The sequence below is a fragment of the Notolepis coatsorum genome (assembly GCF_963971535.1).
Source record: "Notolepis coatsorum genome assembly, chromosome: 9".
In the NCBI taxonomy this organism is placed as follows: domain Eukaryota; kingdom Metazoa; phylum Chordata; class Actinopteri; order Aulopiformes; family Paralepididae; genus Notolepis; species Notolepis coatsorum.
In genome coordinates, this window is record NC_140173.1 from 112,472,347 (window position 1) to 112,716,053 (window position 243,707).

Consider the following 243,707-nt stretch of genomic DNA (forward strand, 5'->3'; position numbering starts at 1 on the left):
CGATATTCCGATATTGTCCAACTCTTAATTTCCGATACCGATATCAACCGATATAAACCGATACCGATATATGCAGGGTTTCCCACCCCAAAAAACGGAATAATTTCAGGTAACTAATAATTTCACTGGATATATATATAACAAATATTGTTATTGTTTTTAATTTTTTTAAACCGATACCGATATTTTCCGATATCACATTTTACTGCCGATATCGGCCGATAATATCGGTCGGCCGATAATATCGGACATCCCTAGTAAGAACCCATACCTTCCGGCACATTTTATCCGGTTGAATCCAGCGTGATGCTATCAGCTTTTTAGCAGCCGTAAGACCGGACAAAATTAGTCTCTTTACCTGTATAGAGGATGCTAAGTGAGAAACATCATTCAACATCAATACAGAAGGCAGTACAGGTATGGTCAGAGATAAAAATTCTGATAATTGCGTGGTTACTTCTTCCCAGAATGTCTTAACCGGAGGGCATTCCCAATACATATGCATAAATGTACCAATATCACCGTTTAAACATAAGGAGCATCGAGAGTCTTGTTTAAGCCCATTAGGAACAAACGTCTAGGAGTTAAGTAAGTCCTATGAATAAAATTAAGATTAATCTGTTGATGATCCGGGTTACGTGACGAAAGCCGAACGTTTGCCCAAACTTCATCCCAATCAAATCTACTTCCAAGTTTGGTATATCCTTCCTCCAGACTAAGTCTAGAGGAAGGACCTCATATGAGGACGTAAGTAAGTGACGATAAAACTCAGATACAAAGCCTCTCGATGTTCCTTTTCATAAAATAATTTGTGATATCTGTGGTGTTTGATTTTATTTTATATATATTTATTATATAACAAGGATCCAAAGGATAACATGAGAGAGTAAAACCCTTATTTCCGTCGTCAAGGGCTGTTAGGCCACAACAAAAACACGACAATAACACAACACTCATACATTTAAACATTATAAGACTAACCTATCGCTAAAATTGTATACCCCACAATAACTGAAAACTGATTGGAAACCCATTCAAACTATAGGGGGCTATTCTTCTATTCTGTCCATGAGCCACTTCCTGACGCTTCTCTTGAAGCGGCACCTTTAATGGAACTCCATGAGCCTTTAAAGCTGCTCTTAATTGTAGATAGAAATAAAAAGTGGATTTGGTGAGGTTAAATTTGTTATATATATCTTCAAAGTTGCAAAAACCCTGATTGTTGAAACATCCCCCAATGTATGTATGCCCTTCTTTTCCCATTTGGTGAATCTGATAGGTTGTTGTGCAATATGAGTGAACTGTTATTAAATAGGGGAGAATGGCTATGCCATTTATGTTGATTAGTAAATTTTTCTGTGTGTCACGCCATATCCGAATCACATGTGTAATACGAGGGCCAAATTTCAAGTTGCATTGCTTAATTGATAAGTTGGTGTATACTACATCCTGCAGTCTATGTGGTGCCACTATGTTCTCCTCTAATGGTCTCCAGGATACAGATGCTTGAGAATCAAACCAGGTGATCAGTGGTCTTAAAGAGAACGCTTTAAAATAGTAGCTGAAATCTGTGAATGCTAATCCCCCGTCCGCTTTATTTCTCTGTGCAGTGATCTTTTTATTCATGGAGGTTTATTGTTCCAAATAAATGTATATGCAGCGGATTGTAATCTAGGCAAAACATCCATCTTAACTATTGATGCTCGGGCCTGTACTGAGTTTTTAGTTTTGACCACCTGCCGAAGTCGTCTGTGATCCTATCTAGGAATCCGGCATAATTATACTTCACCGTTTGGCAAATTGTGGGAAATATCTCAACTCCAAGACATCTAAAGTGTTCTACCATTGGTATATTTACTGGGAGTGAGGTAGCCTTCGCAGTCACCTTAAGTGGAAGGAAGGCCGATTTTGGCCAGTTTATCTTAAATCCCGATAGATTGCCAAAATCATCTATCACCTTGAAAAGATGAGGTAGTGAGGTGGTAGGATTTTGCATGAACATTATTATATCGTCCGCATATAAACTGATATGATGCTGTGTGCCTTAATTGAGATCGGCTCTATGGATTGGATTGTCTTATATACTGTGCCAGAGGCTCTAAGATAGAGCAAACAGTCCGGGACTAAGAGGACAACCCTGTCTGGAAGAGCGCGACACAGGGACGTTTGGGGAGGTGAATTTCCCTGTTATAATCATGGCCGACGGATCTGTGTATAGTACTTTGATCATATAATAAATCACACGTTGTTCACATAAAACGTCACACTTTGTTCACATAAAAATAAACATTCTACTTCCCCATAGCAACCCGCGTTGCTAACGTATGTTACAGGTACCAGGATATGGCACCTGATAGCAGATATATGTTCAACCTATAAAACAGGTTGTAGTTAGTCATGGACAAAAGGATGCGTGGACATGATGTTACTGCTTCTGAATCCTCTCAGTTGTTTATTACAACAGCATTAATTTATTCATAAGAATCTTCAATCAATCATTATAATATCATACAATCAATTATTTCAATTATCTTACATTACTTCTTAATACATTCAATTATATTTTCTTCTTGTCATCAAAGGCATATTCATCATTACAGTACACATTCTACCCTTTTAGGATACCCTGGTTCACTTCAGTAGCATTTTCCTTTCAAATGTAGTCATCCAGCATTATATACTGTACAGTGATAGTAACATAGTGATAGTAACATAGTGATAGTAACATAGTGATAGTACATACTCATAGTAACATAGTGATAGTAACATATTGATAGTAACATACTGATAGTAACATATTGATAGTAACATACTTATAGTAACATAGTGATAGTAACATATTAGGGCTGTCCCCGACTAAGGATTTGGATGGTCGACTAGGATTGGCCAAATTTGCCGTTAGTCGACTATTGGTCAAAAAATTTAAAAAAATAAATAAAAAGTATAATATTATTTTTATTTTTTTATTTATTATTTTTTAATTTTGTATCATTCCATTTGGGCTGTGGGGTGCTTAATGTCTGAAGGAGTCGACTGAAGGCTTCTTGTCCTCTGCAAAAGCATGCAATTGGTCCACTGATGGATACATCTTGATATTTGTCTAGTCTAGTGTGTTCATTAGATGGGTGAAATACTCTTTCAGTGCCTCTGTGCCTGTTTTCGTAGGCAGTTAGCCTCTGGTATGCGTGCCATTAGCGTTAGCCACGCTTCTAGGCTCTTTCTTTGGAAAGATTGATGATAAAAAAATAAATAAAAAATCATATATTTTTTATTATATTCGACTAAGAGATTGGCAGTCGACTACGGCTCCTTTCGACCGATTAGTCGACTAATCGATTAATAGGGGTCAGCCCTATAACATATTGATAGTAACATACTGATAGTAACATATTGATAGTAACATAGTGATAGTAACATAGTGATAGTAACATAATGATAGTAACATACTGATAGTAACATACTGATAGTAACATATTGATAGTAACATAGTGATAGTAACATAGTGATAGTAACATAGTAATAGTAACGTAGTGATAGTAACATACTGATAGTAACATAGTGATAGTAACATAGTGATAGTAACATACTGCTAGTAACATAGTGATAGTAACGTAGTGATAGTAACATACTGATAGTAACATAGTGATAGTAACATATTGATAGTAACATACTGATAGTAACATAGTGATAGTAACGTAGTGATAGTAACGTAGTGATAGTAACATAGTGATAGTAACATAGTGATAGTAACATAGTGATAGTAACGTAGTGATAGTAACATACTGATAGTAACTAGTGATAGTAACATAGTGATAGTAACATAGTGATAGTAACATACTGATAGTAACGTAGTGATAGTAACATAGTGATAGTAACGTAGTGATAGTAACATACTGATAGTAACATAGTGATAGTAACATAGTGATAGTAACATACTGATAGTAACATAGTGATAGTAACATATTGATAGTAACATAGTGATAGTAACATAGTGATAGTAACATAGTGATAGTAACATACTGATAGTAACATAGTGATAGTAACATATTGATAGTAACATAGTGATAGTAAGATACCCACTGACAGGGCCACCTGGGAGAAATGCGAGGCCCTGTGCGAGATTTAAACGCAATGTTATATACAGTCAACATATTCTTAAATAATAGCGCTGCCCGAGGCTGGGCATACAGTCAACATATTCTTAAATAATAGCGCTGCCCGAGGCTGGGCATGATACAGTCAACTGTCAATTATAGAGAGAGAGAGAGAGAGAGAGAGAGAGAGAGAGAGAGAGAGAGAGAGAGAGAGAGAGAGAGGAGAGAGAGAGAGAGAGAGAGAGAGAGAGAGAGAGAGAGAGAGAGAGAGAAGAGAGAGAGAGAGAGAGAGAGAGAGAGAGAGAGAGAGAGAGAGAGAGAGAGAGAGAGAGAGAGAGAGAGAGAGAGAGAGACTTACAAAGAGCCCCTTTTGTCACTCATAATAAACTGGCTGACATCTCACACTCTGACATCACAAACCCTAGCCAGCCTCAGAAGATTAGACCTAACCAAATTATAACCAAAGAAAAAGATAAATACATTACGTATTGGAATCAACTCACACAATCACAACACAAATTAGAAACATATTTGGCCCTAAACAGACAGTATACTGTGGCAGACTACCTCAGCACAGTAACTGATAAGAATCTAAGAAAGAATCTGACAAGGTACAGACTGAGTGACCATGGTTTGGCGATAGAGAAGGGCAGACACAGACAGACCTGGCTGCCCAGAGAGGAGAGGTTGTGCTGTGTTTGTGATGAGGGAGCCGTAGAGACAGAACTACACTTCCTAACATAATGTGAAAATTACAGAAATATTAGGGAGGAATTCTTTCCAAAAATTGAAATAATTTCCCCAGAATTCCAAAGTATGACAGAAGTGCAGAAATTGCCATTCCTCCTGGGGGAACAGAAAGAATGTGCAGTTTTAGCTGCAAAATATGTCAATTCATGTCACAAGAAAAGGGACAACCAGTAGGACACATATATACTGTATATACATGTACCATGTTTTACTCACCGCACCATCTCCTTTTGATCTTATATTGTTTGCTGTTTATGTCATAATTGTGCTTTGGCAACATTTGTGAAATGTCATGCCAATAAAGCTTTTTGAATTGAATTGAGAGAGAAATGCTTCGAGAGAGAGAGAGAGAGAGAGAGAGAGAGAGAGAGAGAGAGAGAGAGAGAGAGAGAGAGAGAGAGACGGGTGGGTGTAGCGAGAGAGAGAGGCGGGTGGGTGTAGCGAGCGAGAGAGAGAGGCGGGTGGGTGTAGCGAGCGAGAGAGAGAGGCGGGTGGGTGTAGCGAGAGAGGCGGGTGGGTGTAGCGAGAGAGAGACCACGGCGGGTGGGTGTAGCGAGAGAGAGACCACGGCGGGTGGGTGTAGCGAGAGAGAGAGAGAGAGGCGGGTGGGTGGGTGTAGCGAGAGAGAGAGACCACGGCGGGTGGGTGTAGCGAGAGAGAGACCACGGCGGGTGGGTGTAGCGAGAGAGAGAGAGAGAGACCACGGCGGGTGGGTGTAGCGAGAGAGAGAGACCACAGCGGGAACAGAATAGATTGCTTGAAAAACTCACCCTAACGCAGATTCAATGGCAAAGTTGGAAGGAGACGACGTCGACGCATTTTCATACCGTGGAGATGAAAAAGTTAGCTAGCGTTAGCTAACGCTAGTTAGCCTTTAGCTAAGCTACTAGCCGACATGGCTAGCCCGACTGAACCACATGTTAGCACTCGCTAACGCTAGCTAACGCTAGTTAGCCTTTAGCTAAGCTACTAGCCGACATGGCTAGTACCACATGTTAGCACTCGCTAATGTAGCTAACCCTAGCTAACGCTAGTTAGCTAACACTAGTTAGCCTTTAGCTAAGCTACTAGCCGACATGGCTAGCCCGACTGAACCACACGTTAGCACTTAGATAATGTAGCGAAAGCTAACTAGCTGTCCCTGCCTTTAGCTAAGCCGACATGGCTAGCCTGACTGAACTTTCTAACATGCAACAACTTTCATCTTCAGTCCATCTGCCGAACGACCGTCCTCTTCGTCTTGGCTGGCATAACCTCCAATGCTGCACGCGCGAAATAGTCAGACGCTACCTTACCTGTAACCCCTCCCCTCATTGAAACCAATAGTATCTGCTGCAGAGCCTCAGAGCTCCAATAGTGTATCTGCAGAGCCGCAGAGCCAGGAACAAGTCAGACACATTCTACAAACGTCTAATGTGAAATATATAACCATATAAGCAAAACTAGATTTTAGGTCTGTGATGAAAAAGGGCCTCGCGGGAAGGGGGGCTGCGCAAAAAAAAAAAAAACATCAAACCAAAAAAAAATAAAAAATTTGAGGCCCCCCTTCCCGCGAGGCCCTGTGCGACCGCACTGCTCGCACACCCCCTGAGGCGGCCCTGCCCACTGATACATAAAAAAAACAAAGCTGAAGTGCGATTCACACTTCTTCATTGTGTAGAATAAAGAATCTCTCAACTCTGATTTTAAAAACACTAAACAATTTTGGAAAAAAATTTAAACTATAACTAATTCATCTGATAAAAATATTCAATGTAATCAATTAAAAGTTAATAACACCATATTGCATAATCCTCTTCTTGTAGCTCAAGCCTTTAACCAACACTTCTCTTCAGTCTGTACTCCCACAATACCGGATCCTTATGTCATCTGTAACTATGCACCACCTTGCAACAGCTCCTTCTCGTTCACGAAAATCTCACCTATTGATGTTCTGAATGCCATAAAAGACCTTAAAGTGTGTAGTGGCCCAGGCCTAGATGGTTTAGAAAGCAAATTTCTTAAACTTGCTCCACACATTTTGATGTACCCACTATGTGATCTCTATAATCTGTCTTTATTATCACATGAAATACCATCTATCTGGAAGCACTCAAAAATTACTCCTCTCCACAAAGCAGGCAATGTACTAGATCCCAATAATTACAGACCAATAGCAATTATCTGTTCCATAGCAAAAGTCTTTGAAAAGTTAATTTATAAACAACTGTCTAATTATCTCAGCAACAACAATATTTTATCACCTTCGCAATCTGGTTTTCGCTCCAATCATTCCACAACTACTACTTTATTAAAACTCACTAATGATATATTTTCTTCATCTGGTAATGGTAATCTCACTGGTGCAATATTTATTGATTTAACAAAAGCCTTTGATTTGGTCAACCATTATCTCCTATTAGACAAATTGTATGCTATTGGCCTCTCACGCAATGCCCTGCTTTGGTTTAATTCATATCTGCACAACAGAAAACAATGTGTTGCTATACAGGATGGTAGATCTGAATTGGCAGTACGGAATGTGGGGTGCCACAAGGCTCAACATTAGGCCCGCTCTTGTTTTCAATATTTATTAATGATCTCCCCTCAATTTTCACAGGTTGTAATACTCAACTCTATGCCGACGACACAGTGATATACACATCTCAAATTACCTTACCTCAAATTCAGTCAACACTGCAATCAAATTTCAATAAACTCGAATCATGGCTCTCGGCTAATAAACTTTTAATCAACAAAACTAAAACTAATACTATGCTCTTTGGGACCACCCGTAATCTTGCATCCAAAACCATTAATCAACCATTTAATATCACTTGTCTGGACGGTACACAACTGCATAGAGTTGATCACATTAAATACCTTGGTCTATGGCTTGATTCAGAACTCTCATATAAATATCACATTGATAATATTGTTAGAAAAGTCAACTTTAGTGCTGGTGTTCTCTACCGCAACAGAAAATGTTTCACACTCCCTGTCAGAAAGAGACTGGTTCAGCAACTAATTTTACCCATCATGGATTACGCTGACGTAGTTTACCAAACTGCATCCAAAACCAACCTTCTTCCACTAAACACACTATTCAACCGGCTATGCAGATTTGCTCTTGGCTGCCCATATTTGACACACCACTGCACCATGTATGAAAATCTTAATTTGCCAGCTCCCACAGTAAGACGACAGCAGCACTGGTTACAGTTCATTTTTAAATGTATTCACTTCAATTATCCGCAATATCTCAAACAGTATATGGACCCTTTCACCTCTATACATCAACTGAGACACTGTGCACAGCTATTTTTTAAAGTTCCAACAAATGTTACTACCTCAGTTGGCAAAAAAGCATTCATGTTCAAAGGTCCATCTGACTGGAATAATCTCCCAGTTCATATTCGAGCTATAACATCCTCACAACTGTTTAAAACTGTGCTGTCCTCTCACCTTGAGATTACTTGTTCATGTTTCCACCAATAATAGTATAACAGATCTTTGAAGCAATAACTTGAATATGTGCTCTGTGTTTTGTTGTCTTATGTTCCTCTTGTTTGATGTTGTTTGAACCTGTTTATTATTAATTTTATCTTGTTTTGTGTTTGGTTTTTGTTTGCTTCTTTTGTTTTGTTATGTTTAATACATAATAATTTATGTATTCTGTAAGCTGTGGACCCCCTTGAAAACGAGATGGTTCATCTCAAGGGGTAATTCCTAATAAAGAATTTCAATATATAGATACATAACTCTGTTAATATTCATTGACTCCTGTAGATAGGATGAGCTAGGCTTAGCTGCGCTTAAACTTGTGTTTTCATCTCTTTACGTACTTATATTATTATTTCATTCTTTATATTTGATGTCCTTATTAATTGTTGTACATTATATTCCATCCATTGCTGTGCGGTGCTATTGGTTTACAACAGTATACCTCTTGCCCAGGGATAGTCTGCCACGTCAGTCCCATGGAACTTAGCTCTTCCTTAACCCTTTCACTACCAAATGGTTAACCCTTTCACTGCGATAATACAGAAGGTTAACCCTTTCACTGTCACACGACAAAGGGTTAACCCTTTCACAACCACACTACAGAAGGTTAAAGTGTCTTCTATACTTGCATTTTATTTCTCTTAGTTTCTTGCCATTCTCATTTCCGGACAGCTGGTATGGGATGCCTGGGATAGCTCTAGATTGTATGAGTTGGTGCCCTTTAGTTGGCTGCCCCTGTGGGTCTGCAGTCTCCTGTCGGACTGACGATCAGTAAACATTTGTCCAGGAATAACAGCTAATCTCTATTTCCATCCATACCATGACATCAGAAATTGTGTGGGGGAAAGAAACACACAATTGAAAATCACCAAAATGCATTATGTTTTTTTCCGCTATGTAATTTGTGTGGCCAGTACATAAAGGTCTACTGTCAGAATGGACTTAATTCAGTCCCCTTAGACCATCCCAAAGTGGCCCCACCATTTGCTCTGCCTCTTCCTCTCCACTTCCAAGAGCAGCTGTCGATACTTGGATGTCCTTGTGTAGCCTACTGATGGGGGTATAAACAAGGCCACACAGTGTCAGAGATGCGAGGTACATTTCCTGTGAGCCGCCACGAGGGAAAGAACGGCTGACTGTGAGTTACTGATGAGTGAGTGATCGCAGGTCATAGATGTGCTATAAAATAATATTTATAATAATAAAGGGCCATCTTTATTCACCCTATCCAGTGATGGAAACAGCATAAATGTGTCCTGTCTTCATATTACACATCGCACTGTACTCTTAAAGGGGAATTTCAATGGACGATATAGACTGGTCACCTGCTACATGATATCTCATCACAGTCATTATCGCATTAGGCATACAGTATATGGGCTATAATTAGCAGGATGCTTAGGGAACATCCATACAAAAGATAATTATATACATGGGGCAAAGATATATATATATACAACACATAATAAGCTACTTCCATATATCCATATGACCATACCAACTGTTTTTACATATCACAGTATATGAGCTGTACATGGTTCAATCACAAGACAAATCGGTATAAGACAAAAATTACACAGGGTAGTTTACGTGCAAATAAGCAGTGGAAACGTATCTAGAGCTAACATTCATAAAAAAAAACATACATTCAGAAAAACGTGAGATCCTTGTTTTTCCTGGCTCAACCGTAGTAGATTTGTAAACATAATACACAACGTATTCTATATATACAAACTATAACCTATAACTATAAATATAAACTATAACTATAAACTAGATAAGCTATAAATAAACTATAAACTAAACAATAAAACTAAACATAATACACAACATACAGTATATTATATCCATACAATCTATGCTATGCTAATAATATAAATAGCTATAAAATATAGACTATAAGCTAAAACTATGAACTAAACTATAGACTAAACATAATGCACAATGTATATTCTATCTATACAAACATATACAATACAAGGTATTATGTTAGCAGAAGTGTGTGCATGTAATAAGTTCTACAATCAAAATCATGTTCTGCACTTAACCCAGCACCCATTGTCGATGCGCATAGTTAATCTCTCACTATATAGTCAAATGTATGCCAATAACTTAGTGCCATTATATAGTTTATATTGATCCCAATACATTTTCTATGCAAATGAATCCCCCATCAAAATGGTCAAAATAGCATAATAATTCCCAGGTTATAAACTTAAACAATTGCTCTGTTGAGCTCCTAAGGTACTTGTATAATTATTCAATAGCTTTATATTCACTTATATCATAAATTGTGATTACATTACGGCAGAATGTTTGACCTTGCTAGCGTTATAATGCATAAATCTGGTCTACTAGAAATCCAAGTTGCTTTTCTTCCAGCACCAGGCACGTCATCTGTACACGTCGAACAACGTGCCTGGTGGCAGAAGAACAACAGATTTTGCAGCTGCGTGGGATCTGCGCCCCAGAGACAAAGAGAACATTGGCGACAATCAGCTAAATGTACACATTCTCAGTTCATTGTACAGTTTAAAAGTGTGTTATATTACAATTTATGGTTGTACATATGGTGTGTGCCAAATCAAACCTTGGTTAGTCTTCCTTCATACACAGCTCTCTTCAAACAAAGATTGTGCATTTTTAAATATAACAGCTTGTCTTTACCTCCTGTCTTGGCTTCAGTGCTTGTAAATTCCAACAAATTCCCTTCAACAGCGTCTGTATACAGTGTGTCCTTGGTCCACTACTGAATCTGCCATCTGAAAGCTGCGTTCCACAGGCTGACCATAAATTATCAGTATCTGGATTAGCTTCAAATTGTATGTAACCACAATTATTATTTGAACATGGGCTCTTTCTTCTTTAAATTTTGTATTTATAAAAATAAAAATAAAAAGGATTTACTTGTGTTATTTGAAAATGTATTAACCCTCCTGTTATCCTATAAATGTACTTGACACCGTTTATCCTTGGGGTGATTTTGACCCCAGCAGTTTAAACCTCCAGAAATGTATCATAATCAAAACTGTTATCCAAATATATGTTTCAGGTGCTTTATGTTTCTTTGTTGACTACCTAAATAACCATTTAAATAAAACATCACCCCCACTTCCCCCCCACCCACCCTATTATACATCCAGATGATATGTGAAAAAATATATAAATAACCATAAAATCTCACTGATTGAAATAAAGTTTTAAAGAAAGATCTTTGCTGCAAGTTTGTCACACTCTTGTCAGCCCTGTCTCGTTTCTCTGTCATCAAAGCGTATGACAGGATTATATGGAATGTCTTTAAAGATATGATGGCTGGACATAATTGCCCTTCCAGTGTCAGCATCCCAAAAGCTTTCTGTTGCTTCTCCTTTTGATTTGTACAAAACTTGGCATCTCAAGTATATCCTTCTCAATTGATGTGTTATGAAGAGCTCGAATGCTAACTTTATGTCAGTTCGTCAGTCGACCTCAGTTGACCTACAGCGTCTAACCATGCCCACTCTACTTCATCTGGATCTGAGTGGTTCTCCTGCCCCCTGGGGAGTGTGACCTTGAGCCATCATCTTATTTTTCATACAAGTGCTTGTATTCCTATGCTTTTTTTTTGTTCTTAGTTCTATTATTATTAACATTTTAAAATGTTCTTATATACTTATAAAGTGTTTCCCCCAGGATTTTGTGAGACTGTGGTAGGTGAACCTCAGACCCTTTTTTTTTTACATTTTAAAGTTAAATGCATCAATCTGGTGCACTTTGAGAGCAAAATAAAGAGGCCAGATCTATGATGAACTTTGTGCTCAAAACACAAAATTGACTACTAGAGCATTCATTTGAGCCATCAAAGAAATTAAGCAAAAGTGGTTACCTGTGTTGAACTGGTTTTATTTTTTAGAAAAACGACCCCTCTACATGTGTATGTATACCACTATATCTGTACCCCTCTACATATGTATGTATACCACTATATCTGTACCCCTCTACATGTGTATGTATACCACTATATCTGTACCCCTCTACATGTGTATACCACTATATCTGTACCCCTCTACATGTGTATACCACTATATCTGTACCCCTCTACATGTGTATACCACTATATCTGTACCCCTCTACATGTGTATGTATACCACTATATCTGTACCCCTCTACATGTGTATACCACTATATCTGTACCCCTCTACATGTGTATGTATACCACTATATCTGTACCCCTCTACATGTGTATACCACTATATCTGTACCCCTCTACACAGTGTTGGGGAGTAGTTATGTGTAGTTCAATTATGGATAGGATAGGATAGAAACTTTATTGCCATTTCAACACTGTTGATTGGGATTTGTCTTGGTGCCACGTACAGTACAGACAATGTTAAAAACATACAATATAAAAACACAAGAATACAATATAAAAACACAAGAGTACAATATAAAAACACAAGAATACAATATAAAAACACAAGAGTACAATCCCCACAATAAAGAGTTTTACACAAACAATTAAAAAGAAAAAATGCTACAGTAAATAAAATAAATTTAATTGCTCAGTGTTCCAGTTTTAAAGTGCATATTGCCTTAAAGTGCATGTTGGCTGGTGCTAGCCCTTGTTGTGCAAAGTGCCTGTACATGTGTACTCGAGTTCAGGTGACGGACAGCCTCTGGATATGTGCTGTTTTTAAAACGGGATGTCCTGCACATGAGACTTTGGAGTCTTCTGCCAGAGGGAAAGGGGTTAAAGAGGTCGTAAGCAGGGTGAGAAGGGTCCCTGATCACCTTTTCCCCTTTCCGCCGGATTTGTGTGGCATAAATGGAGGCCACAGAGGGGAGCTCACAGCCGATGATTTTTGACGCTGTGCGTACAGTTCGTTCTAAATGTCCCCTATCATGGACGGTGGTGTTTCCGTACCACACAGTCATTGAGAAGGTAAGGACACTCTCTACAGTGGCTCTATAAAAACTGAGCATCGCCTCCCTGGACACACCAAACTTTTTAAGCTGGCGCAGGGAGTGGATCGAGCCTCTGGTGGGCTTTGCTAATTATGAGGCTGGTGTTAACTTCCCATTTTAAATTATCACATATGGTGATGCCGAGGAATTTGAAACTGTCCACCCTCTCCACCTGCTGGCCGTTTATGTACAGAGGAGGGTGGACTGCCTCCCCGCGCCGGAAGTCAACTATAATTTCCTTTGTCTTAGAGATGTTCAAAAGCAGGTCGTTCTCCTTGCACCATACAGCAAAGCTATCGACTTCAGCTCTATAGGCCGATTCATCCCCGTTCTTAATTAGTCCCACTACTGTTGTGTCATCCGCATATTTAAAAAATCGGACAGAATCAGAGTGGGAGGCACAGTCATTAGTGTATAGACAGTAGAGCAGAGGAGAGAGAACACAGCCCTGGGGGGCCCCGGTGTTCAAGGTCCTGGAACTAGAGAACAAATTACCTACTTTAACCACTTGTTCTCTGTCTGAGAGAAAATCTAGAATAAAATAGCACAGAGACTCATCAATTCCGAGCAATTTAAGTTTTTCAAATAATTTAAAAGGCACAATCGTGTTAAACGCTGAACTAAAATCAATAAACAAAATTCGTACATAAGTGGCAGAGGCCTCCAGGTGCTGCAGGATGGTGTGTAAACACATAGATACAGCATCCCCTACAGACCTGTTGGGCTGATTAGCAAACTGATACATGTCTAATTTAACAATACTAGATAAATGATCACAGACAAGCCGCTCAAACACCTTCATAATGACAGAGGTCAGAGCGACAGGTCTGTAATCATTCAGACAAGCAGCGCTAGATTTCTTGGGCACAGGTATGACTATGGCAGATTTATAGCATGCCGGGACTTTAAGTGTGCTGAGAGACCAATTAAAAAGATCTGTAAAAACAGTAGCGAGTTGGTCAGCACCATTTTTCAGGGTAAAAGTAGACACATTATCTGGCCCTGCGGCCTTCCTAACATTTTGTTTGCGGAGTAAGGCTCTGACTTGGTGTTCCTCGACTACAAATTACTCATTTAACTACAATTTTCTAGTAGATTTCTTCACTGAACCTTACATTTTCTTCACTGAACCCATCAGTTACTAGTTACTTTGAAAAAAAGGATTTTGCATAGAAAACATGGCAAAAATATATGAAGATGGTGTACTTTCAAATCGGAAGCCTGTCAACTTAAAGAGGACGTAATCAGAGCAGCATAACTGGATCAATATGTTCCACTTTAACATTAACCTTTAGACGTCAGTGGATGGAGGTTTGAACGCTCCAAAGCATTTGAATAAACAAACGTCATGTAGAATGCATACTTTTACTTTAGATACTTAAGTACATTCAATTGCAAATACTTTTACTTAAAGGAACGCCAACTTTTTGGGAAATTCGCTTATTTGCCATCTACCCTGGAGTTAGACAAGCAGATACATACCCTGTTCTTCTCTTAGCGTCATTCACTGGAAGTAGGTGTGCCAGTGTAGCCTAGTTCCCAACACTCACGAAATACACTCCAAATACAACTCCAAAACTTTCCTGTAAACATGTTGTGACCTGTGTATTTACCACGTGGAGAAATAATTCGTTTTTTGTTGTCATTTTCTAAGCAGATATATACTCTGATTTTTTCTTTGCCGAACCACTGCTGCCTGATGAAATCAGTGCGCCCAGGCAGCAGTGGTAGGGCAAAAAAATATTCAGAGTATATATCTGCTTAGAAAACGAAAATGTCGGGGGCGGTCGGGTGGCGTAGCGGAGATTGCGCTGGTCACCAATGCAAGAGGCTGCGGTCTCGACTCCCGGAGTCAGCATTGCCTGCGGCTTGGGCCGTTCGTCATACTAACTCGTTTGGCTGAGTTAGCGGGAGGAAAGTCGTGGGTGGTAATCTGGCGTTGTGGACAGCAACGCCTTCAGGTCTGGGCGCCTGCTCAGCGAAAGGCAGGAAGTGGTGAAGGCAGCGTGACCTCCCACGCGTTACACTTCACCAATGAGAGTCCTCGCTGCCAGGTGAAAAGAGAGCCACTGGCTGTCTCTGCATGTGTCGGAGGAAGCATGCGGTAGACTTCAGGGTTCCGTTGTACCGACCAGTAGGGGGAACATGGGCACAACGACCAGGTAGGGGAGGGGGGGAATTGGCATAACGACTAAATTGGGATGGGGAGAAAAAGAGAAAAATCGGAGAAAGGGAGGATACAAAATTTTTTATTAAAAAATTAAAATGTCAAAAAAATATATATATTTCTCCACGTGGTAAATACACAGGTCACAACATGTTTACAGGAACGTTTTGGAGTTGTATTTGGAGTGTATTTGGAGTGACTGTTCAGAACTAGGCTACACTGGCACACCTGCTTCCAGTGAATGACGCTAAGCTAGGCTAACAGTGCGGCTGTTCCCTAAGCCTAATGCAATGCATGCACAGAGAAGAAAAGGGTATGTATCTGCTTGTCTAACTTCAGGGTAAATAAGCGAATTTCCCAAAAAGTTGGCGTGTTCCTTTAAGTAGAGGACCTTTACTTTTACCAGAGTACTCATTTATCTGGGTATTTCTACCTTTATTTAAGTAAAGGAACTGTGTTCCACCACTGCCCATTTTATATTTCACATATGTTCTTCCTGTGCCCCAGGTCAAGAGTCAAGTCAAGCTTACACCCACACTACAGCCACAGACACATACATACAGACATGACACAACACAACTGACTCCAAACAGAGGAGATACACAATATAAAATATACAGTAAAGTACCTGCACAGCAGGATGTCTGGCAACACCACATTAGAATAGTATACCCAAATATACTAGTATAATATAATATATATAATGTAATATAATAGTATACCCAAAAAAAACAAATATCGGTAATATAACAACCAAATATCAGTTATTCGATAGTTGCCCTTTATCTGGCACTATTTAAAAGTTTAACTGAGATCGGAATAAAGGAGTTTTTAAACCTATTTAGTCTAGAGCGTGGAACTCTAAACCTGCTCCCAGAGGGCAGTAGCTCATACTCGGCATGTAAAACATGGGAGGGGTCCGAGACTATTCTATTGGCTTGCCTTAGAGTAGCCTGTTCAAAAATAGACTGCAGGGATGGGTGACCTTTCACCCCTATGATCTTCCATGCAGTCTGCATCAGACGGACCAGTTTGGAGTCAGTATTTGTGAACATGCACCACTCTCTCCTGAAGGTAGAAATCAGGGAGAGAACCTTCCAGAACCCCCCAATTGGTGATGTAACTGGGATATGAAATATGGGTCTGTCTCATAGACAATGGATGGGACTCCAAATTTACGAGGCCATGAATTGTTGGTGTGAGCTCTTACACACAAATTAAATTTGACTTCTGGTTCAGACCTTCTAGCAGTGCTAGAATATAAACCTAATTTGGGTGTAAGAACACAAACAATTTATGGCCTCATAAAGTCAGAGCTCCATTCACTGCCTATGGGGCAGTCTAAAAATCGCAGTTACATCACCAATGGGAGGTTTCTCTCTCTGATTTCTAGCTTCAGGAGAGAGTGGTGCGTGTTCACAAATTCTGACTGACTAACGGTCCTGGGGCACAGGAGGTACAGTATGTAAAATCTTAAAATGGGTGGCATTCCACTTTAACAGCATTCAAGTTTGTAGTTTGTTCAGTAATTAATTACTTTTGGTCATGCATTTAGGAAGTTGATTACAAACTACATGTTGCCCTAAAATGCAGCATTTTCCTGATTCCACCTCAGCAACTGCTCCCTGTCCTTAAAGCACACTCTCAGGCATAAGTTTCTGTTCTGGTCACTAAATCAAATACCACACTTGAATCTGTTCAGTCGATGCTTCATGGAACTACAGTATATGACATTCCAAGCTCAAATTGTGATTGTTTCCCACATTGTAGTTTGGATTTATTTAGTATTGTCAGATTGACAAACGTCATAGTAGTTTAACCAGAGACATTCTTTAACTTCTTTCATTGTGAATTAGCTTGTAGTTTGGATAGTTGACAAGCCTGATAAGAGAATGCTCTCTTACCAAGCTCCAAGTTAGGCCTGTAGTTGTTCTCGTATTGACAGAATGTCTATCTCTATAGTACTGTATGATGTACGTTATAACATAAACTCAAGAGGCTTTTGTCAATGATATCATTCACAGCCAACCACCTTAGAATACTATGTAATTCAGTCACTGGAGTGTCATATGCCGTGCACATTCAAGACAATTCTAGCTACTTTATTCTTTTGGAGCTGCATTGCCCCAAATGGCTGAACAATAGCTGACCTGGCTGCCAATTAAGGCTTGGGCAAATAACCTATGAATTATATGAATTATAAATATTTATACCACTATATCTCACTATATGTGTATTTATAAAATCTGTACACTTCTACATGTGTACTTATACCACTATATCTGTACCCCTCTACATGTGTATGTATGCCACTATATCTGTACCACTCTACATGTGTATTTATACCACTATGTATGTACCCCTCTACATGTGTATATATACCGCTATATCTGTACCCCTCTACATGTGTATGTATGCCACTATATCTGTACCTCTATGTGTACTTATACCACTATATCTGTACCCCTCTACATGTGTATGTATGCCACTATATCTGTACCTCTATGTGTATTTATACCACTATATCTGTACCCCTCTACATGTGTTTATATACCACTATATCTGTACCCCTCTATGTGTATGTATACCGCTATATCTCTACACCTCTACATGTGTATGTAAATGTAATGTATAGCACTATATCTGTACCCCTCTACATGTGTATGTATACCACTATATCTGTACCCCTCTACATGTGTATTGTTGAGTTTATGTGTTAATATGATAGTATGTAACTGCTTAACTGTTCCACAAGAGGGCGCTATAGGCGCAAGGAGACGTAGCTATTGTAGTTGAGGTCAGGTAAGAGGGTATAAATGGGATTGTTCCCTCCCCCTCGATCTCTTCCTCATCTACCTCTCACAGAGAGAGAAGGTCTCATGGTGCATATGCAATGTGAAATAAACCATGCTGATTAAAGGCTAAAGAAGGACCTTGTCGTCATGAACCTATTATTGTTGCTCCCCAGGTGACTGTCAACATGTATGTATACCACTATATCTGTACCCCTCTACATGTGTATGTAATGTATACCACTATATCTGTACCCCTCTACATGTGTATATTATTTCACTGTATCAGTGCTGCCCTACAAAGGCAAACTGCAGTAAATATGTGTAACAGCCCTGTAAAACAACATTAGGAAGTCTGTTACTTTGTGATATATGATAGCTGGGGTGGTTAGGGAGTAAGCTAATAGCTAATGGCTGTGCTGCCACAGGAAGGCCACAAATCACTGGAAGAAAGCCACTCTGAGAACAAGATGCTTTTCACATCACTGCAGAAAGCGTATTAGAGGTTAGAGGCAGACAGTCATCCGCATATTGTGTTGGTATTATCTGGTAATCCTATCTATCTCTCCAAAACTAAGAAAATATGGGTTTAGGACATGATATCGTTTTCAAGGCGCCTAAATATGCTGTTGACTGCTAATAAAGACAAAATTGTGCATTTTGTATCATTATACTTTAACAGAATTCCCTGTGTGTACATTTGAAACAGGTTGGTCCTTTTGCACAAGCTGTAAAAACTTTGCTGACTACAGTAAAGGCATTGCATCTACAATTAACCTATTTCCGCCCTTCCTACAAGACTTCTGCCAGATAGGAGCTAGGAGCATAGAGCCTTTAATGGTGTTGTCCATCATCCTCATCAGCAACATGTCTATAGTGCTTTTCCAGTGCTATAGGAGACACAAAGCACTTTACCATGGAATAACTACATACACATCTTTCAGTATGGATGGCACCAGTGGGCCTCAAGCCAGTGTTATTGACATTATGATGCTAACAGCACCTTGAGCTACACAGGACTACATACCTGCACTGTATGCACCGTTAATGTTCACTCATAATAAGTCACATGCATATCATCCATGTGTCCATAAATTATACACAAGTCCTAGTAAGGTTTAGTAGATTCAGCCAATTCAAATAATATTGAAATAATATAATAATAACAGTAAAATATTAAAAAAACATATTATTTACATGGTTTAATTTATTTATTTATTATTTTTTACATTTTAGATTTATATTTTAAAAACACTTTGAGCATTGTAATCACCAACTAAAGCAAAAGCTTTGACCAGCAGGTGGCAGTGAAGAACTAGATTTAAAATGTCTCCATTATAGGCCAGTGGTTCTCAACGGGGGCCTTAACACTTTCAGTGCCCAGCAGGGGGCGCACATTTAGTGCTTGAATGCCCACCATCCACTTCAATGTTAGCATTAATATCGCCTAATCTATGTTTTAAATTATGGCTATGTGTCTAATCTGCCCGTCGCTTATCAATGACTCATTTCCAGTCAACATTGTCGAAGCGGATTGTTTTTTTATCGGTTCATTTCCGTTTTATAGCATTTTGAAAAGCCCTCGTTTTCACGGGGGGAAAAAAGATTCCATGATAATCACCCTGTACTGTAATATTCTAGAACCAGTGGAGGTTTCTCTATGACAACACGTGAAACACAAATTCACTCATAATTCATAATTATTATTAATTTACATATATATATATATATTTTTTTTTTTATTATTTTTTTTATTTTTTTTTATTAGAAAAGTTTTCCTCTGTAAAAAGAATATGCCAGAATATGCCATTTTTCTTCTTAAAAAATGGCCAAAATTGACAGCTCTGAGCAGGCCTGCACTGCAGTAATGACTGCAGTAATATTCGTGCAGAATAACTTCACAGGTTGACCCAATGTTAAATAAATAATAAATAATAGCCAATCAAAATAGGCTATTAACTTCATCTAAGCACGGTCTGTGCAGTTAAACTCTTGCCATTGAATGGAGGATTTAATGATTGACAGCCCTTGACATCCAATACACGGAGGTTGAATGATTGGCAGCCTTGCAAATCCAATCAGAGTATGGCTCCTACGACTGCAGCTCTGTAGCTACACGGCTGTTTCTCCCCCCGCGGGATTGATTGATTGATTGAACATTTTATTAACAGAGCACTGAGAGCAGCCACGTTCGAAACCTCTATATTAGTGTATCTAACATTTAGCACTTTAATAGCGGGACATTTACTGAGGACCAGCACAACACACATGTGGATATTATGATTTAACAAGTCTATCTGTCCAGGAGGATGACAACATTATTGCAGGTACTGTAAGCATAAGCAGGCAGCCTAGCAGTTTCTAGCTTGGATGCTAATAACTACTAACGTTATCACGCTAGCTTGGATGTAATGTATCACGTTGGCTGCTGGCTGCTAATGCAGCCTGCAGATAATATTTGCATGTGCACTGTGTTAGTGGTGAATGAATGAATGTTGCCGCTAGCTTGTGGCTAGGCTAGCGTACTTTGCTGATGCACGGCTGATCTAGTGGCTCTGTGGCTCTGCTGATTTGTCACGGTGAGATTCATGTGGTGGAACTTTGGTGTGCTCTTATGAATGAGAAATGCTATCTTGTCCGTTGTGTGTGGGTTTGTGTCTGAAACGACCGGTGGCTTGTGTGTGTTGCGTGAGATGCAGAAGTAAACATGGCCAGGCATTGTAGTTCTCGGACCGCTTTCACCCACAGTTAAAGGAGACATGACATGCTGGTTTGATGAAATGTATAGTGTAAATGAAATGAATAGTTTATGTATATTCAATAGTAGTATTGATAGTATATTAGCCTGTTCCCCCCCACGGGGTCGGTACCGACCCCTTTTGACATTATGATCATATAGGCATATTTTTACGAGTGATGGAAATAATTTGCGATTTTAAAATCAACCGTTTTCAAGTATTAACATCACTAACATGTCACAAAAGCATGTAGAATGTAAAATGTTAGGTTGGCAATAGGTTAGCAATAGGTTCAAAGTGTCATTATATCGTTTTAAGTTTTCGATTTGCGATCGTCTATCCAAGCCGGAAACGGAAATAGACATTTTGAACCATGGGAATTGTAGTTCTATTTCATACTGGTTTCCGCTCAGCGTCATTCTGCACTAACCTCACTTCGTGCACAGCACTGAATAAAAACTCCACAATGTACCTTTACATACTGACATCCGTCTGGCCACACCCCACACCCCTGGTCACCTACTCGCCTCCTTCTTCACTTTCACCACAAGGAAGTGCCTTGGTATATACCCCACTTGACGAGGTTGTTTAGTTGAAGAAAGTTGATACGTGTTTACATTTTTTCCTTGCTTTTTTCTTTCTCTCATATATTTTAAAAAGAAAAAAGCTAAGTCATAATGTTTACCTCGGAGGGTCGCATTAGCAACGTCACCCTTCACCAGCGGTTCTCCATTGCCTCCTCTGTCGTGCATCTTGGAGCGGGGTTGAGGCCTCTTTCGTGGTCGGCAGCCACGCCCGGTTGGCGTCCGATAGATAGTTTGCCTCTCCAAGGAGCTGGTGCACCAGCGCCGTCTCCTGTGCGATGGCCTGGTTCCGGCTCTGGTTCCTCTGCCTCCGGGGAGTCGTCCGCTGTTGGGCGGCCGGCTCCTCTGGTTGCGGGGGATTTGAGACGCAAACCTTTTTTGCGTCAGCTCGCTCCCGTCGCAAGATGGTGGCTTGTAGATGCGAACGGCCTGGTTTTGGTGAGTTGCTGGAGCCGGATGAGGATGCGTCTGATTCTCCATGGCCGATGGAAACAGAGGACTACATGGTAGAAGCGGACGGGTTCTTGTTCGAAGTCCCGGTGGAGACATGTCCGCCGCCCGTCCAGGTAACACTGGAGGGGGGTGAGATGTCTCCTTGGGATTCCTTGTACGCGGATGTTGGGTTAGAACCTCCGACTCGGCGGCGGGATGCCCTGCTATCAGCCACATCAGAATGTGGCTCTTTAACCAGTAGTCTGCTGCATGTGAGGGACGCGAGCTCGGTGGGGGAAAGTATGCAGGGGGAACTGCATGCTTTGTTCCCCGAGCTCATGGCGGCGGCGGCAGTCGCAAACGGCGTGCCGCTGCCGCAGCCACTGCCTGTTCCTATTCCTGACGATCTCATAGGTCATCTATGGCAACGCCGTCCGGTGAGAGGGGTGGACGTTGTCTGTCCATTTTTCCCCTCAATGGAGGCCTACGTCCGTCAGGGACAGGTGGTCTCCCACATCATGGGCCTCACCCCCGCCTACGTGCAAGTCACGAGGGTGGTGGGTTTGGTAGAAGGCATGAAGGAGGGCGTGCCTCGGCTTGATAGGCCGATGGCGGCGCTCCTTTGTCCTGAGGTGGTGTGGGAGCCGTTACGGAAGCCAGTTCCCCAAGGGAAATCGGCGAGGCGGTTGGCTTTCTGGAGTGACCAGTCATTTATCTCCGCGACGCAATCTCTGGCTGCCACTTCTAACATCGCGCAGCTGGCGAGATTCATGTCCGGGATACTGACGGGCGGTACGGAGCTGACTGATTTGCAACATGATCAGCTCGCCCAGTCGGCAGGAGCCATCCTGCATCTGATCCAGCCGCAGGCCATAGCCGCTGGGAAAGTACGCGCCCTGGCCACTCTAGTCCAGCGCCACCTTTGGCTGGAGCAAGCGTGTGTGCCGGAGAAGAGGACTCCACTTCTGACGGCACCCCTCTCCGATGCTGGACTTTTCGGGTCGGCACTGCAATTGATGACCTCAATCTGCAGGGAGATGCAGGAGGAGCGTTCCGTGCTCCAGCCTAATTTCCCCCCGCCCGATGTCGCCGGTGGAGTCAGACGGCAGGCTCGTCGTCGGGGTTCCGCCGCCGTAGCCGCCGCTGCTACCACCGCCACTGCTGGATCTTCGGCAAAGAAGGCCAGGAGGAGAGAGGGCGCCTCCGCAACTGCAGCCGGCCCTACGCCCGAAGGTGACGGTAGGGATCGCCGTGACCAGCCTCCGATCGTTTACCGTCCCTCCAGGGCTCCCCGGGGTGGCAAGTCCCGAGCGGCTCGCTGAAAGTTGACTTTTTCCCTCTGTGGTCCCCCCCTGTTCCCTTCCCGGCCCAAATATGATTTGTTTATAGAAAATAAAGAGTCCCTTCTAAAAGGAGGGACTGTATTTTTTGTTACAAACAAGTCAAGTCAAGTCAGTTTTATTTGTATAGCACATTTCCAGGCAGCGGCAGCTGACACCAAAGTGCTTCACAAGCAGGTTGATAAAAACAAATGAGTGTGAGGCAAGGTATAAGATTAAAAAAAAAAAAAAAAAAAAAAAACATAGCAAAGCAATGAAAGCAACAAAACAAACAATATGGTGCAAGACGTCATGGCTGACGTCATGGGGCTTGTTTGGTGTATACACTGCTGGTTAGCTGCCTATAGTGAATGGGTCAGTCAGTAAATAAAATGTTGCCTACAAAACAACGGGACCGCGGTGGTTCTGTTTGTATTGCTCCTGGCTGTTCAAACTAATTTTACCATGTGAGAGAGAGGAAAGTTGGTTAATTTCCACAAACTACCAGCGTCGCGGAGCATTCAGCCTGCTGGCTACACAGCTTGTCGGTGTGCTAATAGCCTCGGCAAGCTAACGGTAGCTGGCTACACAGCTTGTCGGTGTGCTAATAGCCTCGGCAAGCTAACGGTAGCTGGCTACACAGCTTGTCGGTGTGCTAATAGCCTCGGCAAGCTAATGGTAGCTGGCTACACAGCTTGTCGGTGTGCTGGAGCCTCGGCAAGCTAACGGTAGCTGGCTACACAGTTTGTCGGTGTGCTGGAGCCTCGGCAAGCTAACGGTAGCTGGCTACACAGCTTGTCGGTGTGCTGGAGCCTCGGCAAGCTAACGGTAGCTGGCTCCAGGCTATTAGCACATCGACAAGCTGCTGGAGCTCCCGACGCTCGGCTGGTTGAAGTGGATCTAGGTAGCCAGCAGGCTGAATGCTCCGCGACGCTGAACTGCCTGGGCCGGTGTGTCTGTCGAAGACTGAGAGAACCGCGTCCGGCTTCAGCTGATTAGTGGTCTTCTGGACAAACATCCCACCCAAACAACATAATCCGAGGCAATGAAGTGTTCGCTGCAGATCCTCCTTCCCTGTCCAACACTACAGGCTGGTCGCGCCGCCTGAGTGCAGCCAGCCTGAGCCAACGTGCCAACAACACTGTTTTTTTCACTGGTAGTTTGTGGAAATTAACCAACTTTCCTCTCTCTCACATGGTAAAATTAGTTTGAACAGCCAGGAGCAATACAAACAGAACCACCGCGGTCCCGTTGTTTTGTAGGCAACATTTTATTTACTGACTGACCCATTCACTATAGGCAGCTAACCAGCAGTGTATACACCAAACAAGCCCCATGACGTCAGCAACAAAATGGCCGCGCCCATAATGATAAATGCTTCAAAAATGCACATAACAAATCGTTTTTTCTTAGAAACTGCTTATTTTTATAACGTGATTTTTTCTGTGGCTTATCTAAATACTAATGTGATGCTATGAATATGTATTTATCGCACTGCTTCATCTCCACTTTAAGCTTAAGCAAGGCCTGCAGCTTACACTCGGTTGATAAAGGTTTTTTCTGCCTCGACCTGAATCTTCACATAAAGGTATAGGTTAGTTGTGTGCTCTGTTGCTTAAACAGTGATATTGAGCCGCAACACTATTGTGTTGGTCTGCAGTAATGCTCGTGTATGAAAAAGTACCGCGGCTCAGGCCGCTCTCTCTCTATCAAATTTTCTGTGTCTTACAACATAGATACGGGTGTCGGGTTCACACATACATAACTTGGCATTGCTATAAACCCTGTTCACAGATGTGTCTGTGGCTAGCGTGCATTGAATTAGCTTTGCGCTGTTCATTAGCATATTGGCTACTTAAGGTATCATATGGCTGTTTGTTGTTGTCGTATGCAAGGGTTGGGCTTGCGAGGGGGTACCGGATAAACCCCTCCTTCCCTCTTCTGATTGGTCAGGGGGTTTCTTGGACTCTCTTTTCATTCGGTCAGGGCCAAGCTGTTAGGCAGCTTGGCACGGGGGGGGGGGGGGTTCCCTGACTCCGCACCTATCACAGGCGGTTGAGTCATGGGTTTCCCCCGTCATAGAAAACGTCACTAGGCACGTTTCTATTGGACGACGGCTTCCGTGAGTTTTTTCAGACCCGTATGTAGGGTCTGTTATTGTCAAGTTGTCGGGGCAGAGCGTAGGAACTTAGTTCAAGTTCAAGTTCAAGTTCTTTAATAGTTGTCATACAGAAGTACAGAATACTTTCATACAAAATGCTTCTTACTGTTACGCTCCAGAGACTGTGCTAGACAAGATAGTATCAAATAACATAATAACATAATATAGCATGAATTTAGAAGAAGAAAATGGGTCACAGTGTTCGGTATAGACATATGTACAATGTTCTGAGTTACCATATAATATACAATACACAATACTATGCAGTGTACTAATGTACAGTACTATCTAGTGCAAAGCAGAAATGGGATGAGGTACAATTTTAGGTACAATTTACAGTAAGGTGTACGAGTTGTAGTGCAATCCTTCATCCATAAATATAAAGTGTGGGGAGTGGGTGCTACAGTGTGTTTGTTTAAAGTGGGTGTGTGCTATAAAGTGTGTGGAGTGGGTGCTACAGTGTGTTTGTTTAAAGTGGGTGTGTGCGTGTGGATGTGTGTGCTATGTGCGTTTGGTGGTTGTTGTTGTGTAGTGTTCATTCATTGTTCGTTTAGCAGCCTGATGGCCTGGGGATAGAAGCTACTTCTGAGTCTTTCTGTGCTCGCCTTGAGACTCCTGTATCGCTTGCCTGACCGCAGCAGTTCGAAGAGGCAGTTGTTCGGGTGACTGGAGTCTTTAATGATTCTCTTAGCCTTGCCCTTGCAACGCTTGTAGTAAATGTTCTGGAGGGTGGGGAGCCCCCCTCCAATTGTGCGTTCGGCTGAACGTGTCACTCTTTGTAGTCTGCTTTGGTCTTTTGCAGTGCTATTCCCAAACCAGGAGGTGATGTTGCCGGTCAAGATGCTCTCTATTGTACATGAGTAGAAGTTCTTAAGGATCTTCTGGCTGACTTGGAACTTCCTTAGGCGCCTGAGGAAGTAGAGGCGTTGTCGTGCCTTCTTCACCACACTGTTAATGTGTGTGGTCCATGTCAAGTCCTCGGATATGTAGGCTCCGAGGTACTTGAAGCTGTTGACTCTCTCAACCGGTGCCCCGTCGATGCTGAGGGGGCTGTAGTCCTTGACCCCCGACCTCCTGAAGTCCACAATCATCTCCTTTGTTTTGCTGACGTTCAGGGAGAGGCTGTTTTCCTGGCACCATCCCGCCAGGACCTTGACCTCTTCCAGGTAGGCCCTCTCGTCGTTGGCAGAGATCAGGCCCACCACCACTGTGTCGTCAGCAAATTTGACGATTGTATTGCTACTCCGCTGAGCCACACAGTCGTGTGTGTACAGGGAGTAGAGGAGGGGACTCAGAACACAGCCCTGGGGGGCCCCTATGTTGAGGGTGATGGATGAGGAGGTGCAGTTGCCTGCTCTCACCACCTGGGGTCTGCCAGTCAGGAAGTCCAAGACCCACTGGCAGAGGTCATAGCCCAAGCCCAGGTCCCTGAGCTTGGCTATGAGTATGGAGGGGACTATGGTGTTGAATGCCGAGCTGTAGTCGATGAATAGCATTCTCACATAGTTCCTCTGCCTCTTGTCCAGGTGTGATGCTGCTGTGTGCAGCACATGGGATATGGCGTCCTCCGTGGACCTGTTGGGGTGGTATGCAAATTGCAGGGGGTCCATGTTGATGGGGAGGGAGGAGCAGATGTAGCCCTTTACTAGCTTCTCAAAGCACTTCATGGCTATGGAGGTGAGAGCTACAGGGCGGTAGTCGTTGAGGCAAGCAGGCTTGGATTTTTTGGGTACAGGGATAATAGTGGACTTCTTCAGGCAGGTGGGGATGACAGCCTGTTCTAAGGACAGGTTAAATATGTCAGTGAATACTGGGGCCAGTTGGTCGGCACAGACTTTTAGGACGCGGCCGGGGATGCCGTCCGGACCTGCTGCCTTCCTGATATTCACTTTTTTAAAGGTCCGCCTCACCTCATGCTCTGTTACCCTGAACACTGCGCCTCCATCAGCAGCCGACCCCCCCCCCCCCATTGCCGAGGCTTGTGAGCTGGTGTTGTTATTACCAGCATCAAACCTCGCATAGAAGGTATTGAGGTCGTTTGCTAAGGAGATGTCACTGTTCAGTTTGAGGGAGGCGCCTTTGTAGTCTGTCATCGTTTTGAGCCCCTGCCACATAGCTCTAGAGTCAGCTTGTTCAAACTGGAGTTCAATTTTATCCCTGTAGCGCCGTTTGGCCTCTGACACTGTCCTCCTTACGTTGTGTCGCGCCACCTTGTGGTCATTCATGTTGCCTGCCACTAGGCCGTCATTGTATGCTTTGGTGCGCTCTCTCAGAGCTTCACGGACGGATTTGTCTACCCAGGGTTTTTGATTTGGGTAAACTTTCATTTTGGTAGTGGGGATTGTTTCTTTCACCCTAGTACAGACATAGTCCAGCACTGTCTCCGTGTAGGCATTAATGTTATCTGTGTCGCGGAACACAATCCAGTCTGTGTGGTGAAACACTGACCGGATCGTCTCTTCTGACGTCAGATCCCATTTCTGCACCTCTCGCGAGACTACGGGAGTACTTTTAATTCTCTGTCTATACTTTGGTGAAAGGAAAATGGATGCGTGATCTGACTTGCCAAAGCCACTATCAGAATGAGCCTTGTAGCCACCTTTAAATTGCGTGTAACAGTGATCTAGGATGTTACCGCCTCTGGTGTTGCAAGTCACATGCTGATAGAAGTCGGGCAATACCTTTCTCAGATTGGCGCTATTGAAATCTCCCAGTACTAAAATGGCGGCGTTAACGTTAGCCACTTGTATTCTATTTACCTCGTCGTGTAGTCTGGAGAGCGCAACCTTGTTGCTGGCTTGCGGTGGAATATACACTCCGACCAGGACGATCGCCGTTAACTCCCTCGGGAGGAAGAAAGGACGACACTTGATGGTTATATATTCCAGTTCTGGGGAGCAGTGGTTGGATAATTCCTTCACGTTCGTTGGATCACTCCAATTTTTGTTAAACATGAAGGCAATACCTCCTCCACGTTGTTTACCGGACTCTGATGATGACCGATCCTTTCTATGGATAAAGAAGTGATCCGCTGGTTGAATTGCGTGATCTGGAACCTCCGGTGTGAGCCATGTTTCGGTGAAGCAAAGGATATTGCAGTCCCTAACGTCTCTTTGATATTGAATCCTTGCTCGGATGTCATCCAGTTTATTGTCTATTGATTGTACATTGGCTAGCAATATACTGGGAAGTGGTGTACGGTGGCGTCTGGATCTCAGCCTGTTTCGGATCCCAGCCCTCTTTCCTCGTCGTCTTTTCCTGGGCTCTGGGAACAAAGGGTCTGGTCCTAGTCTCCGGAGAATTTCTTCAGGCCATTGGTGTGGTTCGGAAAGCTGATCCAGCGAGTAATCCAGTTGGTAAGTTTCCCGTAATCCAATGTCTATGAGTGACTGACGGTCATATACATTAAATGCACCAACAGTTGGTACGCACAAAACTCTAAAAACTATAAATATTAACAAAAGTAAACACAGTCTCGACGGAGCGAACAGAGAGGCAGCCGATCGGGGCGGCGCCATCATCATTACTGTTCTACTACGCTCGATATACGTGTGACTTGAGTCTGTTGGTCACATGACTCAATGTTACCGTGACTTTTCAATCTATGGCTCACTTGGGAAGTCTCTCTGAGGATTCCCGTCTCCTCTCTGTGGTGAGGGTGGCGGGATGTAAGAATGTAAACAATTTTTACCCTCGGCCGCATCACGTGGGATTCATGTCAGTCGGTGTTTCTTTCTTTTTAATAATAAAAAGAGTGAAGAATATGAAGCACGACAACTTCTTGTCGTTCTCCCAGGCGACTTGAAGGACCAATGTCTGGTGTCTGGTTAGACTATCCATTGATGTGTTTGGGTCTCGACGCGTACATAGTGCTGGCTCGGGGTGTTTTCTGATAAGAATCATGCAGGAGGCTAGTACGCCTTGGTTGCTCGTTATTAAAACAGCGTTTTTATAGGGCAACTGGGATGGGGGATTTTTTCCTCTTCCGAGCGCATGTTACTGGGTCTCGACGGATTCTCGTTCATATCTGGGGGATGTTAACGGAATAGATCAGAACATAGGTAGAGGGGTCTCACGCCCTTGGGGTGGGCCACTGAGCGCGGTACAAATGGGACCGTCTGGGTGGCGCCCTCTTTTCATGTTTTAGATTGACACGCATACCTACCCCCTCTCCTGGAGTGGGCATGTCGGCGTGGTTAGGGCACGGGACTGGTTCTGGTCGCGCTGGTCCAGGTCAGTTAACCCGTTGTCCGCCGGGGACGCAGATCTGCTGTTCTGGTACCCTGAGGGACTTGTGCTTTTTTCGGGGGGAAAAATGCCGGGTCGGCCCGGGTGTCACAGGGTTGGGCGTTACGGAGACCCTTTGTTGGGTACACGTTGTACCTGGCCCTATCATGAAGGGGCTGGTTCTCCTTTCTTTTCGCTCCTCTCTCACGCATGGCGAAGAGGGGGCTGTTGGGGTGGTCTTCTGGACTTCCTCTGGTAGCCCTGTGTGCTTCCCGAGCCGCCGGGCCCGGTCCGAAGTTGTGTTTCGTCGATCCGTAGGCCTGGAATAACCCTTTTTGAAAACTGAAACACTTGTACTGCGGTATAGCCAGTGTATACCCGCAGGTGTGTTTTGGAGTTTTTTCTTGAGGGGTTATAGGAACAACCACCGCATGTGGTACCAAGAGGGTGGTTGATTCCCTGGTGTGTTGGAGCAGAGTCAACTCCCGGGTTACCCGGTTGAGTGTGCCCCTGCACGTTCATGACGTCTGCCAATCGTGTCAGCCTTCTCTGCCTCGACCCCTCTGGGTGGGTTTTTTTTGGTGGAGGCTTTGTCATGGTGCGCAACAATGCCAGCATACGCCCCTTCCGCCGGGGTGCTGTTTTCAGTTGACCCCTTTGGCGCCTGTCTCGTCCACAGTGCTCCAGGCTCGGGTCTAAAGCCTGCTGCCTGGTTTAAGGGATTGACCCCTCTGGGGTCGTCTCCCCGGTGCGCTGCCTGCTTCCGTTATGGTTAGCCTTTTGAGTGCTTCAAGTTACGGCCATGCTGACTGCCTGTGTTGCAGGGTCAGTGTGCCAGGCGGCGTGGGGGGAAGGGCCCGCTCTTGGAGGGGCCCTGTCCGAATACGCTGGCGATGTGGGGGGCGGTGTCACTAAGTGACCGCCTGGTGAGGTCTTGATGCTTGGCGTCATTGACCTCTCCGGGCCCTTTTTTTCCAGGGGATCCAGTCCCTTCAGTGGGTCTGGGTCTTCCTTCGCGCTCCGCTGCTACGGCCTTGCCGCGGGGTTGAGTTTGCTCTTGACCCCGTGTTTTGGGGGCAGTAACGAGGGTTGTTCCTTCCGTTCGTTCCCTGGTGGCATGCGGGTTGTGCGTGTGCGTAGTCGTGGGGTCAAGCCGCGATTTGCTCACCCTGTGCGTTGAGTTGCTCGAGTTTCTCTTCGCACGGTCGGATCCGTCTCCCAATAGGGAGGGTATCCAACATTAGGGAGGGTTGGGGGGGCTCGGTCCTCTCCGGTCTGATGGTTGTGGGGGGCCTCAGCGGGGTACATTTGTTGAGCTTCTGGCTTCCGCTCAGCTCCTGTTGTGCAGAATGACGCTGAGCGGAAACCAGTATGAAATAGAGCGTAAGGTTATGTATATAACCAAGTTCTATGAATACTGGTGACGCTCAGCGTCAGGACGCCACTGCAGCCCTTGACCTCGCCTTGTGGTGAAAGTTTGGGAAGGAAGCGAGTAGGTGACCACACACCTGCTTATGAAGGTAAGCGGATAGCGGTGTGGCCAGACGGATGTCGGTATGTAAAGGTAAACCTATTGCTAACCTATTGCCAACCTAACGTTTTACATTCTACATGCTTTTGTGACATGTTAGTGATGTTAATACTTGAAAACGGTTGATTTTAAAATTGCTAATTATTTCCATCACTCATAAAAATATGCCTATATGATCATAATGTCAAAAGGGGTCGGTACCGACCCCGTGGGGGGGAACAGGCTAATATACTATCAATACTACTATTGAATATACATAAACTATTAATTTCATTTACACTATACATTTCATCAAACCAGCATGTCATGTCTCCTTTAACTGTGGGTGAAAGCGGTCAGAGAACTACAATGCCTGGCCATGTTTACTTCTGCATCTCACGCAACACACACAAGCCACCGGTCGTTTCAGACACAAACCCACACACAACGGACAAGATAGCAGTTCTCATTCATAAGAGCACACCAAAGTTCCACCACATGAATCTCACCGTGACAAATCAGCAGAGCCACAGAGGCACTAGATCAGCCGTGCATCAGCAAAGTACGCTAGCCTAACCACAAGCTAGCGGCAACATTCATTCATTCATTCATTCACCACTAACACAGTGCACATGCAAATATTATCTGCAGGCTGCATTAGCAGCCAGCAGCCAACGTGATACATTACACCCAAGCTAGCGTGATAACGTTAGTAGTTATTAGCATCCAAGCTAGAAACTGCTAGGCTGCCTGCTTATGCTTACAGTACCTGCAATAATGTTGTCATCCTCCTGGACAGATAGACTTGTTAAATCATAATATCCACATGTGTGTTGTGCTGGTCCTCAGTAAATGTCCCACTATTAAAGTGCTAAATGTTAGATACACTAATATAGAGGTTTCGAACGTGGCTGCTCTCAGTGCTCTGTTAATAACATTTTCAATCAATCAATCAATCCCGCGGGGGGAGAAACAGCCGTGTAGCTACAGAGCTGCAGTCGTAGGAGCCATACTCTGATTGGATTAGCAAGGCTGCCAATCATTCAACCTCCGTGTATTGGATGTCAAGGGCTGTCAATCATTAAATCCTCCATTCAATGGCAAGAGTTTAACTGCACAGACCGTGCTTAGATGAAGTTAATAGCCTATTTTGATTGGCTATTATTTATTATTTATTTAACATTGGGTCAACCTGTGAAGTTATTCTGCACGAATATTACTGCAGTCATTACTGCAGTGCAGGCCTGCTCAGAGCTGTCAATCTTGGCCATTTTTGAAGAAGAAAAAAAATTCACTGGCATATTCTTTTTACAGATGAAAACTTTTCTAATAAAAATAAATAAAAAAATAATAATTTAAAAAAGAAATAATATATATATATATGTAAATTAATAATAATTAAGAATTATTAGTGAATTTGTGTTTCACGTGTTGTCATAGAGAAACCTCCGCTGGTGCCGCAAGCTGAAAATTATTCTCTCAGTTCCTGATCGCTCTTACAGTCAAACAGCCATATCACATTATAGGGGAAAAGCTTATATCCAGGGAACAAACTTAACTTTTTGACTTACCAGCCATTTGGCTGGTAGATTTTAAAAACTACCAGCCGGGCAGATTTTTTACTAGCCAAAAATTATAAATAGCTTTTTAGTATATCGCCATGTGTTATTATTACTATATAATACTCTCATATGCTATTTTCAATTAATATCATAAACAACATAAGGAATATTAGCATAATTTTTAGTGGACTGAAGGAATGAGTCAGTCAACTGGTCGTTATTCCTCTGTCATTCCTCTCTGTCAGCGCGCACACACCACACACACAGACGGCTCCTCCCCCGCTAGCCCCCACCCTCTTCTAGTCAGCCTGCTGTTCTCTGTCTCTCTCTCTCTCTCTCTCTCTCTCTCTCTCTCTCTCTCTCTCTCTCTCTCTCTCTCTCTCTCTCTCTCTCTCTCTCTCTCTCTCTCTCTCTCTCTGTGTTTATGCGGAGCAGCGTTAGCTCTGCGCGGCTAGCGCTAGTTTGCCCCGAATTAAATGAATAACTAGGTTGCAAATCATAGTAGTTTTCACTGCACACAGAAGCAGTCAAACAGCGGGAGCATTTCGGGAGCATATGACCAAAACCCAGGCAACTTCGAGCCCTTAAGGAATCAAATAGTCTGCTCTATGGCTGCATGCTGTGTATCGCTGCTCTGCTCGGCTTTAATGGAGCAGAAGCACGGACTGGGGCGGATATGACTTGCGGAGTTGCTACAGGGTTTTTCAAAATAAGAGTATCATATGAACGGAAAGTTTCTAGCTGCCGGAGCCCAGATATTATGACTGGAGCTGCGCTTGGGGCGGCAATGAGACCTGCACAGGATTTTCAAAATAAGAGTATCGATATGAACTACACGCCAGCTGGCGGGCAGACTATTATTTTCAGACGCCAGACGGTAAATCTACACGCATTTGGCAATGGGCGTCTAGTTATTTTGTTCCCTGCTTATATCTCCGTGAAAACAGGTCTGATTATCCTAAGACTGGTCAAATAGATTCCTTACCTGAGATCAGATGGTATCCAAATGGATTATTCCAATTCCTGATCGCCATTCCAAAAATCAATCCTTTTATTGATCCCACGCGTATACTGTAAAACACATATTACACGCTGTGCTGAGGGTCCAGAATGAATCTGATCGGCTCCGGTTACATGCGTGAGAAGTAAAATGTGGATTCCGGAGTTTTTTTTTCTCATCCATTTTCATTGAGTCCAATCCAAAATGGTGCATTACCATCTGGGAGACAATAGGGGCGCTTTTTTTCACATCTGAGCGCCTGGCGGGGCAGGTTTACCAACGGTAGACTCGGTTGATGAAATATGAATTCAGATCGCTAATAAAAAAAATAAAACGAGAATTCTTGCGATGGGCATTCAACCCGCGGGCTGATAACCCGAGATATCTCGTGATGGGCATTCAAAGTGTTAAAGGGGACATGCATTGCTATTCCTAGCACTATTTGGGCAACTTTACACAATTCCTGTGAGTCTATTGAAGACATCTGTAAGCTTTTATTAAAAAAAATTCATTGTTTTATATTTCTAATCAAGTACTCAAAAGCCACATTTTTCTCACTTTGGATTTCAGGCTGTGTTGGCCTCGCTCCGCCCATAAGCACTGTGTAAATGAGTATGTGCTACTGCTGCTTCCCCGCGAGGTCCAGGTTGTGTGTAAATGAGTATGTGCTACTGCTGCTTCCCCGCGAGGTCCAGGTTGTGTGTAAATGAGTATGTGCTACTGCTGCTTCCCCGCGAGGTCCAGGTTGTGTGTAAATGAGTATGTGCTACTGCTGCTTCCCCGCGAGGTCCAGGTTGTGTGTAAATGAGTATGTGCTACTGCTGCTTCCCTGCGCGGTCCAGGTTGTGTGTAAATGAGTATGTGCTACTGCTGCTTCCCCACGCGAGGTCCAGCCCAGGTTGTGTGTAAATGAGTATGTGCTACTGCTGCTTCCCCGCGAGGTCCAGGTTGTGTGTAAATGAGTATGTGGTACTGCTGCTTCCCCACGAGGTCCAGGTTGTGTGTAAATGAGTAGGTGCTACTGCTGCTTCCCCACGCGAGGTCCAGCCCAGGTTGTGTGTAAATGAGTATGTGCTACTGCTGCTTCCTCGCGTGCGGTTTGTTTCCCCGACAGAAGCTCCTCTCTCTCTCTCTCTCTCTCTCTCTCTCTCTCTCTCTCTCTCTCTCTCTCTCTCTCTCTCTCTCTCTCTCTCTCTCTCTCTCACTCGCTCGTTGTCTGCCTCGCTCTGTTTGAGGAAGTGTCAGGTTACACTATCTGCCTGCTCTGTTTGCTGTCGCTGTCAACCATAGAGGGGGCGTTAGTTATGCAATTCAGTGCTATATTTACATCACAGAAACCGTCAAATCAGAACAGTTTAGTTGAGTGAGGGATGATCTCGTGAACTCGAGACTAGACTGATGAGTCAATATGGTAATTAGAGACACAGACCCATTGATACTAACCTGTAATACTATAAAACCATGCTAAGAAAAAAGGCATTTATAATGCATGTCCCCGGCCTAATCAGTAAAAATAAAAGCAGTATCCTCTGCTCTGAAACGCTGGGGGTGTGTCTCATGACACCACACATCTCTCTCTCTCTATCTCGCTCTTCTCTCTCTCCCTGCCTCTTCTCTCTCCCTGTCTCTTCTCTCTCCATGTCTTGCTCTCTCAATTTACATAATCAATTAACCTCAGTGAAACAACGCTAAGGATGTGCTAACGCTAGTGCATCATTGATCCAAGATTTCAGGCCCGTCCCAAAAAATCCTCAACATGTATAATGTGTTTAGAAAAAATATATGAATTTCCTTTACACAGACTTTAAGATTTTGACCCCATATGGTAAGCTTTCTGTTGTTGGATATGATTAAATCAAAGTGATCAGAATGGTCCTAAAATTGGCCTATTTTCTGGCAACCCCTGGAACTCCCTTAACCTCTTAAGCCCAACGGGACCGACACACGTCATAAATCAAGCTCTCCAGACTGTCAGTTTTTTTTTTCAAACGTATTCAAGAATAAACATCATAACCATGTCACAATAGCAGTTATAATGTATATTTTCATCAATACATTTGTTTACCAATAGGTTCAAGTGTTATTAGTGAGATTTTTGTTTTTGAAATGTGGTGTCCGCCATTTTGAAAAAGCGACCGCCGCTGAATTGTAGTAATTTGAGTCATTTTGAGAAGAGGACATCCAGAGCTTTCAATGAGCGTTGGAATTTTTCAAAACTACACTTCCCAAAGGCTTCTAGCTCCCTTCAAACAAATGACTTGCTTATGAAATTTTTTTTATTCGCTTATTCATCATCATCAGGTGGCTTCTTCGTTCCGAAGGTTGCCTATCACTCTCCACCAACCCATTCTGTCCCCACTTCTTCTCTCCAACTCCGTGACTCCGCCTCTCACTCCGCTCCAATCACAGACGTCGTCTACCCAGCCTCTTCTTGGTCTTCCAAGGCCCTCTGGGAGAGAGTGGCGAGCGGCTTCCCACACCCCCAATCCCTAGTCCCACCCCCCCCCCCCCCCCCTTCCTCTGCATTGGCGCCCGCACAACTCCATCTTTCTCTTTTTCAACCTCTCCAGCAGCTGTCCTCCTTGCATACCCGCTCTTCTCAGTACCTCCTCATTCTTGATCTTATCCTTCCATGTTATCTTCAGCATCTTCCTCAGCGTCCACATTTCAAAATAGTCTATCATCCTCTTTGCTTCAGCGTCCAAAAAAAAAAAAAAAAAGCTCAGAGCGCTTTTTCCTGGGTCTCGCAACTGCCGCAAAAACGCGAGGCGCGGCGCTGGGAAAAGGAACGCACCGGCAGCGTCTGTGGCATAGAAATGAATGACAGACAGGAGCTGACAACTCATAAAACGTCCCCGGTCGACACGGGCCCTATTAGGCTATAGGTATGAGCAGAGTCATAGAATATGACTCTGGGTATGAGTAACGTTACAGAACCACACATAGTCCACACCACACAGGTCTGCAGGCATGATGGAGACGCACATATTAAAATACACATGCTCAGATTTACCCCTCTGATCCAACACTCAAATTCACACACAACAGTCCTATTTACACATAAACACACGGATGAACCAATACCGAACAACAAGTCCACGACCAAACACATCGAGTCTAACATTATTATAGTAGTAGGCAAATGCAACATTATCGCCACCGACCTGATGGTGAAGATTTGCCCAATTCTCAAAATCTGCATGTGACAGAAGTAGTCCCCGCAGCAGGCTGCTTCGCATTCTTTGTAAAACCAGGCTTACTTCTTTGATATTTCATTTAACTTTCGACATTACGCTTGTTTGATGAAGTTTGATTTGTGCCTGCAGGCTGCAGCGCCGCCACGCTTCGAATGGTAAACGCAAGAATAGCATGTTGCCATCTATTACGAGTAGGGTATATCTGCAGTGCCGATATAGGGTATATCTGCAGTGCATATTTATGCTATTGTCTATTACAGTGAATTAGTGCGCAAATCATTAATGATACATCAAAATAGCATAATTTTATTATTATACACGATGATGATACAGATAATTACAGAAAAATGAGAAATGCATGGCAAAAATAGCATTTATTTTCAGTAATTTAGAGACCCCCCAAAAATTCACAAATCATGTTTTCAGGGGAGCTGATGTCTGATCTAGGCGAGCCATGGCTGCCCCAGCTCCCCCATGATTCGCACCCTGCATGTACTCCTTCACTTGTTCAAGTTTTTCTCCATCCACCTGTATTTTACAAACAGTTCCTGGTGTTTTTTCAATTATCATTACTTTAGTTTTCTTTGTGTTTAGCGACATTCCATAATTTTTGCATTCGCCATTCAGCTTATTCATCATGTCCTGTAGATCTTCTTGACAGTTACAGACTATAGCAGTGTCATCCGCGTATCTTATATTGGTGATGTTCTCTTCGCCAAGTTTTACTCCTTTCCCTCCTCTCAGACCTTTTTTCATCAGTGATTCGCTGTAAAGAGTACAGGGGACAAGATGCATCTTGCGTCTTACACCCTTCTCCACCGGGAAGTCTCTTGATTTCTCCTTTCCTATTCTTTTTTTTTTTTTTTTTTTTTTTGGTATTTTTCCCCCTCCATTTTCCTCCGATTTTCTCCCATCCCAATGTTAGTCGTATGCCAATTCCCAGTCCCTTCCTGGTCGCTGCGCACTTACCCCCCACAGTCAGATCATCTGGGAGAGTGGAGGCTACCACGTGCTTCCTCCGACACACGTCCAGCCAATCACCGCTTCTTTTCACCTGGCAGTGCGGATTCTCATCGAGAGGGCGTAGCGTGTGGGAGGACCACACTATCCCCCTCGAGTCCTATCCGCGCTTAGCAGGCGCCCCGACCGAACTGTAGGAGTCGCTGTTTACAACGACCCGGACCCACCCCGCCAGCTTCTCCCACCCTCTAATACAGCCAATTGTATTAGTGCAGACGGCCAGCCAAGCTGGTGACAACCCCGGAGCTGTGAGCTGGATTCGAACAGGCGAATCCAGCTCACAGCTCCGGGGCTGGTGACGAACGCAATCTCCGCTCGGCCACCTAACCGCCCTCTCCTTTCCTATTCTAACATTAGCCTTCTGCCTCCAGTATAAATTGGCAATGATTCTTCGGTCAGAAACTGGTATTTTGATGTATGTTCAACTCTGTCGAAGGCCTTTGTGAAATCGATGAAGCAAATATACAGCTTCTTCTGTTGGTCTATCGATTTTTCACCAATGATTCTGAGTTGGCAGATTACATCTCTTGTTCCTTTTCCTTTGCGAAAACCCATTTGGCTATCCGAGAGCTGATGTTCAATTATGGGTTCTATTCTGTTCTTGATGATTTTCAGGAGTACTTTTGATGCATGACTCGGGATTACTCTGGATTATATACCACAAAACTGAACGTTATTGGCATAGGAGCTCAGTTAGTTTGTCTCCCCTATTTTGAGCATTTAGCAACCATCCGATTTGAAATCAGTTTCAAAATGTGCGGAGCTCTTGCAAGAATAAAAAAAACCTACTGTACATACAGTAGATTTCATTCTCTGTTCTTCATGCATGCCTGGTGATACTAAATCCAAATTGAACTCGGCCATTTGAAAGAGAAGATTTGGCCCAATCCATAAATGTGGATTGGCTACAATAAGGTAATTTATAGGCTATTCTATATTCTATAATAATATTTCAAATAGCATTGGTCCGGATGGGAGAATTCAGTACTGTATCTACAAAACCTTCTGTTTAATCACCTTCCCTTTATTCATTTCTCAAGAAGGTACTGAACGAGCTCAGTGGCAGTTTTTCATGTCTGGTAATTTTTAGCATGGTGTTTATTCACTGTCAAATATGCAAAGAAAAATCATAATTCATATTCTCCTTTGTTTCATCACAATTTAAGCAAGCCTAGTAATAGACACAATATTTATGACACTGGGAATACATTCACTGAGGTCCATAGATGTCCCTAGATACCAAGAACATGCAAATGGGCCTTGTAGAAGTGGAGCAATATTCCATTTACTTAGGTATGTATTTTAGGCGGTGATGTGACGGACTCAGAAAACATATTTTTCATTGCTTTACACAGACTTTATTTATATTCATTTGGGGGTCCATGACATGAAGAAGGTTGAGAACCACTGATTGACTACAAATGTTACTGTGTGTGTGTGTGTGTGTGCGTGCTTGTGTGTGTACCTGCCTGCCTGCCTGCCTGCCTGCCTGCCTGCCTGCCTGCCTGCCTGCCTGCCTGCCTGCCTGCCTGCCTGCCTGCCTGCCTGCCTGCCTGCCTGCCTGCCTGCCTGCCTGCCTGCCTGCCAGCCTGCCTGCCTGCCTGCGTGCGTGCGTGCGTGCGTGCGTGCGTGCGTGCGTGTGTGCGTGCGTGCGTGCGTGCGTGCGTGTGTGTGTGTGTGACTCACTGCACCCTCTATTTGTTTGTCCTTGTGGTGGGTGAGTGGGTAGATACGGTTGTAGATCCAATAAGCAGCAGTGAAACCCAACAACCTGAGCACTATAGGTATTATTCTATCTAGTGGCACAATTATAGACCAAGGATCGCTGGAAATGTGGACAATTATGTCTTGCCAAAGTTGTACATTTAGAAATGTGAGCATAGTGCCACCATCTGGCCAATATGTGTGTGTGTGCATGTGTGTGCACGTGTGTGCACGTGTGTGCATGTGTGTGCGCGTGTCTCACACAATCTCTCTCTCACTCACTCTCTCACACAAACACACACACTATCTCTCTCTTACACACTCTCACACACACTCTCACACACTCTCACACACACTCACTGTCTCTCTCACACCTAAATCATATTTTATATATGTATATATATTTTTTTGCTGGTTAATCAATCAGATCTGGGTCACATTATACTTGGTGTGAGAATCTGACTTCTTTGTGTCTTGTCCTGAACTACTTCCTGTTCTGTGTTGTTGTTGTAGGTTACGGGGAAATCTACCCAGTGACCCTGCCTGGTAAGGTGGCCTGTGTCTTCTACGCCATGGTAGGCATCCCACTCATGCTGCTGGTTATCATGGACGTAGGCGACATCCTGGCTGTGCTGATGTCCAAAGCCTACATCCGCCTCCACACCCTCTGCAAGCAGCTCTGCCACCACACCTGGTCCCCCAGGCGGTCGGGGAAGAAGGAGGGGAACGCGACCCACCGGGCCCTGGAGGACGGCACCTTCGTCTTCACCCACGACGTGGTGATCCGCGAGACCATGGACATCAGGCAGGTGATCCACAGCCAGGCGGACGTGAAGCGCAAGTCTATCAAGCTCCGCGACAACGCGGAGATCTTCGAGAAGATCCTCTCCCGGGAGAACTTCGCCAGACACGGGCCGCTGCTGAGGAGCCTGTCCTGCCCGGAGTTGGACCGCATGCCCAAGCCGCCCAAGGACTACACCATTTGGGACTTCACGGGCATAGGGGAGGACATGGATCAACTAGACGTGCCCTTTGTGCTGATCCTCATCGTGGTGTTCGCCTACATCTTTGTGGTGGGTCTGATCCTGCCGCTGTGGGAGGACCAGTGGAAGGGCTTCGACCCCTTTTACTTCTGCTTCATCACGCTCACCACCATCGGCTTCGGCGACATCGTGCCCAACCACCCCAACTACTTCATGATCACCTCCCTCTTCATCATCACCGGCATGGCCATCATGTCCATGGCGTTCAAGCTGAGTCAGTCGCGCATCGTCAGCTGCTACCGCCAGTGCATCAAGTTCATCAGTCGGGGAAGGGCCTTCGAGAATGAGGAGAGCAGCTGAGTCTGCAAGAGGGTCGACGCCGGTGACCCGGTGGCGTCATTTTGAGAGTTGCAATAATTCGCGGTTCACAGCTGCGGGTCAGAAGGTCGCCACTGAAATGGACTGCCGCACTGTGACATAAGGTTAACCATTTCACTGCCACACGACAGCAGGTTAACCCTTTCACTACCACACTACAGAAGGTTAACCCTTTACTATCACACTACAGACGGCCGTCTGTAGTGTGATAGTAAAGGGTTAACCTTCTGTAGTGTGGCAGTGAAAGGGTTGAAATTCTGCAAAAATGTATGTTTCCCTAAAGATTTGCAAAGATTTTTTGGGGGGGAGGGGGGTTATTTTATGGGTTTGAGTTATAAGCTCCCAAAGTGAGAATGAGAATGCAAGCCTATGGTATTATTGAATTGCACTACCTGAGACAGTTGAAAGTAAGTTAGAGTGTCTATATTAAACATAGAATTATAGGAAAAAAACAAACATGTAAATGTTTAGTACGGGAACATCACTGGTCATAAAGGTTTATTTCAACCATCTCAGCCAATTCAATTTGATGTCATAGGATTGCATTTTCCTCCTCACATTGAGTGCTCAATCATACCTCAAAACTCCTAAAACAAGAGGAAAAACATCCAATTCTGTAGTATTACAGCCTAAAAGTAAATGTTGGTGGAATACCCCTTTGAAGAGGGGTTGAATGTCCTGCCAGGGTGGACCTGGAGATACTGTTCAGTTTGTCCCCAGTGCTGGCTCTTGTGTTGTTAGCATGAGCAACATAAAATAAATTAGAATGTGCATGCACCCTTTCACACAGTGGGGATGATGATGTTCAGTGTTATGATTGTCCTCAATAAGAGTTGAGGTATGTGGAAAACAGAGATTTATATCACATCAAGGAGTTTTATGTAGGCCTACTTCCTGTTGTGCTGTCAATGGCAGGCTAGTATGACATGCAGGGCATGAATGAGTTTGAAAAGATTTGCAATTTTCTGTATTACTTCATAAATAATATGTAAACCCAATAACTGGTGTGCTGTGCATGGTGTTGAATGGACAGGTTGGCAAGGACTAGAAGATGTTTTCCACGTGGGGTATGGCTAGAGACGGTATATATGTGAGAGCTAAATGACGAATGGAATGATTTAATTTGTCACTTCACTTTACAGCTGCTCGCTGCTGACATTATCTCCTAACTGTCTCCTGTCATTTGACAAATTGTGTTATTGCTACTTAGGCGAATTAGTGACTAACATCTTCCATGCATAATGCTCCTGTAGATCTCCAGCAAGACTGTCTGCTCGGCTTCTACAATGAAATTTAAAAGCTCTCAGTATGGGGTGTTGGAATATTGCATGAAGAATGAGCTTGAGCTGTTCTCATTACACTTGACACAGAACACTCTCGCAGCACGTCAAGTCAAGTCCCATTTATTTGTATCGCCCCGATATCACAATACATATAACAGGCTTCACGTGACCACAGTGGAACAATACCTTCTGACCTTTAACCTTCAGGGAAGATGAGGAAAAGCTCATGCAAAACCTGAGGAAAGGGAAACAACTCAGAATGGCGATTCAGTGACAGATCCCCCCAAAAAGGGGTATTGAGGTGGGCAACAGATGACTGATATTTTTTTTATTTTTTTTTAAATGTGTCCTTTATTTACAGGTAACACACTATGCGATAGAGATCTCTTTTTCACGAGAGGCCTGTTTACAATAGACATAATAAACACAGTGGACAAACAAGTACAGTTCTGATAAAGATTCAGTGGAACATCAACAAGATGTACATCAAATCAAACAAGTACAAACATCTAAAATATCAGAGTTCAAAACCTTAAAACCGTCTAACTGTAACGGTTTAACTAAAGTCAGAACCTAGATGCAGACACAAACAGGCAGAGATGATGTTGAATCAGAGAATTTGGAAAAGAGAGAATACGGTAATCAGGTCCTTAGACAGTCCAGGGAGTGGGCAGTAACAGGGTTGTCAGACGAGCGGAGGGTCGTAGCCGGGAGCGGGTTCTCAAACAGTCCAGGAGATTCACACGGAGAAGAGTAGTCAGGCAGGCGGAGGTCATACACGGGGATCCAGGACTCAGGAGCAGGGTGTGAAGCCAGGTAAGGAACTGCGAGCAAAGGAGGACAAGACACGTTAGGTAAAGCAATTGACTGACATGAGGCTAAGCAATAGTGTATGGACTGATTTGTAAATAGGAAACTATGATCTGGCAGCCTCATGACATCTGAGCCAGGTCTAAATAGGAAGAGCAATCAGCCGGTAGATGTCAATCAGCGAGTAGGGTATACCTGCAGGCTTGGAGCCAAAGCCCCTAGCGTGCCAAGCCGATAATGTGCCGGAAGAAGCCCCTGGCTTGCCATGGTCCCCTGTTGTAATGCATTTTAGGTAGCAACTGTTCTGCCTGCTTAAAGAACTATTATATTTTACTGATACCGAGCCTCGCCCCCATCAGAAGTATAAATAAAGGATAAATAAAAATAAAAAAAATAAGTAGCCCGTAGGTTTGATTAGCTGTCGATAGCTAACTGACAAAACACAGACTTTCATCCCCTGAGAAGACGCAACAAGTTTGGCATGGGGCCTAGCATCCTGTGTGCGTTCTACAGGGGCACCACAGAGAGTGTCCTTACCGTTTGCATCACAGCCTGGTATGGGAACTGTACTGCTCACAGCCGCAGAGCAATACAGAGAGTTGTTAAGACTAGGGATGTCCGATATTATCGGCCTACCGATATTATCGGACGATATCGGCATTAAAATGTGATATCGGAAAATATCGGTATCGGTTTTGAGATTTTTTTTTTTTATTTAATTTTCTTTTTTTACATTTCTATAACCTTTATTTACCCAGGCAAGCAAGTAAGAACAAATTCTGATTTTATTTATTGTCAAAAGTATGCATAATGTTGTGTTAATTCCACAACAAGAGATATGTAATGTTAATTACCTGAAATTATTCAGTTTTTTGGGGGGGGGGAACCCTGCATATATCGGTATCGGTTGATATCGGTTGATATCGGTATCGGAAATTAAGAGTTGGACAATATCGGTATATCGGTATCGGTAAAAAAGCCAATATCGAGCATCCCTAGTTAAGACAGCTCAGAAAATCTGCGGCTGTGAGCTTCCCTGCATACAAGACATCTACAACAGTCGGTGCATTAGCAAGGCCCGGAAGATCATAAAAGACCACAGCCACCCCAACAACAGCTTGTTCCAACTGCTGCCTTCCGGGAGGCGTTACCGCAGCCTCAGAGCCAGGTCCAGCAGGCTCAAGGACTCGTACTTTCACCAAGCCATTCAGATTTTATTTATGTATTAGTTTTAAGTATTTTAAGTACCTTATGTTGATTTATTCTACTGTTGCACTTTTTATATTAACTCTCTCAGCATTGTTACTTTTTTTCATACATCACTATTATGCTGGTTTTATTGTGTTTTTGTGTATTGTATTGTTCCATTGTGTATTTTATTACCATGATGTAGGTCGAGGGGGCAAGACCCAAGAATCTTGCTCTTTTTTGTATGAGAAATATGACAAAGTGTTGAAAGCCTACGGGTGTCTCTTATCTATCTCAAATCACCTACTCGAGATAGACCCCTGTGGCCGCCCGATATCCCCCAGCAAGGTGCTAAACTCGCCAAGTTCTCGGGTCAATTACTATTCCTAATCACGCTTACTTCATAGTCACTAGTTAGTTATATCCAGTTGATATGAAATATAAGCGTAGAAGAGTTGTTAATCTCTTCTTTGTTTGTAATAAACCGAATGTATGTCTGGGAGAACTCCCTTGCCTATAATAATAATAATATTATTATCATTATCATTATCATCATTATTATCATCATTTTAGGAAAAGCCTGTAATGCTAAGCCTGATGATATTACTACTCTTTTCATAAGTATTACTACTGCTAATAGTGTAATATTAGCGCGATAACATTAAATAATCATCATTTGCAAGCCCCATAACCTCTTATCAGTTCGACAGGTCCATCAATCCGTGGCCCGATCGTCAGGCCCTGCAGTGGCTAGACTCTCAGTTTCCCACAAATCCAATGGAGCCCGTCGAACACAATTGTTACCGGCGCTCGCAAACAACAAACAGTGATATATATATATATATTATATCCTTTATATAACTTTAGCTAAAAGCAGTAACCAGAAATTGATTCAATCTGCATGGCTTCCAGAATATAGCTATACCGAGTTACCTCAGATGAGAGCAGGGCGAGGCCAGCGTTGTGACACATTGTGATAGAAAGCAGTCCACGAATTCAATAAGTATTTTAACAAAGTTGTTTTAATTAGAAAAAGTAAGTTACAAAGAGACTGCATTGGAAATGTCCAATCCAGTAAAAATAAGTATAAAACAAAACATCTCTATAGCATAGCATCTAAAAAAACATAGTTTTGGCATGGGGACTCCACTCTGAAAAATTCCCAGGCTATGTTCCATACATCGCTCAACATTGCCTGGGGCTATAAAAACTCTCAAAGTGAAAAATCTAAATAAATCTAAATCTGAGCAAGCGAGCTGGGCTTTATATACAGGTTCTGCATCATATCAAGACCTCTTACTATTGGTCTAAATACAGTGATGTCATTCTACCAGCCAATCAACACATAACACATAAAAATGACCACTCCTCCCTTTTCCAGCCGTTACTGTAACTAACAAAGTAATAGATTCCTTTATGGCTGTGGAAAGCCCCTAGGATTCCATCTGCCTCTGCACGGGTCCCGGCCTTCAATTGGAATAGCCTGTACGCCTATATATATATATATACAGATATATATATATACATGTACAATACAGACATATACCATACACATATATTTAAGCATTGGTTGATATGTTTACACATCATATATGTAATTTTTTAAAGTGTATAATAGCTCTCTGCCCCATAACTGCAAGGGTTAACCCTGCAGCAGCGATTCACCCACCGTCAAGGTCACATTCCTGGCTTCAAGAACTGTAAGAGAAGAGGCCCCTTCTCTTTCCATTCCCCAGGACTACACAATATATGGTAGTTTACACAAGTTACTGTTTTAGAGTCTATAGTTATAGTTCTTACAGTTTTACACAAGTAGGAGGAAGAATACACAAAGACATTCTTCATAATCACTGATGCTTAAGTCATCTCTTAACATATGCTTAGATTTAAAACAGATATATACAATAAACATATGCTTAATCCTTTACATCCTACAAGTGACAGAGAGAACAGGATGTCATAATAAAAGGTGTCACTAGTAGTTTGTAGGACTTCAACACAAAGATGCAACAATAAAGCTGAATCTGAATCAAAGATGGAGAAACATAATTACAATGTAAGCTTTATTATATGAATGAATGAAAACTTTTATTAACATATTGCAGAATGGGTACAGTACAGTACAGCTCAATACACACAATTGTTAAGGGGATGCAGACCAGAGAAAGACGTTTGTCTTGTTTACATCAGGGTCCCCCATTTTCAATTCATAGTGACATTTATGACATACATGACATACATGACATCATGAGATTTATGGCATAGGGACATACATGACATACAGGTATATAGTACTGTTACATTTGTGATATATACGATATGCAAATATACAGTACTGTTACCCATATATCCTGACAGAGAGTATATACATATGATGGGGAGGAGACTGTCTATTAGGAGGGGGTGGGGGGGGGACATTTACGGTGGCCAGTTTCGAATTGCAGCCTCCCGTAGGTGCTCTTTAAAGGAAAACTCCAAAATTTTGGGAAATTTGCTTATTTGCCATCTAACCTGGAGTTAGACAAGAAGATACATACCTTTTTCTTCTCTGTGCATGCAGTAGGAGTAGGAAGACGTTGGGAACTAGGCTAATGGAGGAACCTACTTCCAGTGACTGACGCTAAGCTAGGCTAATGGTGCATGTCTTCCTACTCCTACTGCATGTACAGAGAAGAAAAAAGGTATGTATCTTCTTGTCTAACTCCAGGGTAGATGGCAAATAAGCAAATTTCCCAAAATATTGGAGTTTTCCTTTAAGAGCGGTTTTGAATGTGGGTAGGGATTCACATCTTTTTACGGCTGTGGGTAGGGCGTTCCACATTGTTGTGGCATAATTGCAAAATGTGTTCAGTCCCTTGTTTGTGCCGAATCTGGGTTGCACATGATTTGTGGAACTCTCTCTGGTGTTGTGGGCGTGGTATTCACTGACCTTTGGGAAGTATTTCGACATGTACATGGGTACCTGTGTGGTGTGGTCATTCATAGCACCAGTGACAGCGATGGCCTCTCCCAGCAATGTTTTCTTTCTAGACTATGTAGACTAGGTAGACTATGATAGAGATATCTGTTGGTGTGTAACATGAGGGTATACTGTCCCATAGGCTTGTGAAACGTACTCATCGTAGAAAAGACCACATAATAATAATAATAACTTTATTTGTATAGCACTTTTCATACAGAAGTTGCAGTTCAAAGTGCTTCACAACAGTGAAAGATACAGGCATAAGCGAGCATAAAAAAGATTAAAAAAAAGATAGAGCGGTAGCAAGGTAAGGTAAATCACAGTGTTTCACATTAGGATCTAGCATCCCAATAGGCTCTCTGTTTACAGTTTCATTCAGTAATACAAATAATAAATATAGAATAGACAGAGTAAAAAATAAAAAAAATGTAAGTGCAGTTTGATTCAGTTTAAAAATAGGCTAAAAATTATAAAATAGAACAGACATACAACAGGGTATTTAACATACAACAGAGCAGTGCATCAGTGAAAAGTAAAACGTGTGATAAAATAGTTCAATCAAAATATAACAGAGCTCTTAATTCGTTTTGAATTACAACAGAGCAGTGCTCTTAAAATTACAGTGCATAGGAGGCAGTGAGATCAAATTTGCATAGAACCGACACATGAATTTGATAGGAAGTGTTTTGGGGCGTAGTTGATAAAGGCTGCACCACCAATCCTCTTTTGACTGTTTCTGGGAGCCTCTAGTAGTCCAGCAGCTGATGATCCCAGTGTTCTTGCTGGCCTGTAATTTATTAGAGTGTTAGCGATGTAGCTAGGTCCCTTTCCATTTAGAGCTTTGTATGTAAGGAGAAGGACCTTGAAGTAAATTCTAAATGTTACAGGAAGCCAGTGTAGAGCATCTAAGACTGGACTAATGTGCTCTCTCCTTTTGGTTCTAGTTAGCAGTCGGGCTGCAGAGTTTTGGATTAGCTGAAGCCTCTCTGTGGTTTTCTTAGGGAGACCTGTGAAAAGTGCATTACAGTAGTCTAACCGGCTAGATATGAATGCATGAATTAGCTTCTCAGCATCGTTTTGATTAATAAATGGTCGTACTTTTGCTATATTTCTGAGATGGAAGAACAATGTTTTGGTCACTTTGTTAATATGATAATTGAAGTTCAGTTCTGAATCTATGATAACCCCGATACTTGTGACCTCAGATTTGATCCAAGGGGATAGTCCTCCCAGGTTCTTTATTAACGTTTCTTTTTTTGTTTTGGGGCCGATAATTAGAATTTCAGTTTTGTTCTTGTTTAGTTTCAGGAAGTTCTTACTCATCCATTTATTTATTGCCAATAAGCAGTCTGTGATGGAGTTAATAGCTGTATCATTTGTTTCAGCAGATATGTACAGTTGTGTATCATCCGCATATATTAGCTATGAACCTACATTATGTTCTCGGATGATATCACCCAGCGGTAAGTAACATGTAAAGGGAGAAGAGTAAAGGACCTAAACTCCCTTGTGCAACTCCATAGTTGTTGTCATACAGTATATCTCAGACATGTAGCCTCCTAGTTTAACATAGAATTTCCTCCCTCTGATGTATGTTTTAAACCAGCTTAGCACCTGAGAAACCGACAAGGTTTTCAAGACGATTGATTCGAATATCGTGATCGATTGTATCAAATGCTGCACTGAGATTTACTGTAGCAGGATAAGGATGGAGGCCTTATTCTCATCAGAGTTTAGTCTGAGGTCACTGATTATTTTGATGAGGGCAGTTTCAGTGATATGATTTTCTGAATCCCGATTGAAATTCTTCTAAGATGTTGTTTTCTTCAAAAAAGGAATTAATTTGAGCTGAAACTATCTTTTCAAGTACTTTACTAATGAATGGTAGGTTAGATATTGGTCGATAGTTTGCCAGTACATTACTATCCAAGTTTTTTGTAGTAATGGCTTTACAACTGCTGTTTTAAAGGCATCTGGGAAAATACCAGTTCTAAGGGAAGTGTTGATAATATCTAGCACAGGGCTTGAGACACTATTAAACACCCGTTTGAAGAAAGCTGTAGGTATAGGATCAATGTCTGAGGTGGAGGAGTTACATTCTGAGACAGTTTTGCAGAGTTCATCGAATGTGATGCATGTGAATCTTCTCATGGTTACATTGTGTGGTTTGCCGTAATCAGCTTTATTTCCATCATGAGTAATGCTGGCCCTGATCAAGGTTATTTTTTTGTTAAAGAATAGTGCAAGTTCTTCACACTTAACCGTTGATGACTGAGGAGGTGTAGGGGCAGTGTTGAGTATACTCATTCAGTCGATGTAAGAACAGACAAATCTACCAAAATGCTGTTTCAATGCAGCAGTAGGGATGTCAGAAGGTTTACAGGAAACAGGTTTACTGAGCAGATAATAGCTGTAATGTATTGTTGTGATGTTGAGCAGATAATATAATGTATTGTTGTGATGCTGAGGAGATAATAGCTATAATGTATTGTTGTGATGCTGAGGAGATAATAGCTATAATGTATTGTTATAATGTTGAGGAGCTAATAGCTATAATGTATTTTTATAATGTTGAGGAGCTAATAGCTATAATGTATTGTTATAATGTTGAGGATATAATATATAATGTATTGTTATAATGTTGAGGAGATAATAGCTATAATGTATTGTTATAATGTTGAGTATATAATATATATAATGTATTGTTATAATGTTGAGGAGATCATATCTATAATGTATTGTTATAATGTTGAGTATATAATATATATAATGTATTGTTATGATGTTGAGGAGATAATATCTATAATGTATTGTTATAATGTTGAGGAGATAATAGATATAATGTAGTGTTATAATGTTGAGGATATAATAATGTATCTATAATGTATTGTTATAATGTTGAGGAGACAGTAGCTATAATGTTTTGTTATAATATTGAGGATTTAATGTCTATAATGTATTATTATAATGTTGAGGATATAATACTGTATATATAATGTATTGTTATAATGTTGAGGATATAATACTGTATATATAATGTATTGTTATAATGTTGAGGATATAATACTGTATATATAATGTATTGTTATAATGTTGAGGATATAATAATGTATCTATAATGTATTGTTATAATGTTGAGGAGATATCTATAATGTATTGTTATAATGTTGAGGATATAATATCTATAGTATATTGTTATGATGTTGAGGATATAATATCTATAATGTGTTGTTATAATGTGCAGCTGTAATGTACTGTAATGATGTATAGGTGGCAAGATAGCCTATACTCAGGTACAGAGGTCAACTAGTAACCAAAATGTTGCTGGTTCAATGACAGGAGGGTGAATTCCAGCTGTGAGCTAGTGAATGAAGGCTGGCTGGTATCGCATCAGTACCCACCAAAGTGCCTCGCCCCAAAGCTTCTCGAGGGGGCGCTGCACTGCAGACAACACCCGCACTGTGACCTCTCTGATGTAATGCATGTCAGGTGGACTACTGTATGTGTAGCCTATCTAGGAGGAATACACAGAAAGATTAATTTCAATTGCGTCTTGTACATTGACAATAAAGTAATCTTCAAGAGGTAGGCTACACCATCTGTACTGGCTCCAGGTGGAGATTACTCACTCCCATATCATCATGTTGTACATGCGTGTGCACACACACACACACACACACACACACACACACACACACACACACACACACACACACACACACACACACACACACACCAAACTGGACTTTGAAGAAGTCTTTTATTGATTCCACACATTGACAATGTCGTCATGCTGTGACACACACATGCGATGGGCGGCACATGAAATGGGTCACAGATGAAATGTTCCGCTCTGCGTTTCACCCATCCCGTCGTCCTTTCCCCCAAGGGCAGCCGGGAGCAGAAATGAGCTGCGGCGCGTCCAAGTGCTCCTGTCCATCTTCGTCAGGGACGCGACAGCGTTAGCGATCTGTTGTGCATGTTTTCCATTGGGTTTATCTTATCGGGAGGGGGAAACCTTACGAGCACGGGGAGAACATGCAAACTCCACACAGAAAGGCCCGGGAGATACCCCACCTGGGTAACTGGCAAGGGGGCAAGCTGGTCCCCAAGCGGGAATCGAACCCTGGACCTTCTAGCTGTGAGGCGACAGTGTTAACACACCAGCGTGTCTCTGAGCGGATATCGGTCTGTCTGTCAGACATCTCCGCCTGGATCAAATAAAATTTATTTTTGTAAGGCCCGACAACACACGTTAATGTCCCCATGGGCCCGACGCGTGAACACTTCAGACAACCAACTTGCGTTCAGCGTTTCTCTGATTGGCCACGACGCCCATGTGACCGCGGCAGAGAGAGAGAGCGGAAATAGGCTGCATTCTATTGCCATGCTCTGCGACAAACTCTAACCTTAACCAACTCCGAAAGAATGCCTAAACTTAACCCTAACCTTAACCAACTCCGAAAGAATGCCTAAACTTAACCGGCGAAAGAAAGACGTTTAAGAGGCGATAAACGAGTTGAGGTCGATGTTAAAACAGGGGGGATTGCGTGCGGCAACCTGCGCGCCGCTGCGCTCTGCCGCTCCGCTCTGGCGCTGCCGCGTCGCCGCGGGGGCATGCTAGGCGCAAGATGGTTGCCTTAAGTAATGAAGCGGGCCGCACACGTCTTCTTTTTTTTTTTTTTTTTTTTTTTATTATCTTTCTTCCCCTCCTTTTTCCCGATTTTTTCTCCCATCCCACCCTTCCTGGTTGTTGCGTACTTTCCCCTACTGTTGGTCCGGGAGACCGGAGACTGTCACATGCTTTCCTCCGACGCATGTGCAGCCTGGGGCAGGCCAACCTGGCCGCGCAGGTTCTCACCGGGGAGAGTGTAGCGTGTGGGAGGCCACACTATCTCTCCTCAGATCCAACCCTCGCTGAGCAGGCGCCCCGACCGAACTGTAGGGGTTGCAGTCCACAACGCCCAGGACCCACCCTTCAGCTTCCCACCCCCTGATACAGCCAATTGTATCAGCGTGAGAGGACAGCCAAGCTGATAGCAACGCCGGGAGCTGGATTCGAACAGGCGAATCCTAGTGTCTCCCGGTGTTGGTGACGAACGTAATCTCCGTGCGCCACCTGCCCCCCTCACACGTCTTCTTTAAACAAGTCAAGAAGAAACATCTGTGAGCTTTGGTCCGCTCCCCACCCACACGCTCCGTTCCTTTAAGGTATTTTGTTAATTAATTGCATTCCCCGCCACACGCTTCTTTCCTGTAAGATGCCGTGTTGATTGGTGCTCTTCCCACCACACGCTTCTGGAGCAATGATCAATTTCATCCCGCAGCTGTCACAGCTTGTCATCAGCGCCCTGTGGCTTTATATACCCTGATTCCCCTAGTATCGATGTTGGATCGTTTTGAATATTCCCTGCATCTGCCTGTCTTTCCCGTCGCTGTTCCCTGTCTGTTGCTTCCCAGGACTTTCGTGAAGTATCCCTGTGGAGAACCTGATTCCCCGTACGAAGCTGCGCCTCGTTTATCTGCCCGCTTTACGCGTTGCGCTCTGGTGAGTTTTTGGAAACAGTTCTTTTTGGATCACCCGTTTTTTGTGTGTTTGTGAAACACAGAAGAGATCCCGTTTTTGTTATACTGTTCTCACCTAATTTTTGTTGTTGGATTTACACCTTGGATTACCTTATTGTTTTTTCTCTGGACTCTGCTAACTGTGTGTATCACACCGAAGATCAAGTCACTTGGATATTTATTTGGATCAGTCACCTCTCTGTTTCTGTTGTGCGCTGGGCTAACTGGGATTTCTCTCTCTCCCTCCGTTTCCACCTGGAGTGTATGCTGGGAGGATCTGCAGAGCGGCTCAGACGTCACAAGCTAATTCCTCACCACCACCTACTGGGAGAATCTGCAGAGCCGCAACATTCTTCACATGCCAGATTCCCCGTTTGTTCTGTTGCTCAACCTAATTCTATCTTGTGACTCTGAGAATAAATACGCCCTTGCTTTGGCTAACTCTGAAACAACTCTCTCTGTGCCGTTGCGCTTGGGGTCGGTTACAAACCCTAACAACATCACAATAAGTCAAGAACAAAACAAGAACCATAAAGTCAAATTTGTTTTTAAATAAATGCGAAATAAGGGCGGCTAGGTGGCACAGTGGGCAAGGCGCTCGCCACCAACGCAGGAGGTCTGATCGGCGTTGCTACCAGCTTGGCTGGTCGTTCATACTAATACAATTGGCAGTATTAGGGGGTGGGAAGCTGGTGGGTGGGGATCGGACGTTGTGGACAGCGACTCCTACAAGTCGGTTGGTGCGCCTGCGCAGTAGAATCAGGAAGCAGCAAGGGCGGCGTGTCCCTCCCACGCAGACCCTCGCCGCTGAGAGATCGCGCTGTTCAGGTGAAAAGATGCGACGGCTGCCTCCTCGAGTACCGGAGGGGACACGTGATGCAAGGCTTCGTCCACATTGCAGCCGGCTTATGGGAGGCATGGCCAACAGCGTTCGAGACAGGGGAGGGTAGAATTGGACAATACGAAATTGGGGAAGGGAGAAAAATAGAAATGGGGAGGAAAAAGTAGATAAAAAAATATATATATGCGAAATAAAATGCAACACTCCCAGACATACCACACACGAAGGTAAGGAAAAACTCACTAAAACCTAGCAATAGGAAAAAATGCACCACAGGCAATGTGGAGGAGAGAAACCTTAGAAGGGCCATTCAAGGGGGGATCTCCCTTCTTAGATGTCGGTGATAGTAGTGTTGCAATAAAACAGGCGAACAGTTGGTAGACATGCACTCATATGTGTAGTGAACCACAGATAAAGTGCATGCGATAGCAACTGAACATTTTGAAAGATTAAAGATAGAGCTGATAGCGATAGCAACTGAACATTTTGAAAGATTAAAGATAGAGCTGATGGGGGGGGGCAGGTGGCGCACGGAGATTACGTTCGTCACCAACACCGGGAGACACTAGGATTCGCCTGTTCGAATCCAGCTCCCGGCGTTGCTATCAGCTTGGCTGTCCTCTCGCACTGATACAATTGGCTGTATCAGGGGGTGGGAAGCTGAAGGGTGGGTCCTGGGTGTTGTGGACAGCGACCCCTACAGTTCGGTCGGGGCGCCTGCTCAGCGAGGGTTGGATCTGAGGGGAGATAGTGTGGCCTCCCACACGCTACACTCTCCCCGGTGAGAACCTGCGCGGCCAGGTTGGCCTGCCCCAGGCTGCACGTGCGTCGGAGGAAAGCATGTGACAGTCTCCGGTCTCCCGGACCAACAGTAGGGGAAAGTACGCAACAACCAGGAAGGGTGGGATGGGAGAAAAATCGGGAAAAAGGAGGGGAAGAAAGATAATAATAAAAAAAAAAAGATAGAGCTGATAGCGGATCTATTTGAGACAAAGGGGTGGCGCAGAGAGGGTTGCATCCTCCCGGTCTTCATCACGGGACGTCCAACACTCCGGTCATCACTCAGAGACAGCCACTCACAGGGAGACAGGGAGACAGGACAGGCGTTAGACAGCTTGCGTGGTTGTGATGGGTGGACATAGCAATAGATACAAGTGGTAAGCATATATGTGAATAGAATAGATATATGTAGTAAGCATATTATGTGAATAGAATAGAAGTACTTAACCCAGGAATGAAACCACGTTGACAGACCACGGACAGAAGACGGTAAGAAGCTGATCCATGGCCTCGGTGGTGCATGTAGAACAGTCACTGCAATCTTGGCCAAGACCCCGAGACATCCACCACCTTGGTCAGCACTACGAGACAAGCACTCAGAGAGATGGGGGGGGGGGGTTAGAGAGTTCCCATGTTTGTAGTAGGCGGAGATGGAGCAATAAATACATGTAGTGAGCATATGCATACATGGTGACAGTAGAATCATAGTATATAAGAAAATTGTGAAATAGAGTAATAGATAGAACTACTGCAAGCGTATGGATACAGGACGGGATACAAGACAATAGCTCAGGGCCGTATGCCCCGTGGGGGCAGGAGAAGTCACACGGAAGGTTCAGCACTGCAGGCCAGACAGAAGACGGTATGAAGCTGTTCCATGGGACCGGTTGAGACAGAGACAGAGGTTAAAAAGGTTCTCCCATGTCTGCAGAAAAGCAGACATGGGAGCAAATAGACATCCTAACTAAACTAGACAGATTAATCTAAGGGTCAGTCCCCGACCAGGTGAGATCAGGGTAGGTTGAAGGAGAGAGAGAAAAGATGGGTATTAAGCAGGGATTTAAAAGCCATAGGTAGGGAGCGAGGTAGACAAAGGCTCTGTGGCCGGCGGATTTCTTTTTAACCCTAACTATACTTTACCCTACTTTTTAACCCTAACCCCTAACTCTGTCTAAAGAAATGAAATTATGTTCTTTAGGGACAGTATCTCGTTTAATTTAAGTAATTAATTTACTAATGGATTAGATTCAAATGTATTGTCATTATACAGCCCAAATGCAGTACAACGAAAAGAAGTTTGGCATCCAACAGTACAGTACCTACAGTACCTCCCACCTCTTGCAGAGACAAGTCGCATTTCTTTCCTCTCTCCCAAGGCCTTCAAGGCCGTTCCTACCGCCGCCTCTACTGCTCCATGGAGCCCGACGCTGCTATGCCCTGCTTCGTGCCGGTGGCCGGACTATACTCAAATCAACTCTAAATGGATCTAATCAGTGGATTGCATATTTTCTTCAAGAAGCAGAATAAGGCTAACCCTCTCTGCCTATTGGGACATCATAATCGGGTTACCAACTTGAAGACGTGGTCATTTTTGGATTATCGAAGCTTTTGGACTGCAATAAGAAGATTTTGGATCTGTTTACCGCGCACAGGATCTACCAAAATGAACTGATAAGACACTTGGACACTTGGACTAATAATGCATTCAGTCATTTGGACGGAGTTGTTAAAACTCACTCCACTCAAATCAATAGAGTTATATTCCACTCTATTCAAATCAAATTTAAAGGGACGTGGCTGGGATAAATTGTGCCAGTCAGTCAGCCAAAACAAATTCCTGGACCAAGGTCGAACCGAGAGCTCTGGAGTCGAAGGCCCTCTGGGAGATAAGAGTGGCGAGCGGCTTCCCACACCCCGAATCCCTAGTCCCACCCCCCCCCCCCCCCCCCTTCCCCCCCTTCCTCTGCATTGGCGCTGCACTGTCGGCTGCCTCGTGTGAGGGAGACCTCCCCCACCCAGGACTTGGCTTGTGCACTCCCCCCCACCTTCCCCCCCCCCTCCCACTCCCCCCCCCCCCTAAAGCCCTGTAACAACCCCAACCCACTCCCCCCTCCTTCCGTAAATGGCGCTGCCTATGACGGCTGCCAGTCTGTTTGCGGTGGTGAATATGCATATGTTTGTCTCAAGGCTCTGTACCATTATTACTATCTAAAATGTAATAATTGTGGAATATTACTGTAATGAGCTGTATGTGTATGATCCAAGCGTCCTATGATCCTCATAGGAGCATAACAGAAAAAAGCATTCCATGTGAAGGTATTCTGTATCTTTGCATGTCAACTAATAAAGAAACTTGAACTTGAAACTTGAACTTGAACAACCAGAGTGCAAATGTAACATTAAAGTGCAATAGTAATATACAATGTACAGGTGATTCAACTGGGTATAAAATGTATAAATTAGCACTGCTAATCACATGTATGTACAGGGTTGTAGTATTAATACGGGCCAGCAGCGTATCTAGTAAGGGATAAGTATAGATATAGTATATATACAGATACCGATACCGGTATCATGATTGTAAAGAGTTTATAATGTTTATAAGACACTTAATAATAAAATAATAATCACTTGGATTTATATAGAGCACATACATTGATTAGACTATAGTTAGAGCATTAGACTATAGTTACAACATTAGATTATAGTTACAACATTAGACTATAGTTACAACATTAGATTATAGTTACAACATTAGACTATAGTTACAACATTATATGTCTGCACTTTATGTGCTCATTTTATGCCTGTCTTTTTTCTGTTGTGAAGCACTTTGAGCTGCAGTTTCTGTATGAAAGGTGCTATACAATAAAGTTTATTGTAATATTATTATTATTATTATTATTATTATTATTATTATTATTATTATTATTGTTATTATTATTATTATTATTATTATTATTATTATTATTATTATTATTATTATTATTATTATTATTATTATTATTATTATTATTATAATAATAATAATTATTATTATTATTATTATCATCACATTATTGGATTCAGTAGATAGTTGCAGGTTGCTTGCCACAACGCAAGATGGCGCCATTGATGAAGAGGAGAGTAATCTCGAACTAGTGAAACTCCTAATAAACTTGCATCCTGATTTGAAATCCAACAGGTGGAACACGTGTAAGCTCTGTCTTTTTAGTTACATGTTCTCACGACCATTTATGCTTTCATCAGTGGGTGGGCGCAGTTGCAGTCTCTTATGGTGAGGTTTGCCTATCTCTTTCTCCACCTCTCTCTCTTACACATACAGTACACGCGCTAAGATGATTTCATTGTTCATCGATCATTTCATGTAGAGGGAATTCAAGCTCTCTCTCTCTCTCTCTCTCTCTCTCTCTCACACAGACACACACCCTCACTCTCACACACACACACACACACACACACACACACACACACACACACACACACACAATGCAGACAATTAGGCTACTAGCATTCTGGACACTTAAGTTCCAAAGTTGAAATTGTTGCTGCCTTTTATAAATCAGTTTGTGGGTGATGTACTATATACAGACAGATCAGACCTAAACAACATCTCATCATCCCATAAATAATCGTATCTAGTTTATAACCATTACCGCATAATTCAACAGAAATGGTCAGATGGCGTACATAATGTTTCCCTTGGTTGGAATATAAATGTTGTGACGCTTGCCTACTTGTGCGCAGCTTGGACTGTGCGCCACCAGGGGCTATAGCTGTGGAAGCTGAAGCTCCTAAAGGTTGAATGACGTCAAAGATCAGTCAAGTAGTAGAAGAACGCCCCGAATCACTCGGTCCTTTCACCACTGCTGCGGCACAAGGATTTTGTCAATGAGCATATCTAAGGTAAGACTTTGAAATTAATGTTTTTAGCCAATTGACTGCATTTACCAAGTTGTATTTCCACTATGAATTGAAAATTACACTATGAATTGAAAATGGGGGACCCTGATGTAAACAAGACAAATGTCTTTCTCTGGTCTGCATCCCCTTAACAATTGTGTGTATTGAGCTGTACTGTATTGTACCCATTCTGCAATCTGTTAAATAAAGTTTTCATTAATTCATAGTGCCCCCCCCCCCCCCCCCCCCCCACAAATAGTTATATTTCTCCCCAGAAAGCAGTTCGAGCGTAAATCAGGACATTTGTCCGTCATTGAACTGCAATACAGACTGTATACATTGTATACATATACAATGCGGTCTACATATAATGCGCAAAATAAATAGCAAAAGTGTATGCTCTTCTACAGCCGTCTCGTCTAACCCATCACTCTCATCCCTCTGGTCTAGGAGGACCTGTCACGCTTGCAGCTCGCACCTTTGGGGACTAAAATATGGGGACATTGGACTCAATCCGACAATGCAACTTGTTGAAATGGCTCAGGGAAGAGAGACAGTCGAGGAAACTGATTCTGGTCATCGTTTTCATCGCACTGCTCTTGGATAATATGCTTCTAACGGTAGTAGGTAAGGTAACTCCTTCTCACACCTGTTACATCTGTGTTCCGCCGCGTTCGGCAAATTTACAACACGTTCAAATTAATCACATAACCTTTTAGGAAAGTTGATGTTGATTGTCATTTTCTGTCTCTTATCCAGCTGATTCTCAATTTGGTGAATGTTGCATTATTGCACTAGCACCATGCGCAATGATGTCCTACAAAATAATGATTTATATTATAGCATTTACTGTAATTGTCTACTCTTACTCGGAATTAAAACAAAACAAAACAAAAAGGTTAAGCTCAACAGCAAAACACCCCCAGCTAAGACGTTATAACGTTATATAAATATCCAATAAGGGGCGACAGTGGCTCAGGAGGTAGAGCAGTCGTCTGGCAATCCGGAGGTTTCCGGTTCGATTCCCGCTCCTCCTGGGCAGCGTGTCGATGTGTCCTTGAGCAAGACACCTCACCCCTAATTGCTCCCGATGAGCAGGTTGGCACCTTGCATGGTTGCCCCCGCCGTCGGTGTGTGAATGAATGGGTAATATGTAAGTAACAAATTGTAAAGCGCTTTGGATAAAAGCGCTAGCTATATAAAAAAGCAGCCATTTACCAATAAACATATTTTTAGTCTTAATAATGTTATTCTGATATTTAATTACCATATAGCATTATAATAACAGTTCCTTGAAATTATATCCAACTGATAGTTACACAGAAAATGTATTTTATTTATCTCTTACGAACTCGCTCTTGGGTAAAACAAGTAGACTACTACACAAAGAAAGAACAATCAAGAATAATTATTTCCGAACCAAAATAGATCATATTAGATCAGGAGCCTTTTATGCACAAAGCTCGTCCATCTTTTTCTCAGCTCTGCCATCAACAGTCAGATCTTGACACTGATCATCGTTAAACTGTATTTTCGGCGACAGATTGTGCACATCTCTCGGGCACATCCATTACGCACAGGCGGGCACTGCGTGGACCGCTACAAGAGTCTCGCTGTCACAATAGACTACGGCTCCTTGATGATTAAGGGAGGAGGACCGCACGCAAATGCAATAGGAAGTTGCAAACATATTCTATTACTGAACAGAGTGATTCTCTGTGGCCATGCCATCGCTTATAACTCGATGAAAAACAACAGAGATGTCCTCATGGCCACTACTGATGGTGTACACGTTTGTCCTCATAAATGTGATGCCTTATGACATTATGACATTTGAATACAGTATAACTCATAGCAATGGGTACCAGCCAGAGGTCCTGTCAGATTGCATGCTGTCTCATCTGATGCAGTGTTTTTTCCCCTCCTTGACAGTGCCTATTATTCCAAGCTACCTGTACTCGTTAGATGAAGCAGAGACAACAAACCCAACACCCTTAGCAACGAACTACACCCTCTCACCTCAACAACCTTCTGGAAGCTTCCAGAACATCGTGTCCCTCTACGACAACTCGGTTAGGGTGACCAATGGGGCCACAGCGGCCAATTCCACAGACCAGAAGGGCCCTCCCATCCTGGCACAGACGGCGGTCATGGCGCCCTCGAACAATTCGGACTGTCCCAAGTCTGATGGCAGGTTGCTCAAGGAAAATGTCAAAGTGGGACTGCTGTTTGCTTCCAAGGCCACCGTCCAACTGATTACCAATCCCTTCATAGGGCCCCTCACCAACAGGTGGGTGACTGCCTGGCTGTGTTGTAATCCAAGTGGGGGTCTTATTTGTGCTTGTGTGGTAGATTCTTGGTTATGCAACATGCAATGTAGTCTTATGCAACATAAATCATGACCTTTACCCTCAGGTGAAGGAAGCTGAGGAGACAATTTTGAGTTCAAGTCAAGGGAGCAATCTCTCCCTACTGCTAATACTGTTGGGCTGTTATACTGGAATTGTGACGTGTGTGTGTGTGTGTGTGTGTGTGTGTGTGTTCTTGGGCTGTCCTTGACTAAAGAAATTCGTAGACATAAGCCTGTGTCGACTAATGGATTAGTTGGTTTAATTTAGAGATGTTCCGATACCATTTTTTCCTTTCCGATCCGATTCCGATACCTAAGCTTTGGGTATCGGCCGATACTGATCCGATACCAGGGCATCAGGGCTTGACGTTGACACCTGCCCACCTGCCCAGGGCTAGTGAAAATGCTGAGTGGCTAGTGACTTTGGAAAACCACTAGCCACAGTGGCTAGTGAGCCAAAAGGTTAACGTCAAGCCCTGCATAGGTGTGTCAATGATAATGTTCACTGCGTTTGGAGCAATAATATAATTGCTAGGTTCAACACAGCCAAGGCATAGGTGTGTCAATGATAATGTTCACAGCGTTTGGAGCAACAATGTAATTGTTAGGTTCAACACAACTCTTCCACATCTACACCCTCCATCTTGTCCCAGTCAGCCGTTGCCCCAACTGGAGCTCCTTTTGCGGCTGAGTCACTGGTCGCAGGCAGTAGTAAACAATGGAGTCAACAGTCAGAAGCACAGTTGTACAGTTGGCGTGTAGCAGTATGATTACAATGATACTGTCCCCAGCAGGGGTTAGTGAAGAAGAAATTACCTATATTTATAACTTTTTGGGTGGGGGCGCGAGTGCGGGGATTTTTGGCTAGTGAAAATGCTGAGTGGCTAGTGACTTTGGAAAACCACTAGCCACAGTGGCTAGTGAGCCAAAAAGTTAAATGTTTCTTTTTTCTGAATGATCTTTTCCCCCCTTCTTTTTCCATTTTTCTCCCATCCCAATGTTAGTTGCTATGCCAATCCCCAATCCCCTTCCTGGTCGTTGCGCACTCTACCCCCTACCGTCTGTCTGGGAGGGCGGAGACTATCACATGCTTTCTCCAACACATGTGTAGCCAGCCCACCACTTCTTTTCACCTGGCAGCGCGGACTCTCACTGGGAGAGTGTAACGTGTGGAAGGTCACACTACCTCTCCCAGATCCTTCCCTTGCTGTGCAGGCGCCCCGACCGAACTGTAGGAGTCGCTGTTTACAACGACCAGGACCCACCCACGCCGGCTTCCCACCTGCTAACACTGCCAATTGTGTTAGTATGGACGGTCGGCCAAGCCGGAGGCACCACAGTCGGATTCGATCCCACTGGCTCTGTGGTGGTAGACAGACGCGTAGTCCGCTGCGCTACCCGGCCGCCCAAATGTTTCTTTTTTATATTATATAAATTATAAAACTTTCTTTTTAAATATATATTTTTTTTACAGCTACAGATACTGTTTTACTGTTTTTTTTGTAATAACTAGAAAGTAATGGTATTTATTCAACAACAGGTGATTATATAGATTAGTATAATTAATTGACAACTATGCTCAATGAGTTCACCCACAGAACTGTTGTTGGTGTTGGGACATTGGTTCTGCACGGACGTTATACGTTGTTGCACTTGCTATCCAGAAGGCTCTGGTTCAGTTAGCTAGTAACGTGTATCTTGATTGATTTAATAAATATTCTACATTATCTTTTGAGATTCCGCCTCGGACTCTTATCCTTTGGCACTAAAAGCTAAACATTGTCACCGGTATTATGTCATTAATTGCGTGCATGTGTGCGAGAGGTCGATCAGTGACGACACTTAGGTTAGCCGGTTAACGTGAGCTAGATGGAAAGACAATGTAACGTTACTGGTGAAAAAGTGATTTACCTTGGAATACTCCTGTGCCAACTTGCTGTACTTTGCTTGCAGGTCTGCAGCCATTATTGCTGGATTATGAATAGCCCCAACTTTAGCCAAGGTAATGTTAAAGCTAAAACTAGCTTTTCAGCTAGCTCTTCAGCTAATGCTAATAACACCAGCAAGCGAACACATCAGAGCTCCCCGTCACACCGCTCTGTCGGGACGATGGTATTTAAGAAAGTATCTGCTGTTAAAATGACAAACAGCATTGACACTTTAATTCACGGTCGATTAAAAACACATTTGTTTTATAATGCTCACTCTCAGTAGGAGGATACTGCACGTGTTGTTGATAAATTACGTCATATGGGATCGGAGCATAGCTTTGACGCATACTCGTCGATACCGATACCAGCATTTTAGGCTGTATCTGAGGCATTTCCGATACTGGTATCGGTATCGGAACAACTCTAGTTTAATTGACACATCTCTACAATTGTGTTTCCCACATGCAATTGTGTAGAAGGACCTTTTACATTTAGTGCTTACCAGAGATGTGATTATCATCTTTCCGGAAACAAGTCAAGTCAAGTCAAGTACATTTTATTTATATAGCACATTTCCAGGCAGCGGCAGCTGGCACCAAAGTGCTTCACAGGCAGGTTGATAAAAAAAACAAAATAATACGATGCAAGATATAAAATAAAAAACACAGTAAAACAATGAATGTAATAAAAACAGGTAGGACACAGTAAAGCAAAGAGGATAGGAGGGCCAGAGGTCTAGTGGTGATTAAGTGGCGGGGAAGGCCAGGGAGAACAGGTAGGTTTTTAAAAGTGATTTAAAAGCCTGCACGGTCTGGACGGCCCGTACGCTGAAGGGGAGGCTGTTCCACAGTCTAGGCGCTGCGGTGGAGAAGGCTCTGTCTCCCCTAGTCTTGAGCCTAGTTCTAGGCACCACCAATAGCAGCTGGTCAGCTGATCTAAGGGATCGTGGGGGGTGTGGCGATGCAGGAGCTCGGATAGATAGGGAGGAGCCGTGCCATTTAGTGATTTAAAAACATTTAGGGCTAATTTAAAATCTATTCTAAAGCAAACAGGCAGCCAGTGGAGCGAGGCCAGAACTGGGCTGATGTGCTCATGTTTTTTTGTTTTGGTGAGGAGGCGCGCGGCTGCGTTCTGCACCAGTTGTAGACGGCGAAGCAGGGATTTGTCGATGCCTGTGTAGAGGGCATTGCAGTAGTCGAGTCGAGTGGTGACAAAGGCATGTATCACCGTCTATAGGTTACTTTGGGAGAGGTATGCCTTTGTCTTTGCCAGGAGTCTGAGGTGGTAAAAACTGTTTTTGACTACGGCGCTGTCGAATTTAAAATTGCTGTCGAAGATAACCCTGAGGTTCCTGACAGAGGTGGGGAGGTTAGGACCCAGGGGACCAAGTGCGTCGATGAGGGGGCACTATTAAAAACAATGACCTCTGTTTTCCCTTCGTTTAATGTCAGGGCATTTTCAGACATCCAGCACTTGCTCTCTGCCAGGCAGTCAAGTAGTGGTTGTATTGATGTTTTCCCTTGGGTGGGTTTTAGGGGGAGGTAGACCTGCACGTCATCGGCGAAGCAATGGAATGAGATATTATGTTCTGCCAAGATCTGGCCTAGGGGGAGTATATATAGGAGGAAGAGGGTGGGACCCAATATCGATATTACATGGGTCAAACTCCCCAAACAAACAAGCACACCATTGATTTAATTGCCATATAAATCACACATACAAAGATCTAACTATTACTCCTCTCTGAACATGAATATAAAACAAAAAGGTGATCTATTAACTGAATAAACCTTATGCAATATTCATTGTAACGGCAAATTTCCATTTCCAATGTCCTGTTTTCTCTTGCCCGTTACTTCACAGGTATGGTAGGGAGTGATCTTACGCAGTAGACACAGCAATGATGGATGTCCAGTCGTGATTCCAGGTTTAGGGGTGTTTATTGCTGAAGTTGCAGTTGTACATTCAATTTATTGCTAGAGTGGGTTCTGTAGGAATTATATGGTATTCTATATCTATTTGGTATTTCTTGTCTTCTGGTTGCTGAGCTGCTGAGCTTCTGTTACTGAGCTACTGTTACTGAGCTACTGTTACTGTTACTGAGCTACTGACCCCTAATTGCCTAAAGTGTAATGACAATTAATACTAAAATCATATTCAGGGAGCCATATTCAAAATTTACAATTTTCACATATTTTTTTCTTTTTCTTTTTTTTTACAATTTAATTGCCAATTTCTGAAGAAAATACATAAAATAAAAAATCTTCTTCAAACTTAGGTACTAAAAGCCTGTTCCTGTAGGCATGTTGTACATGCTGAAAGCCCGTTCCTGTAGGCATACTGTACATGCCGAAAGCCTGTTCCTATCTGCATTACTCCGCTTCTTTACACTTCAGTCTCTTGGAGCAGACATATCTTGGATCTTGGTCTGGTCCTCTGATCCATCTTTTGCAGCTTAAGAAGCGGTCTGCAGTTGATGCTGAATCTGCAGGATTTCCCTTTGTGCTCACATATCTCCATTGTTATATGTCAGTAGCATCCCTTATAAAAGAGATCCTGTTTGCTACAAATGTTTGAAAACATTTAGTTTAATTGTTTATGTACTTAAGCACTGTAGTGCTATCTGTCCAGAAAATGGATTTGTCCAGTGGTAGCTGCACTATCTTCTTTTGTACTTGTGCTTTCCTTCTTTCCTCTATCAGACCCCTCTGTGTTGGTCAGATTGTCTTCTACTGGTTCATCCTCCACAGAATCCATTATCTCATACATAGCTTGCTCTTCTTCCTCCGTTTTGGATGCTTCCTTAGTTTCCTTGCTCTTACTTGTTGGTTTCTCCTCTTTTCCAGACATTCTATCATATCTCTTTGTGGTGGTGTTCTTCTTTCCCCTCTCAGGGTGTTCCGTGGTTGGCTGGTCATCAACACAATCTACCACATAAGAAGCCTCTTCTTCCTGTTTTTTGACGCTCTCGTCATCTTTATTGGCCGTTCTGTCTTCCTTTCGAGGAATTCCTTCTCCTTTTCCTGACTCAGAATCCCTGACAGGAGTGTCACTCTTTGTAGGTAGTTTGTCATCTTTTTTAGAAGTGTTATCATCCTTCTCAAATGTTCTGTCTTTCTTTCCTCTCTCAGACCCTTCATCAGTGGTCAGATAAACATCTATTGGCTTATCCTCCACAGAATTTACAATCTGATATGAATAACACACTTATTCTGATACTTAAGTTGGTTCTGCTCTTTCTCTTGTCCTTGTCCTTGTGCTTGTCCGTGCCGCCATCTTTGTGCTTCATCCTTTCCTTCTTATTGTCTCTGTGTTTTGTGTCAGAGGAGTCCTTGTGGTTGCATTTCCACTTCTCCTCAGGCTCCTTCTCTGCTTTCTTTTTTCCGTCCGCCACTACTCCTTTCTTCTTTGTCCTCTTGGGCTTGATGTTCTCTTCATCATCCTGTTTCCTTCTCTTGACCTTCTTCTTGTGGTTTTCGGTCTTGATTTTCTTAGGTTTGAAAGGTAAGTTTAGACAGTAATGTCCAGCTTTAATTCTTGCAGAGTGGTTTACAATATCAAGGAATTTTACCTCTTCTCTTGACATTTCCTCTGTTTCTTTACTGGCTCTTTCACTGAAATCCTGGTTGTACTGTTCGACAAGTAACTCCTCTGTGTTTAGAATAGATATTCTATTGACAGCAGCAGCAGGGCAGCCATTCTCATCCCTGATGGTGTTGTCTCCTCTTAAGGGACCATAGATGACCCACCCCAATAGGGTCCTCGCAGCGTATGGTCCATCTGCCTGGCTATTGACCACCTCCCAGGGTTCCAGTACCTTTGAGGCGTTTGTGCCGATGAGGAGGTCAATGCCAGAGTCTATTTCAGGTATTGTGATATGGTTCAAATATGGCCATGGTGACAAGTCCTGTTGTTTTGGAATATTGTGTTGTGAAACTGGCATGGTTTTATGAGTGAACACATCAGGCAGTTGAATGAAGTTGTTTGTGTCACCGCTCCAATGTGTGATCACTTTTATTGCAGAACAGACAAGAATTATGAGAACTGATGAATACATTTCTTTGCACTCTATTTGACTCCACTGCTGTTTCCATGGGTGTTACTGTTGTTGCAAAACTGCTTCTTGGGCTTGACCTTTCTCTTGGTTTAATGATGGTTGAGGTTTGACAGTTGAATTCTGTTTAGCATCCTGGATGTTTCCAAAAAGCGGGTCAGACAGTATTTTCACCTGTCTCACCGTTTGGAACTGACCAGTAGAGCTGCGCAGGTGTTTCCAATCACCTCAATCAGCCGCCATATTGGCTGTGAAACAATCTGTCCTTCAGAAGCCTTTGATGATGTCCTAGTTTCACTCATGGCTGTAGAGCGACGTTCTTACTTGAATGTAACGGCAAATTTCCATTTCCAATGTCCTGTTTTCTCTTGCCCGTTACTTCACAGGTATGGTAGGGAGTGATCTTACGCAGTAGTCACAGCAATGATGGATGTCCAGTCGTGATTCCAGGTTTAGGGGTGTTTATTGCTGAAGTTGCAGTTGTACATTCAATTTATTGCTAGAGAGGGTTCTGTAGGAATTATATGGTATTCTATATCTATTTGGTATTTCTTGTCTTCTGGTTGCTGAGCTGCTGAGCTTCTGTTACTGAGCTACTGTTACTGAGCTACTGGTAAGAACGGTGTGCTCCTCACTACCTATGTCCTAGTTGATTACTGCACCTGTTACCCTAAATACCTAACCAGTGCTGTCAAATCTAAAACCCGCCACCAGGTGTCCAATAATAATATTACAAATAATAAAATAATATGCCACCATCATAATGGCTCCTACATTCATCATTGATATTTGGATACTTGAAATCTGTATGAACTGAGTAGTTAGTATCAAATGAAATAAGATAATAATAATAATAATAATAATAATAATAATAATAATAATAATAACTTTATTTGTATAGCACTTTTCATACAGAGGTTGCAGTTCAAAGTGCTTCACAACAGTAAAAAATACAGGCATAAGCGAGCATAAAAAGATAGACAGGTAGAATCACAGTGTTTCACATTAGGATCTAGCATCCCAATAGGCTCTCCGCTTACAGTTTTCAGTAACACAAATAGTAAAAATAGTTTAAAATGATTCAGTTTAAGAATAGTAAAATAAAAATAAAATAAAATAAAATAAAAATTATAAAATAGAACGGACATAAAAAATACAGGCATGAGCGAGCATAGTAAGATATGGCAAGTGACAACAATGCATAAAGTTTACAGACAATCCATGCTGATTGATCTGCCATAAGCAAGTGAAAGTTTACAGACAATCCATGCTGATTGATCTGCCATAAGCAAGTGAAGATTACAGTCTGTTCTAACAAACCAAACTGCCATGTATTAAAGTTTACAGACAATCCATGCTGATTGATCTGCCATAAGCATAAGATTACAGTCATAGTGTTTCTACTACAGCCAGGACACAGTTAACCTGGTTCTACAATGCTACAGCCAGGACACAGTTAACCTGGTTCTACTAACAGCCAGGACACAGTTAACCTGGTTCTACTAGATGGAACAGCTCCATGCATTAATTGAATAAACAACTATTTGCTCATTACCAGTATGGTATTGTTTAAATTGTACAGCTTTTTGCACATCTTTGTCAGGGAATTCCAACAATTCTGGACCTGAATGTACAGTTAATTGTAATCATCTCTCTCTCTCCTTATGTCTAGTCAAGCCAGGTTGTGGAGGAGAGAGACAGGGATGAACAGGCTATAGACTACATTGCCCATCCTGAGCCTGCTATGATGCAGGTGTTTTTACATCACCACCCAAAACAAGATTCAGCCAAGAGCGAGTGAGTACACTGGTCCACTTGCACTGGTACACTTGTCCATGGCACTTACTACCCAGCTTTGTAGTGGTTTGGGGGAATAGTACAGTAGGTACGCATATTTAAGGGGACCGCAAGGATGGTGTACTGGTGGGTGGTGTCTGACCGATTATGGTGGGCCGGTCTGGGCCAAAGAAATTAATGGACCTCCCTAATTTCTAAACCCTGGCTACGGCCCCACTGACAACATCTTGTTCAACTAAGACCAAAGTGACCAATAAATGGACAAATAAGAGCAGGGACAGGCCTACTGTGTTCCACTGTAATGCATCTTTTTCAATGTAATGCATAATTTCCTCATGGCTTTTTATGAAATGTCAGCTATAAGTGGTTTGCCTGGAAAAAAGCGGACCAATTGGAATTCTTTTGCTGTTGTGTTCAGCTAGTGTTGCCCTTGAGCAAGGCACTGGCATTAGAACATGGAGTTGGTCGCCTAGGTGCAGGACTGTGGCTGCCCCACTGCTCCTCAATAGTTAGGATGGCTTAACCCTTTCACTACCACACTACAGAAGGTTAACCCTTTCACTACCACACTAACGGTAACCATCTGTAGTGGTAGTGAAAGGGTTAAATGCAGATGATAAATTTTCTGGTACATGTAAATGTAGAGTTTCCTTTACTTTTCTTAATTCCACTATCTTTGGAAGTGATAAGGAAGAGTCCGGGACAGCACTCCAGTATGACATTCTATTGCCTTCTGTGTGTAATCTGGCAATCTAGAAGCACATCACATTGTAAATATTGAATGCCACTCTTGCTTATTAATTACAGCTCAAGAAGTAAATATTGTCACTGAACACTGAAGATGTGGGTGAAGCTATTATTTGCACATGGTTATGATGCGTTGTGACTATGAAGCGTGGCGGGGGATGATTCTTTATTTTAATATTTAATATTTCTTTTTCCCCCTTCTTTTTCTGTTTTTCTCCCATCCCAATGTTAGTCGTTATGCCAATTCCCAATCCCCTACCTGGTCGTTGCGTGCTCTACCCCCTACCGTCGGTCTGGGAGGGCAGAGACTATCACATGCTTCCTCCGACACATGTGTAGCCAATCCCCACTTCTTTTCACCTGGCAGCGCGGACTCTCACTGGGGGAGTGTAACGTGTGGAGGACACTACCTCCCCCAGGATCCGACCTCGCTGTGCAGGCGCCCCGACCGCTCTGTAGGAGTCGCTGTTTTACAACGACCAGGACCCACCATCGCCGGGTTTTTCCCACCCTCTAACACTGCCAATTGTGTTAGTATGGACGGTCGGCCAACCCGGAAGCACCACAGCTGGATTCGATCCCACAGTCTCTGTGGTGGTGGGCAGACGCTTAGACCGCTGCGCCACCCGGCCGCCGGCGGGGGATGATTCTAATCTGTAATGACAAACGGGTAATGTAATGACAAACGGGTTAAAGAGTGTCAGAGGCCAGAGTTGAAACAGCCCAGAGTATACATGTTGGTTATGGGTGGCTCGGGCTCCCAGGTCAGGAGGGCTTCCTACTACTAGCCCCATGGCCAACATCGTGACTCAACTTCCCCCTTTGTGATTGGATGCATACATTTGTCAAAGGTCAATATAGAATAACATTTATGTTTGTTCTTAACTGAGGCGATATAAGAAGCAAATCGGTTAGACGGAGTGGTAACATGCTCCCTTATTGAAGTGATGGAAGGGGAAATCAAATGCTATGGTTGATGATAACGTTTGCCTGACGTCGTTTGGAGGCCAAAATGTCATGCCAGTTACAGCCCATGTAATGCAGTCATATGGAGCTGAATTCCTGCTTAGTGATTCACTTTGTGTGTGTGTGTGTGTGTGTGTGTGTGTGTGTGTGTGTGTGTGTGTGTGTGTGTGTGTGTGTGTGGGTGTGTGTGTGTGTGTGTGTGTGTGTGTGTGTGTGTGTGTGTGTGTGTGTGTGTGTGTGTGTGTGTGTGTGTGTAGGTGTGCGTGTGCGTGTGTGTGTGTGTGTGTGTGTTTCTGTATGTATGTGTGTGTGTGATGTTTCCCCTTGCATACATGCAGTACATTTAAAATGGATGCCCATTAGAATATTTACAAATACCACAGAAAGTAGTAGCTACATTTAAGCAAGGATATTCGGTAGCACTTTATAATAACACCCTGTTATAATACATTTATAAGGTATTTGTAGATAATGAACTAATCATGAACAAACCATTCATATACATTCATAAATGATTATTAAATCATTTATAACTATTTGTATAACATTTACAAAGTATTTATAACGCATTAGTGGATAATGAACTAATCATGAACAAACCATTTATATACATACATAAATGATTATTAAATCATTTATAACTATATTTGTATAACATTTACAGATTAGTTCTACATTATTTATAACTCATTATCAACATTGTTTGTACTTGATTTGTTCATCATTAAATAATGTTGTTTAATGTGTAGTAACACATTTGTAGATGCTTTGAAAAATGGATATGAAAAAACGACTATACTGTATCTCCATTTATTTTTCATGTTCAACAAATGATTTGTTAAGACATTCATAAAACATCTATAAATCATTTGCATATGCTATTGCTCATGCGCCTATTGGTGCCCTCTGAAAACAATTCACTCAATGCACCACCAGACCATTCTCTATCACTGACCAGGACCATTCTCTATCACTGACCAGGACCATTCTCTATCACTGACCAGGACCATTCTCTATCACTGACCAGGACCATTCTCTATCACTGACCAGGACCATTCTCTATCACTGACCAGGACCATTCTCTATCACTGACCAGGACCATTCTCTATCACTGACCAGGACCATTCTCTATCACTGACCAGGACCATTCTCTATCACTGACCAGGACCATTCTCTATCACTGACCAGGACCATTCTCTATCACTGACCAGGACCATTCCCCTATCACTGACCAGGACCACACCCTATCACTGACCAGGACCACACCACCATCACTGACCAGGACCACACCCTATCACTGACCAGGACCACACCTGTATATCACTGACCAGGACCACACCCTATCACTGACCAGGACCACACCCTATCACTGACCAGGACCACGCCCTATCACTGACCAGGACCACACCACCATCACTGACCAGGACCACACCCTATCACTGACCAGGACCACACCACCATCACTGACCAGGACCACGCCCCCATCACTGACCAGGACCACACCACTATCACTGACCAAGACCTGGCCACTGAATCAGTCCCTGAAGAAAGCCTTTGGAGCAGGCCTCCTTGAGTGTTTCTTTTGGCAATCACATTGGCAAGCTGTCAGTCCACCCGGAATGCCTGGCCATCAACAGAGATGGTAGCAGCGCTATTCTGAGGAAAACCCTGCCTTCACCCCTAAGAACATCCGGTCTAGAGAAATTGTTCTTAAGGCATTCTATCCCCCTCCCCACTCTGACGATGGGGAAAGGAGTATGCATCTGTTATGTCTGCACATGTGATTGATTGAATGAAAATTGTATTAACAGATTGCAGAATGGGTACAATACAGTACAGCTCAATACACACAATTGTTAAAGGGGATGCAGACCAGAGAAAGACTTTCGTCTTGTTTACATCAGGGTCATAATGCATTGTAAGTAAGGGTGCAATTAGCACTGTGCAATCCATTCTCTGTGGATCTAGCCTAGTCTATGTGAGACACATTGCTGAGTGATTTTAGATCCACTCAACAGTTGCTTGTGTGCCATGGTGAAGCAGCCATGGTGAAGCAGCCATGGTGAAGCAGCCATGGTGAAGCAGCCAGAGGCCAGGCTCTGTCAAAGAAACACATGTCACAATGGTTGTGTGAGGGCATCACCTTCTGCTTCACTCAGGCAGGGCAGACTCTGTCTGTTGGGGTCAGGGCACACAACACGCATGGAGTAGCTGCCTCCTCTGCCCTTCTCAGAGGGGTTTCAGTGGAAGACATTTGCACAGCAGCCTCTTTCCCTTTATCAGGTTTTACCTGTTGGACATGGCTGGGAGTTCTCTCTCCCATTTTGTCCTCAGCTCAGGAGCCCTTCCTCAACTACCTAGCTCGGGCTAGGTAGGTTACCCAGGCTCCAATTTTTACCAATAGGGAATTTGTATGCGTAATTGTCTTCTCTTGTACAGTTCACAAGGCATTCAGATTGTTTCCCCGTTTAATACTTGCCTGTAGGCTTGAGAACATTTGGGCCAGTGTACGTTTTTTTATTTAATTTTTTTTACGAATGTGTAAAGAGGGTCCCCTATTTGGTCTTTTACAATTAATATCTTAGACTAGCTGGCTACCCTGTTTTCCTTATTCCTTACCTCTTCCTTTAGACTAGGGCAAGGTTTTATTTCCTTCTCAGCCATCTCCTCAGACTTGTCAGTTTTGTATACTTGGCTGGTACGCTTTTACACACAGAGATACAACTCTGACCCCTGCTTTTTGACAGATATGAGTTATTTATCCCTCTACTCTGGTCTTTTTCAGGGCCAACAGGTGATATACCGATCAGGGCCAGGTACACTGATCAGGGCCAACAGGGGGTACACTGATCAGGGCTTCAAACCAGCTTTGCCCATGTATCCAATAGATGAAGCAAGATCCTGAACCTAAGCAAAACAGAATTGCTCCACCTGCCGGCCAAATCCTTCCCCCTGACCGACCTTTCCATCACAGTCGAGAATGCAGCTGTGACCGCGTCCCCGACCGCCAAGAACCTTGGTGTTGTCCTCGACGACCAGTTGAACTTCTCTGCTCACATCGCAGCGACAACCAGAACCTGCCGATTCCTCCTGAGCAACGTCAGAAGGATCCGCCCCTTCCTGACAAAAGAAGCCACCCAACTCCTCGTCCAATCAACAGTCATCTCCCGCCTCGACTACTGCAACGCACTGCTCGCTGGCCTCCCGGCCACCGCCACCAAGCCTCTTCAACTCGTTCAAAACACAGCGGCCCGCCTGATCTCAAACCTACCGAAGTCGGCCCATGTCACCCCACTTCTTAGGGACCTGCACTGGCTCCCCATTGCTGCACGAATCCGCTTCAAGGCTCTCGACCTAGCATACCGTGCGGCAAAGGGAACCGCTCCCGCCTACCTCCGGTCAATGGTCTCTAACTACACACCCTCAAGACCCCTACGCTCTGCATCTTCTGGCCGTCTCAGACCTACTCCTATCCAAGCTCCGGGAGGGTCATCAAAGAGAAGTCGCCTATTCTCAGTCCTTGCCCCACAATGGTGGAATGAACTACCCACCCCAGTTAGGACAGCCAAAACACGTCCAATCTTTCGCCGTCGACTAAAGACGCACTTCTTCAACCATTATCTGAAAAAAAAAACTTGTCCTAATAAACTAACCTACACTGTAGCACTCAACACTTTGATGAACATTGTTGCTCAGCTGATAGAGTTGTGCCCTTCCTGATGGCTTGTCGTACAGAACTTGTAAGTCGCTTTGGATAAAAGCGTCAGCTAAATGACTAAATGTAAATGTAGCATGATATATAATGCAGATTGTGAATTACAACCCTAGTTATATTCATGCTTGCAAAAATATGTGAAAGAAGCTTTGGAAGGGCAATTAGCGGCAACCACACCTGCTTATATGCAAAGCAGAGGGGCGTGGTTCTGGTCAGTGATAAGTGCATTGAGTGAAATTCTTTCAGAGGGCATCTATAGGCACAGGAACAGTCCAATAGGCGAAGCAAGACACTTTGCCATCATTAATATAACTAGGGTTATAATTCATAACTTTCGGTATAGGAGAGGAGTTTCTGGCATATACTGTAGGTTCCAGCTTACTCCTGTATATATGTTTTACCCAAAGTGTATTTTCTTTTGTTTAAATCTATATTACATCTGGATACACACAACCAATCTTCATATGTACAAGCATTACACAAACATTCTGACATTGAAACAAAGTTGAAATCATATATAAATTATAGTAAAGATACAAAACATAAAATATTTCCCCCAGAGCCTCCCCATGGCCTCTCTTTAGACTATGTGAGATGAATATTAAAGGCAGAGAGGAAGACGTGTGTATTGGACACATCAAGGGTGATATTTACTGCCTTAGCCGAGCACCCAAATATTATAATTGAGGCAAAGAATATAATCCAATTATTCCCCTTTAGTCACTTTCGCTTCTGACAAAGGACATTACAAGGGAAGCCAGGTTGCACGAAACAAAAAAGATGACATGTTTTCCTTCTCTGGTGCTTTGGTTGGTTGTTCTGTGGGGAGAAAAAGAAAATACCAGGCTTCTAGCACCTTCTGGTTGAGGGGTTTGTCAGATGAGTATTGGTGCAGCTGGAAAAGGCAGTGTTTGTGGTATATTCAGAGTAGGGCTTGTCAGCCGCTATAGACGGTTTCATCTCGACATGAACATAAGAACTTGACATAAACATTCTAAATGGGCCCAAGTAAATTTCCTGTTGCAGTGTTAAAAAGCGTAAAAGCGATAAAAGCGCCAGCTAAATGACTAAAAGGAAATGTAAATGTAATATAAAGGCTAACAGGAAATAAACTGGGGTTCAAGCTGTTTCCTAGCAACACAATTCCGCAGAAACCGTCTATTATCGGCCGCTTTATCGCAAAGTGCTGCCAACAGAGCAACGGCTGAGTTCCTGACAACAATAGCAAAACAATGCACAACCATGTGGGTGTTGAAACTGTGTTCTATGTTTCTGCTCCAATAGAATATGCCTATTTTCTGACTTTGTTGTTATATGTTGCTATATCATTAACAATAATATTGCTCTGGGCGGCTACGTGGCGCAGTGGGCAAGGCGCTCGCAACGAATGCTGGAGACTAGGCTCGAACAGGACGCCTCCTGTTCGAGCCCCGCTCTCCACATTGCTTTCAGTTTAGCTGATCGTCCACAGTAATACACATTGGCCGTATTACGGGGAGGAAAACTGAAGGGTGGTGATCGGGCGTTGTGGACAGCGACTTCTACAGGTCGGTTGGTGCGCCTGCGCAGTAGAATCAAGATTCGACGGGGGCGGGGCCCCTCCAAAGCCCAGACCCCCGACGCTGAAAGATCGAGCCGCGCAGGTGAAAAGATGCGACGGCTGTTACCTCGAGTATCGGAGGGGACTCGTGCTATGTATGACTTAGTCCACATTGCAGCCGGCTTGTGGGAGGCAAGAAACAACGTTCGAAGACAGGGGAGGGTTGAATTGGACGATATGAAAATTGGGATGGTAGAAAAATAGAAAATGGGAGAAAAAGTGGATAAAAAAAAATTGCTCTTATTTTAGCATGAAAAACACTTTTTCATGCCCTTTTTTAAATTAATTATATCACCAGATACATTGTCTCTAAAAAAATGTAAGCTCCCAAATATTGAAATTGCTATCAGAGCCAAGAATCTCATATCGCTCTAGCCATAATTCAGAGTCACTCCTATACATATAGTTGGTTTCCTAGCAAATCTGTTACGTAACTATCGCATAATGAGTAAGGATGCATATCTCTCTGTGTGCTTTTCCAGAATAGGATACCAGATTCCTATATTTGCCGGCTTTTGTATAATGTTCCTATCAACCATCAGTAAGTTCCAGCATACCCTCACACCTCTTGCCACATAAAAAATATACAAATAGAAGTCAAATGTGAGATGTTAATTCAGTATTGCTGTTTTGTCATTTATTTGTGTGTGAAATTCTACCCTCCCTACTGTTGTCCAGTGTTTGCCTTCTCATCGAGCTACGCTCTGCTGTTTGTGGCCAGATCACTGCAAGGTGTGGGCTCCTCCTGCTCCTCCGTGGCTGGTAAGTCTTTTCACACTGTAGACCTCTCAAGTGTGTCATCATGCTTCCGCTCAAATAAGGGAGTCTGGATCCAGCAAATGAGATCCAAATGAGGCAAATTAATGGGTTCTGAAAGATCGCCCCTAGCTTCAGAAACACATGTTTAAAGACAAGTAGATTCCTCTCTTTGATACGATGGTTGCTAAGTTGCTAACCAATACTAGCTTAGAATTCTAGCTTCAGTGCATTCTCATAGTGGGGGTACAGTATAGTACTGTACTGTATGACAAAACAGTAACATCCTCTCCTTTAATGATAGCAATGTTGCTTAAAAAAAAAGGCTAGTCACCAAAAAATATAATCCTTTCATAAAATGTAATTTCTCCTTTATAATGAAGGTAAGTATTGATGAAGAATAAATGGAAACAGCTCATGAATTATATATTTATCCGGAAGTTTGATTTTAAAATAATTTTCTTTTCAAAATGACGTTCAATACATTTGAGGTGTCTTTTGTCTGTCATGTGCGTTGTGATTTATTTTTCTTTGAATGTTGCGATGATCTAATTTTCTTTGTTGTGACGAGTTATTTTCTTAGGCAGCAGGTAAATGTGAGTTTTAATATTGTAGTTACATGTGAGTTTTAATATTGTAGGTAGCCTACATGTGAGTTTTAATATTGTAGGTACATGTGAGTTTTAATATTGTATTGTATTGTATTTTGTGGCTGTAAAAACCTACGTTAATGTTTGTAAACACTGGAGTGAAACAGATCTATATTCTGATTCAGTTCCAAATTGCATGTTTTCCATCTACAGATCGAATCTCCCAGTGAATCATGATGCTCCATGTTGTGTCTCTGTTGCTGTTGTAGGGATGGGAATGCTAGCCACCGTGTACACAGATGATGAGGAGAGAGGCCATGCCATTGGGATCGCCCTGGGAGGTCTGGCCATGGGAGTGCTAGGTGTGTAGACGAGACCCTGACAGGAAGCTTCTTGGGCTGCGTTCAGCTCAGACAAAATGTTTCCCTTTGATACACTCCCAAAATAGCTGGATGTAAAAACATGGTGGCTAGCCGAGGTGGAGGGTAGATTCTCACTCCCTCCATCCCTGCGTTACACGGTACACTCTCAGATCCAGCCTACAAGACAACCTCCCCTCTGGCCGAGGGCTCACTGGTATGAACGTCACTGACACATCAGATGCAGTGCTCACTCAAGTGAAGGCATGAAGGGAGGGAGGATGTGCTAACTTTGAACTGAACGCAACCTAGGAATTGTGAACCACTTAACAAGACGTGACATTTGGTAAACACAAGCCAACGGCAGGCAACTGTCACATGTTAAAATGGTTGCTAGAATAATCCTAGAAATACATTGTTGTCATTAAGGAGCTGCCACAGAATTGTTATTTTGGGGAAATCACTGTTCAGTAGGGGTGTAACGGTACACAAAATCCACGGTTCGGTACGTACCTCGGTTTTGAAGTTACGGTTTGGTATTATTTTCGGTAAAGTGGGGGGGGTACAAAAAAATTGCTTTTCATTTATCTATTTATTTAACTGTATAATATACAATACAACAATATAAAACGAATTGGCCATAATATACTGAGCAAACTAATGCTTACTGCTGTAACCTACTAATAACACATAAGTAAATCTGAAGATTATTATATTAGCAGATGCCTTGGAGGATAAGTCGTGGACAACTGTAGCATGTGCTTGTTTATACATAGCCCCTTTCATGACTGTGATGCTTGATTACAGGGGCAGCCAGGGCTTGCATCACAGTCACGAAAGGGGCTAGTACACCAACTTATCAATTAAGCAATGCAACTTGAGATTTGGCCCTCTTATTACACATGTGATCCGGATATGGCGTGACACACAGAAAAAGTGTACAAACCACCATAAATGGCACAGTCATTCTCCCCTATTTAATAACAATTTACTCCTTATTGCACAACAACCTATAAGATTTCCTAGATGGGAAAAGAAAGGCATACATACATTGGGGGATATCTTCGATGACCATGGTTTCTGCAGTTATCAAGATATATCTAACAAATTTAACCCCACCAGCTCCACACATTTTTTCTATCTACAATTAAGAGCAGCTCTAAAGGCTCACGGAGTCCCATTAAAGATTCCACTTGAGCACCACAGATTTGACAAATTCTTTTATGAAAAGGAGACATAGAGAGGCTTCGTCTCTGACTTTTATCGTCACTTACTTACGTCCTCATATGATGTCCTTCTCCTAGACTCGGTTTGGAGGAAGGATATCCCAAACTTTTTAGACTTTTTAGATTTTGATTGGGATGAAGTCTGGGCAAACGTTCGGCTATCATCACGCAACCCGGATCACCAACAGATTAATCTTAATTTTGTTCATAGGATTTACCTGACTCCTAGACGTTTGCACCTAATGGGGCTCAGACACGACCCTCGATGCTCCTTGTGTTTAAACGGTGCTCTTGGTACATTTATGCATATGTATTGGGAATGCCCTCCTGTTAAGATATTCTGGGAAAAAGTAACCACTCAATTATCAGAATTTTTATCTCTGACCATACCTATACTGCCTTCTGTATTGTTGTTGAATGATGTTTCTCAGTTATCAACCTCTGTACATGTAAAGAGACTAATTTGTCCGGTCTTACGGCTGCCAAAAAGTTGATAGCGTCACGCTGGATTCAACCGGATAAAATGTGCCGGAAGGTATGGGTTCTTACCTATCTCGATGTGATTTATCTAGAGATATCTACTGCACGAATTTTAGGTGTTAATGAAGCCAGCATAGCAATCTGGTTAGCTGTGGTGGAGAAGATAAAGGGAAGCATATGAACTTGTAATTTCTGATGTTAAATGGAATAGTGGATGTATAGTCCAAGAGGGGGTCCTGAGGGGGGGGGTGGAGGGGGAGGGAAGGGGAAGGAAAGAGTGAGGAAGAGCGAGCAAGAGCACATGTATTGTATTGTATTGTATTTATTATTTTTATGTCTTTTAATCTACATTTATTTTGATTTTAATTACTGGACTGTCATTATTGTTATTATTATTTCTGTCATTGTCCTGTGATTTATCATAGATTTTTTACTGTTACTGTATTGTTTGTCTAGTTTTATGTTAAAAAAAGGGAAAATAAAAAACATTTGTTCAAAAAAAACGAAAGGGGCTAGTTTATACAGAGCTGGTGGTATGACTTGCTGGCTGAAATACGGACGAGAGGGAACTAGGTAGCGGGGCTATATTACTTTTAACATGTGCTTAAACCCAGTGTTCTCGACAACGGAGTATGGTCGCAGATCTGCTGCTATAAAAACACCTATGGCGTTTGTTATTGCTTTGGCCCGGTCTGAATTAATAGTGAAATGCTGCTTGAATGCCAAGGGGAACTGGGTTTGTACTAGGATCTGTTTCTTCCGTGTACCAGTGATATTCACATTCGGGTGATGCCGTTTCAAATGCGTGATAAAGTTTGCAATAAAGTTGAACAATGACATGGCTCTGGCTTGTCAGTTAGTATTGACTCGCCATACTAAGGCTAATATGCTATGCTGAATTACAGCTCTCGTTCAGCGTGGCTGCGCGCTGCGTTGGATGAACAAACAACATCCGGTTAGTTGTGCACGTTATATTAGGGCCGGGGGGATTTAAGTTCTGCAAAAAAAGGTTCTGTGCCGTTGCAATCGTTCGGTGCACAGCGTGTACTGTACCGGAGGACCACATTGAGGCGGTACAGTACGTATCCGCGTACCGTTACACCCCTACTGTTCAGTGTGATTTAAAATAAATCACCTGGAACACATTTCATGTGCTCTGGTTACAAGCCAGTAGGACAATAAAGATAATTTTTTTATTAATGTTTTGGCTGCCAGGAGCTCCTGAATAATCATTACCTTTCACACATTTACACAAGTGAAACTGTGCAATTATGGTTGGGCAGTATACCGGATGGACCCTTGAACCATCACCTTATCGCCGTGGAGAGGTTTGCATGTCCTTAGGATCCTGAGAGCTATGTTGTCTGGAGCCTAGTGCTCCTGGTAGGGTCACCCATGGCAAACTGGTCTCGGGTGAGGGAACAGACGAAGAATGGTTCAACCACTGCCCGATGGGCCTGAGAGGGCAAAGGGCTAAGGGAGCACTACCCTGACAAAAAAGCACCTCTGGGTAGGCTAATCCCCCGCTCAGAGGTTAACTTTAGATTACGAAAACACTGACAGATAACTTGAGTGCAAGGTCTCCGGGTGGTGGATCCGAAATGGAAAATATGACGCCTGCTAGCCAAAGCCTCTGGGAAGCTAGGGGATCGAATGTCCTCCCAACCAGGAAACCTACAAAGATTGGAACATGGAACGTGCGCACCATGTACGAAGCAGGGAAAGCTGCCAACATCCAGCCAGAAACGGCATCCAGTGGACACTGATGCACCAGCTTGAAGACCTCGATTTTGCAGATGACCTAGCTCTCTTATCACACAGTCACCAGCAAATGCAACAAAAGACCAACAAACTAAAGGAAACAGCCTCAACTCTAGGAATGAAGATCAACAGGGTAAAAACCAAGGTTATGAAGATCAACACAAAGTGCCAGCAAAACATTGAACTAGAGGGAGAGGCCATTGAAGAAACTAACTCCTTCACCTACCTTGGGAGCATAGTAGATACAGCACAGCGGGTGGCACAGAAGAAGACATCAGAGTGCGAATCGGAAAAGCAAGAACGGCATACAACCTACTTGGTCGAGTATGGAGGTCTCGCGAAATAAAAACAAACACAAAGCTTAGGATCTTTAACTCCAATGTTAAATCAGTCCTCCTGTATGGCTCGGAGACCTGGAAGACAACTGTAGGGCTGAAGCAGAAAGTACAGTCCTTCATAAATTCCTGCCTCCGCCGCATTCTAAGAGTGAGATGGCCAAATGTCATTACAAATCTGGACCTGTGGGAGCGCACAAAACAACTACCCCGCCAGAAGAAATAAAGAAGAGAAAGTGGATGTGGATAGGCCATACCCTGAGAAAGGAAGACACAAACATCACCCGGCAAGCCCTACGATGGAACCCACCCGGAAAGAGGAAACACGGCAGGCCTCGACACACCTGGCGCCGTTCTTGGGAAGGGGAAATGAAAGAGGCTGGACTGGAATGGCACAACATTGTTCGGGAGGCCAAAAAACTTGCAACATGGAAAGAAATCGTCAGTGGCCTATGCTCCGCAGGGAGTGCAAAGGCTTAAGTCAAGTAAGTCAGTATACTGGATATGAAGGTATACTGTCATGGATCCATGCAAAGGTATGGATTTGTTTACAATACAGTCATCCAAGATATACACATACACAGCAGTATTTAAAATGAAATAGCATCATGACAATAAGTATTCCAAGATACAGTATATTGGGTTTAAGTCAATTGGAGCACAGTATTTGCTAGGAATGTAAGACATACGTAAACGTTTGAATTATTTCGAACAAATTATCTTTTACTTTGGATTCATTCAAACTTGATTTTCTTTGGGGGGGGGGGGGGGGGGGGTGACATCCCTAGTATTTGATCAACATTCCACCTCTTACACATACGGAAATACTGGAAAATGAGGCACAATGTTTATAAACTGGAATAAACTACCTATATTATATATTTACAACGGGTTAAGAAAGTTCCAAATAGCTTATTTTCCATCTATCAAACTCGTTAGGAATATGTGAATATAGCCCATATTGATATGGTAAAAGAAAAGGAAAAACTCAGATTGGGGCTTTCACATGAAAGTCCTGCCGCCTACAGTACAGCTGGATCACTGACTGGTCTCTCCTCCGCAGTGGGGCCACCGTTTGGCAGTGTGATGTATGAGTTTGTTGGAAAAACAGCACCATTCCTGATCCTGGCTTTCCTGGCTTTGTTCGATGGAGGTAGCATTATTATTATTCTATCACATACATAATGCCTTCAGTGAATGCATGGATGTGTTTGTATTTGGCAGCGTTCCAGCCACCCTTAACACATTCCCGGCCATTAGATTAGACGGGCCCCACTCTAGGACGCCAGCTTTTCATTACAACTTTTCACTGTGCGTCACGTTGTTTGTAGAGCTAAATCTATATTTTATATTATAGCTATGTATCCATTGTCATTGTCAATTGACAGTATAAACCTTCCCTTCAATATGCCATAAGGAAATAATTTTTTCATCAATACGTTCCCGTTTTATACCATAATGAATATGAGCGTTATATGGGAATGGTCTGGGATAATTCCTGCAAAGCTAGTTATAAGGCGCTAAGCTAATAACGTTAAATCGATTGGCGTTTCGTCCCTACACAAGCTAGAGTTAAAAATCCAAATGCATATGATCGGTATCATGTTCCACCATGAATGCATGAAAGGGGGGGGGGGGGGCGGGGGAAGTCGTTTCTGATTATTGATTACCAATAACGGCATTCGTTATTACAACAACGTACGCTGTTCATGGTGATGGCTATAAGAACAAGGCCCGATCAGGCTGAAATTGACGTCAAATCGCTCTTACCTGTGGCCGGTTGGATTCCAAAAAGAATTTTCCAAAAAGTATTCCAGGCGATCGGGTGACGCCCTCGCTTCAGGCTAACAGAAAAGTCTGCCCGGAGCGAAAAAGATTTGACAGCAAGTCTGCAACAAGGATTACTGCATTCTCGAGACAGCGCCACTACCAGGATATGGCCGGTACTGCACTTTCAGAGTCTCAATAATTATGCCTTTTCAAGAAAAAATACAGCTCTGTGACAGTGAATAGGATATTAAAATCGAATAAAAGAAAAAACGAGTTAAAAACATATATACGTGAATGGCCGGGAATGTGTTAAAGATATAATCTGTATCTTATGTATCTGGACTATCCCTACAATGATATCATTATATCATTATTATTTTTATTATTATTATTATTATTATTATTATGATGATTATTATTATCATCATTATTATTATCATCAGTTATTATTTATTAGTATTATTATTATTGTTCATTGATTGAGATATTAAACGTGTGTACTAAGTGGATCCACTATATTTCCATGCAGCTCTCCAGCTCTTCGTCCTGCAGCCCTCCAAGGTGGAGCCAGAGGTACGTTTGTCTCCTGCACAAGTTTATTTAAGCATTACATCACGCGACAGAGAATGAATGAATGAATGAAAACTTTATTTAACAGATTGCAGAATGGGTACAATACAGTACGGCTCAATACATACAATTGTTAAGGGGATGCAGACCTGAGAAAGACGTTTGTCTTGTTTCCATCAGGGTCCCCCATTTTCAATTCATATAGACATTTATGACATACACAACATACATGACATTTATGGCATAGGGACATATAGGTATTTAGTACTGATACATTTGTGACATAAACGGTATTCAAATATACAGTACTGTTACCCCTAGATCCTGACAGAGTATATACATATGATGGGGAGGGGACTGTACATTAGGAGGGGGTGGGTGGGTGGGAGAGAAATATACATACGGCGGGGTGTTATACTCATTAGATCACGCCTAGGGGTGGTTGTAACAGCCCTGACACACCAGTCGCGCGCGAAGGCAGGCGGGCGGGCGGGCGACCAGAGCTTCACTTTCGCTCCCATGTTAACGGACGTAGCTGTGCCCAACGGCCGCAAGCAGGCGCACGACTCGCGGGGTGGAAGCGATCGTTTTCACAGAAATACACTCAATATCTGCATTATTACAACACATATAGATGTTGTTTAACCAGCTAATGTGTCTGTATCTTTCCCAATACAAATAAACCACATTATTATACTTTTTCAGGAGTACAGTCACACTGATCATCATTCTAAAATGAATTCTAACATTCTAATTAATTATATAATAACTGGTTATACATGCAAAATGGACAATAGAACACTGGAACTGGAAATCTTAAAAAAATCTTCAAACAGGGACTGACTTTGCATATAGACTAGGCATTTACAGCTGTTCCAATGTAAATGTGCCTTCCTCCGTGCACTTTCGCCCGCTCTGAAGTCGGTCTCGGTGTGCCAGGCCACGCGCGCAATCTTACATGGAACCCGCAAGTGCCTGAGTGCGCGACTGGTCTTTTTGTGCCATTAGGCCCGACGCGCAGCGGAGCGTCGTTAGACCCCCCCCCTAGGTGTGATCTAATGAGTATAACACACGACTTCAAGTGATTTAATGCTTTTATACAATGGCCGAATTCACCCAACCTTATTGCTATACAAATAAACACAGTAATTGAAGCATAATGGAGATTTATTCACAAAACCATCCACAGAGAAAGTAGATCCAATAGTAGATCCAAGTCTGACAAAAAAAAATTAAATCAAATTCAATCATCTTTTTTAAGTCCGCGATTTTTCTTTTGTTTCACAATGGGTCATGACAAACCAATTACATAATCCAACATATGTGTAACGAACTAACATATTCCAGTTGACTGTATCTTTTTTGGAGGATTCGTTCTAAATATATTCATACTTCCATTTGTCTATCTATGGCGGACTCATTCAGAAAAAGTTATTCGGTTGTGGGAGGGATCTGGGGTCACGTGGAGTGTGTTATACGAAATAACAACGGCTAACTTGACTGTTTCAGCCACTCAGAATCAAGATATTTGCATGCCATTGTATAAAAATGATGTTGAAACTGTTTACTTACCTGCCTGAGATGACTGTCGTCATCATGCTTTATGATGACATGGTAATAGGGAGGTGTAGTGGTTACGTTACGTCATTGCTGTTTCCGGCCGGTCCACCATCTTGAAAACACAATGTATATCCCCAATTGCCCATTTCTAAATCGTCTCGTTTAAAACAAATAAAGCATGAACATTTGCATGGTGTACCTTTCTGTGCGTATTCATCCACAATCTATAGCTCAACATGAAAATATTCGCAATTAATCGTAAAGAAAAATCGTCTAATTTTATTTCAACCAAAAATGCTTAAACAATAATATTAGTGATAGAAGGGAACTCATTTTGTGCAGAAAATGGAAAGCTTGCCAATGTTCATGAGGCAGAATGGTTACAATAGCCGATTATCCATTTTCCCAATGATAAATCCCTATACGGGTGGACCTTGTGGGCGGTCCAAAGGGACGTCAGACTACACCTCCCTATATGAAGCTGTAGTATATTACCTCATCTGTAGCACTTCATATTATAGTACACGTAATTTACAGGGTAATAACTATGGAATTACCTAGAAATTGCCAACAAGTATGTAAACATTTGATTTATTTTCAATTCTGTATGTAGAAACATGTATTGTTGTAACAATACAATCGCTCTACTAAAGCAGTAATTGTGTATCGGCAGGATCAAAGCAGAGTAATATTGAGATATCAAGGCAGTGCTGTTCTCATGGTGTTCTAATGTTTTCATAATAGACATTGGTTAATAATGTTGCAACACCCTACTCATTCTCCTGAACCAGTGCGTTATTTAGTTACATTGTAAATACAATAAGTACTGTAATAGGGAGTCAAACCTGGTGTGAGTTGGCACTGCAGTACTATACTCATAATGTTAGGTACTACTAATTAAGCTTGAGAGATAGAGAGAAGGAAATCAAATGCTTCATGAAGGTTAAATAACAACTGGGTAATTTGATTGATTGAAATTGATTGAAAATATTATTAACAGATTGCAGAATGGGTACAATACAGTACAGCTCAATACACACAATTGTTAAGAGGATGCAGACCAGAGAAAGACTTTTGTCTTGTTTACATCAGGGTCCCCCATTTTCAATTCATCATAACATATATGACATACATGACATACAGGTAGACAGTACTGTTGCATCTAGACATTTATGACATACCAGATCTACAAATATACAGTATAATTATATTCTATTTATATTCAATTATATTCTAATATTGCACAGCTATGACAATATAATACTGTTATTTAGCTATTTCTACCAAGAAACTACACATTCATAAATATATTATTATATAATTAATTACATCATTACCAGGTATTCCCAGCCTTCCCTCACAGTCACAGACATTCAAAGTAAGAATAAAATTTAAGCTTCACTCAAAAGCTCCCAATAGGAAATGTTTCTTTCTTCATTTTACCTACAACCCTTGTACTCAACTCAGAAGACTTTATTGGTATCTTGCAATCATGTTCGCTTTGGGATCAAACATAGTCAATACGGGTATGTGCTGGTGCATTTGAATGAGCTGCGTATTGACTAATACAAAATAGTGAATGGGAATTGATTGCTGCATAGGCTGTAGAGAAAGCCATTCAGAGGTGTTAGAGGGCACTTTCCTTTATGCTATTACGCTGTACAATCACTACAATGATTGGTTATTTGCACAATCTGAGGAACAGGGCCACCCTGCCCATTAGGCAGATCAGGTCATGTGTCTTCCTTAGTATGGCCCCCAACCAATCAGAGGGGAGGTCAGTCAGCCAATCAGAGGGCCCCTCAAAACATCATTTTCATTTAAAAACATAATTTCATCTGAATGGCAAAATATTGAAACAGCTGTAGTGTACGCCTCTGCTGCGGAGATATGATAATGAGGTAAAACAGAAGGGCCCCCAAGTGATTATTTTGCCTAGGGCCCCCAAAAGTCTAGGGATGGCTCCACATGAACAGACATCTGCCAGCCTAGAGTTAAAGATCCCAATCACTAACCCTTTGACTTTGATCTATGGCTTGGAGAGCTAGATAACATGAGAGTGGCCATCGGAGTATTCAATTTCCATGACTGATATAAAAGCGATAGATATGGAAGTAATAAGCTCAGTCCTGACTCCAACTAAGGTTGGGTATTTTTTTTATTACAGTGTCGAAACATACATAAATACCATGCAAACACCAAATAACCAATATAATCTTGTTCTATCAGAAAACCATAGTTACGTACGTAACTCTCTCTGTTCCCTCTGATCCTGCCTCTGAAAATCCGCAAACAGGGAGACAGCCTCTCAGATAGAACATATGGCTACTCCACGCTGCTTTCAGTGTAAGTGGATGGATCGTTGTCATATTGGTGTCTCAGGATTGGGTCTGGGGGGGGTTCCTGCCCGCGGTGGAACACAGCGATCGTCTGTGGGGAATCCAAACCTTAACACAGAAGATGATTAGGTTTAAAGAGAGCCTGGGGAGCGGCTGACAAAGAGCTTAGCTTGAGGGGCTGTGAATTCAGAAACACCACGACTGCCCTTTAATTAAGGACAGGCTCCTCCAGAGGAGAGAGCAGAACGCTCACCTGCTTCTGTTCAGGATGACATACGAGTTCACATATTATGGCTTTTGAGGGAAAGCCAACGCCAGAATCTTCCTCTGGTCATTAGCCGTTTTTACAGTCATTCATCTCATTCATTCTCAATAAAAAAAGACATGTATTTATGGGACCCTCTTAGAATTTTAATTGGTGGTCCTTGATGACTTGCAGCAAACCCTAACCGTGCCATTCTTTGGAGAGCAATGCTATATTATACAACGTTAGAGAACAACGTTATTTTTTGTTGTTGTCTGAAATGATTGGCAGGAAGATGCATGAATGTTATATCTGAAATGTGCTTAAAAGACTTACATTTCAGGCGGCCGGGTAGCGCAGCGGACTAAGCGTCTGTCTACCACCACAGAGACAGTGGGATCGAATCCAGCTGTGGTGCTTCCGGGTTGGCCGACCGTCCATACTAACACAATTGGCAGTGTTAGCGGGTGGGAAACCCGGCGAGGGTGGGTCCTGGTCGTTGTAAACAGCAAGGGAAGGATCTAGGAGAGGTAGTGTGACCTTCCACACGTTACACTCTCCCAGTGAGAGTCCGCGCTGCCAGGTGAAAAGAAGCGGTGGGCTGGGTAAACATGTGTCGGAGGAAGCATGTGATAGTCTCTGCCCTCCCGGACCGACGCTAGGGGGTAGAGTGCGCACCGACCAGGAAGGGGATTGGGAATTGGCATAACGACTAACATTGGGATGGGAGAAGAACGGAAAAAGAAGGGGGGAAAAAGATTTAAAAAAAAATAAGAAAAATACTTACATTTCATTAAAGGAAAACTCCAACATTTTGGGAAATTAGCTTATTTAACATCTTCCCTGGAGTTAGACAAGAAGATACATACCTTTTTTGTCTCTGTGCGTGCATTTAGCTTAGGGAACAGTCGCTCCGTTAGCGTAGCTTAGCTTCATCACTGGAAGTGGGGGGGTTTTAGAGCCTGACGTTCCCTACAGTGCCCTACAGTCACCAAATACACTCCAAATACAATTCCAAAACGTTCCTGTAAACATGTTGTGACCTGTGTATTTACCACGTGGAGAAATTAAAAATAATTGAATTCGACAATTACGTTTTCTAAGCAGATATACTCGGAACAATTTTTTGCCGAACGACTCCTCTCTGAGCGCAGATGATGGTGATGATATATTATATAATATATTTGGTAGCGGTGGCGGTGTGTGCAAACATATTTATTGTGTCCAAAAAATGTTCTTCTTTCAAAAGTATGCAATTCGATTATACCATACGGCGGATTTGGTGCAGAATTCAAACCTATTGTACTTGACTTGTCGTAACTTCTGCCTTTTCTCCACTTAGAGCCAAAAAGGGACCCCCCTGCTCACTCTGATGAAAGATCCATACATTCTAATTGCTGCTGGTAAGAAAACTCTAGACAAACTGAATGTTAAAGGCTCAATCCATGTTTGCAGTATAACGCCTGTCGAAACACTGTTGCCCCATTGCTGGCTTTGTTACACAGCATACAGTAGAACGCTGCGATGGAGGTGTGTGTGTGTGTGTGTGTGTGTGTGTGTGTGTGTGTGTGTGTGTGTGTGTGTGTGTGTGTGTGTGTGTGTGTGTGTGTGTGTGTGTGTGTGTGTGTGTGTGTGTGTGTGTGTGTGTGTGTGTGTGTGTGTGTGTGTGCGTGTGTGTATGTGTGTGTGTGTGTGTGTCTGAGTGTGTGTGTCTGAGTGTGTGTGTCTGAGTGTGTGTGTCTGAGTGTGTGAGGTTTTTCAGCACATCTCTTAGTTACATCAAGATTGCGCTAGCTAAGCAATGTTGTGTTTATAGGTGACGTATTTGCAATTTTAGCCAAAGAAGACCAGGCTGGTCTGGACAGAAAATACATCGCTTTCTCACTATGCTGTTCTAAATACCACACTGTCAGTCTCCAGAGAAGTACAGGATCCAAACCAGGAGATTAAAAAAATTGAAGTACAAATACTTGTGATGATGAGACCAGTCACGGCTGTAGAAGTAGAATTGGATGTGGCGAATTATCAGGTGCTAACAAAGACATCCCAGTGGTTAATGGCTGGAATACACCGCTGCCAGATGGTGCTAACAAAGACATCCCAGTGGTTAATGGCTGGAATAGGCTACACCGCTGCCAGACGGTGCTAACAAAGACATCCCAGTGGTTAATGGCTGGAATAGGCTACACCGCTGCCAGACGGTGCTAACAAAGACATCCCAGTGGTTAATGGCTGGAATACACCGCTGCCAGATGGTGCTAACAAAGACATCCCAGTGGTTAATGGCTGGAATAGGCTACACCGCTGCCAGACGGTGCTAACAAAGACATCCCAGTGGTTAATGGCTGGAATACACCGCTGCCAGATGGTGCTAACAAAGACATCCCAGTGGTTAATGGCTGGAATACACCGCTGCCAGATGGTGCTAACAAAGACATCCCAGTGGTTAATGGCTGGAATAGGCTACACCGTTGCCAGACGGTGCTAACAAAGACATCTCAGTGGTTAACTCATTCGGGGCCATTCACGTAATATTACGTGTTTGCCCGACAACCGTTGGGTGCCAACCACGTAATATAAAATTTTTGGTTATTTTTTAATCTTTTTAAATGTTAATATCCTATTAAATGCCAGGGACCCGTATGTTGCCGTTAGAAGGCCTACTGCGACGCTGAGGGTGCAGTACCGGCCAGATTCTCCCAGGTGGCGGTATCGAGCTGCAGTAAACCCTGTTCCAGACCCTGTGTTACACTGAAAGGTTTCCGGGCGCAGATTTTCAGTAGACGGCAAGGCTAGAGGTTCAATCGGTCGCATCCAAACGTCTACGGGACATCCGATGCATACGCTGTGGTTGGTTATGTCGTGGGCCAAATGGAAATCGGATGGAGCAGATATCAATCAAACAATTGGAATATTATTTTTGGAATACTCCCGATCAAAGGTAAGGATCATCTGACGTAAATTCTGGGTTGATTGTGGAAGGTTTTCATACCGATCCAGCTGATCAGCGTTTTTAGCGTTCAATACTAATGCCGTTACTGGTAATCAATCATCAGAAACAACCCGCCCCCCCCCCCCCCCCCCTTTCATGCATTCATGATGAAACATAATAGCTACTGTATAGATTTTATTCTGGAATACTAGCGTGTATAGGCAAGTAACGCCAACGCAAATAGTAGACTTGGCCTATATGGCTATTACGCAGCCTTTCAGGAATTACCCCATACCGCTGTAAAACCATACTTATATTCACCACGGTATAACACAGGAACGTATGGATGGAAAAATGATCTCTTTTTTGCATCTTGAAGAAGAAGAAACACAGTGTCAAATTACTATAATATTGTATCCATGGCTATAATATAGAATATAGATTTAGCTCTACAAACAAGGTCACACAGTCGTATCTTTTAACGCTTGGCCCAGCTACAACGGTCCGCGTCTAATGGCTGGCACTGATTGAGTTAATGGCTGGAATACACCGCTGCCAGACGGTGCTAACAAAGACATCTCAGTGGTTAATGGCTGGAATACACCGCTGCCAGACGGTGCGCAGGCCGAGGAACGGAGTTTAGTTCTAGTGATTCTGCCAATTTAGGCAGGAAATTAAATATAGGATTAATAACAAATAGTGGGTGCAGCTGACGCCACCCAGATGGGGGGAAACTAAAGCAGAGATCACAGGCACATGGGTGTTTGCATCTCTGTTATTGTAACATTGTGATTTATTGACAGAAACAGTTCTGATCTTAAAGAAACAGTTCACCCCAAAAATGATTGTATATAAATGACTGGCCCTGTGTTGCAACTTGTGTTGAATTCCTGAAGATTTATTTTTTCCTCACATGCCGGTAGCCATACTTGATGACTTGAAGTTAATGGGGTCCAAATTTGACAACAGCAAAACTATATCAAAACATCCGTTTACAAACTCTCAAACACGTAGTGCAGTCAGTCTCTCATCCAGTCATACTGTATGCTCAGTACTTCCCAAACACATGCATTTTCACAAAAACTTTGCTAACAAAACATTTCCGAATGAAGACAATTCAGAGCAAAAACATTTCTTACCTTTTGCATATTATGTGAACAGTCCAAATTAACTAAAATGAACTGAACTCAGACCCCCAGTAACTCCAGAGTCTCCTTGGCTGTAAGCTTCTTGTGAACAAGCATTCTCAGATCCTCAGTTATGTGAGGTTTCTCCTGGGTAGCTGTTCATTGATAAAAATGTGTGGGTAGCAGCATTAGCCGTATCTAAATATCTTGTGGTATAATTATTGTGTAAAATGCATGTTTAATATTTAATATTGCCTTGTTGCAGCACAACAAAACACACATTGTGATTTCCAGACACCACTGTGCATAATGGATTGTAGTGGTTATCACTAGTGGAAGAAGTACACAGTTCTCTTACTTAAGTAAATGTAGAAATACCCATATAAAATAGTACTTTGGCTAGGGCTGCAATAGTTAAGAGTCAAACTGTTCTAACAGTTATCAAGTGCTCCAGCCGTTAGTTCTCCAGCCGCTAGTTCTCCAGCCGTTAGTTCTCCAGCCGCTAGTTCTCCAGCCGTTAGTTCTCCAGCCGCTAGTTCTCCAGCTGTTAGTTCTCCAGCCGTTAGTTCTCCAGCCGTTAGTTCTCCAGCCGTTAGTTCTCCAGCCACTAGTTCTCCAGCCGTTAGTTCTCCAGCCACTAGTTCTCCAGCCGTTAGTTCTCCAGCCGTTAGTTCTCCAGCCGTTAGTTCTCCAGCCGTTAGTTCTCCAGCCGTTAGTTCTCCAGCCGCTAGTTCTCCAGCCGTTAGTTCTCCAGCCGCTAGTTCACCAGATGTTAGTTCTCCAGCCGTTAGTTCTCCAGCCGCTAGTTCTCCAGCCACTAGTTCTCCAGCCGCTAGTTCTCCAGCCGCTAGTTCACCAGATGTTAGTTCTCCAGCCGTTAGTTCTCCAGCCGTTAGTTCTCCAGATGTTAGTTCTCCAGCCGCTAGTTCACCAGATGTTAGTTCTCCAGCCACTAGTTCTCCAGCCGTTAGTTCTCCAGCCGCTAGTTCTTCAGCCGTTAGTTCTCCAGCCGTTAGTTCTCCAGCCGGTAATTCTCCAGCCGTTAGTTCTCCAGCCGTTAGTTCTCCAGCCACTAGTTCTCCAGCCGTTAGTTCTCCAGCCGTTAGTTCTCCAGCCATTAGTTCTGCAGCCGTTAGTTCTCCAGCCACTAGTTCTGCAGCCACTAGTTCTCCAGCTGTTAGTTCTCCAGCCGTTAGTTCACCAGCCGTTAGTTCTCCAGCCATTAGTTCTCCAGCCGTTAGTTCTCCAGCCGTTGGTTCTCCAGCCGCTAGTTCTCCAGCCGTTAGTTCTCCAGCCGCTAGTTCACCAGATGTTAGTTCTCCAGCCACTAGTTCTCCAGCCATTAGTTCTCCAGCCGCTAGTTCACCAGATGTTAGTTCTCCAGCCACTAGTTCTCCAGCCGTTAGTTCTCCAGCCGCTAGTTCACCAGATGTTAGTTCTCCAGCCGTTAGTTCTCCAGCCGCTAGTTCACCAGCCGTTAGTTCTCCAGACGTTAGTTCTCCAGCCGCTAGTTCTCCAGCCGCTAGTTCACCAGATGTTAGTTCTCCAGCCACTAGTACTCCAGCCGTTAGTTCTGCAGCCGTTAGTTCTCCAGCCACTAGTTCTGCAGCCGTTAGTTCTCCAGATGTTAGTTCTCCCGCCGTTAGTTCTCCAGCCGTTAGTTCTCCAGCCGTTAGTTCTCCAGATGTTAGTTCTCCAGCCGTTAATTCTCCAGCCGTTAGTTCTCCAGCCGTTAGTTCTCCAGCCGTTAGTTCTCCAGCCACTAGTTCTCCAGCCGTTAGTTCTCCAGCCGTTAGTTCTACAGCCGTTAGTTCTGCAGCCGTTAGTTCTCCAGCCGTTAGTTCTCCAGATGTTAGTTCTCCAGCCGCTAGTTCTCCAGCCGTTAGTTCTCCAGCCGTTAGTTCTCCAGCCGTTAGTTCTCCAGCCACTAGTTCTCCAGCCGCTAGTTCTCCAGACGTTAGTTCTCCAGCCGCTAGTTCACCAGATGTTAGTTCTCCAGCCACTAGTTCTCCAGCCATTAGTTCTCCAGCCGCTAGTTCACCAGATGTTAGTTCTCCAGCCACTAGTTCTCCAGCCGTTAGTTCTCCAGCCGCTAGTTCACCAGATGTTAGTTCTCCAGCCGTTAGTTCTCCAGCCGCTAGTTCACCAGCCGTTAGTTCTCCAGACGTTAGTTCTCCAGCCGCTAGTTCTCCAGCCGCTAGTTCACCAGATGTTAGTTCTCCAGCCACTAGTACTCCAGCCGTTAGTTCTGCAGCCGTTAGTTCTCCAGCCACTAGTTCTGCAGCCGTTAGTTCTCCAGATGTTAGTTCTCCCGCCGTTAGTTCTCCAGCCGTTAGTTCTCCAGCCGTTAGTTCTCCAGATGTTAGTTCTCCAGCCGTTAATTCTCCAGCCGTTAGTTCTCCAGCCGTTAGTTCTCCAGCCGTTAGTTCTCCAGCCACTAGTTCTCCAGCCGTTAGTTCTCCAGCCGTTAGTTCTACAGCCGTTAGTTCTGCAGCCGTTAGTTCTCCAGCCGTTAGTTCTCCAGATGTTAGTTCTCCAGGCGTTAGTTCTCCAGCCATTAGTTCACCAGCCGTTAGTTCTCCAACCGTTAGTTCTCCAGCCGTTAGTTCTCCAGCCGCTAGTTCTCCAGCCGTTAGTTCTCCAGCCGTTAGTTCTCCAGCCGTTAGTTCTCCAGCCGCTAGTTCTCCAGCCGTTAGTTCTCCAGCCGTTGGCCAAGTCAGTTGTTGCCCATGGTTGTGGAGCATGATGGATTCCTATGGTCTAGGACAGTCCAATCAATATTTGTTTACATGAACAACGCCAAAAACCAGGGAACAAAGACTCAAACTTGTGATGTCATCAGGTATTATGGCCTGGCTATGAAAGGTCCTCAGTACTTAAACAATCAGAAAGAAGCTACTAACCCAGTAGGTGGTTCAGTAGGTTCAGAAACTAGCTCCAACTTTTTGTCCCGCCCTGTGTCATTGGGGAAGAAGATCACAGTGCATGTTATTCGTGTCAACCGTAGCAATATGCAGCATCTAACTTGGTTACACTTCAAAAGCGTATTGCCGGCATGTCCATGATTGTTTTGGTTGTAGAGCACTTCAGTGAAGTCATGTCTTTTTTTGTCCTTTTTGGGAGTAAAGTATCAATCCCCTTCCTAACCATGTTAATCATACTCAATAAAACCCTGAGTAAAGTAGACATCCAGCGATTTTAAGGGTACTGAAGGGGTACCCAAAGAAATGCCTACTGAACCACCATAAAGTAAAGTTAAGACTACTGAACCATCATACAGTTAAGACTACTGAATGATCATAAAGTTAAGACTACTGAACCATCATAAAGTTAAGACTACTGAACCCCATCATAAAGTTAAGACTACTGAACCATCATAAAGTTAAGACTACTGAACCATCATAAAGTTAAGACTACTGAACCATCATAAAGTTAAGACTACTGAACCATCATAAAGTTAAGACTACTGAACCCCATCATAAAGTTAAGACTACTGAACCATCATAAAGTTAAGACTACTGAATGATCATAAAGTTAAGACTACTGAACCATCATAAAGTTAAGACTACTGAACCCCATCATAAAGTTAAGACTACTGAACCATCATAAAGTTAAGACTACTGAACCATCATAAAGTTAAGACTACTGAACCATCATAAAGTTAAGACTACTGAACCATCATAAAGTTAAGACTACTGAACCCCATCATAAAGTTAAGACTACTGAACCATCATAAAGTTAAGACTACTGAATGATCATAAAGTTAAGACTACTGAACCATCATAAAGTTAAGACTACTGAACCCCATCATAAAGTTAAGACTACTGAACCATCATAAAGTTAAGACTACTGAACCATCATAAAGTTAAGACTACTGAACCATCATAAAGTTAAGACTACTGAACCATCATAAAGTTAAGACTACTGAACCATCATAAAGTTAAGACTACTGAACCCCATCATAAAGTTAAGACTACTGAACCATCATAAAGTTAAGACTGCTTTTGTGGACCCATAGGATGTCTGTCTGAGTTTTCACACCCAAATTAGCTTTATTCACTGGCCACTCCCCCTGCCACCTCCCGATTCATTCTCTATGGAGAAGCTCAAGACTTTATACCCAGGGCCCCGTTCCCCGTACCTGGATAACTGAGTTAGCCGGATAACTTTCGGTGAAGTCTGACTTAAGCCGGACTTTCCGGTTCCCCGTACCTGGATTGTCCAAATCACCATGACAACAGATCCAAAAGTTTGAGCCTGGTCGAAAGCAGGGTTTAAGTTCAAGTTAGCTGGATGAACCATCGCCACGCCCCCGCAAAGAAGTGACAGCCCGTTTCCTGAAATTATTCCCACAGTCTACGATCTGCATTATACCATTCTGAATTACGTTTTTGTGCTCCATTCTTCCAGAGGGGGCTTTTGAAATGTAAAATAGACCCAAAATGCTGATACTAAATTCACTTTGTCCTAAATAATGCACGTTATATATACCGTGGTGCTCGCTCGGTGCGATGTACACATTATGTGGTTATTTTAATTGTAACTGGGATTAAGATGTCTGATGAGATGCGCTGTTTGACGGATTTGAGAAATTGAATGAGCCGTTGACGTCACATTAATGAATGAGGATAAAGAGATAAAACGTCATTCAAAACAAAGAATATTCTAAACACGGGTCTCTCGTTCATTAATGTATAAACAATGAATTTATCTCATCTGGCACAGTGGCGCAGCGGTAGTGCTCAATCCTTTCAACCCAGCGACCGGTGTTCGAAACCCTGTGTTTCCAATATAATTTTTTGGAATATAATATTAATGATTATACGCCAAAGTAGCCTAGTTCTAAGTTAAAATATTATAAATCTACATGCATTGAGGATGTCATTCTTTATATAGCTCTCAACGTGCACCAAATTGAATTATTCCTACATCGCAAAAAGAAGGGGAAGACTAGGTTTCGAACCCCGGTCGTCTGCGTGAAAGTCAAAAGAAGAACCCGTTACACCACAGTGGAGATAAGTAAAAGATCGACCATACATCAATCAATGGGAAGAGAGCCGTATCGTTATCCTGTATAACAGCTTAACTAATTATTTTCGCTAGCAAGATCTCATTTGATTATTCAATCCAGCAGGCAAGTTTAAAGACATATAATCTGATTGACTGAGGTAATGAGGGACTTAAAATTAGCCTATAGATAACGCATTTAACTTGTCGGCGAGGCGATTGAGCCGTACTGCAATATGTTAATAAAGTTTTAAATCAATTAATCAATCAATGCCGCTAGAGAATCAGGATCTCTGCTATCGATACGTGCTGGCTTTTCAACTGGAGCGGCCGCGCGCACTAATCCTGGGTCTCAAGTCTGGCTTGAGTTAACGAGACTGAATCCACCTTCGAGGAACAGGAAAATCCCGGCTTCAAACATCGGGTTAACTGAATCTGGATAATGACATCTTGATCGACTTAGTTGAACCAGGTACGGGGAACGGGGCCCAGATGACATCACAAATCTGAGTCTTAGCTCTCAGGTTTATGGCTATGGGAGAGAGTTGCTCATGTTCATAAATATTTATTGTACTGTCCTAGACCATACGAATAATATAATAATTATTATATTTGGTTGTATTCCCCTTTAAACACTACAAGCATCTACAAGTCCAACTCTTCAAGAACATAATGTGAATACACCAAAAGGTTAGAGGGTCAACTCACTTCCAGATTGTATCTGAATCTGTAATGTTGTCAAACTGTGACATCTAGGCAAAATTTGTTTACATATTTTGTTTTGGTCTGACGTGTGGGTTGGAGGTTAGTAACTTATTATAATGTAACTTTCTCCAGACCTCTCTTGGCAGAGCCTGAGAAGTGGTCAGCAGTAGCAACCCATACATCAGACCAAAACAAAAGATATAAACAAAGTACAATACCTCCTTTGCCTAGAGGTCGCTGTTTGACGGCATTCAATATTCTACCTTTAAAAAACATTGTACCAGTTTCATTTATTTATTTCAAACCAATCAACCTATACAATACAAGACAACCACAAAACAGTACAATAACCACCACAAAACAATAGACAACATTAACAACAGACACCACTTAATGGTTTGAAAAGGGGGATGGAAGAAGCTAAGCTTGTGAATCAATTGCTATACATACAACATGTAACATAGCTCTGTTTCTCACATTCCCCTGACATCTCAACAATACATACATGAGTCTGACTACATAGTTAATACATATTCTATATAACATATTCCTTTTAATGCCAAACGTCATGTTCACCCTCCTCCTTATACCTTTCCAATATTCCTTTTTTAAACTTTCTTTTAAACTGGTTTATGTTTTACTCAGTTTAACCTCCTCGTCCAATCCATTCCATAATCTCACTCCACAAACAGATATGCACATAGATTTTAGAGTGGTTCTTGCACCCGGTTGCTGGAGTTTCTGTTTCGCTCTAAGATTATAATTCCTGGTTCCTACCCTCTCAGTGAACCGATATTGGATGGGAGTTGGAAGAGAGTTGTGTGAAGCTTTGAACATGATTTCGGCAGTTCTAAGTATGATCAAGTCCCATAATTTAAAAGCTGATGATTGTAAAAACAATGGGGTAGAGTGTTGGTTGTACCTTTTATGCAGTATATAAAGAGGTGATATATTGGAACGATAAGAATTACCCCATACTTCCAGACAATAGTTTAAATATGGGACCACAAGTGCATGGTAGAGGATGAGAAGTGACCTTTGGTTGACAAAATTCTTGGATCGATACATAATCCCCCACACTTTTGGCCATCTTGGATTTTACTTGACTGATGTGGGGTTTCCAGCTTATCCTGTCATCTATGATCACACCCAGGAATGTGGTTTGTTCTACTCTTTCAATACATACATTGTCTATCATAATTGTCACTGTTATGTCACTATTGCGCTTTCCAAATAACATTAATTTAGTTTTACTCAAATTCAATGACAATTTATTCTCATCAAACCATTTTTTTTACTTGATCAACTCCTGTGTGATCACCTGCAAAACATCCTGCACATTTTCCCCTGAACAAATGATATTCGTGTCACCTGCAAAAATAATGAATTTCATGATTGATGATACTCTACATATGTCATAAATGTATAATAAAAACAGTATCGGACCCAAAATTGACCCTTGCGGTACTCCGTAGACGATGTTCATCAGTGTTGACCTATGGTTGTCAATTTGTACAAATTGTTTCCGGTCTTCCAAATAACTTTCCAGACAATTTAGAACAGTTCCTCTAATACCACATCGATCCAGCTTTTGTAATAATATATATACCATGATCTATATAGTACCAAAGCCTTCTTCAAATCTATAAATATTCCTACAGCTAATTTCTTGTTTTCCGTACTTGATTTCCTCAATTAGGTCTGTAAGTGCCAATGAAGTTGATCTATTATGTCTGAAACCATACTGGCTGTCGGAAAGCAAGTTCTTTTTTTCAATAAAACTGAAAAGTTTTTTTTTTTTTTTTGATCCACTTTTTATCCCATTTTCTATATTTTCTCCCATCCCAATTTTGTATCATCCAATTCAACCCTCCCCTGTTTCTTGCCTCCCACAAGCCGGCTGCAATGTGGACTAAGTCATACATAGCACAAGTCCCCTCCGGTACTTGAGGTAACAGCAGTCGCATCTTTTCACCTGCGCAGCTCGATCTCAGTGGCGAGGAGTAACACGTGGGAGGCTCACGCTGCCCCCGACACTTCCTGATTCTACTGCGCAGGCGCACCAACCGACCTGTAGGAGTCGCTGTCCACAACGCCCGATCCCCACCCATCAGTTTCCCACCCCCTAATACGGCCAATGTGTATTAGTATGAACGACCAGCTAAACTGAAAGCAATGTGGAGCGCTGGGCTCGAACAGGCAAGCCCAGCGTCTCCGTCATTCGTGGCGAGCGCCTTGCCCACTACGCCACGTAGCCGCCCAAAACTGAAAAGTCTTATTGAAAAACGCTTTAGTATTTTTGAGAAGTGAGGTAGGAGAGAGACTGGCCAGTAATTTGTAAAAGTATGTTTATCCCCTGATTTAAATAATGGTATTACTTTTGCTATTTGAATTTTATTTGGAAATGTCCCTGTTTGAAAAGATAAGTTGCAAATGTGAGTTAGTGGTTTTATAATTCCCCCAACAATTTTCTTAATAGTCTCCATATCAATATTATAATCTTTAGATTTTTTATTCTTACAGTTCAATACGGTGTCAATTACTTCATTTTCATCTACCGGATAAAGAAACATTGAGCTTTTCAAGTTTCTTTAATAGTTGTCATACAGAAGTACAGAATACTTTTATACAAAATGCTTCTTACTGTTACGCTCCAGAGACTGTGTTAGACAAGATAAGTATGAAATAAAATAGTATAGCATGTAAAATAGAAGTAAAAATAGTCACAGTGTTCAGTATAGACATATGTACAATGTTCGATGCAGAAAAGTAACTGAGTTACCATACAATATACTATGCAATGTTGTTACGTACCCCCGTAGGGAGACGCAACACTAGGCCACAGACAGGATAGGTGAGGGTGCAGTGACACAAAACACATGAGACAATTTGCAAAATAATAATATTTATTTCACAAAAGTCAAGATCAGCAACACAGAGAGCACGGAGGACCTACCAGTGAGCACCAAATCAAATATCAAAAAGAAACAAAAGCCCACCCCCCCTTACAGGCGCGAACGCCCCAAAGTACAGGTGGTGGTGCTCACTCTAAAGCTGGTGTCTTTAACAGTTAGTCACCTACGTGATGCAAAATGTAGACCCAGGGTATCTTCCTGCCCTCAATGTCCCTGTGTGCGAAACAAAGGGTTAATACAAAGCAAAGCAATCACCATAGGCTGGGTGACACAAGGAATAAACAAATACACAAACAGGTTATGGGTTAACAGAAATGTACAACAAAGAACACACCAAAACACAATGGAGTGAACCAGAGCTTTCGCCAGCTCTACCAAATGTACCTCTACCTGGACATCTCTACCTGGACATCTAAGAAACACCCACACCAAACAATGAGAGCAATAGAGCATTTAACTAGCTCACACACCAAACATGAGAGCAATTAGAGCATTACCTAGCTCACACACCAAACATGAGAGCAATTAGAGCATTACCTAGCTCAAATATACATACCAAACATGAGAGCAATTAGAGCATTACCTAGCTCACACACCAAACATGAGAGCAATTAGAGCATTACCTAGCTCAAATATACATACCAAACATGAGCAATTAGAGCATTACCTAGCTCACACACCAAACATGAGAGCAATTAGAGCATTACCTAGCTCAAATATACATACCAAACATGAGAGCAATTAGAGCATTACCTAGCTCAAATATACATACCAAACATGAGAGCGATTAGAGCATTACCTAGCTCACACACCAAACATGAGAGCAATTAGAGCATTACCTAGCTCAAATATACATACCAAACATGAGAGCGATTAGAGCATTACCTAGCTCACACACCAAACATGAGAGCAATTAGAGCATTACCTAGCTCACACACCAAACATGAGAGCAATTAGAGCATTACCTAGCTCAAATATACATACCAAACATGAGAGCGATTAGAGCATTACCTAGCTCACACACCAAACATGAGAGCAATTAGAGCATTACCTAGCTCACACACCAAACATGAGAGCAATTAGAGCATTACCTAGCTCAAATATACATACCAAACATGAGAGCAATTAGAGCATTACCTAGCTCAAATATACATACCCCACATACAGTGGCAAATGGCAAAACAGGGCCAACAGTATATATACCCCACACAGGGTTTGGTCCACGCAAGCACACACAGAATTATCACCAAACACAGAGAGACACCCACCACCACACTGAGCCAAAAGAGCTAACCAACACTGCACACAATTGGGGTATATGAAGGGATGTGGAGGTTAATTAGTCTGATGAGCCTCAGCTGCTGCTGCTGCTGCTTCTGCTGCTGTAACTGGAAGACACCTGAGAATGGGATATGTTACACAGGAGGGAGACAAAAACAGAACAACCAAAACATGCCTATATACACACACGCACAACAGATAACATACATAACCCCCATATATATACACATAAGGACACCGTCCATAACAAATGTACTAATATACAATACTATATAGTGCAGAGCAGAAATGGGATGCCTAAATATTAAAGGCAACCAACTTGTGTCTAGCCACGCCCAACTTGCGTCTAGCCACGCCCCCGCGGCGACGTGGCAGCAGCAGAGCGGAGCGGCAGCTCCGCTCTGCCGCGGAGCTCTGTCGCGGCAGCATTATGTAGCAGTAATCCCACCTTTTTAACATCCAGAACTAGCTCAATTGGTAGCGCTGCCTTGCTGTGGATCCTGCGGTCCGTTGGTGACAAGTTTGATTCCCTTCAATTTATTATTATTATTTTTTTTTTAGCATGCATTCTTTCGCCGGTTAAGTTTAGGCATGTTAACTTTAAGCAACTTAAGGTTAGGCATTGTTTTGGAGTTGGTTAAGGTTAGAAGGGTTAAGTTTAGGCGCTGTTAAGGAGCTGGTTAAGGTTAGAGTTTGTCTTAGAGAATGGCAATATTCTTTCGGAGTTGGTTATGGTTAAGGTTAAGGTTAGGCATAGTTTCGGAGTTGGTTATGGTTAAGGTTAAGGTTAGGCATTGTTTCGGAGTTGGTTAAGGTTAGAAGGGTTAAGTTTAGGCGCTGTTAAGGAGCTGGTTAAGGTTAGAGTTTGTCTTAGAGAATGGCAATAGACAGCCTATTTCCGCGCTGCAGCGCGAGGCAATAGACAGCCTATTTCCGTGCTGCAGCTCTCTCGCGCTGCCGTGGTAACATGGGTGTAGTGGCCAATCAGAGAAACGCTAAACACAAGTTGGTTGCCTAAAATATTCACGCAAATGGGATGAGGTACAATTTAGGTACAATTTACAGTAAGGTGTACGAGTTGTAGTGCAAATCCTTTACCAATAAATATAAAGTGTAAAGTGTGTTTAGGTGTTCTAAAGTGTGTAAAGTGGGTGCTGCAGTGAGTTGTTTGTTTAAAGTGAGTGTGTGCGTGTGGATGTGTGTGCTGTGTGCATTTGATGGTTGTTGCATAGTGTTTATTGTTCGTTGAGCAGCCTGATGGCCTGGGGATAGAAGCTTCTTCTGAGTCTTTCTGTGCTCGCCTTAAGACTCCGGTATCGCTTGCCTGACCGCAGCAGTTCAAAGAGGCAGTTGTTCGGGTGGCTGGAGTCCTTGATGATTCTCTTAGCCTTCCCCCTGCACCGCTTGTTGTAAATGTTCTGGAGGGTGGGAAGCCCCCCTCCAATTGTGCGTTCGGCTGAACGTGTCACTCTTTGTAGTCTGCTACGGTCTTGTGCAGTGCTATTCCCAAACCAGGAGGTGATGTTGCCAGTCAGGATGCTCTCGATTGTACATGAGTAGAAGTTCCTAAGGATCTTCTGACTGACTTGGAACTTCCTTAGGCGCCTGAGGAAGTAGAGGCGTTGTCGTGCCTTCTTCACAACACTGTCAATGTGTGTGGTCCATGTCAAGTCCTCGGATATGTGGGCTCCGAGGTACTTGAAACTGTTCACTCTCTCAACCGGTGCCCCGTCGATGCTGAGGGGGCTGTAGTCCTTGACCCCCGACCTCCTGAAGTCCACAATCATCTCTTTTGTTTTGCTGACGTTCAGGGAGAGGCAGTTCTCCTGACACCACTGTGACAGATTCTCTACCTCTTCCAGGTAGGCCCTCTCGTCGTTGGCAGAGATCAGGCCCACCACTACTGTGTCATCAGCAAATTTGATGATTGTGTTGTTGTTCCGCTGTGCCACGCAGTCATGTGTGTACAGGGAGTAGAGGAGGGGGCTCAGAACACAGCCCTGGGGGGCCCCTATGTTGAGCGTGATGGATGAGGAGGTGCAGTTGCCTGCTCTTACCACCTGGGGTCTGCCCGTCAGGAAGTCCAAGACCCACTGGCAGAGGTCATAGTTCAAGCCCAGGTCCCTGAGCTTGGCTATGAGTTTGGAGGGGACTATGGTATTGAATGCTGAGCTGTAGTCAATGAACAGCATTCTCACATAGTTCCCCTGCCTCTTGTCCAGGTGTGATGCTGCTGTGTGCAGCACATGGGCTATGGCATCCTCCGTGGATCTGTTAGGGCGGTATGCAAATTGCAGGGGGTCCAGGTTGATGGGGAGGGAGGAACAGATGTAGCCCTTCACTAGCTTCTCAAAGCACTTCATGGCTATTGAGGTGAGGGCTACAGGGCGGTAGTCGCTGAGGCAAGCGGGCGTAGATTTTTTGGGTACAGGGATGATGGTGGACTTCTTCAGACAGGTGGGGATGACAGCCTGTTCTAAGGATAGGTTAAAGATGTCAGTGAATACCGGGGCCAGTTGGTCGGCACAGACTTTTAGGACGAGGCCGGGGATGCCGTCCGGTCCTGCTGCCTTCCTGATATTCACTTTTTTAAAGGTCCGCCTCACCTCATGCTCTGTTACCCTGAACACTGAGTCTCCATCAGCAGACCCCCCCCCCCACCCCATTGCCGTGGCTTGTAGGCTGGTGTTGTTATTCACAGCCTCAAACCTCGCATAGAAGGTATTGAGATCATTTGCTAAGGAGATGTCACTGTTCAGTTTGAGGGAGGTGCCTTTGTAATCTGTCATTGTTCTGAGGCCCTGCCACATACCTCTAGAGCTTGAGTTGAAGTCTATACGTTTATCCAGTGCCCAGTTGTGAATGTCATTTTCTCTGCCAATTCAGGTCCAATACGTACAAAGAATTTATTAAAACCATCAACCACCTCATCCAAGTTGCTTATGGTCTTTTCATTTACAATAAAATGATCTGGATAGTTCACACAATTAGACCACCTTCTGGTAAGATACCTTTAAAAAACATGACAATATTATTGTCATATTGTTAGCCCAAGGCAGAGTAGAATTATTGTCTTATTTGAGGCAAAGGAAGCAGCTGGGAGATCAGAAGATTGTATTTGTCTGTGGCTGTGTTTGTCCATTGAGTTAAGACATGGCAGGGATAGACTCAGCCTATCGATTGGTTTCTGGGTTAAGAGCAGTATTATGGCTTGTGATTGGGTTGTGAAGTGACCGCTGAATGTTAAAAGGGTGTGTGTGTGTGTGTGTGTGTGTGTCTGTCAGTGTTGATGTGCATGTGCACGTATATGTGTATGCATCCATTCATCCCAGCCTTCCATCACCACCACTTCAATTACCAGGTGGGATGAGAGAGAGAGAGAGAGAGAGAGAGAGAGAGAGAGAGAGAGAGAGAGAGAGAGAGAGAATGAACAGAGACAGAGAGTGAATGAACAGAGAGAGAGAGAGAGTGAATATGCAGAGAGGGGGAGCAGAGAAAGAGAACCCTCCAATCAGTGATGATCTGGGGCTGCACCATAGACAATGAATGGAGCTCTGACTTTATGAGGCCATGAAATGTGTATGCGAGTTCTTACACCCAAATTGGGTTTTAATTCTAGTTCAGACCCTAGCAATGCTAGAATATAGATTAGATATCAGATGTTATATCCCATAATTGATTGGAGGGTTCTAACTATCTAGCTTTAGGAGAGTGTTTTGCGTGTTTACAAATACTGCCTGAACTGACCTGGGGCACAGGAACAACATGAACCCTTTCACTACCACACTACAGAAGGTTAACCTTTCACTACCACACTACAGAAGGTTAACCTTTCACTACTATGACGAACCAGAGGTTTGTCACAAATAGGGAGTCCACACGTGATACAAAGTTAACAAAAGAATTTATTTAAACCTATCTAAACAAACGAATTAAACAACAAATGTGTATATCAGAATGGACAAAGGATCCAAAGTTGGTTTGCTTGGTGGCTGATACAACCTGTCCTGGGAGATGGGGAAAGCAGACAGAAGGGATTAGACAGGGGAACATATATACTGGTGCTGCAGGCAGCTTTCTGCACTGCACAGGTGCTTCAAATTTGGCTAACGACCTACCCACTCCACCATGCTCTTTGATCAACAGACTCCTCATTTGCAGGTTAAGTGGGGGTCATCACACTACCACACTACGTAAGGGATAATGTATAGCTACGAGGTCATTGTCGCAAAATAATTGACCGACACAGAGTTTAAAATACCGAGGCGCAGCGCCAAAGTGTTTTAAACGTCAGTGAAGGTCAATTATTTTGCGACAATGATCGAGTATAGCTATACATTATCCCGCTTATTACATTGCTAACTTACTAACAATATACCTAATTAATTTTACATCGACAAGACGAGATCAAATGCAGACGCAGTTCTGTTCTGGCTCCGCTGTCATCGTCACACACACTCCGCTGTCAGTGCAGCCAGCAGGTGTGTCTGATTGGCTGCACTGATGCAGTGTGTCAGTGGCCTTGATTGCGAACAGCTGCGCACAGAGGTCCGTTATCGAGTAATATCGTACCTCTGACGAGCGCTATTGACCAATCACAAGCAAGCATTTTGGCGAATGTGAAAACGCCATGTAATAAAGAAGGTTAACCATTTCACTACCACACTACAGAAGGTTAACAGTCTGTACTGTGGTAGTGAAAGGTTAACCTTCTGTAGTGTGGTAGTGAAAGGTTAACCTTCTGTAGTGTGGTAGTGAAAGGTTAACCATCTGTACTGTGGTAGTGAAAGGTTAACCTTCTGTAGTGTGGTAGTGAAAGGTTAACCGTCTGTAGTGTGGTAGTGAAAGGTTAACCTTCTGTAGTGTGGTAGTGAAAGGTTAACCGTCTGTAGTGTGGTAGGAAATTAATTCTTAAAATGGGTGTCATTCCCCTTTACCGTTACTTAACTCTCTCTTCCTCAGGTGCCATTTGCTTTGGAAACATGGCCATCGCCATGCTGGAGCCCACACTGCCTCTCTGGATGATGGAGACCATGTGCGCCAGGAAATGGCAGCTCGGTATTTACAAAGCTCACACACACACACACACACACACACCAGCGTTTCCGTTAGCCGGTAATTACCGGTATTTGACCGGCAAAATCTGTTGAAGTCCGACATATTTAATCTCTCCGGTCTTAAAGTGGAAATGAAGCAGTGCGATAAATACATATTCATAGCATCACATTAGTATTTAGATAAGCCACAGAAGAAGTCACGTTATAAAAATAAGCAGTTTCTAAGAAAAAACGATTTGTTGTGTACATTTCTGAAGCATTTAGCATTATGGGCGCGGCCATTTTGTTGCTGACGTCATACCGTGGCTTGGGTGTATACACTCTGGTTAGCTGCCTATATTGAATGGGTCAGTCAGCAAATAAAATGTTGCCTACAAAACAACGGGACCGCGGTGGTTCTGTTTGTATTGCTCCTGGCTGTTCAAACTAATTTTACCATGTGAGAGAGAGGAAAGTTGGTTAATTTCCACAAACTACCAGTGAAAAAAACAGTGTTGTTGACATGTTGGCTCGGGCTGCCTGCACCCAGACGGCGCGACCAGCCTGTTGGACAGGGACGGAGGATCTGCAGCGAACACTTCATTGCCTCGGATTATGTTGTTGGGGTGGGATGTTTGTCCAGAAGACCACTAATCAGCTGAAGCCGGACGCGGTTCCCTCGGTCTTCGACAGACAGACCGGCGTTAGCTCTCGGGGCCCGGCGTTAGCTCTCGCTAGCTAGCGTTAGCAACCGGAGCGTCGCGGAGCATTCAGCCTGCTGGCTACACAGCTTGTGTAGCCAGCAGGCTGAATGCTCCGCGACGCTGGTTGAAGTGGGTCTAGGTAGCCAGCAGGCTGAATGCTCCGCGACGCTGGTTGAAGTGGGTCTAGGTAGCCAGCAGGCTGAATGCTGGCAATGCGGTTGTTCATTCACCGGCTTCAGTGCGCCGCCCGCGGCTTGACTCGGTTCAGCGTTCACCCTGATGTAAAGTAGCGATTTTTATTGTTTTGTCATGACAACCCAATTACATAATCCAACATATGTGTAAAGAAACAACATATTCCAGTTAACGGAATATTTTTTAATGATTCATTACGGTATAAATTAGGTTAACTGGAGCCAGCGGGGCAATGCGGTTGTTCATTCACCGGCTTCAGTGCGCCGCCCGCGGCTTGACTCGGTTCAGCGTTCACCCTGATGTAAAGTAGCGATTTTTATTGTTTTGTCATGACAACCCAATTACATAATCCAACATATGTGTAAAGAAACAACATATTCCAGTTAACGGAATATTTTTTAATGATTCATTACGGTATAAATTAGGTTAACTGGAGCCAGTTTTTGTCATGACAACCCAATTGCTAACGCTAGCTAGCGAGAGCTAACGCCTGGCCCCGGCTGGTGCCAACTAGCTAGCGATCGCTCCCGAGAGCTAACGCCGGTCTGTCTGTCGAAGACCGAGGGAACCGCGTCCGGCTTCAGCTGATTAGTGGTCTTCTGGACAAACATCCCACCCCAACAACATAATCCGAGGCAATGAAGTGTTCGCTGCAGATCCTCCGTCCCTGTCCAACAGGCTGGTCGCGCCGTCTGGGTGCAGGCAGCCCGAGCCAACATGTCAACAACACTGTTTTTTTCACTGGTAGTTTGTGGAAATTAACCAACTTTCCTCTCTCTCACATGGTAAAATTAGTTTGAACAGCCAGGAACAATACAAACAGAACCACCGCGGTCCCGTTGTTTTGTAGGCAACATTTTATTTGCTGACTGACCCATTCAATATAGGCAGCTAACCAGAGTGTATACACCCAAGCCACGGTATGACGTCAGCAACAAAATGGCGGCGCCCATGTTGAAAACAGGGATATTATATTATATTTTTCAGACAAATAAGATAGATTTCACATTTGATTATAGAACCCTGTCTTACACAAGGTACACAACAAACAAACTAGGATCACATTGCTCACTGCTTCATCTCCACTTTAATGTCCGGTGAAAATAATTCCCTCTAAGCACAATTTGATGATTTGAATTGTATTAAAATAGGCTAAAATTAAATAGCCTATGCGATGAACGAAACAATCATTACATTTGTTTCATCGTTGCTTCTAATAATGACAACGACGTTGTCAGCGAGAGCTTAGTGCTGGGTCTGCGAGTGCATGTGCAGCTGCAGAGCCGGAGCAGCAGCGGCACAGTGCAGTACTCCAATTCAGCCATTGGCAATTCAGCTGTTGGGTGGGGGGCGCTGCTGAGCGGTCCCCAGATAGAGCCAGAAAAGAGCCAGAAAACAGCTGAATCTGCTGCTCTGCATCGACATACTCTCGCAAATAAGTCATTGGGAGGTGGAGAGAGAGAGAGTCGTCACGCAAACCCACGATAATGTTGCCGTCTCTCTCTGCCAAATTTCTCAGTTCTTCGCTTGATATAATTAATACAAATGTCCAATATAACGGAATTCGTTAGCTCATAAAAATGTGATTATAACAGACTGCTGTTTATTAATGTCGGGCGACTGCCCACAGACACCTATTTGATTTAAAGTGGGCAGCAGCACGGAGTCTCAGGACTTATTTTATTTGGAATATAATGACTATACGCAAAAGTAGCCTAGTTTTAAGTAAAAATATTATAAATCTACATGCCTTGATGATGTCATTCTTTTGTTTTGTTGTCATTCTTTTGCCTATCAATTGTTTTTAAGCTCAATAAACTCTGACCGGAATTTCTCTCATTTGACCGGTAGATTGAAATCTACCGGACACTGAGGCCGGCAACAATTTTTTCTAACGGAAACCCTGACACACACACACACACACACACGCACATGTACATACACACATGCATACAGCCATGTTTTCATGCATTGTAGGGACACGCTTAACCCTGAACTTATACATCAGCGGAAGTGGTGCTGGTGCATCGAGGAAATCCCTCCGGCAGTAATATCTTGTAATGTGGATCAAGAGACACAATCGAGTGCATTGGGATCGCTTTCGAAACGCAATAATCTATATGATTTCTGCGTTTATTGCATCATACAAACGGGAAATGGATCTAGCAGATCGACGTCAAATAATTGGAATACTTTTCCTCCAGTCTCATCGGCGAACGGTAAGAGGAATATAACGTTATTTTCAGCTTGATTGTCCATTTCTTTGTTTGCAATCCATCTGGTCAACATATCAACCCATACTAAATAAAGCCGTTACTGACGATCAAGGAATTCTTAACGACCCCCCCCCCCCCCCTTTCCTTCACGCATGATGAAGCATAATGTATACCGATCATATACATTTGAATGTTTTAATATAGCGTGTATAGGAAAGAAACGCCAATCGATAATCTATCATATGCTTCAGAGCCTATAACTCGCGTTTTTGGAATTACAGCAGAAAAGCTTAAAAACACTTATATTCTCAACGGTATTAACACAACAATGTATGAATGAAAAAACATAACCTTCCCACATCCGGAACGATAGATACCCGATGTTGAATGGGCCATAGTAATATCAATATAGCTATAATATTTAAAAAGTTGTAGCCCTGCAAAGAAGGTAAACATCTCCATAGGCTTACAGCGGTGGCAGACTGGGTATAAGGATGGGCATACTGTGTGGCAATCAAAGTGTTAAAGGTGCTGTAAGTGGTATGTTTTGTTCAAATAAGTGTTAAATAGCTCTACAGTCTGACAGCCATCACTATAGTGTTTGGTCAGTAACAGTAACAGCTCTGCAGTAAACATTTCTTTTTCTGGTATCCCTTCCCACTTTATCCAATCAAGAGAGAGAACCCTAGATATTTTTACTTATTTCAAGAAATCCTGCCAAGCATGATTTGCTTACTGCACTGACAGATTATTTTACCTGTTTAAATCACACATTTTCTTAGTACTAGACTAGTTACTATTTGTTCTCTCTTATTATTGTCAGATGTTTTTTTTCAGTGTGGAGTTCTTTCTCCTGATTGGATAAAGTGTATTTTGTGCACACACACACACACACACACACTCTCTCTCTTCCATCCCTCTGTCCCTCCATCTGTCTATTTCCCACACAAAAATGCATGCCTATAATGATTTATAATCCTGAAAGATTTTTTTTTTCGAATTGTGAGAAAAACATGTCTCAACGACTTGATCACATGACCCAGTGCCCTTTAACACTTTGAATGCCACGCCCGAGAATATTCGGGTTTCCCCCCCGACCGTTGAGTGCCACGTCACGGCTATTCTCTGGTATTTATATAAAAAAAAATTATTAGCGATCTGAAATCATATTGCATCACGCCGATCCAGGGACCGCCGGCGCTCAGATCTGAAAAAAGCGCCCCCTATCGTCTCCCAGATGGTAAATCACCCTTTTGGAATGGACTCAATGAAAGTGAATGGGAGAACGGATTTCTGACTCCACATTTTACTTCTCACTGATGCAGCCGGGGTCTACCAGAGTTCATTCTGGAGCCTCTGCGCGAATCATGTGTTCTACTGTATACACCGTTGATCAATACAATTATCGATTTTTTTCGAATGGTGATCGGAAATTGGAATAAACCATTTGGATACCATCTGACCTCAGGTAAGGAAGCTATGTTATCAGTGTTAGGATAATCAGACTCGTTTTCACAGAGATATAAGCGTTTCCACTATATGTGATATAGCTGTTTTGACTGTAAAAGCCATGAGGAAATAACAGCAGCGATTATCAGCGCACGATGCGATTATCAGTGCACGGCACGAGCGTGCGTGCGCACACATAATCTATCGATCATCTAGTTTTTATTTGAAAACTATTCATAAATAGGCAGACAAATGACAACGTTCTGGAATATTCCAGTAAAAGGCGATTATCATAGAATGTGTTGTTTTTCCCCGGAAAACGGGTGATTTTCAAAATGCTATCAAACGGAAATGAAGCGATAAAAATACAATCTGCCTTGCCAATGTTGACTGGAAAATGAGTCTTTGATAAGCGACTGGCAGATTAGACACATAGCCATCATTTAAAACATAGATTAGGCGATATTAACGTTAACATTGGGAGTGGATGGTGGCATCAAGGGGGTAAAAAGGAAAACCCGGCGTGGCACTCAAAGTGTTAACAAGGATTCCAAGCCTAAAGAAAACAACCACTGTAATAAAGCACTGCTCCACCACGACCCCTCCCCCTTCCTCCTAGCATTATGAGTTCCTTTATCCTGCCCTTGTCTACGAGGTCTCGGTCAGATAAAAGGGGATGAGCGAAAAGATGGAGAGATGGGGGGGAATGGAGGAAGAAGGGTGAACAGGATATTAGGGTGTCTCATAAGCTGGTGGGTGGTGAGCGGGAGTCTTCATTACAAAATGGTGGGATAGGCGGCGCAGCCCAGTGATGAGGCGCTGATAGTGGGCCTGCTTATCTAGAAGCACCCCATACATACGCACACACACACCCCGTCTTCAATCCTCTCTCTGTCTCTCACCCAGGCGTCGCCTTCCTGCCCGCCTCCATCTCCTACTTGATTGGAACCAACATCTTCGGAACAATGGCGCACAAGATGGGGAGGTAAGAAGGGAAATTACTATTCTGTGTGTGTTTCATTTCACTATTCCATTTTCTTATCTTCTCTCTCTCTGGCCTTGGTATATGTTTCCGCTGCTATTGGGAAGCTCTAATTTAGTTTATTTCTTTGGTGAGGCAGGTTTTATTGAAGTCTTGGTAACACGGTGTATCCATAATACCTGTGTGTGTGTGTGTGTGTTCTTAATGTCTCTTAGTTTGTTCATGATAATTTTTTATTACATTTCCATTGCATTTGAGGATTCACGTTGCCTGAAATTATACATAATTCCTGGAGGATAAAACCTCCAAAAGGTCCCAGGGTTAATCACCTTTATGTGTATTGTTGTAATGAGTCTGATTTGATGAACCTGTTCACCAGAACCTCCATTGGCTCCCAGTTGAACAGTCCATCTTCATCACCTACAAAGCACTCATTCAACAGCACACTCCCACACACACTCTCAGATCAGCGAATGCTAACCCCCTCACCCCCACAATAAGTAGCCTACCCAACCTGGGGTGAGAGGGTCTTTTCCACCGCTCTCCCTAGTAACCTCCTGGAACTCTCTCCCCCGCCCACTCAAAACACAACCTTTCAAGTCTGTTCTCTCTAGTCATATCTTATTTGTTTTCAATTATGCTTCAAATGCCTATTTTCCTATGGTTCCTTTTTTGTTTTCAATTTGAATGTACTGTACTATACTGTACGTGTCTTTAACCCTTTCACTGCCACACTACCAAACGGTTAACCCTTTCACTGCCAAAGCACTTGAATGAACAGTATTTTACTGTATTATTATTATTATTAACAGTGGGAGGGGTGGGGGCACTCCAGTAGCACACCACATAGCGCGCTGAGTCGCGAAGCGGTCGCCCCGGGTTCGATTCCCCGATCCGGCGGCTAGTCTGCCGCATGTCTTCCCCTCTTCTCCCGTTTCACCCCTCTTTCTCCTCTACCGGTCCTGCATGGCCAAAAGGTCCTTGTTGACCACAAAAAGCTGCAAACGCTATAAATAAAATCGTAAAAAAAAATAAAAGAAACAGTGGGAGGGGTGATGGGGGGTGATGTTGTGATTGGCCAACACTGAAGCCACTCTTCCTTTCTCTCTCAGATGGCTGTGTGCTCTCATTGGGATGGTGTTGGTAGGAGTAAGTGTCATATGTGTAAGTAAGAGAGATTCCTTCTAAAAGCTCTTGTTCACATGTCATTCACTGCATGTTTAAAGGAAAAATATGCAGTGTCGTCAAACAGCGACCTCTAGGCAAATGAGCCCCGCTCAATGTTTTGTTTTGGTCTTATGTGTGGGTTGGGTGGGTAAGTCATTATACTGTGAATTTCTCCAGACCTCTTTTGGCAGAGCCTGTGTTGTGGCCAGCGATAGCAACCCCTCCTCTATACCTACACACACAAAAATTAAGAAAAAGATTTAAACAAAGTACAATCCCAAGTGGGGCTCTTTTGGCCTAGAGGTTGCTGTTTGATGGCCTTACAGATTCTACCTTTAATACATCGTAAAGATGAGGTATTGGTCGTGTACTGTATATTCCTTCTAAATTATTGAACATTCCTGTCCATAGACAAAAGGATGCAGCTTCTGCAAACACAAAAGTTTATCAGACATGGATTGATGAGATAATAATAATAAGATATTGATACATGGTCTAAAAGTATAGACATGTGTTTGTAATGTAATACAAACATGGTGTTGATATACAGTACAAATGTGTGTTCATTAGCATTTTAGTAAATAGATCTTTATTTAGAATTATAATAGTAAAATATCATAGGCTATGGTTGAAGACCAGGCAAAGTCACAGAATTATGCATTACTGAAAGGGTAGGGTCAGAAAACAATCCCAGCATTCTCCAAAGATTATTTCTGTCACATGCCACGGAGGGTCTTTTCTATACATTTCTATGTAGAAACATATCTGTAAATGGTGCTACTGGTGTAAATATAACCCACTACGATTCAACTTGGGTCCCCTGCATGCAAAACCAAACATCTACCAGTCAGCCAGAAGGGAACCTGATTGAGAGAGGTATTATATTCACTTTTGGGGACAGAGCCTTGAGCGTAGTGGCCCAGACCCCCTGGAACTCTCTCCTGGCTGAGATCCGTTCTGCCATATCCTTGGACTCCTTTAAGACAGCCCTGACATCCCACCTGTTCACAAAGGCCTACAGCCTCTAGTTGTCTCCCTGCCCTATATTGTTATTATTATTTATTTTGCTTATATCTTGTGTCTTTTTTCTGTTGCTTTGTAAAGCATCCTTGGGTTTCTTGAAAGGCTCTATATAAATCCAAGCTATTATTATTATTATTATTATTATTATTATTATTATTATTATTGTAACTGAGGGGTACAATTCCCTGACTGTATTGAGAGTATGGTATTATTAAACCACTACTTAATTATGTACTTTAATTACTGGCCATACAGTACACGGTATATCTGGTGAACACCCACACAAGAATACAACAATGACACCTAAAGTTCTATTTGGAGGGATTTATTATTATAGCAGCAACGGTAGGTTACAAATTGAGAATTATGAATTGCGCTTATATGGCGAAGAACACTTAAGTAGGTCAAGAGCGTAAGTCCATGAGCATAGTAAGATGGGTATAACTGACGCCACCTGTAGCATAAGAATTACATAAGGCACACTCGTAGTCAGCTGGAGACACTAGGGGGGTTCCCTCCGGTTGTAAGCCAGCAGGGGAGAGGAATGTTCGGGAGCAAAAGTCTGGGTCAACGCGGAATAAAGAAGCTCCAGCTACGGGAGGCGGTACATTACTCCCTTGATCGGCAGACAAAAGCAACAGCTATAATCCAGTATGCGCGACAGCATGGATGAAAGCCAGCCAGCCTCTGTGGTCCTAGAGGCGGGCTCGATGGTGCTCCTCACAGGGTAGATCCCACACAGCAGTGGGGTAGACGGTTCTCTGCTCCAGCAGCCACAGTACCAAAGCAATATAATCCAGCCGGAAAAGGCTCTGCATTCGCCGGTGTAGATTCTCCTGTGCACTATACTTAACATTAACTAGGTCGAACTTGACGTTATTTCACTAAACTCTGACACTTTTACTATCCTATTCGCACATGTTATAAGTGCTCTATTTAGACGCAAAGTTGCTCACTTCACTTGGTCGTTGACTCGTGGTGAAGGCTTCAACGTTTTGGTACTCAACGATACTTTGAACGAATGATGAACTGAATGAACTGCTGCTGCTTTCCACCTGCGCCGTATTTATACGTAAGGTGAATTATCTAGTGCCAACCTCAGTTCTGTCTCGTATTACTGCGCAAACCTGGACATGTTGAGACATGCCTTGGCGGTGGCTTTGAACTCGCTGTTGGGTGTTGGGGGTATGGTCGTTGGCGCCTAGGGGTCGCTGTCCAATAGGAGAACGAATATTATGGTCTGGCTTGTACCTAGGTAAAGGGATATTCTGTGTATATATACAAAGAATATACAAGGGATATCAAACGATATACAAATATTATACAAGGGATATCAGGCAATAAATATATATATTCGGTTTAATCTGACCCTTTGTAACAATTATTATTATTATTATTATTATTAATCCCCCCTTTAGCCTTACTAGGCTTCAGGTTTGGCTACTCTGCTACTAAACATCACATTCTCTCAAATTGATAAGAATGGTGCCAACTATTCTTCCAATATGTAGTGTAGACGAATAACTACTGAGTTGTTGAACATTTACCAAAAAAACCCAGATGGCGCTTTAAAAAAAAATTGCAAACCAATTGCAAACCAAACCACTCTCTCTCTCTTTAGACTCACAGCCTTTTCAGAAGCAGGAAATCCAATTCAGTCTTTTCATATCTTATTATTCTCCTAATCTAATTCTCAGTCTGAGAGAACCAGACCTCACAGACTATTTCAATGATGTTAGTACAAAGCAACCAGCTATTTCCCCATGTATATTAACGTTTGTTGGACCAAAGAATCAAGTTGAACACAACCTATAAAGTATACAGTATGTAAACAGATGTGTGTATCTTGCATTTTTATTGAATTATTTCCCACATTCTGCACTCTGTAGGTTCCCTTTGCCACAAACATCTATGGTCTGATTGTTCCAAACTTTGGTGCTGGTTTTGCCATCGGTAAGTCTCTGAGGAAATGTCACAGAATCTGATTATGTATTCTGATAGTGAAAGCTGCACATGATAGACATAATGCTAGTGGTATTAATCATTACTCCTAAGTCCTTTCTAGTGGTGTGAGATAAGTTAAAGGGATAGTTGTGATTTTTGGAACCATTATTTGCTAATTACCAATGATGTTGTTGATTGGTAGAATTATTTCTTGGCACAATCCATGCTGTTCCACATACTAGCTCCAGCTAGTTAGCTACAAACCAATGCAAAGGCAATGGGATAAAAGTACAAGCTGACTGAAGCTAACTGAAACTCACAGTGTACACAAAGTAGATCTCAGTGAGCTTCGGTCTGCTTACAGACTAGAGCTTGTCCCAACTGACTTTGCATTGGTTTGTGGCTAACTCTAGGCAAATGTGCCCTGCTTGGTATTGCACTTTATTAGCATTTTTTGTTTTGGTCTGATGTGTGGGTTGGAGTTGAGTCGGGATAGGGGGTAGGGGTTGCTATTGCTGTACCGTATATTTGTATGTCTTGTATGTCATAAATGTTTTGATGAATTGAAAATGGAGGACTCTTATGTAAACAAGACGAAAGTATTTTTCTGGTCTTCATCCTCTTAGCAGTTGTTAGTATTGAGCTGTACTGTATTGTACCCATTCTGCAATCTGTTAATAACGTTTTTCAATCAATCAATCAAACCTCAGGCTCAGAAATGTAAACAAAGTGCAATACCAATCGGGAGGCTCTTTTGCTTAGAAGTCGCTGTTTGACGGCAGGTTGTGGGAGGTTGTGTAATGTTATTTGTGGTCTGTGCCAGGCATGGTGGACTCCTCTATGATGCCTATAATGGGTTACCTGGTGGACCTGCGACACGTGTCCGTCTATGGTAGCGTCTACGCCATCGCTGACGTGGCTTTCTGCATGGGCTTCGCTATTGGTAAGAAGCTTGTATAATCCACCAATTTTTTTTCCTATTAGCTATAATATTATATCAGCATTACACAGTACATGATGCATTACATGTGCTTTTGAAATAGACAGGAATAGACAGAGACATACAGAGGAACTCCCTACTAGCTACTTCGATCACCAGCTCTGGGAAAGTAAGCAGACAAGGGACTCTATGAAATTAATGGAATAAGACTTAAATTGCTTATACCAGTAAAGGTAGAGGCTTATTTGATTGAGCAACAGATTTGCCATGTTTAGGGTCATATTGACATTTTAAACTTGGAATGTCATTCAGTGGATCTTCTTTTGAAATATTTTGTATTGATGACTTATTTCACCTTTTGACGATTTACAAAAACGAGGGTAAGTGAGGCTAACGATTTGGTTAGTTTGGACATCAAATTGAGAAAATATTTTATTTATAATATTGAAATTGACCTTCACTCTAAGCAGTTGATTGCTATTGCATTAGTCAGTTTCGCTAATGACATGAATGTGACGTGTGTGTCTGGGTCGTGTCTGTTGTCGCAGGTCCCTCTATCGGTGGCTCCATAGCGGAGACCATTGGTTTCTCCTGGCTCATGACCATCATAGGAGTGGTGGACATCTTGTTTGCTCCCCTCTGCCTGTTCCTCAGGAACCCACCTGCACGAGAAGAGAAAATAGTAAGACTTGAAAAGCACACTTTCACACGTACATGCTACATACATGGAACAAACACACACACACACACTTATGTTTATGTGAAATGTGGGGACATAGACTTACATTCATTCTGTAACTAACCCTAACCCCATGACCCCTCTCTAACCCTAACCCTATGACCCCTCTCTAACCCTAACCCCATGCCCCTTCTCTAACCCTAACCCTATGACCCCTCTCTAACCCTAACCCCATGCCCCTGCTCTAACCCTATGACCCCTCTGAGTCTCTAACCCTAACCCCATGAACCTTCTCTAACTCTAACCTTAACCCCATGACCACGCTCTAACCCTAACCCCATGACCCCCTCTAACCCTAACCCTATGACCCCTCTGAGTCTCTAACCCTAACCCCATGAAGCTTCTCTAACTCTAACCTTAACCCCATGACCACGCTCTAACCCTAACCCTATGACCCCTCTCTAACCCTAACCCTATGACCCCTCTGAGTCTCTAACCCTAACCCCATGAACCTTCTCTAACTCTAACCTTAACCCCATGACCCCCTCTAACCCTAACCCTAACCCATCTCCTTCCAAAACAATGGCAGCCATGTTAACAGACATGTCTTGAAGGGATGGATGGCACCACTCTCCTCTTCTGAAAGGTTGAACTGAGTGATATACTGACTAAATATAGACTCCGGCCAGACTTAGGATAAATTAGGATGTCCTCAGTCGGTTCCCAAATCCCCAAATGTTCTCAAAATCTGTCTAGATTTTTCACATAAACATATGCGCACACACACACACACACACACACACACACACACACACACAAGCATGCCTGCTCAGTGTCATTGCTCTGGCTCATACCTCTCCATGTTTTGCAGGCTCTTATAACTGAGAAAAAGCAGTAATCTTGTTGAATGGGAGTCGGCTGTGATTACCATCACTGTACCTTCATTTGGCGTCATTGAGCTGCATGCTAACCTCCACCCTGCCTCGTCCCGTATCTACTGTGCTACATCCAGCCAATCATCCACCTCCTCCTGCCTGCCTCCGCGTCCATCTGCTTGTCTCCACTAGGCCTGGGTCATATGGGGAAAAAACTAAACAAAAAAACAGCATCACAATCAGATGGATGTTTTTTTTTTTCTTTCATATTGCTATAACATATTATATCATAATAGCTGCATACTTATGGAAAACCACATGTTAATAATAAAAATAAATAGTTGGTTATTAGACATTTAAAAGCTCCTAAATATCAGTATCAGAAACAGAAATCTCATATGGCGTCTCTAGCCCTAGTCTGTGTGGCATCCATCAACTCATTATATCAGCATCCATTAGTTCCTGTCTGCATGCAACCCTATCTGTCTCCTCTGGATTTGCCCTCTTGTGTATTTGCTTGTCTCACTGCTGCTGTTTGCCAAGTCGCTGGACCCCCTCGAAAACGAGATAGCATATCTCAAGGGGTTTATCCTTCAAATAAATTTCAAATTTCAAAAATATTAGTTTGCATCCACGCCGGCCTGCCTCTATTTTGCGTCGACTAAGCCTCCATCTGGCCTCTTTAACTGTCTTAAAGGAATAACAGAAGATAGGCTGCACTTCCTGTAGAAATAGATACTGTAGGCTGTGCTTCCTGTAGATAGATACTGTAGGCTGTGCTTCCTGTAGAAATAGATACTGTAGGCTGTGCTTCCTGTAGATAGATACTGTAGGCTGTGCTTCCTGTAGAGACTGTAGGCTGTGCTTCCTGTAGATAGATACTGTAGGCTGTGCTTCCTGTAGATAGATACTGTAGGCTGTGCTTCCTGTAGATAGATACTGTAGGCTGTGCTTCCTGTAGAAATAGATACTGTAGGCTGTGCTTCCTGTAGATAGATACTGTAGGCTGTGCTTCCTGTAGATAGATACTGTAGGCTGCGCTTCCTGTAGATGTAGCCGTTTCCTTTTTGCCTTTCCTTCATTTGATCGTGTCTTGAAGCTGAAAGAGAATTTACGATGGTTGATAAGGCTCTAAAAACGGTGTGTTTGCATAACACCCAGAAAATGACACGTTTCTCCCAAGCTGAAGGTTTATACATGTAGATGCAGTATTTTAAAACTTAAAAGGTTGATACAGCAGAGGAAAATGTTTTTATGATAGGTTCTTCGGAACTATTAAACATTGTAAAACTGTCTTTTCTCGGCTGTGTTGCCATTGTTCCATTGTTTGGTGAAAACCAAAAATCCAGACAACTGTGTTCTCCTCAGGCCATTCTGATGGACAGCAGCTGCACCATGAAGACCAGGTCATACTCCACACAGGGAACACATTACCAGGGCGACGACATGGAGCAGGAGTATGACGACTATGAATAATGCAGCCAGCAGGGTCACCCTCCAGAGGATATATTTTGTTGTACAAAAGAAAAAGACCAGAGAAGAGGAAGAGGAAGAGGAAGAGAGAGAGAGAGAGAGAGAGGGAAAAAAAGACAAAGCAACAAAACAGTCAAGCCGTTTTCTCGTGTGAATGTCCAGCATTCTGTCCTCATTGTCATGTGCCCTGGTGCCGTTTGTACCGGAGCAAACCAAAGTGGTTATTCTCCGTGCCCCGTGGTTGCAAGTGCGTCTCGAGAGGTGTTATTTTATCTTTTAGCCAACAGCCTTATTCACTGTGGGAAAGGATGAACATGTGTGTCAGAAGCAGGGCTCTTCCTCTGGAGAGGGAGAGGAGGCTCAGTGTCTACTTAAAGCAGGGTGACGTTACTGATCAGCAATCTGTTAAAAAAAAAATAGAGCTGTCTTAATTCACCTCTTGGCTGTTAAATGTAACGTTTATCAATACCCACCTCAACTTCAACACCATAATGCCGTACAGTAGCTATTCATGTTGCTCGGATTTTCTAAAAAGTTATATTTCACTGTAGTAGAACATTTTCTTTTGAATGCATATACTCTGATATGAGCTCATTAACAGTGACTCTGCAGATATTAGCCATTGGAATTTTACTTCACTTCTGAAAAGCGGCACACAAAACGCTGCACCTACAAAGTGCACTTAGCGGAAGCAAAGTCATTTTGCCTGTTTGTTGTCATCATTAACAAGGCTGGCTAACAATCTGGACACAATGCCTGAATACCAGAGTTTAGATTATTAGGTCAGATAATTGCTAGAGGGTTTACTGTTGATGAACTCATGTCAATGTCAAGTGTGTGTGTAAGTATTAAAAAAAAACTAACGAAACTAAATGGTGAAACATTGCACTGATTTAAGTTGAGTATTTTGGTTACTATTTTGTGAGGGAAACCATTATCTGTATTTCTCTTTAATTTTTAAACAGCAGTACTTTACATTCAGGGATTATCTAGATTATCAATACCATTAACATAATTAGCTAATCATGGTTAGTTGATACATGAGGAAAGTTATCTCCTAGTTTACTGCTCTTAAAAAAAACGTCACTTTATCCTAAATCACTGCAATTACTTGTAGAAGATAATTCGCTCATCAAATACAATGATAATACAATGATTGTAAGTATACTCATGTGAAGAGGTCATGATCATGAAGACATTTGAAGTCTAATTGTGTACTATTTTCAAAAGTAATTTGAATGTGTGGGAAAATAATATCCATCTGAGGTCTGTGAATTCTGTCTATTAATATTTTCTCTTAAGCTAAACTTGCTGGACCAATTCATTGTTTATTTTCCTCACAGTTAATCCAATCCATTGCAGTACACAGCCCAATTTAAAAGTGATAACAGTGTGGTTCAACAGCGTAAAAAGGGCGTTACTAAATCTGTATTATTCCTTTGTTGAATTTACCTACAGTGCCAAATGTTGGTTGGATGTGATTTAGTTTTATTTCCTTCTTTCTTTTTTCTAATTCCTTTCCCTGTGTTGCCAAAGCTAAAATGTATGTTAAACTGTCGGTAAAATGTATGTTAAACTGTTTATTGTCGGTCTCTTTTGGCATTGCCAGTCAATACAAGTTAACGATTGACTATATTGAAAAGCAAACGGTTTAAATGTAGAATTAGGCTTTTCTCAGACCCTAACCACATTAAGCACTTTACCAGAGTTGTTTAATCGAACGTCCAGTTGAACAGAATCAAAATGTCAAGTCGTTTAGATTTAAAGGTGCCGCCAGCTATTTCATCCCAGCCACATAGCATCTTCACAGTTGGAAGCAGTATTGTGTTAGATGTTTGGGGATTAGCCCTAGTCATTGTGTAACTCCACCCACAGAAATACACACGTTTGTACTCATCAGGCAACATAAAGTCGCTACCAGACAATGTATCAAGAGCCAGCCTCCCCTGGCTAGTATTTTATGCACGTTCATGAACCGCTAGTTGCACATTTCACACACAATGTGATTGGTTGGCTCTTGACATTTTGGACATACGGCTTGCCTGAGGACATCACGTGAGTCCCTCTTCCACCCACCTCTAACTCTATTTGACCTGAAGCACAATATGGAAATATTGATTCATTCACTTGTCGTTTTCCTCAAGACCAATGCGAGCGAAGAGAAACAGCTAGACTTGCGGTCAATGAAATCTCGTGCCATTTCTTAAGTTGTGAATCTTTTTGTAAAATTCACATAAAGTTGGCTGTTTTTTTGCACCTTACATCTTTTTTTATAGCAACTATTTCGATAACAATCGGTATAATTAAATATTATTTCAGTATCGGTAAAGTAAAACACTCAAAAGTGGGATCCAACCATTTCAAAGTACGAAGTAACTTCAGAACCATAACATGAGTTTTTAAAATGCAGTGGTGAAAAAGGTATTCAGTGAAAATGGTGATTAGTGGAAGGTGGTTTCATTATTTGGAATGTCTCAAAATATTATTTCTCAATGTTTCATTTCACCATTCTGTTTTTGCTTCATTGTATGTTTGCCTTGAATTTGTCAACTGGAAACAATGTAATGCAGTTCTTTGATTGAAATGTAATTCAAAGACATGGTCCAAGTTATTCAGTGTAAAATCAGTATTTTTCATGTAAAAAAAAAAGAAAGAAATCTAAAAAATAATAATCAGATAGTTCCTTTCCTAGACTCTAGTCCAAGGTCCAAAGAAATGTGATCCACGAGTTCGTTAAGAAAGACCCACCCAACTCCTATCTCCAAATTATCTGCAAAAGAAACGACTAAAAAGCATTGGTAGCTAATGTGAGATGGCCATTAAATTAACAAAAACAGCTGCTTATCAAGAAGGTTGTGATTGGTTTGTCAACAAATGTGAAACTTTTCCACCTGTCCGGAGCATTTTATTGTTCTTATAGCAGGATGAGTTGTGGCTTAACTTAGCAGATATAGTACGGTAGCTAATAACAATTATGATAAAAAAATAAATAAAAAAAATCTTCCTCTGAATAGGAACATCCAAGACAGCTACTTTTATCATATTTTGTTCTTTTGCAATAAGTTACTGAATCACGTTTGTTAAATAATGGATTATACTGTATATTGTGGAGATTAATATATTTTTGTCCTCGTTTTGATTTGTATATCAGAAATTTCTATGGCAGACATGCACAAATATGCATGTGTCTGTGTGCCTATGTTGGTGTGTGTGCCTTCTGACATGTATGTCAATGTAATGTGTATAAACTATCAAAAACTTAGTGGTACAAAATTTGAATGGAATTTTATATTCTGGAGTGGTGGTTTTAATGTGAGGTGTACTGATCTTGTAATGTATGTTGGGGTATCCTCAATTAAATGTTTACTCTGAAAAAAAACTGAAATGTCAGAATGTGATTTGGGTTTTTATCCTTTTGGAACTTCAGTGACCGTAGATTCAATGGAAATAATCCACTGGGGAAGAAAATGTTGTCATCTTTGTCATATTTGACATTTTGTCATCGCATATAAAGGATTTCCTTTTTCCTGAAAACGATACATTATCAGATATCGTTCCCACACCTGGATCTAGGATTCATGTTTGGGGGGTATTTATAAAGTAATCATTTGAAGGCCTCTGCTGCTGCTATTCGACGCAATATCACCAGTTGTTTACCCGGTATGAAGAGCAAACAAATCAAAGCATGAAAAGCTCAATATTAGTCTGCTGCAAAACTGCATTTGAACAGCAAATAAATTGTATTGCTTTCTCCAGTGTGGTAACAAAACGCCTCACTTTCTGGATGTCCTGCGATTGGCTGTGGGAAGGGAATGAGCTCTGACAGGGGGTGTCTCTCTAAATCCCCCATGTAGGAGCGAGACACGCTATAATCAGTACGTCCATCTCCCCCACTGGACTCCAATTACTACACAGATGCTCACACAATGCCTTCAGTCTCTCCTCCTCGCCTGGGCCACGATTCCACACAGCAGTGTTACTTTCGAAGACTGAATGCTCTTCTAGTTGTTTTTGTGTAACAAATGGAAAGACTTGTGGGAGAATTCCAAATGGAGATGTAGGCACAGTATTTAAAAGGTCACTTAAAAAGGTTCCCCCGCTGAGCGCTTGGCTGTTCAAAGTAAAAAAAGAAAAAAAAAAATCATGACAACAGAGCAAGACTTTCAAGTGAGCTAGTTTATTGAGTTTATATGTACAAAGCCGCTTCATCATGAGCCAACTCTTTAAAACTGTCCAATAGACCCTCGCCAAAAAAAAGAAACGAACATCATTGTCATCTCAACCCGCAGGAGGCCAGGGTGGACAGTCGTCTTGTTTTGTTAGTGCAGTCATGGGAAACAATGGGAGGAAGAGACGGGATATAGAAGCAAGTGACGATGGGCTTCCGAGAAAAGTTACAGTTACAACAGCAGCAACAAAAGCAGCGATTGTCGGACCCAAAAAAGCTAATCAAACTCCACAATATTAGCCACAAAGAGCTCCAGGTCAGGTCAGAGAACCTGTATATTTTTTTTAAAAGAGAAAAATAAAGAAAGGGAAAGAAAAGGAGAGATCACAGGCAGAGGCATCCAGTACTGATTATCAGCTTCATTTCCTACAAAAATATTGCACCCAAAAAAATCTGAATATACAATGATTAAAGGTAGAATCTGTGATGTCGTCAAACACCGACCTCTAGGCAAAAGATGACAACATGGTACTGTGCTTTGTTTACAGTTTTTGTCGGATTTCAGTGGGTATAGGGGAGGGGTTGCTATACTGCTGGCCACACCTCACTCTACCAAGAGGGGTCTGGAGAAATTCACAGAATAAGTTACTGAACTCCCACCCATACATCAGACCAAAACAAAACGGTAAAGAAAATGCAATAGTGGGGATCTTTTGCCTAGAGATCGCCGTTTGACAGCATTGCAGATTGTACCTTTAAAAGAGAGATCGACAAATATAGCAGCCAGTAAGCAAATATCTACAAAAGCATCACATCTATTACACAGGGGGAAAAAGAAAACAAAATGTGCCTTTTCTTCCATCCCCTCTGAGCTCCAAGTCCATCTTCTTTTTAATTATCTCAACCAAACCCTACTTCTTGGACCGAGTCCCATCTGTTAGGAGTTTGTTTCCTCAAAGTACAGATAGGCTATAAGCCAAATCCTCTTCTCAAAACATTCTCTAGTGGCTAACTGCAGTTGTAATACATGGATGAATGTGCAGTTTTGTAGCTATGGCCGGTTATGATAGCATCACTGTAACAGGCTGCATTAATGCAAGAAATTCTGCAGGAACTGGCGTGAAGAAGTGCCAGACTACTGTATATATATATACACACACACACACACACACTTAAAACACAGAAAAGCACATACCTTCATTCATACAAAGAGAGGGCATCCTTCGAAGGCAGAGAACTTGCACACAATCACATCTTAAGTTTTTTTTATACTGATTATTATACACCCCTCATACATACGAGGGCTGACCCCTCTTAGTCAATTAATCAATGAATAGGCTGGTTTGGTCGCAGTCAAACAAGACTTAGGTGTTGGGTGATTAGTCACATTTGATGCTTTTCCCCCCATGCTGAATGAAATATTTAATGGAAGATTATAAGAACATCTCTGGTTAGAGTGACATTTAAAAACATTTCTGCATGTGGGAAACAATTTTACAGATTTGTTGATTATTAACTCATTGGACGCCAGACCCGATGATAGTCAGGTTAACTCGCCATCGCTTGAGCGCCAGACCAGAGTATAGTCGGGTTTTAATCGTCATTTCTTTTATTAGCGATATCCATTCATTTTCATCCACCCAACCTGATGTTATCGTTGGGAATGGATCTGAGCTCGCAAAAGGTCAAATACCGCCACCTATCGTCTCCCGGCTGGTATTGGAATCCCTCTGGCTGGGGCCATGCATCAAAAGAAAAAGTCCGGTCCAGGTTTTCCTTCTCGGGCATGCAGTATCGCTATAACACATAACGAGGAAGGACAATAATTATGATCTAGCGTTGATTTCAGGAAGATTCGATAATCAGCCGAAACATGACAACGTGTTTTGTGTATTCCACTAAAGGGCTATTATCGCATCTTTCTCTGGAATTACTAGAAATCACCAAAACTATACTTGTATTCAAAACGGTATAAAGCGGAAATGTACAGATGAAAAAACAATCCATTTTGTACATGTTGACTGCAAGCAACTCACTGATAAATCGACGAGTGTATTAGACCCATAGCCATAATTTAAGATATATTTTAAGCACTCGCAAATCTCCCACTCCTCCCATTGATTAAAGCGGTGGCGCTCTACCGCCCTCTGGCGCACTTAAGCGGTGGCGTCCAATGAGTTAATGTCGACAACGTCTATTACGGTTAGTCCACTAATAGGTTCTTTAGTGAGGACAGCCCAAACACACACACACACATTAGACATGAAGCCCAGTAAATCAAGGTTAGAGATATTGAATAACAAAGGACATCCTTGTGTTTGTCAATATAAACAATAACATTCATTCCAAGATGAACTATAACAAATTATTTTCAAACCTCTGCCATAAATATGTTGCACCTATTCATAACAGCAAGCACTGAGTGAAGTAACATGATTGTGATTAAAGTGACTCTACACTATAGTAGAGTTTAAAATGGGAATAAGGGCATACAAACAAAATGAGACTTGGCGGGAAAAAAACGAAAACTAAAGAAAACAATGAACATTGAAGCGGAATTGTAAAACTCAAATAAAAAATCACATAGCAAGAATCCTGAACAACCCTTTCCAAAAATAATAAATAAATAAAAACATTGTAACAGAAGGAAAATTAACGCCTACAATTAATATACTGGTAAAACAATGCAACGTTACATAATCAAACATGTTTGGCTTAACAAATACAAATAAACTAAACCAAAGATGGGTAATTAAACAAGATTTTACTTTACAGAATGATTTCATTAATAATCTCTCACCAGCTGGCCTTGCACTTTGCCGAAATTCAAAAACGCTTAGGTAGAAAGTTATGAACGATTTCTAAAATCCCCCCCACCCTCTCCCCACCCCTCAAAGTGCTCAAAACAAAAGATATGTATGATAATCTGACAAATGACCAGTTCCAATGTGGCAGACGTTTGAACGTGTCCATTTCTCCACACTGTTCCTTTAGACTCACAGTATGATTTCTAACTTGATACTCACAGCAAACCAATATCAAAGTAACGTGCTGATTCCTTCCCCAAATAGCAGATTCAAAAGCCATTTTAGATTTTTGCTTGGTAAAATACACAAGTGTGCATCTACTCAAAATCCATTAGCCGTTACTATAAGAGTTACAAAAGAAAGAAAAAATGCTAACATTCTTAACAAACTAGATCCAACAATTAAAAGGATGAGATGTGTATACTTTTTTACTTTTGGCTCATTGCCAGCATCAGAACACACTATTCTAAGCGGTTGTGATGATTTTTACGCCGCTACCATACTTTTTCTTTCTCGAAAAATCTCAAAATTGTATCTCCATTATATTCCCAACTTCCATCAAAAAAACATTTTCACAGACGTGCTTCAGAGGTTTAAAAAAACAAGGCATGGAATGAATATACCAAATATTAGATAATGACACTGATATCTGCGTGGCACAACAAATATCTTGAACAGATGAGAAACAGAGAAAGGTATGAACAGTTTAGACTAGTGAGGTCTGGTGCTGGCAATGTGCCAAGGGGAAATGATACCAGTGTTTAAACCAAGATTTTCAAGCTGTATAAAAATGGCTTCCGTTTTGCTCCAGCACCTTCTCTGCCAAGAAACCTTTTGCAAACAAAAATTAAACGTTTCCATGTTCATCTCAGCACTTGCTATTGCTCTGGGGGATATGCACACACGCCAAAACACACAGATCACCATCAATAGCTTTTCAAGTTTCCCTTTATGACGTGGAACATGGATATGAAATGTATGTCTTTTGGAACATAAAATCAGTTTAATCATTATCAGCAATACATCAAAATGTACACTGCAAGAGATGTGTGGTCATGGGAGGGAAAATATTTGTCTGCATCATTTCAGTTTGATGTAAAGATGCATTCATGTTCCTTAGCATGCTGCTCAATAGATAGCCTTATGGAGAAACCAACTGAGAGTTGCGAATCAAACCCATTTCATTGATATCCAAGATAGACCATGGAAAAGCCAAGCCACAATCTAAGAACAAATAAAACGTCACCGGGTATTGCTGTGAGTCCCGAGCCCAAACGTCCTCCTTTTTCTCCCTCTAGCCTGTTTAGTGGAGCGCCTCCACACAGATCTGCTCCTCAGTGATGTCATCCAGGAGCTGCACCTCTACAGGGCTGCATATGTCATTGTCATAGACCTCTGCCCCCATCAAGGCCTCCTCCTCCATCGCCTCCCCCTTGGCTTTAAAGCCATGTTGCTCTGAGGGCGAGGTGCTCTCCACTGACTCCAGGTCCTCAATGCCGGCCCGGTAGTGGATCATGAGAAGGGTGAGGGCCTGCAGCCTCTCACCAGACTTTGCCAGGGCAGCGGTGATCAGGGCCTTGCGCCGGGTGTCCCCAGCCTCCCTCTCCTCCTGCATCAGAGAGTTGTTATGCTCCAACTCCTGGTCAATCTCCTGCTGCAGCTTGTCCAGCATTAGCTCCAGCTTCTGCGAGCGCTCATCTGTAGGCAGCCCCCGGTATAGGTCGCGGCCGATCTCCTTCACAGCGATGAACACGCTGTCGTCCAGACCACCTTCTTTGCGCACCAGTTTGGTGATGCCGCTACCGCCGCCACCTGTAGCATGCTTGGAAGGGCTGGCACCGCTGGCGTAGGTCTCAGTGTCGCTGCTCTCATTGTCTGAGGTGTTGGGGGTATGCTTAGGTGAAGGTTCCACTGCTCCAGGAACCACATCAGCCACTTGTTCAACTAGCCGAGTCTTGGGAACCTGGCGCAGGTTAAGCAGGCGGGAACTGGTGTTGATGATGTGGCGGGTCAGACCTGTGGTGGCTCGGTTGATGGTGGATTTAGCCTCCGGATCTGCACCTCGCCGGTCGGTAGCCGCAACACAGAAGGGGTTCTCGGAGAGGCACTTGTCCTGGCACTTTTTGTGGCAGACATAGGAGCAGACCATGCACTGGGAGGCCGCCTTGGTCCACACTTTCTTCTTGCAGTACTCACACCAGGTGGGGTTCTGGAACTGGGTGTCCTGGAAGTTGTGGCGGACCTCCACCAGCTGCATGGCGCCATAGGCCAGGTCATCACGTGGCATGGAGGGGACATGTTCCCGTTCCCTCTCCCTAAGATCCTCATCCTGGATGCTCCCCTCACGCTCCGCCAGTCCTCCTGAATGCTCCGACTCACCCTCAGCCAGGTAACAGAAGTTAAGAGTGACATCTCCGTAGCACAGCTTCTCGTTGAAGCCCTTGTGGGTGCTGAGGCTACGTAGGGCAGTGCGGCTGACATTAGCTCTGGGCTCTGGAGCGCCCAGCCTGAAGGTGCTCTGGTGCTCCGCCGAAGACGTGGCCATACACTCCAGGGCCACGTGCTCCAGTCTGAGACTGATGTGACCTAGGCACAACAGACTGCCCAGCTTAAAGGGATCTTTGCACCACAGGGCCACATTAAGGTACTTATGGTTGCTCTCCACCTCAAACACCACAGAGGCCCTTCCCCAGCGTGCCGTCTGGTTACGGAACATGGTCTCATTGGATTCCCAGAGGGAATGGTCCTCCAGACTGTCTCGTGTGCAGCAAGAGCTCTCCGAAACCTTGTCCTTAGCCAGGTCAGGCTTACCACTGCTGGGCACAACAGAGGGGACTGGCAGCTCTTCACAGGAATCTGCTGACCTCATGGATGGCTTTAGCTCTGGCTGCTTGACAGGCATCTTATCAGCACTGGCTTTGTCCACATTGCTTCCTGTGAGAGGACTCTTTTCTGGGGACTTCTCAGAACCGTTGGTGTTGGTGGCGGTAGTAGTATTAGTAGTAGAAAAAGTAGTATTAGTAATTGTAGTAGGATCACTCCCCTCCAAAAGACTGGTCTCAGAAGACACTGATGTTAACTTTATCTGAGGTCTAGGGGGCACAGGGGGGCGAGCGGGAGGTGGTGGGGGAGGAACTGTAGGCCGCTGTGGCCCCTCTCCTGGCTCGCTACTGCTCTTATGTGGTGAGGGCTTTGGTGAGTCTTTGGACTGGGGTTTGAGAGGAGATTGGAGGCCCACCAGGTTGAGTTTGCGATTGAGGATGGGTGATATGGAACCGAGGGGCTTAGAGGCCAGGCTGGCCACGGTCCTTTTGGGGCTTTGGTTTACAGTCAGTAGGAAATCCTCCTTGGTTTCAGCAGTGCTGCTGCTGCCACCACTAGCCTGGCTAGGCTTAGAGTCCACAATCAACTCTTCAAACTCAGAGTCCATGTCTTTGCTGTCGGATATGTCGGAGAGGGTGGTGATGGGGGCCGGGTCCTCCTCGTAACCCCCTGGAGGGGGAATGAATCCGGGCTCTTCCAAATGTCCCAGGCCCTCTTGGAGGGCTCCCAAACCCCCCACAGTGGTCGTCTGGTGACGCACCGGCCTCTCATATAAGACCACCACCCTGTCTCCCGCTTGCTTCAGCAGTTTGGGCACTTGAACAGAGGATGTCACTTTGACACCTGCCACAACAAAGAAGAAATTAGTTGAATGAAATTAGTTTAAATAATTTCAAAAGCAGCACAAGAATGTACAGTACAGAACCTTCGATTTCAATGTATATTTATCAATCAAGCATCATTCTTAAAAAGGGTTTATATAAATCCAAAGAAGAAGTGCAGCCATGAAAGAGGTTCCTCACCTCCAATGGCGATGAGGCGATCGCCCCTCTGCAGGTCAGCCAGGGCGGCCGGGGAGTTGTGGGTGACCGTCTCTATGCTGACGTGGACTGCATCACCCTCGCTGGCCGGGACATGTCTGAAAGTCATCCCTACACTGCCAGATGGCCCCTTGATTACCTCCGTCTGCAATACATACATGAACACACACACAAAGAGAAAAACTGATATTGAGGTCACCATTCATTTCATAGGCAATATATAAAACACAAATAGAACTAGGGATGCACCGATCCGATATTGATATCGGCGCCGATATCACTAAAATATTGGATTTTCTTTTTTCTTTTTATATAATATAATAAGAAAATAAGAAATTCAGTACATTTATATCTGTGTTAATTTGTTATTTAGTTTCACTAAGTTAGGAAAGTAATGTTTTAAGTCAAGCCTGATGTTTCCTTGCACAAAAGAATGATCCCAGTCTCTTCCACACAATGAGGCATACAGTTTATTAATTTAACAATGGTTATTTACATTTAGTCATTTAGCCGACTCTTTTATCCAAAGCGACTTACAAGTTCTATACGACAAGTCATCAGGAAGGGCACAACTCTATCAGTTGAGTAACCATGTTCATCAAAGTGTTGAATGCTACAGTGTAGGTTAGTATGGACAAGTGCATGACAGTAAGGTTAGTTAGGGTTAGATACAAAAAATAAATTGTTATTATTATTTCAGATAATGGTATCGAATCGGTACTCGGTATCGGCCGATACCCAAAGCCAGGTATTGGTATCGGGACTGAAAGTCGGATCGGTATCTCAATCATCACAAAATTGTTACAACTCTCAAACAAAAAATTACATTATAAGCAGCAACTTAAATTTGCAGGAGGCAACTTCTCCCGATTTACATTGTCATTTAGTTTGAATTCTGACACGCATAAATCGCAGAATGGAATCGATCGAAGGTATGAAAACAACTTATTCTGTAGGGGGGGGGGGGGGGGGGGATTATATAATATAAGTTATTCTCACACATGTACCACAAGACTGTATGAAAGTCCCAGTGTCAAAAAGGACATATCCCCCACCCTATTGCAAGTTAGCCAAACAAGACACTTGAAAGCTGTGGGAGCTCCTTAACTCTTTCACGGCCAACAACGTTTAAATACGTTATTGGGCGGCAACGGTTAAAATGACCAACAAATATGTTGTTGTTGTTGAGGTGAAATTACGTGATGTTTCAGTCCTGCCTCCGCACTCCTGAACACTATGTGCCAATTCTGAGGGAAGAAGAAGGTCTGCAATTAGAGACAATCTTCTGTCCCTGGACTATAACAGCTGCTTCAATCACTGTCACAGTGCACTGGGCCCAAGTCACGTATCCCACCATGCACCTGGTGTGCAGAGCTGACCTGCTTTATGTCTTCAGTGTTTCACTGCAAGAGGAATATGCTGTATGGTCATACATATTATATGGTCATATTGGAGGCATGACTTTGAATATACAGATTGTTATTTGTGCAGAACTTGTCACCAGAGAGCCTTTTTCCACATTCTTGCCCTGCAGAGGGAGAGCTTCTCTATACTTCTCTGAAATCTGAGTTGCATGTGTGATGTCACTAATAGGTCGAACCTATCATGGTCCAATAGGTGGTAACTTGACACCTTTAGCTTCAGCTACACAGGAAGCCGAGTAGGTATTGACACGTCTTGAAACGATATAAGCTGCCGACTTGGAATTCCTGGTAAGTATCAGGCTGGAGTTACACGTGACCTAGGGTGTTTTCGTTTCGTTTTTCAGATGAGTTTCTCTTTTCCAGGTCGCAACGTAGTAGCAGCCGAGTTAGACATTCGTGAGCACAGTGATGTAGTACAATGCACAGTGATGTAGTACCCGAGCACAGTGATGTAGTACAATGCCAAAGCAGTAGGTGGCGAACATGAAGGCAATTTTCAACCAATCAGAACTTGAATGAGGACACTCCACATCCTGTTCAAAATCTCAAAAGCCACCATCTTTAAATGCCTCTGCGAGCCATTTTAGCCAATGAAGCATTATTTTTCAGCAAGAAATAAAGTGCAATAAACAAAAACGGATACATTCACTGTGTTCTGCCTCATTTGTTGATGATTTGTTGATGAAACAAAACTAACATCAACACAAGTGACCACCAAGAGCGCCAGAGCGGATAGTTTAGTCTCAAAAAAGATTGCAGATGTTGTTAGCTACATGCTAACGTGAATGGAATATGCCATTATAACAGTATAGCATTGTGGCTAGAAGCTAACGTTAGCTCACGTCAGTTAGCCAGCCAGCACCAGGATGATATCATGAGCTATCAGTAGCTAGATAACATTAGAGACAACGCCTCATGTATTAAACAAAAGTGAATAGATGACTGGGCCATTTTGTTTAATGCTTGTTATGTTGAAAGAGGGGCTCTGAGCTAACAGGGTCTGGTAGCTAACGTTAGCTCACGTTAGCCAGCTGCTCATGCAATCGTTAATGCTAGCAGAATGAATGGATGTAAACTTTATTTAACATATTGCAGAATGGGTACAATACAATACGGCTCAATACACACAATTGTTAAGGGAATGCAGACTGTTGTAGCTTGGACTGGGGTCCTTATAACAATAACTTGACAACACATGGTAGCTGCAGCTATAGGTCTGTTGTCACCGGACGTTGGTGAGGGCACGCAGATGTGGGTATCTACTGCACATGGGCGTTGAGCAAAAACAGCTCCGCGCCGATTACACGACACGTTGTCGGCGAGTTTTGGCGAGTATCCAAAACGAAAACACCTTTTCAGCGTTCCCGCTAGGGCAACACGTTTTCCTGCCAAAACGGCATTTCTGTGTAACAGGGACAGCAAACTTATTCATTCAGCAACAAAACGAAAACAAAAATGCCCAGTGTAACCTAGGCGTCAGTGGGGACTTTTTGCTGATTTGCATATTCATGGTTCCTTGCCTTTTCAATGAGGGTAAAGGTGTAGAGATGCTGCTATGCCATTTTCAATAGTTTATTGAACAATTTGGTTTAATACCAATTATTAAAATTGTAATTTAATATAGAGAGGATAAGGGAGAGATGAGAAAGGAGAAAGGAGAGAGATGAGAAGGGAGAGATGAGAAGGGGGAGAGGGGAGAAGGGAATGTGAGGAGGAGCAGAAGGAGAGGGTCCTGATCTTGGCAAAAGACAAAAAGATCCAGAGGAACTGGCGAGACAGAGATGAACGAGTGTAATTTCCCCAGCTGTCATTTGTTATGGTTCTGGTGGACGGCAGTGATCCGGTTAGGGGAGGGGAGGGAGTGAAGGAGCAGATGATGTATATGAGCTGGCAAGCAGGGGAGGGGCTGATTCACTTGAAGCTGAGGGATGGCTCTGATATGTCTGACGAGCTTCGCAGGGAGGAAATGAATACGCCAGACTGGTATGACTGGCTGCGTGTGTATCTCTACTACTACAATTAATCCACCATAATAGATTGTTTATGCTTTTAATAGCCTACATATTTCAGGTTTGATCATAAAAATGTATACAATTAATTAATCAAATAAATGTATTAAAACAATTAAATGAAAATAGGTGACATGTTCTTCAAAGAAACTAGCAACCAGGAATCCAATGTGGAGAACATACTGTAACCTTTCTCTAACTACCAACCAGGAATCCAATGTGTGGAGGAGAACATACTGTAACCTTTCTCTAACTACCAACCAGGAATCCAATGTGGAGGAGAACATACTGTAACCTTTCTCCAAGCCCTAGGCAACTGCTTTTCATTTACCAGTTGACTTCATTCAGTCTCTGTGGCTCCAGGCTTAACCTGATCTCGCCGTCTTGCGACCCTGGCTAGAAGAGCGTTAACAGCATTGGAGAGGCAGCAGGTGATGGTAGGGGCTCAGGTTTACAACAAACAAGACATTTTACACTGTGTGTGCCAGCAGTTCAACATATTACCATACATCAGCCCTATTACGATACAGATCGATCAGACTTTGTTAGTAGTTAATATTTTGCTAGTGGCTTTGTCACAAAACCAACATGGGGGGGATCAGGACTGGAAGGTATACAGAATATATAAAGGCATACCGTACACGCGGTGCAGGGGGAAGGCGAAGAGAATCATCAAGGACTCCAGCCACCCGAACAACTGCCTCTTTGAACTGCTGCGGTCAGGCAAGCGATACCGGAGTCTTAAGGCGAGCACAGAAAGACTCAGAAGAAGCTTCTATCCCCAGGCCATCAGGCTGCTCAACGAACAATAAACACTATGCAACAACCATCAATTCCACATAGCACACACACCCACACGCACACACTCACTTAAACAAACAACACACTGCAGCACCCACTCTCCACACTTTAGATCACACAAACACACTTTATATTTATTGATAAAGGATTTGCACTACAACTCGTACACCTACTGTAAATTGTACCTAAATTGTACCTCATCCCATTTCTGCTTTGCACTATATAGTATTGTATATTAGTACACTGCATAGTATATTGTTATATGGTAACTCAGTTACGTCTATTATGCATCGAACATTGTACATATGTCTATACTGAACACTGATCTCATTTTTTACTTCTAATTTACATGCTATACTATGTTATTTTATTTCATACTTATCTTGTCTTGCACAGTCTCTGGAGCGTAACAGTAAGAAGCATTTTGTATAAAAGTATTCTGTACTTCTGTATGACAACTATTAAAGAAACTTGAACTTGAACTTGTTTTACAACATAAGGACAAAAAGATGTCATAAATTGTAATTTGTACTGGAAAAGTACACCATTATACAAATTTCTCTCATTTAACACACATCAATAACCTTCAAGCTAAAGTCAAACCTAGACTTTGTTTCCTGTATATCACACTTGTGAAAATGACTATCCTCCATGTTTGACTACGGCAATCTATAAAACGGCATCGAATGGCATCCTTAGCAAGCTTGACGCACTCCCTAAATCTGCAACAGTCGACTGCTGTACCTGCTGACCCTCATCCCTCTTTCCCATTAGAATTCCACAAGGAGGGCACCCAAGTGGCGACCCGTGTAATGCGCTGCGTCGCGAAGCGGCCGACCCGGGTTCGATTCCCGGACCCGGCGTTCTTTGCCGAATGTCTTTCCCCCGCTCTGTCTCCCGTTCCTCCTCTTTCTCTCTCTCTACCGGACTGCCCGGTAGTACAAACAAATAATCTACCAAAAACATAATAATATAAAAAAAAAAAAATTCCACAAGGAATACCCAGTAACTCGCACTCTTGTACACTCGATTTTGTATCGTATGTGTGTCGTTTTGTGCCAACTGTGTTTCTATGCTCTTGCTGAGGCCTCTTGGCCAGGTCGTCATTGTAAATGAGAATTGGTTCTCTTTTGGTTTCCTGGTTAAGTAAAAGGTCAAATGCATACAAAATAAAAACCGTCACATACTGTTGTCAAAACTATTGTGATATAATATTTTGGACATATTGCCCAGCCCTAGCGGGGATACTTGGTTTAAGGTCTGTGAAATCGGTCTGCCACCCCACCCCAGCTCAATTCCAATGACAGTGTATGACAGTGAAATTGTGGAGGAGAGGGGGACTGCATTACATGTACACAAAAACAAAGCAATTATAGTTCAACAAATGGGCTAGTAGGGAACGGAATAAAAGCAAAACAGGGGCACTTCCATTATCGAGGGGTAAATATCCTCTTTGTACTGAAGCAGAGAATGGCGTATGATCTAAAACCAGGCCTTTCCCTCAGAATGGCTGCCTTTGAAGCCACTGCGCACTGGGCAATAAACAGAGATACTGTGGCTGCAGGGGAAACAGGCTCCACTTTCCCCTCAGACTGCAGGGTCAAAATAAACTGGATTATCAAACACACAACAAGAAACATCTCTTAGAATAATACATCATACCGTAGATTGATTTTAAAAGAATCAATGGGGAAATCAAATGAAGCCAGACTCTAGCAGACGCTCTACAGTGAGACTCTAGCAGACGCTCTACAGTGAGACTCTAGCAGACGCTCTACAGTGAGACTCTAGCAGACGCTCTACAGAGAGACTCTAGCAGACGCTCTACAGTGAGACTCTAGCAGACACTCTACAGTGAGACTAGCAGACGCTCTACAGTGAGACTAGCAGACGCTCTACAGTGAGACTCTAGCAGACGCTCTACAGAGACTCTAGCAGACGCTCTACAGTGAGACTCTAGCAGACGTTCTACAGTGAGACTCTAGCAGACGCTCTACAGAGACTCTAGCAGACGCTCTACAGAGACTAGCAGACGCTCTACAGCAGGGGTCTCAAACTCACTGCCCGCGGGCCAATTGCGGCCCGCTGGATGATATTTTGCGGCCGCCTACTTGACATCAAAGTTTAGTCTTAGTGCGGCCCGCGCTCAACTTTTTGCTGAGTCGTTGCGCGAGTTGTAAGTTTTATTTATTTTATCACTTGTAGGCTACCATAGCGCAGGCTCATGACAGCAACGTTACGTTAGTGACTTGGTTGAAACGTGATTCTGGAGTGATACCAAGTAAAGTGGAAGGAAAATGCATCCTACAAATTCTCCGCTATCTCCTCTGCAAGCAGTGCTCTGCCTGTCCGGCTGCACTGCTCCCCTGTCTGTGTCTGTGTACTCTGCTCTGGTCCAATCACATTCAGCGTCCCGTCAGCGTTTCCCCCCCCCCCCCACCCACAATCTGCGAATCAGAGGCAGAGTAGGGCGGGTCTTCACAGAATGCGTGTAGTCTCTTTCAACAGGTCCGAGTCAGAGCGAGAGTTGACAGCGCATCTACAGGTAGTTACATCTGCAGGTACTGTAGCTAGTAACCTCGTTCCCAGTTTTATATCTGTGAGATAAATGTAGCTAGTAGGCTAATTTCGCCAGCTAGTAGAAAAATATGGCATGTTCAAAGATGGCCAGTAAAAGAAAAGTCGACAGTGAAAATCGCTGCAATTCAAAGGTGAATGGACTGAAAAATATGCGTTCATCCTCCCAGCACCAAATCAATGTCCCTAATATGCCAAGAAACGGTAGCTCTTGTGAAGAGTGGCAATTTGAAACGCCACTATGAACCAAAACAGTTATTTTGATGCAACCTTTCCTCAAAATTCAGTGCTAAGAACCACAAAAATAAATGGAATGAAATCATCATATCAAGCTGCAAGCAGAATTATTGTTAACGAGAAAAAGCAACCAAGTCCTCACTCAGTGGCATGGGTTTTGGCTAAACACAAGCCATTCTCTGATGCATAATAATGCATGACTGAAGTGATGGAGACCATGTTTAAGGCAAACAAAAGCAAATACCCCTCAGATAGCACAGCAACCAGAATAACTGAAATACTGGCTGGTGATTTGATTAAACAGCTTTGTGATAAAATAAAAAAATGCACAGTGCATTTCCATAGCTGTGGATGAGTCCACTGACACCACTGAGAAGCCTATGTTCTGAAGAACTGTTCATGTTCTGAAATGTTATTGCTAAAGATTGAGAAGATTGGATCAGTTGTACTTTTTTTTTATATACTTGAAACCCTTTTTTTGTGGAATATTTTATGCGGCCTGGCCTCACGGCCTAGCCTAGCCTACCTCCAGCAGCCCCAGGGTGTGCCTGTTTTGGTCGCATTTTGCTACCAAGTTTCAAGTTTCTTTATTAGTCGTACTCGTCATACAGAAGTACAGAATACTTTTATACAAAATGCTTCTTTCTGTTTCGCTCCAGAGACTGTGCTAGGCAAAAATAAATAAGTATAAAGTAAGTATAGCAAGTATAAAATAGAAGTAAAGTACGTAGACAAAAAAATTCAGTATTTACATATATACAATGCTCAATGTAGAGTAGAAGTAACTGAGTTACCATACAATATACTATACAGTGCAAAGCAGAGGTGGGATGAGGTACAATTTAGGTACAATTTACAGTAAGGTGTAATGAGGTATGGGTTGTAGTGGAAATTCTTTACCAATCAATATAAAGTGTGCTTAGGTGTTCTAAAGTGGTTAAAGTGAGTGCTGCAGTGAGTTGTATGTTTAAAGTGAGTGTGTGCATGTGGATGTGTGTGCTGTGAGTGCATTTAATGGTTGTTACATAGTGTTATTGTTCGTTGAGCATCCTGACCTAATCTCAGTGCTGTGCGACTGGATGTTTTCCCTTGTCGCACTGGTGCTCCCAGCAGGTCTGTCTGTCTGTGTGTATGTGTGTGTATCGTTTTTCCCCCCGTGGCCAAAAAAATAATCTCTGCCTTTGATTGGCTATAACACGTGCATTATGCAAAGACCAGCCCCGATCTGGCTCCGATCATCACCCTGCCATTATTATTCGCTGAATGACGGGATAAACAAAAAAGCCATGTGACATCAACTTTCCGAATTGAAACGATAAAAAAACACAGCGTCTCATACTGGTTTCATAATACAACGTTTCCGAATGGACGTTTGGATTAAACAAAGTGTATGCAGTGATGCTTTCCAAGTGGAACACAAGCTGCTTAACGTTACACAGGTATGTTATACATGTTAATTAAGCTATGTAACGTTAGACTGCAGCCCTTTAGCTTTAGCTAACGTTAACGTTAAGATAGCAGGAGCCGTCGGCCAACAAAGCTGTTTCAACAAATGTATTCACAAAATGGATTATCATTCAAACGTTATTGAAGCCTTCCGTGACCAGTAAGTAGGTACATCTACTACTCAACCGCAGCAATGTGCGCTATGTGCTTAAACTTTGCTAGTCAAGACTCGACAGTATGCTTACGCTGGGTTGAGGCGCGGGCGGAAGTGGCTATTTTTCAAAATAAAATACCCGAAAGACTATTAGTATAGGGAGGTGTAGTGGTTACTTCCTGGTCTATAAGGGATGAATGAATGAAAACTTTATTTAACAGATTGCAGAATTGGTACAATACAGTACGGCTCAATACATACAATTGTTAAGGGTATGCAGACCTGAGAAAGACGTTTGTCTTGTTTCCATCAGGGTCCCCCATTTTCAATTCATATAGACATTTATGACATACACAACATACATGACATTTATGGCATAGGGACATATAGGTATTTAGTACCGATACATTTGTGACATAAACGGTATTCAAATATACAGTACTGTTACCCCTAGATCCTGACAGAGTATATACATATGATGGGGAGGGGACTGTACATTAGGAGGGGGTGGGTGGGTGGGAGAGAAATATACATACGGCGGGGAGGGAATATATACATGCGGTGGGGAGGAGACTGTCTATTAGGAGGTGGTGGGGGTTTTGGGCATTTACGGTGGCCAGTTTCGAATTGCAGCCTCCCGTAGGTGCTCTTTAAGAGCGGTTTTGAATGTGGGCAGGGATTCACATTCCTTTACAGCTTTGGGTAGGGTGTTCCACATTGTTGTGGCATAATTGCGAAACGTGTTTAGTCCCTTGTTTGAGCCGAATCTGGGTTTAACATGATTTGTTGAGCTTCCTCTGGTGTAGTGGTTGTGGTATTCACTGACCTTTGGGAAGTATTTTGACATGTACATGGGCACCCCGGTCGTATAGTGTATCTTGTAGACCAGGCCCATTGCAAGTTGCTGTACTCTGTCGTCTACTCTAAGCCATCCTAGGTTGTCAAAGTGGGCAGGGGTGAGGTGGGTTCTGGGGTTCAGGTCAAGTAGTAGTCTGACCAGTTTGTTTTGTGATGTTTGTAATTTTGTTTTAAGCGCCTTTGAGGTGCTTTGGTACCATGAGGTGCACGCATAGTCATAGTACCCTTGAATGAGTGCTCCTGCCAGAGTCTTCAGGGTATTCTTGTTTACCAGAGAGGAGATCCGGTACAAGAATCTAGTTCGTTGGTTGACTTTTTTTATTACATTGGATGCCATTTTGTCACAGGAAAGATTTGCCTCTAGGATGGAACCCAGGTAGGTCATTTCGTCTTTCCTTGTGACAATATTGTCACCCACTGTAACTGAGAAGCCGTCAGTCTTGCTGAGTTTGTTATTTGAACCGAAGAGAATGGACTCTGTTTTGCCCATGTGTAATGATAGTTTGTTATCAGCGAGCCATATGCAGATTTTGCCTAGTTCCGAGCTGAGGGTTTTTTCAACCTGCAACTTGTTCTTGTCAGAGACCAGCAGGGCTGAGTCATCCGCAAACAGGAACAAGTTGCAGTCACAGGCTGACGACATGTCATTTGCATAAATTAGGAAGAGTAGCGGTCCTAGTATGCTTCCTTGTGGAACACCACAGCTCACTGTGGGGGGGGGGGGGGGGGGGGGGGGTAGAGTACCGTTTACCTCTACCATCTGTTCTCTCCCCTCCAGGTAGGATTGCATCCAGCTCACTGATAAGCTATCAAAACCAATTGCTTTTAGCTCGTCAATCAGAATGGAGTGATTGACAGTGTCGAAGGCCTTTTGTAGGTCCAGCATGACCATGCCGCAGTATTTGCCCGCGTCCACCTCTTGTTTGATGTGGTCGTTCAAATAGAGGAGGCATGCGTCAGTGGAGTGGGACGTTCTGAAGCCAGATTGGAATTCGTAGATTAGATTTTTTTCCGCCAGGTACGACCTGTTCGTAGACTATTTTCTCCATGACTTTCGAGATGGAGGTAAGAATAGAAACAGGGCGGTAGTTGCCTGGGTCTAATTTGCTGCCCTTTTTGTGCAGAGGGGTCACTCTCGCAATTTTGAAGTCCTTGGGGACGTGCCCCTGTTTTATAGAGAGGTTTATTATGTGTGTGATGACTGGGGTGATGGCGGCTGCTGCGTCTGAGGAATTTGGAGGGGATGTTGTCATGGCCAGTGGCCTTGTTGAGGTGTAGTGGTTACTTCCTGGTCTATAGGGAGGTGTAGCGGTTACTTCCTGGTCTATAGGGAGGTGTAGTAGTTACTTCCTGGTCTATTAGGGAGGTGTAGTGGTTTTCCGGATTGCTGTTTCCGGCCGGTCCATCATCCATGGTTCGAACATCTGTTCGAAAAACCCTGGCGAATGTTCGAATCCCAAAAACAGGCTTGGGACAGCTCTAACTGGAGCTGAGCTGAATGTGTTAAAATAGACATAAAAAGGTGAAGGATTGGACTTTGCGAGCTAACTGTAATACAATGTTATTTTTACAATAATTTACATAACATCTTAAGAATGTGTATGGAAACTGACAAAAAAGGTAATGGTAAAGGTAACGCTTAAAATGTATTATTGCAGCGGCAAAAGGCGCAATGAAAATTTTTGGGTGCACCTAAATTATGTGCTGGTGCACCTACTGTAAATGAAAAAGTTAGGCGCACTGGTGCAACCAATGTAAAAAGTTAGTCTGGAGCCCTGAGCGGCCCCCAGGTAAATTGAGTTTGAGACCCCTGCTCTACAGTGAGACTCTAGCAGACGCGCTACAGTGAGACTCTAGCAGACACTCTACAGTGAGATTCCCCTGTAAATCTATTGTGTCTTCAATTTTGATCCAGGTCAATTTGAACGTCAACAGTTAACAATCTGGATTGTCACATGGCTACATGAGGGTCAGAATGTTAACGATGAAATTTGCCATTTAAAATTCCCGGTCTCTTTTGAACGGGGCATATAGTCTGATAAGACCATCTCAATAGGGCCGCACATGGCAGATTATGAAGTGAGATCCCATGACTGTTAGCGGATCGGTCACGCAGAGACGCCTGTGCGGCCACGTCAGTGTAAAGAAAACGAGAGGAATCATGCACATACAGAAACTGCATCACTGAGCGGCGGCAATTACGGCTGATTTGCAAGGATGAGCGGCAAATAACCAGCAATTATGGTAGAGCTGAGGGGGGCTCTGGGTGGCGAGTGTGTGTGTGTGTGGGGGGGTTAGAGACTGGCTAATGTCAACAGGCAGGTGAACACATGCCATCTATCTCTACCCTGCACCTTGTCATCACGTCCCATCCTATCTAGTTCTATATCAAATATCAACATCATGTTGTTTCTATAATATTGTACAGCTCAGGTTAAATGTCATGAATATGGACAGAGCTCTCCTGAAGCTGAACACCCTGGGAAATGAGACTGGTGATGATGTCATCAAGAGATAAATGCTGGCACTGCTCCGTGGCCAGTGACTAGCGGAACTCCTAGGACACTATGGCAGGAGCCACAGGGATGTAAAGCTGTGAGCGCCACATTTAAATAAATCGATTAATCAATGATGAGGAGGCAGCCTTCATCGCCAGGCCCCCAAACTAAACGCAGACATCACACCTGTAAAGGTGAGGGCCGCCTGAAAGGACTAGGCTGCCTTGTGTGTCTGTCTGCACTCTGCAGATGCCAAAAAAGCATCAAAGACAAGAGGCTCAAGGCTGGCCATAGGTGTGTGTGTGTGCGTGTGCGTGTGCGTGTGCGTGCGTGTGTGTGTGTGTGTGTGTGTATGCATTCTTTGTGTATGTGTGTGTGTAGTGTACTGTAGGTGTTGAGTGGCAGTCATTCAGGGCTTTGTGTGAGGAGGACCGTAGCAGTGTGTGTCCATCTGGAGTGATCTGCATATAATGTGGACACAGGAGAGGCTGCTCTGTTCCTAAAGTACAAACACTGCCCCCCTCCCTCCCTCCACCACCCTAAAAACATACAACACACACACATGCACAAACAAACCCCTGCTACACACACACGCGTGCATGGTTGTAGATACACACATATTATGCAACATGCATGCAGTGTGTGTGCAGGTACTGCACACACACACACACACACACACTCGAGTAGGACAGCATCAAATGAATAGAAATTAAGGAGCTGCTCATTAGGACCTGATCACTGTGCTACTGTTGTCAGTTCACCAGGCATGCGTTCTTCATGGGACGGGGTTGCACAACCCCAGATAAGTACTCGCTATTTGCATATCAATAGCGCCGGTCGTCAGGTGTGTTAAATACGTTCTCAGATACATTCACACCTAACTTGTTGTGAAGACATGTGTTACATTCCATTCGTAGAGGCAATTAGGCACTGTCTTTAGTCTGTGCTCAAGCGAGGGGACATTAAATGCGCATTCGCGGGAGTGCGCGCACGCGCCGGGAGCACGCGTGCACGTGGTGCGTGCAACCCCAGATGATTTCAATAACGCACCACTGCAGTTCACCCTGTCATGTGACCATGCTGACACAGTTTGACCAATAAGAGGTCAGAATTTCCAAACAGTGGTGGTGAATTTCAGCTACTTTCATCCGGTGAATGGCTCAGTTTCTATACAATAGCACCTTTCTAGTACTAATGCTATGCAAAGCGCTGTGTGAGTGCATGCTGGGAGGGAGGCCTCGGGAATAAAAAGGTGAAGGATTGGACTTTGCGAGCTAACTGTAATACAATGTTATTTTTACAATAATTTACATAACATCTTAAGAATGTGTATGGAAACTGACAAAAAAGGTAATGGTAAAGGTAACGCTTAAAATGTATTATTGCAGTGGCAAAAGGCGCAATGAAAATTTTTGGGTGCACCTAAATTATGTGCTGGTGCACCTACTGTAAATGAAAAAGTTAGGCGCACTGGTGCAACCAATGCTGAGTTCTGTCTCAGACACCGGTGGTGCGGCGTCTGCTCTCGAGTCCAGCCCCTCCCGCACGCATGTAAACACGGGTCTAGTCTAGTGAGACACGGCGTCTCCCTGAGCTAACGTTAGCTTAGCTACCGTTACAAAATGACCCAGTCAACTATTCACTTTTAGTTTAATACATGATGAGGCATTGTCTAACCGAACGGTATCTAGCCGGCCAGCTACCGATAGCTCCTGACATCAACAAACGCTCCAGCAAGTATAGTAGGTAGGTATGATACCTGTTAGCTGTTAGCTCACGTTAGCGCAAGTTAGTTCACTGTTAAAAACTAAATGTCCCATTGAACTAAATAATTCACTGAGGCGTTGTATTAACGTTATATATCCGGCTAGCAGTAGCTACAGATAGCTCCTGATATCAATGTCTCAAGGCCCTCCCATAGTCGAGCAGACTGTACACAGAGCAGACTCCGTGGAGGTCCACGCGGACTCTTTGAGCTTTGATCTCAGCGGACAGCAGACCCACAGCAGAGTCCAAGTGCGAAGCTCCTATTTTCTGACGCGCGGATGTCCGCGCCGCTGACTTGGTGTCACACAAAACGCTGCTCGGCGTTTTGGTTGACATCGAACTGCATTTAATGTGACGCCGATCTGCATTTTACTCTGACCACTCGCTCCGTGCCAAGAGAGATGTTTGAATGGCTTTTCTAAATGAAGTGTGTAAAATTGCCAGTTTTATTTCGAAATATTGGAAACGGAGATAACATAGAATGTTATCTCCGTTTCCAATATTTTGAAATAAAACTGGTGCTTTTATTTCATGCAATGCGTGTTTGTCATTTCAGCACCAGCGCTGTCCACCTCAAGCCTATAAGGTACATTGCATCTCGCTGCCTATATACCCGTTATTCAAGTGCGTAAAACTGCCCGTTTTATTATCGAAATATTGGAAACGGAGATAACACTCTTTATTTTGACATCGGATGACGACGACATGACAGAAGTTGAACAGCGTGGGGACAATTGTGTAAACTGGCGCGTGACATGTAGGAAATTGGTCCGCGGAGGTCCGCTCGACTATGAAAGCTCAAAGAGTCCAGTGGACCTCCGCGGAGTCTGCTCTGAGTCCAGTCCGCTCAACTATGGGAGGGCTTTTATAACACTGATTCGATGCGTATTCGAGCTGAGGGCTTGCTGAGCACAGTTAAGTAACGTTATACCAATAGGGTCCAGGTGCAGCGCCGGAGAATCCTGGCTGTAGCTCGAGGCTACTCAAGTATATGTCCAGCTGCAGCTCCGGAGAATCCTGGCTGTAGCTGGAGGCTACTAGAGTACACACAGACAGTGGAGCTTGTTGCGTGGTGGCGATGTCTCGCAGATAATACAAGTACAAGTCTAATTATATAATATATATATTTTATAAAAAAAATATATATATATATATATATATATATAAAATAAAATTTAATTTCTTTTAATCAAAAACGATCGGTATCGGATCCGTATTGACTGAATGAATGAATGAATGAATGAATGAAAACTTTTTAACAGATTGCAGAATGGGTACAATACAGTACGGCTCAATACACACAATTGTTAACACTTTCAGCGCCACGCCTGGTTTTCCGTTTTACCGCTTGAATGCCACCATCGGCGCCAATGTTAACGTTAATATCGCCTAATCTATGTTTTAAATTATGGCTATGTGTCTAATCTGCCCATCGCATTATCAAAGACTATTTTCCAGTCAGTGCTGTGAAGGCAGATTGTTTTTTTATCGCGTCGTTGCCGTTTCAGAGCAGTTAGAAAAGCCCCCGTTTTGATATAAAAAACAGCTCATTCTGGAGCATTCTATGAAAATCGTCTTTTAGTGGAATATTCCACAACGTTGATATTCGTCGGCCTTTTTATGAATCGTTTTCAAATAAACGCTAGATGATCAATATTATACGTGCATGCACGCACGCACATTACGGCCGCGCACTGATAATCGCTCCGTTGATTTCCTCACAGACTTTTACAGTGAAACCGAAAGAAGACATTTCACAAAACAGCTTATAACTTCATCAAACTTACTCTGATTATCCTACCACTGATAACATAGAGTCCTTACCTGACATCAGATGGTATCCAACTGGTATATTCCAATTCCTGATCACCATTCGAAAAAATCGATACGTGTATGGATCCAACGCGATACAGTAGAACTCCATGATCCGCGGGGATCTGAGGCTCCAGAATGAACTCTGGTAACCCCGGCTGGATCAGTGAACTGGAAAATGTGGAGTACCGGATTTTTTTCCCCATTCATTTTCATTGAGTCCATTCCAAAATCACTTATGTCATCTGGGAGACGACAGGGGGCGCTTTTTTCCACAGTGATCGTCGGCGCCCCTCGGCTATACTCGGGTAGGCTCGGGTGATGCAATAATTTTTCAGATCGCAAAAAAAAAAAAAAAAAAAATCCGAGAAATCTCGTGAGTGGCTAGCAACCACCTATAAAAAAACACGAGAAATCTCGTGAGTGGCACTGAAAGAGTTAAGGGGATGCAGACCTGAGAAAGACGTTTGTCTTGTTTACATCAGGGTCCCCCATTTTCAATTCATATAGAACGACGCAATATTTTATTTGTTTGTCATGACAAACCAATTACATAATCCAACATATGTGTAAAGGCACAACATATTCCAGTTAACGGTATCTTTTTTTAATGATTTGTTACGGCGCAATCAATACTTCCATGCATTCGGGACCTCCATGTTTGGGGGTATTCATCAGACAAATCGGATGCAGGGATTGGGCTCCCATCAGGCGGGCAAGAACTGCGGGTTTTCAGCCTCTCCCCTCGAGCTTAAGGGGGAGCTTAGTATTCCTGCCGCGGAGGAGGTGGCTACAACATCAACACACAGTGACTACATCGCGATTTTTTTATTTGTTTGTCATGACAACCAATTACATAATCCAACATATGTGTAAAGGCACAACATATTCCAGTTAACAGTATTTTTTTTAATGATTTGTTACGGCGTAGTCGTTCTATATGAATTGAAAATGGGGGACCCTGATGTAAACAAGACAAACGTCTTTCTCAGGTCTGCATCCCCTTAACAATTGTGTGTATTGAGCCGTACTGTATTGTACCCATTCTGCAATCTGTTAAATAAAGTTTTCATTCATTCATTCAGTCAATACTTCCATGCGTATAGATTGAGGAAGCGAGCGAGTCCGCGGCCGCTCTCTACCGCGCGCGGCAGCAGCAGAGCGGTGGATAGGGGGGCGGGTCACGTGGGGTCGCGGCCAATCAGAGGAACCCGGAAACCGAATTCCGTTGCGGAAGCGATACAGGCGCTGGGGAGACAGAGACACCATGGTGATGAAGGTGTAAGAGGGTATAAGGTCAAGAGAATGTGGCTTGTTGGTACTTTTCAAACATGGACGTATGGTAGGCTTCATCAGAAACCTTTCAAAGGGAGACCAACCACGTCCTTCTCATTTCCTGTCATGAGTCACATAGACGTCATTTTCTCAGCCCAATAAGGGAGGGCAGGTCATTCGGCATGATACATAATGGGTTATTAAACTAGATTTGTCTGTGGTCCACAGGCTCTTCACAATGAGCAAATCAGTCTAAAATAGACATTTATCCCTCTGATGGGATTTAGAATTTTGAAGCAGCAGTTTAAAAAAAACGGATGGAACAGATATTAAACAGTTTTAAATATTTTGAAACCATTTTGGTTTTAACCGTTTACACGCAAAAGCGTGAACAACATGATGCTTCTTCTTTGTAGGTTTGTTTGATCGTGAATGAGATTAGATCTCCTGAAGGCACCTGGAGCTACAGCCAATTGCTGGCTCTTTTGTTGATGACCGCTTCTGTGCTCTGGATGAATCTCAGGGCTTTCAGCTCTAAATCAATTGAGTAAAAAGGTGGAGATTAACAGATGAAAATAGCAAAAAGCCCCCAAAAAAGTAACAAGAAGAAATAAGAACCTCACTTTCACGATGAAAGTAGTTCTTTGATGCCCCTACAACCCCCCGCCCAAATGACACAGTTGTATTCTTTCATGGTGGAGATGTATCCGATGCCTGAGCTGGATTGACTGGAGTAACCTTGTTAACATTGACTGAGAGAACAGGCAGCTCCTGGTTCCTTGTCTCCAAGCAGAAAACAAACGGGGATCGTAGCAACGGTGAATTGCCCAGATGTAAATGGAGCAATTCACGATCTATTTCAGCAAACCGCTCTCTTTTATCTTTGCCTGTCACAGAGAATGAAAGGTTAATATGCTGAAATGGCAGGTATCACTGCTTTAAATAGGTGTTTGTTGTGCCCCCTTGTCCACCGGGAGAGAGAACCAGACAAGTCCTCCAATGGCTCTTTGATTTGAGCCTCGTAAGTTAGGGTGGATGCAGTGGACAGTCACGTACTATATGGTGCACGGTTCAAATTTAACAGGGGCTTGGGGGGGAAATGCCCTAAATAATGCCTCATATGCCCTGGAAAATCTGATTTCATGTCACAAAAGAATCTGGAGGAATTAACTCATTCACGGCCAATCACATAATATTACATGTTTGCTCGCCAACCGGTGAGCGTAAAAAAAACGTAATATTACGTTTTAGATTGTTTTTTCGATTTTAATATCCTATATACACTCTCATGGACCTCGGTGTTACCATTGGAACTCATTCTGAGACCCAGAGAGTGCAATATCGGCCGAATCCTGCTAGGTGGCAGTATCGCCTACCCTTTGAAACCTTATTTCACACAGTGTGTTACATCTTATATGATCCGGGCGGAGAATTTGGCTTTGGGCAAGTGAAACGGTTCATTCGAGCAACTTGGAACACTTGGAACACACTTGATGCATATTTTGTGCCAATGCATGTCAGGGACCCGATGGACATCAATACTGGAAATCACAATCAGACAATTGGAATATTCATTTTGGGATACCTCCTAGTAAAGGTAAGGACTATATGACATCAATCCTACTTTGATCCAACAATGATTTCACATCGATCGCAACGATCATATGTAACGTACTCCAAACGTATGCCATTGCTGATGATCAGAGCATCAAACTCCTGACAGTCCGGAGGTCTAACCTCAAGCTCAGGGGGGGCCGTGCCTTTGCTATCGCAGCCCCTGAATTGTGAAACAGCATTCCCACCTCCATTAGGCTCGCCCCCTCGATAGATGCCTTCAAATCGAGGCTCAAAACCCACTTCTACCTACTAGCCTTTCCCGTTCACTGACTCATGCCCCGTTTTCCTGTGTTTCATGTGTTTGCCTGTGTGCCCTCCCATAAAACGGAGTGTGATTGTTGTCAATATGTATCTATGTGTATCTACCCTCTGTACAGCACTTTGGTTGACACGTGTCATGTTAAATGTGCTATATAAATAAATCTGATTGATTGATTGAGAGAGGAGAGACGGAGAAACAGAGGTGCAGCGAAAGAGAGCGCACAGGGAGCAAGGCAGAGAGGAGAGACGGAGAAACAGAGGTGCAGCGAGAGAGAGCACAGGGAGCAAGGCAGAGAGGAGAGACAGGTTCAGCGAGAGAGAGAGCACAGGGAGCAAGGCAGAGAGGAGAGGAGAGACGGAGAAACAGAGGTGCAGCGAGAGAGAGAAAGAGAGCGCACAGGGAGCAAGGCAGAGAGGAGAGACGGAGAAACAGAGGTACAGTGAGAGAGCAAGGCGCATGAACATTAATTCATTATACATTTTGAAGACCCTCATCCCAAATTCATCCCAAAATGCATTTGGATCCTCCCCGATACCGTCCTCACCGGAGGTTCTTAAGTTGGAGCCCTGGTCCTACTGTAATACAATGTGGTATCATATACTCTTGTGGGTCCAACCACTGTACAGTATACTGTGTTCTTGGAGAAAGATAGTTTAATAGTTAACTATTTACAAATATGGTTGGAAATAGCATGTATTTAAAAACAATTGTTTTTTAACAGTAATGACTTAGTGAATTGAATGATTAGGTGAAATTGAATTGAACTGAGGTCATTAATAGCGTTTTTTTTAAAGACATGGATGTTTAAAATGATCATAACATTTCCGTTTCCCCTGAAATTGATTGATTGATTGATTGAAAACTTTATTAACAGATTGCAGAATGGGTACAATACAGTACAGCTCAATACACACAATTGTTAAGGGGATGCAGACCAGAGAAAGACTTTCGTCTTGTTTCCACCAGGGTCCCCCATTTTCAATTCATCAGGACATATATGACATACATGACATACAGATAGTCAGTACTGCTACATCTATACATTTATGACATACCAGATTTGCAAATACAGTACTGTTTGTGATACAGAAGGAGTCAAGAAAAGGGAGTATATACATTTGACGTAGAAACTGTACATTGGAGGAGGTTGGGTGGGGGGGGTTGGGTACACTGGGATATTTACAACCATACTGGGTAATTTACATTGGAGGTGGTTGGGGGGGGGGGGGGGGGGGGCACACTGTATAAGCAAGCAAAACTGTACATTGAGGGGGGGAGACTCTGTACAAACAAACAAAATTGTACATTGGACTATTGACAAAACCATACTAGGTAAATGACTGTACATTGGAGGGGGTTGGGTTAGGATATTTACAGGGGCCAGTGTTGAATTGCAGTCTCCCGTAGGTGTCTCTTGAGAGAGGTTTTGAAAGTGGGTAGTGATCCACATTCCTTTACAGCTTTGGGTAGGGCGTTCCACATTGATGTGGCATAATTGCGAAACGTGTTTAGTCCCTTATTTGAGCCGAATCTGGGTTTAACATGATTTGTGGAGCTCCCTCTGGTGTTGTGATCGTGGTATTCACTGACCTTTGGGAAGTATTTTGCCATGTACATGGGTACCTTGGTCGTGTAGTGTATCTTGTAGACCAGGCCCATTGCAAGTTGCTGTACTCTGTCATCTACTCTAAGCCATCCTAGGTTGTCAAAGTGGGCAGGGGTGAGGTGGGTTCTAGGAGTAAGGTCAAGCAGTAGTCTGACCAGTTTGTTTTGAGATGTTTGTAATTTTGTTTTTAGCGCCTTTGAGGTGCTTTGGTACCATGAGGTGCAAGCATAGTCGTAGTACCCCTGAATGAGTGCTCCTGCCAGAGTCTTCAGGGTATTCTTGTTTACCAGAGAGGAGATCCGGTACAAGAATCGAGTTCGTTGGTTGACTTTTTTTATTACATTGGATGCCATTTTGTCACAGGAGAGATTAGCCTCTAGGATGGAACCCAGGTAGGTAATTTCATCTTTCCTTGTGACAATATTGTCACCCACTGTAACTGAGAAGCCGTCGGTCTTGCTGAGTTTGTTATTTGAACCGAAGAGAATGGACTCTGTTTTGCCCATGTGTAATGATAGTTTGTTATCAGCGAGCCATATGCAGATTCTGCCTAGTTCCGAGCTGAGGGTTTTTTCAACCTGTAACTTGTTCTTGTCAGAGATCAGCAGGGCTGAGTCGTCCGCAAACAGGAACAAGTTGCAGTCACAAGCTGACGACATGTCATTTGCATAAATTAGGAACAGTAGCGGTCCTAGTATGCTTCCTTGTGGAACACCACAGCTCACTGTGAGGGGGGGGGATAGGGTACCGTTTACCTCCACCATCTGTTCCCTCCCCTCAAGGTAGGATTGCATCCAGCTCACTGATAGGCTATCAAAACCAATTGCTTTTAGCTTGTCAATCAGAATGGAGTGATTGACCGTGTCAAAGGCCTTTTGTAGGTCCAGCATGACCATGCCGCAGTATTTGCCTGCGTCCACCTCTTGTTTGATGTGGTCATTCAAATAGAGAAGGCATGTGTCAGTGGAGTGGGATGTTCTGAAGCCAGATTGGAATTCGTAGATTAGATTTTTTTCCGCTAGGTACTTTTCGACCTGTTCGTAGACTATTTTTTCCATGACTTTCGAGATGGAGGTGAGAATAGAAACAGGGCGGTAGTTGCCTGGGTCTAATTTGCTGCCCTTTTTGTGCAGAGGGGTCACCCTCGCAATTTTGAAGTCCTTGGGGACGTGTCCCTGTTTTATGGAGAGGTTTATTATGTGTGTGATGATTGGGGTGATGTCATAGACAGGGTGAGCAGTTTTAAGTACCTGGGGCTGGGAGTCCACAACTGGGAGTCCACAACTTAAAACCAGATTCTCAAACATAAACATAAAGACGGACAACACGCTCATCACAGACGAGCTGGATGTAGCCAATTACTTAAACATCTTCTTCACAAACATAGCCACAACACTGGTAAACAAACTACCCTCCCACTCAGGGCATTATGGGGTAGAACACATAGTAGCATACTACAAAAACCTAGGGGTCCACAAAGACGACTTCAAACTTGAAATGGTAACAACCGATGAGGTACTCAAAAAATTGAGCGCCCTCCAACCTAACAAGGCCACTGGCCATGACAACATCCCCTCCAAATTCCTCAGAGACGCAGCAGCCGCCATCACCCCAGTCATCACACACATAATAAACCTCTCTATAAAACAGGGGCACGTCCCCAAGGACTTCAAAATTGCGAGAGTGACCCCTCTGCACAAAAAGGGCAGCAAATTAGACCCAGGCAACTACCGCCCTGTTTCTATTCTTACCTCCATCTCGAAAGTCATGGAGAAAATAGTCTACGAACAGGTCGAAAAGTACCTGGCGGAAAAAAATCTAATCTATGAATTCCAATCTGGCTTCAGAACGGCCCACTCCACTGACACATGCCTCCTCTATTTGAACGACCACATCAAACAAGAGGTGGACGCGGGCAAATACTGCGGCATGGTCATGCTGGACCTACATAAGGCCTTCGACACTGTCAATCACTCCATTCTGATTGACGAGCTAAAAGCAATTGGTTTTGATAGCTTATCAGTGAGCTGGATGCAATCCTACCTGGAGGGGAGAGAACAGATGGTAGAGGTAAACGGTACTCTACCCCCCCCCCCCACAGTGAGCTGTGGTGTTCCACAAGGAAGCATACTAGGACCGCTACTCTTCCTAATTTATGCAAATGACATGTCGTCAGCCTGTGACTGCAACTTGTTCCTGTTTGCGGATGACTCAGCCCTGCTGGTCTCTGACAAGAACAAGTTGCAGGTTGAAAAAACCCTCAGCTCGGAACTAGGCAAAATCTGCATATGGCTCGCTGATAACAAACTATCATTACACATGGGCAAAACAGAGTCCATTCTCTTCGGTTCAAATAACAAACTCAGCAAGACCGACGGCTTCTCAGTTACAGTGGGTGACAATATTGTCACAAGGAAAGACGAAATGACCTACCTGGGTTCCATCCTAGAGGCAAATCTTTCCTGTGACAAAATGGCATCCAATGTAATAAAAAAAGTCAACCAACGAACTAGATTCTTGTACCGGATCTCCTCTCTGGTAAACAAGAATACCCTGAAGACTCTGGCAGGAGCACTCATTCAAGGGTACTATGACTATGCGTGCACCTCATGGTACCAAAGCACCTCAAAGGCGCTTAAAACAAAATTGCAAACATCACAAAACAAACTGGTCAGACTACTACTTGACCTGAACCCCAGAACCCACCTCACCCCTGCCCACTTTGACAACCTAGGATGGCTTAGAGTAGACGACAGAGTACAGCAACTTGCAATGGGCCTGGTCTACAAGATACACTATACGACCGGGGTGCCCATGTACATGTCAAAATACTTCCCAAAGGTCAGTGAATACCACAACCACTACACCAGAGGAAGCTCAACAAATCATGTTAAACCCAGATTCGGCTCAAACAAGGGACTAAACACGTTTCGCAATTATGCCACAACAATGTGGAACACCCTACCCAAAGCTGTAAAGGAATGTGAATCCCTGCCCACATTCAAAACCGCTCTTAAAGAGCACCTACGGGAGGCTGCAATTAGAAACTGGCCACCGTAAATGCCCAAAACCCCCACCACCTCCTAATAGACAGTCTCCTCCCCACCGCATGTATATATTCCCTCCCCGCCGTATGTATATTTCTCTCCCACCCACCCACACCCTCCTAATGTACAGTCCCCATCCCAACATATGTATATACTCTGTCAGGATCTAGGGGTAACAGTACTGTATATTTGAATACCGTTTATGTCACAAATGTATCAGTACTAAATACCTATATGTCCCTATGCCATAAATGTTGTGTATGTCATAAATGTCTATATGAATTGAAAATGGGGGACCCTGATGGAAACAAGACAAACGTCTTTCTCAGGTCTGCATCCCCTTAACAATTGTATGTATTGAGCCGTACTGTATTGTACCCATTCTGCAATCTGTTAAATAAAGTTTTCATTCATTCATTCATTCATTCACATCACAGAGGACCTGACATGATCAACTCACATAGCCACTGTAGTAAAAAAGGCAAAACAGCGCCTCTACCACCTGAGACAATTAAGGAAGTTCAGAGTATCAGGTAAGATACTCCACTAGTCCACTCATTCTATTCCGGGGCTGTAGAGAGCATTCTGACTGGAAACATCACTGCCTGGTTTGGAAACAGCACAGCCAAGGATAGGAAGGCCCTACAGAGAGTGGTGCGCTCAGTAGAATGGACTACAGGTATTGCACTACCACCCCTGCAGGACTTATACAATAGGAGGTGCAAATCCAGAGCCTGCAGAATAATGAAGGACCCTCACCACCCCAATAACAGCCTGTTCAAGCTGCTGCGGTCAGGCAAGCGCCTCCATATACACGCAACAAGAACAGAGAGACTAAGTGTTGGAGCCATATTGACCAAATTTGAGTTTGATGGGAAACCTGTAACAAAATATATATTTTGAATTATGGATTATATTAATAATTGATATGAAATTGTACTTACCTGTATGATTTAAATTAATCTTGAAATGGATAATTACCTGGACACTTATCTGTTGATGACTGTGGGGGTGTGGCATATATTCACTCCCCCCCTCTGGAGTCTTCAAATTAGTGAATGGAATGTCTGACAGCTGAGTTAGACAGCGGAGACTGGTGAGCAACAGTTTTCCGACCACATCATGTTATACCAATTATAGTTTACTTTGTCGAGATCCTGTTCGATATTATTATATTTAGTATAGAAAAGTCAACCGGAGTTTATGTTTAATAAATGTACATCTACTTACATCCTCTCCGTGCGTGCTTTATGATGAATGTGTGTCGGCCAACTCTGCAACTAACCCCAATGGCTAAATGGAATTGTGAAGAATTAGCCATTTCACTAAGGCTCAGCTTCTTCCCATCAGAAGTTGAACACTGATCTCTCGACACACAAACACACAACATTCTGCACTTGCACAAAGTCACTTTAAACACACAAGAAAAGGACACTTTAAGAAAATAACTTGTTGTGATTGTTGTATAGTATAGTTAGTAACAGCAAGTATAGCATAGGGACATAGAAGAAAAACTGCACATTGTAAAGGAATGTACATAGGATCCAGTGCCTTTAAGCGATTTATTAACATGTCTATTTACCATGTCTATTATAGTTATCTTTTTATTATTATTACTATTGTTTTATTGCAAAATCGAAGCGGGCATGGCCAACCGCATTTCACTGTATGCCCTGGTATGTAATGAATAACACTCTTGAATCTTGAAATGCAAAAGCCCCCAAAATGTTTAAAAAAAAAAAGTTTAAATGATGATAGGACAAGATTTATTATTGTCTAGATCCAGACCATGAATCGCCAATTGCAAGTCCAAACTACTTTAAAGGGTAAGTTCAGAATTTGGGATCCTATAGCCCCATTTCCTGCATACCAATGATCGGTAGAGTCTCTCAGCACAATCCATGCTGCCTTTTATTTACCCGCAGCTCCGGCTAATTAGCCACAACGAATGCAATGTCAATGGGGCCACGGTCCAATGTGTACGAGCATTGAAATAAAGGCCGACACCTCCTGTGGGCTTGTACAGACTGGAGCGTGGCCCCATCTACTGATCGACATCAATGGTAAGTAGGAATTAGGTAGGGCTGTACCGAATGTCATTTTTTAACATTCAAAGCTTCTATTGAAGTATTCGAACGAAGCTTCGAATGTCTGTCATCATATTTTATGACTGAATAATAAAAAAGATTTTCTTTTATCAAAATAAAAAAATCTAATGTTGATTTAGAAATTCGAACGTCAACATTATGATCGAAGCTTCGAAGCATTTGGTACAGCCCTACAATTAGGGCTAGGGGGTAAAACATTTTTACTAAAAGATCAGGCTGAAAATCGAACATTAAGATTTTTTTTGTAATTTGCCTTCTAACAGCACCAAGATTTACAATAGATTTATTGACAATAAATGTGGGTTCAATTAGTTTCGCACCTTTTATATATACTAAAAAATGTATTCTGCCTTTCCAAGCAATTCTAGTATATTGACTAGCTACTTCCCATTGCACCTTTGTAATTTCATAGTTTTTCAAGAGGTAAACTAAGGGCTGTCCAAACCAAAGAAGCTATCAGTGTAAATAAAAGAAGGAGCTCACTGGCATGGGTTCCATGCTCCAAGGTTGACCCGAGCGGACCAGTACCTCCTGCTGCTTGGCTGAACCCTGCTCCTTGCCGGGGCAGGTCCAGGGGGGTTGCACGTGAGATGGAGAGTGCCTGCCGGATGCCGGTTGGGCAGAGCAAATCCTTTTTCCCTGTCACTGTGCTGCCCAGTAATCTAATCTAATACCACATGTCAGATCGATTAGTGTATGGTTATAGGGTACAAGTCCCTGCGAGGCAAGTACACAGCAATTCGCTGCCAGTCACGTCCAATTAATGGCACCATCGCAGGGGAGCTCTGATGGCTACCGGCTGAAGGGTTTCCATGGTCCTACAGCTTAGGCTGATTAGCAACACACATGCTATGGATGTCACAGGTTGCACGTGTGTAACTCAAAGCTTTGAGCCAAGAAAGGTCATCAATTGTGGCATATTGTATGGTTTTTGGGAAGTTTTGTTTTTTCGATAGATCGACAATTTTAAAGCAACCTCTTTTCCCCCCCCATCATGATCGCAGCCTGCGGCACGTTTCACCGTTGGATTTTACTGAAGCCCTTGTTCCTTTAGTGGCCAATTCCATAAGCAGAGATGAGGGGCAATAAGGCTGCTCAGTGTTATATAATTACAAATACATTAATTAGTATTGAATGATTATACCACTTTTAATTATGATAAATGATATATTATGATGTAGGAGTCACCTAAAGCTGCTGTGGTATAATATTCTAAAACATAATATATGGTAAGTCAAGGAGTTCAGAGATAAAAATGGATGCATGTTCCCGGTTTAAAAAAAAAATAAAAAATACATAAAAATGTGATAGCCTACTACTGTACTAATGTAAGAACAAATGAGCATCACATCAACGATGCCATCATGGCCTTTTCCTATTTGTGATCATTTTAATAAGTATTTTATTTCACATTTCCCCCATCCACACACACTTAACTTAAAATTGTAATATTGGTGTGTCTTCAAACATATGAACAAAGAAGAACAATGGGGCATGGGGCAGACATTAATGATGTAATACTCATGATGCATGAGTAATTTAGCAGCAGATGAGAAACATACTCTTGATTACCAAGTGATCAGTCTTTCATTTCAATATTTTCACATTGCTTGGACAAAGCTCCCTGTGAAGTTAAATGTTATGCTGACGTTTGTAATCAAATCGCAATTTGAATGTTCAAGTTGTCGCTTTATAATACAAGAGCAGGTTTAAAAAGCATGACGAACAAAGGAGTTGTTATGGAGACGGAGGCAAAGCCAAAGAAAAAACGCTCCGTCTAATTTGCATATGTATATACAGCAACGTTGCTCACCCCCCCCCCCCCCCCCCCGCCATTCAGACCCTTTCTGTAGTGATTTCCTTGTCCTTCAAAGATAAGAAAATCATCTCTCAACAATGTGACCTCATCTCATATTTAAAAAAAGGATAAAAAGATAAAACTAACCATGAAGAAAACATAAAACAAACAAATGTCTTATTATTTTTTTAAATTGTATATATATATATATATATATATATATATTGCAGAGGAGCCCTTTTTATTTATTTTTTTTACCTCTTATCACATTGGTATTTCATTCAGTCAAACTTTGTGATGTCATCAGGTATACAATCTGGAGCTGCTCCATAGATAATGAATGGGAGACAGATTTTGTGGACCAATATGTTTTTTTTTATAACCAAATGAGCATTATTCTATAGTAGTCTTCTCGGCTCTAAAACAGAAAATGTACCCTTGGGTGCTCTCAGGGTTTCTCAATGTTTCCCAATTCATTATCTCCTGATCAAGGTTGTGTGTGTGTGTGAATGAATGAATGAATGAAAACTTTATTTAACAGATTGCAGAATGGGTACAATACAGTACGGCTCAATACACACAATTGTTAAGGGGATGCAGACCTGAGAAAGACGTTTGTCTTGTTTCCATCAGGGTCCCCCATTTTCAATTCATATAGACATTTATGACATACACAACATACATGACATTTATGGCATAGGGACATATAGGTATTTAGTACTGATACATTTGTGACATAAACGGTATTCAAATATACAATACTGTGACCCCTAGATCCTGACAGAGTATATACATATGATGGGGAGGGGACTGTACATTAGGAGGGGGTGGGTGGGTGGGAGAGAGATATACATACGGCGGGGAGGGAATATATACATGCGGTGGGGAGGAGACTGTCTATTAGGAGGTGGTGGGGGTTTTGGGCATTTACGGTGGCCAGTTTCGAATTGCAGCCTCCCGTAGGTGCTCTTTAAGAGCAGTTTTGAATGTGGGTAGGGATTCACATTCCTTTACAGCTTTGGGTAGGGCGTTCCACATCGATGTGGCATAATTGCGAAACGTATTTAGTCCCTTGTTTGAGCCGAATCTGGGTTTAACATGATTTGTTGAGCTTCCTCTGGTGTAGTGGTTGTGGTATTCACTGACCTTTGGGAAGTATTTTGACATGTACATGGGTACCTTAGTCGTATAGTGTATCTTGTAGACCAGGCCCATTGCAAGTTGCTGTACTCTGTCGTCTACTCTAAGCCATCCTAGGTTGTCAAAGTGGGCAGGGGTGAGGTGGGTTCTGGGGGTAAGGTCAAGTAGTAGTCTGACCAGTTTGTTTTGTGATGTTTGTAATTTTGTTTTAAGCGCCTTTGAGGTGCTTTGGTACTATGAGGTGCACGCATAGTCGTAGTACCCTTGAATGAGTGCTCCTGCCAGAGTCTTCAGGGTATTCTTGTTTACCAGAGAGGAGATCGGGTACAAGAATCTAGTTCGTTGGTTGACTTTTTTTATTACATTGGATGCCATTTTGTCACAGGAAAGATTTGCCTCTAGGATGGAACCCAGGTAGGTAATTTCATCTTTCCTTGTGACAATATTGTCACCCACTGCAACTGAGAAGCCGTCGGTCTTGCTGAGTTTGTTATTTGAACCGAAGAGAATGGACTCTGTTTTGCCCATGTGTAATGATAGTTTGTTATCAGCGAGCCATATGCAGATTTTGCCTAGTTCCGAGCTGAGGGTTTTCTCAACCTGCAACTTGTTCTTGTCAGAGACCAGCAGGGCTGAGTCGTCCGCAAACAGGAACAAGTTGCAGTCACAGGCTGACGACATGTCATTTGCATAAATTAGGAAGAGTAGCGGTCCTAGTATGCTTCCTTGTGGAACACCACAGCTCACTGTGAGGGGGGGGGATAGAGTACCGTTTACCTCTACCATCTGTTCTCTACCATCTGTTCTCTCCCCTCCAGGTAGGATTGCATCCAGCTCACTGATAAGCTATCAAAACCAATTGCTTTTAGCTTGTCAATCAGAATGGAGTGATTGACAGTGTCAAAGGCCTTTTGTAGGTCCAGCATGACCATGCCGCAGTATTTGCCCGCGTCCACCTCTTGTTTGATGTGGTCGTTCAAATAGAGGAGGCATGTGTCAGTGGAGTGGGACGTTCTGAAGCCAGATTGGAATTCGTAGATTAGATTTTTTTCCGCCAGGTACTTTTCGACCTGTTCGAAGACTATTTTCTCCATGACTTTCGAGATGGAGGTAAGAATAGAAACAGGGCGGTAGTTGCCTGGGTCTAATTTGCTGCCCTTTTTGTGCAGAGGGGTCACTCTCGCAATTTTGAAGTCCTTGGGGACGTGTCCCTGTTTTATAGAGAGGTTTATTATGCGAGTGATGACTGGGGTGATGGCGGCTGCTGCGTCTCTGAGGAATTTGGAGGGGATGTTGTCATGGCCAGTGGCCTTGTTAGGTTGGAGGGCGCTCAATTTTTTGAGTACCTCATCGGTTGTTACCATTTCAAGTTTGAAGTCGTCTTTGTGGACCCCTAGGTTCTTGTAGTATGCTACTATGTGTTCTACCCCATAATGCCCTGAGTGGGAGGGTAGTTTGTTTACCAGTGTTGTGGCTATGTTTGTGAAGAAGATGTTTAAGTAATTGGCTACATCCAGCTAGCTTGTCTGTGATGAGCGTGTTGTCAGTCTTTATGTTTATGTTTGAGAATCTGGTTTTAAGTTTTTTACTGCAGCCTAGTTGATTATTGAGTAATTTCCAAAGTTTGCAGGGTTTGTTTTTGTTTTCCTCAGTTTTGTCGTTGATGAAATTTCTTTTTGCTGTTTTGATCATGGTGTTTACGTCATTTCTTAGTCTGTTTCTTTGAATTTTTTGTTCAACCACGTGGGCTTGGAGTTCACTGTTTGAGCTTTTGGAAAGCTTTGTCTGACTTTTATGAAGTTCAGAGCATTTTTTGTCTCTGGTTTTCATAGCGGCCAGTATTTCAGTGTGCATCCATGGCTCAGCGCGATTTTTAACCCTGGTGGTTCTTATGGGTGCCATGTTGTTGAGTATTGCTGTGAATTTTGTTTTGAATCCAAGCCATGTTTCTTCAACCTGTGTACCACTGAGTTCATCTGACCAGTCCAAGCTCCCCAGTTCTAGGTTAAAGGCCTCTCTAGAGTAAGTTTTGAGGTCTCTAGATGTGACTGTTTTGTGACAGCCGGCCTTCTGTTTTAGCTTTTTGCGGGTACAGAAAATCATATAATGATCACTTAACCTGCATGCTATCACCCCTTTATTGGAGATCATGGACTTGTCAGAGGTCAAAATGAGGTCAATGGTGGTTTGTGTCGAATCACATACCCTTGTGGGTTGGGTGATTAGCTGGCTGAAACCGTGCAGATCAGAAAATCTACTGAAGGCCTTGAAGACGGGTGCTGCTTTACGCAGCATATCCGTGTTCCAGTCCCCAATAAGAATTTTTTCTACCCCCTCCACCCCAGCTAAACACCCATCAAGTGTGTCATAAAAGCCACTCTGTTGTGGCGGTCTATAGATTGTGCCTACTAGTACTGGTTTCGCCCTGTCTAATAAGATTTCAATCCAAACAGTTTCAATTTCGTCATGGTTAAGGTCAGTACGGTTGATGTATTTGGTATCTTTGTGTATAATACACGCAGACGCCACCTCCATACTGGTTTCTATCCCTTCTGACTATTGAGTAGTTTTCAATTTCAATCTCTGGATCCTGTACAGATGAGTCTAATTTTGTGTAGCAAATCTCGCAAACTACAAGGTAGATTAGTCTAATATATTTTGTACACAATCATGACTCTTAACTCATTGGGGGCCAACAGCAGAGGGGGCTGATGGCCGGTCAAGCGCCAGTGCTTTATCCAATGTAGGGATAGCTTTACTTGCGAGAGCTTAAAATATATGAAATATTATAGCTATGGATCTAACGTTGATTGTCAGTGAGTTGCTTCCAGTCAACATGCACGAAACAGATACTTTTTTCATACATTTCCGTTTTACACCGTGGTGAATATGAATATATTTCTAGAGCGTTCTGTCTAATCTCAATAAACTCCAGCAAATCGAGCTTCAATGTATTTCCTTAGAAATCGTGCCATTTGTCGCTTGATTTATGAATCGTTTTCAAATAAACGCTAGTTTATCGATATTATATGTGTCATCACGCACAAACAGAAGCGGGGTCTGAAAAATTGCTTCTCCGTACTTTGGTCGGCGCAAATCGCACACACACACATGCTCCGATGGCGGTAAAAGAAATATCTGATCAACACAAGATTGGTAACATAGAGTCCTTACCTCACATCTGATATAATGCAAAAAGATTAATCCAATTCCTGATCGCCATTCCAAATATTGATCGTGTTTATTGATCCAACGTTATATGTCCAAAACACATAATCCACGCTGCTCCGAGTGTCCCCAGTTCATGTGTGATAAATGTTACTCTTGCCCGAGAAGAAAAACCTGGACCGGTCTTATTAGATCGATGCACAGCCCCAGCCAGAGGGATTCCAATGATGTGCAATACCAGCCGGGAGGCGTAGGTGGCGGTATTTGCCCTTTGCGAGCTCAGACCCATTCCCAATGATAACATCAGGCTGGATGGATGAAAAATTAATGGATATAGCTAATAAAAGAAATAACGATTAAAACCCGAGATTTCTCGGGTTTGGCGCCAAGCGCATGGAGAGTTAACCCCCTGAATGTGTTAACAATCATGAATCATGACTATAAGCAAGGACCTCTTGTGGTTTGTGTTTTAAGACCTTTTCAGTACCCGTCCTGTAGCCAATCGAGTGCTAACTCCGCCCCGCCTAGGGTACCGTACCGTTCATATTTGAACCAGTATCAGTACCTGGGAATCGATACCGGTACCCGCCAGTTCTTTTTTTCTGTACTTTCATTATAGCAAAAGAAATAAGGAATCTGTTGTAAAACTAAACACACCACACAAACTAAAACCCCTCCCTACAAAACTGTTCCTACAACAATTTATTTTATGTTGCATGATCGTGTATACATTTATTAAGTTTAAATATCAACATTATCTGGCCATCCTCAGTAAATACTATCAAAATCCTCTGACCTCATCTGCTCTTTCCAAAAACCAGAGATGGGATGTGCGTGCACACACAAACAAAGGGATAATGGCTTATAGCAGACTCAATGATTTTAGAATATTTCAGATAATGATCATAATATCATCAACTATCCAGTTAGTATTTATGGAGTAACGTTTGGCTACTTAAATCATTGAACGGTAGAGCGAGAGAGGTTCAGAGGTTTGTATTTCTAATCAAGTACTTTCGAGCAGCATTTTCTGCATTCAAGATTCCAAGCTGTTTTTGGCTGGGCTCCGCCCATACTAGCAATGCGCTTTGAGTGACAGTCACCCACACAGCATGATACATATGAGAGAGAGAGAGAGAGAGATCGCTCTCCGTGAGCGTGTGTGTGAGCGGCTCGACTCGCGACTGTGTGTAAATGCAGGGGAGAGATGGAGAGAGAGGAGAGATCGCTCTGTGAGCGTGTGTGTGCGCATGTGTGAGCAGCTCGACTCGTGACTGGGCGCCTGCTCAGCGAAAGGCAGGAAGTGGTGAAGGCAGTGTGACCTCCCACGCGTTACACTTCACCAATGAGAGTCCTCGCTGCCAGGTAAAAAGATGTGTCGGAGGAAGCATGTGGTAGACTTCAGGGTTCCCTTGTACCGACCAGTAGGGGGAACATGCGCACAACAACCAGGTAGGGGAGGGGGGGAATTGGTATAACGACTAAATTGGGATGGGGAGAAAAGCATAGAAAATCAGGCGGAGAAAAAGATTTAAATTCTTTTTTTTAACAGTACATGGACAAACACAGTACATGGACTTTCACAATGACAACAATGACACAATGTGTGTTTGCATTTGTTAAATATTGTAGTGCGTTTGTTCGCTCTGTGTGTGAGCTGTGAGATAATTGAGTGGCTCCTGCGTCTCTCCCAGGGTTGTTGAACTACTTGTGTGCTATTCTGTGTCCACCCTGTGATGTTCAGAGGATGAGGCACATTGAACAAACGGTCTAACTGGATATTCAGTCTAGTTAGACTAAATAGCCACATTGCTTCATACATAGCAACAGTGCTTCTTCCAACATGGAGAAACAATGGGCATTCTAAATATTTTTTTTTTTTATCCACTTTTTCTCCCATCCCAATTTCTTATCATCCAATTCAACCCTCCCCTGTCTCGAACGCCGTTTCTTGCCTCCCACAAGCCGGCTGCAATGTGGACTAAGTCATACATAGCACGAATCCCCTCCGATACTCGAGGTAACAGCAGTCGCATCTTTTCACCTGCGCGGCGTGATCTTTCAGCGTCAGGGGTCTGCGCTTTGGAGGGGCGCCGCCCCCATCGCTTCCTGATTCTACTGCGCAGGCGCACCAACCGCCCTGTAGGAATCGCTGTCCACAACGCCCGATCCCCACCCATCAGTTTCCCACCCCCTAATACTGCCATGTATATTAGTACGGACGACCAGCTAAACTGAAAGCAATGTGGAGCGCTGGGCTCGAACAGGCGAACCCAGCGTCTCCAGTATTCGTGGTGAGCGCATTGCCCACTGCACCACGTAGCCGCCCTGCATTATTTTTATTTTTTTTGTAATCTTTTTCCCCCTCCATTTTTCCTCCGATTTTCTCCCATCCCAATGTTAGTCGTATGCCAATTCCCAATCCCCTTCCTGGTCGCTGCGCACTTACCCCCCACAGTCAGATCATCTGGGAGAGTGGAGGCTATCACATGCTTCCTCCGACACACGTCCAGCCAATCAACCGCTTCTTTTCACCTGGAAGCGCGGATCCTCCCTGAGAGGGCGTAGCGTGTGGAAGGATCACACTATCCCACTCAGGTCCTATCCGCGCTTAGCAGGCGCCCCGACCGAACTGTAGGAGTCGCTGTTTACAACGACCCGGACCCACCCCGCCAGCTTCTCCCACCCTCTAATACAGCCAATTGTATTAGTGTGAACGGCCAGCCAAGCTGGTGACAACCCCGGAGCAGGCGAATCCAGCTCACAGCTCCGGGGTTGGTGACAAACGCAATCTCTGCTACGCCACCTAACCGCCCAGCCACCCTGCATTCTAAACATTCTAAAGCCCTCTATTGACTCCAGAATATAGGCATACCACCTGGTGGAGAATTGCACTCTACTCCCGCCGTGGGGGGGGGGGGGGGTAGATAACCTATGTGGGGAACAACCAGGAGATCACTGCAACAGAGGGTAACGCAGTCTAAACTCACACAAGTTGGAGAACTATCTCTCTCTCTCGCTCACACACGCACAAAGAAAAAACTAAAAATCCATCAAAATCAGTGTTGTTGCTAATCATTGACACATGCTAGACTGTAATAATCCCCCCCAGAAAAATCTACTTTGCATGATATATTGCAAATATTTCACTTTGTGTTTATTTTACAGTAATTTGTGATGCCATCACACACACTGGCATTTAAAGGGTTAGAATTATAAAATTAATTGAATATGTGGTGGTTATGATCAGGGCTGAAGTTGAATAAAAGATTTATGAAAGAAAAAGAGGTAAATTATTTCAACATAATATTTTTATGGCGTTTTTGAAGAGGACAATGTCCCTTATGGTAAGAGTGTGAGTATTCTTTTCAATCTGACATTACAAAAAAACCATCAAAATCAGTGTTGTTGCTAATCATTGACATATGCTAGCCTGTTTTTTTAACAATCATTTGTGATGCCATCACAAACAGGCATTTAACACTAGAACAGCCATGGAGAAAATGTCACTGATTCCCGCCGGAAGGGGTCAGATGACCCCACAGCTTATGAGAAAATATGAGAAAAATAAACAGTGTAAACTATATAATTACCTCTTAATATAAAAATATGAGGTTTACCACAGGTCTGAGTGACAAAAAAATATATATATATAAATTTAAAAAAAATTATACTTATTTCTTTTTTTTTTATGGAAGAGCCACACATTGACGGGCAAAAAGCCACAAGCGGCTCGCGAGCCACGGGTTGGCCACCCCTGCGCTAGACGCTTGCAAAGTGCTGTGACTTTCCACATATATATTCCATATATATGTGGAATAACGTTCTAATTACATTTACCTGAAGTCATTTAGAAATTTCAGAAACCGTGCCAGATAAAACGGGTACTTTTAGGAAAAGTCATTGAGTAACGGAGCTGGAGCTCGACCGAGTGACGAGGATACATTTATTGAAAATGCCTAGGGGTCATTTGACCCCTTGTCGGCTGTGCTAGTGTTAAAGGGTACAAATAAAAAAATGCCTGCACTAGAATGCAGGAAATTAAGTCTTTGTAACAAAGAATTTCCTGGTGGGGGACCCCCAGACCCCCTGCTTAAAAAGTGGCCTGACTGGGGCTATATTTCCTAGCCTGAATGATTTTCCCCAGTCCGGCCCTGGTTAAAAGCCTACAATGCTTATTAGTGCGTGTGTGTTTGAACATTTGCATGTTTCAACCACACATTAAAAATATATATATATATATATATAAAAAATTTAACTTTTTATACCACCCCTATAATAGTGGGGGTCGCGGCTCTCTGAGACCGTTATTTCGGGGGTCACGGCCTGAAAACTTTGGGAACCCCTAATCTAGTTGACTATGGAACAGCTTCAGACTTAAGACCTGATGACGTCACACATTAGAGTTTTAGCCCTCTAGTTTTATGGAGAATTGATCATGTTAACTAATGTCTTTGGGCCGTCTTAGACCATAACATGTTCCTCTTTCAAATTAAATGTTCAAAGAAAATTGCTCTCAGAAACCGTCTCCAGACAACCAGGAAGGAGTGAGTAAATTAATTAATAAATAAATGTCTTAATTTCATCTGGCTTCCATTTTAAGGTCATAGTTGCGCACTTCCTGAGTAATATAATTTTTTTGTTAAGAATTACAAAACCGCAGAGATGCACTCTGTGTTTCTTGGAGGGGATATCATGCTTAATAACACTCATAGTGGAGGAGAAACAGATAGGCCTACTTTATGTCAGTTGTCAGATCCTTGTAGATAAAAGATGGTGTATTTCCGAGTCATTTAAGCGCCGCTCATCTCCAAAGAAAACAAAAGGGTAAAAGACCGGGGGCATGTACAACAGTAGGGCGCTTTGCATATTATATAAACAATTTACAATCACTGAGCAAACAGTTCACACATCAGAAAGCAAAACACCATTAAACCTTGTTGAAGTGATATACATTTTCTATCAGACGAGCTGTAAACCCCGGCCGACGCCTGGCCTGCTGGTGTGTTTGACAGCCTCTGAGATAATGACCTGCCAACGCACCAAGTAACACAAACAGATGTCCCTCCCGCCGTGCTCTTCTTCTGGGCTGGCATTTGGCTGATTACTAAATCAGTATTGTCGTTATTTCAGGATGCCAGGGGCAATTTTGCGACAGGGCAGCAAATAACAAGTGGTAATTTGGGCTCTAATGAGTGACACAGTCCGCGGCATCAGAAAAAGGCATTGGACAGAAAATGGCAGGAAATGTTTAATATGGCTGTTGCCGGGTCTGTCATGCACGTATCGGCCCGGCAATTCATCCCCCTCTGAGGTGAATTGATCGCCGCATAGCGATTAGAACAAACGGCTTGTGAAACCCGCCACTCGCGTCTTTCATCTGCTTGCGCCTCACGGCCAGAAAAAAAAGAAAAGAAAGAAAAGAGAATTAAGAAGGCCCCGTTTATTTGGCACACCTGGGAGGAAATGACTGACACTCTGGTAGTCAATTTGTTTGCTTTGAACACACAACAAGGCTATTGGATAATGGGCCTGATAACGACGTTTGGGCTGAGAAACGTTGCTAGTCTTCAGCTGGTGTTCAGAAAGTAAGGCCTTGTCCAGACGAAAAAGATTTAGATCTTTTTCGTTTTCATTTAAAAAAAGGTTTCCGTAAAAACTAAATGGTCTCAAGAAATAAGTGCATGCCACAAATGTACAAAATAAATGTCTTTCCTGTTTTAGACGTCGCTTTTATTTTGACACCCCCCGACCGGAAGTGTTATCGTTGTCTGTTATCGTCCGTTCTGTGATTTTGAGCTAACATAACGTTAGTTTCCAAAGGAGTGGAGAGAGACCGCGGCTCAAACTACCTGTGTTGTATTTAAGTAATTGCTTGATGTTTCAGGGTTTCCCATTAACACTTTCAGTGTCCACCACGTGATAACACGTGTTATCAGCCCGCCCCCTGAATGCCCACCACGACAATTAGCGTGTTATTTTTTTATTAGCGATCTGAATTCATATTTCATCAACCTAGTCACCCGTTGGTAAACCAGCCCCATCAGGAGCTCAGATGTGAAAAAACCGCCCCCTATCGTCTCCCGGATGGTAATGCACCCTTTTGGAATGTACTCAATGAAAATGGATAAGAAGAGAAAAATTCAGAATCCACATTTTACTTCTCAGGCATGTAACCCGAGCCGATCGGATTCATTGTGGACCATCAGAAGAGCGTGGAATATGTGTTTACAGTATGTAGCGTTGGATCAATAAAAGCGATCGATTTCTGGAATGGCGATCAGGAATTGGAATGATCTTTTTGGAGAACATCTGATCTGAGGTAAGGAATCTATTTTACAAGTCTTGGGATAATCAGAGTTGTATTTGCTGAGATCTCAGCGTTCACCCTATGTGTGTGTGTGTGTGTGTGGGCGATGGCTTTGAGGAAATCAGAGAATCGATTTTTCAGATCGCCTATATAGCGTGCATACGTACACATATACTATCAATAATCTAGCGTTTATTTGAAAACTATTCATAAATAGGCCAAAAAATGACAACGTTCTAGAATATTCCAGTACAGGGCGTTTATAATGGAATCTTTTTATTTTCCTTGAAAACAAGGGCTTTTCAAAATGCTATAAAACGGAAATGAACCGATAAAATAACAATCCGCTTCGACAATGTTGACTGGAAAACGAGTCATTGATAAGCGACGGGCAGATTAGACACATAGCCATAATTTAAAACATAGATTAGGCGTTATTAACGCTAACATTGAAGTGGATGGTGGGCATTCAAGCACTAAATCGTGCGCTGGCACTGAAAGTGTTAATGACCTAGACCAGGGGTCTCAAACTCAATTTACCTGGGGGCCGCTGGAGGTAGAGTCTGGGTGAGGCTGGGCCGCATCAAATATTCCACAAAAAAAGGGTTTCAAGTATTCAAAAAAAAAGTACAACTGATCCAATCTTCTCAATCTTTAGCAATAACATTTCAGAACATGAACAGTTCTTCAGAACATAAATGGTTCTTCAGAACATAGGCTTCTCAGTGGTGTCAGTGGACTGAGGACTCATCCACAGCTATGGAAATGCACTGTGATTTTTTTTTATTCTATCACAAAGGTGTTTAATCAAATCACCAGCCAGTATTTCAGTTATTCTGGTTGCTGTGCGATCTGAGGGGGATTTGCTTTTGTTTGCCTTCAAACATGGTCTCCATCACTCAGTCATACATTATTTTCAAATTGCCACCCGTCACAAGAGCTACCGTTTCTTGGCATATCACATTAGTTTGGTGCTGGGACTCAGGATGAACGCATATTTTTCAGTCCATTCACCTTTGAATTGCAGTCGACTTTTCTTTTACTGACCATCTTTGAAAATGCCATATTTTTCTGCTGGCTGCCTGCTGGCGAAACTAGGCTAGTAGCTACATTTATCTCACGGAGATAAAACTGGGAGCGAGTTTACTGTACAGTAGATGCGCTGTCAACTGACTCGGACTGAAAGAGAGAGACGACTTGCATTCCGTGAAGACCCGCCCTACTCCCCTACTCTGCATCTGATTCGCAGACTGTGGGTGAGGGGGGAAAACGCTGACGGGATGCTGAATGTAATTGGACCAGACCCGTACACAGACACAGACAGTGGCAGTGCAGCCGGACATGCAGAGCACTGCTCGCAGTCAGAGGAGATAGCGAGGATGCATTTGCCTTCCACTTTACTTGATATCACTCCGGAATCACGTTTCAACCAAGTCACTAACATAACGTTGCTGTCATGAGCCTGCGCTATGGTAGCCTACAAGTGATAAAATAAATAAAACTTCCAGGGGCCGCAAAATATCATCCCTCGGGCAGCAATTGGCCCGCGGGCCGCGAGTTTGAGACCCCTGACCTAGACTGTGGCGGCCCGCAGTTCAACATGGGTAACCACTTTTGCTTAATTTCTTTGATGGCTCAAATGTATGCTCTAGTCCAGTGGTTCCCAAACCTCTCCTCGAGACACCCCAGCCGTTCCATGCATTTGTTAGATTCCACCACCAGCACACCTTGATTCAACTAATAAAGGGCTTGTTAACAACTGTACAAGCAAAACTGTACATTGGAATATTGACAAAACCATACTTGGTCATTTACTGTACATTGGAGGGGGTTGGGTTAGGACATTTACAGGGGCCAGTTTCGAATTGCAGTCTCCCGTAGGTGTTCTTAGAGAGTGGTTTTGAAAGTGGTTAGTGATTCACATTCCTTTACAGCTGTGGGTAGGGCGTTCCACATTGATGTGGCATAATTGCGAAACGTGTTTAGTCCCTCGTTTGAGCCGAATCTGGGTTTAACACGATTTGTGGAGCTCCCTCTGGTGTTGTGATCGTGGTATTCACTGACCTTTGGGATGTATTTTGACATGTACATGGGTACCTTGGTCGTGTAGTGCATCTTGTAGACCAGGCCCATTGCAAGTTGCTGTACTCTGTCGTCTACTCTAAGCCATCCTAGGTTGTCAAAGTGGGCAGGGGTGAGGTGGGTTCTAGGAGTAAGGTCAAGCAGTAGTCTGACCAGTTTGTTTTGAGATGTTTGCAATTTTGTTTTTAGCGCCTTTGAGGTGCTTTGGTACCATGAGCAGGGGCGTTTTTAGGGTTAGAAAACATTGGGGGCTTCAGCCCAGGGGGGTGGAGGGGGGGGTCACCCCCCCCCCCCCCCCCCCCATTTTTTTTTTTTTTTTTTTTTTTAAGCACAGAAATACGCAATTTTAGATTAATTAGAGATGAATACTGAATAACTAGAATCATTAGAGGTTCTCAAAGTGAGGTCCAGGTCCATGAGAGGGATATGGGCAGTCCCTAGAAAATTCAAAGTTAACAGGACCAAATCATCAGTTTCTTATTTATTTATTTATTTAGCCAGATAAAACATTGATCTGGTCCAAGAAGCCCCAACAGGAGTACAAATATACATATATACACATATATATATACATATACTGTACATACATACACATATACACCAATAACAAAATAAAAACACAGTTAATTGTAGATACACAATCAGGTTTAAGCACTATAAAAATGCAGCAGGTGAGTTCACCTGTCTTCAACCAAAATGGAAGGAGAGTGAAGTACTGTACACAGAGAACGTGAAAATATACAATACATTCACCAAACACTACACAAGACAACCAATGATGCAGACTGATGAAAATATACATTTTCTCCCATTTTCCCAAATCAGTCAACATGGAGAATCACAACAAAAAATTATCTTGCCAGATCCAGCTAGGCAAAGAGATAATGTCTAGTATTTTCTGTTTACATTTTTTCAAAAAAAAATTGTGTTACTGTAATTTTAACCTGTACTGGATACAGTATTTTATGTTTGTCTGATATTTGCTGAGCTTACAGTGTTATGCACATAGTAGCATGAAAACTGGGACATGTATTGTTGTGATTCTCCATGTTGAAATGTTGACTGATTTGGTTATATGGAGAGAAAATGTTATTTTTTTCATCAGTCTGCATCATTGATTTGGGTATATGTAGATAAATAAATTATATTTTCATCAGTCTACAGCATTGGTCTTGTGTAGTGTTTGGTGAATTTATTGTATATTTGCACATTATCTGCGTACTTCACTTACAGTACTCTTAATCACTGAGAAGTAGAATTGCTAAATGTGTTTTAGGTTAAGCACAGCAGTGTGTGTAACTGGTTCAAACAGAATTAAGTCATTATGTAACGTGTGTTTCATATGGTAACAAAATTAGTGTATGGTTTTGACAAGTGTTTAATTTAGCAAAGGATCTGAGGTGTTCTGATAATTGTGTGTGTGGTTGTGCTAATTGTGTGTTTTGAAACACCGGGCCCCGTTTTCAAAATCATGCTTAGGCAATCGAAAAAAAAACTATTGTGTGTTTCATTATATACATATGTTTCAGTCTTCTCATTAAAAAAAGATTCGATTTTTGGGTATTTTCCTGCCTTTGGTCCGCTTTGCATTCACATCTCAAATGAACCGCAGCAGGGTTCACTTGCAAGAGTGAATGAGCTTTCACACCACCCCAAACCAACCGGACTATCCGAGGTTCGATTAAAGCTTATTATAGGACACTGGACATGGGTATGGATGGCTCCAGGTGCTGCTGCGTTAAAGTGCACATCTTCAATATCTGTACTATTTAAAAGCACAGTGCAGGACACACTCAAAGGTTATCGCACATCAGAGATGGCAGTGGACATGTATGACAGGACAAAGGCCATATGTAATGGCCTTTGGATTGAGGAACATACTACCAGCCAAAGGAGGAAGCAGAAAAGGATGGACGAGTATGTAGTTGAGTCATCTTGTGGCACAAGCTCAGACCTCAGCTCAGGAGATCAGCTGAGACAGAGACTGTTCTATCCAGTCGTCGACAGAATGCTGCAAGAGCTTGAGAGCAGGTTCTCATGAGTTGGATAACAATTTATGAGAGGCATACAGGCATGTTATCCAGCCTCAGACCAGTTTCTCTCAGTGGAATTGCTGCAACCCCTCGCCACACATTACAATATCCAACTATTGCCAGAGGAGATCACAGTTGCAAAGTGTTTCCTGGTCAGGACACGCAGAGATGCAGTCCCTACTATCCAAAGTGTCTTTTCCCTCCTGGATGATAATAATAATAATAATAATGCATTTGATTTATAAGGCGCCTTTCAGGACACTAAAAAAAAAGTCCACAAATCGGTGAATGAAAGAATTATAGGATCAAATGAAAACTACTTACTAAAATTTTTTAAAAGTACTAAAAACCAACAAAAAATACCAAACACTAACAAACATTCAGCACAGACAATGGGGATGCTGACATAAAAAAAAAAAAAAAAAGTAAAAAAAAAATGTAAACAATTTTTCTTTTTTTTAAATCCGGGGCTAGGAGAAAAACATCCGGGGCTAAAGCCCCGGAAGCCCAGGGCTAACGACGCCACTGACCATGAGGTGCAAGCATAGTCGTAGTAACCTTGAACACTGCTCCTGCCAGTCTTCAGGGTATTCTTGTTTACCAGTGAGGAGATCCGGTACAAGAATCGAGTTCGTTGGTTGACTTGTTTTATTACATTGGATGCCATTTTGTCACAGGAAAGATTTGCCTCTAGGATGGAACCCAGGTAGGTAATTTCTTCTTTCCTTGTGACAATATTGTCACCCACTGTAACTGAGAAGCCGTCGGTCTTGCTGAGTTTGTTATTTGAACCGAAGAGAATGGACTCCGTTTTGCCCATGTGTAATGATAGTTTGTTATCAGCGAGCCATATGCAGATTTTGCCTAGTTCCGAGCTGAGTTTTTTTTTTCAACCTGTAACTTGTTCTTGTCAGAGACCAGCAGGGCCGAGTCGTCCGCAAACATGAAACAAGTTGCAGTCACAAGCTGACATTTTTTTATTTATTTGCATAAATTAGGAACAGTAGCGGTCCTAGTATGCTTCCTTGTGGAACACCACAGCTCACTGTGAGGGGGGGGGGGGGATAGGGTACCGTTTACCTCCACCATCTGTTCTCTCCCCTCCAGGTAGGATTGCATCCATGTGACGCTAATCTCTAGCTAATATCGTGTATTGCATCACAGTAGCCTCCCGGTGTTTAATAAACACTTCTAGCCAGGACATATATGAATCATGTTTATTTTTTGTTGGCTGGGCTTGCGCATGCGGATTAAGGGAGATGTCAATCTGTTGTCGACGGTAGTACAGGTGCAGTACATTTAGCTGTAAAAGCCAGATCAAGCTCAATAGCTTCTGTAACACGAACGCAACTACTCTGTACGATGACATTGTTGTTGTGATGTGGGAGTTTGCACACGCGGGGTAAGGGAGAGGTGGGCTATTGTGTCAACGGTTCAGGAAAATACTTGTATCGCTTGTAAAGACGGCGACGCAAGGGGAGCATCTTCAGAATTACGCACTCTGGGAGCCGGTTTCAGAAAATAGCGTCTTCAGGCTGCCAGAACGCAGTTCCGTGTGGATGAAAGGTGCATACGATCAAATACTTTGACTGATGCGACCGAAATCGGTTTCGTCTGGACATGGCCTAAGAAGTGTTCTCGACAGACCCATGAATTACAAAGAAATACGGTATGCAAATGTTTTTTTTCTTTATACCATTTAAATTTCACTTGAATCAAACGCATTCAAAAATGCCCCCCAAAAAAGCCTTGGATGGCTGGAAGCATTAGCTTCACCAGAGAGAAGCCGGATATAGGATTCTTTGTGGTGGTTAGTGTTGTGCATGTACAATATATGTTCATGTATTTTACCTGGTTAAATAAATGGTTAAATTAAATAGAAAATACTTTTGCAGAGTGACATGGTGGTGGTGGTGGGGAAGGGGTCAAGTAGAGGAAGAGTATCCACCTCATCAACTGACTAATCCATCCAGCATGCCTGATGAAAGACAAAGACATGACTCACACGGAACATCAAACAGCATGACAGCCACCGGAGAGGTACGTCAGAGAGATCAGTCTGATTCTCTCAGTCTCTCTCTCTCTCTCTCTCTCTCCATCAGTGGCTGGTAAAATGCTGAAGGCCAAAATGTGTGTGGATCTTGTGACCATCCATTTTCAAGAGAAAGTATAATGCTAACTCATCCCGCCAATGGTAGAAATTAATCAAAATAAATTGACTCGAAAAATATGAGAATGCGGGTCCTTTGCCTCCCATCAACTTATACGTGCCAAGTTGTATCCAAATTGGATCAGAACCATAGGAACTCAGACTGGCGCTGACGGACACACTGACAGGAGCGATGGCAGTACCCCCTTCACAGCGCTCCACTGATGGGTATAAGAAGGCTGTGCATGCTCCACTTCTGCTCGACCGTGTGTGCATAATGTTTATCTGATTGACAGGACAAGAAGGCGGGCTGGAGTGAGTCAGTCAACTCAGACAGAAAGTCTCTGGACATTTACACCATAAAACCCCAATGATACGCCACCGGATTATATCTGGACATGAAAAGAACAGTCGACTGCTGCTTCGGTGTATTAATGTGTGTGTGTGTGTGTCGGACAGAGATAAAGAAATGGAAAGAGTGAGATAAAGAGAGGGAGAGGCTAATAAAGAAGTGATAACGTGTATGCGTGTGTGGTGAGAAGCATCCTCCATGTCCTCCTGATCCTCTGACCACTGTGTTTAGAGTTGATGTCTTGATAGAACAGTGCTTCTCTTATCAACTATGGGAAACAAGAGGCGTTTGGCTTCTTCCACCATGAGACCAGACCACACACAAACACTTGCATCTAATGGAAGATTTAAAAGGGACACTTCACCGAAAGATCATGCTGGTTTATTTTGCACATAATCTCACACATATCCCAAAGCTCTAAACAGTTTTGCCCACATTCATTTAGTTTGGCAGTTAACCTATTGAGAGTTAACGAATGGTCTAAAATTTATATCACGGTATAATTTGAAGGATAGACGGTAACGGTATATATCACGGTATATTCATTTATCTATATACATGCTTCTGAAGGGGTAAGCATTTATGTATGGCAGCTATTACTGTACTCTTGTATTACTAGGACATATTTCACATAGTACAGAGGTATTTTAAGAACATTTATTGTGCAAAACTGCAACAGAAAAATGCAAAACCTTTTCTCAAGTGTCTGCTGGCAGGTAACGCATATCTTGGATTGTGTTTTGACCATGTCTTTAAAGCCCTTTCTATCGACAGTTTGAAAAGGAACCATGTCCTTACACAAGTAAACAGTGACAGTGTTTGTTATGTCGGTCCACCGCTGGCTTTTTTTGTTGTTGAAACATGTAAAAACATCTTTTTTATTTTTTTTTAATGATTGTTACAGCTGCTGACCTATACTATAGCTAATGTCCATCAATATATTCCTTTGGAATGAAATAGGTTCAAGAATCAAATCAGGATTGTTAGCAGAGAGAGCGAGAGATAGAGAGGGAGGGGGAGAGAGAGTTGAGAGAAGGGGCTGCTAGGAGTTTAGCCAACGTTAGCTTGCTGAGGCTACATCAACAGGCTGCTAGGAGTTGAGCTAACGTTAGCTTTCTGAGGCTACATCTACAGTTAACATTACTTAAGATGTGGGTGGGTAGCTTAGCAGGGAAAGAAGACCCTAAGTTTAAAAAACGAAATTACATTTCTCCAATACAAACACAGCTTCCAATCCCTATAGGTCACTTTTGACGCCTGAAAATGTGACATTATTATACTTCTGAGGACCGTTGCTGAAACTTGCACAGCTCAATGGGGGGTTAAAGCATGGGGTCATCCAGGTGTTTTTTGTGAGGACCAGGCAGCTAAAAGGTCGTCACAACCCATAATGTCCTCACAAGAATGGTGGGCTGTCAAGGGTGGTTCTCACAACAAGTATAGAAAAACCAACACACACTAAGACAGTATTACTATACTTTTGAGGACCATTACCAAAATTCCACTGGCTACATTCATTCCCTAGCCCCTTATCTTAACCATAACCCACTACACATTCCTAACCTTAACCCAACCCTAATTCTAACCTTATCCCTAAACCAAAAATTTCCCATTTCAAAAAGAGGATCAGCTCAAATGTCCTCAGTTTAACAGATTCACCTCATCTTTCCATTATTGTGAGGACATCATTTGGTGTGGATGGGTACTCCCTATACTAGTACCCATCCATCCACACACACACACACAACCCCACCGCTGTCAGGCTGTCAGAAGGCATCAGCACTCAGGACCAGTAGATGAATCATTGGGGCAGATGTTCAAACACGCCTGATAGAGCAGCCCTTCCACCATACACCACACAACAGCAAAACACACCAAACACTGGAATGGAAAAGATTTACCCTGGCACGCAGGTGGTCTATCTTACACACACACTTTGGCTAAATATGGTGTAATGCAGCGCTGTGGTCTCAGTACCATAGGATCCATCCAGGCACTATAGGCAGTGGAGCTGTCAGATCAAATGTTAATATTTGAATTTAATATGAACACATTTTTTTGAATAACAGTTGAGTGTAAATACCTAACTAATTGATATGAGGTGAACTGAAAATGCATCACTGGCGACTCTGGAAATATATCCCTGCAAGCCAGTTATTGGGTGTTACAAAGCCCGGCCCAATACCTAATGCTTATTTCCTATTGTTACTACCTATAACAGCAAATACAACAGGCGAATTTTCTACAAATAATTGTACATTGTTAGTGTTATTATTAGTATTGTTCTATAGTACAGTTGACATACTGCTTATGTGAGGGACTAGAAAAAGATGTGTGGCAGCATTAAATAGTGTGGCAGCATTAAATAGTCAGTGCTATAGTTGTACAGCATCTGCAACATAATAGACAAGTGTCTTCTGCATAGAGATGAGCCTGACAACACTCAATTAAGAGACTATATCATTCATATAAATACAAAAAGGGCAGCACAGTGTTTTCTTTAGTTAACGTCAGATACTATTTAGTTTCAACTAGAGTAGTGGCTGATAGTGCCATGTTTAGCTCTAAAAACAGATTGATGTGGGCTTAATAGTGACCTAAGAGAAAGGTTTTGAGTTGATAATTTACCAGTGATTCCAGGATTTTTGCTAGACAGGATAGCTTGGATATTGCTTCATAGTTATTTAGATTACTTGTATATCCACCTTCATGCAATAGAAGAATAGCCTATTTAATGGCAGCATTAAATAGGCTGCGTTTTCAAACCCATGGGATCGCAGGTGGGAGTTAGGGCTGGGTATTGAAATTCAATACTGTCATGGTATCGATCGAGTTTAGAAAATGCTCTCACATGATACCAAATTTTGAAACCCAAGTAGTTAATCTCACCAGCATCAATGAAACAATAAGCATGTTTGTTCAGCGATATAAGGCTGATGATTGGCTATTTCTTCTGTTTAACCAATCCAAAATGTAACAAAGCCTCTGAAGCACATAACTAAAGTATAGTTTTGGTATCGAATCCCAGCAGGTATTGGTATTGGCACCGGTATTGAAGATCTTTCAAACGATAACCAACCCTAGTGGGAGTTGAACCAGCTGGAGCCAGTTGACACTACAGCACTCTAGTATGCTCAAAACCCACACACCGCCACAAACATAAATACAACCCATATATAACCCATTCAGAGACGGGTCCAGTGAAGGCCCAGATATCCTATCAGTCCCAGTGACAGTCAAATAACAGCCAACAACCAACACTGCGACACAATATCAGACATCGAGCAATCACAGATAGCAGTAAGCAAATAGAAAGCAAGGGATTTCAATAGCTCATTAAAAAAGAGGCCTCCGCGTTCCTTCTCCATTGAAAACCAGTATTGTGATTCTATTGTGTGTGTGGACCCCTTCATCAAACAGTGCTAGCCAGCTGACAAATGCAGATTTACTGTGAGCGCAGTCCCAAGAGCCCATTCAGACCCCGGCCCCTTCCTGGAGGGTAATGCCGAGGTGCCGCCAGAAGCAGCTACAGCAGGTCGCGCTGGTTATAATACAGGAACATACAGCGTGAAAACTGCTAACATACACATGTTGCGCAACACAGCAGGTGCAATTCTGAGAGAGAGAGAGAGAGAGAGAGAGAGAGAGTTAGCCTCTCATCTCCGGAAATCATGCTTGTTGATAAGAAATGTGAAAAAAGAAAGGAACAAGCGCAGAGAGGAGAGCGAGATGGAGGGTGACCTTTTCCCGATGGTATCACCTTTAATCCCTCCTGCTGGGGTCTTGCTGGGGATGCACAGACTGGAGAAGCCTGATAAAAAAAAAGTCCCCAAATGCCACCTTGTATCTGCATTTCCCCCTGTGCATATTAACGACAGAGCCGACGGCAGCTTTGAAGTGGGGCTCCTTCAAGTGGGCGCCGTGTCGCTGGAGTGGAGAACAGTCGTATCTCGCTTTACAGGTTGAGAGGCTTGTGTTGCCTCGCGTTCGGAAGAAGAGGGGAGAATAAGGCATTGGAAAATAATAAACAAGCAATGATGTATTTTTCAGGATAAAAAACTAGCCCACTTCAATGAAGGATGAAGGGGAAGAACACTGTAGCAGACGGTGCCGCAACGCCAAACAATGCATCGTTCACTTTAGCTGTATAGTGTATGGTTGGAAAAGTCAGACATGGGATATTGTGCTGTATTTGGGCTTATTTGGTGACACCACTATGAGTCAATACTCAATACGGTCCGGCGCACCGCGGAACATCTTCAGTTAGGACTCATCTGGTCTCTGGAGAGATGTCATCTTCTCTAGATGAATTGGAACTTCTTTTTATTATTATTAGCATGACAGACAGCACTGCTCAACCATCCCCATAGCAAATAGGCTACACTCCCAAGTAAACATGTTCCCTATACATCATGTGTAGCTATATAGTATACTGACCAAACAGACGAGTGACACGTTTGTGTGACTACGACACAAAGTCAATGGAAAGTATTGATAGAGATATGATCGGTACACAGTCCCCTCCTAAAAGATATTCACTCACACATTCACACACCGATGCCATTCAAGGACAACGATGTAAATAAGTCATTGGCTTTTTTGTTCCTCTCCTTGACAAAAGCAAATATGTGATGTAATGATCTGTATATGTTTTGTTGTCTAAATAAATACCTACCTATGCCAGGTGCCAACCTGCTCATCGGGAGCAAATACGGGAGGATCGGGAATCAAACCTGGAACCTCCAGATTACCAGACAACTGCTCTACCTCCCGAGCCACTGTCGCCACCTTAGTTAGACTATGCATGTTAAATCATCTCCCACTAAGTAAACGTGAAAGTTAACATGTCACTGCCCCCTGCTGGCAGAGGATCCACCCGCACGCCAGAGTGATGATGGCATTATCATCAAATGATTGTTGTGAGCAATTACCCTCCTCAATGAAATTCAAATAAACTTTGTGCCAACACAAATGTCACTCATAAGTGGAAAGAGGATGGGATCTTCCGGGGCCACAGCTGCTAATTAGGCTTGACATTTCATTCACAAAGTGGTCATTGGTCCATTTCTGAACAGCGCTGATGTGATAATGCCAATATCTTCAAATTGTAGCAATTAGAAAAGGTTTGCTCTTTGGGTTGGCTATTTAAAATGTCACTCTGGAAGGGGGGGGGTAGAAGGACAAGGAAGAAAAATCATCTTGTGTCAATATTGAAACAGAGCATCAATTGTGGCGGCAGCCAGCAGGTGTCTTTATACAGTACAGCTTTTTGTTTGGTCTCTCGGCTCTCTCTTACTACCCCGCCCCCCCCACACACACACTATCTCTCCCTCTCTCACGTGAGCGCACACACACAATCGCATAAACATAGCCTTAATCGCAGACATATCCATCTACACACACTTGCTGTCTCAACTTGAACACACATAGCCTTCTCATAGTATCTATATTCTCCAACACACACAGCCTTCACTCATATCTATACGTCATTCCCAATGATATCTATCTCCAAGTCATTATCCAGATATCTCTGTACATCATATCTATATACGTCAAAGGGCTGCAACGATTAGTCGACATAATCGACGACGTCGATCATAAAAACTAGTCTACGCAGAATTTTTGCATCGATGTGTCGTAAAAAAGAAAAAGAAAAGAAATCACAAATTATATATATTTCTTTTCAGTTCACTACCTATCTTTGTGAAAGTGGATTCTCAGCTCTGGTCCAGCTGAAGACAAAGCAGTGGAACAGATTGGACATTGAGCATGACCTCAGAGTTGCTTTCACCCCAGACTTTGAGACTCTTGTCAGGAGCAAACATCCCCAGTTATCCCATTAGTTCCCTGGGATGTTAACACTTTCAGTGCCAGCCATAACGTTGATTAATGTCCTTGAGTGCCATCATCCACTTCAATGATAGCGTTAAAAACGCATAATCTATGTTTTAAATTATGGCTATGTGTCTAATCTGCCCGTCGCTTATCAATGACTTGTTTGAAGTCAACATTGTCGAAACAGATTTTTTTTTTTTTTTTTTTTTTTTTTTTTTTTTTTTTTAATTGGTTCATATCCTTTTTATAGCATTTCGAAAAGCTATCGTTCTCTCGAAGTTTTCCGGAAAATAGAAAGATTCCCTCATAAACGGCATTTATTGGAATATTCTCAAATACACTAGACACGTCATTTGTCTGCCTATTTATGAATCGTTTTCAAATAAACGCTAGATTATCGATAGTATATGTGTACTTTAACATCACACACAAACACACACACACATATACACGCTGTTATTTCAGTGAAGACAGCTCTGATTATCCTAAAACTAGTAACATAGACTCTTTACCTTAGATCAGATGTTCTCCAAAAAGATTATTCCAATTCCTGATCGCCATTCCAAATATCGATCGCGTTTATTGATTGATTATTGGCTGCTGTAAATATATATTCCAGGCTGCTTTCCGTCTCGCAATCACTTCCCTCGTCATCAGATCCCTCGCCAGCATAGTGGAGCGAGGAGGCTCCCCCTCCACAGATCCACCAGTATAATCGAATGGCCTGCAGTTACACAGGGATAGATGATAGGGGGCGGTATTTTCCCATCAAAGCTCCTAGAGGGGCTGCTGTACCAACGGGAGACTCGGTTGATGAAATATGAATTCAGATCGCTAATAAAAAAAATCAAACGACAATTCGCGTCGTCGGCACTCAACGGGGGGCATGAAAAGACGACATAACACGTCGCTGGCACTCAGTGTTAAGCTAAGAAGTCTGCTAAGAAAGATATTATTTATTATTATTATTATTATTATTTTATTTCATTGTGTTTTTAGCCCTAGTTGCACTTTTGTTGCAACCCCAGTTATCCCATTAGTTCCCCCAAACTTACTGTCGTCTGTTATGTTAAGCTAAGAAGTCTGCTAAGAGCCCGGAAAAGGAGCAAATCCTTTTAGTCGACTAATCGAAAAAATTATCGACAGATTAGTAGACTACCAAAATAATCGTTAGTTGCAGCCCTATCGTCAATGCTCCACTTAGTTTTGTCTACTCTCCTGTATAAATACTTTGTTAGCTCGCCATTCTACAGAGATCTAGGCTATAGGGCCCATTGCTGTAACCTGGGTCTCCATTTTGCAACATGTCATTCTGCCAGTAAACTCTGGCAAATTATTCCACATCATTAATGAACAAACTATTAATTCTATAATTGATCTTTATTTCGTATTAAAGCCAATTCATTCTAGACGTCTAGACGGAAGCTGCGATGCACGGAACAATGTTGATGTTCCCTTTGTGTGCGGGGTGTGAAAACAATGGAGTGTCACCTAACGAGTCAGCACAGCTATCTTGTTATTAATGTGTTCCTTATTGTGATATCCCCGTCTCCCTGGGGGTTAGCTGGACACACAGCCTGCTGCTTCAGACCAGGCATCCTGCTGCCTCTCAGCTCTTTGTCTTATCAAATAGACAAACAAAGAAAAGAAGGTGAGAGAAAAAGAAAGAGGGAAAGAGATGGAAGAAAGAAAAAAGAAAGTGAGAGAGAAAAAAGAAAAGAAAGAATGTGAAAGAGAAAGAAAGAGGGAACGAGATGGATGGAGGGATAGGGGAGCTGCAGGGAGGAAAACCCACTCGTTTGATGGAGCTGCGCGTCTTCTCCTTCCACTCGTGGCTGCTCAGCTCGAAGGTACAGTGGACGTAGGTCTCTCGGTCGTATGAGCCCAGAATGAACAGCCTGCAAGGACCACAACAGCAGAGAAGTAATATTAAACCTGCTATATTTATTCTGTCATTATCTTAGTCCTCCAGTCGTAAACACATCACATTGCCCTGCAAAGCATAAACTAAAACATACAATTGATGGGTGGTATTTATAAAAAATGTCACATGTGCAAAAGGTTGAAAGTTGATAAATAAAATACTGTGACACAATTTATTTAAATATAAAAAATATGCATGCCAACTGTGTTTCCAAGGAACAATTTGAATGCATTTTGCTTGATAAATGAGTCAGTATAACTAGGAAGGAATATATTGTACTCATCATACTGAATTTAATACAAAAAACAATCCGATACAGATAAACTGATTTCATTGGTGGCACTGAATTGTTCCAAAGTTTCTAGTCAGAAGAAAAATATCATTCAGAAGCACTCGTTTTTTTTAAATGCTCTAAAAAGTGCATGATACTTCAGCTCAGGTTCAGTGTGCATTCATGGTAATGTAAACATAAAAGGTAAATGTTTATTTTTATGGACTACTGCAGTTTTCTTTTCATTATTAGGCTATATAAAAATAAATGTTAACCTTTATTTACCCAGGGTATGCTCCATTTCAGCAACGCCCTGCTTTACACACACATTCACACCTGGGAGCTGCCCAGGACAACCACAGTCTGACAGCAACTCCACTGGAGCAAGTGCCTCTGAGGGAGGGGAGTGGAGTATTCATTCACTTCCCCCACCCAGATCCAACCAGCCACCTTCTGGTTATAAGCCAGCTTTCTCTACCCTTTAGGCCACCCCAGTGTAAGGGTTATAAGGGCTATGGTTAGGACTGGGTATCAAAATTCAATACTCTCAATATTATAAAGTATTGAAAAATGCTGTGTCATTCGGTACCAGATTTCGATAGTATCTAAGCAGTTAATCTCAGTCAGTAAGCAAATAAGCATGTTTCTTTCAAGATAGTCTGGTACAGGTCGGCTAGGTGGTGCAGTGGGCAAGGCACTCATCACCAATGCTGGAGACGCTGGGTTCGAGCCCAGCGCTCCATTGTTTTCAGTTTGGCTGGTCGTCCGTACTAATACAATTGGCAGTATTAGGGGGAGGGAAAACTGAGGGGTGGGGATCGGACGTTGTGGACAGCGACTCCTACAGGTCGGTTGGTGCGCCTGCGCAGTAGAATCAAGAAGCGGTGGGGGCGGCGCCCCTCCAAAGCGCAGACCCCTGACGCTGAAAGATCGCGCCGCGCAGGTGGAAAGATGCGACGGCTGCTACCTCGAGTATCGGAGGGGACTTGTGCTATGTATGGCTTCGTCCACATTGCAGCCGGCTTGTGGGAGGCAAGAAACAGCGTTCGAGACAGGGGAGAGTTGAATTGGACGATACGAAATTGGGATGGGAGAAAAATAGAAAATGGGAGAAAAAGTGAATAAAAAAAAATAGTCTGGTACATAAATATATGGACGTCAATCAACACAATGTTCATCATTTTGTCTCTTTGCAGATAGACTACAATAGATTTGAAATGAAACAATTGAAACAGGGTGTGCTTTAAGTACAGACTTCCATCTTTAGTTTGAGGGTATTTACATCCAAATCAGGTGAATGGTGTACGAATTACAACCATTTCTATGTGCCTCCCCCTTTTTAACTCATTGGACGCCAGTCACGAGTATAGTCGGGTTAACTCGCCGACGCTTGAGCGCCAATTACGAGTATAGTCGGGTTTTAATCGCTATTTCTTTTATTAGCGATATCCATTCATTTTCATCCATCCAACCTGATGTTATCGTTGGGAATGGGTCCGAGCTCGCAAAAGGGCAAATACCGCCGCCCATCGTCTCCCGGATGGTATTGCACATCATTGGATTGGATTGGCTGGGACTGTGCATCAAAAAAAAATCCGGTCCAGGTTTTCCTTCTCGGGCATGCAGTATCGTTATACCACATTGACTGGGGACACTGGGAGCAGCGTGGATTATGTGTTTTGTATATAACGTTGGATCAATAAACGCGATCAATATTTGGAATGGCGATCAGGAATTGGATTAATCTTTTTGCAGGACATCAGATGTGAGGTAAGGACTCTGTTACCAATTTTGGGTTAATAAGATGTTTCTTTCACAGCGATCACAACGTGTCTTTGTGTGTGTGCGTGCCGTTGGCGCCGACCAATGCACGGATAAGCGATTTTTCAGTCCGCTTCTGTATCGTGCATGAGGACACACATATACTATCGATAATCTAGCGTTTATTTGAAAACGATTCATGAATCAGCCGAAAAATGACAACGTGTTTTGTGTATTCCACTAAAGGGCTATTATCGCGTCTTTCTCTGGAATTACTAGAAATCACCAAAACTATACTCTTATTCAAAACGGAAATGTACAGATGAGAAAACGATCCGTTTTGTACATGTTGACTGCAAGCAACTCGCTGATAAGCGACGGGTGTATTAGACCCATAGCCATAATTTAAGATATATTTTAAGCACTCGCAAATCTCCCACTCCTCCCATTGATTAAAGCGGTGGCGCTCTACCACCCTCTGGCGCACTTAAGCGGTGGCGTCCAATGAGTTAAGGGACCAAAGTAATTGGACAATTGGCTGCTCAACTGTTCCATTGCCAGGTGTGTGTTATTCCCTCATTGTTCCATTTACAAGGAGAAGGTAAAATGTGTGTGGTATTTGCATTTGTAATCCGTTGCTGTCAACTCTCAATATGAGGTCCAAAGAGCTGTCACCATCAGTGAAGCAAGCCATCATTAGGCTGTGTGGAATAATATATTGATTCCCCAACTCTCATGTAAAGAAATCCCCCTCCCCTCCCCTTTGTCCCCTATCCTGTGTCCCACCCCCCACCCATTTGACCTATCAAATGGAACCCCCTCCTCTCCCGTTCCACTATATAGGGCTCCTCCCGACAGCATTCAGAGTCTCTACCTGGGTCATTTCAGCTGATCACCTAGGGCGCGAGCCTCAGCCATTCTCTCTAAATACTATGTGTATATTTCTATCTGTCTGGCTAATAAACCTTATTATCTTGATCTCGGTTGACTGAGAACGTTCAGGATATCCAGGATATCCCACAGCTGAAAAATCAAAACAAACCCATCAGAGAGATAGAAAAAACATTAGTTGTGGCCAAATCAACCGCTTGGTCCATTCTTAACACTTTGAGTGCCAGCCACGGCATAATTCGTTATTTCATGCCAACCGTTGAGTGCCAGAAACTTGATATGCCGTTTTTTTTAATAGTTATTTTTTTTATTATCGATTTCCATTCATATTTCATCAATCTAGCCTCACGTTACCACTGGCACTCTCTCTGAGCTCGAATTGGGAAAATACCGCCCGCTATCGTCTCTCCGGATGGTACTGCACCCCATTGGATTAGACTGAATGAAATGGATGGGGAAAAAAATAGTCCGGATTCCACATTTTACTTGTCAGGCATGTAATAGGAGCCGATCCCATTCATTGCCCACCACCAGAACAGCGTGGAATATATGTTTCCAGTACCCAGCGTTGGATCAATAAACGCGATCGATATTTGGAATGGCGATCAGGAATTGGAATAATCTTTTTGGAGAACATCTGATCTGAGGTAAGGAATTTATTTTACCAGTATTGGGATAATCAGAGCTGTTTTCACCTATATATCAACGTGTCCCATATGCGTGTGTGGCTGTGAGTGTGTGTAGCTCATCAGGAAATAAGAGAATCAATTTTTCAGTCCGCTTCTATAGCGTGCATAAGTACACATACTATCGATAATCTAGCGTTTATTTGAAAACTATTCATAAATAGGCCGAAAAATTACAACATGTTTGTTGTGTATTACAGTAAAGGGCGATTCATGCAGAATCTTTTTTTTCTGAAAGTAAAAAAAAAAAACTAGCGTTTTTCAAAATGGTATAAAACGGAAATGAACCGATTAAAAAACAATCCGTTTAGACAATGTTGACTGCAAACAAGTCATTGATAAGCGACGGTCATATTAGACACATAGCCATAATTTAAAATAGTTTATGCGTTCACAAATGCGAGTGCTCCGTCATTGAATAGAGCGTCTGCACTCAACAGGGTAAATAGGACACGGAGGCCGGCACTCAGTGTTAAAAAGAACCCGGAAGACAACGGAATACAACTGTGGTGGACAGGGGCGTAGCTGGGGGGGGGGGGATAGCTTAGGATGATTCCAAGGGCCCAGCACTGAGGGGGCCCCCCAAAGACATCACTCAGGTGTATTATTGATGCTCTCATTGATGCTCTCATTGATACTATGTTTGTTTCTGAAGTGTGTGTGTGTGTGTGTGTGTGTGTGTGTGTGTGTGTGTGTGTGTGTGTGTGTGTGTGTGTGTGTGTGTGTGTGTGAGATATAGAGAGAGGGGGGGCTTTGGTAGACTATTGCATTGGTCCATTCATTGAAGATGAACGCAATGTGACATCCTTTACTAGGCTCACCCACCAACAGTGCAGGTGCTGAACTGCTGATCCGAATGTATAGGTAAAAACCGTATTATGCGTTTTCATCAATAAAGAAATGGCCCAAAAAAAATCCGCTCGCGCGCTGACGCGCGCTTGCATTCACTGGGGGCCTACAAATACATTCTTTCATGGGGCCCAGAATCTGGAGCTACACCCCTGGTGGTGGATGATAATTATTTCCCTGGTGAAGAAAACCCCCTTCACAACAGTTGGGCAGATCAACAACACTCTGCAGGAGGTAGGCGTATCTACGTCAAAGTCAACAAATCAAGAGAAGACTTCACCAGAGTGAATACAGAGGATTCATCACAAGATGTAAACCATTGGTGAGCCTTGAAAACAGAAAGACCAGATTAGAGTTTGCCAAAAAAAAGTATTAAAAAGTGACCATTTTGATAGTTTCATTTCAAGTCCATTGTGGTGGTATACAGAGCCAACATTGTGAAAATTGTGTCATGTCCAAATATGTATGGAACAGAGTCAGACTGTATAAGGCTGGTGATTGGCCGTTTATTTTGTTCAACAAAATAACAAAATTTTGGTATCAAGTCCCTGTATCGGCACCAGTCTAGACGCATTTTAAAACGATATACAAGGTGCACTAGCATCAGGTAGAATGGTGCTATGAAGTCGTGCTGTGTTTTCAGGTTATTCATGGTCAGGAGTATAAAACAAGAATACACCCATTAGTGACCCATATAATATTTTCAAACAACTGTGACACCAAGAGGAAAAACTAGACCTCTGCTGCCCCCTGGTGTGGTAAAGGGAAAATATGCTTTCAAAACATGATTATGATAACAAGTGTAGAATTTAAATGCAATAGAACTTAAAAATGGGACACTTTATGTAGGTTTTCAACAATTTTATAAAACATGTTAAACTTTTTTTTTTTTTTTTTTTTGCAAAGGAACTAGTCTAAAATTTGAATCTAATTTGAATGATTTATTTGAGAGCTTTCTTCCCTTGTACTGACCGTGCTGTTTTTTTGTCGGTACAGCGGAGCACACATCAAATGTTCTGATCATTCATACCTGCTTTTGTCTCTGTACCCTGTGATGTTTGCTGAATGGCTTCTATTTAGGGAAAGGAACAACAATAACCTTCAGAGCGTTACAGCTGAGTGGATGCTGCCCTCTGCTGGACAGCATACTACATCTACTGTGTTTGACTCATTAAAAGTATTCCAACCTACCCAATTCAGCAGCCAAATACGGCCCTCCTCGACATTATTCTTGGCCCTTCAAAAAGGTGTCCAGAGGGGGGGGAATATTTGGTCTATTTTAGTCCAGAATAACAGCTTGCAGGGACAGCAACAGCATGGGACCTCAACAACCATCTCTGAGCACAAAGTCCCAAAAGCCCCAACAATACGCTTCATCCCAGCTTCAAATAAAAAGGGCTATGGTGCTCGACAGCAGAGGACAGTACATATAAGCACGCTTTTCACCAGGGCACTTCAAAATAGACGACCCGAAGTGAAACACTGGAGCGCTCCCTACACGTTTATTGCAGGGGGGGGGGGGGGGGGGGGGGGTGACTGACGACTGTGAGGAAGATGCTTATCCAAACAACAGCAGAACAGAGAAAAGAGGGAGGTAAATAACCCCCTCACATAATTAGGTAATTGACAGCCATTTTGAAGAATTAGCAATGGCATTCATCACTACTTTGGGTACACTACAGGTATTCTGAAGTGCCTGGTGTAAAGTGTGCTTCTACCTCTGGGCACCTCATATTAGTATTTATTTTTACTGCATTGCACAAATATCTCAAACACTACTTTTGCATTTTTCTTTTTACTATTTTAAATATATTATTCTACACGTGTTGTTTTTCTCTTCATTGTTTTTGTGTGAGAAACAAACCGAGCCAATTTCCTTGTACTGTACGTGCCAACAATACACTTGAGTAAACCAACATGAACAAAGAGTGAGTGAGTCAACCAGCCTGGTCTTCATTCCTGTCATTCTTAGACATGGCAGACTGTTCCACATGATGTAAGAGGCGATCTGTTTGCAGAGGGCAGCCAGTGAGAGAAGAGGAGTGCCAGGTCCGTGAACCTGCCTGCCTAGCTGGCTACATAATGGGGAGCCTGGGACTGGTCTGAGCCATTTGCATTATTAATGGCGAAGCCTGATCTGAATGTCCTGCGGCTCTGTATAAAGGGCCACTTCACTATCAAACACAAAACACATACACACGTGCAAGCACACACAAAACCACACGCACAAAACCCCTCCATTTTGTTTCCCCAAAGACACAATGGATGGTCCCTTTCAATCAGGGTGGAGGCTGTTGGGAGTAATTGCTTGGCCGAAAGCTGGCATGTTTAAATTTTCATTGGCCAAGAGCATGTGTGTGAATGGGTGCGTTTGTGTCCAGAGGGGGACTGGGGAGTCTACAGCACAGAGGCCCGGTATCACCTGTAGCCAAGACAAAGAACTGCGTTTTGTGGGATCCAGTTGACTGGAGTTGTCATTGTGACACAGATGGATCGGGTTACTTTGAGGAGGCAGTAATTACATTCAGAGAGTAAACGGTTAAATTGATTAGCACAGCGTTTTCTACACGAGAAGCCAATACCATGGTAATAAAAAGACACCGGCTCTTAATGGAAAGCTGTAGTGTTGGAACACCTTGCAGATATACCACCTGACAAACACAAGGTCCAGAGATAAACCCAATATCATTAGGTCCTTGTAAATGAAGGGATAATGAAATAAACATGGGCTTTACCAAAGAGTTTTCCCAGAAAGAAATGTAACTAAACAAGTTTCAGTGTAAGAATTCTCACAACTTTCCATGGATAGCAAATATAAACAAATCTATAAATTAATCTATAATATATGACTTAATCCAGTTTCTACTCTGTAGAACGCTCTGTTATGAGTCTACAGAATGCTATCTGCGATAAAGATAAGACTTTTACAAAAAAAAATAACTATCTTCAACATCACAATGGCATCACAGTTTGAGTGAATGAGTACAGTAACTACCATGCATCATTATGGAACAGTCTAATGGAATTAAATGACAATGCTCTAAGTTCAGTGATCCTTGTATGTTGCAGTGAAATAATGACCAAGAATTTCTTCACAACTCAATTCTTCATTTGTATACAGTAGTTTCAAATAGAGTTTTAAACCCAAGTCTGAACGCATGATAGTTCTATACAGTAGGGCTCCAGTAATGATCAATAGTTTCCTGCCCATACAGTCCCAGTAGGCCCCCCAACATCCTGCTAGCTACTCAGTTACACTGCTGCTGCTAGCACACAGTAGATGCGACAGCCTTGTGATCAGCCTAACCCTATGTATTAAATATGTGATTCATGTGGTAATGACCAAGGGACAGAGATGTGACTTTATATAAAAAAAAAAAAAAAAAGACAGCTAGGTTATAGCTAAATGAGTTATTTTGTAATTGTCATCTGTACCTATTTTTGAAATATGATCGAGAGCTTGGTACTGTATTACATTTGGAAGAACTACAATATGCCAGTAAGAAAATAAGAGACTTTAACGAAGACCTGGCAACCTCTGATGGCCCACTTGGAGGATTCATAAGGTCCCGATTGAATTTTATTTAGATTAAATTAGGCTTGATGGCACTGGTTTCAGGGGCCAGCACCTGCCATTGTTGTCAAAAGTAGTCAACTGCATTTCTGTAGCAGTTCAGCAGGCAAACTAGAGACCTCTGCAGGATGGGAGGTGTTTTTCCTCGTTTCCCGTTTTTTTGTTTTCTTCTTTCCCGAGCTGCGCCCCGGGCTGATGCAACTATTGGTTGGGGGGCGCAATATAAATAAATGTATCATATCATAATCATCATAAATAAGCTACAGTATACAATGTTAATAGTACATACGTTTCCTGTCATACATAGCATTGCGGGATTTTGCGCAAATTAACACCATTTAATATCCATGTACCTCAACTCCCATAATTAGTTATAAATCAGTGGTCAGTCACCAACCTTTTTAAGCCCAAGATCACTTTTTTTTTTTTTGTGAAGGCAAGATCTACCGATTGAAGCGTTGAGAGAAAAAGACAGCCAAGATTGTACTTTAAACTAAATTACTTTTATTTGCCTGTATTCTAATTACATGCAATGCTTTGGTCCAACATTAAAACGTCAAAGTAGAACTGTAATATGTACTTTCTCAGTCAGTGCTAAGTATAGTCATCTTATGCAGCATCACTTTTCACATCAAAACAAAAGTAGAACTGTAATGTGGACTTTCTCAGTCAGTGCTAAGTGCAGTCAGTGCTAAGTGCAACATCACTTTTCACATCAAAACAAAAGTAGAACTGTAATGTGGACTCTCATATTATTAACATTGACAAACATATTTACAATTAGCATTTTATAAAGTAGAACTGTAATGTGTACTTTCTCAGTCAGTGCTAAGTGCAGTCAGTGCTAAGTGCAGCATCACTTTTCACATCAAAACAAAAGTAGAACTGTAATGTGGACTCTCATATTATTAACATTGACAAACATATTTACAATTAGCATTTTATAAAGTAGAACTGTAATGTGTACTTTCTCAGTCAGTGCTAAGTGCAGCATCACTTTTCACATCAAAACAAAAGTAGAACTGTAATGTGGACTCTCTGGGAAAGATCTAAAAAAAAAAAAAAAAAAAAATGTAATGGAAATGGAAAGTCTCAAAGATCGACCAGTCGATCGCGATCGACGGGTTGGTGACCACTGTTATAAATGGTTGTTCAAATGCCCCAAATATGCCTCCCCTATTTACCATTAAATTCTCCTTGAACTCATTATTGCTAGGAAAATAAAACATATGGCAATAAACCTAAACAACGACACAAAACATTCATAGTAACATTAACACTTTGACTGCCGGGAAACGCTGTACAGCGTCATTCCCGGCCATGCTCAAGTTGCCGGAGGACGCTGTACAGCGTCCTTATATCAATATTTCAAAAATCTGCGATCGGATTCATATTTCCCCTCCGCTGGCCTGAGATCCACCAGGAGGACCCACTGAGCTCTCTGGCGGTTCAGGAGCGCCATCTGGTGGCCGATCGGCGCAATCGCCAAACAGGAAGTGCTATGGAGGTTGTGCTGGTCGGCCATATTACTTCCGGGCACTCTGTTTGGCTCCCGGGACTCGATCTCGACACAATACATAGCGATCGATTGCCAATAACTCGATAAACAACATGATTTGGACATATATACTATTATACAAGCTGGAAATGGACCCGATATTTCTACATACCATAATAGGTAAATGACTGTTCCACGCTCATCGCCCAACGGCGCGAGGAGGATACGGTAAGATTCAGCGTTATTTTTGATCGTATTCCATATAAACTGTTATGATGAACATATCACCCACACTAGATGAATGATATAACGCTGCCCACGGAATTATAAACGATCCCCCGCCCATCCGGTCATCATCAAATCATACGTAGATCATTCTAGAAGTACGTCCAATTGAAATTTTTTATATCGCCCCGATTGCCATCAAACTGTATTTCATCATCAATATAATGCATTTGGGGCTATATATCACGTTCTGGAGAAAGCTGCAGAAAGAGATGAAAACATACTTACGGTATACATTAGACCATACTTTACTATGAATATGTGAATGAAAAAGTTTAACGTTGCTACACAATGAACAATACATATAGGACTTTGAATGGGCCCTAATAATGGCAATGTAGCAATAGAATTTAAAAAGTTATAGCCCTGCAAAGAAGGGGAATTTCTCCATAGACAAATAGCGCTGGCAATCCACAGTCATTTTCCGGATTTCTGGCCGGCACCCATAGTGTTAAGATGTGTACTTATACATATCCACATTTGCCTAGGCTGCTCAAAGTCCTACTTGTAGATGGTGATTTAATGTGTGCCAACCTACATACTGGACATAATGTTGGACATGGGTAAGCCAAATATAGCCCCGACATCCACTTTGATAACAACCAGCGGGTGCAACGGTAACCAGGTGCGCTAAATGCATTTTAATTTAAAATTTGCATGCATACTAACTGCTAACTTTGCAAATACAGTCTTGTTGAAACAAAGATATTCACTGTAAAAATAAAATGAATTGTACCATGTATATATTAGGGATGGGCGTGAGTAATAGATTAATCGATTACTCGTAGCTATGAGAAAAATCGATCTTAAATCTTTTTTTGATCAACTTTTTCTCCCATTTTAAATTTTTTCTCCCATCCCAATTTTGTATTGTCCAATTCTACCCTCCCCTGTCTCGAACGCTGTTAGGCCATGCCTCCCACAGGCCGGCTGCAATGTGGACGAAGCCTTGCATCCCCTCCGGTACACGAGGAGGCAGCCGTCGGATCTTTTCACCTGCACAGCGCGATCTCTCAGCGGCGAGGGTCTGCGTGGGAGGGTCACGCCGCCCCCGTTGCTTCCTGATTCTGCTGCGCAGGCGCACCAACCGACCTGTAGGAGTCGCTGTCCACAACGTCCAATCCCCACCCATCAGCTTCCCACCCTTAACACTGCCAATAGCGTTAGTATGAACGACCAGCCAAGCTGGTAGCAATGCCGAGAGCCGGGCTTGAACCCAGCATCTCCTGCATTAGTGGCGAGCGCCTTGCCCACTGCGCCACTTAGCCGCCTGATCTTAAATTATTAATAATTTTTATGGAAAAAATAATATAATTTTTTTTTTTTCATATTTGTTTCACATGTATGTGTAAGATTATAATTGTTTGTTGGTTTCCTTAAACAACAAAATTAAGTTTAAAAAAATATATATATATATTTCTTTTTTGTTTTTTCCCCCCCCTTTTCGAGTAATACACGATCGATCTGGATTCTTCTTCAAAATGCCCATCCCTAGTATATATATATATCGGGGGGTTTTCTCGTTTTTTCCCTTTCATAGATTCATCCACAAAAGTCATCACTTCACTTTGATATTCTCTGGTTGTAAACACACATCAATTAATTCCTGCTCCAGCTTCCGTTTCCGAGACACAGGAGCTGGCTTCACTTTATTCAGTATCGGGCATGTGAAGCAGCTCAATGGCCAAACCCAAGAGAACCTTATTGGCCCCCAGGATTGAATGGCCTGCCTCCCTCTTCCCACCACATACAATCCAATATACCAGATGTAAAATGGGTATGGATGGGTTTTATTCATTTAAAAAAATATATATATTTTGTTGCATTGTTCATTTCAATACCTGTAATAGTACAGTAGTCCACACACACGCACACGTGTGCATTCAGTTAAGTTGGAATATGACTAATACAAACAGTTCAGTTTGTCAGGTACATGCAACACAGATTACAGTGTTTACACCGGTCTGCTTGAGAAAATACCATGTTCTGCAATATAAATTATTGAAGTGAGATGAACAGACTGAACTTTATTTTATTAGATAAAACATGTTGACAAAGTTTTACTTTGCAGTTAAAAGGTAATAAATCGCAATATATCGCAATATTAATATCGCAATACTCAGCATATCGCAATATATTTAGTATCGTGATAGTATCGTATCGTGAGGCCTCTGGTGATTCCCACCCCTAATATATATATATTAGTGCAGTCAGGCGATTAAAAAAAATGTATCTAATTAATTACAGGATTTGTAATTAATTAATCGCATTTTAATCACAACCATTTTATGCCTGATATTCTATATTCTATAATCATATTTCAAATTGCATGTGTCCGGATGGCAGAATTCAGTGTATCTACAAAACCTTCTGTTTAATCATCTTCCATCTATTAATTTGCTTATATTTTTCAGGTCTGGTCAATTTGAGCATGGTGTTATTCACAGTCAAAGAAAATGTATTGATATTCTCATTTGGTTCATTACAATTTACTCAAAATAAAATGTTCATTCAATGAAAATGTTATTAACAGATTGCAGAATGGGTACAATACAGTACGGCTCAATACACACAATTGTTAAGGGGATGCAGACCAGAGAAAGACTTTCGTCTTGTTTACATCAGGGTCCCCCATTTTCAATTCATAATGAATTGTAAGTAAGGGTGCAACTTGCACCGTGCAATCCATTCTCTGTGGATCTAGCCCACAGTATTTCTGACACTGGGAATACATTCCCTGAGATTCATAGATGTCCCTAGAATCAGATACCAAGAACATGCAAATGGACCATATTAAGTCTGTAAATGTGTATTCTACATTCTTATGGAATGAATGATACAATAAAAATATTATTTAAAAAAAAATATATATATATATATTTGTTTGTAATTAATTTTGAGTTAATTTTCATAACGCGCTAATTTTCTGTGTAATTAATTAATCTAATTAACGCGATAAACTGACAGCCCTAATATATATATATATATATATAAATAATTTTTAAAAGCTACACACACTGAGGGCAGAGAGGATGGCTAGAGATCTCTTACCTGCTACATTCAATGAGAGTAACTCTGAGTCGACCCTCCACCAACCTGGCATCCTGGACTGACAGGTCCAAGTCGCAGGCCGCGCCCAGCGGGGGTTGCACTTGGAACGGGAAGAATGGTTTGTATCTGGAGGGAGAGAGAGAAATTGTGCAATAGTAAATTTTGGTGAGTTGTTTCTATACAATTTAATTCACGTTATGACAAGTCATAATGCTGCGGGAGTCTCGGAACGTACAAATGTGGCTGGGGGAACTGATTCACTCAGCATGAATGAACTATAGGTCAATAAAAACAATAAAAAAATTAAAAAAATAGATTAATTTCGATTATAATCGATTCTAAGATTTTCAAATCGATGGAGTTGAATCTTCACATTAGAATCGATGCATTTAGATTAATCGATGCATCGTTACACCCCTACTCGTTATAGCCGGCCAATCGAATAACGGCAACAACGAGTATACTCGTTATTGGATCGTTATTTCTTTTATTCGCTATTTCCATTCATAAACATGCAGGCAGCTGTGTGTTATCACTGGGGATGGGTCTGAGATAGCAAAAGTCCAATACCGCCACCTGCCGCCTTGCGGCCGCTATTGCTCTGTTTGAAACGATGTGACTTGGTGTCTGGGCCGATCTGCGGCTTGCGGAGTCTAACTACTCTGGCAGGGCAAACGCTTATAACACATGCATCGACGAGGGTCGAGCCCCCCGGGTTCATGTTCATTGCTGGATTATGTTGGAAACACGATCGTGATCAGTACTTGGAATGGCGATCAGATAATTGGAATATTCTTTTCGGGACAGATCCTGGTCAAGGTAAGGGCTAAATGGTATCAATATTGCGTTGATCCAAAAATTCCTTCATGCGATCGGGAGCGTGTGTGTGGTCTGTGTGTGTGGCGTGTTCCGTTGGTAGCGATCAAAGCACGGAGGAGTGGCCCCCCCTTTCATGCATCCATGATGAAACATAATAGCTAGTCCAAGGAAGGAACTGAAACTACACTCATATTCACAACGGTATAAAACGGAAATGTATGGATGGAAAAATTATCTGTTTTTTGCATCTTGACCGGAAGAAACTCAATGACAATCGACTATATTATAATATTAGATCCATAGCTATAATATATAATAGCTTTAGGCCTGCAAACACAGCCACGTATTCCCATATTAAAAGGCGATGGCATTTCAACTATAAGGTAAACAGCGACCCCTGGCGCTGAATAAGTTAAGGAACAACATGAAACCCACAGAACCTGTCACCTAATCACTTCCTTCAAGTTCCCTCAAAAACACAAAGTCATTCACACGGTTTCAAAAGCAGAGAATGTACATCTCTTGAAGATATCCAGTGACGACAATAGCCATTACAGCTAACTGTTCAGCCGCTAGCATCCGTTTTAAGTGTCCTATGTGACTGAGGTATGGAATCACAGATAAGGCCCAGAGACGGTGATGAGGACATGACGACTCGTGAAAAACACACATGTTAAAAGTAGCCTCAGATGTTCTTTCCTTCTTAGTCACAGAAGCAGAGACACTACAGTACATGTCATTTAGTTGCAGTTGGCAGGCAATGTCATTTTCAAGTTACAGACATGAGTCTGTTGCTTGTTGCACAGGGTGACACACAGTGCAGGTCAGAGGCCACGCAGCAGCCAAGTGTAGAAGATGCTTCCGTTGTTGTGCATCACTGGCACTGAAAACAAACATATGTAAACAAGCAGGAAATTAAATCAAATGTTCCCTCTATTAGATTAGGTTCAGTTGATCCTGAAAGACAACTTACATGCACATGACTTTCAGGTTGATCTTTTAGCCTATTTATCTTTGAACTCCTGTGGCTGTATGCCCCGCCCCCAACATAGAAAATACACACGACTGTAAGATGTACCAGAACTGAAAGCTTCCCGCTTGTTTGGCCCCATTTGCCCTTCTTTTGGTGAATGATATGGAGCAAAGAAAGAAACATGTAGAGTAAATATGAAAATGAGGAAAACAGTAAATCCAATAAACTAAGAATTGAGAGTACTATGCCTCCCACAGGTCGGTTGTAATGAGGACAGAAGCCTTGCATCACTTGTCCCCTCCCGGTACTCTAGGAGGCAGCCTGTGGCATCTTTTCACCGCAGCAGCTCGAACTCTGTGGCGAGGAGTAACGCGTGGGAGGCTCACGCTGCCCCCGTCACTTCCTGCTTCCGTCGCACTGGTGTCACCAAACCGACCTGTAGGAGTCGCTGTCCACAACGTCAAATCCCCACCCACCGGCTTTCCCACCCTCTAACACTTGCCAATTGTGTTAGTATGAACGACCGGCCAGCCGGTAGCAACGTCGAGAACTGGGATCAAACCCAGCGTCTCCTGCGTTAGAGGCGAGCACCTTGCCCACTGCGCCCATCAGCCGCCCCTGGCGTTCCACACTGTTGTGGCATTATTTTTTTTTTTATATATATATTTTTTATGTCAACGTTCACACGCACAATATATGCTTACCTAGGATTTGACTTGATTCAACAACAAAGCAGTCGGAGCAATGACAAGCCGAAAACTGTCGAAATTGTAGTTATTTGAAGTTTGGATTTTTTTTACGACTGAGGTAGGTAAATTAAATTTCTTGAGACTAAAGTACAGAAAAAAGGTACCGTTGGGTACCGGTATCGATTCACAGGTACCGGTTCAAATGTGAAAGGTACCCATCCCTAGTGTTTAGTCCCTTGTTTGAGCCGAATTTGGGTTAGACATGATTTGTGGAACTCCCTCTGGTGTTGTGGTCATGGTATTCACTGACCTTTGGGAAGTATTTCGACATGTACATGGGTACCTTAGTGGTGTAGTGCAGGGGTTCCCAAACTTTTCAGGCCACGACCCAAAAATAACGGGGTCAGAGAGCCGCGACCCCCACTATTATAGGAGGTAGATTTTTTTTTTTAATATTAAATTATAAATGGAAATGTATGGTTGAAACATGCACACGTTCAAACGCACACACACTAATAAGCATTGGAGGCTTTTAACCAGGGCCGGACTGGGGAAATCATTCAGGCCAGGAAATATAGTGCGAAATATAGCCCCAGTCAGGCCACTTTTTAAGCAGGGGGTCTGGGGGTCCCCCACCAAGACATTTCTTGTTACAAAGACTTCATTTCCTGCATTCTGGTGCAGGCATTTTTTTATTTGTACCCTTTAAATGCCAGTGTTTGTGATGGCATCACAAATTATTGTTAAAAAACAGGCTAGCATATATATGATTAGCAACAACACTGATTTTGATGGATTTTCAGTTTTTTTGTAATGTCAGATTGAAAATAATACAATCTTTTATTCAACTTCAGCCCTGATCATAACACCACATATTAATTTTATAATTCTAACCCTTTAAATGCCAGTGTGTGTGATGGCATATATTTGCAATATATCAAATGCAAAGTAGATTTTTCTGGGGGGGATTATTACAGGCTAGCATGTGTCAATGATTAGCAACAACAGTTTTTTGTAAGGGTCCCGCCTCCACCAATCACATGCGGCTCCTTTTGTGTGTGTGTGTGAGAGCAAGAGAGAGAGATAGTTCTCCAACTTGTGTGAGTTGCAGTGATCTCCTGGTTGTTCCCCACCTAGGTTATCTAACTATTGCGCTGCTGCAACTAGAAACACTGTCCTGGCCTGCTTCCAAGTTCAGTGGCCTGACTGCAAATTTAAATTTTTTTTAATCATCTGGCGACCCCTCCGCGGCGGCCCACAGGAGGGTCGCGACCCCGACTTTGGGAACCCCTGGTGTAGTGCACCTTGTAGACAAGGCCCATTGCAAGTTGCTGTACTCTGTCGTCTACTCTAAGCCATCCTAGGTTGTCAAAATGGGCAGGGGTGAGGTGGGTTTTAAGAGTAAGGTCAAGCAGTAGTCTGACCAGTTTGTTTTGTGATGTTTGTAATCTTGTTTTTAGTGCCTTTGAGGTGCTTTGGTACCATGAGGTGCAAGCACAGTCGTAGTACCCTTGTGTGCTCCTGTTAGAGTCTTCAGGGTATTCTTGTTTACCAGAGAGGAAATCTTGTTAGTTGGCGACTTTTTTTATTACATTGGTTGCCATTTTGTCACAGGAAAGATTTGCCTCTAGGATGGAACCCAGGTATGTAATTTAATCTTTCCTTGTGACAATATTGTCACCCACTGTAACAGAAGCCATTGGCCTTGCTGAGTTTGTTATTTGATCCAAAGAGAATGGACTCCGTTTTACCCAGGTGTAATGATAGTTTGTTATCAGCGAGCCATGTGCAGATTCTGCCGAGTTCAGAGCTGAGGGCTTTTTCAACCTGCAACTTGTTCCTGTCAGAGACCAGCAGGGCTGAGTCGTCCACGAACAGGAACAAGTTGCAGTCACAAGCTGATGACATGTAATTTGCATAAATTAGGAACAGTAGCAGTCCTAGTATGCTTCCTTGTGGAACACCACAGCTCACTGGGAGGGGGGGGGGGGTATAGTGTACCGTTTACCTCCACCATCTGTTCTCTCCCCTCCAGGTAGGATTGCATCCAGCTCACTGATGAACTATCAAACCGATCGCTTTTAGTTTGTCAATCATAATGGAGTGATTGACAGTGTCGAAAGCCTTTTGGAGGTCCAGCATGACCATGCCGCAATATTTGCCTGCGTCCACCTATTGTTTGATGTGGTCATTCAAATAGAGAAGGCATGCGTCAGTGGAGTGGGATGTTCTGAAGCCAGATTGGAATTTGTAGATTCGTTTTTTTCCCTGTGAGGTACTTTTCGACCTGTTCATAGAACATTTTTTCCATGACTTTCGAGATGGAGGTAAGAATAGAAACACGGCGGTCGGTAGTTGCCTGGGTCTAATTTGCTGCCTTTTTTGTGCAGAGGGGTCATTCTCGCAATTTTGAAGTATTTGGGGACGAGGTTTATTATGTGGGTGATGGCGGCTGCTGAGTCTGAGGAATTTGGAGGGCATATTGTCATGGCCAGTGGCCTTGTTAGGATGGAGGGCACTCAGTTTTTTTAGTACTTCATCTGTTGTTACCATTTCAAGTTTGAAGTTGTCTTTGCAGACCCCTAGGTTTTTGTAGAAGGCTATGATGTGTTCTACCCCAAAATGCCCTGAGTGGGAGGGTAGTTTATTAACCAGTGTTGTGGCTATGTTTGTAAAAGAAAATGTTTAAGTAATTGGCCACATCCAGCTCGTCTGTGATGAGTGTTTTCTGTCTTTATGTTTATAAATCTGGTTTAGTTTTTTACTGCAGCCTAGTTGGTTGTCGATTCATTTCCAAAGGTCACAGGGTTTGTTTTTGTTTCTCAGTTTTGTCATTGATGAAATATTTTTTGGCAGATTTGATCATGGTGTTTACATCGTTTCTTAGTCTGTTTCTTTGCTGTTTAACTGATTGGGGGCCAACAGCAGAGGGCGCTGATGGCCATTCAGCGCCAGTGCTTTATCCAATGTAATGATAGCTTTAGTTGCGAGTGCTTAAAATATATGAAATATAATAGCAATAGATCTAAATAACACGTTGATCGTCAGTGAGTTGCTTCCAGTCAACATGCACGAAACAGAATTTTTTCATACATACATTTCCGTTGTATACCGTGATGAATATGAATATATTTCTAGAGCGTTCAGTCTAATCTCAATAAACTCCAGCAAATCGAGCTTCAATGTATTTACTTAGAAATCGTGCCATTTGTCGCTTGATTTATGAATAGTTTTCAAATAAACGCTAGATTATCGATATTATATGCGTCATCATGCACAAACAGAAGCGGGGTCTGAAAAATCACTTCTCCGTACTTTGGTCAGCGCGAACCTCACACACACACGCGCTCCGATGACGGTGAAAGAAACATCGGATTAACCCAAGATTTGTAACAGAGTCCTTACCTCACATCTGATGTGGTGCAAAAAGATTCATCCAATTGCTGATCGCCATTCCAAATATTGATTGTGTTTATTGATCCAACGTTATATGTCCAAAACACATAATCCACGCTGCTCCGAGTGTCCCCAGTCCATCTGTTATAACGATACTGCATGCCAGAGAAGGAAAACCTGGACCGGACTTCTTAGATCAGCGTACAGCCCAAGGGGGAGGGATTTGAATGATGTGCAATACCAGCCGGGAGGCGTATTTGCCCTTTTGCGAGCTCAGACCCATTCCCAATGATAACATCAGGCTAGATGGATGAAAAATTAATGGATATAGCTAATAAAATAAATATCGATTAAAACCTGAGATATCTCTGGTCTTGGCGCCCAGCGCATGGCGAGTTAACCCAAGATATCTCGGGGTTGGCCTGGAATGTGTTAAGTTCAGCCACATGGGCTTGGAGATCACTGTTTGAGCTTTTGGCAAGCTTTGACTGACTTTTATGAAGTTCAGAGCATTTTTTGTCTCTGGTTTTCATAGATGTCAGTATTTCTGCATGCATCCATGGCTCAGCGCGATTTTTAACTTTGGTGGTTCTTAGGTTGTTTAGTATTGTTGAGAATTTGGTTTTGAATCCAAGCCATGTTTCTTCAACTTCACTGAGCTCATCTGACCAGTCTAGGCTCTCCAGTTCTTGGTTAAAGGCCTCGCTAGAGTAGGTTTTGAGGTCCCTAGATTAGGGCTGGGCGATATATCGAGTATACTCGATTAGGGATGCTCGATATTGGCTTTTTTACCGATATAGTCCAACTCTTGATTTCCGATACCGATATATGCAACAAAATAAATACCGAAAAACTGAATAATTTCAGGTAATTAACACTTTAATCGCCGAAAACGCCGGAACTTGTCTTTCCTAGCCATGCTCGTTCTGCCGAAGACGCCGTAACTCGTCTTTGATGTCAATATTTCAAAAATGTGTCATCGAAATCATATTTCCTTTCCGGAGCCCTGAGACACACTGCTGATCTCCTCTCAACTCTCTAGCGGTTCAAGAGCGCCATCTGGTGGCAGATCGGCAGATCGCCAACCGGAAATTAACCTTTGAACCGGTAGTGCTCATCCATATGTGGTCCGGCCACTCGCTATCGTTAGAGAGACTCCGTCTTGATACAGTGAACATCGATCGGTGCAAATAACTCGAAAAAACAACATGATTTGGACGTATATACTATTATACAACCTGGAAATGGATCGGGCATTTCTACATCCCATAATAGAAAAAATTCTGTTCCACGCTCATCTGCCAGCAGCGCGAGGAAGCCACGGTAAGATTCAGCGTTATATTATAACGTGTTCGATATAAACTGCTATGATGAACATATGACCCGCTCTGGATGAATCATCTAACGCTGCCCACGGAATTATAAACGATCCCCCGCCCATCCGGTCATCATCAGATGATACGTAGAAACTTCTAGAACCACGTCCATTTGAAATTTTTTATCTCGCACAGATTCCTACAAAACTGTATTTGATCATCAATATAATGCATTTAGGGCTATAAATCTCGTTCTGAAGAAAGCTGCAGAAAACGATAAAAACATACTTATACTTTAGACCATATTTTAGTATGAATATGTGAATGAAAAAGTTTAACGTTGCTACACCCTGAACAATACATATAGGACATTGAATGGGCCATAATAATGGCAATTTAGCAATAGAATTTAAAAAGTTATAGCCCTGCAAAGAAGGGGAACTTCTCCATGTTAAATAGGGCTGGCGAGGGATGGTAAATTATGAATTTAACCCCGGCGATTAAAGTGTTAAACATTACATATGTCTTGTTGTGGAATTAACATAACATTATGCATACTTTTGACAATAAATTAAATCAGAATGTGTTCTTACTTGCTTGCCTGGGTAAATAAAGGTTATAGAAATGTAATGTAAAAAAAGAAAAAGAAAAATGTAAAACAGATAGATATTTTCTGATATCACATTTTAATGCCAATATCGGCCGATAATATCGGACATCCCTATACTCGATGTATCGCGGCTTGTTCTACATGAGATGTAGTAAATTACTATATCGTGAACATCGAGTATGTTATCATGTCGCGGCTGAGATGAGGCTTGCTTTAGTGCAGAGCTGTCCTCTCATTTCATTATAGACAGACCAGCGCGGACCTTAAATGACATGCAATTGTAATTTCATTACACAGACCAGCGCGGACCTTTAACACTTTGAGCGTCACGCCTTGTTTTCCTTTTTACCGGCTGAATGCCACCATCGGCGCCAATGTTAACATTAATATCGCCTAATCTATGTTTTAAATTATGGCTATGTGTCTAATCTGCCCATCGCATTATCAAAGACTATTTTCCAGTCAGTGCTGTCAAGGCAGATTGTTTTTTTATCGCGTCGTTTCCGTTTCAGAGCAGTTAGAAAAGCCCCCGTTTTGATATAAAAAACAGCTCATTCTGGAGCATTCTATGAAAATCGTCTTTTAGTGGAATATTCCACAACGTTGATATTCGTCGGCCTTTTTATGAATAGTTTTCAAATAAACGCTAGATGATCAATATTATACGTGCACGCAAGCACATTACGGCCGCGCGCGGATAATCGCCTCGTTGATTTCCTCTCGGCCTTTTACAGTGAAACCGAAAGAAGACATTTCACAAAACAGCCTATATCTTCATCAAACTTACTCTGATTATCCTAACACTGATAACATAGAGTCCTTACCTGACATCAGATGGTATCCAACTGGTATATTCCAATTCCTGATCACCATTCGAAAAAATCGATACGTGTATGGATCCAACGCGATACTGTAGAACTCCATGATCCGCGGGGATCTGAGGTTCCAGAATGAACTGTGGTAACCCCGGCTGGATCAGTGGACTGGAAAATGTGGAGTACCGGATTTTTTCCCCATTCATTTTCATTGAGTCCATTCCAAAATCACTTATGTCATCTGGGAGATGACAGGGGGCGCTTTTTTCCACAGTGATCGCAGGCGCCGCTCGGCTATACTCGGGTAGGCTCGGTGATGCAATCATTTTTCAGATTGATTTTATCAGAGAAATCTCGTGAGTGGCATTCAACGTCACTATTAAAAACCCGAGATATCTCGTGAGTGGCACTCAAAGTGTTAATGACATGCAATATAATTGACGCGAACAATGGGCTAACGCGAACCACCTAAAACAAAACCTGGGGGGGGGGGCTGGCTCTTGCGCGTTCTCGCGCCCTCTCGCGCCCCGCCCCCTCTCTCTCTCGCTCTCTCTCTCTCCCTCTACATTCAATGATTTAAAGTAGCCAAACGTTACAGTATAAATACTAACTGAATAGTTGATTATAAACATTTAATTTCATTATCTGAAATATTCTAAAATCATTAAGTCTGCTATAAGCCATTATCCCTAGGGATGGGTACCTTTCACATTTGAACCGATACGGTACCGGTACCTGTGAATCGATACCGGTACCCAACGGTACCTTTTTCGGTACTTTAGTCTCAAGAAATTTAATTTACCTACCTCAGTCGTGAAAAAAAATCCAAACTTCAAATAACTACAATTTCGACAGTTTTCGGCTTGCCATTGCTCCGACTGCTTTGTTGTTGAATCAAGTCAAATCCTAGGTAAGCATATATTGTGCGTGTGAACGTTGACATGAAAAGAAAAAAAAATGTATAAAAAAATAATAATAATAATTAAAAAAAAAATAATCTGTATCTCACTTGAATCGATACTCGGTAGTACCGACGTGTTTCGGTTCGGTACCTCAAAAGTACCGAATTCGGTACCCATCCCTAATTATCCCTTTGTGTGTGATTATTATTTTCTCACAGTAGTGTGTATATATATATGCATGCGTGCATGCGTGTGTGTGTGTGTGTGTGTGTGTGTGTGTGTGTGTGTGTGTGTGTGTGGCTAAAGTGGATAGAAAACAGTACTGTGCAAAAGTCTTAGGCACCCAATAGTTTTTATATAAATCGTCTTAGAAGTAAATAATTTTTTTTATTAGTGTGTCAGTAGACTACTCTTAGTACATTTAATAATTTATTTATTTTTTAAACTTTGACCAGTCAGCTGGTTCTTTTCGCGTTTATCGCTTTTTTCTGGTCAAGTATGACCGACAGAAACAGGTTGAATGGGGGTATAGATGGGGGGAAAGACACTGAGAAAATACGGCTAGTCCGGGAGTCGAACTCGCTACCCCAGATCCGTGACGCGCACGGTTGTCCCCGACGCCGAAATAGCGTTCGAGGTACACAGTGAGCTACTGGAGCTCCCCCTATTTTAATAATTTTTTAAAGCATCTTCATGGTTTAATAATGCAAACATATTAGGGATGCCCCGATCACGTTTTTTGCCACCGATATAGTCTTGAGCCATATCGGCCGATACCGATCCGATATCGATCGTTTTTGATTAAATTTTTTTTTATAAAATATATATATTATATAATTAGACTTGTACTTGTAGTTGTATTATCTGCGAGACATCGCCACCACGCAACAAGTCAAAATGCTCGCTATCTGGAAACAGCTCCACTGTCTGTGTGTACTCGAGTAGCCTCCAGCTACGGCCAGGATTCTCCCGCGGTGCAGCTGGACCCTACTGGTATAAATCACATTCAGCATGCCCTCAGCCCGAATACGCATCGAAGCAATGTTATAAGACATTGATATCAGATCTGTAGCTACTGCTAGCCGGCTAGATAACGTTAAGACAACGCCTCAGTGAACTATTTAGTTTAGAGCTAACGTGAGCTACCGAGTCAACGGAGGTAACTTATCATGCACTAGACTATTACTGGAGCATTTTTTGATATCAGCAGCTATCAGTAGCTAGCCAGCTAGATAACGTTAGACAATGCCTCATGTAGTCACTGGGTCATTTAGTTTAAACAGTAACGTTAGGTAGCCAACAGCTCGGTAGGTAGCCAACGTTAGCTCACGTCGCATGCACTACTAGAGCAGACTGTTGTTTACATGGGTGCGGGAGGGGCAGGAGGAGAAGGAGGAGCCGTACGCTGCAAGCAGCTCTGCGAGAGAGAAGAGCGAGTGAGAACTACGCAGAGAATTGGATCATGTTTTCCGTGTCATCGATCGGCTTTGACGATCGGCGAAAATAAAGCATTATCACGATCACCGATCGCATATTTATACTGATTATCGGCCGATAACGATCGGTGGCCGATCGATCGGGGCATCCCTAAAACATATGTTGCAGGGACTTATTATAATCATCATATTGGCGTGACTGTATGCATCAAAGGGTTAAATCAAGCATTTTTAAGTGCTTTAGAGGAAATGTCAAAATATCGCGATATATATTGTATATCGTGATATGGCCAAAAAAATTCGCGATATCATTTAGAGGCCATATCGCCCAGCCCTACCCTAGATGTGACCGGCACTGTGCAATACTCCAATTCAGCCATTGGCAATTCAGCCGTTGGGTGGGGGGCGCTGTTGAGCGGGCCTGTGACCGGACCTGAAAGCGCCCCTGGCTCTGCGGCTCTGCAGTTGCATACTATTGGGATTCGTTGGGAACAGCAGCACGGAGTCTCGACTCAGGACTTATTTTATTTTAGCAGCAGTTATCATCAATATCGACCTGGAGGACAGCGCAATCTAAGGGACATGTTTCATTACTAGTCAAGTGTCATTACTTTAGTTATCAAAGGTGGAATCTCTGGACGCAATGACATTATATAGTTTAAAGCTAAACTACGTTTTTCTTTCTCGTTAGGAGAGGGATAACTTATTCAGTTAGATTTGATTTGATCTTTATTTATCTCTAACATTTTCAACCATAAACACACACATTTGTAATAACAAAAAAAACTAAAACGAAATAAAATACAAATACATTTAAATATATTTTCCTATGGAAGGAATAATCAACATGGCTCCAATTGGTTGACTATAACAGCACCGTGACCAAATATCCCTATACTAGCACCTTGTTAAACACTTTTTATATATATATATATATATATATATATATATATATATATATATATATATATATATTTATTTATTTATTTTTAATCATAATTATTCTTGTGAAATCTTTCCACCTGGGAGTCTTTTGACTAAATCAATTTATTCTCCCCTTCTCTGAATGGTGTTTCTTATGGCAATAACAACTATAGACGACAAAACCAAAGTAAAGAAACGACATTTGATTTTTGGGACGGTTACATTCACTTTGGGACGGTTAAGATTGTATTTCGGGACGGTTCTGGGACGGTGGTGAAAAAAGTTAGTCTGGAGCCCTGTGTCGCGTTCGTCTAGACAGGGTTGTCCTCTTAGTCCCGGACTATTTGCTCTATCCCTAGAGCCTTTGGCACAGTATATAAGACAATCTCAGTCCATAGAGCCGATATCAATTAAGGGCACACAGCATCATATTAGTTTATATGCGGACGATGTAATATTGTTCATGCAAAACCCTACCACCTCACTGCCTCATCTTCAAGGTAATAGATGATTTTGGCTATCGGGATTTAAGATAAACTGGCCAAAATCGGCCTTCCTTCCACTTAATGTGACTGCGAAGGCTACCTCCCTCCCAGTAAATATACCAATGGTAGAACACTTTTGATGTCTTGGAGTTGAAATATTCCCCACTATATGCCAAACTGTGAAGTATAATTATACCGGATTCCTAGATAGGATCACAAATGACTTCGGCAGGTTGTCAAAACTAAAAAAAACTCAGTACAGGCCCGAGCATCAATAGTTAAGATGGATGTTTTACCAAGAATTAACTTCTTCAGCTCAATGTTGCCGTTACAATTGAATTGTGAGATTAATTCGTTTTTTTTTTTAATCTATTGACGGCACTAATATATATATATATAATACCCCACAACCCACATTAATATGGTCAACAGCAACAGAAAGTAAATAACAGATTCTGACTTTAAGGTTGGCCTGCCCTGAACAGAGACAGGAAACAGAGGGGAGGGCGAGAGAATAAGTTATGGGAGGAGACTGTGAAAAGAGCACCAAGCACAATAATGTTACGAGAGTGCGAGTGTGTGTGGCGTGAGTCTACTGAAGTGAACAGGAAGGTTCCGAGGAAATCACAAACCCGCTGTGATCTATCTGATTAGTTAGCAGGCACTGGGTGTGTTCCCACACACACACACTCTGGAAGTCACCTCTTCATGGCATTTTGCCCTCTATATAAATCTCCCTCTCACTCACCACAAAACAAGCGACTTACAAGTTCTGTACAACAAGCCACCAGGAAGTGTACAACTAGCCTATATTTGTTTAGTGAAGGCAAGGATCACAGAAGCCCTCCAGTAGGGCTGGGCGATATGGCCTAAAAATAAAATCCCAGATTTTTAATTATCAAACCAAGATGAATGTCCCTATTGGGATTGAAGTGCAAACCTAACTTTCACCAATCTTCACTTAAAAAATATATATATAATAATATATATATATAATATAAAAGGTTACTCTTGATCAAACAAAGATGAATGTCCCTATTGGGATTAAGGTCGCTTTCACACAGGGGCTGTTTGGTCCGGACTATCGGACCAGAATTCACTGCAAAACAAGCACACTGCATCTATCTCTCTATCTATCTATCTATATATCTAACTGTGCATCTTGGGAAGGAGGAAGAAAAAACGCGGCTTATTATATTATTACCGAGGCGAACGGCATTCACTGCAAAACAAGCACACTGTACACATATTGGCAGAAGACCAAATAAAACAGCTACTTGTGGGCACTCATAAAAACAACGTGGTGTACAAGTTGTTTAGCGAGAGGATGGTGGTAATGGGCTTCAATAGAACAATGGATCAATGCCACGTCAAAACTCGCCTCCGCTGATCTGGAGGGCTCGCAGTCCACACACAGACACACACACACACGGGCTCGCAGCCACACACACACATTTCCACTGTCCAATAGACAAGCGCCCTTTTCGACCGCGTGACATTGTTCAGAAAGTTCGGTGCGCCTCACAAATTGCTATGTGAACGCAGACGAACCAAATGAAGAATACAACAATGTTGCAACTTCACCACCAGAACCGCACCGAGTCCACCAAAACTATATGTGAAAGCGACCTAATAGTGCAATAACTTGCTTTTTCACCAAACTTCACTTATAACAAATAAAAGGTGCCTATTGATCATCAAACAAGTAATAAAGTGCAAATCTAACTTTCACCAAACATCACTTTGTCAAATTTAAAAATGTAAATAGTCCTAAATCATTCATTCGAATTAATCGATAATATCGATTAATCGCCCAGCCCTACCCTCCAGGTGACATTATGAGTGCGCTGCACTCCATTCTTTGGTGAAAAGAGTACTAGGACTTCTTCCACTGGGTGTGGTTGGTTGCTTAGTGGTTCAATCTGGAGCTCAGCCTGGGTCTAATGAATAGGAGTCATTCACTGTGATCACAAGCATGTTATTCTGAGAGCACACGCCTGTCCTCTGCTATTTTGGGTTCCTGGTAGCATTGTTGGCCTGAAAAACATTGTTCTGAATACTAGACTACACATCCCAACCATCACTGGCTTTTCATGGCGTGTAAATCCATGTGCGGTTGCCATGACAAATATTCGCTAAAAAAGGACAAAATCTGCAATCTTCCAAGTTGTGTGAACAAGTTGGATTTCTGTTCATACTCTGAAAGTCATCCCTCCCACAGGCGGTCTGTCCACAAGACGGCAAGTAGAGCACAAAGCAACTAAGGAACAGAAGCACACAATTCTGTTCCGTTCTGATCTCAGGCACAAGCATTCATCAGAGGGGGTTCTGAAACAGCCGCAGTTACATGCTAGGAGACACTTCCTCAAGGCTCCTCTGTAGTTAGCACCCTGTCCCCTAGGCAACTCAGAGCCCACACTCTGCATAGAGTGTGTGGTGGTGTGCGTGCGTTTGAAGGAGACAAAGAGAGATATTCTAAAAGACTTGGCTGGCTAACTCTATGTCTGTTTTAATCAGCACCACTACCAAGCATGTGTTGTTTAGTCATTAGTGAGCCAAGTAGTGTCAACCAAGATCTGATGATGGGCCCATCACACACAAGTTGTGTCAAATAATACCCCTTCAAAGTGGCTTAAGCTGGATGTTCTACAACTCTGTTAAGCGTGCGCCTAAGTAGGTCTAAGCACTCTTCTGCCACGGCAGAAACTCGAGGTTCGATTCCCGCTGCAGTACTTCCGGCTTGGTCAGTTGTTCCTACGAACACAATCAACAGTGTTCGCTTGTGGGAAAGCCAGTGGGGTATGAGTCCTGGTTGTTACAACAGCGACTCCTACTGGTCAGGGTGCCTGTTCAGCAGGGAGGTGATCTGGGGAAAGATAGCATGAAACTCCGCTCGCATTACAATCTCCCAGTGAAACTACCAGCTGTCGGATTTAAAAGAAGCGGCTGGCAACTCTACATGTATCGGATGAGACCTGTGGTAGTCTACACCCTCCCCAGACAGACCGTATGGTAGTCTACACCCTCCCCAGACAGACAGCAAGGTAGTCTACACCCTCCCCAGACAGACGTAGGGTAGTCTGCAACACCCTCTCCACAGACCGTAGGGTAGTCTACACCCTCCCCAGACAGTAGGGTAGTCTACACCCTCCCCAGACAGACAGTAGGGTAGTCTACACCCTCCCCAGACAGACAGTAGGGTAGTCTACACCCTCCCCAGACAGACCGTAGGGCAGCACAATGAACAGGAAGGGAATTGGCATAACGACGAAAAGGTACAGTGCGTCCCAGTGTCATTTATGTACAGCGGAACAATAATTCCACAGTGAGCACAAAGGCATTTGCATTACATTATGAAATATAGGCCCAATTAGCAGCTTATCTTATTTAGATTTCACGGCGGGCGCATGTCAGAGTTGGGAGGAGGCGAAGTGCCGTTTATTAGGCACTCGACACAGCACCACTCCCGCAACAAAATCATCTTGATTGGAAAACACACGCTTGCATTTAGTCTCTGTGCAAAACACAAGTTGGCAGACAGGACCCTATCGCTTTGCCACAGACACCATTAGCTAGGTCGAACAGGCCCCATTAAAAATACATTGGGCACACCCCTGTTGGTTCCCCTCCTTTGGCCTCTGTGTCCTGCACCGCTAGAAGCCTTGTTTGTCCTTCAGGGCAGTGAGCTGCGCGGGCAGACTGTGCTCCCTCTGACTCACCCTCACTACATATGATGCAGCAATTACTGAAAGAATGCACTTAGCACAGGTAAGTATTAAGCGTTCCATCACACACCAAACATTGTAACCGTGAACACTGCATGGCGAGTGGCTGGTGTATCTCCATGTGCAGTCAGCACGTCAAGTCTGACACTAGAGACGGTGAAACAGGGAACAAGTGTCGTGTCTTCCAATGCCAAAGTCACATGGCTTCTGTTCATTACATGATCCAACATGGACCCTAAGAGGGGGGACTGCAGTAGAAAATGTGACATTTCGCGGCCCAGTCTAATATTAGATGAACAAAATACACAGGTGCATTCCACTCTCGCCATTTTGCAGTCTCAACTACGCTGTATCGGTTTATGACAGCTCGGCTAATGAGAAGTCAAAAGGCTTTAAGAACAATGTTCCAGCCGGACATTCCTTTGAGGAGGGAAACCTGACTCTCTAATCAGAAAGCTCTTATGAGATTAGACACTTTCTTTCCCTCTGTTGAAAAAGGCGTAATGCACACAAGGGCCAGAGAATGATTGTTTGTTATGTACATTGTTTGCGCCATTTGGTCGGCTAGTTTAAGACACGGGTGCCATCGGCTATATGCAATATTTTCCACATGCCACTTGTGCAAGTGTCTTTGTGAAATGACATGACAGCCTTCGTTTTGTCATGAAATCTGTATGGCTGATTTTCAGGCTGTACAGTAGGTCTCTAGACAATGGGCTATACTTCACCCATCCATAGTGCAAGGGTCAGTATTATAGCTAGAGACGGCTCACTACTGCATGTTTGATAGGATTTATAGCCCACAGCTTTCATCAAAATAACACTTGCAGCAAGCTTTTGCAACACTTGAGAAACACTGCCTGCCACCACACGACAAAAGGACAAGTGATCTAATGGTGGTGTGATATGACATGTCCTGCCTCAGACAGCAGGCTGAGTTCTACAGGGACCCAGGCCCCAGGGGCTTCATAAACTAGGGCTGTCCCCATTACCATGTTGGGGTTTCGAAGCTTCAGTAGTCATTCGCACGAGAGTTTCAATGCGGTGGTAAAAGAGCTGTGGGGTAGATATGTTGTTGTCTAAGAAGAACTGATGAATGTTTATGATTATTTCTAGAAGCCATTTTTATGCTGATGTAGCAAAAAAAATAAGAAAATGTATTATATTGTACAAAAAAGGTAATCGATCATCCAAGAGAGCGAAGTCTACATGGGGAGAAGGACTAAACTCTCATAGTGGGGTTAGGGTTGGGTTTAGGGTTAGTTGGGGACCTAAATCTCCATGGGTCAAGCTGTTCAAGAAAGGAGTGTATGGCTTTGCTGACTTGGACGTAGGGTAGGGATATCTTTGGGGGAGGATCCATTTAGTTTGGTGTAATAAGATTAAATTGGTTGTAAATTGGTACAATTAGGAGCATACAGTATATGCTTGTAAGAGTTACTGGAATATTTTGTAATTTACTCCTAACCACCACAAATCTGCCATTTGAGTCAGCAATAGTCTCTTCTGCCATACGAATAGTGATTGACATTGATTGCCATGGCAGCGATTGAAGCTTATAATTCGGGTCATCACAAAGGCAGCACGACACAGCCAGTATGGACTGAGTTATATTACAGCAGAGATTGATTGATTGATTGATTGAAAACTTTATTAACAGATTGCAGAATGGGTACAGTACAGCTCAATACATACAATTGTTAAGGGGATGCAGACCAGAGAAAGACTTTCGTCTTGTTTACATCAGGGTCCCCCATTTTCAATTCATCGTAACATATATATGACATACAGATAGACAGTACTGCTACATCTATACATTTATGACATACCAGATTTGCAAATACAGTAGTGTTTGTGATACAAAAAGAGTCCAGAAAAAAAAGTATATACATTTGATGTAGAAACTGTACATTGGATTGGGTAGGTGGGGGGGGGGACTGTACATTGGAGGTGGTTGGGTGGGTGGGGGGGGAGGTTGGGTAGGAGTGGGGTGGGTGGGGTACACTGTACAACCAAAACTGTACATTGGAATATTGACAAGACCATACTTGGTAATTTACTGTACATTGGAGGGGGTTGTGTTCGGACATTTACAGTGGCCGGTTTCGAATTGGTCTCCCTTAGGTGTTTTTTGAGAGTGTTTTTGAAAGTGGGTAGTGATTCACATTCCTTTACAGCTTTGGGTAGGGCGTTCCACATTGATGTGGCATAATTGCGAAACGTGTTTAGTCCCTTGTTTGAGCCGAATCTGGGTTTAACATGATTTGTGGAGCTCCCTCTGGTGTTGTGATCGTGGTATTCACTGACCTTTGGGAAGTATTTTTACATGTACATGGGTACCTTGGTCGTGTAGTGTATCTTGTAGACCAGGCCCATTGCAAGTTGCTGTACTCTGTCGTCTACTCTAAGCCATCCTAGGTTGTCAAAGTGGGCAGGGGTGAGGTGGGTTCTAGGAGTAAGGTCAAGCAGTAGTCTGACTAGTTTGTTTTGAGATGTTTGTAATTTTGTTTTTAGCGCCTTTGAGGTGCTTTGGTACCATGAGGTACAAGCATAGTCGTAGTACCCTTGAATGAGTGCTCCTGCCAGAGTCTTCAGGGTATTCCTGTTTACCAGTGAGGAGATCCGGTACAAGAATAGAGTTCGTTGGTTGACTTTTTTTATTACATTGGATGCCATTTTGTCACAGGAAAGATTTGCCTCTAGGATGGAACCCAGGTAGGTAATATCTTCTTTCCTTGTGACAATATTGTCACCCACTGTAACTGAGAAGCCGTCGGTCTTGCCGAGTTTGTTATTTGAACCGAAGAGAATGGACTCTGTTTTGCCCATGTGTAATGATAGTTTGTTATCAGCGAGCCATATGCAGATTTTGCCTAGTTCTGAGCTGAGGGTTTTTTCAACCTGTAACTTGTTCTTGTCAGAGACCAGCAGGGCTGAGTCGTCCGCAAACAGGAACAAGTTGCAGTCACAAGCTGACGACATGTCATTTGCATAAATTAGGAACAGTAGCGGACCTAGTATGCTTCCTTGTGGAACACCACAGCTTACTGTGAGGGGGGGGATAGGGTACCGTTTACCTCCACCATCTGCTCTCTCCCCTCCAGGTAGGATTGCATCCAGCTCACTGATAGACTATCAAAACCAATTGCTTTTAGCTTGTCAATCAGAATGGTGTGATTGACAGTGTCGAAGGCCTTTTGTAGGTCCAGCATGACCATGCCGCAGTATTTGCCCGCGTCCACCTCTTGTTTGATGTGGTTGTTTAAATTTTCGACCTGTTCGTATACAATTTTTTCCATGACTTTCGAGATGGAGGTAAGGATAGAAACAGGGCGGTAGTTGCCTGGGTCTAATTTACTGCCTTTTTTGTGCAGAGGGGTCACTCTCGCAATTTTGAAGTCCTTGGGGACGTGTCCCTGTTTTATGGAGAGGTTTATTATGTGTGTGATGACTGGGGTGATGGCGGCTGCTGAGTCTGAGGAATTTGGAGGGGATGTTGTCATGGCCAGTGGCCTTGTTAGGTTGGAGGGCGCTCAGTTTTTTGAGTACCTCATCTGTTGTTACCATTTCCAGTTTGAAGTCGTCTTTGTGGACCCCTAGGTTCTTGTAGTATGCTACTATGTGTTCTACCCCATAATGCCCTGAGTGGGAGGGTAGTTTGTTTACCAGTGTTGTGGCTATGTTTGTGAAGAAACTATTTAAGTAATTGGCTACATCCAGCTTTTCTGTGATGAGCGTGTTATCCGTCTTTATGTTTATGTTTGAGAATCTGGTTTTAAGTTTTTTACTGCAGCCTAGTTGGTTATTGAGTAATTTCCAAAGCTCACATGGTTTGTTTTTGTTTTCCTCGGTTTTGTCATTGATGAAATATTTTTTTGCTGTTTTGATCATGGAGTTTACATAATTTCTTAGTCTGTTTCTTTCCAGTTTGAGTTCAGTCACGTGGGCTTGGAGTTCACTGCTCGTGCTTATGGTAAGCTTTGACTGACTTTTACGAAACTCAGAGCATTTTTTGTCTCTGGTTTTCATAGCGGTCAGTATTTCAGCGTGCATCCACGGCTCTGCGCAATTTTTTACCCTGGTGGTTCTTAGGGGGGCCATGTTGTTTAGTATCGTTGAGAATTTGGTTTTGAAGCCAAGCCATGTTTCTTCAACCAGTGTACCATTGAGCTCATCTGACCAGTCCAGACCCTCCAGTTCAAGGTTAAAGGCCTCGCTAGAGTAGGTTTTGAGGTCTCTAGATGTGACTGTTTTGTGACAGCCAGCCTCTTGTTTTAGCTTTTTGCGGGTACAGAATATCATATAATGATCACTTAACCCGCATGCTATAACCCCTTTATTGGCGATCTTGGACTTGTCAGAGATCAGGATGAGGTCAATGGTAGTCTGAGTTGACTCACACACACGTGTGGGTTGTGTGATTAGCTGGCTGAGGCCGTGCAGATCACAAAACCTATTGTAGGATTTGAAGACGGGTGCATCTTTTTGTTGCATATCCATGTTCCAATCCCCAATAAGAATCATTTCTGCATCCTCAACTCCAGCTAAGCACGCATCCAACACATCATAAAAGCCATTTTGGTCTGGCGGTCTGTAAATTGTGCCGACTAGAACAGATTTAGCCCTTTCAAATAGAATTTCTACAAAAACAGTTTCAATAGCCTCATGATCTAGGTCTGTACGGTTAATACATTTGGTGTCTTTATTGATGTACATACAGACACCTCCTCCATGCCTGTTCCTGTCATTGCGGACTAAAGAATAGTTCTCCAATTCAATTTCCGGGTCTGTTACTGATGAGTCCAGTTTAGAGACCCAAACGTGTCATAAAAGCAATATAAATGGCCATAAAATCACAGATAAATGGTCTGATTTGCCTGCACTAAATCCTTGTGGCCTAGGTTTGGTAAGCAATACGAGGTTAAAATATCTACAAGAAAAAGATAGAATCAATTCAAATATCCCAGGTACAGTTCATGCTGACAAATGAGCAGATTTTGATTGTGAGTTGCAAATCCCAAATCTGCTAACTCATGGTTTAATATCGAGTAAAGGTAAGGGATTACGTCTATTTCTGGGGAGTCTGGAACGAAAACACAGAGTGATGTTCCAGGCAATAATCCTAAAATGACCACATGTGGAGCGGTTATGCTACAGGTACTGTAGGTGGGAGGAGTCGACAAGCCTCAGCCTGTCTCTGCTGCAAATTAAAACATCTGATGGGGTATAGTCTGACTTAGTGTGGTTGTTTTGATACAGACCTAAAGAGACATTAAAACTATTCTTCTCCGACACAAAACGTGAGCCGCCACCTTGTACACTAGGGCTGACCTTCGAATTTTCTTTTGGAATTCGAAGCTTCGGGGCCGAGATTCGATTTTAATTCGAAGCGTCGAGATAAAAAGATTTAAAAAAATATATATTAAAAAAAAAATTAATGTTGTGGGACTTTGTCAGTGCTGTAAAGTTTAAACCCTTTTAAATCTTAGACAAACGAAACACTTTCATGAAATATTGTAAGCCGTCATTTGAGGCTTTATAAAAGCAGCACAATGAACACAAATCTGTCAGTGCCGAGTCCAACCTCATCTTAAATAACAAACAGCATTGCTTGTGAGTTGATTTAGCAAAAAGAAATAAAATAAAAAATATGTCCTTTATTTATTTTTTTAATAGATTCGAATTTTATTTTCATATTCGAATCCCATGCCCATCGAACGAAGCTTCGAAGCATTTAAGACAGCCCTATTGTACACACATTTAATCAAGATCTCTTCACACACACATACACGTGTATATACGAGGTCTCACTAACAAATGAATACCTCAATGCTATTCAAACTGATAGGAGTTTTGGGTCCAATGTCATTAATGCCCTCAAGACCCAATCAAAATTCTGGGTAGGGTTACACTTTTTTTTTTGTTCACAGTCTCAATTCTGTGTTGTGTTTTTCACATTGTTATATTTTCACTAATGTTACTGTATTATTCTGGTGGGGGGAAATATCGATACGTAGTAGTATCGTGATACATTGCGTGGCGATACTGTATCGATACAGGGACGCCAAGTATCGATATTTACTTATTTATAAAAAAAATATTAAATTAAAATTGTATATTTTTTTTGTATAAGGAAGTTGCATTGTTCATTTCAATACCTGTAATAGTACAGTAATCCACACACACGTGTGCATTCAGTTAAGTTGGAATATGACTAATACAAACAGTTCGGTTTGTCAGGTACATGCAACACAGATTACAGTGTTTACATCCGTTTGCTTGAGAAAATACCATGTTCTGCAATAAAAATTATTGAAGTAAGATGAACAGACTGAACTTTATTTTATTAGATAAAACATGTTGACAAGTTTTACTTTGCAGTTGAAAAAAGGTAATAAATCGCAATATATCGCAATATTAATATCGCAATACTCAGCATATCGCATTAGTATCGTGATAGTATCGTATCGTGAGGCCTCTGGTAATTCCCACCCCTATAATTCTGTGCATTAAATCAGGAGCAGCCAGTAGTTAATAAAGAGGAGTCCCAAAGGGATCCCAAGGGGATTAATAAAGATGCATCTTATCTTATACCAAGCGCACCCAGGAATTGAAAGCAAAAGTTCAAAGTGTGGATTTGGATGGTAGAGTAATAAACAATGTTTTTCACAAAAGGTGAGCATTTCCATTTCAACATCAATGGCAGTCTGAATGGCATTAAGTAAGGGAGGCTGAGATCTGCTAAAACACACTGAGCACACCTATGAACACAATTTTTTTTTTATCCACTTTTTCTCCCATTTTTCTATATTTTCTCCCATCCCAATTTCGTATCATCCAATTCAACCCTCCCCTGTCACGAACGCTGTTTCTTGCCTCCCACAAGCCGGCTGCAATGTGGACGTCATACATAGCACAAGTCCCCTCCGGTACTTGAGGTAACAGCAGTCGCATCTTTTCACCTGCGCAGCTCGATCTCTCAGTGACGAGGAGTAACGCGTGGGAGGCTCACGCTGCCCCCGACACTTCCCGATTCTACTGCGCAGGCGCACCAACCGACCTGTAGGAGTCGCTGTCCACAACGCCCGATCCCCACCCATCAGTTTCCCACCCCCTAATACGGCCAATGTGTATTAGTATGAACGACCAGCTAAACTGAAAGCAATGTGGAGCGCTGGGCTCGAACAGGCAAGCCCAGCGTCTCAGTCATTCGTGGCCAGCGCCTTGCCCACTACGCCACGTAGCCGCCCTCCATGAACACAAACTTAAAGATCGGGGCAGTCTCTGGTATGGTCCTTTAATCCCACCAGATACCCAGGGAACATTTTCAATGATATGATTCATTTAAAAAAGGGGAATGCCACCCATTTTAACAATCTACATAATGTTCTCCCTGAGCCCCAGGACAGTTCAGTCAGTATTAGTGAACACGCACCACTCTCCCCTAAAGCTAGTAATCAGAGAGAGAACCGTCCAATCTGTGATGTCACTTTAATGTACGATTTATTGACAATAAATAGGGTTCGGACTTTAAGAGGTCATAAACATTTTCTGTGAGCCCTTACTGTACACCCAAATTAGGTTTTAATTCTGGCTCAGACCTTCAAGCAATGCTAGAATATAAACCTCATTGACCGACCTGTGGTGGGGCACTGGAAGAACATGTGAATTCTTAAAACGTGCGGCATCCCCTTTAACATACTGTACAACTAGTGCTCAAGTCAACACCAGACTTCTATTTAAACAGCAACATCCAATGTCTTTAATTATCTGACCAACCGTTGCTCGCATTAGTTCCCACTAGTGCCACTCATTCTTACCGAGGTCAACCCGCTTAGAGGCAAAACAACCAGTCACCTTCTCTGTGTTATGCAAGACAAACAGAATGTTGACTGATAGGTTGGTTGGTTGTGGAGGGAGGGAAGCAGAGGGAAGAGATTTGGTGTGAGATGTACTTTGCCCTCAAGCCATCATCTACTGTGAGGGAAACTCCATCGCAAAACAGCATTGGGCTCATTTAGTGGAACACAATTCATTCGGCCATACAAATAATGTGATTGTCTACGTGGCTGGACAAGGCACCTCCCTTGTAAAATCATCATTGTTGCGACATATAGCTTTGAGAAGAGGGTGAGGGTCAATAACTTATTCCGCTGGAACACTTCAACTAGAAGAGTGCACAGAGTCAGTAGAGCGCAAATCTCCACCAGGTGGTATTGCCTTCATTCTGGAGTCAATAGAAGGCTTTAGAATGCCCATTGTTCCTCCATGTTGGAAGAAACAACGGTTGCCATGTATGGAGCAATGTGGCTATTATCTAGTCTAACTAGAGTTGTTCCGATACCAGTATCGGAAATGCCTCCGATACAGCCTAAAATGCTGGTATCGGCGAGTATGCGTCAAATCTATGCTCCGATCCCATATGATGTCATTTATCAACAACACCTCCTGCTCTCCTGCTGAGAGTGAGCATTATAAAACAAACGTGTTTTTAATCGACCGTGAATTAAAGTGTCAATGCTGTTTGTCATTTTAACAGCAGATACTTTCTTAAATGCCATCGTCCCGACAGAGCGGTGTGATGGGGAGCTCTGATGTGTTCGCTTGCTGGTGTTATTAGCATTAGCTGAAGAGCTAGCTGAAAAGCTAGTTTTAGTGTTACCTTGGCTAAAGTTGGGGCTATTCATAATCCAGCAATAATGGCTACAGACCTGCAAGCAAAGTACAGCAAATTGGCAAAGGAGTATTCCAAGGTAAATCACTTTTTCACCAATAACGTTACATTGTCTTTCCATCTAGCTCAGGTTAACTGGCTAACCTACTGTAAGTGTCGTCACTGATCGACCTCTCGCACACATGCACGCAATTAATGACATGTTGCGGACAGCCATACCGGTGACAATGTTTAGCTTTTAGTGCCAAAGGACAAGAGTCTGAGGCCGAGTCTCAAAAGCAGGGCTGTACACTGCGACGAGATTATCGCAAATTGCCCCTTAACACTTTGAATGCCCATCACGAGATATCTCGGGTTATCAGCCCGCCCCCTGAATGCCCATCACGAGAATTCTCGTTTTATTTTTTTTATTATCAATCTGAATTCATATTTCATCAACCGAGTCTACCGTTGGTAAACCTGCCCCACCAGGCGCTCAGATGTGAAAAAAGCACCCCATATCGTCTCCCAGATGGTAATGCACCCTTTTGGATTGGACTCAATGAAAATGGATGAGAAAAAAACTCCGGAATCCACATTTTACTTCTCATGCATGTAACTGGAGCCGATCAGATTCATTGTGGACCCTCAGCACAGCGTGTAATATGTGTTTTACAGTAAACGCGTTGGATCAATAAAAGGATAGATTTTTGGAATGGCGATCAGGAATTGGAATAATCCATTTGGATACCATCTGATCTCAGGTAAGGAATCTATTTTACCAGTATTAGGATAATCAGACCTGTTTTCACGGAGATATAAGCTTTTCCCCTATGTGTGATATGGCTGTTTGACTGTGCGAGCGATCAGGAACTAAGAGAAACAATTATCAGCTCGCGGCACCAGCGTGCATACGTACACATATACTATCGATAATCTAGCGTTTATTTGAAAACGATTCATAACTAGGCCGAAAAATGACAACGTTCTAGAATATTACAGTACAGGGCGTTAATCACGGATTCTTTTTTCCCCCCTTGAAAACGAGGGCTTTTCAAAATGCTATAAAACGGAAATGAACCGATAAAAAAACAATCCGCTTCGACAATGTTGACTGGAAAATGAGTCATTGATAAGCGACGGGCAGATTAGACACATAGCCATAATTTTAAACATAGATTAGGTGATATTAATGCTAACATTGAAGTGGATGGTGGGCATTCAAGCACTAAATGTGCGCCCCCTGCTGGGCACTGAAAGTGTTAATTTGGCCTGTGCAAGTGGTAAATAATATTTGGGGGCAACCTTGCGAGTAGTGATTTCAACCCTTCATTCGCATTTCACTCCTAAATTAATTTAAAAAAATAAAACATTAGCCTACAACCAGGGCTGTACAGTGAGACATAATGCCCGGTGCTATGAAAAAATCTGTTGGCAATGAATGAATTTACTGCGATAGCCCGTGTGGGAAAAAAAGATTTGCGTGTGAAGTGAATCTGGGTCACGCTATATACTTGGTAGTTGTAGTCTATCGTGCGAATAAATACCATGTCCCCGTCTGGTAGAGTCCATACATCAAACACCAAATCCCATAGTTCCTAGTAGGGCTGCAACTAATGACTATTTTGGTAGTTTGGTTATTTTTTCATTAGTCGACTAATCGAAAAACAATTATATAAAAAAATTATTTTTTTTATTTTATTTTTTGCACTACCTATCTTTGTGAAAGTGGCTTCTCAGCTCTGGTCCAGCTGAAGACAGAGCAGAGGAACAGATTGGACATTGAGCATGACCTCAGAGTTGCTTTGAGACTCTTGTCAGGACCAAACAACATCCCCAGTTATCCCATTAGTTCCCCCAAATTTACTGTCGGTCTGTTATGTTAAGCTAAGAAGTCTTCAGCTGGCTGGACCAGAGCTGAGAAGCCACTTTCACAAAGATAGGTAGTGTAGAAAGATAGGTAATTATTATAATTTAATTTTAATTTTTTAATGACTAATCGACGCAACAATTTCTCGTCAACGATTTTTTATAATCGACGTCGTCGATTATGTCGACTAATCGTTGCAGCCCTACACTCAATATTTAAATAATGTTAAGTCTAAATAAATGTAGACAGATACATAATAATTTCAAGCAGAAAACGAATCTTTCCATTAAGAACTGACAATCAAACTATTCAAGAATTACCACAACACTATAAGTAGGGGTAGGGGAAGGAGTGACATAATATCATTGATGACTTTCTTCCATAGCCACATCCGTGCTAGAGAGTTTTTCTTTGTTTTTAGTTTTTTCTTTATCTCTTTTTATCTAAAATAATTGTGCACAATGCAGATGGGTCTGATTGATATTGTTGTTGTTTTTTGTTTTTTGTTTTTCTTTCCCAGCAACATCTATGCTATGTGTTTGTATATTTTGCAGATGTGTTCGTCAACAACCTCGGTGTGGGGGGGATGGGGTGGGAATGAGGGAGGGGAAGGGGAAATGAGGGGGGGGAAAAGAAAAAAGATGGAAAATGTACAATACCTATAACTGTAAATGTTCAATATGTTTTTCCTGCAATAAAGAAATAATATAAAAATCTGGGAATTTAAACATGGTTGACAGTTTTTTTGTGTTTATATTAAAGAAAGGAAAGTCTAGTGCTGGCTGAGCATATTGTTTGTTTGCACTAAGTTAATACTTTGACAAATGTAGCCTATATTTTTCAGTCAGTTCGGTCTTTGTGTGCCAAACATTATTTAAGGCTGTAAACACTAACACTGTAAACCTTTTTATTTATTTTTATAAATGAGTGTTACATTTTTATTAATTTTTTTAAACTTTGGCCATTCCGCTGGCTCTTTTTTGCGTTTATCGCATTTACTCTGGTCAAGGATGACCGACAGAAACAGGCTGAATGGGGTACAGATGGGGGGAAGACACTCTTCTGGGAAAGGCACGGCTGCAGTCCGGGATTCGAACTCGCTAAACCCCAGATCCGTGACGAGCACGGTTGTCCCCGGCGCCGAAATAGCGCTCGAGGTACGCGGTGAGCTACTGGAGCTCCCCGTTACATTTTTTTTTTATAAAAATTAGCGTATATCGAACCGAACCGAAAACCGTGACCCCAAAACCGTGATACGAACCGAACCGTCCATTTTATGAACCGTCCCACCCCTACCGTTTATCATAAAAATTCAGTGCCCCCGAAATACAAAAAAAAAGACCCCGACAATTAAGGGGGGCCAAAAAAGCCCTTGAAATTTTTTTTTTATTTCTAACCCTGCATTGGACATTGCTCGTGCTGGTCTGTGTATTATGAAATAACAAAGTTTGCGTGTAATTTAAGGTCCACGCTGGTCTGTGTCCATTATGAAAGGATAATTGCTTGTCATTGAAGGTCCGCGCTGGTCTGTGTCCATCTATACAATGACAATTGCTCGTCATTGGAATTCGGATTATTTTCTAACTGGGCGGGTCTTAGGTATCAAAATGTGGCACCGATTGATCTAACGTGAATCGATACTCGGTAGTACCGACGTAATTCGGTCGATACCCTTAAAAGTACAGTTTGGTACCGATCCCTACGTATAACCATAACGTAACTAACTTTAGCCACTCACAAACATTCATCATTTTCTGCAAATATCTCCCCTTCTAGAGCACCAATCAACACTGTTGTTGTTTTCATTAATCATTGAGGATCTACCTCTAAATCAGTAGAGTACGAGTTGAAAAAGAAACAGGAAGAGGGGTGAGGGGGGGGCTAGTATTAGTTCCAGCTCCATCAGAGCATGACTCTGCTGTTGTCCAGACCTCATTTTCTCACTCTCCAGAGGACTAAATGAACAGCTAAACTACAGTGACAGTCCAATGGAGGAGACTCTGTCAACGCCGAGATCCACAGCTAAAAGAGACCTGGGGCTAGATCCACAAAGAATGGATTGCACCCTTACTTACAATTCATTATGAATTGAAAATGGGGGACCCTGATGTAAACAAGACAAACGTCTTTCTCTGGTCTGCATCCCCTTAACAATTGTGTGTATTGAGCCGTACTGTATTGTACCAATTCTGCAATCTGTTAAAGGGGAACTATTTTACTATTTCTTTCACTATTTGGGCACTTTTACACAATTCCTGTGAGTCTATGGAACACCTCTGTAATATATATATTTTTTTTATTCATTGTTTTGTATTTCTAATCAAGTCCTCAAAAACAGCATTTTTCTACCTCAAGATTTCGAGCTGTTTTGAGCCTGGGCTCCTAAACCACTGCGCCGGGCCTGCTGAGCGTCGTGTTCGCCTGAACATTAACATGCAGCAGTGACTATATGACATCACATATAGGCACATTTTCAAACGACTCAGTTCAGTGAGGGTGAATATTGTGAGAGGAGAATTGGAAGAATGCACCAATATGAGAATTTTGAGACATAGATCATATTAATATAAGTTCACATAGCTAGGAAACAATGCTAAACACTCAAAAAGGCCATTTATAAGATAGTTCCCCTTTAAATAAAGTTTTCATTCATTCATGAGGACTTCCAGAGGTTTCAATCAGGTTAATCAGGATCGACTTGCTGATGAGGTCACGGACGCCTGCTTCAAGGTGCAAAGGTCACCGCTGCACAAACAGTCCATTAATCGGATGCCTGTCATCTGTCCTAGTCTGCAAAACATTCCAGCTGGTGTGCCGATGGATCAAGGAAGGCATGGAGAAGAGAGATCCCAACTCGAAGGGAAATGTGTAAAGAAAATCGATACAAGACCAAGGCAGCTGAAGATGTTTTGGACTTGGAGTTTGATCAAGTGTTTGTCTACACCATCTAATAGGCTTGGGCGGTATAATTTTTTTCATACCGTCATACCTTGCTGACATAATACCCCGGTATACGGTATATGACAGTATGACTTTCATTTTCATCAGCTAACTATCGTTAGCTCTCAGAACGGTAGCCAGTTAGCCTAGGGATGCCCCGATCGATCGGCCGATATTCAGTATAAATATGAGATCGGTGAATTCCGATAATGCTTTATTTTCGCCGATCGTGAAAACCGATAGAAAAACATGATCCAATTCTTAGCGGAGATCTCACGTTCGCTGTCTGTCTCAGACACACAGAGCTGCAAACTGCCGCTCCTCCTCCTCCTCCCTTGCCCCTCCCGCACCCGTGTAAACACAGAGGAGGTTCCTCTGCTCTAGTCTATAGTGCATGGGACCGTGAGCTAACGTTAGCTACCTAGCTATCGTTAATGTTTAAACAAAATTACCCAGTCAACTATTCACTTTTAGTAGGCATTGTCCAACGGTATCTAGCCGGCTAACTACCGATAGCTCCTGATATCAACAAATGCTCCAGCAATAGTCTAGTAGTGCATGTTGATACCTCCGTTAGCTCATGTTAGCTCACTGTTCAAAACGAAATGTCCCATTGAACTAAATAGTTCACTGAGGCGTTGTCTTAACGTTATCTAGCCGGCTAGCAGTAGCTACAGATAGCTCCTGATATCAATGTCTTATAACATTGATTCGATGCGTATTCGAGCCCCGGCTTGCATCGCAGTCACAAACGGGGCTAGGTGAGGGAGTAGGGTATATCTGCAGAGCCGCAGCTATACCCTGCTGTGCTGAGGGCATGCTGAATGTGATTTAACCAAAGCAGAGTATACACACAGACAGTGGAGATAGCGAGCATTTTGACTTGTTGCGTGGTGGCGATGTCTCGCAGATAATACAACTACAATTATATATATATATATATATATATATATATAAAAATAAAAAATTTATATATAAAAAATAATAATAATAATTATATAAAACGAAAACCGATCGATATCGGATCGGTATCGGCCGATAGGGCTCAAGACGATCGGTGAAACGGTAAGCGTGTCTCATTTAATTTCCACCACTGAAGCAGGTTTTCCCCTGTTTTCCCCTATCGATTGCGTCCTCCTGTGTGTAGACAACCAGCTCTGCGTGTGCTCGCTCCACTAGTGAGGACTGGTCTCGCCCTCTGCTGGCGCGTGCTGTGTGTGCACTACAACCAATGCCGTCCCTGTCAAAACTCTGTTTCAGTGTAATAGAAACTGAAACGCATCTGTGATTTTGACGGGATTTCTTAATACCCTGGTATACCGTAATACCGTCATACCGCCCAAGCCTACCGTCTAAGTCATTCAAATCAATTAAGTTTCCATATGAATGCCATTATCTTCATAGTCTTGCCCTTCGGAGGCCCTATTGCAGTGAAGCGTCACAAAGCCGTAACAAAAGATGAGTACTGAGCAGACGGGCGGCCTGGACGCGTGTAGCATAATGACAAGCAAGCAGTGCAAAAATGCGGAAGCATTCGTCACCGCACGCCACTACGGTAAAGCGCCTTTCTTTTCAGGCCCGCTTTGGGAGCTGTCGCGCGGAAATAGGCTGTCTATTGCCATTCTCTTTGACAAACTCTAACCTTAACCAGCTCCTTAACAGCGCCTAAACTTAACCGTTCTAACCTTAACCAACTCCGAAACAATGCCTAACCTTAACCATGCCTAACCTTAACCATAGAAAGAATATTGCCATTCTCTTTGACAAACTCTAACCTTAACCAGCTCCTTAACAGCGCCTAAACTTAACCGTTCTAACCTTAACCAACTCCGAAACAATGCCTAACCTTAACCTTAACCATGCCTAACCTTAACCGGCGAAAGAATACAAAAAAAATTTGATGGGATTCGAACTCGACAGCAAACGAGCCGTAGGATCCACAGCCATGCAGTCTTGCCAATTGAGCTATTTCTGGATACTGAATAAGGGGCGGTGACTTATATATATTGAGCTCCGCTCGTGTCGAACCAAGGCGGGATCTCATGCGCGGGCACCTCGCGCGAGCACGCCGGCGCACGCACCTGAGCGAGCACGCCGCCGCCGGTGCACGCACCTGGGCGCTGGGCGAAGGAAAATGAAAGGCGCATTACCGCACGCCACTACGGTAGAATGCTTCCGCATTCTTGCACTGCTTGCTTGACATTAAGGAACAGGCGGCCTGGACAGTATATGCCATTAAACGCTAATGCTTGCCCATCTCCCGCCATCGCCTCACGCCATAGAGCTTGGCTTGGTTATACGATTCCCTGCGCGCGCGCGCGCACACACACACACACACACGTCACACACACACACTATTCCCATAGCTTTATGATGTGACATTGGTGTTGTAATGCCTGGATTACCTCCAGCGGCCTGCTCTCTCAACCCTCCCCTCCGGAGGCCTGCCATCTGTGCCATTCAGCAAATCCCAATGTCCACCTCTCCAGCCTCAGAGGCAGTTCTCCATTACATCACCTTATTGCACTCACTGCCTCACCCGACATGATCATGGCCAACAACAACACACACACACACCTTACAGTACACATTGTTTTAAACAAAGTCCTTCAGGTTGGTGCAGTTTGCTCTCACACATGACTCAGAGCGTTGTTGATGTTGTGGGCATGCTGGTAGGCCTGCGGCAGAATAGAACGGTGCTTAATGCTTAAATTTAGCACCCTATAGGAGCTCTCTTGTGTTCAACAAAACAAGCAAACCTTTGTTCATGCTTCCTTCAATACAGCAGCCTACACAGAATATGGTGCATAGAAGAAAAGTCTGTTCTTTTTCAGGCACAAGAAAGCCTCTCATTGATTTTCTGGTGCAAGCAACATCTCCTCTCATGTCCCCTGCACATCCAAACAGCTATAATGACCTGATTAATACTAAAAATAATCATTCATACTGTGCATCATGGAATGCTAATCATCATCAATGATAAAAAGCTGTTTTCAGAAGGACCATTCCCTGCACCAATGTACTAAAATGTTGACAAACGAATCCCATTATATCCCAAGCAGTGGACAGGTGCTGTATGTGACAATTATGCTATAACAAGCTAATACCTCCATTATGAAATAGTTCTCTACTGTCCCTTTCCCTTCTCCCAAACACACTACTGTATACACCAAACATGTGCAGTGCACGCAAGGGCAAACGCGTGCACGCACGTACACACTTATTTTCTGGGAACTGTGTTGCTCTCACCGTAGAGGTAGAGCACATGGAGCATAACATATCAACAAACACAGATCGTGTGGTGAAGTTTTGACGATGAACGGCTGTGTCCCGACGTGGCGGGGTGACCTTTCCCAGCGTAACACAGACCAGCCCAGACGTGCGGGTCAGTGTGCCATGTAATTGAGGAGCTCTGACGTTGAGGCCTGTAAACTGTGCTGTCACAGCATTTGTGGCAAGCTGACAGATGCAGTTAAGAGGAGCTTCCTCCATGGCAAATTATTTACGTTTTCAGACAGCCCCGTTTGAACAAGACACTGTGAGAACGGTGGAGGCGTGGTTAGACCATCATGGTTTCTCAGGGACAATTTTTTCTCTCGTCATGCGACCCAGGCTAACTGAAACACAAACCACTGTTTACATTTGTATTTTATTTTGTTCCAACATCCAAAGATGTACAGTAGCACTCGCCAACGTTGAGGGAGAAGGACATGAGCAGTGCCTCAGTGCTTCGACTACATTGCCACTGTGGTCTTGTGTGGACCCAGCAGAAGGCATGCAAACCATTTGGGGTTTACTTTCCGGCCCATAGTTTAAGAAACCAGGCCCTAGACCCTAGACTGGGTTTCATGCAGCATATGAACATCAAGTATCCAACTGCTCTTTTCAGTGGGATACTTGATGTTCATATGCTGCATGAAACCCAGTTATCCAGCACATCGGTAGACCAATTATAGTCACATTTGCATTAGGATAGTCATGTACACTTCACAGCTTAATACACTAATGAATAAATCTACACTGCGCCTCCGTGTCAAGTCAAGTCAAGTCAAGAGTTTTATTTGTCACGGCATACAAGTATACAATGAAATGCGGGTGGTCTTGCCCGCAACGATGTGCAATACAGTAGTAACAACATATAATAGAATCCAATAAAACAACATTGTGCAATAAACTAACATAGTAGGGCATATCGGTATTTGTACATAAGTTATTTACAGAGCATAGAGGACATGCTAGGTCCTGTGGTAGTGCATACACTGTTAGCTACGGATGAGGCACTGGGTCTTTCTGTACATTGCTATTTTATACAATCTCAGGTTATACTATACTATTTTTAAAGTGACCTTTCCTTAGTGGCCATAAGTGTGGGCGTGTGCAGCATGAGTGTGTGCTTGCTCATGTTAAAGTGGCTGCTAGTGTGTCTTATATGATGCAAAGATAATTATTATTTTCATTTCATCTACTAAAAGTGCTGCTATGCTATTACAACTCTACAAAGAGAGGAAAAAATAGCACAAACAAGTTAAATGTTGCCAGTACACTGACGCTACATACAGGGAAGTAAAGCCTAGTGGAAAGTATTTCTAGTTTCACACAAATTCGTGTGTGTTCCTATTTCACACCCGGCTGTGGTCATTTGAAAACTTTCTCAATGTAGTGACAGTAGGGCATTGCTCTGGCCATCTTGAAAAGAGAGAGGGGGGGGGGGGTCATAAGCCTAGACTTCCTTCCTCTTGTCATTTCAAAACCTCTGTTTAGCTGTGATGTCCCACCATGGCCAGCCTTTTGCAACAGCATTACCATGTCGAGGCCTCACTGCAAGAGCCTGCTGTCCAAAACCTACTAACTAGAGACAGACACGAATGTTTATGCATCTACTGCACATGGGGCTTCTATCGGACTGGTAAAGAATAAGGGTTCTCTATATTTCCCTCTGTGGATCCGATCCAACGTTGGCTCAGAGTGAAGTAATGTCAGATGGAACTGTGCTGACACCTTAGCTGGAGAATATAGATAAAACCCATTACCTTGCAGCCTATCAGTCACACATACTGGGCACAGGTTCAAATCCCAGCTCAAGCCATTCTGTATTGCTCTTTTGACGATCTCTTTATGCACTCTACTTAGTGGACTATTCTTTCAAATAAAAGCAGAAGGGGTGGAATACCTACTCTCCTTAAAAATCACAGTAGATACTCGTATTAGGCCTATTTGACAAAGACTTGCATAGGCCTAAAGCTTTTTTTGTTTTGTTCATGTAGTTACTACATTGTACATTGTAGTATAGTATGATATTGACTACGCTTCCTGCCGTTTCTCAGTTCCAGCTCAGTTTGAAGTTGCTTTGTGGTTGTAAGCATGTGACAGGTCACAGGTCACAGGAGTAATATAGGGCACTAGTTTCTCAAAGCAAGGTCTGGTGAACATGTGGACAGAAGACAAGACAAGGTGCAATAAGTTGACGTCACAAATTTAAAGCCTACCTTATTTTGTAATTGGGCAAGGTGTGTTTCTTCTTGATCACTCGTTTCAACTGGTTGACAATGATCGAGGTGAGCTGGGGCAGAGGCCTGCCCTCGAACTGAGACTTCACCTCGAAGTCGATCAGCGGGTCCTCCAGGAACGAGAAGGACCAGTGGGAGAAGGGCATGCGGGTGAACTGCAGCCTGAGTCGGCCCACCACCCGGGTCATCTTCACGAACAGGTACGCAGACTTTCCAAAGACGAGGTCTACATCGATGGCCATGTGGAACCCACCGTTGTATTCGATGTCCACCTCGAAATTCAGTTCCTCTGGCATGCCGTCGGCATTCAAATGCACCGGCTTCATGAGTTTGGCCGTTTTGAACACGGGCAGGGCATTGCCCAGGGAGATGTCCCGGAGACTGAGTCCCTCCAGCAGCCGACCCGCGGTCTTGGTCTGCAGCAGCTCCTCGAACTCCACCTTGATCTTCTTGGTGAGCCAGTGTCTGACCGCGGGGGTGTCGCGCAGCTCCCGGAAGAGGAACAAGAAGATGGCATTTAGGAAATTGCACGTCTCCGGTCTGGAGGTGTGGAGGGGGTCGCTCTGAGGAGAAGGCGGTGGCGGCTGTTGTTTGGGGCTACTGCTGACAGAAGGCGCTTCCTGATGCCTTGTGGGGACGGCCTCTTGCTGTTTAGATGCAGTGTTGTCTTGTTGCTGCTGGCCTGGTTCGGCATGTTGTTGGTTATTAAAGTAATCCTTCAATGCGGGATCAGGCACTGCTTTTACATATTGCACTGTCCGGGCTACAGGCTCGGGGTTTCTCCGGTAAATCAGCAAGAATTGTAATAGCAGCGTAACGAGTGCACCGGAAAACGCGGAGATTAGTATCAAGTAAATCATTTCGAGCAACTGCCCTGTCCTCCGTCCCACGCGTTAAAATGTTTTCATATTCAGACGTTTAACCGTTTTTTAACAAAGCAAGTTCCACCTGGTCGCTCACAAAGCTGCCATATCATCTGCCTCTTCAAGGGTCCAGGCTGCTCAGCTGATTGGTGAACGTGCTGCGTCGCTGTACGTAATGACGCGGTGATGTGTTCTCGCTGTACGTAATGACGCAGTGAATTGTGTTCTCGCTACTCCGCTGAGCGCAATAGTATGCAGCTGCAGAGCCGCGGCGCCAGCGGCGCTCTCAGGGCCGCGCTCTAACGGCCGTCTGAATTGGAGTATTGCACTTTGCGGGCACAGCTGTGAGATCCGCGCGAGGCCAGATATCCTGAATGAATGCGTTTATTTATTTCGAACATAAATTGAAAATAAATAATAATAAAAAACTAGACAATTCCGCTCGGGGAAATTGTGAAAGTGTGGGTGATGCCTGGGCCAATGGGAGAGGGTCTGTATTGTCTCTGTTGTCTCTTTCCACAGCAAAACGGGAGGCAAGGCACCTTGGTTGAGAAATGCAGGCTTCAATCGATGTTGTTTAGTCTATCTGTTCAGTACTGTTCAGTACTGTTTCAAGATGCACAATGAGCTCTTCTGAGAGAATTGTTGAATAGATACACAAATGTTCTAGAATGTTTGATCATGACATCATACTGTGACATCACAAATGTTCTAGAATGTTCTATTATGACACTTATGTGAATTTAAGACTGCACAAATCATGTTTAAAGCACGAAACAATTCACTCCCTGTTACGATGAGGTAAGGTGGAGGTAGAACCCAAGGCAGCAGGACGAAAGTGAGCAGGGATATGAGGCAGGAGACGATGGTCACGATTTTAAGAGCTTTTACTTAGCCACGACAAATGTACACAAAATAATAGGCACAGTCGCACTGGCTCTAAATACAAACAACACCTAACCAGAAAACGGACTGAACACACGAAAACAAAAGAGCAATAAACAAAAAACTAACATACACTTACTTTAGACAGAACACAACTACAGGGCAAGGACAACGTTTGACAAAGACATCACAGGAACAGGTAACAAGGAGGAATGACTCCACAAGCATCTCAACAAACTACAGACCATAAATACTTAATAATGGACGACAGCTGGGGGAAGAAAGGCATAAGAACTAGAACTAATGCAAATATCAACACAACAGGAACAAGGACTAGGCTATACAACACACAGAATCAGCGATACAAACACAGAACAACCTAAACAGATAACAATTGTAACATCAACAATAAGTGCAACGACAGCAAACTGTTTAGGAGGTTTATCACCACAGCGTGCATCATCTGTAAAAGATCACTAGATGGCGCCTTGATACCACTATTCACATCTTTCATACTGTCTGTTCCTTGTGTGGGACAGCGAGACCCATTGTTCACACTGTGACTGTGGTGTTGATTCTCCCAGCCTTGGGCAGGTCTGGGAGTGTAACACTCCCGGGTAACATCCAAAAATTCTGTTATAGAGAGGGGGGTTACAATTTAGAGGAGAGTCTAACTTCAAGAAACAGGCTGTTCATTTCAGTTGCATAAGATAATAGAGTGTGAAGGTATACTGAATACTGTCTATCTGTATGTCATGTATGTCATTATAATTATGTTATGATGAATTGAAAATGGGGGACCCTGATGTAAACAAGATGAAAGTCTTTCTCTGGTCTGCATTCCCTTAACAATTGTGTGTATTGAGCCGTACTGTATATTGTACCCATTCTGCAATCTGTTAATAAAGTTTTCAATCAATCAAGGGGGTAGGAATACATACGTTTACACTTCATCCTCCTACTCCTGCTTGTTTGTTTTTTAATCTGTTTATTACTTGTTTTTTATTATTATTTATTTTCAATTTATGTTCGAAATAAATAAACACATTCATTCAAGATATTGTGTGAGCAAAAGTATAGTTAATTTACTCATACAGTATGTACATCCCGCACAGTGCAATACTCCAATTCAGCCAGGTGGGTGGCGCTGCTGAGCGGCCCTCACAGCGCGGCCGTCAGAGCGCGGCCCTGAGAGCGCCGCTGGCTCTGCGGCTCTGCAGCTACATGCTTCTCGCTGAGCGCACAGAGGCTTTGAGTAGGGTATATCTGCAGAGCCGCAGAGCCCAATGTCTGGGCGGCGTGTATGCTTTCGGCAACGGAGTTGAATGAATGAATGAATGAAAACTTTATTTAACAGATTGCAGAATGGGTACAATACAGTACGGCTCAATACATACAATTGTTAATTAAGAGGATGCAGACCTGAGAAAGACGTTTGTCTTGTTTCCATCAGGGTCCCCCATTTTCAATTCATATAGACATTTATGACATACACAACATACATGACATTTATGGCATAGGGACATATAGGTATTTAGTACTGATACATTTGTGACATAAACGGTATTCAAATATACAGTACTGTTACCCCTAGATCCTGACAGAGTATATACATCTGATGGGGAGGGGACTGTACATTAGGAGAGGGTGGGTGGGTGGGAGAGAAATATACATACGTAGGGGAGGGAATATATACATCAGGGGCGTTTTTAGGGTTAGAAAACATTGGGGGCTTCAGCCCGGGGGGGGGGGGGGGGTGGAGTTTTTTTTTTTTTTTTTTTTTTTTTTAAACACAGAAATACGCAATTTTAGAGTAATTAGAGATGAATACTGAATAACTAGAATCATTAGAGGTTCTCAAAGTGAGGTCCAGGTCCATGAGAGGATCTGGGCAGTCCCCATAGAAAATTCAAAGTTAACAGGACCAAATCATCACTTTCTTATTTATTTATTTAACCTTTATTTAGCCAGATAAAACATTGATCTGGTCCAAGAAGCCCCAACAGGAGTACAAATATACATATATACACATATATATACATATATATATATATAATATATATACATATACTGTACTGTACTGTATACACACATATACACCAATAACAAAATAAAAACACAGTGAAGAATCATACACATAAGCAAATAAACAAACAAACAAACAAACATATGCACAGCCTATGTACAAAAGAAATAAACAGTTCATCTCTAGTCTTTACAGTTTTCTTCAATTGCATAAACACTCAAATCAAAAGTATTACACAATTATCAAAACCTTACACTCAAGGAGCAAAATATAGGCCCAGATTTGCACCCCTACAACCCCTCACACTTTTTGCAAAACAATACACACAGTGATTTGCAAAACACTAAACACACTTGCATTACATTAGACACAGAATGTCAAATTACCACACATATGAGCCAATTGGTTAAACACAGCCATCAGATGCACAAACACACCATTGCTTAATTCTAGATACACCAATCAGGTTTAAGCACTATAAAAATGCAGCAGGTGAGTTCACCTGTCTTCAACCAAAATGGAAGGAGAGTGAAGTACTGTACACAGAGAACGTGAAAATATACAATACATTCACCAAACACTACACAAGACAACCAATGATGCAGACTGATGAAAATATACATTTTCTCCCATTTTCCCAAATCAGTCAACATGGAGAATCACAACAAAAAATTATCTTGCCAGATCCAGCTAGGCAAAGAGATAATGTCTAGTATTTTCTGTTTAAAATTTTTCAAAGACAAATTTGTTTTACTGTCATTTTAACCTGTACTGGATACAGTATTTTATGTTTGTCTGATATTTGCTGAGCTTACAGTGTTATGCACATAGTAGCATGAAAACTGGGACATGTATTGTTGTGATTCTCCATGTTGAAATGTTGACTGATTTGGTTATATGGAGAGAACATTTATATTTTCATCAGTCTGCATCATTGATTTGGGTATATGGAGAGAAAATGTTATTTTTTCATCAGTCTGCATCATTGATTTGGGTATATGTAGATAAATAAATTATATTTTCATCACAGCATTGGTCTTGTGTAGTGTTTGGTGAATTTATTGTATATTTGCACATTCTCTGCGTACTTCACTTACAGTACTCTAATCACTGAGAAGTAGAATTGCTAAATGTGTTTTAGGTTAAGCACAGCAGTGTGTGTAACTGGTTCAAACAGAATTAAGTCATATGAAACGTGTGTTTCATATGGTAACAAAATGTAGTTTTTATAAATTAGTGTATGGTTTTGACAAGTGTTTAATTTAGCAAAGGATCTGATGTGTTCTGATAATTGTGTGTTGTGCTAATTGTGTGTTTTGAAACACCGGGCCCCGTTTTCAAAATCATGCTTAGGCAATCGAAAAAAAACTGTATTGTGTGTTTCATTATATACATATGTTTCAGTCTTCTCATAAAAAAAATATTAGATTTTTGGGTCTTTTCCTGCCTTTGGTCCGCTTTGCATTCACATCTCAAATGAACCGCAGCAGGGTTCACTTGCAAGAGTGAATGAGCTTTCACACCACCCCAAACCAACCGGAATATCCGAGGAAATGAACCAGGGTTCGATTAAAGCTTATTATAGGACACTGGACATGGGTATGGATGGCTCCAGGTGCTGCTGCGTTAAAGTGCACCACTTCAATATCTGTACTATTTAAAAGCACAGTGCAGGACACACTCAAAGGTTATCGCACCTCAGAGATGGCAGTGGACATGTATGACAGGACAAAGGCCATATGTAATGGCCTTTGGATTGAGGAACATACTACCAGCCAAAGGAGGAAGCAGAAAAGGATGGACGAGTATGTAGTTGAGTCATCTTGTGGCACAAGCTCAGACCTCAGCTCAGGAGATCAGCTGAGACAGAGACTGTTCTATCCAGTCGTCGACAGAATGCTGCAAGAGCTTGAGAGCAGGTTCTCATGAGTTGGATAACAACTTATGAGAGGCATACAGGCATGTTATCCAGCCTCAGACCAGTTTCTCTCAGTGGAATTGCTGCAACCCCTCGCCATACATTACAATATCCAACTATTGCCAGAGGAGATCACAGTTGCAAAGTGTTTCCTGGTCAGGACAGGCAGAGATGCAGTCCCTACTATCCAAAGTGTCTTTTCCCTCCTGGATGATGATAATAATAATAATAATAATAATAATAATAATAATAATAATAATAATAATAATAATAATAATAATAATAATAATAATAATAATAATAATAATAATAATAATAATAATAATAATAATGCATTTGATTTATAAGGCGCCTTTCAGGACACTAAAAAAAAAGTCCACAAATCGGTGAATGAAAGAATTATAGGATCAAATGAAAACTACTTACTAAAGATGGATGTTTAAAAGTACTAAAAACCAACAAAAAATACCAAACACTAACAAACATTCAGCACAGACAATGGGGATGCTGACACTAAAAAAAAAAAAAAAAGTAAAAAAAAAAAAAAAAAATGTAAACAATTTTTTATTATTATTTTTTTTAGATCCGGGGCTAGGAGAAAAACATCCGGGGCTAAAGCCTAAAGCCCCGGAAGCCCAGGGCTAACGACGCCACTGATATACATGCGGTGGGGAGGAGACTGTCTATTAGGAGGTGGTGGGGGTTTTGGGCATTTACGGTGGCCAGTTTCGAATTGCAGCCTCCCGTAGGTGCTCTTTAAGAGCGGTTTTGAATGTGGGCAGGGATTCACATTCCTTTACAGCTTTGGGTAGGGCATTCCACATTGTTGTGGCATAATTGCGAAACGTGTTTAGTCCCTTGTTTGAGCCGAATCTGGGTTTAACATGATTTGTTGAGCTTCCTCTGGTGTAGTGGTTGTGGTATTCACTGACCTTTGGGAAGTATTTTGACATGTACATGGGTACCTTGGTCGTATAGTGTATCTTGTAGACCAGGCCCATTGCAAGTTGCTGTACTCTGTCGTCTACTCTAAGCCATCCTAGGTTGTCAAAGTGGGCAGGGGTGAGGTGGGTTCTGGGTTCAGGTCAAGTAGTAGTCTGACCAGTTTGTTCTGTGATGTTTGTAATTTTGTTTTAAGCGCCTTTGAGGTGCTTTGGTACCATGAGGTGCACGCATAGTCATAGTACCCTTGAGTTCGGTTTCCGGGTTCCTCTGATTGGCCGCGACCCCCACGTGACGCTGCCGCTCTGCTGTGTGTTGTGTTGCAGCGCGCACCAGAGCGGCAGAGGTCCCTGCCTTCCTCAATTTATACACATGGAAGTATTGACTACGCTGTAACGAATCATTAAAAAAATATACCGTTAACTGGAATATGTTGTGCCTTTACACATATGTTGGATTATGTAATTGGTTTGTCATGACAAACAAATTAAAAAATCGCGATTTACCCGCTGGCTACAACACACTCAGAGGCAGGAATACTAAGCTCCCCCTTAAAGGATAACTCCACTTTTTTTTTAAATTAGCTTATTTAACATCTTCCCTGGAGTTAGACAAGACGATGCATACCTTTTTTGTCTCTGTGCGTGCATTTTAGCTTTGGGAATAGACGCTCCGTTAGCATAGCTTAGCTTCATCACTGGAAGTGGGGGAGGACAGTAGCCTTACAGTGCCTTACAGTGTATTGCAAGGTCTGACTTTGACCAAACTTGATATGCATGACCTTGGTGGGCTCTAGGTCAACTCCTGAAAAGGGGGTCAATGTCAGACCTTGCAATCAAAAGTTAGGGGCGCACTGAAATTATGGCAAGGGTTATTAGCCCCCTAACTTTTGATTGCAAAGTCTGACATTGACCCCCTTTTCAGGAGTTGACCTAGATCCCACCAAGGTCATGCATATCAAGTTTGGTCAATGTCAGACCTTGCAATACACTGTAAGGCACTGTAAGGCTACTGTCCTCCCCCACTTCCAGTGATGAAGCTAAGCTATGCTAACGGAGCGTCTATTCCCAAAGCTAAAATGCACGCACAGAGACAAAAAAGGTATGCATCTTCTTGTCTAACTCCAGGGAAGATGTTAAATAAGCTAATTTAAAAAAAAAGTGGAGTTATCCTTTAAGCTCCAGGAGAGAGCCTGAAAACCCGCAGTTCTTGCCCGACTGATGGGAGCCGAATCCCCGGATCCGATTTGTCTGATGAATACCCCCAAAACATGGAGGTCCCGAATGCATGGAAGTATTGATTGCGCCATAACGAATAATTAAAAAAAGATACCGTTAACTGGAATATGTTGTGCCTTTACACATATGTTGGATTATGTAATTGGTTTGTCATGACAAACAAATAAAATATCGCATCGCCGGCTGTCTCTGGCTTGCTCCAGCGGACACCAGAGCTCAGCCAGTGGCGAGAATATGCTGCCGCGAGCGGCATGGCTGAGCTCTGGTGTCCGCTGGAGCAAGCCAGAGACAGCCGGTGATGCGATGTTTTATTTGTTTGTCATGACAAACCAATTACATAATCCAACATATGTGCAAAGGCACAACATATTCCAGTTAACGGTATCTTTTTTTAATGATTCGTTACAGCGTAGTCAATACTTCCATGCGTATAAATTGAGGAAGGCAGGGACCTCTGCCGCTCTGGTGCGCGCTGCAACACAACACACAGCAGAGCGGCAGCAGAGCGTGGGGGTCGCGGCCAATCAGAGGAACCCGGAAACCGAACTCCGTTGCGGAAAGCATACACGCGTCTGGCCGGGGCTTCGGGGCCTGTACACACTGATGTGCACTACTGCGCATGCGGATGAGGGTGATGGGGGGCTCTCTCGCTCTCTCTCTCTCTCGCTACGTGTTACTGGTGCGACATTAGCGACAGACATGTGTTACTGGCGCGACATTAGCAGATTATGGAGTAAAATAAAGCACTACTTTCATCTTGTTTACATCAGGGTCCCCCATTTTCAATTCATAATGACATTACATTCTCGAAGTCAACTTCCTGTCTGTTGTTGCTACGCAACTGCGGCATGGGGGAAACACGCCCCCCGGGTACATTGTGAACGCTTCATTTAGTGCAGAAATGGATCGGAAAAGCGGCAAATTAAACACAATCGAGGGTAATTTTCTTCAGTGCATCACAATGCCAAAGAGCTGCTGTGTTACGTTTTGTACTAATAACAAAAACAGAAATCCAAATCGCAAGTTGTATACCATCACGGAGGAAAAAGTGGCTGGCAGCTAACCTTAGCTACATTAACCCTGACAAATAGCTACATGCTAAGCTAATGTTAATTATATCATATCGAACCGATAGTAGCTTATCTTATCTAATCTTTTTTTTTATCCACTTTTTCTCCCATTTTCTATTTTTCTCCCATCCCAATATTCGTATCATCCAATTCAACCCTCCCCTGTCTTTGAATGCTGTTTCATGCCTCCCACAAGCCGGCTGCAATTGGACTAAGTCATACATAGCACGAGTCCCCTCCGATACTCGAGGTAACAGCAGTCGCATCTTTCCACCTGCGCGGTGCGATCTTTCAGCGTCGGGGGTCTGGGCTTTGGAGGGGCCCCGCCCCCGTCGCTTCCTGATTCTACTGTGCAGGCGCACCAACTGACCTGTAGGAGTCGCTGTCCCCACCCATCAGTTTCCCTCCCCCTAATACTGCCAATGTGTATTAGTGCGGACGACCAGCTAAACTGAAAGCAATGTGGAGAGCTGGGCTCGAACAGGGAGGTGATCTGTTTGAGCCCAGCTCTCCAGTATTCGTGGTGAGCGCCTTGCCCACTGCACCACGTAGCCGCTTATCTTATCTAATCTTACGTGGATGTTTGATCGGGTAGTGGCACACGTGGTACCACCACGTAAGATTAGATAAGATAAGCTCCTATCGGTTCGATATGATGTAATTAACGTTAGCTTAGCCTGTAGCTACCACGACCACAACACCAGAGGGAGTTAGCCGAACGTTAGCCGCCAGCCTCAGCTGGTATTATATAAAACTTGCGTGTTTGTTATTAGTACAAAACGTAACACAGCAGCTTCAATTTGGGTATTCGAGAGATGGCCATGTCTGCAGGTGTATTGTGTGGACATGATGTCAAGTCAATCAGGGCGAGCTTCTTTGACTCATATCTCGCCTTAGAATCACCAGAAATTGTTTTATTGTTTTATTGTGGATCCCCATTAGTCTACACCAAAGTGAGACTACTCTTCCTGGGGTCCAAACATTAATTATGACATACATGACATACTGTACAGATATACAGTACTGTTACATTTGTGATTGATTGATTGAAAATGTTATTAACAGATTGCAGAATGGGAACAGTACAGCTCAATACACACAATTGTTAAGGGGATGCATGCCAGAGAAAGACTTTTGTCTTGTTTACATCAGGGTCCCCCATTTTCAATTCATCATAACATATATGACATATGTAGCACCCTGAAAATATGGCTATTATTCAGAAGTGCTGACTTGCCTTTTATCTCCCCTGGTGCACCAAGCCATACTAACTAGTTTCCATTAATATTCTCTCAGACAATGACGCGGGCTTCTCCTTTTCTACCGGCTGGAATATGGATTATAAGCAGTATCACTAGATCATATTCACCCATCCAGTTTTCCCTGTGTGGCTAGTTGGCGACCAGCAGGGGGCGGTGGCAGGCAGTGAGCGTACGAGAGCGACGGGGGAGGAAGCAGGTGAATGGAGACGGAAGGAAGAGAACGAGCCTCTTCGAGTTTGGACTTGGATGTGATCAGACGTGTCTTGACAGAGCCCCCGTTGTGGAGCACACAGGCGAACGTATTGAACTTGAGTATATTACGAGTTATCCTAGAAGAGTAACCGTAGTGGAGCGTTGCATGTTTTCCCCACTGAATAACCCTAGTGATACAACGAGTTATCCTAGAAGAAGTGCGGTATAGCCAAGTGTGGCTTAAGTTAAAGATATTCCCTCTAGTGAGGTGCCCCGCCAGCGTGGCCTGAAGAGGACCGGTGTTTAGAGACACCCTGCGTCATTATATATCACAGCTAGCAGGAGGGCTGTTTGGGACCCAGAGAGTAGCTTCAGTGTAAGGTAGGGCAAGTGTATGGCTGCGTGTCTATCCAGCACCGGCCGTCAACAACCAGTCTTCGCCGGCGTGGATGTCTGCTCTGCACCGGCGGTCTTCAGCCCAGCACGGGAGTTCTTCCCGTCCAGCAGAGGCGCCATCATCCAGCACACGCTCACAGCCCGCTACTGCTTCCTCTGCTCCAGCCCCGCTTGCTAGTGCCCGTGACGAGAGCGTTCGACGCCATCTTGCTACCCCGAACAGTGGGGGCGCGGCGAGGACGCCATCTTGGTTGAGTACACCAGAGCGCCAGTGCGCCGGATCTTATTGCACAGTACACAGTGTAATGCGGCCTACGGGCGAAGCTAATGGTTGCTAACTACAGTTCATAGGGGTACCCCATATACATTCTATGCCGGCATTAGTATAGGACTCTTGTTTTGGTACAGTGGGCCCACATTTTTTATTTCCTTTGAGTGTGATAACGTGTTGGTTCTTTAATAATAATTCCCATTTAATTAACCATTTCCCTGTGGGGAGGTTACAGACCTGGTGCATCATAAATAAAGCCTTAGAGGTATTATACATGGTACTAACCCAGACGTGGGTGATGAGTCGAGCACATTGGAATATATTATCCCTGGTACTGACCCAGAGGTGGGTGTAAATAAGAGTCTATAAGGTCTTGAGTTACAAACAAAGTAATAGTAGGACTTCATTCTATTTGACCATTCTTAATTAAATTAAATTAAATCCTTGTAACCGAATAGTACCAACTAACATAAAGGCTTAAATGGGGTTCTGTGTGCGTGTCCATTCCTGTGCCCAGTATTAGCCATTTTGGTGTGGGTAACGTTGCAGCAATTAACCCCTTCCTATTCCACCTTTCCCTTCTTACTGTAAGGTTTCTAGTGTCACTGAGGGAGGGTACTGCTTGCGGGGGGAACCAAGTTATTTATTTACAATTCAGTCACTAGGTGTGGGAGGGTTAAAGGAGTAATTGGGGGAAGTGAGAGCGTGTTGGGGAGTACTGCTGACCGCCCTGGAAGGGAGAGGAAGACCAGAGTACCAGACCAGGTTGGTAAATCCCGGGCCCCATTCACTCCCACTGCCAGCCTCCAGTTGATGCTCCAGACCCAAAGACGGAGGTGCAGTCAGACAGAGATCTACTGTGTCTCGCTACCCAGTGGCTGTGCACACCCGTTCCCACGAAGCAGGGATAATCCACCCTGCGGCTGCTACACATACATGACATACAGATAGACAGTACTGTTACATCTAGACATTTATGACATACCAGATCTACACATATACAGTACTGTTTAAGAGTACAAAAATAGTCTAAAAAGAGAGTATACATTTGAGGGGCAAGAAACTGTACATTGGAGGGGGTTGGGTGAATGAATGAATGAAAATGTTATTTAACAGATTGCAGAATGGGTACAATACAGTACGGCTCAATACACACAATTGTTAAGGGGATGCAGACCAGAGAAAGACGTTTGTCTTGTTTACATCAGGGTCCCATTTAAGTTTGTGACATACAAGATATGCAAATATATTTTTCGAATATTAAAACTACAGTATTAATAATACAAATATATATAATTTAGCGTTTCCAATCCTTTGTTTTAACCCGTAAACTTGACACCATGAATGTAAATTTTGCAGTGGAATTAAACTTTGCCTCACACACAAGTGCCACTTATTAGCAATTAGCTATTAG

The 243,707-nt window shown here is 42.8% G+C and overlaps 3 protein-coding genes across 3 annotated transcripts in view; 2 read left to right on the forward strand and 1 right to left on the reverse strand.

Annotated features, from left to right (window-relative positions):
* The window catches only part of kcnk18 (potassium channel, subfamily K, member 18), a gene marked incomplete at both ends in the record, with an annotated part of 61,691 nt that extends 20,664 nt beyond the window's left edge, over window positions 1-41,027 (forward strand). The window contains one exon of the mRNA XM_084321966.1: window positions 40,198-41,027. Coding sequence (XP_084178092.1) covers window positions 40,198-41,027 — 830 coding nt within the window. The remainder of the gene's footprint in view (window positions 1-40,197) is intronic.
* Window positions 41,028-58,325: 17,298 nt separating this feature from the next.
* Window positions 58,326-122,883, forward strand: slc18a2 (solute carrier family 18 member 2). Its single transcript, XM_084322132.1, has 16 exons — window positions 58,326-58,380; window positions 58,828-59,004; window positions 60,310-60,667; window positions 76,020-76,078; window positions 76,216-76,299; window positions 77,153-77,245; window positions 82,108-82,197; window positions 83,344-83,387; window positions 88,870-88,930; window positions 106,457-106,552; window positions 112,001-112,079; window positions 113,189-113,240; window positions 116,156-116,219; window positions 117,034-117,153; window positions 117,699-117,832; window positions 120,073-122,883. Exons 2-16 carry the CDS (start codon window positions 58,872-58,874, stop codon window positions 120,178-120,180), a joined length of 1,575 nt encoding a protein of 524 aa, XP_084178258.1. The 5' UTR covers window positions 58,326-58,380; window positions 58,828-58,871; the 3' UTR covers window positions 120,181-122,883.
* A 1,455-nt stretch (window positions 122,884-124,338) lies between these two features.
* Window positions 124,339-232,193, reverse strand: pdzd8 (PDZ domain containing 8). Its single transcript, XM_084322130.1, has 5 exons — window positions 231,210-232,193; window positions 196,171-196,296; window positions 183,176-183,278; window positions 130,998-131,160; window positions 124,339-130,818 (listed from the first exon to the last, which is right to left on the reverse strand). The coding sequence occupies exons 1-5, from the start codon at window positions 232,088-232,090 to the stop codon at window positions 128,456-128,458; spliced, it is 3,636 nt and encodes a 1,211-aa protein (XP_084178256.1). The 5' UTR covers window positions 232,091-232,193; the 3' UTR covers window positions 124,339-128,455.
* Window positions 232,194-243,707: the final 11,514 nt, after the last annotated feature.

Coding starts and splice junctions, on each gene's coding strand:
- slc18a2 (XM_084322132.1), top strand. CDS start 58,872: ATGGGGACATTGGACTCAATCCGACAATGCAACTTGTTGAAATGGCTC. Junction 77,246..82,107: donor TCTGGCCATGGGAGTGCTAG/GTGTGTAGACGA, acceptor TCTCCTCCGCAG/TGGGGCCACCGTTTGGCAGT. Junction 88,931..106,456: donor ATACATTCTAATTGCTGCTG/GTAAGAAAACTC, acceptor TCTCTTCCTCAG/GTGCCATTTGCTTTGGAAAC.
- pdzd8 (XM_084322130.1), bottom strand. CDS start 232,090: ATGATTTACTTGATACTAATCTCCGCGTTTTCCGGTGCACTCGTTACG. Junction 183,279..196,170: donor ACTCTCATTGAATGTAGCAG/GTAAGAGATCTC, acceptor TGGTCCTTGCAG/GCTGTTCATTCTGGGCTCAT. Junction 130,819..130,997: donor TCGCCTCATCGCCATTGGAG/GTGAGGAACCTC, acceptor TTGTTGTGGCAG/GTGTCAAAGTGACATCCTCT.